Genomic DNA, 247,107 nt, shown 5'->3' with positions numbered 1-247,107 from the left:
AATTCTCCCTATGGACTCTTCATTTTTACTTTTTTTCCAAGTATATTTTGGAACTTTTATTGTGACATATTATTGTGACATATATGGGAAAAAATAGCAATAAATCAAGCACGGCACATGCTGAGTCACCAAAAAAAGTTATAAAATATAGTGTGCCGAGTATTAAACGTGCTTCTTCACTACAGTTATATCACTCTGTATGACTGCTTTAGTATGCTGCTAAACAGAAGGCAGAGTGTGTCTTGTCACAAGAACAAAAAACAAAAAGATCTCCATTCTTTGGGCTGCCAACTAAAGCTCTGGATGCCCAGAGGTTTGTTATCAGGTTGTTTAGCTCTCCAGATCTGTTGCTTTGACTTGTTTCAGAGGGCCACATGCTCCAGATGGCTTTCAAATAAACAAAACCATGAGGCGTGTTGTTTTGAGAAACGATTTAGCCTTTTTGTTTTACTTTATGTTGGCTGAGACAAGTGATTTTGTCTAAATGATAAAATGGAGCAAGGCAGCTGAAGTGGATCGGAGGGCAATGTGTGTTTGGAGATAAGAAATCTAAATCTAAATGTTGATTAAGTGTGACAGAGGATAACAGACAGACAAACTATGAAAAGGGGTTGCTAGGCTGAAGCAGAGTTAAAAAAGCAATCAAAGTACAAAGAAAAGCTTTTGACATACTCTAAGAAGAAATGTTTGTCTAGATCATTTGAAAGATATGAAGAAAGTTGAGCAAACATCAGAGATGGTTCAAAACCTTTTTGGTTAACTAAATAGAGATGTGTCACGTCACTGATTCTTTTTTTTATTATTATTTTAAATTAAACAATTAGGTGTCGCAGTGTTGCCTGGATACCTAAATGAAGACTATGAAGTGACCGACTTGACTGAAACACTTTGAACCACAAACCTGATCCATACTCCATCCTGCCTCTTCAGCTTTTTTGGCATATTTTGTTACAGTGAGACACAAGATCTTGAGATCCTGTCATCTTGCTGATGCTGCCCTCTCCTCTTCTCGCATCTTCTCCTTCTGCTGCAGAGTGCTGTGTGTGTGTGTGTGTGTGTGTGTGTGTGTGTGTGTGTGTGTGTGTGTGTGTGTGTGTGTGTGTGTGTGTGTGTGTGTGTGTGTGTGTGTGTGTGTGTGTGTGTGTGTTGAGCAGCAGTGAAGAAAAGGGGGGGAGTTGAAATAACGCCGCTCGACCTTCTGTGCTGTTTGCAGTCTGTTGAGGGTTTCTATGGAAACTCACAGCTTTGGAAACCTTGCATCTAAGTCCAGATAAAGTGATGATGATGATGATGCTTTGGTCTGTCTCTGCCCACAGAGTGGATATTACCTTTTCTTCTGAACTCGCTTGCTGTATGAGTTCAGGTGACATGAATTGAATCATGCAGAAGTTCTAATAAAATGCCTTTAGATTTAAACAAAAATCTAAACGTACTCACCTGAAAAACGTTGTTATTGATGTTATTGCATTCATTTTACCCTCTTTTTTTTAAGATGTATTATTGGGGATGGGGAATCATTGTCTCTTCAACTATAAAAAACTTCCTCCTTTCCACCACATGTTTAATTTATTGCTTTTTATATTTTGGGCAAAAACTGTCATGGATTCAGAGCACAGAGCATAGAGGTCCATGAGTCACTGCTGGAGAACTCGTGAAATAACAACAACAATGACTGAGACGTTTGAAAGCTCATTGTGACTCAGGTGTGAACTCAGCAGCCATTGTTTTTTAACCACCAAGGTCCTGACAAGAAATTCAGTCAGCATATTTTATGTGTTGCTCTTTTTAGTGTTTCTAAGCGATAATCAAAGAAAGCTCACAAACTGGATGGCAAACACAAGTTTAAGGTCAGAGAAGAATAAAAATTAAAATTTCGTAATTTATCTTTTACCCATGAACCTTTTTAGACAGAAGAAATTTTACAGCATGCCAAATAGAAAACCTTGAACACGCCCCCGTCTTCAGGGAAAATCTGATTGACAAAGATCTTTTTTTTATTTATATGTACTGACAAGAGGTCTGTTGTCATTTCTTAGCATTTGATAAAAGCATCGGGTTTTCAGTAATGGTATCTTTAGATCCAAATTTATCAGCCAATATTTCAGTCCTTATCTTGAAAAAGACAACTAAAAATGTAATTTAATTTTGAATTATGTCTTACTGTAAATATCTTCAGTTGTATTATTTATTTATTTATTTATTTTACCAAAAACTGTCATTGATAGAAAGGAGTTTGGCAACCAAAGGACCTTGGATGTTTGATCCAAGGTCCAAATGTTCCAGTTTTAATTTAGAAAATGTCTGTGAGACATTTTAATACAAAAGGACAGAAAAATCTAAAATTGGTTTGTAGTAAAACACATTTCACTGCTGCCTGCAAAAGTGATTTTTCATAGTATGAAATTATGATTTTTGACTGAAAGTCAAGTGAAGGCCACCTTGATTCTTAAAACAGCTCCATATATGGACAGAGATAGATAGATAGATAGATAGATAGATAGATAGATAGATAGATAGATAGATAGATAGATAGATAGATAGATAGATAGATAGATAGATAGATAGATAGATAGATAGATAGATAGATAGATAGATAGATAGATAGATAGATAGATAGATAGATAGATAGATAGATAGATAGATAGATAGATAGATAGATAGATAGATAGATAGATAGCTAGATAGATAGATAGATAGATAGATATAGATAGATAGATAGATAGATAGATAGATAGATAGATAGATAGATAGATAGATAGATAGATAGATAGATAGATAGATAGATAGATAGATAGATAGATAGATAGATAGATAGATAGATAGATAGATAGATAGATAGATAGATAGATAGATAGATAGATAGATAGATTATGTAAATTATGTCAGTGAATAAGGATCACTGGTTTGTATAGGTACTATCTTCACATTCATTTTATTACTGATCAAAAACTATTTCAATAAAACTACATTTGTTGTCAAAGCTTTATAACAAAGAAAGAAGATAATATGATAATTGCTAGCACAATATTTCAGTCTTTTGTTTATTTTGTTTTCTGAGTGCATCAAATGTATTTACATAGATTTTGTTTGAACTTCAAACATCGGGTGAAAGGTTTAATCCGCTTCTGTAGAGTAGAAAGTTAAGAGTCTAGTCCACAACTATTTTTCTTCAGCTCACTAAGTTCATTGTGACCCCGGACAATTACCAAATCATTACTAGTCTCACCCTGGTGCCAGTCCAGAAATACCTCTAAAGACTCTTAGGTTTAAAACTATTAAGGGGCTAAAGGAGCAGCTGTGTCACTCTCCTTTCGCGATAATTTAACACTAAGGTTGTTAAGTCTGAGACTAATCCCCCGCTTGAAATATCTCTAAGTGCATTACAGGTATGTATCTCCATCTTTGTAGTGATCTAGATCTGACATTTATCACAACTAATGGTGGTGAGATTTCTCTCAAAGGCAGCTGTCTAATGTCAAATGACATACAGAGACTGTTTGTGCACCACCAGCAGAGCTTTCTTGAAACTGAATTCACATATTCAAGAGTGTTTCAAAATTTTATTATAATAAATATACTAGACTGTATTTACATGACTTGAAACAGCTGTGTAGATTGTATGTACAAATGTTCGATTCACAAGTTGCAATGTTTTTACATTCAAAACTGCAAGAAAACCCTGAATAGAAACAAAGTACAGGCTTTGCAGTGAAAAAGGTGCAATAAGAAACCACTGTTCACATCTTGTCCTGTTTCTCATGAAGCCTCTGAAAAATTGGATGCAGTTGAGTTCAGTAAGATGCAGGACTATTACAGTGCAATTGTAGGGATTATTATGGTGCATTAAAACCTTGCTGTCAGGACTGTGGAGCAGTGCAGATTTGTGCACCCCCTACCAAAGTGATACGTAGGGATTAACTGCTGGCTCTAGCTTCCAAAGGCATGAACCTAATTTTAAGACGAGATGTTTCAACCTGCTTGTGTGAACACACCTGACCGTTCTGGAGTGAAATCGAGACTTTAAAGCATCAGTCAGATGTACATAAACAGGGATACTTAACCATCGGCTACATTTACGCTTGAGCTTTTCCACTAATCCACTTGGATTACGTGTTGTGTATATCCCTCTGATGGCCAGACACTGTCACGTAATTTTATGACTTTTTTTTCCTCTCTTCCAAAAATACATGACCTATTGCCCCCTCCAAATGCCTTAAAGGACCAATGGCCATTCTCTCCCAGGCCCATGTTGTCTATAATGTTTTAGTAGCCTATTTATTATCAAAAACTGTCAAAAACACTCTTCAGATCCACCAAATACATTCAAAAATCCAAGAAAGATTTATAATTTTGGGTAGGAACATTTGTTTTTTCAGACCCGCCTCTCTGTCTTGTAGAGCTCTTGTCCTTTCACACGGATATCTCCCGTGGAAAGCAGAGCTGGTGTCCTTCAGGGCCTGCTGTTGGTCAGAGAGTTACTACATATTGACAACTAAATACCCTAGAACCAGAGCCACTACCACAATGACAAAGAACACCAGCACGGCGCCGACCGAACCAGAACCCCCCTCCCTGCCGCCTCCACCTTCATCGTCTTTGGGCTCCTCTTCGCAGATGGAGATGACACCCACGGAAGAGTTCCCCACGCTCATGTTGGACTTGAGCTCGGCGCCTGCTTCTTGTTTCGCCACCACGGCCCACGGCGCCACCTGCACCTTCATCTCCATCTCCTCCATCATCTGGCTCACCTGCGTGATCTCGGTCTGCAGGTCCCTGAGGTCCGCCGTGTCGATGTTGCTGTCGGCCTCATACTTCATGTTCTGGACGCTCATGGCCCGGGCGGCCACCGCATTAGTGCTGCCGGTCATGCCTGTCTGGATGAGGTGCCTGGTGGGCACCTTGAGGGGGAAGTCCTGCCCTATCTCCAAGGATCTCTTCATGTCCACCTCCAGGAGCTCCATGCTGCTGGAGAACAGCACCCAGAGGCGCTCGTACTCGGCGCGGTCCTCCTTGCTGATGGTCTTGTCTTTGAGCAGGGTGGTCAGTTTAGTCCTGTTGGCCACGGCCAGCTCCTGGGCCTTTTTGCGGGTCTTCTTCAGCTCCTCTCGCAGGTTCTGGGAATCCGATGTGCTTCCCAGAGCGATGACCAGGTGCCTATAGCAGGCTGTGACTTTGTTCAAAGCATCCAGCATCGTTTTGCACTCCTCTTTCCCCATCACTGATTGGGGGAAATTGCAATATCCTCCTTAACAAAACAGAAAACAACAAACCAAAGGATCTTTGGAGGGAAAGGCGAGGTGAGTTGCGGTGCTTTTGTCCCTCTCTTCAGTTCAGTTTCCACGGGAGCACACCGCCCGCTTCACAAATCCACACAGCGCTCCAGCCAGAGGAAATTCATCTCTATCCATGCTCCCCCTGCGTACGAGTAGGAGCACAGAGCGGCTTAGAAATTAATGCTTCCGTCACCTAAAAGGCTTTGGGTGACATTTGCTCTTCCTTGTCACGGGACCAAAACGGCACCAGAGTCCGTATCCTGCAGAACCGACCCGAAACTGATGTGAAACAACCCGATTCTTCTGAACCTGTGATCCAGAATCAGCTACAGGTGCCCTGACATCCGCCTTACTGCACGACGCCTCCCTGCCTCCGTCTGGGTTCGGAAATAACGCGGCAGGCTGGGAGTGTTATTCATGCAGTGTGACGAGGAGAGGAAGCCGAGAGGAACCCACCAGGAGGAGCACCGGCAGCCATGGCGCCTCGGCTCGGCGCTGTGGGTCTGCGTGGGGAGCTGTCCACTTCAGCACCCTGTGGTTGATGTTTAAATACCAGCGAGCGCCTGTGTCTGTGGTCACATGGACGCACAAAAACAGTGCCATTCAGAAGGCAGGCAGGGAGACAGGGAAGCTCCTCTCCCATTGGTCGGATTACCGAGGCGTCTGCTTCAGCCGCGTCCTCTCATTGGCTGCTCTGTGAGTGGAGTGGAAAACCATCATCCATCTTCAACCATCTGGATTCCTGCATATTACCATCCACTGTCCAAGATTTTTTTTTCTTGATGAATTGTTGCTGAATTAATGTAACAGAAATTCTAAATCTACACAGCTAAATCTAAAAAAAATATATAAAAATATCATCAGTCTATCCATATCTATCTATCTATCTATCTATCTATCTATCTATCTATCTATCTATCTATCTATCTATCTATCTATCTATCTATCTATCTATCTATCTATCTATCTATCTATCTCTATCTATCTATCTATCTATCTATCTATCTATCTATCTATCTATCTATCTATCTATCTATCTATCTATCTATCTATCTATCTATCTATCTATCTATCTATCTATCTATCTATCTATCTATCTATCTATCTATCTATCTATCTATCTATCTATCTATCTATCTATATATATATATATATATGTGTGTGTGTGTGTGGGGGGGGGGGTGTTATAAGCTACTGTTTTAGAAAGAGATTAACAACTGAATAATACATGACAACACTAAAAACTCAGTCTGGAATTAAGATGCTCACAAAATAAAATAATAGATTTCTGTGTGCTGCTGCTTTGCATTGAGGCAGGGATATCGATGGTCGGGGAAATGATTCAAGCAAGCAAATCTGAGAAGGGGACGCAAAGTTTTGGCATTGATTGTCAACACTATGGTAGCAAGATAACAAAGACCAAAGGGATCACATTTCAGAGGTCTGTAAAAAGCTTTAATAAGAAATAAAGAAAGTGGAGAGTAGGTTAGCTCCTTTTATCACCTTAACATGTCCTAATGCGGTTCAATTAACAATGAGTTTTTTCAATAAAGAAACTTCTTGAAGTTCTATAGCACACTAGAACTGCTCTAATTCCAAAACTACAAGACTTACACTCTTAACCCTCTCCAGACAGGTGTTGCAGATTTGCAACAACTTTGCCAGTCTTTTGCAAGTAATTTGAGCCTGAGAGGGTTAAAAACCTGGACTAGATTATTCTCAACAAGAAGCAGGATATTTAGAACCATGTTTTGATTTGTGAAGCCCTTTTCTGATTGGTAGAACTTCAACAAAGTTTGGTTTCATCACTCTTTTTGGATCTCGGTCACACCAGAACTGCTCCGGCTCCAACCAAACACCAGACACAGACAGGATCACACCGTTCTCACAAATGAAATCAGATTAAATAGTACTACTCAAGTCCTCTGTGATTAAGTAGCCGTTTTCCAAGAACTCCTTGTTTTTTTTGTTTTGTTTTTTTACCCTTACTTGAGTCATCTTTACTTGAATGCAATAGTTGTAATACCTCTTACTTATTTATTTCAACACAATAAATAAGTAATTTTCATATATTAACATGCCTATTCATTACACATCATACACTCAGTGCACATAGACTGACAGATTCACTATTACTCTCATTTCATGTGACTAACAATTAGTAGGCAGTGATTACTTTGTGAGGCAACTAAAACAGGTTTTATAGCCAGCATGATGCCAGCTGCTGCACACACCATCAGCTGGATAATGTGTTGTCAGTAAGTTGGCTCCTGCTGTGGTAGGAGGTGCAAGACAGATAAGAAGGCTGCATGGTGTTTGCATTATTGAAGCGAATGAGGCCTAATGATGCAGTGACAGAGCTAATGGACTAAAGAGCAGGGGATGCCACAAGACGGAGCGAGGAAGCCCTCTGTTACCTTCGGATGACTTCTGATGCAGCAAAGGAATTTCTTTCTTATCTTTGCTTGCACTTTGAAACACAAAGCTCTTTGTTCTCAATTATCTCCCAGCAGTGTTATACTAGCAAATTCGCCCAATGTTAGATCGTGCAGTTTTTAGGGAAACCTCAAATAGGGCATGAGGAAAATTTCAAAGTGTACAAGCTTTATCCTGCACAGATCGGCAGGCAATTACAGGACAACACAGAGAGACACAGGTGAAACAACTTTGCAAGCACATACCTCTGGACTTACAAAATTAACGGAGACTAAATTACTTGACAGTCTTGTTTTAAAACGATAAGTGATACCTGGGGTACGTGGATAGAACCCAAATGTGCTCAGTAAGAAAATGGCTGCAAACCTGGGACCTTCAGTAAGAAAATGGCTGCAAACCTGGGACCTTCTTGCTACAAAGCAACCTTTATGCATCCATAGAACCCATCCTCCTGTCAACTCTGGGACATTAACATAATTCATATATACATTCAAAAACAACACACCCGAGAGCCCCTAAACACCTGTGCCGCTTACATTTTCACTATACTCATGTTAAGAGTCATGGAAGGAAGGATTTAGCAAAATATAATAGTTCAGTTTCAGATTATTATGAATTTAGTAACGTATTTTCCTGCTTAAAAGTAGTTTGTTCCTTTGGCAGCATATTACACAGATCTGAGTACTCAAAGCTTAATAGGCCTTACTCACCAGATTTTCTTCTGTCCTGGCTGATTGGATTGAAACATCGTCTGAATGTACGTCTTCAAGTCTTGCCTATGGGCGTTGGAGTTTTAATCACGCCTTAGCTTGAACAAAGAAGGATTTTTCCTGTACAGTACTAGATGAAAGTCTTTAGCTTTTCCCTAAATCATTTTCTTCCAAGAAACTATTAATTCACATGTTTGTGATTTCATTATTAATGTATATTCAATTTATAAAAAGTGTAAACAGGCAAAGTTTTTTTTTTTTCTCTAATCCAACACATATGTCAGTTCTTCTAGCCGGTGCTGGAACCCATCGTGTCAACATAAAAGTATTTTTTGTTTTTGTTTTTTTAATACGTTAAACTGTATTTTTAACCCAATGCATGTTACAAAAGCATGCTTTCCTCCTCTCCTCAATCTGCCTTTTTCTTTTCACATTTTTATCAACGATTGAAATGGATTTGCAGCACTTTCAAGTGTGTCTCAGGGGCCAAATGGGATTTCATTGCTCAGTGAAGACATGCCGTGACAACACCAGGAGCAAAGTGTTCCTTTGAAAGCTGAACAAAAAAGTCTGCAGTCTCAAGATTGATGCCCTAAAATGGTTCAAACTGTAATCCAGATTAGCACATTTCTGCAAATCCCTGGATTATTAGTGTAATACGCACTAATGTATCTTTTAATGGAGAATGTCAAGTGTATGGTTTGTGTTTTTCCTCCTATGGAATCAATGTTTTAGGCAGGAAATGGTGCTGAAAGCATCAATATGCTTGCTCACTACCGCTGTGTAAATCCATTACAGGACTTTTCAAAAACCTTGTCAACTCTTCTGATAATCCAAGGAGTAAAACTTTTGCTCTCACTTTAGTCAAATGTTGCTTTCTGCATAAATAAATAGATAAAAAATAAAGCCATGATGCTATATTGTTCTTTGTTTTAAAAGTCTGATCATAACTAAATATCTTTGTCCATGTAACCAAAACAATCAGTCTATCTAATCAGAAGACATTTGTCCGTGTGGTCAGTTGCAAGTTTCAGTCAAACATTAAGGCGTCCATTTTTGAGCATTTGCCTCCTACTTGGTTTGCACTCCATGGTATAATTAAAACGACAAACCAATTTCCTTTCCTTTGACTTGGATGATTGTGAATCTATTTTTAGACGTTGCCAAGGTGGTGACACATCTAAATAATCCCCACATTGTGTAGCTGTATAACCCTCCCTCTTAGGTCTTCACTGAGTCCCCATGACTTTTCCATTATCCTGAGTTTTGGTTGATCAGATGAATATCCAGGTATTTGATAAAGTTCACTATATATTCAAACCCCTGCAACAAATTCTAGTTTTAATCATCATTTGAATGGATGTGGTTGTATAATTATTTCACTGTGTAAATAAAATAGTTCAGACAAGTAATAAAATGTCCAAAGTTAAACTGACATTCATGCCAGTAATGTATGCACTTAAACGTCTGCCTGGAATCATAGCAGCAATAATTATTTCCAGTTCAGCTGTGCTGTGAAAATACAGTTACTTAAAGCCCTCAACTGTACCAATCAAACCTTGAAGGCCAGACCAAGTTGTAACATCCTAAAACAGGAATCAGCAAATGGATTGTCTCACTCTGCATAACTAATTTAAGCATTAAAAAAAACTTGCCGTGTTCCTCATACAGAGAGAGAAATCCCTTGAAAGCTAAAGATCACATGAACTGGACTCAGATTGAAATTACTGCACATTCCAGCCTGTTTGAAGTGATTCAGCAACCCTAAGATAACATGCAGGTTGAACGATGAGATCAGAGATGAGAGCTGTTTGTAAAGCTAAGTTGAAAAAAGAAAAGACTCAGACAGTCAGAAACATGGAGCAGTGAGAGGATGAGTGCGGAGCAGAGACAGAGGAAGTAAGTCTTTGTTGAATTATTGATTATCTCATCTACTATGTGCCCTCGTACTCACCGCATAGTGTAGAGCCATGAGTCATGCCTTCGCGGAGGTGAAGGCCTCTTTAGTTAACCTTGACATACAGACCTATGTCTACCTGCACACAGATGTTAGTGCAGAGGGTATCAGGTTGACTGACAATGATTTACTTATGAAAAGTCACAAGTTTGTTGATTTTATTCTCATCTGCAGCCAACAGTTTGCACTAACATTTAATGATTTGTGCACTTTAAGGTCCTTTTTAGTCAGCGGACACACTCATGCATAGGTTTTGCATACAAAATTATACCCTCACAAGAAGTAAGTGTACCTACCTAAGCTAAAACGAACGAAACACCCTGGGAATTAAACTCTATGAAAAGGAAAGTTGAGCTCATCTTAAAAGCCTATAAAAACTATATAATTTGTATCGATTGCAACTAATGTGCTGCAGCTCTTAGTGATGCATTGCTGGATGTGGAGGGTGTGTGTTGCAGTGTGTTTAAGAGTAAATGATACAGTCATGATTTAAAATCTGCTTTTCTCTCCTGAAGCTGCTAGTTCTTGCACTGATTTCTCGTTAGATACGCTTCAGTCTACACTTAGCTTTGAGAAAACTACAGGCATGGAGAAAAAAACAAGTTTCAAAGACTGACTGTGAGGCTGACTAGCTGCAAACATCATCACCATCTCTTCCCCACCACTGGTGCAAAGGGATTGTGCTGATAATCACAAAAAACTTGCAATGCATTTTACCGGCACCAACAGAAATAGAAGTGCTTTCTTTTCCCTTAACTGTGTAAGCCTTCCTGCTCTGGCTTGTTCCGACTCTCCATGGTGAGCTTTTGTCGTAACTGAAACACAACAAAGTGCCACAGATCTTTTCACTGAGCTTTGCAAACATACAAAAGGATTTTTCCCTTTGAAGCATTTGAAGTCCAGCCTCCAAGACAAACAAAAGCCTGGATCGCCATGAAAAGGAATTATAATTAATAGGCTTGCTTTTAAAGCATGAACATCTTTTTAACCATTTAGCTGAACAGCGTAAGCCTTTCTGATGTGCTACAGTAGTTCCACAATATGGCTTCTATGCCAAACTCAGATGAGCCACAATGATCCATGACATCTGTTGGGTCAAAGCTTAGCTCTAATCCCATCCCATCAAGGTAAACCATATGAGGTGAGCTGCAGACAACCCAGGCGAGGTTTGGCAAGTGTGAAAAAGCAAAAAAAAAAAAAAAAAAAAAAGATAAATAATGGCAGCTTACTAACATTTGTGTCAGTTACTCTGCATGCTGCAATTTAAAATTATACGGAAAACAGCTATTTGGTCTCAGCCTCCAATCAAATTCCAAGTCTTTTGTTCTTTGTTTTAGATGATAGTCTCTAATAAAAAATAAAGTCCTCATAGCAAAAACTTCAACTTTTTAGCCTGTGATCTTTGTGTGTGAAGAAGGTACTTGCTGGTTAATTTCCTCCTTATGTTTGAAGCCTTAATGCAGCCTGATACAATGTACCTTTTTCAAATGACAAAAAAATAGCAATAAAAAGCCTGAACAAGTGCACTAGAAACATGTCCTTCACTAAGCTTTTAAAAGACTACTACAGCAGCATAGTTTAGGAGCTTTGTATTGGTTATAACTGACAACAGTGTAGCTATCGTTGACTTTTTATTAATCCATTTGGATGCCGCGGCCGCGCAAAGAAGAAGCTCCTCTGGTCAGCAGGGCGTGATGTCTGCGGACCTGTCTCCTGTGCTCGTTCACCTGTAAAAAAAAGTTAATCAATTGCCCTCAGAAAATCCCCACTAAAATGCTTTGTGGTTTTATTCGCCTGGGTGTAAAAGCCTCTGCTCTCCCATTTATGTTTGAGGGAAGAAGAGTCTGAGATATGAACATGTGTCTTTGATATTTGAGAGCCACGAGTCCGATCTGTGTGAGATCAGTGAGGCAAAGATGTGCATTAGCAGAATTAAAACTTTTGAAAGAAGCAGGTCACAAGGCGATTGAACTTATAGTACCATCTGGAGCTCCATACATATGAGCTTTACGTGAAATGTTTTGTTATGATACAAAAAAAGTCAGTCAGATATCATTCACATTCATCTTATTTGCTGAATTTTATAGATATTTAAAAAACCATTTTGTTAATTTATGCTGCAGATTGTAGGTAAACTAACTGCAAAGTGATGCTGAGGCATTTTATTGCTTCTCGAAGGGATTTCACAGATCATTGGTTCTTTTATACCTATACAGTTTACTTAGAATTGAGTGAGCGTGAAACTAAAAGTAAAAAAAATCATGTGAAACAGTTCTGTTTCACTCAGAAAACTCTTGCTGTTGATGGTGCATGTCACAGTAAAAACTGAGCCTTTGTGTCAGAAAACTGTCCTACAGTAATTAGCTTCAGAGGCAATGATAATAGCAAATACTCAGAATGTAGCTGGAATATATTTGGTTATTTTTGTTTAATAATGTATTTTGTACAAGTGAAAAAGTTATAAAATATCTTTTTTTTTGTTGTTGTCTTGTCTTGTTTTGTGTTTTGATGTTGCAAAATCTTGTCATTTTAGCAGGGGTGGTTGGATGCTTATATCTACCATAAGTAAAAGAAGCAGACATCTGAATATTTCTGTTTAAGATTAAATAAAAAAAACAAAAAAAAAACAGAAAGGTTGGAAATGTCTGGGGAGAACTCCAGACATCAGACATCAGCCCTGCAGAAAGCATTTAAAACAAATGTTTTAGTCAACTTATGGCTCAGAAAAAGGAAAATATATTTGGAATATGAAACCATGCAGAGACATATTGTTCCAGTCAGGTTAGCCAGGGAGGGCAGGACTGTTCATAATTTAAAACATTTGCTGCAAATCATTTTCTTTTCTTTTTTTTTTTTATAGAAGGTAATAAATTTCCTGTGAATATTTTCAGTGTAACTGTGTGTTCTCTGCATTGTTTCCATCTTTCCGATATAAAGTTTTTCCATTTTTAATTCTCTCATATCTTTCACTTTGTCAATATAGTGCAATTACACTTGGTTCTTTATTTTAGCTTCTTCTTTCTTTGGCATTGTTTTCTTTCTTCTTTTCCTTTGTCTGCTCTCATCTGTTCCTCTCCTCTCTTCTCTCTGATGCGTCCAAGCCTTGCATCCAGCTTTCCCATTTTATTCTTGCAACACAAACACAAGCCCACACATTTGCAAGCAGACAGTCTGACGTCACACAGTCACTTAAAACCTCTGCACTCCACTCCACTTTGTTTCACTTCATTTCCCTCCAAAAGCCTGCGTGTCAACAAAGGGCGGAAAGAAGTGCACCAAAACCCAGAGCTTCCAGACTCTGTGTCACACATCAGCACTCAGCATTTATTATTGAATCACAGACAAACCTCTGGATTATCAGAGTTAAAATGAATTAAGGCTTTTATTGTACATGTCTTCATTGGTTCTAATGCTGCTCTTCTGACATCCCCTAGATGTTTTTTCAGGAACCTGGACTTGAAGAGCCTCAGAGAGTGTGCAGCAGGGGTAGTTTGCATGTAGCCACTGCGGCGGCTGCTTTGGCCGTCACTCAGATGCTCATCTAGCCATGATGGAGAGAGAAGCAACTCTGAAAATGGAAAAGGCTTCAGTCCCCTGATTCAGCCTTTAAGCTGCTTTAGGGGATTGCTGGGTATTTTTTCTCTTGCTCCCTCTAAAATAGACAGCTGATACCGGCTCTGAACCAGAACAGGAGAGGGCAGGAGGCTCTGAACGCTCAATGTGGAGCTGCAGACTCAGAGAAGAAAGAGTCCAAGCTGCTTTGTGTTGGTTTTATTATCTGCTCCCTGGAGACACATGAAAAGAGGAGCTGCTCCCCCCTTTGGGGAAGCTTTATAGGTATCTGTCCTCAGCCGATTAAAGACTTTGTTGGGGTCAATCCACACATTTCACCAAATCAGAATTTTCTGTTTTGCAGTGGCATTCTTGGTGCATATCCAACAATACAGAAGAGCACTGGAAAAGTGGATGGCATTAATGTTTTAGTCTTGCAGCAAACAGGACGGAAACTGTTTTCTGCTTTGTTGAATTCCTCATGAATACTTTCATACGTTCTACAAGTTAAACTAATCGTGAGAAGCAGCATCTCCAGAACGTAGTCAGCTTGGTTCCAGCAAGGCTGGAGAATCGAAACAAAAAGCAAAATAAGAAACAATGGTATGATTTTTTTATGCAACGTGTTTAAGAACAACAATTCAAGAGGTTAACTGTACGTATGTATGTATGTGCTTAAGGTTGGCTCCATCGAATAAATGACTTTGGAATATACCACATGTTCATTCTGAAGTTTATGGGAAAAGATATGAAACAAATTAGCTTCACTGCAGTTTAGGTTTTTATTTCTTTGTTTGTTTTTTTGTTGTTTGTTTGTTTATTTTTATTTTATCAATTAATCAATTTTTCCTGTCCCTGGGACTTAAAAGAAAATTAGCAGGGAAAAAGCTAAAATCTGGTGTCGTACATCTTTTGTCTTTGAACTCTGTTTTTATGTATACTGCCATATATGAAGAAACAAATGACTTTTTATGATCGCTTACTTAGTCTTTACTTCAGTTCAGCATTTTATATTGACGTTTGTTTGTTTGTTTGTTTGTTTTTGTCTGGCAAAAATGTTACGAAATCTGTCCAATAGCGCCCATCAGTGGACGTTTGATATTAATGCACTTTCGTATTTCACTTATGCCTCTGAGCACAGGGTGGCGCTATTTGGAACTACATCATTCGCCGGAGAGTTGCGAATGACAGCGGGAAAAGCCGAAGCGAAGCCCCGGAAGCTTCGTCGTTACTGGTCACTGTCAGCCTGTTGTTTGAGCGATGTGCTCAATCTGCCGATGCTCCACCGTGTTGGCTGCGGGTTTAATATAAATGGAAATAGAAATATACCGATAAGGAGTTCCTCGCGTATGCGGTAAAGTCGACAAAGGTATGTAATCCAGCTGACAGTGCTGAGGTATTTGCATACACAGCTAGCATGCTATCGTTTGTTAGCTTCTTTCAGCGGCTAGTTAGCCAGCGAGGTCCAGCAGCCAGCTCGGTTTGATGAGGGATATCGGGGCAGATGGACACGTCTGGGCTTAGCGCGTCTGATAGAGGACTTTCAGTTTTTATTAACTCTTAACAGGAAGGGAGAAATGCAGATTCTGCGTATGGTTTATTGAACATTGCTCATACCTTTGCCTCACCGACGTCAGATAATAAAACTGAAGGTGGTGAGTGGACAACTCAGGCTATCTGGCTTCTTGGTTTATTATTACAAAGGTTGATTTGACTGACAATGAAAAATAAGGAGAGAATTAGACCAAACCTTTGGCAAGGTCTGTAAAAACCTGAGCACACTGATTGGAAAAAAGAAGAACAAATGCCGTGTCACCTTAATACCAAAAATGATGGGCGTGTTTCCTGAGTAGCTGGCAAATCCTGCATGACATGCAGAGAGGAAGTCAGATTTCTGTAAATAGTGGAGATCTAAAATGAAAGCTTGAGCTGATTTCTTCCTTCAGTACAACTTTTAATATTGGTGTAGTTTGTGGTATGTCCTTTCTAAGATTTACTGACATATTTAGAAGTATTTAGTAATAGAAAAAATGCTGACATACACGTTGGTGTTGCGCTTCAACTAGTATTTTTACAGTAAATCTTCAACTTTTTGAAGGTTTGCTCTGCAATGACACATTTTTCATTCTCCGTTCTTTTCAGGTCTCAGCCAACACTCCCGTCTCTGCACATGTGCTTCTTCCTTAATGGTGCTCAGCACACCACAGCATGTTGTTGTAAAGCTCAGTAATATCAGGTCTGTTGAAATTGATATTCTCACATTCCTTAAAACCATCTCATATATATTAGCTCTTTTTGTCTTATTTAAAAGGTGGGGAACTTGCATTTCTTTCTGTTAAGTGTGGCTTAGAAAAATTAAAACATGGGGAGATACATGATACAGTGAGAAAGAAAAATATTATTTTCTTAATAAATTTTGCCTTTGGTCTCACCTGTTGATTCCAATTTTTATCATTCCTGTTTTTCTTAAGGCTATACAATAACAAAAAAAAGTTGCTGCAGGTGTTTTCATTAAGAAACCATTACTTTAAATTGATGGTGTCACAAGTATCCTCATTTTGCACTTAAGCAAAATGTGTTTATTGTAGCAAAAATTGAAAATAAAGTAATATCAAGGTTAATTCTATTTATGTATGAGTTTAAAGAAAAACATTTTTAATTACTGAGATTTTTTAATGTTTGAATTACTGATTATCAATAAGAAATCAGGAAACCCGCTAATTTAATTGGTGCATCTTCAATACTTAAATATTTGATTATTTTGATGTGACTTAAAAATCAGCCTCTGTTTGTATCAGAATAAAGGGAATTTTACTTGGACAATAGTCTCTGGAAAATATGTTTTTATTGTTTCTTGGACTTCAGCAAGAGTGCATTTTTTGCTTGCTTTATAATTTTGCATGTAGCTGGATCAAGTTAAGGTATCAATATATGATTACTTTAAGTTTATTTATAAAGTATCAATTTACAACAAACAAAATCTCAAGAGACTGGAAAAGACAACCGAATCCAATGCACGATCGATTCCTAAAGACAGCTCTGTTACAGACATTTCAGTTCAACTCTCCTTCTGTAAAAGTGCAGTGAAAATCGCTTCATGATGCCGGATGATGAGCAGTTCTCCAATAAAGCCCAGCTGCTTCTCCTAAGCAAGCAAATGGCAACAGTGGAAAGGAACAACTCCCTTTTAACAGGAAGAAACCACCGGCAGAATAAATCACAATTATTATTGTTGTTTTTTCTTGGTGTTGATTTCCATGTGGACTGATGTTTAATGAAAATGTGTTATAAACATATTAGATGTGCTGACAGCAGTGATCTGTTTTGCAAGGTGGTTTTGGCCAGATGACACTTGCTGGGTGTGTAAAGAAAATATGAGAGAGACAAATATTTTTCCCTGAGACTCTGCTGGCCAGTCAGCTGGACAATCATTTAGTGGGATCCTTCTTAATTGATCCTTCTTGACTTCACCTCAAGAAAATCAATACTGTTGTGCTGCTTAAAATATCTTCTGATTCATATGTAGACAGTAAGAAGGAATTTGTTGTAGTTTGTCAACTGGCCATTTTTTTCCTATTACTTATTTATAAGCAAAATACTAATTTTGTTTTATGGGAAGTCTTAAGCTTCAGTGTAAAATATGCATCTCACATTAGTTACTCATCTGAAAAGAAAAATCCCTAAACATTCATTCCCGTTGTTCCTCATTCAACAGAAATATTTATAAATTATATTAATTACAGGTTATTTTGAAATAAAGGGTGGGGTCTGATGCAGTAAAACTGGTCTCACGAAGAGAACACCCACAGTCAGGTGTTAGGGAAGCAGAACAAAAATCTTTAAGTCTTGTTTTTCATTTTGCAGAAGAAGTGAGTGGATGACAAGGAAAACAAACATCTGCTAGCTAAAGGTTGACAGGACTGCACCTGCCATGTCACTGGAAACATCTCATTTACTTTAGAGAAATGCCTCCACATCTGAATGTACCAGTTCACCAAACAAGAAGTTGCTTACAACTTAAATTAGTTTTTTCTACCACAACTTTGGACAGTTACCTAAATTATCTCTAATAAAAATAACATTTTTATTAGAGGGAAATGACATGCTGCATTTCCCTGAAATTTGGTGGTTGGCTAATTGAGAAAAAGTAGTTCTACTGGTTTATTGATAATTTCCACTGCTCCTATGCATTATATTTGGGTAATTTTAAGTTTAAGATGTAACGTTTTTTACGAGTTAGGTTCAATATTTTTTTTTTTATTGGAGAATAATAAAATATTTCTTCCCTGTTGTTTTTTACCGAAGTGCTAGTTTTGCTCATATTCCAAAACATTGTGTAGCTCATATCTCTTTTCAGTTCCTTTAAACATCAACAAATCCCGACATCTGCAGACGAGTTGTGCAGATTGGTTTCCCTTTGTGTAAACGATGATGTCAGACTTTTAAAACCTGAGCCGAGTTTTACTACCGCGTCTAAAAATATTGACGGTTCTATTATGATTTCAAACTCTTGATCGCTTCCCAGACATGTTCTCATATTTTTGATAAAGAGTGAAATTAAAACAATGAAAAAATAGAATCAATGTCAGTGTATGTAGCAGCAGCAACATATGTGTTTTGAAGGTTAGTGAAGAGAAACACGTGTCAATCTGTTCTGAATTTTGGGATTGGTTTACTCTATTATTTCTAATATTAAAACAGTCATTATTTGGTCTTCATTCTTTCCAGTTGTGGCACATGCTTGTGTGAATAAAATATTTACAACCTCGATTGATCCATCTGGATTGTTGCTGAAGATTTGCAATTTAAAGGAGATGCGAGAGTCATGAATCTTTTAAAGGCACATTAAATATTGTTGGGGTTGTTTTTTTGTAGAAATTGACACTATTGGATTTTTTTCCCTTATTTTTTTGCTGTTTGAGTTCCAGTGATGTTTTGATTCAGATAAAACATCAGGTGGATGCTTTTAGAAATTACCTCTAAGTAAATTGCATTTTGCTTTTACTATTGAAAAACCTGAAACTCTGTTTTATTCAGTTCTCTGGGTCAATAACAATCAGGCCTGGCAGCAGCAGCAGATTATTATTAGCCCATATGAACTGCAGCCTTTGGATCAGTTTTCCAAAGAGACTTGGGTGGCCATTCATTGATCTTGAAGCTGTGGACTTTGTCTTCCTGTTTCTACTGAATGTTACCCGCTGACCTTGACTTGAAAACTAAAGTTAAAAGCTTTGGTGACTCAGGCTTCTGACAGGAGGAACTGCAAGCCAAACTGAGAACCAGTGACCATACTTTAAGCATTTCCTAAAGGTGTAAAATAAAAATGATAGCAGACAGCAGTCCATTTCTAAAGATGTCTTTCACTTAAGTTGTTTTATCTCTGTTTTAATTACATCCTTTATGTTAGTAGTTTGTCAAAATTAAGCCAGACGACTGAAGTCAGTTTTTGTTTCTTCCACAGGGCACGATGCAGTCTTCAAACCACCGACTACGAGACATGGAGCAGCACCACCCGCTGCTGGCCGCCGGCGTAGACGTAGAGGCGGGCAGCCTGGCAGCCGGGGTGATGGTCGGAGGTCCAAACGCAGGGCACTCGGCAGGGAACCGCACGGTCTGGTTCATTCAGGACAGCTGCGGCATGGTGTGCGCCACCATGACCTGGTTTCTGGTCCTGTATGCAGAGTTTGTGGTGAACTTTGTCATGCTTCTGCCTGCCAAGAACTTCTGGTACTCTCTGCTGAATGGGGCCACCTTCAACTCGCTGGCTGTGCTCGCGTTGGCGTCACACCTGCGCACCATGTTGACTGACCCAGTAAGGACTGTCACACTCAGTACAATGGGAAGATATTAGATGTATTAAACACTTAGATGCAAAGTGGAGTGAAGAAAGGAGTTTCAAATAGCGTATTACTATAGATACAAAGGAAGATACGTACATTTATTGAGGTTTTTGCAATCAGAGAAGAGTTTAAATACAGAGCCAGTCATTTACTGATATAATGTGGGACGAGCAGGAAGTCGTTGGCTGTCGGATGTTCTGTGCATAGACTCTGGAGAGTAGCTCATTTAACCAAGACTGAGTATCAGCGCTTTAATGTAATTCAACATCAGAGTTCACATTTTCACCTGGCTGATAAATGAGGAGTTGTCACTTCATTTCCAAATGAGTTTTTAACATTTTCCAGTCAGACAGTTAATTTAATACAACTACATTAATTTCATGACTGATGGTGCTTTTTTAAATTTACTATGTTTGGTATTTGTAGAACATTAATTTCTCTCCAAACTAAATATAAATTCCTGCACAATTCCTTTAAAGAAGAAGCACAGCCCAGAAAAAAAAAAAAAAAGTAAAAACAGGAATAAAAACAAGTGAACTATTAGAATAAGGAGAAAAAAATAGCATAGTTTATGGTTGTACTGGGTCAAAGGCCAGAAAGAAAAGATGAGTTTAAGGAGTTAAATTTAACAGTTGAAGTTATAAAGCAGTTTCAACCTCAAGGGACCAGGAATCCTTTGACACTTTCAGCTGCTTCCCAGAGGGATATGATCTGATATATGGGTAGCCAGTGAACAGATGCTAATAAGAGTTAGACTTGCTCTCTTTTACTTGTACCAGTTTTAATAGGGACATAAAATCACAATGTAATTTAATAAAATTATGCATCAACTGCAGACAGTTGTCTTGCTGCCTGTGCCACCCTTTAGGGTGCAGTTCCTAAGGGTAATGCAACCAAGGAGTACATGGAGAGCCTGCAGCTGAAGCCTGGAGAAGTCATCTACAAGTGTCCAAAGTGTTGCAGCATCAAACCTGAAAGAGCACACCACTGCAGGTCAGTGTGACACAGCGGCAACTTTTGAAAAGCTGTTTATCCTTTCTTCTGCTATGGGATGTTTTGAAGCTCTAATGCTTAAAAAAACACTCACTTATGTTTGACAGCACTCAAACTGCAGCAGAATTTCAGTGTAGTCAACAGTTTTTTTTAAAGACTGCAAATTTAAAACAAGCTTTCAGCTGCATCAGTTAGTCTAATGCTACTCACACATACAAACTCTTTCGTATGTTGAAATTAATAAACAGAAGACAACTCAACAATATGGATATTTATTAAAGCTGTGTTTATGAATATATAGTATATAGTTTTCACAAACTAACCTGTGTCTCCTCCCTGCAGCATTTGTAAACGATGCATCCGGAAGATGGATCATCACTGTCCCTGGGTCAATAACTGCGTGGGAGAAAAGAATCAGAGATTCTTCGTTCTTTTTACTGTGAGTACACAGACGTTAGGAAGGAAGTGGTGAATCTTGGCTCTTGGGTGTGGCACAGATCGCCGGCTCTTTTGAAATGTTATCACTACTGTAGTAAAGTGTGCATGTTGCTTGTTTTGTTTTTTAATTTCTAAATATGATTAGGTTGTTTAAAATTGTCTGAGTTCATAACATTTGTAATACTGTGCTTATCTTGTGGAGTACATGGAGTACATTAGCTGATGTTCAGAGCTCTGTGCTGTCGTGTAGAGCAGGAGCAGACCCACATTAAATGTGCACTCGCTGCCACCTGGGGCTCCATTGATAAGATCAGCACTTTTTATGGCTTCCAACGCTGACTGGATTATTCTGAAGACAGAAAAATAAAGCTGCCATATATGGCTGGGCGTTGCAGCTCCCCCTGCCATTCGCCCTTTATTGATAGAAAATGAAGCTGTAAAACAGGAACTTTGTGTGTCTTATTTTTTCATGTGGAAATTTTATGTTTTCGTTTCTTTTTCCACTTATTTTGCTCCACAGATGTACATAGCCTTGATTTCCGCCCATGCCCTGGGCCTCAGTGGGATGCATTTCTTCACATGTATTAAAGTGCAGTGGAACGGTAAGAACTTGTAAGATAAGTTTCCATTAAAAGATGCTTCAAAATGTGAAGAGAATTTAGAATTGCATCTTAAAACACACAAGTGGAGATGCAGAGATCAGAGATAATGAAGGTTTACCTTCACCAGCTTCTGCTCAGAGATCACCAGAATTGTTTCTCACAATCCTCATTCACTTGTTATTGCTCTTTATACTTCACTGTGGTCTTCAGAAATGAATCAGCTAATTTTTTTAGTATTAATTCAAATTACACTGCATCTCTTGGCTATGAAGAAATGCTTTTCTTTTGCTTTGTAAACAGTCTCTGGAACTGACAAGATTCCTGCGTGGGTTTTTCTACATCTGTCAGTAGATTACCAGCGCCCAGTGCTTTACGAGATTGTGTCTTCTTGCTATTCAGATTTACACAACCTCCTTTAAGCAAAGGAAAAATGTTAATTTGAAACTTGTTTCAGTCGCTTCTCTAATCTGTACAAACCTCTGATTTGTTGTTTTTCTTTTTCCTGGTCAGAGTGCAGTAATTTCTCACCAGGGGTGTCGGTCTTGTTGCTGATCTTCCTCTGTCTTGAAGCCATCCTCTTCCTCACTTTTACAGCTGTGATGTTTGGCACACAGATTCACTCCATCTGCAATGATGAGACGGTCAGTATCCACGCAAACTCTGTCACCGTTTACTGCTCTCGGTTTAGAATTTGTGATTTCCAAGATGGGTGGGCATAAAGCTGAAAGGTTGACCAAACTATTAGTATATTATGCACATATGCATAATTATACAGACTGGTAGGAAGTCTGGATGAAGCTTTAATTGAATATATTACACTTGCTTTTTATAAGTCTGTAAAATTTGTGATGTAGAATAATAAATATAGCTGCTGTATAGTAGATGTTTGGTGTAGAAAGTTAGAGTAGCTTATATGCTAAACTGATGCACACAAATACAAAACAAGTTTTGTTTTTAGGTTCTCAAGTGAGAATAACTGATTTCAGGTTGTATTTATTATTCAGTTCTAGATGCAGGTAAACAGGTATAAATAAATGAACTGAACCTCTAGATGAGTAAAAGATAAGTAGGTCAGGTTTCCATTAAGCTACTGAGGTTTTGTTAAGGTAACAGAAATGTTACAAATTCACTTGAGATCATTTTCAAAAGTCACACAATTTGAGTTTTTCTGAACTGATTTCAATGTCTTCCAGGAGATTGAACGTCTTAAAAACGAGAAGCCAACATGGGAGCGTCATATGAGATGGGACGGAATGAAATCTGTTTTTGGGGGTCCGCCGTCCCTGCTGTGGTGCAACCCATTCACAGGCCTGCGTCTACGCCGTCTGTTGGTGGTGACCCAGGGTCGCCGTGGTGGCTCCGAGTTCTCTGTCTGACAACCTGGGCAGTGATGGAGCTCACACATTAGCTGTCTATAGCCGGATTTTTTGTTAGCCCACCTTGTAGGTGCTGAGATGGACCTTTTCATCCAGAGGATGCGCCTACGGAGGGGGTGACACAGGCTGCTACAGGAGGACCCTGGAGCATCACAACTCTTGACTCCCACGGGCTGTTTAACACCCAACACTATTTGTGTTGTTCTGCACTTGTGCTCCCAATGGATTCTAGAAAAGCACGAACAGAACACGAGGTTTTTATTCCTCACAATGAAAAATAATGTTTGAGATGCGAAAATGTGACTTAGATCAAGCATCTTCGTCATAAGGGATGTGACAGAGTATGTTTTATTGTTTCTGGAAGAAGGCGAAAGGATCTCAAGGGGAGCAAAGCTCAGTACTCATCTGGAGCCAGGCATGGGACTCATAGTCCAGAAAATGCACTACATTGTTTAAAACAGCCTGGTGTGTAGAGCACAACGAACAGCAGTGATTGAACTGTGTGCTCCAACATGCATGTACAACAAACCAATCAGTCAGCCTGGAAATGGCTGCCTTTTACAGAAACAGGCCATGGTGAACTCAAGCCTTATTTTTAGTCAAGAGGACCAAATGGCTTTTCTCCTCAAGTCGTCCTCTTCATCTTGTAGTTTTTCTCTGAGCGGAATTTTTTTTTTTTTGAGTGTTTGCTTACAGGAGCCTGTAGAAATATCCCATTTTTGAGTGACTGCTGACGCCTTATCACCATGGCCACTCCTCTCCAGCTAACCGTGACTATTCACAGGAGATGACTCCTGCTGGTCTCACGTTTGGATTAGAAAGTCATTTTCCATGTCTATAGATTTGCCATTCATCCCTGCCTACATGCTGCTTAACGTCTCTTGAGCGTTTCTGAAACAAATGGTCAGATCACTGATATCCCTCCCTGTATTTTCATTACAAAACAATTCAGGCCCTGGGTTGAACGTTACCAAGTCTGAATTGTTTTCCTTTTTGTGAATTTTTTTCTTTGTGCTGTGAACTGACAGAGAATATTCTGTCTGTTAGGATTATACAAGAACGATAATGAGATTACATTGCATTCATGCACTGAAAACAACCACTCAAGCTGTTCAAGACGGAGCCAAGTCTGAGACATGGCTGCTTTGCATGCTGCTTGGCAACTGCGTGGTGCTTTTTTAGTTAAACAGTTCTTCTGAAAAACTAGCACAACATTATTGGGTGACAAAACCAAGCTTTTTTTAAAATTTCATTACACAATCTTTCATGGTGAACCATCACTTGAGGAGCTCAACAGATTCTTTCAATGCCTTTTTTTTTCCACTTCAAATTTTAACCCCTGCAATATCTGTCAGCAGAGCAGGAGTGTATCAGAGCACTAAAGCTGTTAAAATGATCTATCATGTTTATGAAGATGCCCACCTTCACATTACCCTATTGCAGGAGTGAACAGCCTCTATGCACTTGAGGCTAATGCTTCCTGAATTTATAGTTAAATATTGTCTAAAAAGCTGGTGGTGCTCAAGTATTGTCAAATTAAATCTTTTAAGTCTCATACCTTTAGTTGTTATTATATACTGCTGTCTGTTCTCATCTGTGGTGGTCAGTAAAGAAAAATCTCACCTGTTTACATATATTAAAACCTCCGAGGACATAATGATTTTATTTTTTTAATGTTTTGTTTTTAGAAAAACGCTGTCATAAGAATGTAAAAGCTACCTACGTTAGGAGCAGGGGACAGAACACTGAGCACACAGTGACTTCAGGGGACTTTCCTTATGCTGGCCTCTCTTTTCTCCGTGTATTTAGCTGCTCTTTAGGACGATCACGGCATAATGTTGGTATGCTACTTGTTTATATCCAGAAATGTTCAAACAGTATGCTTAGTAAAAATTAATAAAGCGAAAAAAAAGCGTAGATTGGTAGAGGTTTGACAAAAATCAGGAAATGTGCTGTATTATTTGATGGGTGCACAAATAAGAATGCTAATCAAGCAACAATCGTTGCTAATGGACATTCAGAAGCAAAAAGGTACTGTGTCACTAATCAATACAAAGTGTTAGAAACAGTAGAGGCCAATCAGGGCTATCAGCTAATCAAGAGTTAACATATTAACATATGGCTGAGTTTTCATGCTCCGATAATTCTGGATAATGTCATTTTAAATGAGGTTTTTGTGTGTTACTTGACTGTGGATGGTGGTTGGACATAGTGCAAACCCATCTGTGCAACACTAAGCTCTCAAAGAGGGTTTTCCACCGAGGATGCAGATTAAAGTTAAAACTGAATTTTTTTGAATGCAGAGACTTGTTGTCATGTACAATAGCGGGATGGATGTTTTAATACATATTTATAATTCCACCATAAACAGTTATGGGAGATTGGGTTCTCTGGCTACAGGGAATATGTCTTTAAGAACAAAAATCCTTCAGCTTTATAGACAAAGCATAAAAGTAATTATTAACAATATAAACTGATTGTTGAGTTTTATTTTTATTTAAATTGTCTCAATTTTTTTGTCATCCTTAATGTCATCCTTAATGTCATTTTTTTCCATAATAAACTTGAATAAAATAATTTGTGCTCTGAACTGTGACTGTTTTTGTTTTTTAAAAGAAAAGTGATCATGTATAGGGAATGCACAGATATAAAAATCGGCCCATTATTACTATTGTCAAGGCCAATAACTTATATTTACCAATATTGTATATATTTAGCTACACTTTTGACACTGAAAGTGACACCACCTACATTCTCTGCTTTGGTTAACACTCTGTAATCCTGTGCTGCATAATTATCACTGCTGAACAAATACCACATGGTCAACTTCCTCTCCCTTCTGAAACTCAAAAGTGGCAAGAAGACGGAAATAAACAATGATCTAAGCTCGGTTTTACTTATTGAATCGATATGTTGTGCAACCCTTAGTTACCACACTCACTGGTTTATTTCTAAAAAAAAAAATCAAACACTTACTGTGTGTGTAAAGTATTTATTTGATTTAGATTTTCTTGAAAACTTCTATGATCAGGGAAACTGGTTTTGTTTGGGAATTCAATAAAAGTTAATATCCAAGATTACTGAAATGTAACTGCTTTTAAATAGGGACTGCAGGCATTGAGAAAATCCGAATATTTAACTATAATGTAAATACAACACAGCTTGTATATTTTTGTAAAATAATTGAATATATATATATATAAAATGAATAAAATAAATCATTCAGCGCCCTTCCCTGTCGAGGGCGTGTCAAAAAAAGGGGCTTGATTATTCGCAGCAGTTCACATAACGCTCTGAGGAGGCGCTATAGCGCCGGATATCACTTGACCAACTGCCATTAAACCGGAAGAAGAAGAGGAGTAAGCGCGAACATGGACGCTACAGAAAGAGTAAACATCGATCAAGTACAAGTAGAGAAGGTTGTTAACCGCTGGCTGGTGGAATATTACTTTTCTCTGACGGTGGAGTTCTTCAAGAACCAACAATATGCGGATTTTTGTGCTATTAGAGACGTGCTGGACGGTAAGCACCCTCTGCTGTTCTAAACTAGCTTAAACTTGCCTAGCCTCTTATGTCTTCCTGTAGCAACTTTAGCTTCAACAAAGTGTAACAGCTGGCTGTTGATTAACTACATCAAATGTTATTATCTTTGCGCTTAATGGCGTAGGACAGTTTCACATTCTCTAGCATTGCAAACTGAAATGTAAACCAACTGGATTCATACTCTGAATTCAGAAAGCAGCTCGCAATAAGAGCGATATGAAACAAATAGAAAAATTATATGAAATACTTGTTTTATTTTGCGTTGCTTTTTACTGGTTTTCTGCTATTGCAGACTTTTGTTTTTTATCTTTTCAGAGTTTCCTCATGTTTGTAAATTTCCAAATGATAAGGTGTTGAGCCAACTCTAACCCGTTTATTTCAGCACTGAAATGGTAATACGTTACCATTTAGCCATATTTATGAGCTTGAGCTTTTATGTGATAATAATATGAAACTGCTCCATAATTTGCATCAAATGAACTTTAAATTAATATTTTAAAAATCCCGAAGAGTATGAGAAGGATTACTGAGTGTATAATTTCTGATCTCCTTAGATGTCCTTGAACGTCCCATTGAATCTGTTGATGACATGCCCTTGAAGATCAGATTGTTGCAGTTCCTGTCTCGCATAAACGAAGGAGAAAAACTTGGTGAGTTACTGTGTCCATGGTGTTAACACAATTACATTCATTTTAAGTGAAATATTAAGAACAACTTGTGATATTCTCAAAGTTTTGCTTGGTTAAGTCTGGGAAAATGCTTTTAATCCTAAAATATTACTTGATCTTGTCTTTCATTTCATTCCATTTGTCCCACTTTCAGTCCTGAGGTTATGGTGACCGAGCCTTGCAGTTATTGTTAATTCTGTCCCTCAGATTCGTGGTTTGAACCCGATCAGTCCAAAACTCCACTGGAATCGGCCCTAAACTTGCTGGAAAGTATGAAGGCAAATTTCCAAATTCCTCAAGCTGATTTCGACTATGTAGCCACATTACTTAAAGAGATGGTAGGTGATGTATTTTATTATTTTTTTATGTATGAACTTGTTAGTACTCTGGTTTAGTTTTTATACTTTGTAACTCAAAGACACCAAAAATGAATTTTTGCAAAGTCAGAGGTTACAGCAGTTGTAATTGATAAGTCTGGCAAATCATCCAACCTAAGATTTTACCAGCAATAGTACTTCTACTTGTTGTAGTAGATAAATACAACTATATATTGTTGATGAAGAAATGTGCTGATCATTTCTCTAAAGTAAAAACATGGAGAAATCCTGGAAAGGCCGTTTTGATCTAGCAAATTATTTGTTTTAATTTTTTTTAGATCCTGGGGATTTTCATAAAGAATGAGGTGTTTGATAAGGCAAAAGCTGCCCTCACTTTGTACTTTCCCAGTCCAGGCAACAACAAGGTAAGTCCACCTAATCAATCTCCCATGCTCCCCTTCTGCAACTTCTAAACTAATATTGTAGGTTATATGGTGTTTCTGCTGCGTCTGAGGCAAAAAAAATCAAACAATGCAAACAAATGAATTGTGAACAATCATTCACTTCCCCTGGGTTGGAATATTTCTTGACATAACTTGTGGTTGAGAAACTAAATATTCATTCAGTGATTGAAGGGAAGCAGTAAATTTGCAAGCATTTTTCAGTTCATTCAGTAAATGTTTGAGATTGTAGAGAAAACGTCTAGAAAACATGAATTTCCTGACTATTGTGAACAGACAATTGTTACCTTCCTTGGATACAAATTTAAGCAGTTTTCAACTGATCTTTTGCTTGTCAACATCTGATTCTCCGTAGAGGGCCACATTCTTGAGACTCATCTGTCAGAAGTGTAACAAACACAAAGTCATCGACGAAATGAACTTCCCACAGTTTAGGAAGGAGATGCTGCATTTTTGCCAGAAGCTCTGCCCTTTTACTGTCCCTTTTCTTCAGAAGGTTTGCACACTGAAAATTGAGTTTAAGACACCACCTCTTGGACTTTTTGTTTTGAAGATGGTGATATAAATGTGTGTGTGCTTAACAGGCTGCATTGAGCCTTGTTGAGTCACGAATTGAAGTTCAACATGATGAAGCAGTGAGGAGCGACGAGCAAGATGAAGCCAGTCCGACAACCAGCCCACAAGTAAACAACTTTCAGTTCAGATCAAGGTAAGCACAGTTTCATCTCTTTTTAGGTTCTAAAATCTTTATAATGACCTCTGTGATTTTACATTTTTTTTATGCAGTTACTGCACTCATTAAAAGACTTTAACAATATGGAATTTAATTTGACTGGAAATTTTTTTTAGACACCGGAAAGATGTGAAATTAGAAAATGATGTTATCTATATTTTCTATAAATTTTATTCCATATCTTATTGTCAACATGATAAAAATCTAGATTTCTAAAAGGAGCTTTTTTGTTTTTTAGATATTGCGCATTCATCTGTCCATTCATTTGCCTTTGTCTATCTGTTCTATTGTCTGTCTTTACTTCCATCCATCCATCCATCCATCCATCCATCCATCCATCCATCCCATCCATCCATCCATCCATCATCCATCCATCCATCCATCCATCCATCCATCCATCCATCCATCCATCCATCCATCCATCCATCCATCCATCCATCCATCCATCCATCCATCCATCCATCCATCCATCCATCCATCCATCCATCTGTTTGTGCATTCTTCTGTAATGTCTGAGTTTTGCCATTTCCATATTTAGTCTATTCTCTAAATTCGATATTCTATTAGATTTCAGAACTTTTTTAGGAATCGTGTTGTGTGGTTTTAAAACTTCTCAGTAGTTCTGTTTTTTTTTGGGCGGGGGTCTCTCTTACACCTTTCAGAAGGTGTCCATTCATCCAGAAGAGCAAACTCGAAGCAGCCTACAAAGCCCTGGCTCAGTGCTTAGACGAAAAAACATTTTCTGACTTGGAGCAAGAAGTGGAGGAAGAATCTCAGAAAAGAGTGTGCCTCTGCCTGGAGAAACGCATGGATTCTATTCAAGGCGCTACTCAGAGCTCAGAGCAAGAAGCCCTGTTTCAGAGAAAGTCAGTCAGCCCTATGGAAGCTTCCCCAGCTGACCAAATGACACAGACAGGCGCAGAGCGTCAAGCGGTAGCGGGGTCCCTCTCAAAGACTCTCTACACGGTGGCCCGGTTTGTGGTCGAGCCGGACAGCCAGCCGAGCTCTCAGTGCACTACAGCTGCTGATGAGCTGGACATTGAGACGAGGACAACGGACTCTCCACAGATGCCGTCTGCATCAAATAAAGAGCTGAACGGCCTTCAGTGCTCAGATTCAGACATACAACATTCAAGGCCCAAAAGAAAGCTTCCCAGGCGGGGCAGCAATACAGTGAGCAGGTTAGTTTACCTCCATCTTTCTCTGTTTGTTGCTGCTTTTACATTTTATCCCAACATATCTGCTTTTTGTTCTTTATTTAACAATTGTCTGACTGAACACATTTATTTTTCAGAGCTTCAACTAGTGTCATTGAATGCTCATCAGACAGTGAAGGGGAATCCCCTGAGAGTGGAAAAAAAGAACTGGAACAGCCGAATGAGTCATCCAGCAAGTAAGTCCAAATGTAGTGTCAGCTGACACTGACCTGGCTTCAGGGAGTCCTAAAGATTCAGCAATTTTTAATTTTGTTGTACTATTCAGAATAGCAACATCCACAGTGACTTCTGAGTAAATTAAAATATCACTGAAAATTCGAATACAGAACTGAAAATTATGTGTATTACAGATTTATTGCGCACAAAATGAAATTGCTTATTTCTGATCATTTTGATAATGATAGCTTATATATTATAAAATCCTATTATTGAGTTTTCTGGAAAATCATTAAATGAAATCAAGTCAAAATGTTATTGTACTGTACTGAAAAATGCATGGTCTGAACAATTACGGGAAAGACTGGAGCAAACTGTCACCCTCTACAATTTCCAATCAAGATTCCAAAGTTAATTTAGAACTAAATCACTGAGTTGAATCTTCTCGTTGTTTGGCTGCTGTTATCTGTTAAGTAGACGACTACTTTCACTCTTGTTATGGTAAAAACATCGATTTACTTCCATGGCAGAAAAACCAGCAGATCCAGAGAAGCATCAGAAAGCAAGGACGAGGAACAGGCACACACAAACGTCTCCAAAACTCCAAAGAAGCGACCGCTCAAATGGATATCCAAGAGTCCTAAAAAATGGTGAGAGGAATCATGTTCTACATATTTTTAATATAGTGTAAAATCTGAGTTGACTCATGTCTGTGTCGGAATTTGTACCCAGTGACCTGAGCAGTGGAGAGCATGTTTGTCTGTCAGCCAATTCGTCTTCGTTGGACACGTCGCCTGATGTGTCCGCTCCTCATCCTGTCCCTCAGAAGAGCTCCACTCCTCACAAAGATGCTCAAAGCAAGATTCCTGTCATATCACTTTGGTTAGTAAAGCAGAGATAATCAGCTGCTGTCAGTTAAAGAACATAAATGTGTCTTCATCCTTATCTGAAAGTGTAAAATTACCTTATTTACTTTTTTCAGTATTTATATGTTAAGAATTGATATATTATAAACTGTTCTGCATTAATGTCGTTGTTTAATCATGCATGTTTTTATTATGGGAAGTTTTTGCTTTGCATATAAGAGAAAAACTCAATTTCTAAAAAGCTTCTTCTTCTTTTTAGGAGAGGACACAAAAATATAACGGAGGAAAAGGAGACGTGGATCGATGAGGACTCCCTGTTCCCCTCCATAAAGAAAAGAGGTAATGCTTCCTCAGCTATCAGAATCTAATCAATGCTAATCTGACTGTGAAATTCTAACAATATAAACATTATTTATGTTTTTTAGGATCAGGATCAGGATCAAATGAAAGCACAATCTCACATTCAGGACACAGAAGGGTAAGCAATACATTAAGAAAACAGTCAACTCAAAAGAATCAGTGCTAACTTAGGTTTTCTGTGTTGTGTGAAAGTTATTGCCCCTTTAACAGATTTTTTTTCCACTTTTCATTTCTTTTGCATATTTAAATGTTTAAACAAAATTTAAGACAAAAACAATCTATTTAAACCAATGAGACAGGAAATATATCCTGTCTCCCAAGCTATGTTAATTTAAGTATTGAAAGTGATTAACTCATTTTTCTAAGTTTAGTTCTACTAGTTACACACACACCTTATTACTGCCAGATTCCTGAGAAATCTGGAAGTAATAAGATGCCAGATTTCCAAGAACCTGCTTGGAAATGTGAAGTAAGTTTCTTTTGATGCCTTCAGTAAAGGAAATTGAAGGTTAGACATCATGGCCTGGAAAAATAATCGAAACATACTTATTTTTGCCCAATTTTTAAAATTAAGCTAATTAATCATATTTGGAACTTTAAACTTTGTTGTTTTTATTTCTTGTTATAATGATCCAACTTGACTTGATTTGATAAAAGAGACAGTTCTTCCTAACAGATCACTTTTAACTACCAAAACATGGATCCTTTTCTTCGACAGTTAATTTTTACCCCCATCAGGCTGTTTCACATCTATTTTGGCGCCATAAAATGCTTAATAAATCAGAACAGTGGCAAGTATCTAATGCGCTTCTTGTATCCTTCGTTAACGTAATGTTTATCAGTTTGATCTCGTCAAATCCACCAACTTTTTTGCTCAAAGGCCTTTTTAGGTAAACTGAACAGCTTTTTGTCGTCAGTCTTGGTGATACTCAGATTAAGCATTTAAAGAATTTAATTCCAGTTGCATGCTTCTTTGATTATATCTTTTCAAAGCAGTACATACCTGACCATGTTTTATTGTTTCAATTGCTACAGAGATGGACTGAAAGTGAAACGGAGAACTTAATCAAAGGGGTCAAGAAGTTTGGCGAGGGGAACTGGAGCAAGATAAAGGCGTACTACTCATTTAACAACCGCTCCAATGTGAACTTGAAAGATAGGTGGAGAACGCTGAGGAACCAAAAATTGGTTTAACTATATATTTTTTTACTTTCATTTTATTCAGTTCAATTTAAAACATTTTATTAAAACTGTTAAGTTGTTTGAATCAAATGTTCCTGTTTAGAAGTTGAGTTTTCTTTTAAACAAGTGGCAAAAAAAAACAAAAACAAAAAAAAAATATGGTTTAATTTGCCTATTTGTTGCTAAAGGCCTCATCAATGCTTAAGCAGTCCTATTTTAAAGGACTTTTGGAAAAGAATGGCAGACTACAGCCCTGTGCTTTAAAGCGTCTTGGTTTTCACAGGTAATAAATGACCAACAAATACATAAAAAGGCCAATGTTTTTATTAAACTTGTGATTGGTAAAGATATGAGGATCCTGGTTCATGTTAAAATCCCCAGTTTATCGTAGATAAAATAAAACCCCAATCACTGCAAGAGTAGGATAATTGGTTTATTAAGAGGAAAAACATTTAGAGGGAAAAAAACAGGAACACCACCTTCAATTTGGTGATTTTTAAAGGAATCTATAAAAGATTCCACATAGTCCAGGTTTGCAATATAAAAATAAGTCAATAGAAACACATTGACGTTGAGGGACTGCAGAAAAATATTCTCCAGATGTTACGGATCCCACAACAAGAGGAAGGCAACGCTCTCATCCCGCCAAACGTCACATGGGCAAAACGAGCAGCTGTGAACTCCAGCTGTTCTGGATCCACATTTCTAAATGAGAAAAGAACAACTGTCCATCCAGACGCAGGGAGTTTAAGTCAGCGTGTCCTCGCTCCTGATGAACTCTCCCACATCAGCCTGGTGGAACACAACAATGGACATGGGGTCTACTCGCCGACACTCCTGTGTGGACTTGGCTGCTACTCCAAAACCCTGATGATAAAAACAGAACATTCGAAGCTTTGGGTAAAACAAGAAATTGGAGACATTGTCTAATTTATGTTAAAATCCCTCTACTTCTAGGACAGTTTATATTTAGCATGAGAGGCTAAATTCAAGATCCTTCACCAAATGCTCTCAATTACCTGGAGCAGCTTTTTTCATTGGTTCACACATGGAAAAACTGGTTTGCAGCAAGTCATGGTTAAAACAAATGAGCTCAGAAATGACCTGCACACAGCTCTGTTACAGGCTCTAAGGCCACATTTACAGATAAGCAAAATTGTTTACACCCTAACCAGATTTAGCTTTACAATGATATTTTAATTTGATTCTCATGTTTCTTCTGACAGAAATCAATGTTGTCATCTTGGAGTGGCCCATCCAGACTTAAACTGAGATGGGAGCTAAAGATTAGGCTAATGACAATGAGGCCTTGCAATCCAACTTGTTTTCCATCAGAAACAAGCTTCTTTGTTGGAAATAGACAAAATCTATATGGCCAATTTTTTTTTTCTAACTTGCTGTAAAAACAGAAGTATACAACCCCAATTAAGTCCACTGACATGATGATAATAAAAAAAACTACAAGATTTTCAGAAATATTATATAGTTGTTATTTTTATCTTGGACAGCATTGGAGGTTCTGGCATACCAGTGATTCTCCCCTCTCCTGATTCCTCTGTCATTCTAAAATGTAGCAGTATAACTTTGCAAAGCTAGTTTTTAGCAGCTATTGACAAGTCCCAAACTTCAGAGTGAGTGGCTATTGTTTCTTCTGTTACATCATCAATTAACAACCATGAACTAATCCTATTGATAGCCTTGGCACTGATTGGCAGTGACTTTTCTAGTCCTTCTAGAATAGGCTGAACTGTAACTGACTAAAAAATGCTGCCACAGAATGAGTCTGACTTTTTAAAGTCACTTCCAGGTCATCCAACTGAGCCTTTCCAGACAATACTTTTAAAAAAGAAAATACTTTAGGCAAGTATTTTAAATGCAAAACAGCAGGAGTCAGAAATAAACTTACCAAAGGTACATCAGCCATGGAGTAAACCACAACTCCTTGATACTGCATTGTGTTTTCAGTAATTCTACCAAGGCCAGACTTCAGCACATGGTTTCCGTACAAGAAAGACTGCTCTGCTCCAGGTTTCACCCACACCTTGAACTGAGCACATGATCATGATAGTTTCAGATTATGTACATCTGCTTTCAATTTCAACCATTGTTGCCTCTGTTTTATTTCTACTCCAACTGGCATGGGAAAGAATCGTGCAGAGAATACACACCTTTGCATAGGGAGCCAGGAAATCCAGAGCTGTGATGTGCAGGCGGAACTTCTTGGTCTTTGTGAATTTTCCAAAGCACGTTCCCACCGAAATAAGTTTGTCTCTGGAAAAGTTTGTGGCCAACTTGAGGATTTTCTCGCTGTGGACGGAGAAAAGTAGTTCTAAATAAGATTCTCAGTTAACCAAAGGCAGCTGCTCGCTTTTGAAGGTGAGACAAGGATAAGAATGGTGTTATCAAAAAAATAATAATAATATGAGGAAAAAGAACATTAAATAAACTAGAAAAACACTTTGTTGCACATAAGACAAAACAGAAAAATTGTACAGTATTTGTTCATTTGATATTTAACATGAACAGAGTTTCAAAAAGATACAAATATAACAACTATAATAGACAAGATCAAAGATTGTGTCTTATTTAGCTGTGATTAAAGCTTTTTGGTATTGTATGGATGGTAAAGAAGGTTATTCTAGAGGGTCATTTACATATTTACAAAAAGTATATTACATTATTTTGTAGCTTTTTGCTTTTTAAATGAATGAGAAATGATTCTCTGATATTAGTCGGATCAGGTTTTGAACCATTTGAAACATGCCATCAGTAAGGAGCTCCATGTGCTTATAAAATAATTATATATTTGTCTTAACCAATAATTACCTCATGTAGTACACGCGGTCTTGATGTAGCCTGAAGCAATAGGTGCCATCGGGTCGGTCAACGAGAAGCTTAATGTTTTCCCCTATGCTTTTGGGAAAGAAAATACACTGATCACATGAATGCTAACATGCGTGCTAATATATATTATTAAACGTTGCTCCCTTCCGGGCCAAAAAAGACACTTTTAAGCTCACTTACTACTTTGACAGTTTCTCAAACATCGTTTTTGTCTCCTCCTCGGTTAACGGTCTCATTTTTAGGATGTAAAATCGTCTTTTTTTAGCAGGGAATGTGAGGTTTTCAGTCCGTAAAGGGATAAAAAAAAACGTGGGTACCAGCGGAAGTAGTCACACTTTAAAGCGGAACTTGTCTTACGTAAACAGTCGGCACAGTTCCGGGTTTTTTTGGGGGGGTATTCTGCTTTCAAGTCGAGCTTGCGTTTCCCTCCGGTAAACCGATCACCTTCTGGTGAGTGTAACTTCTTAAATTTTAAATAAAACGCCTTGTGGATATATTATATATTATTAGCAATAGACATACGGACGCTTGTTTATTTTAAACCTAGTTTTATCTTCCTATTCTTGTCTTGGTCCTCGGAAATGAGCTCAAGTTAGCTCAGTAGGCTAGCAGCTGTCAAGAGGAAAAAAACTCAGCTTCGAGTGCTAGCGAGGTTAGCATGTGAGCTAACCGTGGTAGCATCTGACAGTTAACTGTAGTTTGCTGTTGACAGTCGCTCTAGCCACCAAATAAATCAAATTCGTAATAATTGTTGAATCAGGGGGAAAGACTCGGTGTCTAAAACCTAATTGTAACTGTTTATCATTTGAAGACGAGAGTCTTTTTTTTTTTTGCCGCAGCGGCGCGTAGTTACGTTACATAACGTTTATTTGTTTGTAAATAGAAATTACTTTCAGATCACAGACAGTAACATTTAATCCTGTAAGGATATCGGATGCATTTAGGACCAACTTTAAGCTTCTCTGTACTCGATGCCAGCTCAATGTGTGCTTCTGTCACGTCAATGTCAGCAGAGTGTTCTGTCAGCTGCAGAGTCAGTAATTCAGTTTTGGGAGAGAGACTTTGTCAGCAAAGTCTTTGCATTTGAGGGCACACTTGATCCTCCCTTCACTGCCTGTTGGACAGCAAAAAATAGCTGATCCAGTTTTATAAAATAGGTTGGCGAATAATGTGCTGTTTTATACAGAAATAGCATATGCATCTGTTTGTTAAAGATCTAAATTAACTGAGGTTGAGTTTGATTAATGTTGGAAGAGTCATGAGGTTTTGTATATGTTTTATTTAATCTCCCAAATATCAAGTTTAAAAAGTCACTGGACCGCAGATCAGAGGCGAAGAGTCACAGGAAAAAAGATAAAGCTGAAACATTTATTGTAACCTCATTACCAAAAAATGTTATTTGTGAATGTTTAGCTATTTAAGTCTTCTTTCCGGGTAAGGGATGCCAGCTGTAATATTTATGATGGCTCATTGTTGCCTTTTACATCTTCTGTTTGTTTTATGAAGTCCAGGAATGTATGATAGCTGTGAGTTGTCAAATGAGAAAGTAATCTGAAATTACACGTTTAGCCAGTTGGGGTAAAACCACAGAGTCCCTTTAGACAGCTCAAGTAATTAACATTTGAATTAGTCTGCAGTGAATAAGCCCTGTAGGTTGAGACTACAGGAGTTCAGTGTATTGTTACGCTGTCTTTGTCACTTTCTATGTGTTTTTTCCTCATCTTCCATAGTTTGAGGATGTCTTTCTTTCGGGAGTTTGTTGGCCTCATTCACTTCTTAATCAACTTTCTTGAGATTTCATAAAGCACAAAGCTGTTATATCCTCAGAAACCCCCTAACTTTCATTCAGACTTGATAATCCAGTATAACTCATCAGCTAGATGGAGCATAATCGGTTAATCACTTGTTTGTCAAGGATGCTTTACTAAAACTGGAAACTAATAAGAGCACTTGGACTGAAAAATGTGCTGATCATTGTTACCAACAGTCAGAAGTTAGAATGTAAAATTTCCACCAGAAGCTAAAGTAACTCTTTATTAGTGCAACAGCTTATTCAGCTTGTGGGAGAGTGTCTAAAATATCACAACTTGACAGAGTTACTCTTTTCACATGCTTGCTCAGGTTTTAACTTTTTATAGCACAAGATAAATGATATTTATGTGGTGTTATTGTGACAGTAATCCTGAAATATTCATCTGTTGAGTGATTTTTATGTCAAAACAAAGATAATACAAGAATCAGTAGCAGAAAATAAGGGCGTTTTCTGCTGAATTTCCCCTGCAAGAGATAAGGAGCTAGTTCACGGCTAGCTGTGACACATTATCATAGTAATATCAATTTATGGTTTTTCACTCTTTACAGGTGTGTTTGCTCTCCTGTTTTTTCTGCGGAGCAGTTCTTGTGCCAACACTTTACTCCAAAGGAACCAGCAGCCCTTCTGTCAGCAGTTTCCGGTGGGTGTTTGTGACTCTGGCAACGGTGAACAGGAAGACAGACGCTGAGAGACGTCTGAGCTGAGAGAGGAAACTGCTGCGGCTTCTTCGTCTGCCTCAGAATGACTGAGTTCTGGGTTTGTTTCAGTTGCTGCATTGCAGAGCAGCCGCAACCAGTGAGTGAGACATTTCCTCTGAAAAGTAACTGTTCCTGGCTTGATGAAGCCTTTGAGTTTTAGTGGATACGTGTCATTTTTAAGAAGTTATTCAATTGTAATTTTGTGCAGTGTCCTGACTTGTTGCATTTTGACATGCTGAAATAGCTTCAGTGGGACAAAATATACATTGAATCTAATTTGAAGGAAGAAAGCTGTAAAATGAAACTAAATGAACATTTGTTTCCAATGACTGCAGAATAATAATGTTTCTAGCCAGTTGGGGTAAAACCACTGAGTCCCTAATAAGAGCACTTATTAGGGAGTTTGTTGACCTCATTCAACAAACTCCCTAATAAGTGAGTTCGGAAATTTCTTCCTTTTTCTTCCTCCAAAAAAAGGAAGACATTTTATACAACTCATGTTAAATTCTGCTTTTAGAGTGAAGAGGAAACACATGGAATTTGAATAAATTTAGACCCATTTTAATATGTTTGTTTGATTCAACTTGATGTATTTAATGAAGTGCCAACTTTAGTCTTTCAGAGGTTTGAAAGAACATATTTGTTTACATTTTCTTCAGAAACGGCGGCGACGAATCGACCGCTCCATGATCGGGGAGCCAACAAACTTTGTTCACACCACACATGTAGGCTCAGGAGATATGGGCCTTGGATTGGGATCAGTAAGCTTCATTCACTGTTCACGGTTTAATCAGCTGAACTCACCTCACTGTGATCTTTGGTTGCTTAACATTTCCGTCTTTTTGTAGGTAGATCTTGTTCAGGCTCAGATGAAGTCTAAAGGAGGCTACACACACGGTGGCTCAGAGGGCTCTCAGTTGTAGTGAGGTGAGGTGGGTTTGCTTCAATCCATTTATTTCAACCAGTATCTTTTTCTTTTTGCTTGTAATTAATAGAATCTGCAGTTTAGATTCTTTGAATTCTTGATAACAAACAAGACAAATCAATTCTCCTCCTCATGTAATCTTCCAGGGTTTCTTTTTGGAGCGGAGCAGCATTCTTGATAAAGTCTGATAAGGAGGTTGCAACGTTTAATCTGTTCATCTCCTTTGAAAGCTTCCTCTGTCTCTTTTTGTAAAATAATAACTCAAATCAACAAGTCCACTCTGCAGACTTTCTGATAGAATAGAATTCAACTTTATTGTCATTGCACTGTCACATGTACAAGCAACGAAATGTAGTTTGCATCTATCCAGAAGTGCTATATTGGATATAAATATTTATAAACAGTTGTACAAGATATAAACAGAGAATAATGATGTGCTATAAATGTTTTGTACAATATAAACATAAATATGAGAGCTATGTACATATTATACAAATTACCAGGATTGTACAGAATATACAGGAATATGAAAAATGGATTGTGTATATATATATTAGTTGCATTACCGCAGCATTTGGGCTTTTCGATTTAACACATGAATAAACATCTACTGTAAAAGTCTCTGTTTTGACCCGACCCATGCTATGTCTCACCATTGACGGCACACATCTGTAAGCTGCTCTTGTGTGTTTGTGAGGAAACTGGAGCGATGATACACAACACATTTATGCTCACTGGATTAATGGCACGTCATATAATATGATGTCTGATCATATTATACTGAGGAAATTCTCCCCAAATGGGAGGAAACCATGGACTTTCTCCCCGAATGATAAACTTTGTTTTGCTGAAAACCGCTTCAGCTTATCTTGAGACAGTGAGTTAGTTGTTAATGGAATGTGTTTATGTATTTATTTTACTTTAGTATCGCATATCAGATTCTAAACCGTGACATCTTTTTTGCTGATGTGGCACTCTGCCTTGTTTTGAAACTCCCATTTCACATTGCTTTAGTTGCTCCTCTCTTTTAATTAAACTGCTGTCGTTTATTCAGCTGAGCTAAGATAACAATAGCATGCTTGAGAAATAAAATGTATTTTAACTAGAGGTCAAAAATTTTAATAAAACAACTTCTAAGTTAATGTAGACATTGACTTCCAGTGCTGCAAATCCTAATGTTTCTTCCTAATTTTTTTTCCCCCCACAGCTCTTCAGACTTGTGAAAACTACTGTTGTTTTATGGAAGAATTAAAAAAAAAAGAAAAGAAAAAGCAGTTCTGTCTGTAACGGACCCAGGACCAAAAAATGAAACTACTGCTTTTCCAAGATCTTGTATATATTTTTATTTTCCATTCCTCCTCTTCTTTTTTTTTTTTATGAAAGCACTGCTATCCATTTGTTGCCATAATGTTGCACTGTAAGGAGCAAATGTTAAGGGCATAGATCAAGATGTTTAGAGCTCATAATGTCAGTCGGTTGTATGCTTGTGTGTATGCATGAGAAAACATTTTCAGAAATATTTGCTGTTGTAGCCCACTGGATGCCTGTAATTTATTGATTTGATTTGTGAACGGACCTCATGGTGGCTGGGCCACACTGGATATGTAGAACGTTCAGTTTCTTCTTCATTCTCAGAGGTTTATCAAACGACAGATTAAAATTAAGCGACGCAAAAAAGGTTCCGATTTTTATTCTGAGAATTGCTGTTGCTTTTCTGAGTCGCTTTAAGGGTTGAAGGTTGCTGGTCTTGTAACAAACTTGAAAACGAGTGGATACACTGGACTATACGTTGTACACACATATATGCTAACAAATTTCTCTTTAGTTTCAATCATTTCTTTTTAAAATCATTCAGATTGAAGCATATAGAATTTTAATAACCTATAAACTTCCTCATCTGCCTTCCTAAGTAGTGTTTATTTTTTTAAGTGTTAGAAGCATATTGCTGCAACAACCATGCTTGTAGTGTTTTATAGAAAAAAAATCATTTTAAAAGAAATGCATTTTGTTTCTATCATTGTGCACAAACTAGGCAAATAATGAAAGTCGGTTCAAACAGATCACAAGTGCTGACTGTTGCTCTGAGGTAGGTTAGTGTTGTAGCCATTGACAGATTTAATGTAAGTTGTTCATCCAGCTAAATGTGACTGATTGTATCTTTCACCAGCACGCCAATAAATCCCAGTTTATCTAACTGATAATCCCTGTTTTAGTTTGCCGTAATTCTGTCCCCATGAAGGTCTTGGAACGTCTTACGTAGATCAGAGCTCACGCGTCTCTTGAAGTTGTCATTCGTTTGTCTTTAGTTGTTTTTGGTTCTCATGTAGACTTTAATGTGTTTTCATTATTACAAAAAAGTATTATTCTCTTACCTTGTAGGCACAAATTCCCTCCCATTGCTGTAGTTTTTCTTTCTCTCTAAAGGGTTTGCCTTTTCCACAAGCACACAAACCTTCCTTTAAAGGGGAATAGTAAACAAATGCAGCTATTGTCTGACTCTGTTGGTTGTTCAGTGATCAGGGTGGATTTCACTTCTTTTGTCTAACTTTTTTTTTAATAACTTGAGATGAACTTTTTGTTATTTCCATACCAAGAACTATTGAAAATTTAATCAGAAATAATAGTAAAATATGTAAAAATCAAGGAGGCTTTAATTTTGTAAACCTTGCCACATTTTGTCTATCCTATGATTGAATGTATATGGTGCAGCATGCTAAAAAGTACAAAAGAACTCAAATTTTAACATTGGTACCAGCCATTAGAAAATGCAGTGTAATTGTAAATCCATTACAGCCTTAACTTTTCTCTTTTGGACTTATTTAATGAAATTAAGTCAAGTCAGGTTTAGAAAATACTATTTTGACACATCAGCCTGTTTTCTTTGTATTGTCTGTGTAGTGATTCTCTGTAAAACAGACGTATATGTAAACATTTTTTATCCACAAAAATCTAAAACATGAAGTCGTCCAATTGGCATTTGCAGTACATTTGTGTGACCAGCAGGCTGTGCTGTTGGACTGCTTGAATGTGACAAAACAGCTCGATCGTTTTGGGATACCTTTCATGACTCATGATGATGCTGTACATAAAATAAGTGATGTATAAAAGTGATGACTCCGTGATATATATGTATTTGCATTCATGCCTATTTTCTTTTCTGTAAACTGTGACAGGGAAGAGAAGGCAGAGTTGGCACAATGTTTTTCTTTTTCTCAGGACTTAACTTCATGTAGTTCCCACTTTGAAGGGATGTTCTACTGTTTGTTTTTTTTTTCCTTTTCTGGGTAAATAAATGTTATATGTTGTCGCACCAATTTGGAATGTATTGTCACTTCAATATAAGGCATCATCAAGTGAAACAACAACCTTGTTATGTGAGGAAAAAGTGACACTTGCATGTTAAGTGTTACTTTGTCATGCAAGTGACAAAGTGCATGTCAAGTGACATGGATTGCTTTTAGACAATACTCTATTGTGACAGGAGGAACTTGAAGAGACATGCTTTCACTCATCCAAGTAATAATCCTCATCAAAAGTTGAGTGGAACAACTCGGCACATCTATCAGAATGCTGACAGAATTTTGACATTTTGAGCTTTGGTACAAGTGCTAATTCATCAGTGGGGTGAACTACAAGCAGAATGGCCACAGGGCATTCAAGTTTCCACCGTCCAACTCCAGGTCCGGACCTTCCAACACAAAGATGCAGCCAAATGTTTAGAGATTGGCTAATGGTTCTCACCAGATTTGTGCTGCCCCATGGATGCTTTCTTTTCTTTTGTGCTGTTTGCATATATATATCTATATATTTGAAGCCTTGAAATATCCAGGCACAGTCAGATTGATTGTTGCTATCTTGTTCTCAGGCTGTCAATTGCAAAAAGAATGAAGAAGAGGACTGTTTAATTCTAAATTGTCTTGGAACAACCAGAAGAACATTTGGTGATTCATTCATAGATCACACAGTTGTAGTTTTAGGGGTTATTCACCTTGTTGAGAACAGTATGTAACGCAAAAAGACCTGAAACATTGAGCAACTGAACACCTGCATTCAAAATATAAGAGAAGCTCTAATTCTGTAAAGAGTATGATGCACTTAAAGGCCCATTCTGAAATTTTATCAGAATGCCAAATATTCCATGTATTTCTTAATTTTGAGTATGAGTATTAAAATAACTAGAGAGCTCCAAGACTGAAGGTAGCTGAACAAGAAAGCTGCAAGAATTGACATGTTCCCCATTAATTGACACCATGCATATTTTGTACATAGATTTCAACAGCCAACGTTTCAATAGTGACATAACTGCTGAGGAAAGAAGTCAGTGTAATCATGGTTCTGTCAGGTCATGTCTGATTTGACACCTTTTCTTACCGGATAACTGTAGGGTAACTTTCATTTACTAACGGGGAAATCAAAAATGAATCGCCAAACTTAAACTCACCAGAAGCAAAGAGCATTTGAAGCTACAACATAAAAGATTGACAGTAGATTATAATGCTGCTCCATGTTATAAAGACCATCTCACTTAAAATCAGAACTCTGTTAAAGGAATTGGGAAAAGGCATTTTAGCACTTGATATATGGTATAACAATGTAAATCCACACAGAATAAATGTGAGTGAAGGAAAATTGGGCACAAACCATGTTTAATTTTTTATTCATAATTCACAGTAAGGGCATAAAACTGGTGGTCGAATTGACATAATAAAAAACAAAATTAGACAATTACTTCTTAAAAACCAGCAACAATAACAAAAAAAATCACTTTTTTTATGCCACGCATGACAAAATGAGGCTGAACTCAATTTTGTTTGTAACAAGAAATGAGAGGAAATCATGAATTGAGCTTAAAAACACAAACACACATATTATTACGTTTCTTGTTTTATTTTTCTGCTCTGACCTAATTGTTATTAGTAAAAACATCCAGAGGCAGTCAAAAATAGACAGGAGATCAATACCAAATCCTGCGCTTGGGTGAAATCTGATCTGTTTACTCTGAAAGCTCTGCTGTGCAGTTGGAGTCTTTTTAATGAGCCCGAGTCACTGAACCAGAGTGAACACAAATGATGATAGCAGCATTAAAGCTTGGCTTGGAACCAGATCCTCTCATTCCAGCGTTCCCAGCACGCAGGCTGATTGACACAGCAATAACGTCTGTTGCTCCCCAGCTTTATTCCATTCAGCTTACTCATTCTGCAGTCGGCTCAACAGAAACAAGGAAACAGCCAGAAGTATATGAAGGGAATAGTCATTTCAACAAAAATATGATAAATACAGAACAGAAAGAGGAGACAAACAGCTACAGCATCAGCGTTTGCTGATGTGTGGACCAGTCTGAGAGATCTTTGATGTAGTTTGGGCCAAACAGCTCACCGTAGTCCTCCGTCTGGAGAGGATACGGGTTCTCCTCACCAGCACCTGAGGAGTTCACAACATTAAAATCAGAGTGTCAGCATGGACAACCTGAGGGTAATTTGAGTCACTTAAAGTCTATATGGTCGCACATAATAAGGACATCAAGCTTGATGAAAGACGAGCTTGACTTCTCCTCAAAATGAAAGCAAAATGAAAGCAGAATGCAAAATTGCCTTTAAACAATGCAATCATATTTTGTACATAAGATATAATTTTATGTTTGTGAATGTATATTTCTTTCAATTTTAGTTGTCTCTTATGTACCAAAACTGTTGTTCTGTTCCAAAGACAAAACTGTTTAAGAACAAATTAGTATTCTGCAAGATTGGCAAAATGCAAAACGCTGCCCTGCAGCACGGCAGTATCAGAGCATTGGCATCTTTCCTTCAAATAATTATTTTATAGTTTAGAAAAAAGATAATAAAATATTGGATTCAAGTTGATCAGAAATATCTTAAATAGAGATTTGTATTCTTTTTGACTGTTCCTGAACCATTGCTGGTTTTCTCAGGTCTGAAAAACCTGAATTTTTCACAGTAAAAGTGCAAATTTGCTAGCAACTAATTTGTGATTCTTAAAAAAGACGGTAATTAAAGGTGTGAATGTTTTTGGGTGTTTGTTTCAGTAGCTCTAAAAGTGATTATAACTCACAATGTACTTGCTGTTTGGAATTATGAAACAAAATTATACATTTTTAAGTAACCAGGTCAATTAATTTGTAGAGTTATCATTAATTAATCATTAATCATTAATTAACAGCATATAGCATAATGTCAAATTTACGAATCGATGACACTTTGTATAATAATCAAATTTTATTCAAGTGTCGTACATTGCGGTTGTTCCCACTGAGTGTGTGTCCTCCATCCTCTCTGCTCCCACGTCTGGTTCCAGACGTCAGGGCTGCCCAAATGGTCCATTAGCTACAAGAGACAAAACACTCACTCAGATAAAAAAGACACAAACAACATTTGGGGGAAAAATATATAATGATGAGATTGAAATCTCTCAAATAGATCCTGGATTTATAGTGGATTTATAGTTTTTTTCAGGCAACTGTCGCTACTTCCTCATTTTTTAGCTTCACTTCTGTCAGAAGAATTAGTACTTACCTTACTGACAGCCTCACTGGGTTCCTGATCCACAGGTTTGGATTCCCACATTCCTGAAACTGAACAATATTTATGAATCTTCTTGAGCTGGAGAGACTTTGCATCCTTCAATCTGGGAAAGACGAGGCACTCCAAACAGAGATATAACTTACCTTGTACTTCAGGGCTGTTAAAGCTGTGTGGTACGCAGGTCTCCACCTTATGTGGTGGGTCTGTAACAGGTAGTGCTGTTGTAGGCTGCCAGGTTTGCGGTGAGCTGTATGTGTCGTCACTTCTGGAGTTCTCCAAATCTCTCGGCCTCTCCTGCGGTCTGTGGAACAGTCCTGCTGATGTGAAGAGGAGAGCGGGATTGAATTGAGAGGTGCGTAAGAATAACCTTTGAGAAATGAAAAGGGTGCAGCAATTTAAGTTGCTTACTTCTCCTTCGTCTGCGTGTCTGAGAGCTGGGCAGCATCCTGTAGACCCTGTAGGCGTTGCTGCCTCGCTTCCTGCTGTGCTCCCGCAGTTCACAGATGTCCGGTAGGGAATTCAAGGCACACCGGAAATTTGCTTTCCATGTCTTGGGATCTGGGTTGTCTCTGCCTGGACGGTACTTTCCTGAAACAAATGAAAATGGAGGTGAACATCGGTGAGGGGAGCTTTTAGCACTCATAGATGGCTACTTTTCTGCAAAAACACTGATTCATCTCTCAAATTATTGTCACAACCAATGTGAATACCTTATCTCATAAATAAACAACTCAAGAAAATTACATTTTTGTCTGTTCATGAGTATTAAGGTGTGTTCTTTTGCATCTGGCTGGCTCGCTTCACAGGAAGCCTAAAAAGTGAGGTCAGCATAATCTTGTAGAAACTGACCTAAAGGGATTTCTGCTACTCATGCTAGCCATGGAGTGGGTAAACAACAACTTAGCTCCATAGCGATCAGTTTCTGTCACATACCATGGCTGTATAACAATTATGAGGAAGCAATTATCGGTACAGGAAGAGGTTTGCAGCACACCCTCAAACCTCTATTAACGTTTGTCTTTCCGTGTAGCTATTCTTCATAACACCTTATGAAATGACATGAAAACGTAATGCATGGCTTTGCAGCAACTCAGTTATTCATTTTCCTGTCAGGCTTAGCTTTAAAGTTAGCTTTCATTTGATCAACATTATCATTTATCACCAAAGATCAATGTTTAAACACAACAAGACAGAGATCTGAAAAAATCTGGTTGCAAATGAGAAGAAAAGGTTAGATTGTTGAAATACTGCTACATTGATAAAAAATAAATAAAAACAGACAAATATATTAATTTTGAATCTAAACATTCTTTTAAAATTTTTTTAAATATGTTTCAGGAGATGTTTGCCTCACTTCTTATCAGAAACATTTTCCTTCCTTGAATGAAATACGTCCCAATCAAGAATCTGGCAGGTTCATGAATGATTTATGGACTAAGTGCAACCACTGCGTAACCACCGCTCCTCAGGCTTTGATGTGTTTGACACGCCGTTGGCAGTTAGAAATAAAAACCCATCTGCAATGAAAATAGTTAGCGCAGCTTTGTGGACCTTCAGATTAGAAGATTTAAACATGAACGAATAACCATTGACACGGCTCCATGTTGTTTTCAGAGATCTCATTTCACTGTCTCCAGTTATCAGAGAAATGAGAGTTCATCATTTTGTTTTGTCGTAAATGAAAAGTTTCGTCCTCTCCTCTATCTCTGGTATTTTTGAGTATAGTAGTAATGGACTGAAAGATTACTGACTGAGAGTTAAAACTGCTGTGTTTGCACATTTTGTGTGTTTGTAAATCAGGTTGAAACTGAAGTGGCGGCTCTCTATTGTCGGCTCCTTGAGGGTGTGTTCTAGTCACTGTTTCTTTACGACCTCAGACGAAGAACCGGGTGTACTTTATAAAGCTTGATTAACTGTCTCGTTTAATTGACCGCCTCGCCAAATTTCTCTTGATGAACCCAGACAGAACAAACATCATGATATTGTCCCTGGTTACACTTTAAAAGCATTTATTAGCATTTAATAAACATACATTTCAGTTGTATGACCTCTTCTATACAACTGAGCATCAGAAATCTGAATGTTAGTTTTGAACAGTTCAACGTTGCTTGAGAAGCTGATATAAAATCTCTTGTATTGTTTAAGAAACATTTCTGAACTGAGACAATAGGTGTGAAATGCAGACATGATTAGACTCTCCTAGATTACTGTAATAGATTTACATATTTTATCAAATCGGTTGTAGATCAACTGAAGACTGTGCAAACTGCAGGTCCTGATATTATCTGGTACAAATAAAAGAGCTCACTTTGCTTTGAGTTCTCCAGGCTGTCAGCCAGTTAGTCTTAGTTTTGATTTTATTTTTAATACCTGGCTCTTCCATTTCCAGCTCAAAGGGTCCAGTAGTGTTGTTTATAGTAATTTGAAAATGTATTTAAAAAAAAAAAAAAAACGTATGTCTGAGGCATTTTTTAGAGCAGCTGAATTTATTTTTATATCGGAAAGTTTTTTTTTTTTTAAAAAAGCTCTGCAACTTTTGGTTTATTTAATTGGATATGTTTATTTTTTAATTTTGTTCTAGTAATTTTGTTAATTCAACATTTTAAGCATGTTCATTTTTTTTTCTTTTTTCTTGTTTTACAGCAGTTTGTGATTTGTAAATGATCCACCATGTTAACTGTGTAAGGCTAACATGGTGGATAATTTAAATATTTTTAAGGAAGCACAATTTCACAAGGAAATATACATTAAACAAACGTCATCCTGACCAATGGTTCTTACTCACAAAAAGAAAAAGACGAGTAAAACTACCTAGTGTGAAACTGAATGTGCGGCACATAAAAAGCATTCATTAGTGGATGAACGTAACAGAACATTTCAGCGACGTTGGCCTTCCTTGGAAATTTTTAGTAATCGTTTGTTTCCTTGAAGGGAAGGTTTGTTTCAGCTCGATCAGGAAAAACTTCCAATCACCTGCCAGTTGAATATGCTTTGAGCATACCTCCACAAATGAACAACGGTGAATGAATTGCCCAGTCTGAAAATACCTCAACCATATTTAGGAAAATATGGATATCCACTGTGGTACTTATATGTGTCAGAAACTAGGCTGCACCTTTGTTTAAAAAAGGCAGGTATTTCTCCTTTTAAATGGAGCCGGAACACTTTCGCATGAACTTCCCTGAAAATATCAAATGTCATCAGCTGGCAGACCATCTATCTTGTAAAGTGAGTGCAAAGTGAGACGAGTCCTTTCTCAAATTTAGCACCGTTGTATTATTTGACTCTGAGTCTCACCTTAGATCTTAATCACAAGGTTTAGGAAGATAACCACTGTGATCATCAGACTCAGGTAAATAATTGAGATACTTCTTACATTGCATCTCTACAAATTTGAGTTTGGAAATTGTTGTTCATGTCTTCAGTCTACATTCTCATGAAAACCATTAGAGATGTACTTTGACAGCAATATGATCACCTTTCTCCCTCACTGCAAGTGAACTGCAGCTTTCCCATGATGTGACGTGATACAGGGCCAAAAAAAAAAAAAAAAAAAACGATTTTCCCAAGACAAAAAGAAAGAAAATGTACTTAGATTTACACGTCTGTGCATGTGTATGTGTTATCTTAAAGGCAGAGTGAGAATCAACCTCGCTGACAGAGCAAGACATTTTATAGATTGCAAGGAAAAAAATCAGATTGTTTTCCCATGACAGTAACATGACAGTAGCCCAGAAACATTCAGATTTGTTCTCTTTTTTATTTACTTTGCTTTTTGCATCAAACAATAGTTCTGTAAGCTGAAAGTATTTTTCTTGGGTGTGTGCTCACGTTGGCTCTGAACTCTCAAAGGGGTCTTGGATGGATTGCACCAAGATCTAAACATTAGACTAGTTGTTTTCAAAGATAGGTGGCCATAATTATTTGCTTTTGTTGTTTATTTTCTCTTATCTGCTCTCATCAGTTATCTGGAAAAGGGATTTATGATTGGAATGTGGTTCATCAAGACAAACTGAGCGATACAGCGACTCTTCAGTGGAAATCAACTCAAAGAGAGATAAACGGTCAACAGGGAAAGATAATCCCGAATGCACCCTAATCCTAACACCTTTTAATTTTTTTCTCTTTTGCAATTTTTACAATTACTTTTCAGCTATTTTTTAAACTTCTTTTTAACAAAGTGACTTTCTTTTGAAGCCCAACCATTTGGAGACATCTGGATATGAAAAAATGAACGATCTGCATCAATCTCCAGGACGATAAAAATTTGAAATGTTGATACAAAAGATTATGTACCTGGGCCTTCACAGAGCTACACACTTACATAGACTACAGTTATTCTCAACTTCTATTTTAGCTTCTATTTTTTTCCCCGATGGAAACCTAACTGCGTGTTTTTATACACCAATATACTGTAATTTTAACAGTTACAAACTTTTTGTGATTCTTTTCTTTGAATGCTGTTTGTTTTTCTATTTATTAAATAAAATCAGACGTAAAAAGCAAACAAGCAAAAAAAAAAAAAAACTAACAAAAAAACTCTTAAGTAATGTCTAGGACAAGAGAAAGGAAACACATGCATATATAACCAAGAACTATATAATAAACTCATCGTACTTACCCAATGAAGCAGGAAGGAGTAAAAGCCTAATAATTTCTATTCCTTGCCTCAATTTAACTAAATCTACTCACTCAGTAATTATCATAAATGTTTGGCATCTACATGCATGTTGTATTTCAGTCCTAAGAGACCAACAAATAATATTACATAAAAAAATATGTAAAAACAAAGTGATCACAAACTAAATCTCATAACATGAAAAAGCAAATTTACAGACTCATATTACTACTGCAGCTATTATTTCTGATAATAATAATAATAAAAAATAAAAAATAATAACAAATAAATAATATTAATCCAATTTTGATATAAAATTAAATACTAAGCAGACAAGAAGTTTAACATCTGATTTTCATTACACAAAAATAAATGAGATAAATAAAAATTATTATTACTTCGTCCATCACTAATAATGAAAAAACGAATAACAATGAAACTATTAGCAACATCAATGTGACACAAAACAAAAATAAAGAAAGAAAACTCAGTAGCGAGCAACATAGTTATGTCATCCGCTTCGTCCCTGTACATTGTGAGTGTTATAGTTTTGTATTTACTTTTGAACTGGTTGATGTTTGGATATTGTTTTAATTCCACATTCAATCTGTTCAATTGTTTGAGTCCATTTACAGATAGAAAACTTAATATTTTTTTGTTGGATCGTACTGTTGTGCTGCTCCAAATGAAGCAGTGAAACGCACATTGTATGATCAGTTGCACAATAAAAACAAAGTCCAGATAATATTTTGTGCTTCGGTTCAAATTTAGAAGAAAATACATCGATTCAGAATCATTTAATACACTCAAAAACTCTGAGCCTGAATCAAAAACATTCATTTATCGTCCTGTGCAATAATTCAGCATAATATTTAAAAACATTAGGAATTCCAAGTATTGTTGTTTTCTTCACTAACAATATTAGATTGTGAAATTATAGTTCATGCAACTTCAAGAACAGTAACCCAACTTGTTGTAATGGGTTACATGATCTATCTTGACCTTCCACTCACTGTGATGCTAAATGTGATCTTGAATGAGCCGTGAGAAGAGGAGGCAGATGGAGTAGCTGTGGTTCATCGACATGAACAGGAAGACCCGGGAGGTAGAGTAAAAGCAACTCTGTGAGTTTGTGGGTCTTACCTGTGTGCATAGCCCAACTCCTGAAGAGCGTAGCATCCCGGTCAATGCTCCAACCGTGGCGAGCTGCGTGTTTCCATGGAATCTGGAAGATGCAAGCTGACTGTCGGACGAGATGAAGTCACATTTTAGTCGTCGCGTTACTTAACTTTACGTTTTGGTTAAAAAAAAAACGTGATTTCTATCACAGGAAGCAACATGAACCCAGGTGTGCATGTACATGTCTGTGCAGGTGCAAGGAAGGAGTGTTAGAGTGAGGTAGAGGAACGTACCTGGTCCAGCCAGCTGACACCTGGATACTTCCCAGAGTGAATCTGTTCCTCCAGCCAAGGTCTCAGTCTCTGCCTTGCCGGTTGCTGCATACTGCAGGTCAGCGCCTCAAGTGTGCGGAGAGGAGGTTTGGGAATAGGTGTCGCAAGAGACATGAGGGTCCAAGTAGTAAAATAAAAAAAATGATGTGGTGTGATCAAATCAAGTTCCACTGGAACAACCGTCCTACTCTGTCAGATTCTTCCAATCACAGGTAACTTTCATTCAGCTCCTCGCACATGTAAACTTGATTCAGCTCCTCCTCCAGTTAAGTTTCCTTGAAAATGGGCTCCTCCTCTCATACCAAAGTACACTGGTTTTCCTTTGAAGTAGGCTACTTTGGAGTGGTTGGATGGGTTTAGGATTGTGTTAATGTATTTAAATAGGCCATGATTGACTTGACATTTCGAAATGTCAAGAATAAGATGGCACTGATGGAGTCCTGCTGCCACTTTTGAAATTAGTTGGAATCTGATTTTTCACAAATTTTTTTTCGTCATGAGTGCATCAGGTTTTCAGGTGTGAAAGCCAGAGGTGAGGGATTTTACCACACCTGAAGTACAACAGTGTGTGCACATAAAGAACATCAGATGGAAGCAGAACAAACACGATTCAAGGCAGGCGTGTCACATGAGCCTGCAACGTTAGAAACGCAAGAAGTGTATCCACACTGTTCATACTGTTCACGGCATTCAAGAGGAGATTGCTGAACGATGTTCCAAAAGACAAATGAGACTAAATATTATGTAGTATTAAAGATTTATCAGTGTAGAACAAAATACAAAACCTTTTTACCCTTTATGTTATTATGACAGTTCTTCAAATTCTATTTTTCACATACTTTTCCTACTTGAATGACCAAAGTTTCATTTTTATATTTTTTTCATTGGAGTTTTAAGTTTTGCATATATTGATTTGGTAAAGGTTTTAAGCTTCTCATTACAGGTGAAGTTTTCTCATTCGCCAGAAACCTCACCTGTCAGGACGCTTCTGAAAAGAAATTAATAAAACAATGAGAAAACATGCCAGCCTTAAACCTTTCCTTTCAGAATAGGTGGAAATAAAAGGTCGTGCACAGCAAATTAAATACAAACAATCTCCATTAAGAGTTTTAATTTGGCTTCACAGAATGTAAAAGTGCTTCTATTAAAGATGAATCAATATTCTGTAAACGTTTTCTGCACGGTTGCCCCAGTTATCTGACAGAGCAAGTTATGAAACCAGTTTGAGCTTTCTGGCACTGTATTGAATCACTTGAAATCATTCTCAAATGACTTTATTTTGTTGCGCTTCATAGTGTTTTCTATGTCATAAGGGCAGGGCAATTGACCCGTAGCTCTTTTACATTGAAAATATTTTTTCTGGCAAATGTAATAAACTGACATTGTGACATATAAAACTGTGTTAATCTCTGTCTCCATATGTTCTCAGAACTGTGTCAGCACTTTCACAGTTAAAGACAGAAACTGAGATTCTTATTGTTTGACATTAGATGCAAAAGACCAACATTGTTATATTTGGAGATCAGAAACTTGAGACGCTTTTGACATTGACCTTAGTTTCAACCATAGCCTACATGTTGTAACCTATGCAACATAAACACGGTTTAAAATGTGTTTAAAACTATAATATAAATTTGTTACGTCTTGTCTAGATTATAGCAATTATATGTGTGTGGATACATACCAACAAAATATGCAGCCAGCTTCAAATACTCAAGCTTTGATTCAAATCCACACCAAGGACAGCACATTAATCCAATACTCCCACTGGCTGCAATTTTGGACTTGATTTTAAGCTTTATTTAATTTTAGCTTGTTTTTATTTTTTTATGTGTTTTGACAGTACAATGGCAAAATGCTGGTGCTACTAGAGGATGAGAAGAATGAGGAAGAAATAGTTTGTTATGGTTGCTATAGTAAAAGCTGTGGAGAGCTTTTACTGAGACATTTTTAGGTGTTGACTGTTATAAAACAAAACTAACATTGCCATTTTTTAAATAAAACAAAGTAAAGTATATATTTTTGCTAATATTTGTAAAAAAAAAAATCTGTTTCTGGTCAGTTGTATTTTTACAAATACTTTGATAACACGACTGTTGGCAAACTGCCATACAAATAAGGATTTATTATTGTGCTTTTAAAAAGCATTTTTACTGTTAGATTTACTGTACAATCAAATCCTTACTTGTTTAGTGTTATTTCGGTTGCACTGTTGCCCAGTGCCTCTTTATTCTTATCATTGAGCATCTTTTCTTTTCCAGTTGTTGTCAAAAGTAAAACATGCTCAGCAGTCGTGACGCATACTTCTGTGGAAATGAGTCACCAGCTCCGGAGAACTGCAATAAGGAAGTAATTTCTTAACCCTGAACAGAACAGGCTCTGTTTCAACTGAATGTTTCAATTACACTCCTGTTTTCCTTTAAACGGCGCAATATGGATAGACGAGTCTTTACCCAGTTTTACTCACATTATAAAGTTTATTTAAGGAACAAACAGAACACATTAAATTTGACAGAAACATCTCACTTTACTCTGCTTTCTTCAAGCATTTGCAAGAAAGAGATTTTGGTTCCAAACAGACGGCGCTGGCTCATAGTTTGGAACATATATAAACTTGATATTTACATATTTTACATTGTGGAAAACAATTCCACACAGCACAAATAAAGTCTCCATCACATTAAATAATACGTAGATAAATGTACAAACATATACAACTCATTTATGTACTTTTTTATTCACTTATTTTCTTCTCAGTCATGTAAAATACAATGAAACCCTGATGATACTGTTTAATCGAAAGGTTAAAAAAGAAGAAAATAAACAGCTCTGCTTGAAAACAACTTGACCATTGTCACCAGCTCTGCAAATGACATGAAACAAACCCAACAGCTGGCACTGCTACAAACTAGTTCTGAAAGTCGGGAAGGTTTCCTGAAGCTTCCACATCTTGCCATACAAAGTCTTAAGCCAGGGCTGGTGAACTACACACATTTATAGCCATCAACTACAACTACTGGGGCAGCCATGTCAGAAGACAGTAAGGGTAAGTGTGGTATCTGCGGCACCGAAGGACATGGACCATTCCATTTTCTCAAATCTGGAGTAAAGCACATTTTAGGCACCTGGAGGAATCTCTCGCCTTCAATCACATTCAAACGCTGATGATCAATGCTTTGGTTTTCTGAAGGCAGAACACCTGGATGCTCCACTTTGCTTCGAAATGGCTTGTAGTCGTCTACAACCACAGGACAGTGGCATGTCCCAGAAGGCAGACTGCTTGGAGACAGCATTTTTAAGACGTCGGGGTTCTCTTCATTAAATCTCTTCAAGATGGATCCATTACTGGAGTGAAACCCAGAAGAGGTGGTTGTAGTGGTGCCACTGAAAGTGGAGGATAAGCTGCTGTTTTCTGAAAGAGGGGATTGGTTGGCATTTGCTTTGTTTTTCTGGTATGACATGTCTACCCGCACGTCAGATGAAATACCTTTCTGTGCCGAAAGCAGACCAGCAGGTATCTGTTGGTCAGGACAGCCCACAGTGTTGCTTTTGCAGGAATTTATTGAGTTGTCTGGGAATTTTACTCCAGAACAGTTCTCCTTAGTCAGATTCAGAGTCTTGGGAAGAGGCGGAAAATAGGTACGATTGAATATGCCAGCCTTACCCGACTTATATGATGGGCAAAGAGACGCCTCATGACCTTGACCACGAATATGTAGATCAGTGAAAATAAAGTGTTTTGATAGGCATTCCAATAAGGATTTATTTATAATTTTGGCAAAGTCTTCGCTGTTTGGGTCAAGAGTTTCCGTCTGACCATAACAAAGATCTGAAGAGCCTCCACTGCTGTTGCCATTCATACTGCCATCTTCTCTCTGTTTAATTGGCGACCTGAACATAGAGAAAGAGTTTTGCAAACTGCCGATGTAATCCCACATAGACCAAAATATCAGCAAATTTGCAGTACTTACATTTGGTCGTCGTCCTTTGAAGGGAAGCTCTGAACCCGGACAGGAGAGGTGGTTTCATCATGAGGTTTGAAAAACTGAAACAATAAAGATTTATAAAATCAGAAAACAATGTACTGCAGCATTTGTTTAGCAGCAGCAGAAATAATTGTTGTTCTTACGAGGGTGATTATGCAATGCATAGGGGTGCACCAATCAATCAGACCCAGTTTCCTTAATTTTGGGTGATCGACCAAAACTGACCTTATCCAGTTATTTAAACTACCTCTGCAAAGGTCTGAAAATCAGCCACTGTCCCTTTTTGCTCTGCTGGGAGTCGCTATATTTAGTGACTTTTGAGACTACACTAGCAATGTTTTTTTGTTTGTTTGTTTTCTTGAAGCCTCGATTTTGTTTATTATCAGCTATAACACCATATGGTTTCGTCTATAAAAACAAATCGTGTGCTACTAGCCATAGTCTGAATCAGCAGTTCAGACTTTTTAAAGATTGATCATTCAGAAAACAACAATCTGATCACTAACATAATTAGTACATCCCTAATCATGTTATTTATTTGTCATTTAAGTTCTTGTTTTATGACAATGTGGTTTGTAGCATCATGGACGTCTCAAACCAGTCAAACATTGGTCACAACACAAAGAAACACACCTGTGAGGAAAGATCATACTTTTTCTATCATTCAGACGTTTTTTTTATGTCAGTCATACACTGACTGACTATTCAATCTGCTTTAAAACCTGCGATCCTGTTGTTCCAATAAGTACTTAAAGTTTTAGACCAAAAACCAATGAAGTGGCACCACTGTAAAATACTGACGAAATACAGTCTTTTAAGCATTGACAATGTTATTCATTTTTGTTTTTAAAAAAATGACTTTTAAATGTATCAATGCTCTTGTTGCAGAGCTAGTGAGTATAATATTTTTAAAAAACTTTGCAGTTTGCAAACCTGCAAAACACAAGACATCATTTGGTCAATGTTCTAGTTCTCATATTTGGCACAGTTTCCCTCCAGCAATAAAAGTGGAAAAAGATCATTTTTAGTTATAAGTTCTCAGCTGAAACAATGTCTAAAACGAAAACAAATGTGTGAATACTGATGTATACTAACCTACTTTGTTGTGGAGAATTAGCTTTCTCTAATATACATTTACATGTTTTCTTGTTTATACAGAAATTCAGCATAGGTGTGTGTTTGTTTGACAGGAAATTATATTTTAAATTTTGTTGTCTTTTAATAAAGGTCCAACCAAGAACTGGGTTTGGAAATTAGTCTGTGGCTAGAAAACGTATGCACAAAGCAAAAGTTGCTCTGTTTTTCACATGTAACATTGTTTAATGTGCTTTCCTTGCTGAGATAAGTTTGAACTTCAAATGATTTTTGTCTAATTAGCTGAAAATAAAAAACGGTCCAAAATGGGGTCTCACCTGTGGAGTTCCGACTGATACAGAAAGTTTTTTCGGTTCTGAGAAACTGTCCCACCACTTCTTCTTGATCCTACAAAATGGAAATGGATACATAAACACAGAAAGGTTAGAAAACTGAGCTAACAGAAGCCTGTAATGCACACAATGCAAATACTTTGCAAACAGCATGGCTTACCTTACAAAGCAGATGTAAATAGAGACTATCAAGATGATTCCAAAAATGCTAGGGGGAATGATGATCCACAGGACCAGCGAGTTTGGTGCGCTAGCTGAGAAGTGGCAAGTCAGACGTCGGTTAGAGAGAAACCCAGTTTGTTCACCAGCATTGACATATAAGCCTAAAGATTACTTCTGTGTTTACGGGGTCATTAAGTGAGCACAAATCTGATCATAATAAATTCATGTTCTATCGCAGGGGTAAGGCATATCGAATCTGTAAACACATTGCATGCAGGGACACCTCATCAGGATACTTCAGAAATATTCTGGGTCAGATTAATTAACCTGCACTAGAAAAAAAAACACACACATTTGGCTTAAATCAGTGATATTTGAGTCTCAGGATATATAAGATATTTTTAAATGTGCATAGTAGCAAGCAAGTTCAAATGTAACAAATTGATTTATTTGACATTTTTTTAGGTAATTATTTGACAATTTGATGATAAAGTTTGACAGTTTTGTAAGCGCCTGTCTGGTCACTTTCCACTTTTGATCACTTAATCTTCTTGCTCTTAAATATTCCCCTTCATAGTCAAATGAGGATGCTTAATTGGCTGTTCACAAATGTCAACTATGAACAAATTTCACTGAATAAAGAGTTAAGATTTGATCACAACATGACAAAACTTACGGGTTTTAATTTCGTACTCATTGCTTCGGTCGCTGAATTTTTGACTGTAGTCCGTGTAGCTCCTCACGCTGACCGTGTAAACTGTTTCTGGCTCCAAATCTTGACCATTTATTTGGAAACTCTCTTGTCCATCGACTGTAGCTGGAGTGATCTCCTTAAACTCCTGCTATGACAAGGAAAGTGTTTCAAGACAAAGTATTGTGTGGTTGGTGTTGTTTTACCAACATAGAACAACCCAAACGTTACAATTAAAAACCAAGCCAAGTGGACCTGGTGATTAGTACTGCTTGGAAATTTGGTCTTACCTTCCATGGGGTTCCATTTTTGAAGACGGTCACTTCAGCGGTCAGTTTACCAAGTATGTCACTCATGTGTGTCATCCAGTTGACTGTATAGATCATTCCACTTTTATTCACAGTCACAATCGTTGGAGTTTTAGGCTTTACTGTGTCAAAGGAAAGAGAAACAAACTTCAGTGTTTCTAAATTACTTCCAGTCTACATGTGGCAGCGTTTGAGAATCTCTACATACAGGTCTTCAGGACGTCGAAAGTTGTTGAACGGACTGTTTCCTTTCCTTGGAAAACTTTTACAGAATAATCTTTGGAGACAGGTTCAAAGGTCGTAGAGAAGCAGCACTGCTGGCCGTTACACTTCTCCAAAGAGGGATTGAATTTTCTGTAGAGTCCAAAATTATAAACAACAATATAAACAATGTCTGTATAAAATTAATCTGTAACTCTTAAACAAACAAACAAACAAAAAAACTCACTCAAAGTCATCATCCACCCTCAAGGTATATTGTGAACACTGTTCCACCCCCAGTTGGCAAAATATTTTTTCATAGTCGTTGAAACACTCGAGATCTGCAAAAAGTTGTTCGATTAAAATTATTTTCACAATTATATTGTCAACAAGCCGCTGAACATACATACCGATGGCAGCTTGCGCAGTCGCAAAGCATCCCAAGAAAACCAGCAGCTGGAAAGAAGCCATGGTTTTCCAAAAGTAAAACTCAAAAGCCTTTAAATTCAGGAAAACTCTTTCGACTCTTTCCAGTCGATTCCGTAGTCGAAACAAAGCCGTCCCGTGATGTTCTTTAGTCGAAAATAAAAACCCCAGGCAGCCGCCAGCAGGGCGGAATGAACAGAGACGGTCGGGGAGGTTTTGTGCTGCTGGTGGAAAAACTCTTCCTGTTCGTGTTGCGCCACGAATTCTAGGGAAGTTCGTCCCACCACTCCCATTTCCTCTGACGGCGGGCACTTGCTGAAGTAAGAGTCGGTTTTTATTTTAGTTTTACAACGAAATAAGAAAATATCTAGTTCATCTGAGCGCAGGAACTGGTGAAAAAAAGAGAGAGAGAGAACCTGTAGGAAGACAATAATAAACACAATAATAAACACAATAATAAACACACACGTCGTTATTTGTACTGCTGTCAAATGGATTTAATGTAACTTCCAGTGTGTTATTTGACTAAACAGCCTGTACCTTAGCAAAGAAACGAAACGACGTATTAGCAAATAATTCAACTTAGTTTTTGTCTTGCAGCTGTGGTACTTAAAATTTTGAACAAGAATATCTATGGAAAGATATAACAATTTCAAAAAGATGTATAAATGTCATTTTTTATGCTGTGAATATACATGTTTTTTTTTTTTGTTTTTTTTACTACATTTGTAAAAATATTTGTCAGTAGGTCACATGCATTTAATGTTATAAATCCTGAAAAATATATATTTTATTTTCAAAGGATGATGCAGTCCTGGTCACCTCTGTTCATCCTGTCAGGAAGATGAAAGTAACACAGATCAACGGATCGTTTCAGCTCATCCTTGTTTTTCCTTTCAAGTTTCACTGAATTTCTCAACTTCATACAGAAAAAGTCACAATGCTGAAGGTGCGAAGTTTGTGGCTTTACTCTGTATTGAAAACCTTTGTGATCAGATGAAGTGCACATTTCTGTGCACAGCTGCCTTTGACTGCAGGAATTGCATTAAAGTTTCACGGCATTTGACTTGGATAAGTCAGAAAAAAGGAGATAGGATTTTTTTTTTTCAATTTCTATTTCCATAGATGTAAATTAGAAGAACATCTGTGGCTGTGAGAAGAGGATGCGTTCATCAATAATCTGACAAATGCAAATGCAAGATGTCAAGCTAAACAAACATTATTTATAGAGCCTTTTTCATACAGCCAGGTGAAGCACAAAGAGCTTCATAGAGGTTAAAAGTAGGACGGACATTAACCCTCGGAAGAGGCCCATGTCAAAAAGGATCAAATCACGCAAAACAAATAATTATACTGGCTGTAAAATTGTGAATTTTAAAAGTGAGATAATCAACCAATAAAGATGAGAAACTGTAGAAATACAATCATGTAGATTTGCAAGTAGACATTGCATATATGAGCATCTTTAAAGGAGAAAATTAATAGCACTTATAAGGGTTAAAGTTAAAGATACACTATATGTTTCTGAATGTAGTGAACATTCAGAAACATAAATAAAATGCAAAAGGAAAATATTTATTTTTCAAGAATGATTGTATTGATCATTAATTTATTAATAATCATTATTAATAACTTAAACAGTACAAGTAGATACAAAAGTTTAAATGAATAAAATAAAAAACTATGGTAAACTATAAGAGCTAATACATAAACATAAACTTTAACATTGTTAGTTTGTTATTTTTTAAACAGCCAATCTCTCGGCTGCCATCTTGTCCACAGCTGATGGCTGCAAACAGGAGAAAGATGCTTCATCTCGTGTTCTCGCTCTCACATGTACCAACAAAAGACTTTTCCCCTGAACATCAGAGGCTTTGAGTACCTGGATGGCTTCTTGCAAACATGTCGAACTAAAACCATTAAGAATAGTAAAAGTGTCACTAATCTACTCTAAAATGGAGAGGTTGCCAGTGAAGAGAATTTAAGATCGGCGAGCTCGCCTCTTTGACAGCATTTTAGAGTCTAAATCTGATTTAGCTGCAGTGGAGCTACAGTCCTTTAAGAAACAACAGAAAGACGAGCAATGCAGAAATCTATTCTTCAAATTACAAAAGCATGATTTAAAGTCTGTCTCAATTATCCAGTTGGTGAAATTTGGATTTGCATAAAATATGGCATGTGTGTTTTTGTTTTTTAACTTGATCTTTACGATTCATTGACAGTTTTCAAACCTGTGAGTATGTCTGTGTCAATAACTAAATGCCTTGTTTGTCTTGATTGAGGATGTGCTACACTAGTTTGGCTTGTTATATTTGTTGTGCTACAGTAGAATCTTAGTCACAGTGCTTCCTCAAACTTGGCAACTGGCATGGTTTTTTATCTAACTGTCCACATATTGATGTGGACGGTTATTATTATGATTTTTCTGAAATACATGAATATCATTTTCTGACGAAATTCCCCCTTCCTCAAAGTACCTGTGTCTCATCAAGATATATAATTAAATTGTCACTTGTCTAACCAACTGATGAAACTGTCATTGGTATGTGACAATAGACACTACCAAAATAAGTAAGTATATGTCTGACACAGTGAAATAGTGAAGAAACCTATTTTTTTATTCTTAAATTGCAAAAGAGATGATCTGAAATAGAGCAGTAAATATCTCCATTACAATTTCATCAAAACGTAGCGAAGATAAAGTTTTGTATTATCAAACAAAATCATTCATAATATATATACATATATTTTTATTTTGTTCTGAGCATTCTATTAAATAAATATTTTCTGAGCGTAACTCTAATTAAGTAATGCACATTTAACAAACAACTCAAACAGAAAAATGCTATTAGTTATAAATGTTCAGAAAAGAAAAGCCTGTGCTTTATCGAAAGAAAATCTTTTTTATTTTATCATGTTTAAATATTCAGAGATGCCTCCAGAAACATTTTGAAGGGGTTGCCAGGAGTTTTGAGGCGGGACTGTAAAACCAAAAGTCAGACAAGAATTGCTGGTGTTTTACAGTGTTTTTGTATGTGTCACTGGAGCAACACACGAAAAGTACATGTGCATTAATAAACAAACAAACAAGAAAATCCTCACCTTTAAATGTTGCGTACTAAACTAACCACATGTATTATCTGCTGTCATTGTTCCCGTTTGCTCTGAAAACAAAGTTCCTCTTTAAAAAGATTCAGATTCAGGAAGTTGCGCAGAATCAACAGAATGGCGTAACAAGCGACTGCTTGTCACAACACGTCAAAAGCACAAGAAGCACTCATAATGATGCCAACTCAGTATGACAATTACAGCAAAAATATATTAACTTCTTGCTAAAAGGCTTTAAGGAGCTAAAACCCATTCAGCTACATATATCTATATTTGTGCTGAATTTGAAGAATTATTTGTCCTTACAAGTACCCCCCACATTTCTGTTTTTAGGTACTTCTGTGTTTCCATCAGCCCTGCTGAACCTGCCATGATGCTGCCACAGACATGTTTCATGTTAGTTTTCCCTCATGGAGTTTGCCATATAAGTTAAAAGGTTTAATTGTAGTTTTCTGTGACCAGAGCACCTTGTTCCACATGTTCAAGGATCAAGGTGCCTTGAACACCTTGTTCCTTCTTGCAGACGTAATTATTTCTGACTTTCTGTCACGAATTTCACAATCTTGGCTCTCTTCCGTTGAAGATAAATTTGAGGAGTGTGCGGGTTGTTCTGTTAACAGTTTCACCCACCTGAGCTGTGGAGCTCTACAAGTCCTCCAGAGATACTATGGCTGCTTTACTATTTAATGTTCTCTTTGCCATCCCTGTGTAGGTATTCAAATGCTTACAGGTGTTCCTTGGACTTTATGATGCTGGATTATTTCTGTTAGAGCTCTGTGACCTTACACAGAACATACACATTTGGAGGAAACATGCTGCACTAGATATTATTTACAGGTATCAAAGTAAAAGAGGCTAAAATGCCCTTTAATATGTTTCTAGTCTCAAGATTTTACTAAAATCTTGAGTCATTTTCTTTGCACTTCAAATCTAGTTTAGTGCTTTGTGTTGGTCTCAATTAAACCCAAATAAAATGTACTATTTTTTTTAAAATCTCACCAAACAAAATGTTAATCTTAGAAGGTTGTTATTACTATTGAAAAACGTATTACTTATAATATTCTTCTCCCACTGCACACAGCAATTGCAGCCATTAAAACTGAACTTGTCTTTTATTGAACTGAACACATATAAAACTTGTGTTCAGGTTTATGGGCTGCATGGAGATAAAAAAAAAGGATCTGTAATATGACCTGAATGAAAAGCAGCTACTATAACATAATATTTGTTATACAAAAAGTTTTTATATGTCCAGAAATACATCTGTATCTGGAGATACTTTTTTGATGAACAGCATTTAATGCAGCCTATTTGTTGTGAAAACATAAATTTGATCTAAAATGTGTGCATCAGATATAGAATAATTCAGTCCCAGTTTTATTCAAATTGAACTGAATAAACCGGGAAACGTTTCAATTCAGGATAAGTGAACGTCTGAGGGAAATCAAGAAGTAATCATTTTCACAACAACCTGCAATTTTAAGCATCGTCCGAAAGGTGGCAGTAATGAATCCAGTTAGTCTGCAAATGATTAGTCGAAGAAGAAATTCCAACCAAAACAGTCTGTGGCGCTTTTCATTCGAAAACGCTTTTCTCTTAGAAAGAAAATCTAGGAGAAAACAAATATCTCCATGTTTTTGCTGGCTAGCTCCATATTTCCCGCGTTTCTTTAACTCTGTTAAATCGGCCTCCCTGTATGCTAAGGAGTTAGCTAAACGTTAGCTAGCTTATCAGTTGGTTCCTCCGGGTTGAACTGATGTCTGTCCGGCGGGTTCTGGTGGGCTGTACGGTGTTGTCTCTGCAAGATGCCTGTGTGTTTTATCCCTGCTGCAAAGGCTGCTTCTCCCGGATCGATGCTGAACAGAGAGACACCTTAAGGTACAAACAGAATAAGTTTTAACTCTGGTTGAAAAATGTTCTTTCAGAGGAAATTCAACATGGTTATGTTGAATTTCTGTGTACTTCTGTACTGCAGACCTTAATCCACAGTCCCGTGACCTCTCTGTTAGGTACAGGTGCTTCAGGTGTGACTACAGGTGTCTGAAGGATCAGGTGGACTACAGATACCGTCTCTCACTGCGAGTGATCCGGGATTCATCCACATTTAATGTAACAGTGTTTGGAAATAGTTTGAACTCCTTTTTTGGCATCGATGCAAGTGGATTACAGAGGTAAAACAAATGTATGTCTTATTTTGCATGCAAAGTGGCACAGTTGGTAGCTCTGTTGCCTTGCAGTAGAAAGGTTTTGGGTTTGAATCCCAGCCTAAGGTTACTCTGCACACTTTGAATGTTCTCTTTGTGTTACAGCAAATTCTCTGTGATCACATTTTGATGCACATCATGTATTTTATCCCTTTCACATGATGATAAATATGAAGTATTATTAAATCCCAACCCATGTGTGTAATCGTGGGCAGTGAAAGTCCATCACACAGGCCAAATACAATTACTGACATGCAGAATTTGCATTTCAAATGTAGCAGTCCACCTTATGTTGCATTCAAGTGACAACAGTGATTTGATTCACTGTGGAGCTCAATGTAATCTAATTCATTGTCTATATTTTTGTTAGTTATCATGAGCAAGAAGATTCAAAGGAGACATTGTTAAGCAGATAACAATGGATAAGAGTCAACTGATGATGCATAATACACTAGGACCTATACTGAGAAAATCTGCTGGGTTTTTATTTTATTATTTGTAGGTTAGCTGAAAGTTCGGAGGGACCCATCGGACCATCAGCAAGATCCACATTGTTGGCAAAAGCAGTTGAAGATTGTTTCCTCGGTAGATACTTTATCTTTGGTATAAAGGTAATAGAGTTAAATTGTTTTTTTTGTTATGGAATGTCATATTTAGTTATTTTTATTTTTACATTGACCAATCTCTTTCATATAAAAAGAAACATGAAGGTATATTTCTCTGGGTTAAAATATATTAAGACTCAACCAATGAGCAATAAATATAATATGAAGCTAATTTTTATTCTTTAAAGATTAACTAAACTAATGAAAAAAAAAGCAAAGGTATTACAATAATGCTGCTATAATATCTTCTACTTAAGGCTTGTTCACATTTTAAATCTGTAGTGATTCCTCTGTATAAAAAAACAGGTTATGTTTTGCACATCATTAATAATAATAATAGTTATTATTAAATCTGGATTTTTCAAGTACAAAATATTTCAAAACCTTCTGAATATTAAGATTAAGGAAAATAAGTTTTATGAAGGGAATTTTATCTGCATTAATTCTAAATCAGTTCCACAGATCTTTACTTATAATTATTACATGTTATGCACATCATAAAATATTTTATTACTATAAAACAGAAGGAAGTTTTCCTGTACTTATTAATCAGAAATTGTTTTCTGTATCTGCGAACCAAGTTATGTATAATATCAGTTATTATCTTTTTTGATTTTTTTAGCTCCACATCAAAGTTTCAAGTTTCTATGTTGGATTTTTACTTGAATAAGAGAATTGAATTAAAAGTGAAACTATGGCCACGTGGATTGACTTGATCTCTGCTCCTTTGTCTGTCTGTGTGTTCAGGTGAGCGGAACAGAACGGGAACCCTGGCTCGAAGAAAATGATGGAACTGAGTCTGGCAGAGGAGGGAGAGCCCAGTTTGTTGCCAGTCAGATGATTCTTCCCCCAGGCTCAGGCCTGACGGGCTGCACCGTGCTCAGTTATTATCAGCGCCTCCTACAAAGAGCTGCGGAGTCTGCCGATCCCGGCAGACAGTCTGCAGCCCCCCTGCTGCTGACTTCTGGCCCTTCTCCGAGCAGCACCCTCAGAAACGTCACTCTGTATTCTTCAGGTCATCTGTCCCAGGCGCTGCTTCGGTAAGAAAAGACAGAAATCATGTTTTTCCTGTACAGAAATATTCAAGCCTTTAGAATCTCGTTCATTTTATTTTTAATATACAACATTTGTGCACACGTAAGTGAAAGTGTTTTTGTTTCCATCCCAGTTTCCAACATCAGAACCAGTCATTTACTTCCACCTCTCCGTGGCAGCAGTCGCTTGGACTGGTGACGTCCTCAGCAGAGCAGGAGGAAGGATCCAGTCAGGATGGCGCAGATCACAGCAGCAGACTGGCAGGATGCAGCGCAGTGCCACTTCCTGAGCAGAGAGTTCATACGCAGAACCATCCAGGCACAGAGGAGAGACCAGCTCCTCTGAAGCTGGAGTTCAGCTTTCACAGCCATCCATCTTTTACTGGGGATTCAATCTCCTCTTCTACAGGAAGTGTTGGAAAAAGCTTCAGTGTGAAAACTTGCTTTAGTCCATCAGAGCCGAAGTACAAAAGCTGCAGTTTCAATTCGAAGGAGCTTCCCATCTCACATCAGTCCCAAACTTTTTTATCAAGCTCATTTGCTTGGGATGATTTGCCTTTCTCTGAAAGTCTGTCCGAATTTTTGTGCAAACAAGACAAAGATTTAAATGTTCTCAGTAAAACGACAAATTTAAATTTGCAACATGAGAAACAAACGACAGGGACCTTTGCGAAAATCGCAAACCAGTCAGCTGAACCAGCTTCTGCTTGTCTGAATGCTGCAGAGATAATCTTCACAGACCACCTCCAAGATATCACTAATACGCCAACAATAGATGGAGAGGGAAAACATATTTCATCTGATCGAGACTGGAAGAGCTGTGGCGACCGCCTGAGCGGACCTGACGACAACATGATCCTGAGATATGATGAAGGTTTTTTATCTTTTGAAAATCAAGAAGAGCAAAATGAAGTGGACGGTTACGACTGTTCAGCTGACTTATTCGGTGACTCATTTGTACACCCAGCAACAACTCGTACACACACCGGGAGATCACCTTCAGATTCCTGCTTCCGGTTTGATGAGATGAATGTTCAGCACGTAAAGAACGAAGCCTCGAGTGTGTCACATTCAACGCCTGACAAACAGAAACTAAAAAGCAATCTGTGCGCTAAAAGGTATTCTATAGCTCTACAAGATTTTGACTTTGTTCCTCCTTCTCAGTCCACTCCCATTGTAAAAGTAGGTGGAACGACACGATCGCCTGCAATCTCTTCCTGCAGAAGTTTGAAAGATGAGACATCAAAAGAAAATTCAAGGTGGAGAATAAGATCCAGGAGGTGGAAGAGCAGAATAACTCCAGGAAGGAGATTCAAGGAGGAAGAGAAATGTAAAAAAAGACAATCAGAGGGGCAGCAGGTAGCGTGGCAAAGAGGAGCAACGAGTGTTGAGTCAGCCAGTCCAACCAGTCCGAAACATGACTCTGAAGCGAGCAATGTGACTATTTGTGATTATGACAAATCAGAGGGAATTGTTCCTCCTACTCCAGTTCATAAAATGCTGTTTAATGTCTCATTCAGAAAAAAATGGCAGACGGAAAATAGCTGCAGGGATTCAGGTTGTAACTTGAGACGATTTCCTGGAGATGGAGGAACTGATAGCAGAGCTCCCTGGGATCTGACTCAGACAGTATTTCATGCTAATGGGACAGAAAGTGAGAGAGATCTTGATGGAGCTAAGAATCACCTCACTGAAGATGGAAACCTTGCATGTGACTGGTCTATGGATTTATTTTCAGACTCTTATCTGATTTCATAACTCTGCAAAAACCAAAAAAATAACTTATGTGTTAAAAATCAACAGCTGTCTCCTCTTTTTCTCTCTTAATGAGCTAATTAAATATTTATTTTACTTCAACATGCTTTTATTACATGCACTAAAGATCGGCTCTCATTTTATAAGTTTTTTTTAAGTCAATTAATATCCTACATGTAAGCTTTCTTTGTTTCTTATGAGTTATATTTAAAAATCAAGTGTTTTCTTTGTTGAATTATGCCGAACAGATGAGGTTTTTTAGTTCTTTTGTTTGCTCCATCATAATAATTTTTAAATATTGATAACAGTTTTTAAAATATGAATTTGTAATACTATTACATCATAGTTATTTTATAAATATTAACAAAAAATTAGTATCCAAAATATGCATATTGCTAGATGCGTTTGTGAATATGTATTTACTGCTGAGAGGGAGGAGATAGCAGTTTAACAAAGGGGTTAAATACGTAACAAAGGGGTCAAATACGTAACAAAGGTCCTCTTTTAGAAAACAAACAAACAATTTGGACATGTGTTCATCACCGGACCAACTAAACCCTCCCTCACTGCTAAACTCTCTGTAGTGTTTAATGAATCCTGCCCTTCTTGGCAGCAACCAGACCCGGTGCTATTCTGGGTTCCTCTGTGTGTGTGTGTGTGTGTGTGTGTGTGTGTGTGTGGGTGTGTGGTGTGTGTGTGTGTGTGTGTGTGTGTGTGTGTGTGTGTGTGTGTGTGTGTGTGTACGTGGGTGTGTGCGTGCGTGTGTGTGTGTGTGTGTACGTGTGAATGGTCAGTTATGGAGGGACGAGTGTGGACAATGCCGTGCCATGGAGCTAAGATTAGCTGTCACGATGGCTGTGTTCTGGATGTCTGAGTAATACAGAATGGGAGCAAGACGGAGATGGTGTTACGTGTGTTAAAGTGGGAACTGGACAGCCAGTCCACAGCTGGAGTCCCGCGGTGGACTGAGTGTGTTGGGGCTGGTATGTTCTCACTGCTCAGCTGAGTGTGCTTGTTTGCTTTTATTTGTTATGGATCAGGACCACTAAGTGATGGAGCAGAAATGGTTGTTCCAGACTGAAATGGTTCTTACTTCTACTATAAGTCGAGTGCCTTCAATTCGAAGAATTTGTCCAAAAAGCTAATTTTCTCCAAACGATAAAGACTGCAGACTTAGTTGCGCTTATTTTTTTATTTGCAACAAAAATGTCATAAAAAATTCACTCAAATGTTTGTGATCAGTTCTGTATCCTAATGAAAATCTTTGCTGCAGTTATTTGGTTCATGTATGCAAAAGGGTCAGCAAATGTTATTAGTCCTATTTCATCACAGGACTAATAACATTTGCTCTATTTTCTAGAATGAATGATTAGGACAACTTTGGTAAATTTGGCAATAAAATTTAGTTACAGTAAAAATATTAGGTTCACAAACTCTACAATTGTTTTTGGTCATAATTGGAAGAGCTCGAATGCTGCAGCGCCTTGCAAAAATGACAACGGAGAGTTAACAGGTGCAGTGGACTGGTATTGTATCTTTTGCTGTGCTTTCTCATTAAATTTGTTCTCTAAGTTGTGTAGATACTAAACTCTTGCTCTGTACTGATCCAGAATATGTTGTTTCCAGAAGCTGCAGCTCTTCTGCACCCCACTGGTTCAGTACGTGAGCTATGTCACTGAACACTCAGTGAATGGAAACACTTGGAGCCAGTACATGTTGAACTTACTCTCTGTGACAGAGGGCATATTGGTCTGACCTGCTAAATAAGTGGTTGTATTCAAAGACCTTCTCAGAGAATGTGAATGTCTCAGTCTTGGCTTGTAACTTACAGGCCTGTCGGATGTACAGGAGATCAAACTACACCTCAGCTAATTGCTCTGAGGCAAATTGCCCACTACTTGCATGCATTTCTTTGGAGGAGCAACATGCTGTTTTAGTTATTTGACACTTTAAAACTTAAATCTATTTCAAGTAATGGAATATTGTGTATATTTGCTTGGTAATATTATTTGTTTGTTTTTTTTTTATCTCAGATTGCAATCGGTTTTCTATTTATTTTCTCTCGTTTTTATCTTTTAAGTTAATTTTCTCTGACGTTGATTCCTTGATTATATGAAAAAATAAAATATTTTTTTTATGTTATAGAGGAGAAAAGTGTATGGTATAAGCTTTAATTATTTTTTTTATTTTTCTTTATTACAGAATAAAAGAGAGTGTTCTGGAATTAAATATTTCTCAAATACTTTGATGAACATCATAATTAAATGTGTCCCGAAAAGTAAATTTGCATTTTTATTTTAAATAAATGGAATCCCTTTTTTTTTTTTTTTACATTTCTCTTACAAGCTTTGCATTAAGAACAATTAAAACAATAATTTACAGAACGGCCACTGTGAGACTCAATAATCCAGCTGAAAATAGAGATAGTGTAAAATGAGAAGAAAAAAATACAGTCATTTACAGATCATTTAAATCTTACATATTTGTTTAACTGGCTAAAAAAGTGAAATGCAAACTATTATAGCTGATCAGTCTAATGTAGTAATGATTGAGAATTAGATTCACCAAGAGCTGTTTCCTCTCTAATCATGACAACAGCAGACTGATGTTTTGCATCCACAAACAAAACATACAACAAAAATACAATGAAGTTTTCTGCAATATGTCACAGAATCTCATTGTTGTCAAACTGCTAGATCAAAATTACAACGGATTTTGTTTCATTCGTTCATCGACTTATTGCACATTAAACAGGCAACACCATCACTTGATGCATATTTCATAAATATGTTGCATTATCTCATCTATGTGAGCCACAAGACACACTATTTAGATCTGTCTCGATGCAACGCAGCCCAGTGTACTGCAGTAGTATTTCCATTGCGCAGTTGTCAGGGAAAGTGCACTACAGGCCTGTGGATAGCAGGAGGTGTGGCTGTAACTTTAGAGCGGGGGAGGGATTAAAAGCCGTGACGAGCACATGGTGAAAGGGTGGAGAAATGGCTTTGTATGGGGTTGTCAACAAAAGCGTCAGCTGAAGGGAAACCGGCTCGTGACACTGGAGAAGCTTCTGTGTGCAGAAGTGAACTAGATAGAAATCGTCCTAAGAGTCATCAGCGCTCTCTAAGGTGGCCGAACTTCCATAATACAGAATAAGAGCTTAGGAAAGACTCTGAATTAAGTAGTTTTGATCTTTGCAACAAATACTAAAAAAATAATCACAGGATATTCTAGGAAGTCACCTTTGACCTCAATCCAACACAACCAGGTTTAATATTTCTGAGTTTGAGCTCTTTTTGGTGCACTATGATTCAAATATAGACAGTGCAGACTGTCTATTGACAGAAATGACCCTAAAGAGCAACCATATATCTATATCGTTTAAATAAAATGGACTTCCTGCTGTGCTTTTGTGGCGCAAGCAGGAATACTGGTTCTACTTGCTCCAGTTCTGTGGCTGCTTCCCTGCAGGATGGTGTCAGCCCCTCTATAACAGGACATGGAGAGCTTGACATCACAGGCCAGCACTCCATATAAGCACCTGAGCAACAACGTCATGGCTCACCCCAATATGAAAAGCGTGTGATTGTTTTCCACATGAGGCCCAGTGCAGATAAAGTAGGGTGGGACTATATATCCGCAATGAAGACTCTTTTCTCACTTTAACCAAAAGCAAGGCAGACTGTGATTGTTGTTCGTCTTCTGGCGTATTATGAAGGTAAGGGTTTTTAATTTCCATATTCACTTTCTGCCAGTCTGTACTGCCGCTAGGTCTTTACTAATATCTTGCATGTAAAAGTTATGGAAGCTTTGGTTTGCACAACGCTGGAGTTTAACGCTTTTATTTAATGTGGTTATTTTACTCTCTAAGTACACCTGCTTATGTTTGCTTATTTTCTGAGTCTGACTTCATTATTAAGAATGACTAACAAATTGTTTGAATATTGAAGCATGTGAAAGATATTGCTCTTATTCACCCAAATTATTAGAGAAATATAGAGCACTAATTAATGTACTGTTAAAAACAGATTTCTCATGCAAGTTTCTCCTTCCTACATTGTTTTGTTACTTTTTTATTTTTCCAAAGATCTAAATATGTTGGATAACTATTTTCATGGCTCATTCATTGATTTCTTTGACTTTCGAATAAGAATAATTTGGTGGCATATTTTGCTTTTACTGAGCCACTGGCATTTTCAGATAATATTATGCGCAAACTATTATTGCTCACTGAAACATTCGACTTTCTCTTTATTTTTTAACTTCTGGAGCTTTAGGTTTTCAGGTTACCCATCACATTCATTTTCAGGTACATAGCTCCAGAAGAAATAGTCTTACAATATAAAATCTATTGCTAAGCAGTGATACTTACTGTTTTCATTGTATTTTTTTGTCCATTATTATTTAAAGAACAATTTACCCCTAATAATATAGATGCTGATTTGTTAATTCTACAAAGCTGCAATGATAATGATTTTCTCTAAGCAATATAGTGATCGTGATGAAATCTGTTTTTCTCAAAGCCGATTCTTCAGGCGACATCGTCTCCGCAGGACGTCACCCACGCAGCTGCACTGCTGGCATATCTGAACCATCAGAGGGATCAGGGCATATTCTGTGACTGTGTTCTCAGGCAGGGGCAGAACTCAGATCAGCTGTACCATGCACACAGGTGAGCATCGTTTTACTACACACAAATACAGCAACATTTTCAAAAGAGCAAAAATATTCAGAGATATGTCAAAAGATTATGAAAGCGTAAGTTCCCCTTACAGATGTTTTTTGTTTTAGATGTTTGTTTGTTTTTTTGTTGCACTTAAATGTTTCAGCTCAATTACAAAAATGATAAAGAGAGAAAATACTATCCAGTCGCCCAGATCCTATTTGACAAAGTCACACCTCTCTAAGCATAATAATTGCTTAAGCCATCATTGACAGCAGTAACAATGTATGGCATTAGTTTTTATTAACATGAAGCATTTGTAACATTGTTTACTTCACTATGGAGGAGTTTAGTCCCACTTGCCTTTTTTTTTTTTTTTTTTTTTTTTGTCTTTCAGCCAAATTTACTGACTTTTTGAAAATGGACAGTCAGTTTCAGCTCATTCATAATGCCATTGCGACTGAATCATTCTGGACCAGAACATTTTAAAACCCTTTATCGATTGTCTTTTCCCCTAAAGCCATTGAGAAATGGAGTTGGAGTTATGCTTTATATGATTGTTGTGCTGCACAACCCGAGCAGTTTTGAACTCAATACCACAAATGGATTTTTCTAGCAGAGCATCCTTGCAGAACTTATGGTTCCATCAATTAAGGAACCATGAGGGGTTTTGGTTTTCCAGAAGTAGCATCAACTCCAGACAACCGGATTACCACCATCAAGTTGAACTGCCAGTGTGAAGATTGTGATCTGGCTTTATTTCTGATATTCCATATAAGATGGTAGGCCACCGGTAGCAAGGTTGTTCATAGTTACATATTTGCTTCATTCGTGGATAATAGCTGTCATTGTGGTAAGATCCAACACCTTAAAAAATCCTTTACAGACATCTAGCTCTCTAGGACTGTTTCTTTTTCTCTTTAAAAGTTCTTTAGATGGAGTAGAGGATAATATATTGGTTTTGAGATGTTTTTGTCAACTTTAAGTTCTTGCAGAGATTCTATTTAATTGATTTCTTCATTTATTTTCAGCACTCAAATTGAAAAATATTTTTTTAATCCCAGAAATCACATTTTGTTGTTACTCAGACACAATTTTCTTCAGGAGTTGCTTTAGATGATGATAGCTTTGGGAGGAAAGGCTCCTGTAGCAGTCTGTGTTGCAGTCTCTGACTGAAGACACTCTTTGGTTTCATAGCAGCTTCATAAAAAGGAAGCTCAGGGTTGCCAATAATTTCCTTAATTTGATGAAGACTCCTGTGCACAATAATCATAATAATGTTGCTAGTAGTCCCCAGAACAGAACCGGCCTTCTTTAACAGCCTTTATAAATCCACGGCTCTGATGCTGCTACCCAAACAGATGATGGTAGAAGAGATGATATAATATATAATGAATATATGCAGCATCTTATTACTGAACAGATAGATTGTTACTTCTACTTGTCTGGCTATAATTAGACATTTCATTGGCTTGTGAATTAAATTCAGCTTTCCTAAAACCTGATTTATCATAACTAATTCATGATTTAATAATTGCCATTTCTATTTCTTCTGTGCCTTTAGTGAATCTAATCATGGTTGAAAAATGGCTTTTTGTATTGAATCAGGGTCTCTGTCATATTAAAAGTTGTTTGAATATATTTCAAATAACAATGCAAAGCTACATAGGGGCAAATACTTCTTTACAGCACTAAACTAAGCTTGACTCTTTGCTCTGCCAGGTGTATCCTGGCAGCCTCCAGCCCAGTGTTGGCATCCATCCTGTCCTCATCGGGTGCCCTGGTGGAACTACACGATCCAAGTCTCTCGGACTCTGTGCTACCTTCCCTTTTGGACTACATTTACACTGGCGTTCTTCCATGCCCTCTCAGCGAACAGGAACATTACAGACTGCTCTCTGCTGCCTGCCAAATGCAGATGAAAGAACTGCAGGATGCTCTGAGAGCGAACTGGCTGCAGATCCAAGGGAATGCTGAGGATGATAAAAATGCTCCCGTTATAGTTGAAATGTACTCATTTAAAGAGACAGAAGATTCTTGTAAAACTGATTTTGAGACCTTCAAACACCTTCCGTCATCAACCACAGCATGTAATTTTCAAAGCCATGAAGCAACTAGACATTCATTACTTAATGAGATATTTCAAGAACCCCGGGTCACTTCCGATGACAGTCCTGAAAATGATGAAAGAAAAATCAAAAATCAACATGTGAATGGTCACACAAGAACTGACTTGGCTGCTTTCAATGATTTAAATACTTTCGGTATTCTTGGAAGTATTGACAAAGACAATGCAGGTGACGACAGACAGGTGACATCGCCGACCCAACGGAAATCTTTGAGGTCCAAAGATGAGAAAACTCTGATGCATGACTTACCTGGAGTAGATGTGCATCATTCACCAAACTTTGTAAAACCAGACATGAGACAGAGAACCCCAGAGGAAGACCTACTCAGGAGGTCTAAGGAAAGAAAGGGACGCTCTTCATCTCCGTCATCGTCGCCATCCCCATGCTCTGAGGCGGTGCCTGTCATTTGTCACAGCAGCAGAGTGGCTGTCCTGCAGCAGTCAGAAGACTCTGTGTGGCCTCACAGTGAAGCATCTCAGTCTTTTGTCCAGCCTCCCTCCAAAATCGCCGACTTCTCACTCTCATCAGGCATAGGCAATGACAACAGTGTGGAAGCAATTACCACTGAGTGCAAAGATCAAAATGGAGCACAAAGTCAGGACCCCAGAAGCACTATAAGCCACATTAGCTGTGCTACTGACCACAAGGTGGACAAGGATTACAACAGCAGCAATGTGCATCTATTTAAATTCAATAACACCTGCGAGAATGCATCAAATAATATGAACAATAACAATCAGACCGCCCGTCTGGATTCTTTGCAAAGTCACACAGAATATTATGGAGAGTATGTGGTCCAGAGTAATGTCTCAAGAAGAGGCTTAAAGCACCAAATTGAAAGAGATTATGATCCTGTTCCCTCCAAAAATCAACACTTTGATTGTTGTCAGTGTCAGAGAACATTGTTGACAACTTCAACACAAGAGCAATCAATACATCAGGGAGCTGCAGTTTCACTTCTCATGGAGGTTGAAGACACAGGAAGTGCTTCTCCGTGCGAAGAATGTCTTGAGGTGGAAGTGAAAAGGGGACCCAGTTACTCCAGTATCTGTCTTGATGTAACAGATATGAAGACAAATCACTGTAAGACATCTGGACCTATAACAGACTGGTACACAAAGATGCACAAAGACGACAAAAGCAGAAAGGATATCTCTGACAAAGTCAGTAGCACACAAACCAAATTCAGATTTATCACATCGCAATCTGGATTGACTGATGTCACTGACAGTTTCTCTGCTTCGAAATGTGGCAAAGTGGTGGAACGTAGAAAAAACTCATCCTCTGAAAACACGGAGCCATGTTCCTTTGTAACAGCACCTCTGGACCACAACTTTTCTGGCACTACAAGAACCTCTGGTCAGCTAAATCACCGGCATCTTTCCCATCAGGGTGAACCATGTGACGACGCATCACTTCAAGATTTAAATCACAAACACCTCAAGCCCTGCTTGTCTCCTGACTCGAATGAGTTAGGTGATGAGGTTAATACTCCTTTTTCAGGTAAAAGATCACTGAGTCAACACTTTTTAATAGAGACAGAAGACCAGCCAGACATAAACACCAAACATGATGAGCTGCCTGTGTCCTGTCAACATGGACATCACAAAGAAGAAAAGCAGTTTGTTGTAATGGATTCAGCTGCAATCCTGAGTCCTGATGATGCACAAGCAAATCAAGATTCCTCTGTAGCCAGAGCTGAGAGGTTAGATGAGGCTGATGGACAGAGAGACGTAAAAAAAAGAAACCCATTTGATATAAAACTATCCCAAGCAGGACCCTGCGTTACACAAAACATTAGTGTGATGGAGGTTTCCAAACCCGAAGAGCATGAGACTAAGAGCAGCTCCACTCCAGTTTGTTCACCTCTTGGTGAACCAGAATGCGATCGAGCCTCAAAGCCATCCACTGCATCTGTCTGCATACCTTCCACCCGTCCAGCCTGCATGCCAACAGATAGGTCAGCTCATCTGTCATCTCCCAGTCACCAGCCTTTCCAGTGCTCTTTGTGTGATCGCTCCTTCAGCCAGAGGGGTTCTCTGAACAGACATGTGCGGAGCCACCTTGGCGTACGGCCCTTCCCCTGCCCCTGCTGCCCGATGACCTTCTCACGCCAATACCGTGTCACAGAGCACATGCGTGTTCATCAGCGTTCTGCGCTTGGAAATGGTTTGCAAAAGTCCTCTGTAATAAAGGACTAAAGGTCACAAAGTGAGAATTGATTGACATTTTCACAGTAAATTCCTAAGAAGGAAAACTGACAGCTTATTTGTGTCGGATTTTGATGACCTCACTTTTCTCAGTTTGTGGCATTCTTTGGACTCCAATGCAAACATGTAGCAATGAAGGCATTTTAGCCACTTTTTATTCTGATCTTCCCCAGATTAGAATAAATCTGTCCTGTAACATTTTTAATTTATATTTCTACTATTACAATTATTTTTGGCAGCTATTTTTCTTTGAAGTCCTCTGACATGCATAAGAATGCATTTGTTATCTGACATGGAACTGCAGAGAGAACTGCAGAGATGTTGTAAGCTATTACCTGTAGAGCAGATGCTGGGAAATTGGCAGCTTCAATTTTTTATTTTCTTGATTCTAAACTAAAGCTACAATTCAGCATAAATGTTTGTTTCTGCAGTGTGTTGAAGACTTTATTGCTCTCACGAGAAAACAAAATATGTCTACAAAAGCTTCCCCAGTCATGGAGAACATAAAAGCCACTTTGCTAAATTTTCTGGCTGTTACCAGAAAGTTTTTTGGGGTTTTTTTTTGCATAGCAAGTCCTTCAAAATCTAAGAAATTACATGGCGGCTTAGTCAAGCAACAGTTTTAGCATTTTATATTAGATTGTCACACAGATGTTTGTATTTATGCAGCTGAATCCATACGAAAGACTATGTTCACAAAACATATGCTGTTAATTTAGCACAAACAAGGTGGTGCTTATCAACTCAAAATCTAAGTCAGTGTAGAATATGAACTGACTCATGCAGTCTGTTTCATATTTTTGGGATATTTCTCGTTTAAAAAAAACAAAAGGAAAACTTCAGATTGTGTTGTTTTTGGGGGGGAGTGGAGAAGGAAGTGTTGCTAAAAACAAGTTTATTGCTGTACCTTCTGCTTGTACCCTTCTGTTTATCTTCTGGTTTTCTACCTGCCTTATTTCTGAAGCACATACAGAAACTGTCAGTTACTGACATGCATAAATCAAATTGTCTCAAGGAATAGCTTTCAAGATCTTCTGGAAAGCTCAAAGAAGAATTGACCGTAACCACTTTTCTGATTTCTTGAAAGAAAAATGTAAAGAAAATAGAGGGAGTTTAAAACTTCTAAGCTGCATCCTTCTTTTCTTTGGCACAACCTGGAAATTCAAAGGTATTCCAGGAAATCCCAGGATACCTTGGAATTTCACAGGTAAGACCAAGTGAGCTTATTGTCTGTCCTGGGATCTAGGAAAGCTCCAAAAGCAGAGATACGGTGGTAGCTAATGCTTGAAATTACAAATCTATTCCTAGGAGTTGTACTGTGATCTATTAGTCCATTTTACTGAAAAATATGTGATTAATTCTTTTCATGGACTCTGTTTCTGTTACTCCAGTGTGATCCATGTCTCTGCATTTGTGCTGCTGGTTTGCTGTGAAACTTCACCTAAAGAAACAAAAGAGTCTTGAGTACATGCCAGGATGTCCAGTGTCCTGTCAAGTTTATTTTAACAGGTTTCTCCACAGTTAACTTGTGGAATAACATTTTTGTATGAAGTTTAAATAAAAAGAAAAAACTCACATGCATGTAAAATGATAATGTTTCTGCTAATGACCACAATGCCAACAATGCCCCGCTGACTTTTTATTCTACTATGAGACATTCCACTTATGACTTTAAAAAAAAACAACATTTTAGATTTATTTGTTTTTTGGGTGGGGAGGGTGGAGTAGTTGTCCTATTCTTCTGTTAAGGAACACAGAAAATATAATTTCATAACATTCTAAATTAAAGAAGCAAATAATCAACTATACAATGAAGTTTCTTTGAAAAGCATTTATTGGAATTGTTTGCAGCATTAAGAATAATAGTCTACCTGCCTGGTTTTCCTTCTGCAACTTTATTTCTTTTGATTGTTATAAAACTCATACTTCCCGCTGTACTTGTATTCTGTGTCATTCACTGAGTATCTGAGCTTGTGTATTTATGGGATTTTCTTTTTTCTACAGAAAATATGACTCAAGTCCGGAACTGTCAATAAAATGATGACACTTTTTGACATGGGAATGCGTTTACTTAGTATCTAGAACACCGGTTGCATTGTAATGACTACTATGAATAAGTATGCTTACAGGTGTTGACTTTAGAGTTACAGATCTGAACATAATTCATGCCCACGGCCAAATCCAGATACGGCAACTTGTTACTGAACATGTGGTTGAAGTTCCACTGAAATTGGGAACAAGTATTTCTGTAGAAAACTAATTGTTACCAAACTTTGCCTGTGTCGTCTTTTGTGAAACCTGTAGTGCATTGTAACATCTGAGGTTAGTAGCTACTTATATCATTTTTTTTCTAAGTATGTTGCATCTTTGGAAACATGTGGTTGCAATGATAACTGCTTGTTTGCACTTTTGTATATTTTGCAGTTAATTCTAGGTACACTCTGGTACAATAATATGCATTTACATACTGAAACATTGTAAGGGTTACACTGCAAACAATACTAATAAAAAGTCAACGTAGTTGACGTATTATTTGTAAATGAACTATGAATTACAGATTAAGTTTTTACCTCTTGGAAATCTGTCCACTGTTGTAATCATTGGGTCAGATGACGCAAAATTAAGATGAAGTGAAAGATCAACTCCTGTCTGCAGCTCGGGGCAGCGGTTTGAGACAAAGCTGAGTGTTTTTATTTTGATGACAGTGGCTTTCAGTTTCTGGCAGTGAGACACCGGACTAGTCATACCACACATTATTTGATTTATTTGTGTTGTGTTGTTTCCAACTACAACTACTGCCACAAAGAAAGCACAATCTCTAAACATCTGTTAATGGATGAGAGATTCTCTGTGTTGCTGCTTGATTTGCAAAAGTTTGGACCTTCTTCACTTTTCATTCAACTGGCGCTTCAGCCGCTGTCGTCGTCATCACTACAGTGGCCTAAACAGAAGACAAAGAATGCTTGAATTAATGGAAATTAATGCTGTACCTATGTTTTTAGTAAGGCAGACCCTTCCCAAGTTATAGTTTTAATCAGAGATGGAGTATTATATCATTATATCTCAGTTTACAGTGATTAAAGTTTATTTAGGGATCATAACAAAACCTCTGCAAACTGGAAGTTATTGCAATCAAAAACCTACAATATTAATCAACCCAAATTGTGTTGATGCTAAAGTAAAAAGGGGGATTAAAAGAAATTATGATTATTATCAAAATGCTAAACACATTCCTTTCTATAAAGTATTTATTAAACCCGAAACACCAAATTATTTAAATGGAAAAAAATAACATAATCAAAGCTCTACCTAAGCTGATTAATAAATACACTTTTTTTTCAAAAACACAGACTAACTCTTCAGGAGCCTAAAAGAAGGAAACATGACACACAAAAAGAAATTAAATTGTAAGGAATAAACCTGAACATAATGACAAATAATGAAAAACCCCAAATAAAATACAAATGAAAGCCAACAGCAAAAACACCTAAAATCTAAAATCTCTAAAAAATATATTTTGAAGAGACTTAGTGGAAAATCAGTAAAATGAAGTGAAATCTAAGACGTGAGTTGTTTTGTGCACTACAGTGATCAACACATGCTCACACCTCAGCAAAATCCCTGAGATGAAAGGCAAGACAATTGAACGAGATAAAAACAAAGACAAGCAGCCACAGCAGTACAGAATGCAGTAGAGCAGCATTGCAGGGACTTAATTTAATTTGTTCAGATCAAAGCTCTGAGTTGTTGTACCTGAGTCTTTGTTGAACGGAGGGCGGCTCCTGCAACCACTGACATGGTGATAAAGATAATTGTACCCATGAAGCTGTACAACAAAAAGACTACCTCCAAGGTCAGTCCCATAACCTAGAAAAACAAAACGAAACGCTCAAAAACACAAAAAAACATTCATTCTTAAATAATAATAAAAACTGACAGACATTTTGACGGAGCCTGACATTTATCCAAGGCAATCATTCAATCATACATACAACTTTTGTTTGGGCTTTGTTTTAAAGAGCCACAAAGCTAAACCTTTGGACGTAAAGATCTGTAACTGTCCTCAAACTAAAAGACAATGATAAATATGAGACAACAAATTATAATCAAATATAAATTTGGAGTTTGAATTTTAGAATGACAAGAAAACATTTTTTGAAACAATAATTACTGCTATATGAGATCTCCAAGGTATTTCAATGGCAATGTCGGTATCATTGTTGTGTTCGTCATCACTACTGTACTCATAGTAGAGGTGGAAATTCACGAGCATGATGAAAATTGTCCAAAAACCCCCGAGCGTCGACACGATGCTGAGAGCAAATGATATGGTCACCTGAGAACAGAGATGATGGACAAGGTAACAAAAACATCTAGTGCAAACTTCCTTAACAAGGAGGCTCAACTAAATCCACTGGTATTTTGGAAAACTTACGGCTTTCTTGGTGGGTCTGTGCTGTGTCACAATATATAAAATCCCACAGATGGTGAGCTTTAAGAGGCAGGAGAGACAATCAGTCGATTGGAAAACGCGACGCTTACAGCTTCTTCAGAACAAGGTCACTTTGAGAAAACCACCCACCAATATTCCCATTAAAATCTCTGGAGGAAAGACCATCCACATGTGGAGAATGTAGACGTCAGAGTAGGTGGCAATGGCAACAATCACCGAAGACGCCCCAATGACCAGCATAACCGTCTACAAGAAATTCACACACAACCTCTGAAGAATGACTCTTCCAGTCATCTTCAACCAATAGGTAGTCTGAAGTGTGTGTGTGCGTGTGTGTGTTCTCCTTACTCCAACGACCTTGGGTTGACACCTTAGGAAGCGGTGTAAAGGTTTATTCCCTCCCAGTGTGAAATCCTTAGTGGTTTCATTATTCCCATCTGGTTCACTCACAGGGCAGAGTTCAACAGACATCTAGGGACAATGAAATACATAAAAATGTGGCAGTATGTCTGAAGTCTGTATTAGAGATCCATGCTGCAAAACAATTATGACTTTTTATTATTTTCAGTAAAATAATAAAATAACATTTTGTCATGAAAAAGTATATTGCTGTGGTTTGAGGGTGATGGTGGGAGAATCCAGTAACAAGCCCATACATTCAGATGAATCTTACTTTTTGTGATGCATTGCTTCTCTTGAGTTTAATTTCCGAATTATCAACCCAACACGAGAAACTGCAACTGATTGCAGTTGTTTGAGCCAAACAACTAATAAAGGTACTTATTTTAAAATTATAATTGAGAGTAGCAACTGGGAGTTTATGTGCAAAAAATGTTTTTTAACATAAATACCAGAATTTACATATTTCTCTGTTTGATTACATCATTTTTAAAGACAATCAAATGGTGTGATTGGTAACTTTTTTAATTTAATTTTATTTTTTTCAAACTACTGTTTTACTCTTACATTTCTCGAACGCTTAATCTTAATCTTAATCTGGTTTGAGTGGTTCATTTCTGGGTATTCTGCCCATCTGTGGCTTCAACAAAGGAAACTCCCACCAAGTTATTCATGCATTTCACTGCTGTGGGTTTTTAACCTCCTCAGCTCGAACGATACTGCTCACACACACACACACCACACACACACCCCCACACACACGCACCCCCCCCCCCCCCCCCCCCACACACACACACGCTTTTGACCGCAAATAGAAATAATCCCTTCTATGCGGAAAGAAAATTTCTCTTACGGCAAAAGCGCGAACATGAACTAAGAGCAGAAAATCAGACATGGGAGCTGTCTAGTTTGAAGTCGTTAGCAGAGTAAAGCTAAAGCATAGCAGGAGAAAAAGCCAGACCGTGTGCAGATGTGGGCTCAGTGCTGCGGGTTGGACTTCTTGTTCCAGATCAGGAGAACATCTGGAGTAGTTGTTACATCAGTGGGCGGTCTGTGGCTCATCGTGACCTCTGAACCCCCTGGTCGCCTCTGTTTGTCGTCCAGTAATTGCTGCCCGCATATTAAATGACAACATGTCAGACGTCCACCTGCAGAAGTGTTCATACCTCTCAAAATATTATATGCGTGTGTGTTTGTGTCACATAACAGGGAGAAAAGGTTTGAGAGGTATGAACACTTATGAACACACACACACACACATATATAAAGTTTGATATATTTGTGTGTCTGTTGGTTCATTCTGTATCAGGTCAGTGAAGTTAGTTCTTATTTCTGCAAAAATGCAGAACTAAAAGAGACGGTGATGAAATGGTCTGTGAGATTACCGAGCAACAAGAGACGATTTCCTGTTTTTGTAGAACTGCTGCATCTGTTCACCCTGGAGGTTCTCCACTCATGAGGCGTAAAGAAATGCTAATGCACGCGAGAGTAGTGTGGGAAAGAAAAAGCACCACAGGGAAGAGACTTTAAAGAGGATAGTGCTGATTTAGAAGAATGTGTTGTTTGCAGGCATGAACCAGATGTGTCTTTTTCTCCTCAGTCTATGTCCTGCATTTGCAGAAACGTCGTGTTTTGCTTCTCAGCGCTGATTAATGCAGATTTCGGTTATACGAATCCAGCAAGTGAGGAACGCTGTTAAGAAGGTATAAAGAGAGAAAAACATATTCATGCTTAAATAAATCACACAAATTGGAACTATAGTTTTCTGAAAATTGTTTATTCTACATTTTAGATTGGATTGCAAAGAACAGTTTTCACGACACACTGAATAAAACTGCTGTTTGCTTTAAAAACTGCAGTCTTTACATGTGATAAAGTTAACTGGATATAAAGAGAGACCGAAAAGATGTTTTAAGTACTTTTAAATAATCTTTCACAGAAAGAATTAAAACATGACAAATACAGGATAATTTGAGAAGAAGTTGCAATCGCTGATTTCAGTTTTTCCACTTTCTAAAAGTAAAGCAGATCTCTAAAATGTGATTATTATTTGATCTTTAACATTCCAACAGCTCATACATCATGTGCCTCTTTGATACTTAATATCTCGTTTAACTTAAAGGTAAATTCCTGATTAATTCAGCACCAGACCTACAGTAGCTCATACAATTACTAAACTACAACATAATCATGATGAGCTGGGAGGCCCATTGACTGGATTCTTTCTAATCTTTTACTAAACAATAGCAATAAATGTAAAAGCAAAAGAAATAAAGTAAAATACTGAGTTTTTTTAAAATATAAAGTTAATTTAAAAATACTGGGACATTTCAGTCAACTAGATGTAAATAAGAGGACAGAGGAACTACTAGGAAATGTCAATACATTTTTTTCAAACATTGCAACTTTACCCAAAAAGTAGCTTCAACAATGTACTAAATAGCTGCTTTTGAATGAGAACCAGTAAAAAAAAACATACAATAAAAGAAAAAAAATACCACATGGTGCACAACATCTCAAAATCTTTTGTAAATTTTGGTAGTCTACCAAACAACACTTTGATTATTTACAGTGGTTTTCTCCCTGTTTGAGCTGCACACAAAGCAAGGCTCCTGCATCACATACATACAAAATGAAGAATGGAAAAGAAATGCTGACACAAAATTGTGCACCGTTTGTTTTTTTCTTTTTACAATAACAGGAGGGGTGAGTGTCAGAGGGTTTTACTTATCTGCCTCTGTACACGGCATTACAAAGCTCTACATTTAATCAGTCCAACATAAACCTAGAAAATTGCATTGATCAACATATTAGAATACTGTGTAGTTTATATATTACAAGTTACCACATGTTACACAACGTAGTTTGCATTATCCTGCATTTATCTTGAACACAGTAACAGAAAACTAGACAAATTTGTCACAGTAGCACGGTCAAAATACCACAAATATTTAGTCGCACCTGCAAGGGAGGCTATTGTCACAGAAAAATAATACTTGTTTTTGTTTCGTTTTTTTTTTTTTTTTTTTTATAACTTGGATGGCTTTCATGTAATGTTGTGTTAAAATATGTGCATGAGGTCACACTAAACTGCAATTTGTGCCTGCATAACATTTGGTGGTAAGTTGCCAGTGTTGAGTAGAAATTTCAACATTCTTTCCTGAAGAAAACGTAGAAGTAGATTCTGCATAAAAACCTAAAGTTACATATTACATTATAACATAGGAAATGCAGTTTTATTATTCAGCTGTATTGGTTGTTGCTGTTAGTCGAAATGAAAAAGTCTGTGGGACTGAAAAGAAGAAGAGGAAAACAGTGTGGTGCATGTGCGAGATGGTACGTTTTTACATTTGTGCTATAAACCATGTGTTAATTTTACTTCATGAGGAACTCTCAACCTTTGTTCAAACGTATCAGGTTCATTTTTCTGTCTTTTTTCCTAAAACTTCCCTTTTCCACAGTTATTTTTCCTGAAAACGAGTCCCTATTTTTTAAATTATTAATTCCACTTTGCACTTATTTAGTTATTCTGTTTACATGGTTATACATACATTCATTTATTTTACATGAGTAGTCACAATTACCTATTTAAAGGTAATGTTTTAGCGTAAGAACTGTTTTCATCGTCCATTTTTAGAGAGAAATCCTCAGGCCGGTTTCCATCTCAGTTTTTGGTAGCATAATTTCCACCTGTGAGCTCAGATGTGAACCTCTGATACTGTCATCATGAACAGGACAAGCCAAAACTGCAGGCTTGAAGATTCTTCATCCCATGTTTTCTTTTCCTTCAGTTTGCCTCAATAGGCTGGGACTCATCCTCCTCATGACTGCTACGGTCAGGCAGCCGTTTCCTCCAGTCAGAGTTTTGATCAAAACTGTCAGAGGAGGGGACGTCCGCTTCCTCATTTTGCAGGACTGGGAACACGTGGTCGACCATCTCACACAGGCGTCCAAATCTTAAAGAAACAAAGACGTAGCCATAAAGACAAGATTTTTGTTTTTTATTAAAGCTTAAAACTGCAAGAGTGTTTTCAGTGAAATCGCATTAATGGAAATTAGAAGTAAATAGAGGGTATTACTTACGAGGAAATGTTTGTTTTGGCATGTTCCTGTACTAGCTCTCCTTTTGGGTTGACAGTGAAAATCCTGTTCAGAGGAATGCCGACTTCTTTATACGAATACACATCCTGGAATCAAACATTCACAATCAGCACCAAAACATCTCCTCAAAATACAAAAACTAAAAAAAAGAGCTTTCATTGTGCTTGTCAAATATTTGAAAAATTGACATCAAGGGGTCTCAGTGTGATCAGAAAGTTGTTGTACACAGTTTGTGATGGTGTGTGGTCAGGTTTCTTACCGTGGCTCTGTTCCCAAAGGCGGCATAAAAAGGCTCAGTGTTCGGATAGAAAAGATGCTTGATGTCCGTCAGACACTCAATCTTGAACACTTCTGGTTTCTTTTCAATAATCTCCCTGAAAACAAAGAGTTTTGAAGGAATATTGTATTTCAAATACTTTCCTGAAACTGTCTAGCTTTACTACAAACTGTACAAAAAGTCCAATTCAGAAAATGTAATGTTCCATTGTGATGGACTGGGTTACCTTTAAAAGACAATTATTAGGCAGGTATTAAACATGCTTTTCATTAAGACTACATTACTGTACATTTTTTTATTGCTCTGATGTAATATTCTAATCTTAAATGTTGTGTTTTCATTACCTGTAAGCAGAAAATCATCATAATTAACTCATTAGCACGTTTTAGCAACAAGCTAATTCAAAGTGCTGCACATGATGAAATGTGTGTTTTGTCAGGGAATTGAGCCACTGAATAATAACAACATATATTAAATAGACTGTTCATTTTGCTGATTACTTGTGTGTGTAACTGACCTGTGAAAGGCAGAGAAGAGGCTGCTGGGGCTGAGCAGAACCGGGCCCATCGGCAGCATGGTTCCTCTGTCATTGACCCAGTGCAGGTAGCCCTTCGTCATCCCAGCCATGCCAATCGCTCTAGCTGAGCAATACATAAATTTATAGCCGTTTCTGTGACAGAAAAAGATGATTCAGTTACAAAACAGAGTATTAAGTAAAAAAAAAAACTCTTCAAGAACTTCTCAAACATGCAGGAATGCGTCAGACTTGCAGTGGAGGTAAACAACATGGAGAATGAAGCGTGAGGAGGAAATACTGGCAAATGGCCAGAGAGGCACTCCAGCAGCTGGATTGTGTGCCAGGCGTTCCATTGTAGCACAGCAGGTGCAATTCCATGCAACAGTTTGTGTTTGGCATTCAGTATTTTCTAGTGAAATGGCTCATATCCAAGCTGATGTCAAAACCAACTGTTATGGAGGTTTGAATCAAGTCCAAAGTCTTTTTGAGTTCAGCAGGCTGAACATCATTACATTTGTAACTAAAGTCTCATTCATTTCCAAGTCGCATGACTTAACTGCACACCTAACGACAAAACGGACAATTGTTGGGCAAGACTCACAGGCTGACTCTGTGGTAGAGCCGTGCAATACCCTGGTGGGTCCAGTCTTTACCCAGAGTGGGAAGGATGTGGCCAAGAGTGTCAGACCTGAAGCACATTGTGACACAGACACAAAAGCGATTTGGTGTCAAACTTTGCACACCAAACCTGCATTAAACAAATCCCGACAGTGAAGCAACTCGTGGAAAACCTGCCATCTGCTGGTGAAAAGCTGGAAATGATTATTGATGGCAGATAACCTGCTGCTTCCTACCTTGTGATGGTTCCGTCGATATCCGAGATGATAATCTTGTCATCCCAGCTCCAAAGATAGATGGTGCCATGACAGCGGCAGGTGCCTTGATACTGGGTGGTTACGCTAAACACCACTTCATTGGGCCCTTCCTGTAGCTGCAGGCCAGCCTATAAAAACAAATGCGCCACAATTCAGGAAGTTATGCAAAACTCAGGATAAAGAGGTGTAAATGGATTTCTAGAAATAATTCATTTAGTGTTATGTCCTCTGCATAGGGATCCTAAACATTTAACACAATCGAGGTCCTAAACTTGGAGCTCCCTCTGGAGTCTTCAGCACCGACTGTACAACTTTGGCCAATAATTATTTTAAAACAAGCAGCTTTTAAAATAATTTTAGTGTTTCAACTAGCAAATCACACTGATGCAGGAAAAAATATTTTCCTGCATCTGAATGGTTGCAGGTCTGAATGGTTTTACTTAAAATTTACTTCAAATATTCAACCTGCAGTTCATTGCTTTTAGTTTTTTGGTAAAATTTAGTTATTGTCTTTGTTAACCATAGAAATAACACTAAGGTTGCTTAATTGGTAAAACAGACACTAAATATATATATATTTAGAATTTTCCTTCTGTTTGAATGTTCATGTAATTTTTGCCTTTTAAACAAATTTAATCTCATAACATCAGGAGGAAAAATGGTCGCTATAAAGACTACTGAGCCCTGAACTTGGTTTATCTGACTATATAGCAAAATTACTGTACACAGAACTTCTGTGTTCAAACTAAAGATTTTAGCACTGAATGTTAAATTAATCTGTTGAAAATAGATCTACAACAAACTTCTGTTTCACTCGTGCTAATGCTATAAACCCATACAGCTTCATAGCATTAGGTTGATCAATGTCAGATGAAGGAATAAATACTGTACCAGCTGGTCTGAAGTGAGCCGTAGAGTCTTCTTATAACACACACCGGCGGAGTTTAAAACAGGCTCCGGCTGAAAGGATTCTGGCATCTGATTGCATGGTGTGTGGTCCTCATCGCTTGAAGAGGAGTCATCTTTCAAACTAGGATATTCAAGGCACTGAGTTGGTAAAACAGGAAATCTGATTTTAAAGCGAGAGAAAAAAAGTGATGATGTCATTAGATGGGAACAATCACCCGTCCACTGAGGTCAAAGTGAGCGAGCCATCTTCTCTGTCTCCCATTTCTGCAGCTGTTTCCTGAAGGGCAAAGAGATCAGAACTAACTCAGTAAGCTGAAATATTATATCCTCTGATCCTGCTGACATTATTTCCCCCCCAAAACTAATTAGAAAAGAATAACGTGTCTGTCTGCGGACTGACCGACTTCAAGTCACTGTTCCTCCGTCTCCATGAAAACCACCAGCGTCCTCCTTTCTTGGGCATCTTTTCCTTCATGATATTCTCCACTGAGGCCTGAGGAAAATGATGCCATACGACTCAAAAATGACTGGAAATGTAACTCAGAACTAACAAGCACAGGAATGACAGGAGAAAAGAAAGAATAAGATAACTGAAGCCCAACTATTCCGCAGTGACACACAGCCATGCAAGGAGAAAGGAACAGGTCCGGAAAACAGAATCAGACAAGAAAAGACATGCAGCAGAAATTCGTACAGGCTCTGAAGTGGTGGAGCCAAACAGACCGGGGAAGCAGTATGAGAAGAGGCCAAAAACAGAAAAAACATAACTCAGACACCAGCACTTGGTGAACACAAATGCCAATAAGTGAAGAAATTATGTAAATGAAGGGGGAAGAAGAAGGAGCATAAAGACATGATGTTATTTCAGTGCTAGGACAACAGATTTAAAGCAATATTATACTGCTGTGTACAGATTACTGATGTGATCTTCTAATAATAGTTCAAAGCCCTCGGGGTAATGCCAGATATTTAAAACCAAATGATTCACGTCACTTAAGATGAAAATCGCTGTATTTGAGAGCCAGAAATGACTGTAATTTTTAGTTTTTATACTGACAATAACCGAAGCAAAAGCAAAAAGTTTTATATTCAGAGGCAAAATGTTGGGTGTGCACAGGGGACATGTAATGCAGAGGGTTGTAACACAATCTGTGCAAAAAATGTTAGCAAAATGACCCAAACTAACAAAATAATAACTGATGCTCTGGCAGAAGCAAAAATACTTTACACCACTGAGACTATATCTTAATAAAATGATATGTAATACCTCCCTTAGCATTTACATGCTAAATAAATGGAGTATCTTGTTTTTCTAACCTTGTGTTGCTCTTACCTGTGGCAGGGGTTTCTGGTAGACTTGCATAGCCAGCATAACAGGAGCAGCCGTGGTCCAGTTGTAGTACCTATATCACATGACAGAGGGCGATAAAGAGCAAACATCTTATTTAGTTTAGGTTAAAAAAATATGCTCATGATATTACATAATTGGATTGTGTATTTATTTAAAGATGTCATACATATTAACACACTTTTGAAAAATAGAGCCTCCCAGATATTATGGCTGACTATTTTGATATTTTTATTCACGTTTACCCAAAACAAACATAAAACCAGTGCTTGTCAAATAAAAACATTTGTAAGTTGAAATACTTCTTGAAAGAGGAATGCATACTTGTTTCCAACTTTGACCACCAGGTTAGGATCATCTATAATAGACGGGTTCTCTGAGAACTGCTGGTAAGAAACGGCTCTATCCAGGAATTGCTCTGTGGTTTTAAAAACACACACAATACAGGAAGAGGTGATGAACAGAAACAGGGTTAAGACAAAGTAATTAACACAAGAATCTTTTTCTGCAAAAAGCATGCAGAATATTCTCGACTTCAGTTGAACATTTCTAAATGTCGCCTTATTCTTTTTGAAATAAATGTGACGAACAGGCAACGTTAGTTTTTCTACCTTTTGTGATCTCCTTGTTGTCTGACAGTCCTCCGCACAAAGAGATGGCAACATGAGGCAGGTCGGCTATCTGGTCCAACAAACTGTCCACTCCGCTGTCCACGCCGCTGCTGCCCACCGACTGAGGAGACTGGTTGGTGCTCCTCACGTCCATCATAATCTCTGAGTCCCCCCTCATAGAGCTGCCTCCTCCATCACTGACGACAGACACATGCAGTCTCAGCAGTTATCCTAAAGGATTTTTCTTCAAAACTATTGTTAAATTGATTATAGTATTCTCATCATACTACATCATAGCCTACAAGAAACAAAAAAAATCAAATTCACAACAATAATTTCTTAACAAAATCTGTTAATAATGCAAAAATGTAGAAATCTGAAGTGCTATTGCTAAAACTTTTACTTACGTTTACCAAACACTGAAACAAGAGTATCAAAAATGAAATAGGTTGGATGTTGGACAGACTGTCAGCATCTGAAGAAAATGTACCTTTTTGGGAAATAGAGCGCAGCAACTTCAGGCTCCAGCTCCGTAATGTCATCCAGATAAACACCATCAGCCCCCAGATGCTGGCTTCTTTTTTCTAAAAAAGACAAGATTATGTTTTTTATTTCTAGCACCCATAAAAATATGGCATTTGAATTGTTTATGGCAATGCAAAAGGCGGCCACTACCTTTCCTCTTCGATGGCGAATCAGTATTTCTGACAGGACTTCCTCTGTAACTTTCTTCATTTAGATGAGCGGGGAGAGACTTTGGGGACATCGAACAAGCCGTCTCCACCTCCATAGATGACGGGCCAACATTCCCTGCCTCTTTGACTACATGGGAAAAAACAGCAGAAGCCAACTGAAGGATGAAAACAAGCGTTTTCCATCGCAGGCCAATGATAGAGACTTTCCAAAAGCCGCATTGAGGTTTTTGATCCAACTTTTTTTTTTCCTCCAAACTAACATTTCACAATCACAACCCCATAAAGATGAGAACCACAAGCCTCAAATTTTCAAACATACCAGAATAAATGACTAGTTATATACATATATATTTAAACAAATTTCATCCCACATGACGAGGTACAAGACAGCCACTAGAGGTCAGTAAAGTTTAAATTGAGTTTATGCCTCGTAAACTGATAAATAATAAACTAATGGAATAAAAATATATATATTTTACTTTTGAAATGTTTTACATGGCACCATTTGACTGCTTAAATTCAAAGAAATAACCAAAATATTACAATCATTTCAAAGGTTTAGTCACTGACATAATTATTTTTGTCCCATTGCAGAAACCAACTTTTTGTTTACCATTTTCTCCTCCAGAGTTCTGCTCAGATGTAATCTTCAGCCTGCGCTCAAGACTGCTTCCTTCTATGTCCATTGTCCCGTCAGCAGCAGTGGTCTGGCCTGACTCTAACCCACAGGGACCCCCCGGGGCTGACCCCGTGTCCGTGATGGCCCTGAAGTGGCTGCTTGCAGTCAGCGGGATGGAGACTGCTGCAGCCGAGTCCTGCTTCTGGCGAGAAGCGAGGAAGGATGGCTGGAAAGAAAGAACATTTTTCACTCTGGAGTTTGTGTGGGTGGGGGTTTGTTCCCCGTTTAATAAAACTGCATGCTCTCTAAAGCCCAAACTTATAAGTTTAATCAGAGTAGAGACAAACTGTTCCTGCTGAGGAGCTGTAACTTTCTAATCGCTGATTATCTGATAATCCCTATTTGTGTCTATCTAAATATGAAATACTCAAGCAAGCTATTCAGAGTTAAAGCTTGAGTTTAAATAAAGCAAGTAAGCAAACATATATAGTTCTGCTCACTGGTTCCTGGAATTATACAAGATATATAAATGTGTTTCTGCTATGAATACACCACTGATGCTGTAGATATGCAGTTTTCTGTGACTACAGATCAATAAAAAACATGTCAGTGTGTGTTTACCTGTGCAGCCTGTGGCAGCTCCCCCCAGGTCCACAGCATTTCAGGATTCGCCTGATTGGTCAGTTCTGAGTCGCTCTTAGGTGTTGATGATGCCGAGTCATCTGGACTGCTGTAGAAGTACATTTCACAGGACACAAAATTAAGTTCAAGCAATCTGTACATCAGTTTCAGTGTTTTCATTTCTTAGCTGAATGCTCTACTCAGAAAGTGAAAAAAAAATCAAAGAAGATACCCCGCAAGGGCAGAACAGTGAGACGTGCTCTGAGGACAAGAGATGGACAGACCAAAGGATGGACGGATGGAGAGAGTCTTCTTTATCACATTACTTCATTAGGGGGATTGTAAAACACACAAAAAAAATGAAAAAGGAAGTGAGAATCAGAAAAGCTAAACATAAATGCTGTCAACAAACTAAACACTTTGAAAGAAGCATAAAAGGGTGGGACATACATAAAATGTGGATGCCTGGGAGATTTGTGTCAAAGTGATACCTCTGTGATTCAGTCCACTCGGTCCTGTGGTATGAATTGCTGTTGGTTGTAGGATCCAGATCACGGTACGCTGGTCTGATCACAAACACACACACGCATGCAGGAATAAATACCCAAACTGAATTTTTCCACAAATGTTTCAAGAGATCTAGAGCTATTATCACTACAAGTAATATTATTGTGTTTTTATTCTTGTTTCAGTTTTGTTTAACTGAATCCATGATTTACTTCTCCTCTAAACCATTAATGCACATTCCTTCATGTCTTTGAGGGATTTGGGAATTTTCCCAACTCACAGTTGTGGCTGGACTTTCTACAAATGGCCTCAGACCATTGCAGTACGGGCGGCCAGTGAGTGAGTGATCCACAGTGTAAAAGAGACGGAGAATATCGTGAGAGGAGGACTAACCCACCTCGACTTTCTTTCAACAAAGAAAGATGCTTCAAAAAGCATTTCTGAAGTAAACAATGGCAGGTGCAGGCTTGAAGTCTTACAAGTTAAGTCATAATTATTGTGAAATGATTTGTTCTGTTGAAATGATAATGATAGCAGGCGGTCATTATCTTTGAAGATTCAATGACTACTTCTCGATATAAAACACATGAAAGCTAAAACGGTTCTAAGGAATTTTCTTTGGCTCAGAGTTAAAAAAATATTTTCATGAAAATCTTAATCCTTCTTTTCTTTATCTTGAAGGGCGTTTTGCATGAGCACATTTCAAAGTCATTAAAGGAAAGTGGAAACTGCTGGTTTGATGTCTGAACCAACAGGGCACAAGTGTGATCTCGTGATTAAAAATGGCTGTACTCCATGTCCTCACACACACCTGCTGCTGTCCCCGTCCTTCTCCTCATCCGAACTCAGATCAATAGTAAACATGTCTTCATCCTCTGAGAACTCCTCTCCACTGTCCTCTCTCCTCCCTCCGGCTCCCCCTCCTCCTTCTGGCCTGGCCCTCCTTCTCCTCCTCCTCCTTTTTTTCGATGTCGCTCCATCTTGAGGCCCCAGGCTCAGGACAGGAAGTGTGCTGCAGGGGATGTTGTCTGTGGGATAAAAGAGAGCAGCATAAATATTTTCTTTTCTCAAAATGAGAATCATTTATTTTTAGCCAAACGCACCTTGATGGTGAGAAGCACCCCTGCCCAGTTCGGTCTGCATTAACTCCTCACCCTCTGTCATGATGGGTGAAGTTGCAAGGTAGGCTGGCACCTCTTCCTGTTGACAGGAGGCATGCCTTTATCATTTGAGGTCTTCGATTCGATATCTAACAGAGACTGATAAGGTGTTAAAAATGTACAATGAATCATGCTCTGAGCTGCAATATATGCGAAAATGCAAATTGTTCTGGACCTCTATTTTATGGCCCATGTGATTTTTGTCATATGGTGAAAGAACAGGGGATGTGCAGAAGCTTTCACTCGTTGAAGGGACGGAGATGTTTTGTCACCACCGGATTTGACATAATCCAGCGAGATTTAGCGTTTGAGCCAAGATTAGCTAAATCACAGTGGGGGGTTTTTAGATAAATAGGGGACACAAAGTGCAGACTGGCACATGCTTGGCGGCACACATGCCGTAGTGCAGGCTAACTCGTTTAGTTGGGAAGGCAATAGAAGCAGTAGGGCTCTGAATGCACAAGATGCACTGACATCTGTCCTTCCTGGGAGCATCTAGTGCAGATCCAGTTTGAGTTCAGACTTTTTATTCTCTTCTAATTTTTCATCCTCAAAGCTTTACTGCCTTTCTTCCAAAGTCAGCTGAAATTTTACTAACAAGAAACTTGATTTAAATTAAGCTAAATAATAAAGTGATGGTTCAAGCTAATTAAAAAGGTTTTTCATATAATGCAAATACTTAAGAAAATAACAATATGAACATCGAGAAATACATTCAATTATGTTTTTGTTTTTTTTTCACTTTGCACTACAGGAATGTAGCAGTGTTTCACAAGACGGACCTACATTATTTGTAAATGCATAAGTCCTGACAAGTCCTGAAGTTTAACTTTACACCCTGAGGAGTAGATAAAGGGAGGGAGAGAGAGTGAGTAGGAGTGAAAAAGATATCTGGGGTTGATCCCACATTGTTCTTTTAAAAAAAAAAAAAAAAAAAAAGGTTTTCCCTTTTTCAACATGTGAAACTTTAGATTAGAACTGGGGGAAAGGGCAGAACGAAGACACATAAAATATGTAAATTTAAATGTTCCTCAAGCAGTTCCCTAAGGTCCTCCTAAATCTGTTTGACTAACATAAAGCTATGATCCGCTTTTAGATTACATACAGTGCATCTGTCTGATCCTCTGTCCCCCTGTCTGTCCTGTCTGCACAGATCAGTGACCAGCGAATTTCTGTGTGTGAACACATAAGGCACAGAGAGTGAGTTGGTCAGAACTATAAATAGGTCTCTGGCAGTTTTCCAGTCTGTAAAGGGAGGGCTGAGTGAAGGAGAAGATTTAAAGCCACATCCAAGCGGAATAGTATAGTTTATTTAAAGAGAAGTTCAAACTCACTTCCTATATACATCTCTGTACAGAAAACTTAAGTTATGGAAGAGTAATGAGATCAGGATCTGCTGCACATCCCCTCTAATAATTGCCTATTCCAAATCATTGTGCACTCAGGAAAGCAGACAACTCTTCTAATGGTGCCTCTAATGTAATTGTTACTGCTCAAGTTTGTTTATCTCATTAGTAGAGTTGGGCTGGCTGTTTTTTTTCCTCCAGAAAAGTTGTAGCCACTCCTCTTCACTGCCCCTGTGCCAAACTCCACCTCCAGCGCTCCTCTCCTTGTCTTTTACTCAAAACGCATTTCAAAGTAAACACAAGTGTCTCCGGCTTAATCTATTTCCTGTTAAGCCAGAATCACAGCCGCAAATACCTCCATGTAACAGGACTCCCTTGTGGTAGTGTGGCTACAATGTCATTATGCTAGTGTATATTTTCTGTTGCTATTCCACATAGCTAAAAGCAAAGTGGATAAGTGCCAAGGTGTTCTCAGTTGAATCTGTTTTTTTGTTTGTTTGTTTGTTTAGCAATGAGCCCTGCTTACATTTCCAGACACATCATCTGGTCTGTGTTGAACCGCAAGGCAACAGTTTACTAATTGCCAGGGCATCAACTTGTTTAATTATAAGCGCATTGTGTATTTAGGAAATATTTTAGAGTTAACAGGTCAGGCAATGTTTGTTTATTAATTAAATATCATAAGTTGCACACGATCATATTTTAGGACATAAATGACTTTATTCAAATCAAGTAAAATCAAAGTATTACACTGTGACACTGCCAATGCAAAACTGCATGTTTACACACAGTGTGTGTCAGTTCTTTAAAAATCTAAACAAGTTATATGTTTTGATGATTCATCAGAATTAGTTAAAAATATAGAATTAATTCAAATCTAATATTTTGAAAAAATAAAAATAAAAATAAACAAGGAAAAAAGCTTTTGTTTCTTGTCTAAAATCAAAAGCAACCACAAAATAGGTTCTGACATTTTTACTGTGTGAGAATTGAAAGGCTCTTGGTCGCCCCCTGCTGGCCTGGTGGCCGCAGGCAGTTGCTTTGTTCTCTTATGCATCTGACCTGCTCTGGTCACAAAGCTGCTGAACAACGCTTTTGGATGTCTGATGCTAACATTACACACTTATTTTACTCATTTTATATACATATGTAAAATAGATTTGTTTGAGGCTAATTTTATTATTTCCTTGATATTTATACAGTAGATAAAACATATGACATGTATTGAGGAAGTGTAAAGATTGATTGTAGCTGGTTGACATCTTAAAAACACTTTGAATTGTTTCTAGGATGTTTTGAGATAAAACAGTTTGATTGAGTTGTTGATTCTTCCTTACTAGTTAAGGTACTTTCTTCCAGGAAGATAATATCAAAAAAGCCAAAATGACACCAGAAATCTCAAAATATCTGCTCAGTATGCTTGTGGATTTATGACTCATCTGATATTCCGAAAGCACCATCTAAACTAATGAGTAAGCAACATAATATTATTGTTCTCACTTGGGCTGAGGCCCTTCGTTGTGCTTCATACAACATTCAAAACAAACCATGTTAGAGATTTCAGAATCATCAAATGAAAAGATGTTAAATAGTTTTTGATAGGATTCTCCTTCTCTGACAGCTTCATGTCAACAACAAAATGCCCAAGGATGCATTTCTGGATTTTCCAGGCTTGTCTGTGCAGGAATAGCAGTTAAGATAACAAGTTGTAGCTACAGATCAAAGATAAAACCAGTAGGAGATAAAACTGTAAAAGGTGGCAGGAATTAATCACATTCGTTTGTATGTTATTTCAGGCAGTGAAAACCTACGTCTACAAGTTACGCTATGTTCTGCGCTATAATTGCATGTGTTTATTGAACTGCAGTAATGAATCCGTCAGTCATCACTCACCAGTGTGTCCTCAGCCTCTGTGACGAAGAAAGCCTCTCCATTCTCTCCCAGCTTCATGTGCAAACTAACTGGCTCTCCATTAATCTCTATGTCCACCTGTCAGAAACAAAAGTGTTGATCCTTATCAGCATGTTCCAAAAAACTCCCTGAAATTTACTTTGCTCCAGTGGAAATATGACAATTTATGTTGAGGTATGATGCAACTATTGTAATATAATGTTTGTGTTTATGGCATACTCCATTTTGGAATAATGGATTGTTCTCAGAAATGTCCAAAGATCTTGTTTTATAACTTAATCCTGCTTTAAGCTTTTCTGCAACTGTATTCCTCATCTGGCTGGTGTCTTTCTTGGCTTTTACTATTTTTAAACGTTCAGAGAATAGCCGTACGTATAATGAGATTAAAATACTCACTGGCGGATTTTTTAATTGGGTGACTTACGCACACAATTGGCACTTGACAGCAAAGAATTTTATTTTGGGGGAAGGAGAGAGGGGAAGGATTTGACAAGTGTATCACCGTCTTTTCAAATTGATATTTTTTAAAATTATTATATGTATCATAAATATCCAACTTCACAATTGTCCATTACTTAATATAAGTCTATCACATTAGACTTCAATAAAACATATTGAAGTTTATCTTTGTAAAATTAGAGTTGAAAATAATAAATAAGTGAAAATAATCTAGCAAGAAATTTGTTAATAAATAAATAAATTTATATAGTGAAAAATGTCAAAGTTGTTTTTACATTTTATACTGCAAATGTGAAAATAAAATAAATGATAAAATAAGCATAAGAATACTGTTGTTTATCATGTTTATTTTGTTGTCTTTGTCATTTTTTTATCCTGTGACACTTTACTTGTACATATTCATACAGAAAACACTACGAGAGGTGAACGTAAAACAGGGAGACTCTTACCACTTTCTCACGGGACCGCAGCACACCCATCTTTCCGAAGCGGACGTGAAACGGGGAGCACTGCAGCGAGCCGTCAGGCTGCCGGACCACAATGACATCAATGCATCCAGACAGCGTTGCAGGGTTGAGCCCCCTGTAAAGCTCCTTGACCTGCACAAACACCTGGCCCGCCAGCTGACCCACATAGTTCATGGTCTGTAACTGGAAATAAAGATATGTATAAATAATTCTTTGATTTTTATTCAATAGAGTTTATCAATATACTAACGATCTATGTCTAAGTCAGTCCCTGCCTACAAAAAAAACAATGTTCTCGAATCCATTTCTTCATTCTTGGGATGCTGCTTTGTGAGGAGTATGTTTATTCATCTGACTGACGTCTGTGCATGAAAATATCGTTTCTAGATGTTCTTGCCTCACGACAAAGATGCTAAAAATGAGATTGTCAAATGCCTCTTCCGCTTCTTCACGCTCAGTCAGGGACAAGATTACCTCTAATAGACTGAAGATGCCTTTTTGTTCTAGAATCTTAAAATCCTTGAAAATTGCTAAACCTTCGCTGCAGATGCAAGCAAAGACATAAACATGCAATATGCAGAATTATTATTAGAGATTAGAGCAACAGAGAGCATTACATTTTTTTTTCACACTGTACAATAATATATTCAGATTTAATTAAAAAAAAATGTTACAATTTTTTTTTTTTATTACTTATAAGTCTAGAACAAAAGACTCCATCACAATGTATCCTGAAACACATAAATAACACCAAACACCCACACAGGAAACAAAATATGAAATAAACTACAGTTGCTGGAACTATCGCAGGAACTAAGATAAAGCAAAGAGCTTAAATTTATTATGTATAATGTAACAAAGGGATCAGTAGAATGGAGGCAGCTGTCATAAGAACAAAGAATATGTGATATCTGTGGTAGGTGTGCTGACTCAGACACTGTTGCAATCACATAATCATCCACAGACTGTCCAGCATGTAACAGATGGCTTCATGTTACTAGAAGACACGAAGAGACACTTATGATGAAGATGATTTTTCAACAAGAATCAAAGTTTGAGGAACTTCTGCTGACCAGCAGACCAACAAGTTACTCATCAGAGGTTGGTGTAATAAAGCAACTGTGACAAAAGCCTGGCAAAAAAACCCAAAAAAACAGCTGAGTCATGAGTATTGTAACTTTTCATCAAATTAAAGTCAAAATGGAAAGAAAGTTAGTTCTAATATTTTACAAAAACATGATGTTGTTGAGGCACGAGATGCTGTATTAGTGTGGGAAAGAAATGCTTTTTTGTTATCTGGACAAACATGTTGATATGCTGAGCATGACTGATCGCTCCACAACTGGGAGTGGATTTGTTTGGCACTGATTGTGTAACTGACCGTTTGCCTAACCGTCACTTCCTGGTCCATTTAGTGTCTTTGTCTCTGCAGCAGCAACCTGATAACGTGTCCATTCACGAATGCACGGCTTTCACTGTCAACATTGCCTGATAAGTGCATGTCTCTGTTCATATACTAACACAGACAAACACTATCTTACACAGCTATTCGAGTGGTGAACTGCCTTTCAGATCCTGACAAAGTTCAACTCTAACTGCAATCAGTTCAAGGCTAACTGAGACTTTGACTACACCACTGTCTAGACTTCCTGTGTTTACTTACTGTCTTGTTACAAATGGTAGTCCTGACAAAACTAGTATATGTGAATAAGTGTTCTGCCTGAAATGACAATAGTTTGTCACTTTAGACAAACACCTGTACTTCTTTTGTCTAAAATGTTTCAGTTAATGCATTTCAGCTTTGGACAAGGATCATCTGCATAAACACGTCATATAGTGCTTTAAAGATAATTCTATGTTTGAAGACAAAAAAACTAATCTAGCGTCAGATGGAAAAGTAATAATTCCCTTTGTTAAATCATAAACTAAGCATAAAAAAAAGCAAACATATTTTTGGAAAGCGGTTAATTTTCCATCCCCAGGGCAAGAAAAGCAACAGGAAGAGGGACAGGCAAAAATAACATCCATCAGAGAGTTCAAAGGTCAATAGTTGGATCTGTTGGAATGTTTTTCTCCCATGACATTAGCATAAAACTAACAGAATTCCTGAAAAAGAGCACCATATGGCACAGAGGTGGCTGTATGATGGTCTGGGCCTCTTCCAGACATGGTAGACATGCCTTATTAACATAACGATAGATTGTCCTCTTGATCAGAAATCATCCACTAATGATGTTTATACAGTAAATTTCACATAGGCTCTGGTTTGTTTGAAAAGTCTTGTTTTCTACCTTAACAAGCAAGATAAGCATTTTAAAACTGCATTATGCATATTCCCTTCTTTGATCATTTGAAACATGCAAGTGCAAAATAAAATAAAAGTGAAAACAATCTGTGAGGGGTCAAATAGTTTTCTTCAAAGCTCTGTGCACAGCCAGACCCTTGGCCACTCTTCCAGGACACCCCTCTTCCACAGCCAATCAAAGTGTCCCTCTGTTATGTAACAGCCAATCACCAGACAAACCACATATGTCTTAATCCTGCAGGATGCTTTAAACAGCTCTTTGCATAAATTGAACATGATTTAAATTCACCTTCACAGCATCGTCACGGTAAACTGACTTCACACTCCAAAGCTTAAGATGAAGTCATACGTTTCACCACTATGAACATTGAGGTGGGAAAAAGGTCACTGAGAAGCTGGACGGGTTTACAGATGATGAACTCCTGAACTGCACCAAGTGGAGCTGCGGTCCGACGCTCCAAAATAATGAATTATCCATTAAAGCGGTCGTCACGCCACACAATTAGCTATGAATCTAAAAGGTGCCAGGAGAGAAGAAAAAAAAAAACAAACAAACAAAAAAAAACCCGCACGTTGCATCAACACGGGGTGATGCGTGGCCTGCGTGTCCAAATGTAAACATGCACACGCAGATGGAAGAGGTTCTGCAACCTGCAGTGCAGAACAGTGAGATACGTGGGGAGTAAACATCCCACAGCCGCCATCCTCTCTCTCTGCTTACATTATTTATTGACGCAGCTCTTCGCTCCGGGATCTTTCTGCCATTCAATCCTCTCCACTCGGTCGTCAGCGCGGATGCGTGTCAGTGTCCGGATCAAACATCATCGGTTCCGCTCAGCATCGCTCCGTTTGCCTGACATCTGGTCGTGGATCCTCTCTGCCTGCTGAAGGCTTGCTTCTCAAATATTCCTCCCTCCACCTCGGAGCGCAGAGCACGGAGGGAGCCGATTGGTGGAGCTGCGCGTGATGTCACGTATTATTGTTCATGGAGTTTTTCCCATTTAGAAAACCGCTCTGTGGTCATTTATTATGACATTTCAGGACAAGATTAAATCGTACTTTGGTCTGATTAAACACAAATTCTATGCAGGGATCGTGGTTTATGGTTAAATCATTTCATGTACCAATTGTGTGTAATGTGCAACGTGTGTAAGGAGGAGAAATGCAGAAGTGCATCACATGATCTTGTTGCTTTTAATCGGAGGAAAGATAAACATTTTTTGTCTGTCGCTAAAAAAAATCTGATGTAGAAAATTTATACGTTGTCATTTTGATACAACACTCAAGCAGATTGTGGAATAAATATATGAATCCCCATATAACTTTTTTCTAAACAAAAACAAATTACATGTACATGTGGCCCCCTGTTGAGATTGGCTGCATGCTTTTTTTTCCTTATATTTGCAACCCTTCATGCTTTTCCAAAAGCCTATCACCAGATGATTAGGTTTTGAAACAATAATAAAATTGGAAGTTTTTGTTTTGTTATTTTTTAGCTTTTTAAGCAGCAATGCTTCTAAGAGGTGACACATGATTATACTTTTTTACCTTGAATGAGGTGTTTATTGCTGCCAGGTTATATCGGTATCAGTGAATGGTGATAATTAAAAAAAAGCACAGAAGGTACATGCTGTATGTAAGCTTGAGAGAGGAGCGAGGTCATGTTACCATTAAGAAGAAACATAAGTTTAGTATGTGGCTGTGGAGACAAGAATAGCGTTGACATTCGTGCAGCCTGAAGGCATCAAGTCATGCAAAAGACCCAGTGGGTCTTTAGTGCAACTTTTGACCTTCACACGTCAAAAAGCAAAGGGGTAAAAGTTTATTTAGTTTCCGTTTTAGCACATCTGCCCTGTGTAAAAATTAATGCATTTAATAATTTAAAATCTATTTAAACGTTGTTTAAATAGATTTAAACAACGTTTAAATCTATTTTCCTGTCACAAGCTTCATTTTCCTGTCACAAGCTTATAGCATCTTTTGAATTCTTTATTCTTTATTCCTGTTTTCAAAGTTCTTTTAGTGTAGATATGTGTTAGGTCTTTTCTTTCATTGTGTTATTCTTTCTTCCTCAGCTTCCCGCATATTGTTTTATACATTTGATGTTTAATTTTTTCATACATATATAAATATAAAATATTTTTTGGGGTCAGTTTCAGACCGTTTGTTTTTTCTGTCCCACCCACATATTTTTGTTCTTGTTCCCACGTCAGTCTGTGCAATTTTGCCTGTTCCTTTGCTTCCGTTTTATTTTTAGAGTCATCTTGTCTCATCTGTTGTCCCTATTGCTTAAGATGGTCAGTATCATTCATGCTCTTCTGTTGTCTTTGTGTGTCCTGTGTAAGATGTTTGTGTTACTGTTTCATGATCAGTTCATCATTTGTAAATTTTGCCTCCTCTCAAAAGTTAGTTTCTGCGCTTTTGATCCATTAATCTGATCTACGACAGCCAGAGAATTTGAAATAAACCTAAAAGTTTTTTTTTTTGTCAATTAAAATGTAGACCTCTGCTAATAAAATGGGAGAGAATTACCTAATTTTTACTGTTGGTATATTGTTTTGAAATTATGCTGTAATAAAACACTTGAAGAAAAAGAATTCAACGTTTTTATCCTCGTAGAGTCTCCCTCAGTTGAGTCACGTTTTTCTTTTTGTTGTTGCTTAAAGTTTCTAAGAACCAGCCCCCTGAACTTACACTCTGTTATTTGGGTCTGGTTCTTCTTGGTATTCTGGGCCTTAAAGCATTGGACTCAGATTGCGTGCTTGTGCGTGGAAACAGCTCCAGAGCCATGTTAGAGTTAATGACTGTATTGATCAAACTTTGCTGTCACTGTGCACATACTTGGCATTGCGTAACTGTGGATCATGTGACCATTCACTTTGGCCTGGCGCCTGATGAACACACAGTTCATACACACGCACACACACACACACACACACACACACACACACAAAAGGACTCTCAGAACCAGGGAGGAGAACAAGGAAACATGCTGGGCTTTCTAGGAACTGTCCCATTCAACAGGGAGTAGCAAAGGGATGGAGGAAAACATGACGGTCAGGGAAAAAGAGATTCAGGAGTTTAAGGGCTTAGCTAAGTGCCAGCTAAGGCTTATACTGCAAAATGGTCAAGAAGCTGCAGTCAGCTTCTTTCAGCACAACTCTGACGACAGCAGAGTCAGATTTGTGACTAGAGTTGGACTTATGGTTGTTCACCACAAATCTATGGTGATATGAGGTTTCCTTGCTTACATTCGCCAAAACAAATGTTTAAAATCTTTACAAAATTTAAAATTACTTTCCATTCTCAAAGGATCATCATGAGATCAGTAAAGCGATCACAGTTTTTTACTCATCAGGACAGAAGACTGATATTTCCTTTCACAAGCATTAATGCCATGCTTGGACTTTTGCTATTTAAAAAATGATGCTGTTTATGTCAGTCGTATACATCAGCTGTATCCTTCATCTTGGTGTATGTCACCAGGGTATTTGTGTTTGTGTGAGTGCGCCGATACGTTCTCAGCTACAGTGTAACCTCGTGTCAGACACGTGAGAGCTGGGGGCCAAAACAGGGTTTGTTTTGCTGAGGAGGAATTTGCCTACTCTCTCCCAGGCACTACCCCTCTGAGGTCAACAATGCAAGCATTTCATCACTGCAGAGACGGTGGGTGTCTGCTCTGGGGATGGCCAATTAGAAAGCTGCCTGAGACACACACCACAAACAACCTATTGAACCCCAAGACTTCAAAAATATATCGGATTAGCTTGTCTTCAATGCCAGGCGAACAGGTTGCTAAAACCAGCGAGACTCAGACAGCAACAACAGAGCACAGCGAATGAACAGCTGGAGTATTTATACAACAAGATATTTTGATGTAGTTTTTAGCACAAATCCAAGAAATGAAAAAGTCAAAGATGAGATCTTGATTTCACGTGGGGTGAATTGAAATGAGCTGTACATGCAAGAAAACTGTCCATCATCTTAACGTTAACCAGGCTGACAAAATAAGTAAGCTTAACACAAACTTACTGAACCGTTTTACATTGCAGATCACTGTTCTTAGAGGAGTATTCATCATTTAGGTTAAATTCCAACAGGCTGAGAATGTTAAAAGAATGAAATACATTTTAATTTGATTACATTAAATGCAACTAAATTACGTGTGAGAAACACTGGTGGTTTCTGTTTGGATGTAGGGCTAAAGGTAAAAAGTTTTGCCAACAACTTATGTGACTACCAGAGGGTCAAAACAGCAGCTTTTATAAGAGTTTAGCCATCAGCCATGATGTAAACAGAAGTAGAAACTTTCTGAGGTAAAAACAGTCAACAGAGGCATTGCATGATGACAGCACGTTGTTATTATGCAATACCTTTTCTGTTTGACCTTATCAGGCCATATAGGGGTATCTGTGTTGACTCAAGGGCTGCATCTATCAGGCGCTTGGATCTAAACGTAGACAAGTTCAGTGACATAATCTGCACAAGCAGGGTACACATCAAGAACAGCATGTGACGTTTGTTTGTGCCAACGAGTGTCACCTGGTTGCCACACAAATACTACTCCACATATAGGGACTATCAAAAGTTTGAACCCTGCTGTTAAGATGTCAGTTATTTTAACTATTTAAAAAAAATAACATAAATAATTTTCAACATTTATCCTGTGCAATTTAACAAATATACAAATGGGTTTAAAAAAAGCTGCTATAACCTGGATACATAAGAACGCATCCCCTCAAACTAATACTTGGTCGAAACACCTCGTTTTAATTTCAGCATGCAGTGTTTCTTGGTGCACACCAAACATCAATTATAGTTAATCTGATTAATCTAAAATACATTTTTAGACATTATGTGAAGATTTTGTGAAATCTACTTCTTTTATTCTTTTACTTAAGCCATACCTTGTGAAATTATGATATGGGCTCCTTTTCTCCAGACGGAACAGTTTTACGGTAATCATGGCTTACAAAAATATAAGTCAGCTTTAACCCAAACTCTTTAGTTGTTTGCTAGAAAGCTGTAAATCAAGAGGGTTTTTCCATTTATTGGGATCACACTGAGACCACGCATACATCCAAATCAGGAAACAAACACATAACTGGAGGAAAATTTAAACTTTGGAGTGACTTAACTAGAGTCGCAAACACAATATTATGGATTAGGAGAGCTGCTTTCCAAGTAACAAGAGGATAAAATATCAGCAAGACGTCACGTGGTGTTGACAGGCTCCCACCAAAGAATGAATGAATGTTGAAATTCAGTTTAATGGTAAGGGTGTGTGCAGTTATGCATCCAGATTATTACACCTAATTTATTTTTGTATATAAACGTTTCCCCTTCAAACTGATTTGTTTTTCCACGATTGTAGATTATACATGTTAAAATGTGGAAAAAGTACAGGAAAGATTCACTGTGGGCTCATTTTTTACGTTATAAAAGCATTTAAAGAGGGGTGCGTACACCTTTAAGAGCCACAGTACAAAGAGAAAATCACACCAGGAAGTTTATCTTGGAAAGTAACCAAGTCATTTGACCAGATATTAAAGTCCCTGTCTCTCTAACAGCAACATCTCTACTGATTTCCATTAAGAGTCAGGTTACAGCTCATTTCTCGGCGCCATAACAATAATTTCACTTAGAAATTCTTTAAGCCATGGCTGATTAAGTGTCGCTCTAACATTTTATAATTCTCACATATGCGGTCTTGATGCACCCTTGTTTGTATATTTCATGAAAAACATGAAGTAAAAAATCTTTAGCTCTCTGGTCTCTTCAAGACAGAAATCTTATGTTGAGTCTGTTTTGTAATGCATCGTTTTAGAGTCTTACCCAAGACCAGCTGTCAGAGAGGCTGTCGTTCTCATTGGGGCAACTATAGTCTTGCTCCTCCATACTGGTCATATCTCCATTTCTTGATTTGCAGATACAAACTGCTGCTTTGCCACCTTAAACAAGTATTGACTGAAGAACCCTCTAGAAACGCAAGAAATGTCTCAAAAATCTTCTGGAAAAAATGCTGCACTGGTCTTCTGAGCTGTTCAAAATGTCTTTGTTCACCGTTTACCAAACTGTCAAAAATCACAGTTTCTTTTGATTTCCTTTTAACATAGAGTGAGTGCTCTTGTATGAGATGCCCAGCTCTAAAATCTGTGTGATCTGTTTTGTAAGTAAGCAGCTTGAGTCTGTGTGACAAGTGTTTTACACTAAATTTATCAACACATGTCTTCTGGGAACATAGTTCTAGGAGGAAATCTGAGAGTCCTGACAGTTCGCAGACTCGCTGCAGACTTAGGTTCTTGTCTTCTGCTCCATAACAACAGCACCACTTTTACTGCCCCTGACAAGGGCAGTTTAATGTTCTATTTAATCTTTTGGAGGCAATAGGCCTGTATTTCCCACAAAGACCACAGAAATTCAATCTGAGGACTGAGAATGTGAAACAGACCTGAAAATAAAGAGCTAACGCTGAACTTTTGCTACTTCACTAGACAATCAAACACACCGAGTTTAAAATATATGTGAATTTATACAAATTGTGTATAAAAATGTACATAGTTAAAAAGCTGCAGAGAAATAGCACATTTATGTTCCTTTCAGGTATAAAAGTTACTAAAGAAATTGTACCAGCACAGATACAGAGCGGCTGTCTTACTTTTTGTACACAAAGTAAAACTTTGTGTACAAATTTTTTTTACATGATCTACATCTAAAAATATATAATTTCTAACGTTTTTGTTTAAAAAAGACAAAAAAAAGAAAGTCTGAAAAACATGCATCTAAAAAGACTACATAAAAAGTTTGCCAAAAATGGGCTTACATTGCACACAAATGATTGTGTCTTCCCTGTTTCCACCTTTTTGTTTTGCATTCATCCACACAGGAAGTTTGCTCACCCTGATAACACACAGCAAAAAGTGTCTGAAATGTCTTTGTGTTTCAAAAGCTTCACTATCTTTGAACTAAAATATGTGCTTAACACAGATCTGTAAATGGAGAAAACTTAAATTTCTTCACCAAGGCATCAAGTGATGGATCTAAGCTGAACCAAGAACAAAATGTAAAACCTTCTGTTTCCTCTCATCAAGTGATCAAACAAGTTTCCCAGATAAGCAAGTAAATAATCAATGTCCTGCCGTGAGCGGTTAAAAGAAGAAAAAAAACAAAAAACATAACAAAACAACAAAAAAAACACCCCACTGAATTTCTTGCGACTCTGACTCTTTGCAGCTCCTTTTGACCATTTGTTTCAGTCAGATATGTTTTCCAGTCAGGAAGAATAGCGGCCGGTCCTCTTTGGCGTTGGCAGTCTGGAACTCGTCGCTGAGCCTGAACCTCCACTGCTCCTCCAGCTCCAGCCTGCCCACAGTCTGCCTCAGTGAGCTGCGATCTGCACTGATTACACACAGGGTTGCACCTACACAGAGGCAGGCAACAGGGACAGACATTGTGAAGATGAGAGAAGTCCTTTTGTTTTTTTAATAGGTCGCAGGCAGGAAGCATGAAGAACGAATCTACACAGAGTTCATGTCCTATGTTGAATTTATTTTTGAAAGGTAAGTATGATATTTTGTACAGGCCACGATCACAGAGGGACATTCTGACATTAAAAGCGATACCTTAGATTTGATTCACACTACGATCTGCTGAGTGTTTTTGTTTGTAAAATGTATTTTTTCCTATGGGCCACTGCCAACATTGCAGCACTTTCCAGTATGTTTGTGGTCTGCTGCTGTACCTTTGAGAAAGGTGAACTTCTTGAGGAACCCAGAGGTCACAAATGTGTCAGGAAAACAGAGAAGAAGCCCACTGAACAGCAGACCAGCAGTGCTGATGTTGATACAGTGAGGTCTGGAACTGACAAAACACACTGTCACCTGTGGAAGGAGAGCAATTTGTTTACATTTGTTCAACTACGGCACAATTTGTGGCTGAAATCACATGCAAACACTATCAAGAGAAACAAAGCGTCAGACATTAAACCAGGCTAAACTTTTTCTGATTTGGGTCAGCTATAGGACTGACAAAATTATTGCCATTTGTTAAATGTTTTTCATTTTAGAAATTTATATCCATTTTCTTGATTTTTGGTAGAATTGGCTTTGTTATTGCACTCTAAAATATTAACTTTTTTATTCTTAAGACACAGTAATCTTGTTCATTTGGAATGCCTATTTGTGCCAAAATTTTTACTTCCTCAACGCCATCTTGAGATGTTATTTTTCTGTTTCCACATAATGTCCCTGTCCGTGTGTTTGAGGTGTTGCTTTAAGATATATCTATACATTTGGATTTTCCCCACATTGCTTAAAATTATAGTAGTGTATATAAAAAAGAAAGCTATACCATTTTTTTTTTTTTACAAGTCATCTTCGTCATTATTCTGGTATTTAATGTCAGACAGTGACAGGTTATTATTATGTGTGTGGATGGGTGGGTGAGTGTTTTTATACCTCAGGTCCCAGGTTGAGGTAACAATCCACCGACAGAACAGGGTGAGTGTAGTTCTTGGTGCTAAGAGGAAACAGTTTCTGGCTGGTGTGTTGGAGGTATTTTTCCAGGAGAAGCTGAGCTGGTGAGGCCAGGAAGAGATGCTTGCTGTCTGGGGCACAGATGTACTGTGAGGGCCCCACTGAGGTGGAAGCGTCTGTCATCTGAATAAGAACAGACAGTTGATGATGTTATTTAACCAGGAAGTTACAAAAACATCCTAAAACTAAACCAGGATCAGTTATTGCCAGTGTTTATGATTTTTTATGACTTTTTAATTGTGTTTGATTGTGTTCTAGAACAACTAGTGGCTCAGTTTGATTTATGTATCAGTGTCTACCTTGGTCTTGATAATGAATGTCCGGTAACCTCCAATGGCAATCTGCTTTTTCATCATGCTGAAGTTGTTGAACCTGCAGACCAGGAGCCCGGCGCTGTGCAGCCTCAGGGTGAAGTCCACATCGTGACAGGTGAAGCGGTTCTGGTCGTATTGGACGTTCTGACTCCGGTCGACATTGAGGAGGAGGAAGTCATGAACATGACCTCTGGAGAACGGCTCCCACTGTTTGATACCTGATTCAACAGCAAAGCATTGCAGGATGAAATTAATGCAACATGCTGCTTTAATGTTGCAAATCAAATAAAATAAAATGTTGATTTGAGTTAAAGTGGTTAAAAATTAATGAAAGATAATGAAAATATTTAGGGTTTTTTTTTTTTGGGGCTTGGTATAATATTCTAATCTTAAATGCATTTTCATTAGATGTAAGTAAATTATCATAATTAACAAAAATTAAAACTTGAAACATCCATCTATTAATATGTATAATGCCATTCAAATGTTTACAAAATGTTAATATGCGAGATTGTGGCCAGGGCTAATTTTCATCTACAGTCCCTTGGTTGGGAAAGCCAATAACAAAACAACAACAGTAAAATACTTGAATTTAAAAAAGTTAAGAACAACATAACTACTGCTATGATGTAGTCAGGAAAATTAACAAAGCCACAATTTTCTGAATCAAAACTGATGAAAGATGTATAGTTATATAAACTAATAATGTGTTTAATTTAATTAGTTGCTGCAAACAGCCAGGCTTCCTTGAACAGTTAAAAACATACAATTAGATGCATATAAAATTTGGCTATAATGTACTGAAGTTACATTATATATTGTATTTGACTAATTGTTACTACATCTGATTAAGTGTTCAAGTTGGATTTATGCGAGTAAGTATAGATTTTATTCATTTGTGGATGTGAAGTGAACTTATTTGTCAAAGGATCATCAAATAACATCTGCTGTACATTTTTAATAAATAAACTCAAATGAAGAAATCTATAAGGTTTTGGAGGGTTTTTTTTTGGTTTAAAAGGTATTTTTGGTAATCATTTTGTTATTCAACCTGAAACTTTCTGTTCTCACCTGTTATTCCTCGGCTGTTCCACTTCCTTATACCACACAGGCCAAACTGGGCAAGGTCTGGGCAGGCCTCCATGTGCTGCAAGACTTGTTTTAGCGACACAGCATGTTCAGCGGGACAACTACGAGAACAACAAAAAGTAAACATGGACGGTGTTAAACCCAGCAGTTTTTCCATGAGATCTTCTTTCTCAAACAACAGCATACGCTTTTCTTTCACCTCAGTTTATCGTTGTCCACTGCGTTCCACATGACACAGGAGTCATCAGCAAGGATGATGAAGGGCCAGACATCAACCGATGGGCTACCTCCTTCCACCCGCCGACTGCGCTCCAACTCCAAGTTGTGATAAGAAAGCTCCTTTATCAGAAAGTGAGCAGCACCTGAACATACATCAAGACATGATCATAAAAGTGATTTCATCGGAAAAAATATGTGAAATGCAAACAAAAACGATAACTACGAAACAAAGAATAACGGAGTTAATCAGTGCTACATACCGATACCCGCTCCATTGAAGACAGTGGGCAGCACCAGCATGATGTGGTTGGGCCAGTACTTCTTGTAGACAGCCATCTCATACTCTTTAACTACAAGGATGTGTAGATGTGAGGCTCCGTCCATCGCATGGTACAGGTTGAAGAGACCGTGCTCGTGGCGACCGGTGGTTGGGGTGAAGATTGGACTCTTAATGCAGTCTGGACTCTGCAAAAGTACAAGAAAATGGTAAAATGCAGGCATTTTTGTCATTTTATTAATTCAAGATAACACTATGTGATTTCTGGCAAAACATGAATTGACTGTGCTTTTGTATATTTACTCAAAGATTTAACAATTGCACCACCTCGTGGACAAATATTGCAACTGCAACTAATCCTTGAAGAACGTCACCTTAAATTATTTCTCTTTATTAAAACCACAACATGATAAATGTTTTATATGTGAAACTTTTGAAATGAAATCTAAGGAAAATATTCAACAATCGGATGGAATCGGCACTGACAAATTCTGTAGAAAAATGTCACATACCCAGTCAGAAGTGAGAGGCAGCCGCATGCTCTCCAGCTGGCCTCCTGGCTGGCTGAAACTGAAGTAATGTTCCTTAGACTTTGGGATGATGAAATAGAGCTGGATGTCTTCTCCGAGCAGAAGATGGGTGAAGGTGAAGGCATGCAGCGTTGACTCATACATCTGGAATTTGATTAGAGATAGCTCCAATTTATAATTTAGAGGTAGCTTGAATGTTATTTCTCACACCGTGTTTTATCATTTTGTGTGTAAGTAGGTGTGTAACTTGCAGACCTGGTATCTGGGGTTAAAGCCCAGGTACTGATGACACTGCTCACAGTGATGATAGGTGTTGTACGCTGCGTACTTGGACAGCTTTATCCGAGATGTCCGTCTGCGCAGGTACACGTCCTCCTGGCGGACAGGGTTTCCTTAGCAACACAACAGGGGAGAGAGGATGGAATAATATTACAAGATGACTAATTGAACACCTGGACTACTTTTGGAAATTAAAAAAATAAACTGCAAAGAGAAAGACTTTACTTGCAAACTTCATACCATCAGCTCGTGGTTTAAATCCAGGACAGTATACAATGCTGATGTCATCATACTTTGGGTCATGGATGGTGTAGTCGAAGGGCATCGTCTTCATAACTTCAGTGTTTGGCCATGGAGCATTGGGTGGGTGGTACTGCACACCTTCTACCTCGGCTGCTGAAAATGTAATACACTTTTTAATGCACATTTCTTATGAGTTACAGAACTAAGAGCTTAACATAATGACAACATGTCTTGACAAATGAAGGTATGATTACATGATGTGTACATTAGAATTTGAAGATGAAAAGTTTTTATATAGCGATGTGAGTGAGAACTTACTGCAGTGGATGTCCTCTTCATCATAGATATCCACCTCCATTAGCCTGATCAGCATGCGAGACAGGAGGCCCAGAAAATGAAGATATGCCCCCGTTTTCCCCACCTGGCCATGAAAACAATCAATAAGACGTCTGAATAGAAGAAAACTAATAAAATGAATGGAAGAAAGACAACCAGACTGACACTACCTGTGGGGGACCACTAAGCAACAGCCTACGTGGGTGAAAATTGTCAGTTCGTCCTTCAGTGCGATTGCTGCTGTCCATGTGGTAGGACCGAGGGACCGTCCACTGACGGTAATAGAGCGACTGCTCTGTGCATGTCATCATTTTGCTCAGCAGAGGTCTGAGAAAAAAAACAATAAAAACTGATTTCAAAATGAAGGCCATTTTGATTTCATCTACACTCTCCACTATGTTTACAGTTGTTTCCACCGTTTCCACACTGCTGCTGATTGTACATCTTATAGGATTGTGCAAATCAACTTATAGCTGATGGCTCTTACAGCTTTCTTCTTTGATTGTTTGCTTTTTGTAAAATAGTGGAGTTTCTTAATTTCAGGAAGAAAATAAAATACAGTGCCTTAGAAATTTTTTTTTAGTTTATTTCTAAGGATAGCTAAGTAATAACTGAACTCCACCTGTGTGTAATTTAATCTCAGTATAAATTCAGCTGTTCTATGAAGGCCTCAGAGGTTTGTTAGAGAACTTTACAGAAGAAACTACAACACAAAGACCAAGAAACACAAAAGGCATGACAGAATTAAAGTTTTAAAGCATGAAACATTGTTCATCCACTGAACCTAGAAAAGACATGTAGTCATGCAGTTGCGTTCACTTTTCAATATGCACAACCTTTTCAATAAAGATATTAGAGATTGTAGTTTCAGGAGTAGTGTATCCTTAACATTTATCCTAAACACATTGCATTAGGACAATGCTACAAATAACCAACAAATCAATTTTAATATAGAGAAATAAGAGTTTCTGTTACCTAAAACTGCTTGCCCAAGCAACAGATATGTGTGGCAAGAATGAAGTACACCGAGGAAGGCCACTGCTGTCACTGGCAGTGATAATGTCATAGAGAGCACGGGGGAGGAGGACAGACGGGGGACGACTCAGTCCTCTGGCCCAGGAGCAGCTCAGATTAGGAGAGGAGGCCCGTGGAGATGAGGAGTCCGAGGATGCAGATTTGGAGGGAATTTGAGGTTGAGAAACAAGCTGCTGCTGAGTGGCTGTTTGATTGTAGGACTGGACATTTGTTTGAGATGCTGGCTGACTTTGACCTTGGAGCTGCGCCTGCTGCTGGGAAATCAGCTGGACCTGAGGATAACCCTGAACTTGGAGTTGGCTTTGGAAGTTGGAGGTAATTTGAAAATATGACTGAGAGGAGGTATGGGGCTGCAGCTGAACCTGGGCTTTTGAGGGAGACTGTACGTTGTCCAGGGTTTCTTTTGGAACATTTGGAGAGGTGGTAATTCGAGATGGGAGGGGGTCTACAGTTTTACTATCAGGGCCTGGCTGGATAGACTGAGAGGTTTGTAAAGGAGAGTCTCCTGGAAATGACCCCAAATGACAAGAGAGGGTTTTAAATTCATAAAGAATTCAAGTCATTTGCAAACTTTGACTGATTTAAATTCTCATCATACCGTTCTCCTGTCCCTCCTCTTCTTCATTGTCAGTGCTGCTGAGTTTCTCAGCATCGCTTTCGATCAAGTCACTTCCTGGTCCAGGGTTGTGTGGTGGCCGTGACTCTGCTTTCACCAGGTAAGCAGCGAGTCCCAACTCCTGTTCCAGAGTGGTCCGCTGAAGGTATGAGCAGCTTATCACTCGGAGGTCGCAATACTTCAATGACCTTGTACAAAAAAATAAGACAAATTTATCTGCTTGTGGCATTTATTGAAACGTACTAATTTTCCTCAGAAACGAATCTAAAGTCGGCAGTCGAAGATCAGTGAGTACCTCGGTAATGATTCTCCAAGCGGTTCGGCTCCTGACAAGATCAGGATGCACGGCAGAGCCTCCAGCTCTAAGTAGGTATGAGGAACCCATTCAGCATCCTGGATCTTTAACCAAATCTGTGGTGTATTAACACACATATCTGTATATATTGTTTACAGTATGATAATGCTTTGCATTTCTAATAACATTTGTGTCAAACCGATTCCTATCAACAACCAACACCGTACCTTAATCTGATCAGTGAAACTCTGTCCAATCGTCAAAGCTTGACCAGGATTCCCCAGAATGATTTCAAAACTGTCCTCCATACCCAGCTGCCTCCTCACTCTGGACAGCCGTCGGTGGGCCCAAGCTGCTAGAGCCAGAGAGGGGATCCGCAGCAGGACCATGTGACCATGCCGGGTGGGACACTGCTGAACGGCAGTGAGCAGAGACTGTACAATTTCCATGGTTTCCACAGAGGTGTGTTTGTGGAGGTTGTGAGAGCTGCTGATCTTGCCAGATGCAGCCATCAGAGCAACACAGTATTGTTGGACTAATACCGTAGTCCGTATGACAGCACTGTGAAGTTTGGGAAATCTGAAAATACCAAGAAGAAACAGTGAACTTCTACTATGACTTGGTTTTAAACTTTATTAAGGAGTTTAGCTGATTAAGGATGGTGTATGTGGGTGTTGAACCTTTCTTCGAGGGTTGATGTCATGCTCTCAAAGGAGGAATCATATCGCATCAGTGGGAGGCTGCTTCCTGAGCGGGTCGACTCTAAAAGCTCTGACACACCAAAGTACCGTGTCCTCTCATGATACAGGTCCACATCCTATGAAGTCACAGCTGACATTAAGACTAACAACCAGACCACTGTCTCACCAAATGTCCATCCCAAACAGAGCTTAGACTCACATTGCTGAATGCAGACGGCCAGTGAATCTCGTTGTAAGGGCTGATGCGGGTGCACTGTGTTTGCAAAGCAAAGGGGAATGAGGTGACGTGCAGAATCAAGATGTTTGTGGCGTCTTTCACCTGCCGGGAGTTTAACAATCGATCCACAAGACCCAGACTGCTGTCTGTGCTGCTGTAAAATGTGCTGATTGGGACAGGAGTCACATGAATACAATGAATGACCTCATCTTTGTTGCATTATTTCATTGATTTAAGCTTTCCTAATCCAAACCTGCTAATATCCCAATGTGCATGGTCATGAACCAAGATGTAGAGGGTGTAGGAGTTGCTCTGTGCTTCCTGGAGAAGCTTGTCAATTCGTGACTGAGCGCTCTGATCCATCTTCACCACATAGCGCTCTGCCTCTCTCTGAGATGCAAATTCCTGCTCTGAACTCCCAAGCTCCTGAAGAACACCTAGAAAATACAAAGAAATTAATAATTTAAATCAGTAATAATATATAAAAAAATTAAAAACACTTCCTCTTAGCTTGTGACTAGTATTAAACCAAAACATTGTCTGATACATACAGGTTTAAACACAAAGACTACAAACCAGAGCTCCAGAGGTGAAGAACAGTCTGCTGAAATGAGACCTCAGAAGGCGGGACAAGGATGAGGAAGCTGACCCTGTTAAAGGAACCGAGGTCCAGATTCTGTGTGCTGGAGTCTGCAATGGCGCAAACATGGGACAGCAGCTTTCTAGCCACCGCCAGCTGTATGGGACGGACCTCACGCCACTCGACTCTGTATTCTGCAAGCACAAAGATGGACACTGAGGTTAGAACATACAAAATGTAGATAAAGTTGACATTGTAACAGAAATTTGAAACTCTAAATTTTTAAATAAAACTTGATTTTTCAATGGTTGCTTGTTTGAAGAGAAAATCATATCTAAGGTTTTTTTCTAAGGCCCGTTCTGAATTGGACAGCCTTCAAAAAGAATTAAATTTATTCAAGGACGTGAACATTAATGCAAGTGCCACTATAAATGGTTACCACTCGATCCCAAAGAGCCTTCTTCTTACCTAAACAAGGGGTTTTGGGGCTTGAAGCTGTCTCCTTCGGGCTGGGCGTATCTTTTAAACTGGATGTTTGTGAATCTTTTGGACTAGGTCTGTCTTTGGGGCTATTTGTGGCTTTAGGAGTTTTCTCTTCAGCTAACGTCTGACTACTGGATGGGGGTGATGCTTCGTGCTCCACACTGGCACTGTCCAGAAGGAAATCCATATTACCATCTGAGAAACAGAAAGCCACATAAATATTTGAGAAAATTCTGACAATATTTTCAAAAGCAAATGAACAAGCCAAAGATAGAGACTTACCTTGTCCGAGGGAATTGCAATAGTGGATAAGTTCCTGGGCAGCCCCAGTGTGGAGTTGGTGGCTGATTTCCTTCAGTCCCTCATTGGGAGAAAACATGCTCTCTGCCAAGGCACGACACTGATGCTTCCCTGAAACAGATCCACAGATGAATTCAATCTCCTGTCCACTTTTACCATGGCATCACTATTTTTTTTTACATCACAACTCTCACCTGTCACCACCACACAGGACTGAGTTTCTTGTCCCGGTGACGTGACAATGATGACGACATAGTTTGTGTTTTCAAGCCGTCCAGCCACCAACCTACTGAACATTTGAAGAAGCCCCTGAGCCAAGGATTTAACATCTTCCCCCAACACCACCACACCATCCCCACAGGACGAGGCAGCGAGCTGGGCGAGCCAGGGAAGCTGACTGGGGGTGAGGGGCTGCTGACTTTGAGGAGGTAAAGAGAGATGCTGGGGGAGCCCAGGCAAGCTAGCGGGCACCTGAGGATGATCAAATTTAATCAATTATTGATGTATTTTATTTTATCAGTGTTGCTTATGTAAATTTGATTTTAAAAAATCACAATGCTGACACTTTTCTTGCAACATCTGACCTCTATGCCGTAGTGTCTCCCTTGGCTTCCTTGTGTTTGTGACTGCTGAAACTGTCTGATCTCACTGAGGTGAGATTCCCTCCATGACCTCATGAATATCTGCTCCAAGTCCTCAATGAGGGGTACCTGCTCAGTGCCTGAGAGGGAAAAAAGCTGCAGTCATACTCTGTATGATCTTAACATTTATGATGGTATATAAAAAATATGTTGCACAGGTTTATGACTGAAGAAAGGAAGAGCAATAAATAATGCAACAAAAATGAAATGTTGTACCCTTTGAAAAATGTAAGTGGCTGTTTTGTATGGGTCATGTGTATTGGGATGAAAGGAACAACAAATCCATTGTTGTTCTGCATCAGGTTTGAATATGTTACTTTGCTAGCATCTTGGACTTAAACTTTATTTATTTACTTATATATCTTTATGGGTTGTATTAGTTCTCCCCACTGATTAGTGGCTATTAGCTGAAATAAATCAACAACAGGACAAACTGCTATGAGTTAAACAGTTGAGCGCATGGAGGTGAGTGAATCTTACACTGTGCAGACTGAGCGTGTGCATGACACACAATGAGGTTATGCAATACTATAAGAAGGATATTGCTTCAACACTTAAATGTTATGGCAATGGAGGTTGTGTGCAGTATATATATGATGTTAAAGAAAAGCAAAACCATAACCAACAATGTAATAGCTGTATTTAAAAAGTCAAATTACTGTAGCTCATGGTTTGAAGATTACATTGTGTTCAAAAGCCTTTTGCACAAACCTAGCTGAACGAGGTAGTAAACGGTGAGCAGAATCTGCATCTCAGCAGAGAGAGGTTGAATAGGTGATGGGCCATAATGTTGGTAAACCCTGGGGAGTGTTTGTGAGCTCAGGTAACAACTCTGCAGGAGAGAACTGATGAGTACGTCACTTGTGTTTCCTGTGAGTTGAGGAAGAGGGCCATGACCTGGAGAAATAGGAAATGTACAGAAGAAAAAATAGCATAGGAGTAAATGGGAATGAGTTGAACAATGTCAGTTTTGGGATTTTAGCAGTTTGTTAAAGTCATTTGTCCTTTTCATATTTCATATTCCAGCAAGACATACTCGAAGTTGCAGCTGTCGTGACACAAAACGGTGAAAAGCACTAAGCCTTGATATCTGTGAAGAATACACTCACATATAATGTGCCATTGGCCCCGGGTGAGACAGAGCAAGACAGATTTTAAATTCCTAAAATCACTGAATGGGTTGGAACAAAAAAGTCAAATGGTAGACCCCTCACAAAATTGCTGAGCTTAGAGATCCAGTGTGAAGATACAACTAGATCTCCAATCAAAATAAATGAATAAAAGCCATCTGAGAAATGTGTTAACAAAAAATATAAAAGGGCCCTCATCCTTTTATATTTTGATCTTGTGCAAATGAGCACCAGAATGAAGAAATCTTTACTCCATCAAGAGAAAAAATATATTCTCATGGTCCTGATGGCTTCCATTGTTGTTGACATAACAGGGAGATTTCTTTAGAGTAGTTCCACAATAAAGCTTTTTGCATTAATGAAACAGTGGAGCTCGGTCTGGTGAAGCTGAATTAGACCTCAAGTGGTTTTGAAGAGATGTTTCAGCAGGAATCCCACCCAAGTGGCGATCACACAGTCTTTCAACGGGAAATGCTGCAGTTTACAATGCCTGTTTAACAAAGATATTTTCCATCCTGCATGTTTCCCTGATATAAACCAGAGTGAAAACATTTTTGGACAGATGCCAAGGGAGGTTTATAAAAACAGATGTCAGTTCCAGACAATAGATCACATCACATTACAACAATCCCAGAAGTGTTCTGGCAAGACTCACATCTAGAAAGCCTAAAATAATAAAACAAAAGCAGTGAAGCTACTTATCAAAAGTCTTTTTGTTGGTACTTTTAGTTTTGTTTTGGGTTGTGTGTCTAACGGTCTTACACTTGGCTGATGAATGGCTTGTTTGAGTTTTGGTTTTCTATTTTTATTTATTTTTTCTACCTCCCATCTCTTTTTCATGTTTAACAATCCAGAAGCCAGAAATAAAAATGGTTGTAACCTTTTTTCCAATTCTTAGCATGTTGATAAATTAGCAAGAAGACTGTAACACTGCAGAACTCCTTTTCTGTCAAATCTTTTGGACCATTTTTAGCACCAATGTAAATTTTTGAAAACAAGGTACTCTAGCAAGAACATTCCAGTACATGACAATTGAAGAATAAATTTCTATATAGACTTAGTTACAAGCATGGTGACAAAATCACAGATTTTATCAGAAAAATACAAGGTTCACATAATCATGTGCTGAAATATATACACATACATAAATAAACTGCCACTACACTAACAACAGTCAGACAAAAATGTACAGTAAATGAGTTCAGAAAGGATTTCTGAAGCCTGTTCATTTAAAAAATTTTGCCAAAAATGAGGAATTATTGGAAACAAAATTGTAGAACAGAATAGAAGAAAAATATTGACAGAAGAAACTTAAAAGATGATTTGTGTTAGGCATTTCTCAATATATATGAAGATGATTTAGCCACACGGGGTGCTGGAAATTCTTCCGACTTTCAAATGACACACATAGCTGACCCTCTCACCTTTAAATATGACAGGCTGCAGTCTGCAGGTGTGTAGCAGCTGATCAGGCACCGCTACAGATACTTCAGGGGGCGAAAGTTGACTTGCTGAACCTCGTGATGAACTCTGTACGGCTGTAGTCTCTGGCACAAAAGGGAAACAAACACAGATAGGTATTTACGTTTAGCACTCAGTTCCAATAAGGCTAATTAGCTTGATAACAAAAACACACAGTGCCTCCAAAAACCTATTTGTACCTGATCTTGCTCCATTGGTGATGACAGAAGTCACTGATAATGTTGATAAAGTTAATGACGATTGTGCAGACTTCCCAGCACTCTCTGTCAAACTACTGGCGGAAGAATCAGGTGACCAGCCTTTGTGTCTCTTTTTTGGGGGACCAGCATTTGTCGGTGGAACTGTCAGGTTAAAAAAAAGAAAATACAGAATACGTTTAAATTAAGTTTTTTGTCCTATCTTGAGTTTTATTCCAGTGTTTTAGAGCAAATTATTTGTAATTTTTCAATCAGTTCTCTCTGAGAGCGACAAACTAAGGGACACAGGAGTCACTTTTCTCAACCCAACACCTCACAAATTAACACATTTACTACAAGATGACAGGGAGACTTTTGTAGATACTGTAATGCAAAACAGTTGTATTTTAGTCATGCATTTATCTGTCTTTTCTTCTCAAGTACCTGTTAAAATGCTGTAATAATGGAAACACATAAAAGATGCGCTTGTTAAAAGGGCAATGAAAAAAAAAACACCACCACCAGGAAGGAAGTGTTTCATTCAGATATAATGCAGGGTGAAAAAGATGAGACAGAGAGAGCGGGAATTTTACAACCTGGGTTTATGGAGGAGGCAGAGCGAGAGACAGGGAGTGAGAAGGACAGAGAGGCAAACAGAGGAGAAAAGAGAGGTAGATGTTTAGTGCTCTGATGACTGCCAAATCAAAGCAGGGAAAACAAAGGACCCTCCTCCCTCACCCTGACATAAAAAGTAGCTAGTGGGCTCCTGTGAAGCAGACGGATAGAAAGGGGAGGGACTTCAAGACAACTTCTTGTTTGTATAAAAACAAGAAGTTGTGTTACAAAAGCAGACATTGCCTGCATGGATTCTAAGTAGAATCATGTATGCCGTTCGGGGAAATTACACTAATGTCATACAAAAAACCCGTTAAGGGGAATCTGTACCAGTAACTGATGGTCTCCCAGGTCCCGACTGATTTAAAGATGGCAGGGCAATGGCGGAAGCTGCTGTGTGGTTTCCATTTATCAGGGTGGTGGAGACATCAGCTGTCTGAGGCTCCACGTGTGATCCTTAAAAAAAGACAAAAAAAAAAAAAAAAAGACGACAAAGATTTATTAGAGACAATTATGTTTTAGAAGACAATGAAATGATCAGAATCAATAATATGTCTTTGTGTGATTTTTAACCTGTGGCACCGCCTGGTGTGTGTGACGAGTGAGCCAAAGCCGGGTTCGATGGCCGTTCATCTAATGTCAGGTGGCCCTCTGAGAGACTGGCTCTGATCTGTCTTATCCTGATATCTGAAAGACATGTCAAACTGGGTGTCTATGGAGACAAATTGAATGTCTTTTACATTAATGAAAGATATTAGAGAGTGTGTATACCTGTGAGAAGGAGCGCAAACTTTGAAGTACGAGGGTTTGAACACCAGAAACAAAACTCTGACCAATCACAAAAGTTAAGCACATAAGACAATAAGAGACTAGCTGGACTAAATAAAGCCTTGTCATGAAGATGACTAAAGCCAAAAATAGCTAAATCCACTTCAGTACTAAAGACACATTCGCATACCATCTTTGTAATGGTATGTGAAACTTATCAGCAGGATTCACCTAACATCCTGAGGAAATGTCCAGAAGACCAAAGGATGAGTTTTGTGCAAGCACTGCAGCAAATTCTCCTAACTCTGAGTATGAAAGTTGTTGCATCACCCTGTTATATTCTGAAATGCACACAGGTTCATATTCACTCATTGTGTGTGCAAATAATCTAAGTCTGGAAAAGGCATAAACAAAAAAGCCAAAATCAAAAAGCCTCATTGCATAATTTTCAGAACATATTATACATAATGTTTTGCCTTTGGGTGCTCTAAGCTGGGGTTCCACTTTGTATTCTTCTTCTGATTTCGAGATCTATCAACTAGTCTGAAATTCCAGAATAAGATTAGAGGATACAACAGGAAGTGACTGGTGTCACACATGGAAGGAATTCAGGGCTGATGAAATGTTTTCAGTGAACGCTGCTTTTGCTTGAATCTGCAAGAACCGTCAATTTTTTCTCTCAGTTTTTCTATGGAGATAAATCTTGTTAACACAAATAGTAGATTTTTGTGTTAACAAAAATCCAAACAATTGGATACAGCTTAATCTGATTGTTCTTTTTGGAGGGGCAAAGTGAAGAAAAAAATAAAATAAAACAGGACTCCAGACACTTGCCAATAATGTCAGCCGTATGCAGAGGATTCACCTCTGGTTTTGTTTGTATTTTGGGTTGTTAGACCAGCGTTAGTATGTAACCAAACCCTTTTCAGGAAATAAGCCTAGAATTCCTCTGTGTTAAATTCCAGCCTCTCAACACCTACACCCAAGCGAAAAAGCAGATTAGGAGAAAACCTGACATCTTTCTATAAACTCTTAACTCCAAAATCTCACACTTTCAGTTCCAAACTACTAAGTTGAAATAATTACCAAATGAGCAAAAACATCCAAAAACAGTAGGGGTAGTCCCCTTTAAGACTCTAGAGCAGTCTTTACACCTAGCCACACAACTGCTTTCTCCACCTGCTGTCCATTTTCACTGTGACCTTCAGGCTGTTTCTGTGCACACTCTAACATCTCACCTTTGACCCCCCTAAGACCGTGTCTGACCAGTCCATCTGGTCACACCCACACATTCACATCTTTGCAGTCAAAAATGCAGCTTCCTCCAAGTTAAACAGACAACCCAGATCATCCTGAACAACACAAGCATTTGGCAGGTGTTTTGCTGCCTGTGTTTAAAACAAAAACATCTCTAGTAAGAATTCGTCGCCGAGTTATAAAGTTCACAACACAGCTAAATGACTACCGGGGCTCTCCAGTGGTTAAAATCGCAGTGTTTTACTTTTGCCGTTTGCCATCTTACACATTCAATATGATGTGTATGATAGAGAAAGATCATCAAGGCAATTTCCTACTTATGTTTGATTAAATAAATTACAAAGTCTAAAAGGGTTAACAACATCTTTAGTGTGAAATTGTACAATTCCTCAAGTGGAACGTCAAAAAAATAATCTAGATTTTTTGTAAAAGCAGTAGCTCCATCTTTTACCATTTCCCCTCCAGCAAATGGGAGCACCCTTGACCAGCATGCCCTGGTTGTTGCGGTAGAGATGATACTTCAAGTGCTTCTGTTTCTTGGGCTGGGTGCTGAGCTTCAGGTTAATGTGGTTGGAAAACTCTGTGAAGTAACGGAAACCTTTCTCTCCACAGCCCAAGCAGTTTCCCGAGAAACCTGGAAGAGGATTGAGCAAACAGATCACATTATGTATAATGATCATGTGGATAATATCACCAATGCACTCAGAAGCAAAAAAAAAAAAAAAAAAAAAAAAAAAAGATTTTTGAACTGAACTTTACTTACATCTTCTAATCTTTTTAACAGAAAATCATGTCACATTGTCCCGAGAAAGTCTTCTGTCTTACCAAGCAGGGCGTTTCGACCCCGTTCATCTGGCAGGAAGCGTCGGTCCACAGCGCAAACCAGCAGGTTGTCAGGGAGGGAGGGGGATTTCACCCCAACTGGCATGAACCCAGGAGGAACATCCAAGTTCTCTGACGCAAGCGAGGACAAACGCAAATCTTTGCCAGCCTGACAGAAGCCTGTTAGGAGGACAAGGAAATAAATGTTTTCACTAAATCTTCATGAGATTAGCCATTTTAACCACACAAATACTTTTATCAAGTATGTGTCCACTTACACATTTCTTTTGTTTTTGTTTATTTGTCTTCATGTTTGAGATCACTAACTTATTTTATATCAGGAAAAATAATCAGCATGTGCCTTTGAAAACTGGAAATGAGTCTTTTTTATTGCTGTGGATCGATTTTGGATCACTTTTTAAAATAATTTTCATTGTGTCCCATTAATTGACAACGCTGACATTTTAAAGTAAAATCCCCATTTGGCACACTTTGACCAGATTAAAAACACTTCTGTCGTAAATTGCTGAAAAAGTGCTGTTCTGTATTTCCACATATATAAACTTGTACATGCCATCTGTGGTGCAGCATCCCTCAGGTGGAGGTTTCATCTGATAGGGTATCGGTGGGCTGTTGGACTCAGAGCCATCTTCATCCTCTTCGTCATCATTGAATGTTCGACCTAGTTAGAATACGAAAACATTTCACGGAAAATTGACATACGACAGTAAAAAGTTTCAATGATGATTAAAACAAATGTTTTAGACTTAAGGCTAACGATGGTGAATATCCTGAACCTGGACTCGCTGCTGCTTCACCTGAATATTTCTTCAACCCACCATCCTGCATAAACAGCTGCTCTGTCTCAAGATACAGCTGTGAGAAGACAGGCCGAGGCACCACAGTGTTTGACCTCAGGGATGCCTCGATGGAGTTGTGGAGGACCTCCTCGAAGCGTGTGGACCGCAGCTGGCCTGCATAAGAGTTCCCCATCGGCGTCCTGGAAGCACACACAGCAAACCCGTACTGAACTGAAAAGTATTGTGGTTGTTTTTGTTTGCTTTAAAGTGCTCACAAAAAACTGAAAGTGAATCAAACAGGGACATAGTGTTTGGCTCCCTGTAGCTCAAACACTACCAAATCATATTATTTTTGATTTGGTAGTGTTTTCTCAGTGAAGGAAATAACACAAACTCTGAGGTTTTAATAATTCTAAAAATTGAAATCATCATATTTTATGTTTATATGTTTTAAAATCTCCCTGGCATCAATTTAAAAACGGCTTTGCTGAGTTATGTGAACAGAGTGGCAGACACATTCACACTTGTGCAAAATAATTTAACATCAAAAGCACATCTGCTCTCACTGACACACACAGTTCCAATAGGGGCTTAAAATGTGGCTGTGGGTGCAGGGCGTTTTACCAAAGAGCATAATATAAAATCAGCTGCGCTGACAGAGTCAGAACACCCTGACCTAGACACAACTCCCTCCCTCTGTTTTTCTACTTTCTCTCCAAGAGCATTTCTCTAACGCCTTCTCTCCATGGTGTAGTTCAGCCTAATCTTAAACAAATCGTTTACACAAGTAAATGTAACAAACTCAGATGGTTAAGAGGACAAATATGTCGTCGTAAACTGAAAGAATAAAACCTGACTGAGCATGAGCCTAATCCCTCTGCGTTAAACTCTGGCAGCTCCCAAGCTGGCTGACAAACTCACACAACTGACTTAAAAACCTGCCTGCACACATGACATTAATTGGCCAGGGAGCAACCTGAGGGTCAGCTTACTGCAAAGACATCGTCACACACAGTTCAAAGCACTCATAGTATGTTTTCAATAAGAAGCTGCATCTATCAATGTCCTACAATGCATTTTAAAAATAAACAGACACTAAATTATAATGTGTGGAAAACTCTCCCTCGTCATCACAGCAATAACTGCTCTTATAGTTGCTGATCAGCTTTGCTACTGGTAGCTTTGTACACCTAGGACTAGCGATGGACTCTGACCTCAACATTGAGAGCCACATAAAGACAGTTTTAAAGTCGGCCTTCTATCACCTGAAGAACATCTCCAGGATTAGAGGACTAATGTCTCAGCCAGATCTAGAGAAACTCATTCATGCGTTTATCTTTAGTCACATTGATTATTGCAACAGCGTCTTCACAGGCCTGTCCAACAAATCAATCAAACAGCTGCAGCTGATCCAGAAGCTGCTGCTCGCGTTCTCACTAAAACCAGGAAGATAGAGACATAACACCAGTTTTAAAGTCCCTCCACTGGCTCCCTGTAGCTCAAAGAATAGATTTTGAAATACTGTTGTTAGTTTACAAATCACTGAACGGTTTAGCACCACAATACATCAAAGATCTGCTGTTGTTGTATCAACCTTCCCGACCTCTCAGGTCTTCTGGTTCTGGTCTGAACCAAAACGAGGAGAAGCAGCTTTCAGCATCTATGCACCACAATTTTGGAACAAACTTCCAGAAAACTGTAAAACAGCTGTAACACTGAGTGCCTTTAAATCTCGACTAAAAGTCCACCTATTTAGAATTGTATCTGAAACGTAATCAATTACAAATTTAATGATAGAACTGGACTTAATTTCATGTTTTGATTGTTGATTCTATGTTGCATGACTTTGTGTTTGTTATGATGTAAAGCACTTTGAAATGCCTTGCTGCTGAAATGTGCTATACAAATAAAATTTGATTGATTGGTATTTTGATGATTGGTCTTTGGTAATGAGTTCCCAAGTCTTAGAGGCTGGAAAACCACCTTGCCATTTCTTAATATTTAAGTCCAGACCATTAATATTACTTAGAAAAATAAAAAAAAATGGCAATAAAAATAAAAGCTTACTTTAAAGCTACATCTAAAAAAGCTTAAATAAATAAAAGTAAGCTTTTATTTCTAAGGCTTACTTTAAAGCTACATCTGCAGGGGAATTACAATATTTTTAGGCTCATCTGTGGACAGATGAATGATCACCAATCAACCTTAATTTCTCTGATTGGTGATTGGAAGATTTCATACTGAAGAAAATTTATCGCCAAAGATAAAACTAAGAATCTGAAATTCGATGCAGTTTTTGCAGTTAGGACTTATAAAAGAGTAAAATCTTATAATTCCGAAATCTGTTTTTGGTGGATTCAAAACTACTAAGAGCCCCTATTCCCATTACTACATACATCACAGTGCTTTACTTGCAATAGAGCACAGCAATGTAGCAAATTATTATACTTCTATTTATCATACTACAAAAAAGTCAAGTCAGGTCACACCTCTAAGAAATGTCAAATTCAGCATCAGATTAGTGCATCTCTAATTGCTATTTATTCCAATACAATCTTCATTTACGTTGCTAAAGAAACCGTCAGAGTACAACATCAGTAACAGATGTCCTTGTACAATTATTTTCAACATTGACAAGTTAGTTACTGGGTCAACTATTGCGAGACTTGCAGCTTTACATTCACCTCGCACATTTAGGCTGAAGATGGTTGCAGTGACACATTCTTGACCACCTCCTGCCCCCACATTTTGAAAGGAGCAGCGCAGGCTTTTAGGGCCTTGCACCACCTTGCAGAGAGACGAAGTGATTGCGAGACAAAAAGCCCAGTCACCACCACACAGCCAGTGCTGACAGGAAGTAATCACACCTTCTACCAAAGAGGATGCTGATCATTTTACGACTGCAGACTGGAGGGGGGGTGATAAGTTGAACTGGGGGGTAGCCTAAAACCCTGAGCTTAGTCAAAGCTTTTCTTTAAAACACCATTAAATATTTGGTGAAAAATCCAGAAAATAACAAAGGAACTAATATCAATACCACTACTAATAATGCATAATATCAAATAAAATTCTTCTTGTTAATATTTCAATTAATTTGACACAAAAAAAAACCTTCAGGAAGGATTAGAATTTTTTCTGAAGTTGCTTCTTTCATCTACGTTTCAACTTGTGCTCTTGCTCCATCATGGATTCAGTATTTATGGCAGAAAACGGTATGCAGAAGAGATGACAGCAATAAGCTGCAAGTAAAACTTTTAGGGCTGCTTTGTTGATCTTTTCTCCTCCCACCTCCCCCTTCTTTCCTCTTTCCTTGACATGGAAGTGGGAGATCCTTTTATCTCCACCTCTACTTTTTTTTCCATTCGGCCTCTTTTTCACCCTAGGGAGAGAGACACTATTGTGGTGTTTTATGACCCCTTGAACCCTATTCCCATTACTACATATTCACACACACACACAGTTGCAATTACAATCCTTTAAAAAGAAATTCAAACACTATACTACCAAATACATTTTACCTAGAAACTAATACTTTAACAGATTTTTAAGGAACATTCTTTGTTTACATATTAAACTGGATGTAAGCATTATATATATATATATATAATTTTATAAATGTGTAATTTAAACTCACTTTGGAGAAAAAATATTTAATAGCACTGTGTAGTTTACACCAACGCTTAGTCTCAACTACAGTATCAGGTGAATTTCAAAACAAACACCCTGGCTCCCACACCGCAAAGATGATTTGAAGAGTTTGCAATTAGAGCTATATTTTCTTTGTTTCAAAAGTCAGCTAACGTATGCAAACACACATATATCATCTGTGCTGTGAGGGCATGGCTGAATTAGTTTGAGGGATGTCTCATGACCACAAGGTCAAAGGTGAGCCGAGATAACAATGTTTAAGTAAAGCTTTGATGTGAGCTATACTCCTTGCACAAGTGCACACAAATACACACACACGCATACACACACAAACACAGGGACTCCCCACCTCCCACCCCAGACACGCTCTCCCAGGGTCTCTAGCTAAGCGGACACAAAAGGCTTGTCTTAGGGAGGGGTGAAGGGTCACGGTGGGAGAGGTCAAATAAAGATCCCTGGCTTTTTTCTCTCTCAACCCAGCCCACATACCAGTCACACAGACACGCACATGCACACACACAAACACATAAAAAAAACATGCAGCAATACCAAGACTTTTATTTCTTTCTGTTCACTTCGACACGTGGGGTCTCCACTTACTCACATTCCCAGTATACAGCTGAGGAGATAACAGTGGACAAGATTTATGCAGTTAAACTATTACCAGAAACTGCACAGAGCTAGTTTGTGCCTCATACATGTGTTGTTCATACTGCATAGGAACACCAAGTATTCACTTAATTTTATGACAAATGAGGTAATTTAAGGAAAGGTCAGTGGGGAAAGGTCTTCACAGATTGGGAGATTCTTTCACTGTGTGTGTTTTTGTGCCTTTGTATTCGAAACAGATAAGATAATGTCGCTGAGGAATATCAAGCATCTGTTTCTGTCCTGGGTTGCAGAATTTAAACAGTGAAAAACATATCTGGCTTTACATATATTCTGACACCCACAGCATATGCAGCATCTGAGGTGGAAATTCAAATGGGAGCATCTCCAAGCAGTGACCCAGAGCAAACACTTCCATTCGCAGTTTTCTCAAAACACTGCATGGATGACCAATTTGCCAACTGATCAGACATCTCCATAGGCATCTATGCATTTATGCACTAATCCACTCTTTGTAATAGTCTGCAAATCACAGATATCTATGAAAATACTTCAGTCACTAAATCCCTACAAGTTTCTCCCACTCAGATGCTCTATTTACCTGCATGAACAGGAAAATTATTTACAATGTCAGCAGATAATACAAAATGGTCTATGCAGGTTGCAGGTTATTGTCAATCTATATTTCACACCATAAATCTGCTGCTCACTGAAAGTTTGGTGGCTGCACTGCCTATCGCTTTCCTATCTCAGAGAATGTCCTTGAGCAGATTTTGTTTCTTCTGCTCTGTTCTGCTTACATAACTTTGAGGATACTTGTATTGTCTGGATGCATAAACATCTGGCTTAATATGCGCATTGGTTTGACTTTATGCTTTTATGATGCAGAATGTCTTTAAAAATTTTCATCACGTTGTACCACCGTAGTTCTTTGAAAAATAAAACCCAAAAAATAAAAACAGCCAGATGTGTAAAATGTTAAGACAAATTTGTATCAACTTATAAACTTTAGATAGTTGTATTAAAAAGACACATCACAACGAATTTATTAAAACTTTTTAAAGCTTATTTGATGACAACGAACACAAAATAGCCTCTCTGCAACTTAAAGTCTTGTGCATTTAACATGGTGAGATAAAAAGATATAAAATATTCGTTTAAATGCAGATAAAAGCAGATCATTAGTCCATAGTAGTATTTACATCTTGTTTTTTAAACAAAGCTGGAGTAAAATCTAAGTCTTAATTAATTAACTTTAGAGTTGTATGCAACTTCACAAAGATGTTAAAACATTTCAGTACGAGGTTTTGAAAGGAGATAAAAAATAAATGAATAAAATGTCAAAAGGTAAAGAAACCGTGTGGTATTCCAAAGTACTTCACTGGTGTAACGACTTATTAAACATCAACAACAACTGAGTTTGCTAAGTGATATTTTTATTTTTTTTACCATTTCGAAGTCTTCTCCTGAAATGAATAAAGCGACACAGACACAAGATGCAGGGCGGCCTTACCTCTGCACTCCAGCGCCAGAATCCGAAAAACTACTTTTTTTCTCACAAAGCGAATGGATTGATCCCGCGTGCTGTCACCATGTCACCGGCGCGAGACCTGCAGCGGGACTGGCTTTGGTGTCGCGCGTGTCATCACCTCTGATCCGCCGCGAGGTCCCGCCCCTTTCCCCCGGAACTGTCTTCCGGTCAGTCTCCTCGGCTTGCGTGTTAAAAAGCTGTCTACCAAAAAGCCATGAAATATGAACGCAGAACAATAAATAGATGCGAAAGGAAAAAACAAAACAGATTGAAGAATCTTTGCTAAATGTGTGAAACCTTTAATATGTTTATGAGTTTCATTTGTGTTGATCTTATTCTACGGTATTAAATGTAACCATGCTATGGCGCCATTAAATCTAAGGATTAAAACTGTATTTAAGCGACTTTTCTTGTTTTTCTTTTCATCTACCCATCTCAAACGAAAAAAGAAAACTAAAAGCAAAACTTTCTGTGTCCTGCTCACATTTTCCATGGAAATGACTCAAACGCACATTGGGTATTTGAACTGCCTCACTCCCATCACATTAGTCAAAATTAAAAAGTGCCAGCGACAGCATAAACTATGAAAACAAATGGGTTACTTGTGCTTTATTCTTTATCAACTTACAAGTTCTGACTAAAAAAAATGTTTATTAAACTACTTTTATCGACTAATTATGACATCAAATGCCAAAACAGCTGTCTGTCCTGGTATCCTACAGATAAAAATCTTGGAACAAAAACTCTTTCGGAGGTTGAACCACAAAACACTTCAGACGTCCAAAAGATGTCTGTCGCCCTCTACTGGACAAAAGAATGCCTTACAGCGAGAGCCAGGGAATTAAAGAAGTCAACACCAGGACAAAATACTTTGGATGAATGGTGAGACACATTTTGTCTCACCAAATGTGATTCTGGTGAGACAAAAATCACATTTTTGTACAGAGAGGGTTTTTACAGATCAAGGTAGAATTAACAGACGCTGACTTGCTAACATTGTGCTAATAATAAACAGAAGTCATCTTTTTTGACTGCTTGGACTAATAGTCACGATTTCTTTTAAGATGTCATCAGATCAGTGAACAGTTTTCTGTTTGTGATCAGAACAACTTCCAGAAGCTCAAAGATGTGCCAAGTGTTCCTGCACCCTCTGCAAACCAACAGATGAGTTCATTTTCATGCCACACTACAACACGCTGAAGGTATAATTGGTTTCGTAATCAAAGTACTTCATCGTGGTGGACACACAACATCTGTTTTGTTCGCATCAAATATTCATTTAGATGTAAAAATGTCATGCATATACAGATTTTCAGTTAAAACATAAATGAGTTTCAGTTTGACTTTTTAACCATTTAACTTAAAGCACAAAGGGAGAAGAAGATTTGCATTAATTGCAGGTGTTGCATGTGGTGCAACCACGAAAAAGGAAATTACATGTAAAACAAAATGATACTACTAATATTTCAGATTAAAAACCTCTGATTATTTCCACAGGGCCTAACCATTTCTGACTCCAGTCCCCCTCCTAATTACGGCTTACATTTTGTCACTGGGAATCCCATACTTCATCCTTTCTGCTGTCCCAACTGGGCAGTGCCAATCTGTACAGTGGCACAGCCATGCCACGCCAACACAACATCCCCTGATGGGAGAACAGGTGTTGGACAGGGTCCAGTGGAGCAGAGAGGAGCGGGCTGCCATGATATATCAGATGAACCGGCCAGCACCAACTCCCTGGCCCGAGGGAGGGGGACCCAGCCATTTATTAAGTGAGTGAGTGTGTGTATGTGCGTGTGTGTGCGTGTGTGGGTTCTGGGGTTGGGGGTTTTGGAGGGAGCAGCAGCAGGACAACAATGAACCCTAACAAAACTGATTGGGACTGAAAGACCCAACAGGGAGGTGAGCTAATCTAAGAAATCCCCAAACATAAACCACATATGCCCAACAGACAGAACCAAAAAAAACAGAACAACGGTCTTGACGTTTTCATTTTAAAAAATATATATTACTCTAAAAGATTGCAGACTTTTTCCTCAGACATTGCTTTTTTGATTAAGAATAATTTTGTCTTATGTTGATATCACTAAACTGAAAGAAAAGCACATTGCATGGGGCCTTAAAGCAAGACTTTCCTTGACCAATTCTGTGACTCTAAAACAGACAAAAATTAAGTTTCGAGATTAGTTTCTCAAGCCTCTTTACTGCTAATTTTACAGGCAAATGACATTGAATATGGTGATTTTCTAAGCCACAGTGGAGACATATTGGCCTAGGCAAGGCTTGTAGGTCCTGTTAATGGCTTGAATATAATATTTTATGTCCCGTTGCTATAGCCACGGTGCTTAACTTGTGATGTAAAAATAGTCCGGCCCATTCATTTTAGTATAAATACCTCACATCATTTCAAGACACAGACTGAGGTGTATATAAAACATGTCTATTTGAATGTGCCCTGGCAAAGGAAAAGGTATTGCTACTTTAAACATAATGATGGGCCAGGTCGTTTGGCTGAGAATAATGGTGGTTTCGCTTTAAAGCATATCACTCTCATTAGGTTTTTACACACTAGTCGTACGTAACTAAAGATGCACTTGTGTGGACACAGACACTAAACACGCAGACAGACACACGCCTGCACACCCACTTTGCACCCACACACGCAAACACGCGCATACTCATATCCACCTCTAAAGCCGTTAAGGCCCTTCGAAAAGAGGCCTCATTTGAGAGAAGCAATAAAATTTTTAATCATTTTATTACCAAAAGAGTATTTAACAAGTGGATAATGAAACGCCAAAGGCAGGTTAGCTGAGTTTAACCTTCATAGAGGAAGCCATGTATCACATGCTGCCCCCCAGGCATGTTGGGACAGAAATGTCATCCTCCATTATCCACCATACCTGAAGTGTGGCGTTGTTCGGTTGGCAGGCAGGCAGGCAAGCGTCTCGCTCTGCAAGGCCAGGCTGACGGGAAATTAGGGGGGAATTCAATTAATGGACGTTTTTTACGCGCCACGGAGAGGGCACCGCTGCACAGACACCTCAACGTGTGATGCACACTCTGGGTAACGAATGTAACACACACATACCTCAAAGCATATCCTCCACATCTCACACTGTGCAGGGTTGCTGATGGGACAGGAGATCAGGGGGAACACATGTTCTTTCCCCTGTTAACAGCCATTGTCTTGCTTTCAACTTTCTCCTCAGCTTTTTTTTTTCCCCCCTTCCCTGTTCCAGTGGACAGCCAGCTTTGTCAAGTTCTCTGCTCTAAATAATTCTCCCTGATATGATAGTGGAACAGGGTTGCTCTGCTTTCATCCTCAGTTGGTCAATTAAGGAGAAAATGAGACAGAAAGGAGTGCTCTGAGTGTACACCATGAAAGAACCGTACCCAACCGCCTGCTTTCCAATTGCTCATTTAATATACTTTCAAATTGCTATGCAGTGTACTGCAAATGGGAGTGTTGTGCATGTAATAGAAAGTGAGAATACCAAAGTAAAAGAAAACAAAAAAAAGCCTGGGGGCTGGACATCATATAGTCTAGAGAATGTAATAAAAGTGGTTTCATAGAAAAGCAATCAGCAAGTTTTCAACAGATGAGAATTACACCTGCCACCCCTGGCAGCACCAAAAACAGGTCCATACATTATATCCTGTAATTCCTTTGTCACAGACAGCAATAATTTATGCCTGATAACAAAAAAATACTTTATTTTCAATAACAAGGTTCTGTGGTACTTAGAGGGACTGGCCCCCAAAGTTAATTGAAAAGTGTCCTGGCTCTCATTTGCATAAGAAACACATTTAAAGGTGAAAAATTATAAATAAATACACGACCACCTGTGAAATATGGCTTTTGGCCTGCTGGTCATTTATAACTTTGCCTTTAATTACGTGACAGGCTGGGCTTCTGTAGCTGTAATGAGAGGCTGGAGTGATGGAGAGGAGTGTGTGAAAGACAGAGGGCTATAGGTCATTCACTGTATGATCAGACACACATGCCTGCAGATGCTTCCTGATAGACAGACACAGGCAGCATAGTGTTATATATGTATGAACACCCACACCTGCCCTGTGTGCATCTAAGTGCACATATACAGAAGGTGACTTTGCATGCACATGGTCACTTTTGTGAAAAGCAATTCTGCTTATGCCTGACTTTTTGTTTTAAGCTCGCTGACAGGTCACATAGTCATTTTAAATACCATTCAATTTAAATACCTTAAATTGTATTTAAGAAGAGTCCTGAATGTTATAATTATAAGAGGGACAGATGATGAACCAAATCAATAAACCATACAATTGAAAATAAAATAAGGTGTTGCAGCTCTTCATTTCCTCTTCCTACAAACTTGTTAACTTGTGCTAGATGTTGGCGACCATGCTGGGCTCGTGAGTAATCACCGGTGCGGTTTTTTGTTCACGACGTGTTCCCAAATATTCTCTATCACATGTCCCATTTGACTTAAATCCGTTCAAAACAAATATTTATTTTACTGCACATATTTTTGTATGCTTAGGTTCATGAGCTCCAAATTGCACCTGCTAAATGTTATTATTGAAAAGTGTCAGATTCAGGCCATGTAGTACCAGTAATCATACCACAGTTAGATATGTGTGGTATTGAATTGCCAAATGCATATAATCAGGCTTAGAAACAAGCAAGTGTAGCAGAACTGGGGACTGGCATACCTTAACAAAAGATGGGATGGTAGATATGCAGAATGTTGCACCTCTGGCCACTTTTCTCCTTTTTTCACCCACCCTTCTTACTTTTCTTTTATGCAAAAAGAAAACAGCTTGCATTGCCCTGCAGGTACTACCAGAGTGCTGCGCTGTGCTGTGCTCACTTTCACCTTTCTGTGCGGTCACATCCCAGTAGAACTTGAGTTGCAGCAGCCACGCTTGCAGGGCTGGTCTTTCTCTGCGTCCACATCGACACGCTTAAAAAAAAAAAAAAAAAACTCTCTTCTGTCTCAGTGGAGAAAGAAGGACGAAAAAGGAGGGACATGGAGAATAAGGGAGGTAGACTGTAGGCATGGTCCATTCCAGCCCTGATAGTCCTATAATAAGCAAGAGAAGGCCATATTTCACCATTCCACCCTCCAGAAATATTACAAGATAGACAAGCAAGTAGGGGCTAATCCCCGGGATGAAATTAGCAGTGGAGGGGTTAGTGGCAGGATGGAGATATAATAGAATGGGAGGGTGTGGTGGAGGGGGGAGGGACCTGGGATGGGTAACTGAGCCCTGCTAGAGGCAACTCGTCCACAGGGATAATTACAAGATGCTCCTGGGGTTTGTCTGTGTGTCTGTCGGCAGTGCTGGGCCGGCCTTCATTTTTGATGGCTCAATTTTCAACAAGGGGAACTGGTTCTCTCTGTCTGTGTGTGTATGTGTGTGTGTTGCCCTTTCTTTCGGTGTCTCCAGTGCTTTAGATACATAGTAAAAGCTATTAAAATTGAAATTGTTCTAGGGGCAGTGAGCGAATGAAGGAGCGAGGTGACACGCTCAACCCCCCTGACAGACTGTTTAATAATGGCTGTACAGTACTGTGTGTGCATGTGTGTTAAGGGGGAAAGTAAGGCCTTGTGCAAAGATTTATTTTTCTTCTAACAATAATTTGCAGTGACCATCTGAAATCTGTTCCTCATATTATTTTATAGACTTCTGCTCTTTCAAATACATTTTCGGCTTTTTTAAAAATGATTATTTTAAAGGCATAATAGACTCCGTAAACTTTAAATGCACTGCAGAGAAAAAAGGACATTCAATTTGGATGTATTTTTCTGAAAATATCAAATGCTGTGTATCTGCTCCTTTCTTCTGTTTTACCAGAAAATGGCAACCAAAAGTGACAACAGATTTGATTCTCTGGCTATTTAAGACCTCCTTTAACGATTCTCCCCTCCCTCCTCCGTTCTGGTCAGTGGTGAAAGCTGTGAGGTGACCATGGCAGCAGAAATCTTTGACCAGTACACTGACCCCTCTCCAGGGAAACAATGACTTTGAAAGTGCTGGACCCCACGCACATGCACACGCGCACAAAATGAAGGATGGAAAGGGCCAACTCGTTTATCACTTTAGCAAATATAACAAGCTATTATAGGAGCACACAAAAGAAAAGATAAAAGCAGTTGCACTTAGGCCAATAGCTCCATTCACTCATGCACATTTACCACCACAGAGCAGCATGTACATCAAATATCTACACAGTGACAAAGGAAAATTTTTCAGCTTTTAAAGGGTTTTTCAATTTCAAAGTTCACACTCCAATCTAATTTTTCCGTTTTAACATCATGAGTGCCAACCACTGTTTACAGATCAATCAATATTTTTATTTTCCTTATAACCTAATTTACTAGCATATTTATTAGAAACCTTTTTGTAATCGATATGTAAGAGGTTTCCTGTTTCATGCAAACATTTATATTGGAGTCAAACATGTTGACGGCAATCAAGAAACACAGAATTACACAGTGAATAAGCCCCTTGAGCATGTTGTTGTCTAAAAATGTTTGTCTCATGTGAGGGGGAAATGCTTTAGGAGAACATAGACAAGAAAAGCAACCGAGATTGCAGGTGAGACCTGTAGATGGAGCTCTATACCAGGAAATCGTCCTGAGTTGTGCCGGAATGTTGAACCTGGCTAAGAGCAGCGATGCACATGTGTCTGAGTGTGTGTAGGTGCGCCTGTGTGAGAGGCAGAAAGAGAAAAATAGATCAGGAAAGATGTGTGTAAGAAAGAGCAGAGAGGAAGGTTTACAGTACCTGACGTTACAGAATAGTCTAATGACCGTCCTTCTTTGTCTTTGAGCTGGGGAGACAGAGTCATCCAGCACATTCAGCACCAGAATAGCCACAGAACAACAAAGCATAAAGTGAAGTTATAAACAAGAGGGAGCACACTAGATCACAAAGAGAGATGGGCCCTGTGCGACATTTTGCTTCTGATAAATGCAGCCTCTCACATAATTCACAAATTCGCCCAAATGCTCTGCCTGCAGCCTCCAGAAGATTTAAAAGTTCTTATTTCAGCACGCCAAAACTTTTATCTAAATGGGACGAGCTCAACAGAACACTGCAATGCACCCAAAATATCCGTATGCTACACATTTAAAAATGTAAAACATGCACAAAACATACAGATATTTCAGAAGGTTAAATGGATATCAGCTGATTTTCATTTGAATCATCTTCAAGTGTAAAAAAATAAATTTTTAAAATGTGGCAACAATAACAAGCACATATATATAAATATAATGACTAAATCACTTTCATGGACAAAGTTGATAAACAAATTCTTTGACTGTACCACACTTGAAGTCTTACGCCGCATTTCATTTTTCACAATTAATTTAATAGAAAGCAAGTTAGGTAGCAATCATAATTTTTTTTTTTAATCGCAAAGCACAAAAGTATGTCAGAATTACTGATTTAAAAACTACACTTGAAATTAATATATTTTATATGATTGTATGGTGTTAACATTGACTGAGTAGGAGTCCAATTTAAGAATGGAAAAGCAGATGTGACCGAGTGACACATTCACAACCCCTGCTTTGCAGTTTTGTTCACACAATTAAAACCTTCACTGTAAAATTTGAATATATATAGCTTTTATATTCAAAATAAACAATCTTACTCTGTATATTTGTAATTTGGCTCATAATCCTCGCACAGAAAAATGAGGATAAAAATCTGTTTAAAATTAGAAGGTTGAAATAAAACCAAAATGTGAAAAACTAAGAATTTGGTTTTTGAAAAAAGATTTACACTGGCAAGAAATGTTGAGGATCTTTTTTTATTTTTTCTTTAAACATTTATTTACTGATTACAGCTGCAGGTCATTTTTGGAGCATGACCTTCAGAGAGTACAGTTGAGTTGCAGATGCACAAAACTTGCTGTCCTGAGAATGACTCAGCCTTCCTGTTCTGGAACTCTGTGTCATTATTTCATTTCACTCGTTTAGTGTTTGCGATATTTGAAGCAGCTAATATACACAGAGACACAGATGAGGCTGCTTTTCAATTTGTCCTGCACGATTCCACACATCCTGTGAACTAAAGACAAACAATGAAAATATTCTGGTGTATGTTTCAATGTCATTTATCTTTCTCTAAAATACTATTTACATTTCTCTGATACTTTTATATGGCAACAACAAAACAACATTTTTATTCTTTAAAGTGTACAGAAAATAAATGCTAGTGTTTATTCTTAAAATAATTCATAGAAATTTTACATTTTAATCTTTCTTTCCTGTACAGGAACTTGCTTCAATTGGTGCCGTCTGTGAGGTTAAAGGTAGAGATTAACTATGAAATGAGCCTCATGGGAGCCACACAGGTTTCAGGATCTTGCTCAAGCACACTACAGCTAAAGAAACAGTTCACAATAATATAAAGACAAAATGTCTCTACACACTTTAGAGACAGAAAACAGAAAATGGTCTTATTGTTAAACATGTTCAATATATATTAAATATGTTTGCTTTCTTCAGCTGTTTTTCTTTAAAAAGCTTCCAAAATTTTTCCCAAAAAATCTTTGAAAGGCTCGAACCAATCGTTTAAACATTTAACCTTTATTCGAGGATTAATAAAAACAAGATGTTTATGAAAGTAGAAAAAAAGATGTTCTTTTTTAAAAATAATGTCAAGTCAGATAACTTTGTTTATGCTCTTGTCAGCAATAATTATAATTTCCTTTATTTTGCATGCAATTAAGAGAGGCTTAGACTTAACCATCATCACCTCTGTACACCCTGAAGGAGTCTCGCACATGCAGTATATGGACACACACGCACGCACACACACACACACACACACTGGTGGCTCTTTAGCACTCACCGCTTCACTGTTCTGCATGTTCATCTCAGCACAGGATGAAAATAAAGACATCGCCCTTGTCAAAGACATCCCAATGTCAGCAGTCTGTTTTTCATATTTCTTTAAGGAGTTCTGACTATGTTCCTCATCATTCCATGATAGTAAATAGAGGAACAAAGAAAGACTTCACATTGCATTTTAAAACAAACTTCTTCTTGTCAAAGTACACCAAGAGTTCTTTTAAAAATCATTTTATAATAATAAAATGCAATTATATCACATTATATATCTGTTAAATGATACTTGCAATTATGAGATTTAGTATTATTATTAGGTGTGTAATAAATTTTAGAAAGCACATAAAAAAAATTTAAGGACAAAAAAAGCCAAAACTAAAAAATATTTAATTTGATAAAAATTTGAAGTTATAGTGAAAAGATTGTATTACTTATTTGCAGCTTTTTCTAGTTCGTCATATTTATTTCCTATTTAATTATCATATGTACTTATTCAGCTGAATATATTCTTTTAAAATCCTCAGAAGGAGTCGCTGAAGTCAGGACATTGAGCCAGAAAGGAGATCAATGTCTTGACTTCGTTGTGTGCGTAATTGTTCCTAAGAGCTACAACTAATGAACTGACCAGCCTTGGGGAGGCATATATAAACCCATTATCTTTAATAAAGTCTGAAGGTATAAAATGGCTCTCTGAGGTATTTTACTGTACACTGTTCTTCTTCCAGTCTGTTAATACCTACTTCTCTTTCAAGTTCTCTGCATGATCTTTTGTTGCATTCTGGAACGTGTGTACAACTCTTTTTTAACCAAAAAATTTGCTTACAATTGCAAGATGATTGGACAACAAGATACAGAGCCAGATCCAAATTCAGGAAGAAAGCAAAAGATAAAAAAAAAAAAAGGCAAAGAGGTGAGGTGCAGTTAGTCGAGTATCTGTGTGTGTGAGCTCAGCCTAATCCTTTATTCAATTCTCAGCCTTTAAACATGACGAATTACATTCCTGTCCTCGGCTAATGCTTTTAACACATCCCTCTAAAAGGCCTTAATCAGGGGGAAAAGGCCTCAGTGGTGCTTCCTGCGCACTAACATGCAAAAACACGCATGCACATTTCAGCAAATACACCCACAGCCAAGCAAAAAAATGCTAATACATAATTTACTAATTTCATACACACACACAAATCTGCAAACACAGATACACACTTATACTCACGCAGACACATACACACAGGCTGATTAGCCTAGTCGTGGTGCTATCCACCCTGGATAAGTCACCAGGTGGATAATGTGCTGCTTTAGCGCCTTAATTACGCCATAATCTGTTCAGTGCCTCACCCCCCTGCACAGAAGGACAGAGAGAGAGTGGGGGGAGGAGGGCAGGCGAAGGTAGACGGGACAAGAGAAGAGCAAGTGGAGGGAGGGAGCGGAGGTAGAGAAAGCGAGGAGAAAGAGCCCCGAGGCACTGTGCTTCTTAACCCGTACCTTTTCCCCCTGATCTCATCTCTCATGTCTCTCTGGTCTTTTTGTGTTTTGCTTGCTTCCTTCCTTCCCTTCTCTTTCCTCCTCTGTGCTTACTTGCCTCCTGAATTCCTCGATACACCTCCCACGGCCCACCCATTTTACCACCCCCTACACTTCAGCCCTCAGAGTTAGTCTTTGTGGCCGGCCCTTTTGTGTTTGGCTTTTCTGTGCCCCGGTAGACCTCCTTTCTTTTACCCTCCTGCTGCCTTTCCTTTCGCCCTCACACTCCTGAACCACCCACCAACCTCCTGTCGTCTGGCCACTCTCCCTCCATGCACCTCACTCTGGAAGTTGGTGTGTTTCTGTATCTGAAGCCCTGCTGTACCCTGTACCTGTCACTGTGCACAGCTCTTTGACAAATCACGTGAAGGGCAGACTGAGTTTTGTAGGACGAGACAAAGCTTAAACATATGGCTACAGTGTCCCCAGGTGATCTGCAGTGTGCTGTAGGAAGTCCCTGGGAGTCCTTCTATATAACATTAGCTACCAGGTTAGCCCCTTTCTGTGTGTCTTAATGCTGCTGAATATTTGTCTGTCCACACAGTTCTGACTAAAGGTCTGTTGGAGATTTATGGACGCTATTTCTCACTATAACTTTACACATGTTTAAATGTATTCCATAGTAATATATCTTAAAATGGGACAACTTACTCATAACAAGTAATGCATTGAACAATGTTTATTTTTAGCAGAGAAAGTTTGAAAATGGTAAACATGATTCTGAGAATGATTGTTTTGTCTGAGTTGTATCCAAGTAAGGCTGATGACTATTTGGACAATATGTCCTCCTGTACCTCCTGGATCTTCTGGTCAATTTGTCTTTTAATTAATAACATGTATGTCATTTTTATCTGTTTTATGTTCTGTAAATACATGTTTGTTATAGTGATGCAAAACACCCAATCCAGCAGCATCATTCTTCTTTCTTGCTGTTGATTGGCTGTACCATTATTCTGTATGTAGCTGTGCATGATTACTCTCATATGCTTTCTGAGTGATCCACCAAGTAAAAGTATTGCATACTCTTTGGCAGGGTCTCCTCACCTGTGCCTTTGACTTGCTGATAAGCTCATAAAAATGCATTAGTGTTTTAGTATGCCTAAAATAGATGGCAAAGGAACACAAAACCCCCATTTCTATATATGAAAACAAAACAGATTTTTTAGACCACCTCCTCTGACTGCAGATGTACTTCCTATGGTAGTATATTGCAGTGGAATGGCCAAGAAAGCAGAGAAGTCTATGAGCTCAGTACTAAACATAGAGCACTGAAATTGTAGAAAATTTCCACAATACATGGTGTCATTACAAAATTACAAATTCAAGCAAAATAAACTTTTCCTTTCCCCCCCTTTTACATTTTTAAACAGAACTCATAAAAGCAATACTTACATTTGATAATGTAGACATGTTTCCAGTTATAACATAAGTTGTTTACTGTATCTTCACTTGCCTTCCAAATGGCACAAAAGGTTCTGCAGATTTAAAATAACAGAAAAATTAAAGGGTAAAAACAGGAAGTCTCACTTTGTACTTTTGGTTAAAATAAGTGGGACCTTCATTCAGTGAAGCTACTTAGTGAACAGTCTATCCAGAAATTTTACTCAAGTGAAAGTAAAATGTACAGTGCTGTAAAACTACTTAAACAAGTACTTTTTTTTTTTCACAAAAAGTTAATCAAGAAAATGTAACTGAGTAGATGTAGCTAGTTACTCCTCACCTCTGGTTCCAACAAAAAACCAAAAAAAACAACCAAAAACAATTTTGTTCTGGATGTCTATATCAGTCCATTACTTCGGTTGTAACTGCTCACATATACAACAATGAAGGTCTGTCTTTATGCGTCATATTGGACCCGTGGTTGGTAAGTGTCCAGCCCTTGAATTCAGGATAATATGTTTATGGGTGTACTCTGTCTCTTGTGCTGTAATGTGTCAAAGCTGGTCAACAAAAAGGAAGAATTTGTTTCAAAACATCTAAAGAATTAGAGTAGCAGGACTGTCTGTTTTTGACCTAGTCAAAGTATTTGGTTACTGATGTGAATACAAACACATACAGCCTCACAATAAAGCAAGTACCATCAGTTTTTTCTGCTAATGAAGATAAAGTGAGATATAAATTCTCACTATGCTCGGTGCCAATTAAGTGCCCCATTTAATGCTAATTAGACACTAAACCTCAATTTGTGTCATTTTATATTTTCTTTTTAGTTTTTCTTTCAACAAGGGACAGGTTCTGGCTTTTATATGATCAACAATGACACAAAATAAGGTTTAAGGTGAATCTAAAAACACAAGCTCACTGGTTTAGAGGGCTTCATTTGAACAGTGCATGCTGTACATACTGTGACAATCTATCAAATAACTAAAAACATAGACTTTTTTTTTCTCGGCTAGCCATTACTCAATAATGAGTGTTTAGGGATGTGGGTGGAAGGTCTTTAATAGATTGCCAGCTTTTTTTAGACTGTTCATTAACTTAGTTAAACAAAGAAAGCACAAGGTAGATTTAAATAGTCAAACTTTTTTCTGAAAGTCATGAAGTACCACTTCGAAAAGACGTGCATGTCTGTTCTAAAAGCTTCTATATAGTATTGTATTTATAGAACTAATTAATGTCATGTTAAAAAGAACTGAATCATACAAAAAGAAAAGAAAATGATAAAATACACGCGCCAATAGAAACTGTACGGGGAGTAGAGAAAGGAAGACAATGTCCTACAACATTCGGATGTTCTTTCCTTTTTAAACTTTAGTTGTATTTGCTGGTGTGCAGAATAATTTTGGGCTATGCTCATCTCCAGGGCAATGGCCTCTGGGGCAAACAGACCCCCATGGGGAACAGGTGTCAGGCAGGTGTGTTCAGTATGTGTGTGTGTGTGTGTCAGTGAGTAATGGCGCTATCAACTGGCCTACACGATCCATCATGCATGTCCCTGCCCCAGCACCTTTAAGGCCACAGCACAAATGCACAGACTCACATTTAAATTAGCCCATCTGCACACACAGTTGCATGCACACATAAATGCACGTCCACAAGGCACAGACACATTTAACAAACCAATCAGAAGTTGCCGTTCTCCCCTTTACGGACAAAGACGCGCAAACAGGGTACAAAATGCTGAACTCATTCTGTCACAGTTGTGCTGTTACATAAGACACAAAGTTTAATAAATCTTTGAAGAGTATTTTGTTTTTTTGATGGCTTTCAGTGGCTTACTGTAATGGACTGGAAAAGTCTTTGTGAGAAAATGTCAAACGTTAAAACCTTGAACAGATTTTACAAGTCTCCTGAACTAAAACTCTGATAATATCAATAAATTCTGCTGAATTGTTGCAATAGTCGAAAAATTTAGACTACTGTGAACTAAAACTTGAACCTCCACCACACATTACATCATTATCAACGACTTCCCGCAGTTTTTGCTTTGTTCTTTGATAATTTGTCTTTTACTTTTTGTCCTCTCGCCTTTGTTGCTGTTTTAATCTCGCACATTCATCTGTTGCCTTGTTGCAGAAAATCTCCTAAAGTCTGAACTCATTGCTCCACTCAATTATTACAGTCCTCAACAGGGGAGGATGGTGCTATAATTAACAAAACTATAAAAGTGAATTAATAAACATTAAAATGCAAAATAGCAGAATCAGAAAATGACCGGTGCTATCTATTAAAAAGAAGCAACTCCCTTGCTTTTTTAAGTCTTAATTAGCAATCAGTTCATTAATGGGTTGAGTGTGTTTTAGCAGGAGGGTGCAGGGGAGGTTACAAAGGGACTTTGATAGATTGAGGGCGCTCACTAAAGCCCAAGTCAATAAAATATGTACTTTGAAATGTCTGCTTTATTTTCATACAAACTACTTATAGTAGTATCTGATTTGCATTTAACCAATATAATGCTTTAAGTATATTATCATCTATAATTTAATAATATTATAATCCAAAGAACGGTAACACTATTGGTAAAAAAGGTTAATGTCAGATATTTTCATTGTGTTGTAGTAATGGCACACACTTAAATGATGCACAAAAATGAGCACAATTAATATTTTTGGGTAATCATGATAAAAACCATGAATAAGCCTATTCATCCATCCATACTTGACCAAGTTGAACACATTCAACACGTCAACAAATAATCCCTTAACTTGTATCTAATTTTACATTTTCATTGCGTGGATAATAGTTTTTTGTAAAAATGATTACACCTCTCAGACATTTTTTATGATACAACCACAACCTTTAGTGTATTTCAATTTTAAGTAGAACAGATCAACCCAAAGCAGTGCATAATTGTGAAGCTAAAGATGAGGTTTACATAGTTTTCATTTTAAAAATAGAAATGTGAAAAATTCAAATTAATTTTTATTCATCCTGTTGACTCTAATATAGAACTGCATTTGTTGTTTTTTTGTTGTTTTCCTTGACCAACTCAGTGAGAGAAAATGCAAAACTCAAATTCAAATCAATCTTGCCATAGATTATCAACAGAATTAAGGTCTGATCTTTGACTTTGCCTCTCTAACACTTGTAACTAAACCTCTCCATTCCACTTGTAAATGAATGTCTGCCTACATGCCAGCTTTTGGAAATCTATGAAAAGTTTTTCTTTTAAAACTTCCACATTACTAAACTCGACAAGGTTTAAACTATATAATTTTTTATTTTATTTTAGTTGAATCAGAGTATAACTGAAAAATCAAGGACCTTAAACCACTGAGACATCAGGCTGCCCTGGAAAAGCTATATTTAACAGTAGATTTTCTACCGGTCATCAAAGACCTACCCTTTTCCACCTATAACTCTCGGATGAATACACACACGTGGTCACACTATTCCACACATTTCTACACCTATACATACACAAATTAATACATATATAAAACCCAGCTCGATTTATAATAGTTGGCATGACCCCGCGACCCCTCTCAGGGAGGAACTAAGAGAGTTCAAATCGTGGCCTAATTACACACCGCTCCGCTTCATTCCCTCCGCCTTGCGCTCTCAGAAAGTAGAGCGCGCGGCTGCGGTACACACATAAGCAGTAACACACACTCATGTTCTGCTTCGAGAACAGACGACCCGTTTCAGACTGAGCTCTCCCACTTCCATCACGCATATACATAGTCAGGCATATTAGTTAACAACTGTTCTTTTAGCAAAATGTCATCCAATGTCTTCAGATGTGTTACTGTTTGCTATCTTGGGTCAAGATGTATTTTAATTCAAATGAGGCGCAAACATGTTCTAGACTTGTGAACTCATAAAAACCTCGTCATTTGAAATTTTCCATTAACACATGACGTAATGTTTGGGAAAACTATTGATACCAACTCAAAATTTTTTGTTCATCCTAGAAGATAATTATGTACAAGGAGTACACATTTAAACCGAATAATTGATTGATTTTATTGAAAAAGACAACCTGAACATTTTTATACACTTCTGAAAAATATTTGTAAATTTCTTATCTACATTACAGCAACCAAACCCCTTTCTTTTATGTTTTTGTTTAGATTTTGGCCGATTTTCCTCCCTTCCACAACCTGAAACTGGCAGGATCACTCCAAAATGTTACCATTACTTTCAGTCAGAGGAAAAAGATTGTCATTTCTAAATTTTCCAGGGATATGAATAATTTTGTGTTAGGGTTAACACCTGTTAAACATACATTAACAAAGACAGAAAAGACAAAAGAGTTAGATTCTTTTTCACTCGCGAGGAGAACGGACAGAGATGTGCTTCAGTTACAATCTCCTACCGCTCTGAAGCACATTTTGTCTGCTCCTCTATTTTATTGTTTCTAGGATCCCTAATCACAAGGACGCTGTAGCTCTAAAGGGAGGGGGCAAACAGCTACAGCGTCAAATGTTATTCACTAACTAACACACAATCATTCTGTACTAGATAATGTCCTTCCAGGCACAAAGATTAATAAAAATATGTAGTGATCTTAGCAATGATGGTTTTATTGGAGGCCAGCAACTCAACCGAAGCAGAGCTCTTCACCAAGAGGTAAACCTGCAGGAAGATTTTGTTTCTGCTCTCTGTCAGTGAGGCCCTGAGAAAAGAATCAGAGTAAATCAACAATACAAGAAACATTCTTAATTCTATAATGAGATTAACTTTAAGGAAAGCATCAATTAAAGATACATTATAAAGATCAATGAGAATAACAAATAATTGATTAATAATATCACAATTTCTCCAACATTTCCCCCCTGTTTATCAAATATTTGTTCTAATTCTCATATCCTTCCTAAACAGCCACTTCAAACAATTTTCAACTAGGAGTTCATTTTTAAGAAAGCAAACATGTTTACACTCAAGGTTTATACTCAGTCCAAAACTTACAATCAGGAAACACATCAAAAGAGTCCTCATCAGAGCTTTCTCTGTCTCAGGATCTTTTACTAGTAAAGGATACATCGGCATCATCTGGTTCCCCATGGGCTAAATTGCTGTAGTGATGAGACTATTAAACAAAGAACGCAGGCAAGGAATACAACAGCATCCACACAAGGTTAGAATGGCAGCAAAGACTGCCATCGACACTAAAGCAGAGGACACAAGGGTTCGGTACTTTCCAAAAACATTCATCCAGTCGCCCACCTGGAAGTATTCACTCCAGAGAACTCCTTCAGCTTACCATTAAGGGTACGGAGCCCTCAATGGCCTTCGTCAGGCTGCCATCAGCCGCTGTGTTGTTGGGTAGAAAAGTGCAGCATCTTTAACCAAAGATTGCACACACTCCCCCTCGTTCAGCCAGCACCATGTCAAGTGCAATGCGGTTCTGGAAAGCCATCAGTGATGTAGCGGCCAGCTGCTCATGCACCGCCTCGAAGCCTGCCTGTGTCCAGTTGCCCAGTTTTTGTACATTGTAATGGATGTAGTTGATTCTGTCAACGTTTTTGTTTAATGTGCACCACCAACAAATTGTGGACTCAAATCCTGCTGCAATTTGGTCGGCCAATTTATACTCATCTGGTACACCACGGGGAACACCAATGGCATCGATGTATGTAGGATCATTGTTCCTCCAGGTCAGGTCTCGCTTCTGCAACTGACGTCACTGCTGAGGCACAACATCAGTTAAAGCATGAATTAAATGATCAGCAGTCATAGGATAAACAAAAACAGGCAATAATAAAGAAATTAATGCAGACATCCCTGTTACCTTCCTAGTAATCTATTAAAAGTTTTGTCACCACTGCACACCACCAGACATCCGCACAAAAGACAGGGTTAAATTCATTGTTCACAGAGAGAACAGTCCAGTAAAACATCATTTGTCATACATCAAGTTTAATCTCTGTATTTTGCTGACGTCATACTTGCCCAGGAGACTAAAACAATGATAACAGAACTAGGTGGAAAACATACCTGAATACTCATCCTCATTCTGTAAACAGTGTTACAAGAATACATTTTCATTTATGACATGAATTGTTCCCAGATGAAAAACACAAAATAAAAACAAAAAGATATATTCACTTGTTATTTTCATTAATGTGCAAGTTCGTTCTGCTCCTAAAGACACTACAGGGTTGTGGACAATCTTCACCAGTTTTGAGACGGAAAAACTATTTGGTTTAACCCCCTTTGTAACCTGGACTTTGCCCTGTAGGTCGGTGAGCGTCCTGAGCTTGCTTCCCAATTACTTTTGAAATTAAATTACTTTTTGCAGTGTGTTAAATGTATCCAAGTTGGCTTTTCCGCTGCATCTGGGTTTTTAGTGAAATGTTCAATCCATTTAGAAAAGCATCAATTATTTCTAAACAATACTTCACTTTTATTCAATTCTATGAAGTCCATGTGCATTACTTGAAATGGATATTGCAGAGTAGGAAACTTTCCTCTAAGTGATCTTAGATTGCCCTGAGAGTTATGTTTTGCACATATCAAACAGGTCCTACAGAATTTTTTTTTAAATAAGAAATAAATCCATAAGTAGTGTAATGTTGATGTATCCTAACATCCCCCCTGTTGAGACATGCGAAACGCCATGGCTCAATATTGCAGCCCACTTATACAGATTTTTTTCTTGGTAAAATAGGTTTAGTTTCATATAATTTTCCAATTTTGCTCCATTTTTTATCCATAAATCCTTTTCATTTTGAGGACTTAATTGTTGCATGTCTCTTAAAGTTTCTTTCATAAATTTAATTTTTACGTCCACATGTAATACATTTATCTCTCCCTCAGCTGCTTTTTTTTTTTATTTTTTATTTTGTCTTCGAAGCATTCCCTAGGGACACCTTATCTGTCCCTGCAGTGTGCGCCGCACATTTACAGATTGCTAGTTGTTTTGGTAGGGTGCACGACTTGTAATAATTCTTTTAATAATTCTGCATGTGTTACTTTTGATGTTAATGGGTGAAAAAGAACTATAGGAGCTCTAACTTCTACTGCCATAGAAGCAGCAACTACAGCTCTCACACAATGTGGTAAGGCACATGCTACACTATCAAGTTTTGAAGAAAAATATGCTATTGGTCTCATTTTATCACCATGCTGTTAGACTAGCACCGAGGTCATGACATGACCTTTACAATCCACCATCTGAACAAAAGGTTTTTTTTTATTGATAATCTGGTAACGCTAACGCAGCGCTTGACACGAGGGCCTGTTTTAGTTTCCAAAGTCCTTCTTCTGCTTCATCTGCCCACAACAAAGAAGACATTTTTAAGATCTTTTTATACATTAATTTATTCAGAGCTGTCACAATTTCTGCATAATTAGGCACCCAGTTTCAACAATAGTTAGTCAACCCCAAAAAGGACATCATTTGTTTTTTTTGTTCGTGGTTTGGGAGCTTGGAGAATTGTCGTTTTTCTTTCCTCCGCTATGGTTCGTCCTCCTTCACTCAAATTATGACCCAAATATTTTAGTTGTCGTTTACACAGTTAAAGTTTATTTTGTTAACCTTATGACCTTCTTTAGCTAAATGTTGCAGAAGCGCTAAAGTGTTTTGCTTACAGGTTTCCCTCTCTGGAGAAACCAATAAAACGTCATCTATGTACAACAAAACTTGGCTCCCTCCTGGGGGTTGAAAAGTTGACATACTTGCACTCATTACTTGAGAGAAAATTGTAGGGCTTTCACAGTAACCCTGAGGTAATCGGGTGTATGTGTATCTTTTCCCTTCAAAAGTGAAAGCAAACCAAAATTGGCTCTCCTTCTCAATCGGTATTGAGAAAAAGGCATTACTGATGTCTACAACTGTGAATACTTTTGCATCTGGTCTAAGAGAATTCAACAATGTGTGTGGATCAGTCACATGTTTTGTGTCTGTGTACAGATAGGTCACAGTTATCTTGGCTGGGGTGACCTTGTTGAGTCTCGCTTCATAGTTCCTATCAGGCCCAGGAACTGTTTTGAACCAAAGTGTGACATGCAAATCATCAGGAGACTTTTGATCCTGTAGGGCAGAAATGGCTTTATGCCCCTCTGCCAGAAGTGTTTGTGCAGTGTTGTGGGGGTTTGTTGGGCACATCCAATGAATAAAAGTAATACAGTTCCCTGTGTCCCTGGACAACAAAGAAATCCCTTCTTTTATTCCTGTAGCTGATCTTGACATTTTCACCACAAATATTTTACCCCAAGAATGTTTTCTCTACATGTTTCTACATGCACCCGTGTCACAGAGGAAATTTACAGGTTTGCTATTTATTAGGAGAGTTATTTCAGGTCTTATGCTGTCCATAGAAAGTAAATCCTGAAGATTTAACTGGACCTCTTCACTCCCCAATTTCTCTGATCTTAATCATGCTGACTGTCCTGTGTTTTTTTGTTTTCTTTTCTTGGGCAATTTCTGGCTAAATGTCCTTCCTGCCCGCAACACCAGCACCCTGAGTAACTTGCCTGTAGTTTCCTCTCCCCCGTCGCCCTTTTAAACCTCTAAGGTTCTGACCTCTGCCCCTAAAGCCTTCTTTTCCTCTCCTCTCCTGATAGAACATTTGTTCCTCACCCTGGAAAAAGGCTCCTGGAACCTTTTCCTTTTCTTTTGTAATTTCTTTCTCCCCACTTTCTCGTTTTTGCGCTACTAATTGTACATCATCATACCCTTCCTCGTACAATTTTTCAGTTGAATTTGTTTTTTGTTTTATTTTATCCTGATCTTTAATAACTTTCCAGTCGTTTGATTTTAGACTGTCTGTTGGCTTAGTTTTACTTATCCATTTATCCATTTCCCCATTTTTTTTTTGTAAAAATTTGGACCAGTTGTGCCGACTCCTAGGGAGTCCTAGAAACTGGAGATCTGATTCAGTAGGCCAGCAATTGAAAGAACCTGTTGTGGTAACTCTCACTTCAACTCTTTCGAGTGGAGAGTTCTTGCCTGTGCATCCACAAGAGGTTTGCTGCTCACAATCCTACTGTTTTACATGAGATAAAATACCAAGTGGTATTTATACCTCCAATCACGCTCACATACACACACTTTTTTTTTGTTTCACGGATTTGAAGCGCCTGTTATCGCCGTCCGTTTAACCACGGGTATTCGTCGGGCCCCGTTCCCACAACAGGTGGGGTTCGTAAGATCTCAAACCACGTGAGGTTGCAAAACCCCGAACCAGGTGAGGTTTGCAAGTCCTCGTCCCAGTAGGGTTTTACAAGACCTCCAGCGAGGTAAGGTTTACCAACCCTTATTTTCTAGTTTATTTTATTTTTTTACACGGAATTTAAGCGCCTGTTATCGCCGGACTCCGCCGTCCGTTTAAACACGGGTATTCGTCGGGCCCCGTTGCCCACAACAGGACAAGGTCTCCAACCTTGCAGCACCAGGCTCCGTACACCTTATCGCGGAACTTTTGCGCCAGGACTCCGCTGCCCTACACGGATTTTGTGCAACTATTTTTACCTGTTAGAGTCTAGAATTGACAGGGTTTTCACTTGTGCGCGCAACAACCTTCAGTCAAAGAAGAAGTCACTCTTCTCTCACACAGAAGAATGACTTACTCTCTAAAACGTCATTCGCCACTTTTTAAAGAAGAATCACTCACCCTCTCTTGTCTTCCCTGGAGTGTCGTCAACCTTCAGATCCCAGCAGGCAGGCCGAGCCCAGTCCTTTAACAGGTTCTCTTGCCGTGCGCACGGTCTTACTGGGGTCCGCCACACCTGCCGGAATCTTTCCAGTATATGACATCCGGCTCGAAGGACCAAAAATGTTAGGGTTAACACCTGTTAAACATACATTAACAAAGACAGAAAAGACAAAAGAGTTAGATTCTTTTTCACTCGCGAGGAGAACGGACAGAGATGTGCTTCAGTTACAATCTCCTACCGTCTGAAGCACATTTTGTCTGCTCCTCTATTTTATTGTTTCTAGGATCCCTAATCACAAGGACGCTGTAGCTCTAAAGGGAGGGGGCAAACAGCTACAGCGTCAAATGTTTCACTAACTAACACACAATCATTCTGTACTAGATAATGTCCTTCCAGGCACAAAGATTAATAAAATATGTAGTGATCTTAGCAATGATGGTTTTATTGGAGGCCAGCAACTCAACCGAAGCAGAGCTCTTCACCAAGAGGTAAACCTGCAGGAAGATTTTGTTTCTGCTCTCTGTCAGTGAGGCCTTCTGAGAAAAGAATCAGAGTAAATCAACAATACAAGAAACATTCTTAATTCTATAATGAGATTAACTTTAAGGAAAGCATCAATTAAAGATACATTATAAAGATCAATGAGAATAACAAATAATTGATTAATAATATCACAATTTCTCCAACATTTTGGGTTTAGAAAAATATTTGCTGATAGTGCATCCAAGTATCAGTGCCAAATTCACATCCATAGTCTTCAAAATGTAACTTACTTATTGGTTTATGTATCAGTAACAGAACATAACTGGAACTTTAAAACAGTACAGGCCTTTTAATATCACAGTTATAAGTTTTGGTACAAAGCACATGTTTTAAAGATGGGAGAATTTTTTTTTATTTTTAAAAATGCACCAAATCACATACAAAGATTTACTCTCATTTATTATGTGCATGAGATGAGCTGAAAAAGAAAACATACTTTATATAAATGGCAGTTATATGATGATGTTCTCTTTTTTAAAAAACCTGTTTTGACCTAACAATTCTGCCTGTCGCCTGTTTAAATTAATGACAGTACAATTAAATCTAAAAAAGTTAAAGAAAAAGGTTAAGGGAAACAGCTAATGCATGTGTGTGTGTCTCCTTGGAAAAGCTGGTTTGAGCTGATCCAGAAGACTAGGTCGCTCGATTCTATTTCTGAAAACGAAAAACAGGTTTCTCCCAGACAGCTGCCATAAAACACAACACATTACCTCCACTATGCGTACCTGCTTGTGTTTGTGCATGAATGTGTATGGAGACATTTTTATCTTGTCATTGAAAAGATGTAGCTTCCACTGTGATTAATGAAACCAGAACGAAAACATATATTTCTTTCACTACCAATTATCATTTCAAAGAAATGTCTTTATGAAAATAAATTCTACAATTAGTAGTTATCCTGGCAATGGAGAGAGGATGGGTATGTATTACAATTACAAAGTATTGTAGAATAGTTGTAATACAACACAGCCTTTGAATCTGTGGGGCATTTGCTGCACAGAGAGCAGCGTTTCTTTCAGGGTAAGGTTGGAAGAATTGTTGAAGACTTTACTTCAGGAACTTTGTAGCATCTATGAAAAGTATCAAACTGTTTTATGCAATCAGGGGGCTGAAAACTTTTTATAGGCACTGTAGTTTATGTTTTTCCCCCTTCCAATGGTCTTTAAGGAGAGAGTCTGATGGTACAAGAGAGCATTGTGAATGAATGCATTCAATAAGAAAGTGAATACCATTCCCAAGTGGATCTAGCTGCTTTGAACACTTTGAACTGAACCATGTTCTTTCATTCAACTAAACTGAAGCAAGAGCATTTCTTCCTGGTGTCATTAAGTGGTGGTCACCACAGGAGTGAGCTAATGATGTCACTTACGTTTTTTGCAAACACTTTCCGTCCAACACAATAGCTCAGTGGCTGCTCTTTGTGCATGCGGCATGGCTGAGATGTGCACACACTGGCATTTTTTACAGTAAGGTTTAACGATATGTGGATGAGAGCATTTATGTTGTGAATTTGGCAATATTAAAATACAGTTAATGAGAGCTACTCTGCTAAAGACTTTGAGGACAAGGTATTGATGACCTAAATGACCAACAAATCTCTTAAAGCTGAAAGCGGCAGAGCATGTTTTTAACTCCGAGAGGCTTTGAAAGGACTGCTAACTTACGCCATCATAGACTGTTTATGTATTCTAACTAATTTTCGGTAACATTATGAGAAGCCAACTATCTATTGTTACAGCTTTCTGAGATTAAGTATACAATTAAACTGCTGCACATCACGCTGTGCCATCCATCGGCCAATAATCTGTGTCTCCCTCTTTCTCAATTGCCAGTCATAATGGCAGAGCCAAGCAGGTGACGGTGACGCCAAGGCAGAATGACACACACACACATACACAAACTATCCTCTCCCTACAGACGACCTTAATTAGACTCCACGCGTCCCCCACGGTCTCTGTGGCAGGCGAGACAAAGGGAGGCTCATACGTTTGGATGGACGGCAGTGTGTCCGCTTGTGTCTGTGTGCGTTTGAATCTGAGGGGCCTATCTTTAGCAGATGCTCATACCTCTACCGTCTCCCTCTCTCTGTGCGGAGCAGCGGTGCTATCATTAAAGTGTCATTGAGAAGTGGCACCACTTAATTTTAGCTGCTCTCACTGGAGGCCCTGAAGGAGATGCTAGAGACTGAGAGAGAGAAAGGGGAGGAGAAATGGAGACAGAGAAGGGAGGTAATAAAAAGGTACAAAGGTTAGACCTAAGGTACAGGAAGAGTCAAAAAAATTTAAGAGTTACCTGATCTTTTTTAGATGAGTTAAGATTGAACAAAGCTTCAAGATTTCTGATCAAGTCTTTTTTTGTAGAAAAAAATTAATTGCACTGAAAACAAATGATATTTTAGCCAATCCATCAAAAAAAGATTAAACCATTCCTCCAGCTGCTTCATAAAAGTGCTCCCACTTGCTCTAAAAGATCAATTTTGCTCAGGTGGTTTTTTTTAAAACAAGGTAGGTGGAGGTAATTGGATAAAACAAAACAAAAATTTTAGAAATTTAGAAAACATTGCATATTGTATGATTTTCAGTCTTATGCCAAACAGCTGGTTGCCCTCAGATGACTTCCAATAGAGAGAAACTTAGAGCTTCCCGGTGGCGTCAGGCTCGGTAATGAATCTATGTCTCAGGGTCGTCAGGTGAGAAGTGCCACTTCCTTCCAGAAACTCAAAATAACTGAATGGAGTGTCTGAAAAGGAAGGCAGACAGTCAAACGAGCAGAGGCGGCCACTGATAGTGTCATACCTGGACAGTGTTGAGGAGAAAAGACGGCATACGTTCAGCCGTATATAGGGGAAAGACAAGTCAAAGACACTCTCACTGAAGAGAAGTGTGTATGACCGGAAACACAGATGCATACCACAGTTCACGCAGTCTTCCTGACTTTTCTCATTGATACAGTGACCTTAACCTTGGCATCCCCTCTTTTTCTCTCCCTTCTCACATTAATCTGTCTTCCTGATGTGTCAGTACAATGTTAACACGCTGTCGTTGTCTTCAGCAGCAGGTACACACTTGTTAATCCTTCCCCCATCCATCCACCCGTATCTGCTATTTAGATTTTGTCTGGAGGGCTTGCGCGTTTTCAGAAGGCAGTTGCCAACACATACAGCATATTCCTCAGCAGCCTCTAAAAACTGTTACTTTTACTAGAGGGACTTTGTAAAACATTGTTTCTGGACAGTCCAATATTACCCACAGATTACCCGCTTTATCACCTCTCCAACCTGTCGTTATCTTCTTCCTTCTAGCTCCAACTACTGCAGGTCTTTTACACGTTAAGAATAGCTGTTTGAGGAGTTTAACAAAAAAAAAAAGAAATAGCAAAAAACAAAACAATAAAAAAATGAAAGGTAGAACTAATGATATTTCATAACCTCAAAAGGTAACTTTAATGTAGCTTATATGCTCAATCTTTGTTTTACATCCTGAAGGGATTTTTTTGGTCCCTTCCCTCACCTTGCAGCTCTGCACAGCTACCACCACCTTTACTGTCTCCTTGTTCACTGCCACACTGTGTTGGCATCTTCTCCATGGACCACCTTCCTCGTGTCTTCCGATCTTTTTTCACCTTTTACGCCATATACTTCATTCATGCCTGGTTTACGTCCCAGTACCATTTTCTTTGTCACACAGTGTCCTCATGCTGTGTCCATGTCTTGTCTCATATCGAGGAACGTATTTGATAGGGCAGGTCTGGTACAGATTGAACAGCTTTTGGTGTTTTTGCCCCCAGTAACACTGTTTTCTCTCTGCCACATCATTTTTTTTTTCTTAAACTTTGACGACTCCTGCTTGGATATTGACCTTCAAACCTGGGATTCCTTTCAGTTTTGTAGTTATTTTCTTTTTTGTTACCAAATGTAAGTGAATCTCAATGAATTACATCATCAGTAAGTTTATCTGTTTAAGTAATTAAGTGCAAAAACCTAAGTTATGAAAATATACAGTATGGTTTTGTTACAGAGAGAGCGATATTTCAAGTTTACAAGTCTCTTAATTTTGACGATTATGGCTTACAACCAATTAAATCCCCAAATTTAATTATTAAGGAAAGATTAGAAAAATCTTAAGTTGTGGCCTAAACAAGATCACTACAGTAGCTGGTCATTTACATTTTCCATAAGGAAATTAAGCCACAAAAATCAAGTGCTTGAGTCTGATTTGGCTGCATTCAGAAAGTTGAGTGCAAGAAAAACATGTGCAAGAAGTGCACAGGGAACAAGGACGTATTTAGTTTTTAAATTTAATTTTGGAAAAAAAAATACAATTTATTATATTTGCTCAGGCTCTTCATTATGAAACATAAAAAAACATGGCAGGATGTTGGTTGGAAGGCAATGTCATAAAACTCAGTCTGCAATAAAAATATGTCATAAACATGTTTAGGTCACAATACATTTGGATGATCTTCATTTAGTGACTGTCTGGTGTGTTTGGGTTCCTAATTAATTATTCAAGCAACAACAGAGCTGCTTCTACTCTTTATAATTACTTTGGAGAGGTACAGAGAAAAGAAACAAACTCAAACAAGAAAAGGGAAACACAAAATTATTAAAAATTTAGACAAAAAAAGGAGTAAAATCAAACTAATGTAAAAACCAACAGACTAATGAAAACATTAGGAAAGATGCATAACACAGGAAAGCAGCTCAGAGGAAAAGAAGGTGTTGGGAGGCAAGGAAAGGGAGAAGCAAAGGGAGAAGCAAAGAGAGGATGAGGAAGAAAAAGGAGTGAGGCCCTCTTCATTTATTGCTCCACTGGAGAAGAACGCAGAGCTCTCTAATGGTGCTGCTATGGTAATAACAATAAAAACCAAGAGTACAAGAGAAAAAGAAAGACCGTGAAAGATGGAGGAAACGGAAAGAGGTTAGGACACAGAGGGAGACGTAAAGTGTGATTGTTTTCTTTCTACAGTTTCATATTTTCCCACCAACTGTAGCTCTCACGCTCTCCCGTACCCTTCAACACACCCACACGCTCCCTTTCTTCGTTTCCGTGCTTCCGCTGTTGGCGCCTTGTGTCCTTGCTCTATGCTTTGTTAGGCAGGGCAGTGGCACCACTGTAGCTGCTGTGTCAGGGCTTTCTATTGGTGGTGATTAATGTATGGAGATGGACTGATCGTCACCAGCCACTAACATTATTCTCAGTGCCGGCCCAGAGGAGGCGCGTGCTGGGAACTTAGTGGGCTGCAGGCAGTGGCAGTGTGTCGAATCATCAGGAACTTTAAAATGAAACTGCATTAAAGCTGTGTGTTTGATTACTGCACGAGTTCAGAGAATAAAGAGATAATCAGTCATCACCGTACAAGAAAAATAAAGGTACATTTTTTGTTTTTATTTAGAATTTTTGAAAAAGGTTTATATTCACTTTGGCCTAGTCTTCATGTTCTGTCTCTTAGAACCAACTGTTTTATTAAAGATGAACCTTTCTTTAAATGTAGATATCCCATATAACTTATGAAATTAATTAACAATAATTATTGATTGCATAAAAAAAATGAATAATTCTGTGTTTCAGTCATTGAGGTGATTGCATGCTTGGTATTACATAATTATGAATGAATGTGGAATTATATCACTATCATGGCTAAAGTAATATATTAATAACTTTGCATTAAAACACAGTACATTTATTTGATTCAGAAATGCTAGCATTTATTAGACAAACGCAATGCAGTCAGTCTTTTCTTCGTAAGCTGTAAGTTCCCAGAAATGGAGGATTCATATTTTGACGTCTCTTGTTGTTTTTGTCTTAAGCCTCTACAGTCAAGTTGCTATGACTATGCTTTAATGCAAGTTTTTTTTTTTTTTTCCCCCATATGTTATACACTTTAGATTCTCTTTTGGATCACGTAGTCAAAGCAAACATTTCAAAAAATATTTCAGCATAACAAATCTCTCTTCTGGGGAGCAATAGATATTTATAAATTAATGTAAACAACTCTGGTGGCAAACAGCACAACTATAAAACAAGATGGAGTACCCCAAAGAGTTGTTATCTACAAGTGTAATTACCAAATAAAATTTGTGCCATATCAGAGCACCAAATGGTGTGCCAGCTTGGCATTTCTGCCCACGCTACATATGTGTGTGCTGTGATTAGACCATAGAGACAGTAGATAAATTAGCTTTGGGAGGAAAATGGAAGTGAAAGATATACTGGATTGCCCTGTGAGAGTTCATGTCGTAAGTGGCCACACACTCACACACACATCCATGCAGGAGCACACTAAAGCTTTCCTCTGTTTCTTCCTCCCTATCCACCTTCCCATCCATCAGGCCATCTCAGGGAGCTGCCCGCAGTTCCACTGGCTGGTTTAATTGTTAATGCTAATTGCTATTTATTGGCTCAGATGCAAATGATAGGCTGGCCAAAGTGAAATTTTATGAGGAGTGAACTCCCCCTCTCGCACAAATTGAAAAAAGTGAAACAAGAGGAAGAGGGAAATGAGGCGAGGCGAGAAGAGCTTAATGGCAGCGCTTTAATAGCAGAGAGCAAAAATTAAGACTGATTTAAGAGACGCCGCTAAATCCCCCTCAAATCCTCTGTGATCCCCTCTCAGGGAGACACCCATTTGGCAGAGGAGGAGAGAGGGATGGAGGAGAGGAGAAGAGACATGAGGAGAAGAGCGGGATTTATACCAAAAATGCAAGAATTCACTGCAACTTGTAAGCTTGCACGTCAGAATTACTGTAAACATTACTTTTATTTCCAAAAGAAAAGTGCATTTCTTGAAGAGGTAGTTAGATAGATAAATGTATTAAAGAAGCTTGTGGAGAATGACACTTGGCAGAGATCATATGCAGCCAGCAGCAGCTTCTCACTGCCTCCCTCTCCACCAACTGAGTGTGAAGTTGAACACACTCACTTTTAATACACTCTAAAAGGCAAAGCAGAATTTGCACAGCACATTACCTAAATGTGTGCATGTGTGTGTTGGCTAAGATGCTTTGCAGAAGTCCAGGGATGCAGGACTTGCTTTGCATCCCTCTGTGACATATCAATGTCCTCTTTTGATGCTCGCTCATTTGTTTCCCTTCCACCCATTACTCCCCTGATCCACCCTGTCCATCCATCGCTCCATCACTCCATCTGATTGAAGGAGCTTCCCTCCATCCTCAAGGTGCGAGCGCCCTGCCAATTAAAGACCAATCTAATCGCTTCTGGGCTTTGTGTGCGTTTGAGTGTGAGGGAGAGCTGTTCGTGTCTGCTTGTGCACACTTATTTGTATGAAACTAGATGGAAGAGCGCGCGTGCGCGCATGTGTGTGTGAATGTGTTGGTGAGAGATCTGAGAGGTTAATGCAGTTAAGGTTATTTCACAGTCCATTAAGAAGCTTATGTTGACCTCCCGACCCTAAAGCCAGCAACATGGAATCCATTATCATGACAATAGGACGGCACATATATGTGCATGTATGAGTGTGATAGGGTTATTCCCAAGCTAGAAAAATATTATCACAAAGGTAAAGAGGTGGAAAGAAAAGAAAATATGCAACTTCTTGCATGCGTGTATTTGGTCAGGTCGGTCTGAGCCATGGAGTAATTTGAACCATTATAGTTAGTCTACAGAGAGGAGCATGAAGGACAATCAATGGCCATGCAAAACGCAAGAGAAAATGCTGACGCTTGTTCTTTTTTTTTGGTTGCAGGAAAATTTGATTCAATTATGTAGAGAGCAAAGCTTGGAGCTGTGTGCAGGAGGGGCTGTGTGCGTGTGTGTGTGTGTTTGTATTTGTGGTGAAAAAGGAAGAAGCGGTTTGTTAATTATAACGACAGAAAACCTGACAAAAGTTAAACTACTGAGGTGTTTCTTAAGATTCAACAAGTCTGTTTTGATCATCTTTAGGCTGTTAAAGTTAGCCAAATTTCATGAGTTTTATTTTTACTTAAGAGTTTAGACTCTTGAAGTTCTGACTCAAGCCCCCTTGTCTCCGTCTCCCTCGGTGTATATCTGTCTTGCTCTTTTTGTCATGCTTTTATCCACTTATTTCCTTAACACTGGGTGAAAAACCCTGACCCCCATCTTGGACCCAGTTCATCCGCAGCTCTGGGCAGATTATTGATCCACACGCGAACAGAGGCCTGGCCGCTGCGTTCACAGCTAATGAGACAGACACGGCCGGTCTGGGTCCTGATAGGTTACAGTGTGAGGACCTATAAATAAACTCACAATGCCTGAGGGAGCCCCGAGATTGAATTTGTTACGTTTTTGGTCACAGCTGAAAAAAAAATAAGATTTTTAAATTGCAAGATTCACACCTACAGGAAGGAGAGGCAAAGTGGTGTGTGCAGATCAGATTAGTTTGTCAAAACTAAAAATAAAACAATAAATTAGAACATGTTTATATTCTTTGTGTGCAGTACCGAGACTGCACACAATGAAAGAATACAAAAGTAAAACCGTCTGTGCTCACACAAACTCTGGCTTTAACCTTCACCCCTTGTCCTCCCCTCTCCCATCAGACATTTTTGGGTTGATTGTGCGCTTGTATCTCTGTTCTGGAATCATGCTGTTATTTTATACGCTGTTCCCTTTTTAGTTATCCACATTGTGCAATTGACAGCAGAAGTGTTGTTACATTGGACAGCTGAAAATTGATATCCCTGGCCATTTCTTTGTGTCCCAGGCAATATGTTACCTTTTCAGGGACTTATCAAACTGATGGATGGGAGGGGGGCACATCTCTTGTGGCCCCTGCTTTAATCAACAGCAGAGTTACAACAGACACAGACACAAGGAACACACATCAACCATTTGAGCATTAAAATACAATGTGCTTTGTGGGTATTTGAGGCAAAAAAGTTTGTAAAAATAAAACAAGTTTGAAGATGCCTGTGGCAATTAAATTCATCCAGATTTTTAGGACTAAAATGTCATGTTGAATTGAAAATGACATTTTTGAACATGACAGTTTCATTTCAAAATATTGACTTTTTGTGGGGTTTTTTGTTTTTGTTTTTTGCAATAAAAATATTTCAATTATGAGAAATGACTATTAAGATTCCTAAAAATGTCAAATCTGGTCAGCTGCACACAGAAGCATTCAGTTTTTTAAAAGGAAAATTTAATCTCCAGAAAAAACTCCAATCATTGAGCTAATTGTCAAATTTTCCTTTGTCTGGCAATAATTGATGATTGACAGCTTCCCCATTTAGTAACTGCAACAAATCTAAAAGTTCCCACTATTTTCAGTATTTAACCAGATCCTCCAACAGCATATAATTTGTTACTTTATTCAAGTTTAATATTGAAATAGCATGAAGGTTAGGAATTGACAAAAAAAACTCAACATCACTTATTCCATTGGCAGGTTAAGATTTAGACTTAAATTGATTTTCTAATTTAACCGACAAGGTTCAACTGGTTAGACTCAATTAATGTTTTGGAATGGTCCAGCAAAAAACACCTGATGAAAAATTTGTGGCGCTAATTCCAGATTAGGGTGATGGAAAAGAGGCCCATCAGCATCATAGACACACAAACATCTGGAGGCCAGATGGCTTCATAAATGGTGCTACATCTGGTCATCAAATAGGAGCAAAGTTTGATCACTGTAGGGAAGTTGTTTTTAGGAACCGATTATTGACACTTGATACTTTTGTCAAATTGGATTACCTGTTTGTGTTGCTTTATTGTCTTTTGAGAGTTGACAATGTGATTTCCTATAGGAAACAAATTTGTTGGTTTAATGAAAACATCTGAATGACTTATCTTTTATGTTTCAAATCTTTTAAAAAAACAAAGAAAATCAGAGGCTATTAAAATCCTCTCATTTAAACCTAAAAGAAAACAGGGCCTTGATATCACCCAGGAAAAGCCTTATTAGTGCATCTAACAGTAAGCTGGGCTTTACTTTCTGTAGTTTTGATTCTTTGAATCTATATATCTGCAAAATTCAGTGTATGCACAGACTAACTCCGTTTTAATGACTCTGGGAGGTGTTTATCATTGAAGGGGAGACAGCGATCTGTTGTTGGTTTTGTCCAAAAGAAAACACTATAGGACAAAGGACACACACTCGCTCACATATAGATGATGATGCTCTGTAAATTGTCCTTCACACAGCTCTCCCTGCATATTGACTGTACGTCCTTTTTCTCAAGCTGACGTTATTGTCAAATTGTTTCTCAAACGGGACACAATTGAAAAGGCGGACAGTTGTTCAATGGCTCGAGTTTTACCATTGATTCCCAATAGGGGCCCTCTATTCATCTGTCGGCTTGAGGAGCGGAGAAAAACTCTGCTCCCTGCTCGCCCCGCTGCCACCGCTCCAGTTCCGTTTAGAAGCGACTACGTTAATCTGCACACACAAAACACAGGTGGACACTTACATGTATGCATGTACACACACATCTTCTATCATTTAAATATTGCTGCCATCCCAGAGCGCTCTGGTACTTGATACAGTATGATCCCCCACAAATCAATGGGAGCCAAGGAGAGAACACACACACAAAGACACACGCACAGTAAAATCTGTCTCTGTATAGCCCACAGGCAGATGGTATCTGCTTTAGACGCTTGTTATTCTCAACAACTATGATATGGAGATCATTAGCAGACAAAAAACACTAAGGCACTTTAAGGCTCCTGAAGCACACAGGAGATAAAACTTTACTGATCACAATATTTATGCAGCACTGTGTGCGTGGATTTTTATTTTTTTTTCTCCATTATATTATTTTTAATATGTGAATACAACTGAAAGGCAAAATATATGGAGATGATTTGTGTCTTCTCTTTTGTCTTAAATATTACGAGAATCAAAGCGATAAAAGATCACATGCAAGGATTGCCTTTTATTAAGATATAAAAAGAAATTTATGAAAACGACTATAGATGATAGTCAAATTCAGTTTTGCTCAAAGCTAAGCATGTAATAATCCTTTTTTTTCATACGCTTGTACAGTGCTACCATGGTTAAGATGCTGTGTACAAGCCTGGAGAAGCACTGACGAAGATTACAACCATTACATTTTTAGTCAAAAAGGAGAAATATGGCTCAGGAGGTAGGAGTTTGTCCTGTGACTCGTAGGATGCTGGTTCAAAGCCCTGCTTCCTCTGTCTCTGTGTCCTTGGGGAAGAAATTTCAATTGCACAATGGCAACTTCTTTGAACACATTAATAGTCTTTTCTAAACTGTCAACTCAAACAAGCACTGGTTATGGTAAGAAAAAAAACATTTTCAGAAATTATTCCGACTTTTCCTGTAAAATGGAGCATGCTTGTTCTAATTAAAGATGGTCAGTATTCAACAGCAAGAAGCAAGAGTTTTTCTTCAGTTACTAGAAGTGTAAAATTGTAAAGAAAAGAAAATGAATATTTAAATAGGTTTCAGACAAAATGTGGTTCATATACATTACTGCAGTTTCTTCAGAAGAAAAGTTAAAGAAATAATCTGAAGGCTACACTTAAAGGAATGGTTATGACCAAGAAGAATGCAATATTTTCTTCTTTGCCCTTTTCAAAGCAATAGTTTGCATTAACTTTATGCGAGAAAGAAGTGACGTGACACACAAAGAAGAATACAGCACCACATAAAAGGCTAGCGCTGTATGCAGGTATATGTTTGTACTTGTAGAGAAAACCTAAGTTGCTCTGTGTTGCTACATCCACTCCATCTGTTTGTGTGTGTGTAAGACAGAAGGAGAGAGAGAGGGGGGGAAAGAAGGCAGTGTCTGAGGGAGCATGCAGCGCTAGATTGATGTGTACCGCCGGCATGGCCGTTTCTACTGAGAACGGCCACACTCCTCTGCCTAATGATGCCACATCCATCCTGGAGCGCAGAGTGCTGCACACTTAAGTGTGTTGTGTGTGTGTGCGCCAAAAGGCATGTATCCTGAGGGCTACAACATAGCACCTTCCACAGCCTCTGATCACCTTTTATTTGGCACTACTCCGCTTGTGTGTCTATAATTGTGTGTGGGTTTGAGAGTGAAGGGTCCTACGTGACCATTAATATTAAATATAGATACCCTTGTCAGTGAATTACATCCTCTGATCCCGCATCCTCCTCTTAGGGAGGACAGGTGAGGAGGGAGAAGTCATGGGAGGTGAAGAAGGGAGAGGTAAAGTAAAGCAGAGAGGAGAGAGTGAGTGAAAGAGAAAGAGTTGAAGGTAGCAAAGTAGAGGAGTCGTGAGCGGGGGAGTGGAAACAGGAGGAGAGGCAGAGGAATATGAAAGAAGGAGGAAGAGGCATAATTAAAAGTTTCAAGAGGACTAAAACAAGAAGGGATGATGTGAAGAGGTCTTGGATTTCACTGCATCTTTAAGCTGTCAGTCCCAAAAACAATACAGTTATATATTCATCTCATATTTAGAGAAATGTTTGATATTTATCCATGGATGCTTTCTTAAAAAAAAAAAGAAAAAAAAAACTTGAAGTTTAAACAAACAGCTAAAGTACTAACATTACAGTCTGCTGCTACACCGCATCAACTTCTCACTATTTTAGTGAGGAAAAGGAAAAAATAAACTTTTTTTTTTTGCAAACTTTTGAAGATATCTCAAACTATTAAGGAAATAATAACTGAGAAAAAACTCTGGAAATGGCAAAAAGGAGCTTCAGGAACCAGAAGGTGACTGATATGCAAAAAGTGTCTTTCATTTTAAAATTTTTATTACTGAGCTGTTTGGTATGCCTTTTCTCAATCTCCTATGTACACATCTATATTTGCAGCTATAAGTAATTAACAGTTATTGATTGTGATCATCATTGATTAGTGATCATTCATGGCAAAAAAGCTTGTTATGGAGGAATTTTGTCCTTGGAAGCAACTGTTTGTCAACTAACATTTACACCCAAAATAAGAGAATTGACATTGTGCTGTCCATTGTGCTACCCACCTTCATCTTGTAAGTCTACTCAGATTTACCAGCTCTGCAGCATTGTGCTAATAAAGCCATGCTAATAAAGCCATGAAAGGATCATTCTGAGGCTTGCATGAGGATCTGATTCATTCAAATTTAACTAAAAGAATGCAATAGTTCAGCTGACACGGCCTGATATGCTTTTAGCAAAGTTGTTCTGGATCTAAAGCTATGCAGATGTTTAAAGTCAGATAGAACCCCAAAATCCTGTTTTAAAGCATATCACAATGCTTTAGAAACAAAAAAATAAAAATGAGCACAGGCTAATGTGAGATGAAAAGGGTGATGACATCGAGTTTAATATTAGAAAAGAAGAATAACAGAGAAAAAAAAACCAGTGGGGCCACTGGAAGGTACGGAACAGCAGGGAGGGAAGAAGGTGGAGAAAATCTGCGGAAAGAGGGATGACAAAGGGGACTAAGGGGTTTAGGGATGTATGGATGGAGGGAAGAGGTGCCAGCTGATTGATTGTGCTGAGTGTTAGAGACTTGTGGAAAGAGGGATGACGAGAGGGGGAAAGGGAAAAGAAAACAGAGGATTGAATCTATCACTGCTAGGGAGGAAGCGACAGGAAGAAGCCAGCAAGCGAAGGGATGTATGGAAGATCACAGAGGAGGTGAAATCATTCGGCAAACAAATGTGCTGAAGTGAAAAAGTTCAACAGACAAGAAACAGACAGGAACGATATAGATGAAGAAAGACATCGGCAGATGCAAAGATTTATTAGATGAAGACATCCAAAAGTGAGAAGTGATTGAGCAATGACGGGCGAAGGAAAAACAATGGAGTGAACGGCAGCAGCTTTGACCTGTCATCTGTCTGTAATAAAGGAGAGAAGGGAGGAAGAGAGGAAAGGAGGAGTGACAGTTTTATTTTCCTAGCCAGCCGTTCATTCCCATATTCCCTGGCAACCTCGCACCTGATGGAAAGATGGCAGAAAATCAATAGTCCATGTGCGTAATGGAGTAATGACTCTGAGTGTATGTGTTGATAATGATAAGTGTGTGTGTGTGTGTCTGCCCGATCCCTAAGCAATCACACACAGCTTAAGCCAGTCCCATGGGGTGGGGGCCACTTTAACTAACAACTTCATTACGGCAGCCACACACACACCATCTCTCACACACACACACTGTTGATCATCAAGTCAAGACTCTTCACAGATATCACTCAGGTATAAAACTTGACAATGTCATTTATCTTGTTTGAGCTTACTTTGAAATTGCTTCATTAATATTTGGTGTAAAAGTTCCCAATAAACTCCCATGGACTTAGTATGGACTTAAGTGAGCATTTTTGCTGAAAAGAAATTTAATTTAAAGGCCAAACACTTTAAGAATTTCAGACAAAAAGTTTTTAGACATTTTTAGCCAGAAACATGAGTTAAAACATGGATGATGACGTAGCACTAATAGGAAACCTCTAGCAGAAAACAAAACTGAATATTTACATTGCTGATTAAAAAATATTCCTTAATTTGTCAAACATAGCACTGCCTTCCTGGTGATAGGAAACGGATAAAGCAGCACTTTTAAGCCATATATGAATTTGTCAATTAAAATGTAGTTGAGATACATGCAAGTAAGGGTTAACATTCTCTATTGGAAACTCTTCTTACACCAGGATCAGGAACCAATTAAAATCTTTGACTTAAGAGAAAGAACAAGACAAAGATGATGGAAGAGGGAACAATACAACTCATGTCACAGTCAGGACAGATAGCATGAGTGAACGACCGGACCACAGAGGCGCCGGCAGCGGCTGTTTGTGAGCGTGTAGTTTATCAGGTAAGAAAACAGTTGTTATCACGTTTTGTGTCCCCAGTCAGGGCAAAATCTCTGCTGATGGCATCAGAGACAGTCTCTTCAGAAATATGTATCGAGTAGCATTGGGACATGCATTCTGCCTTCAGAGAGATGAGAACATACATATTTTCTTCACTCTCTTATTTGGGCTTTTATTTTTGCCTATGCCCATACAAAAAATACAATATAATGAGGCCTGGCATTACAGAGGCCCTGTTCAGCCCTCGCATCAACATTATTGAGTCATCAGATTTCAAGTGCCCTGCTCTGAATTCATCATTCACACCTTGTATTTATACCGTGGATCGTGATCTCACTAATACAGAGAGAAAAATGCTAGGAGATTTTCTTATGGCTGACATATTTTTGATACATATAATTGTCATTATGCAGCAGCAGGATGTTTATAAAAACTTGCTCTACCGATTCTGAAGGCCTGGACAGATTAGATTGCCCCAGGCAAGATACTGACACGTAATTGGATGAAACATCAACACAGAAATCTATGGGAAGCCAGGCAGCACAAAGAAACACTACAAAAAAGTTAATACAATTTAAGTGAACAAATATTATAGGACTCTGTGTTTAGGCCAGCAGAGAAGGCCTTGCAGGCCTGCATTGCCTGCCACTGGTGTTTACAGCTGAATTAATTAATGTAGCAGCACTTTCCACAAGTAGAGAAAAGTGGCTATCTGAGAAAGCGGCTATCAAATAAAAAAATACAGGCATTCTTTTTTGTTTGGTATTATAACACAGTATGTATTAATGCAGAATTTGGTATTCTTAACAGCTTACTGACACTCTCTGACAGGCTTCAACTGCAATCTCACATGCCGTGTGCTTACTTTCTTATGCTTTTAAATAATTATTATTTTGGTCAAGAAAATTAATACAAATATTATGAACTCCAAGCCTGAAAAAAATAAAAAAGATAAAGTTGTAAAAAAATATGATTCATACCATTTAGGACAACTATTAAAACAACTTGTGTCTTTGAATAAGCCAAATTTATTTACATGGTGTGCTTTTGCCTGTTTATCTGCACAGCTCTCAAAGTGTTTCCAGTGCCTGCCAAGTTATGCCAGGGCTGTGAAAACATCTCCTGCACTGGGAATGCTCAAGCCCTGGCACATTCCCACACACACACATGCAGAGATGCACCTCAATCAACCAATTAGGTCATCAAGGGGATCTCTCATCACAAAGACAGGCCCACTGCCATGCCCAAATGATGGGGTATTCTCCCTGTCTCCAACTCAAGAAACACACCGCCCCACGGAAACACAAACGGACACATGCACAACTCAAACACACACCCTGCCCCCCGACTCATTACAGGTCCACTGATCAAAAAGAATGATGCTCGGTTTAACTATCTACCAGAGGAGGATGGTGGGAAAAGAGGAATTTGGACAAAGGGTTGCTCAATGCGGCTCAGCGTCGGCACAGACCAGCAGCTCACGGCAGCAGCCCCCTCTGTTTACTAGCGGCTAATTAATTCGCCACATATGCTGAGAACATCTGTCGCTAGTGACCTGCCGGGAGTGCAGAGGACGCACTGCTGCGACAGCCCGCTCCCCCCCGCCCCCCAACTCTCATTAGCACACACACATGTACAGCAACATACACACAAAGAGAATCAGACACATGCATGACACATGGTCGACTGTTCACTGATAAGTGAGGAGAAACACATACCTTTGCACGTCAACACTGAACCGGACATCTGCTGAAGCCCTCACAAGCTTTGATCCACCTTTATATCTTAAACTGTATAATATTAACATTTATAAATATTTTACACCGTGCAACCATTAAAATTTCAGCGACTTGTGAAATTATCTAAATATTAGTAACACCTTTTTTCCTTTTTTACCCAGTGTGTCCTTCATGCTGCACTGTGTCAAAGTTAAACTTGGTGAAATAAAAAAGCGAAGCCCTGTGAAAGTGCAAACCGCAGAACCAGCAGAAAAACTCCCACTAGCCAATCAGATTCATTAACCTCCACCATCCCAAAATCCCTCAGGGGGGACTAACAGAGACAAAGACAAACTCTCTTCCCCTGGTGTCCTGTGTCTCCCCTTCTTTCTGCCACTTTTCCTCCTCCCGGACCCAGATTCAAACATCCCTCCCTCAAACAACGTTCCAACATTCAGGTTTCAACAGAGGAATGACCCTCAGAAGCGCAATTAACCGGGTTTCTCTCAGTTTTTGCTACAAATTAAAAACTACAAAAATAACCTTTTAGAACGATTAAATAATTGAAAGATTTTCATGTTTATTGCTTGATTCTGCAAATATTGATATATTTATAATTTTTATTTTGGCCAAGAAAAATAATATAAATATTATGAACTTTTTTTGATTTATTTCCAAAATCAAAGTTTTAAAAACATTTTTGGTCAAATTAATTAATCTTTAAACTTTTGCCAATCTTTTTAATCTTACTTATTCTTTTATTGAAAAAACAAAAACAATTCTCTGGATTAGATTATGTCAATGTCATAATCTGATCCAAAGAATTCCACAAAGTATATTAAAACAATAATATAAACATACTAAACCGCATAACAACAAATTAGGCATAAATGTAACATTCAGTTCTTGCTTACATGAGGTTGCAATGTCACTCATGGTGACATTGCAACCATCTCTGCTAATCTTCTGAGTAATCACAGAATTCTTGTGACATTCATCTCATCATAAAGTCTCTAAAGCATCCAGTTGACCACTCACTCAGTGCTACTATTATGTCATAACTCAGCTAAATGACCAGCGAACAAGTCAACAAGTCGCCCACTCGCTGAAGCATCAGACTGCGTATCTAGTCAGTCAAGCAGCCACCCAGCCAGTGAGCCCCCCACCTGTCCCTGCTAATTTGGTGAGGAATCAATTAAGGCTGTGTTTGCTGAGTTCTCCTTGCCTTCAGCTCATCTGCTCCTCTCTAATGCAATTGTCCTGTGTGCTGCGTGCAGAGCGGCATAATAAAGTGATAAGGCTAATCAGGTTGGCTGCTCCTCTTCTCTCCCCATACGCACACTACACTTATTCTATTAGATGTGTAATGAGATTCTGCACTCCATCAACACGCTGCTGTTTTGTGTGCGACGAAAAGCGTGCATTCCTAGGTTTGTGTGTATGCGTGAGTACAACAGTCTGCGTGAGTGAGAATGTGTTTGGGCAAGGGAGAGCTTATGCTCTTGCAGAGGAAATTTGCTCCATTTACATTCTATCATTAGCTTGAAACAAATGTGCCCTTGAGCTTAGTGCCCCTGTCTCTGTCGGCTGCAAACACTTTACTTTGGCAGACGATCATAGTATCATGCACACACATACAGACACTCTTCAGAAAGAGACTTGAAAATACAATCAAAGACATTCATGCGCAAACACTCACTTAAACATAACTAACAACACTACGCATTGCTCAAATGGACAGTTAATGTCACACATGCCACAAAGATAATCAGGTTAGGAATCATCGTACTTTTCATAATGTAATACACGCACGCACGGGCGGACACGCGCCCACATCTCAGCAACCAGCTAGACAAGCAAAGAGAGTGATGGTTGAGTAGATGTAGAGGACACAGGGCTCTATGATGTGTAGAACAGTTCTGGTCAATGGGGCAGATAATGAGTTGCCATAAACAGCAGCAGTCTTGCAATGTCCAGCTCAGCTCATTACCATGGCTAGCATATGTAATCAGTGTGTTGCTGGGGCGTGTCTTAATGTACTCTGCTATTCCTCAAAGACAGACCTGGGCCCACGGGGTGGGTCATGAGAAGGTAAGAAGGGATCAGTGGATGAACCTCAGGAAACATTTGTGATTAGTATTCACCAATTGTAAAGTCTTCTCAGTGTCTAATGATGCAATTTAGATTGAGAAACCACGCAAGAATAAAATGCCATCATATGCAAATGCTGAGACATGCACAGAGACAGCAGTCATACATTGGCCAGTAATGAGCTTGTTGATTACATGTGGACTTTGTACTGAAATTTGGAAGAATTATCTATATTTTTAGTTCATCTTCCAAACAATAAAAAATAAAAATCATATAAAGGACAATTCACTGAGCTGCTCATATCATAATTATTTTTTGTACATAAATAGTTAGAAGGTTATTTTTTTTTTCATTTTTATTCATAGTGTACATTGGTCACACAAGACAAAAATTTTAAGTAAATATTTCTATAGCATCAGTGTGTAATTGTGATATCCATGGTCTCTAAACCATAATACCTACATCACCATGCTTTGCAGATGAGTTGTTTTTTTCTTTCTGCAAAGTGTTAAACTTCCAATCTCTGTGCTTGTGTTCAAATTATGAAGTTTTATTCTGAGGCAAACATTTGTATGGCTTTTGACTTTTTTGGAGGAAAAAAGTTTTCACTTTGCAAACTGTGGAAGCATGATCCTCAGATGATCATTTCATCTTTTTAGAGATTTATTTTAGCATCTTGTAACCAGTTCTTGGGGGAAACTCATTTGGCAAACCTTTGGCCATTTCTTTTCATGTAGACTATTCCAAATAGGTGAATGGCTGATTTTTAATTATTTCAAGATCTCTTCAGTAAATCTTTTACAGAACTTGGGACCTGTGACAGACTTCCTTCAAACTAAATGTCTGAGGTTCAAACAAGCCAAATGCCCTTCAGAATGATAAATAATGTTGACTAGTGATAGGAAGATTACTAGTCATTGATACAAATGTATTGGTAATGCATCTTCAAATTTCAGTGATTTATAAGGAAAATTATAATTACACAGTACTTTACCCAATTGTATAGGTTGAATTAAATATTAATGTATTCATGCATAAAATAATAAATAAATACAAATACAGCCCGAACAGTGCTTTCTGTGGACCAAAGCAGTGTGGGATTTAATTGGTCCGCCAACCTCCACAAGAAGAAGAAGAAGAAGCTGTACCAGTTGGCGCGCGCGTTCATGACCACAACTGGCAAACATGGCGGATCAAGGAACCGATACATTGACCGCAATACTGTAAATCGAAAGTTTGGCAACACTATGGATTTCAGAAGAGAAAGGGATGCTTGATAAAGCAAATGCGATTCGCAAAATGTGCCACGCTTCTGTCAAACACACGGGAAGCACGACTAACCATGAAAGGCAACATGGACTCAGCGTGCGGAAGCCGAGCCGTTCTTCAGAGGCAGGTTGACGTCGTACTGCCGTCTTCTCCACACGAGGTAAGGGTAGCATTTCGTCCTTTTTCAGCAGAAAATTGGCTATTAACTCTACTTGTGCAAAAGTCATAACAGACGTTTCAGGTCCCTTTTATATTACGTCCGGAAATTGTGCGCATGCGCACAATGCTGAAGGGCAAAAAATATATAAAAAATAAAAAATGTCGCGGCAAAATAATTCCGTTAACTAAATTAAACCCAGAGATGTAGGTATTATTAATTCAGGACTGTGAAAAATAATTTTAAAATAACTCAAACCTGCTTCCTCTTTTACGCGCTCGTGTCGACTGCGCTACTCCTACACTCGTTGCCACAGCAACCGACAACAACGCTACAATCCATGTTGTATCAAGAAAAAAAACAACACTCCATCATCACACACATAACCCATAAAGAACCTTTAAAATAACTTAATAAATGATTGGATTTTGAATTGCTTCGTTTTTATGAATGGAAAAATGTTCATAAAAACATTTTTCAACTGAGTTCATTTAAATCGAGGTGCATCGTGATGAGGATGTAAATCTAATTGAATCTGTGGTTGATGAAGAGAAAACTAAGACGTTTCAGATCGTAGCTTGTGAATCCAGATGTGTATCATGTCAAGTAGAGAACAGAGATCCCCATAGCTAATGTTGACAAAATATGCAGATTATATGCCTGTTTGTGATTGCATTCATTTCAAACAGCAATTAATATTTTGGTGCCCTCACTTGTTCTTCAGTAGAAATGACTTTTCTTTTATTTTTAAAACATTTTTTCTTCTATTTTAGTTTAGTTTCAGTTTAGTCAAAATATTTGAGATTTTTACAATTGTTTAAGTTCATATTGAATACTCAGATCCTCACATAACTGGATATTATGATGTTCTTTATTAAAAAGAAGTATGACCCTAATTGTTAGAAAAGTGTATTTTGTTTTGCTGTAAATGCAAGAAAAAGGCTTTTTGGAAGAGAGCCTAGTATTTTAAACTAGGCTCTGGCTAAAATATAATTTGATCCTCAAAGCATCATGGTACCAATGTCCATATTCTATAGTCTCAAACATTGTTTAAAGGTTTTTCTTTTCATTTTGCTTCATTTGCATTAAACAGTAGGAAAACAAAACAACAGAGGGAATAAAGTACGTGGATACTTTGGAGGCCAGAAAGCTGCCACCAAGACGTAATTAGAAAACATGCAGGGACTCGTGCACACATACAAACACAATATCAAGCTGTGCACATCCTCATTAACTTCATCAGTATGATAAAACACGATTCTCTCTCATCCCACCCAAGATTCCATAAAGAGGAGATAGTATTTCAAGCTGCAGACACCAAATCTCTAATTATAACCTTATTTGAAGAAAACAAGGGAGCACTTAATAAGCAAATGAAAGTGATAATAAATCAGAATATGGATTGGACCTAACAAAGTAGATTATACGGGTGAACCCCTGCCGTGAGTGCGAGACAAAGTAAGAAGCAAGTGAGAGAGAGTTATTAATAATATGACAAAATGAGTAAATTACAAGGCTAAATACTCAAAGCTGTAATTATGTCTCTCTTTAAATAGGCCAAGATGAGTGGATGTGGGGATGATCGGATTGAAAGAAGTTAACTGCTTTTCTAATTATTCCTCTCGTATTTGCTCACATTCATGATGTAGACCCTCAATCTGCATCTGTGTTTTAGTTTTCACTGTTCATAGCAGCTAAGTTTTCTGTCAAGTACTTTCAACAGAGAACAAGCACAGAACAAAACTATCTATTAGCAAATGCAAACATCTCATCTCAAAACACAATGATCCTTGAAGTATTTTCTTATTGTGAGCAGCATTTGGCTTTAAAAATGTATTTATGCTTACAAAATAATGAATCAAACCACACAGCAGCGCAACAGTGATCATTAATAAATAACATAAAAACAGTTTCATTGTCACGATATCTAATAGTAGTTAGATCTAAGATGTAGGTGGAGCTAGTTTGAGACTTTTATAAAAACTAACAAAAGTTTAATGAGAGACAGTTATGTAGGGAAACAGAACAAAGACACAGGCAGGAAACGAGGAAATGGCATGAACACGAGGAACTGTGACGGAAAGACGGGAACAAACGAAAGAAACCAGCAGCATTTGGAAGAGAATGAGGAGCTAAAGTACCTGGGAGATTGATTACTGACAAAAGACATGTGGCTTATTGGGAACATGATGCAACTCTGAGTGGAGACCAGTCGGGCAGCCTGAGGGAAGGAGAGTTATGATCATGAGCTGAGGAGAATATAGACATTAATTAAAGAAAAACAAAAATGTAAAGAAAAGTTTGCATAAACCAAGCAGTGTATCATCAACAATACAAACACAGAAACAATCCAAGACAGGTCAGGGTGTGAGTAATGGAGTTTGGGGTTGGAAAGACCATATGTATTTCACAATCATTTTACAGATTCAATTCGTACAGCTGCATAGTTGATATTAAATCACACATTAAAATCAGGTATCATCATTTATAAATGTTTTAACCCATACAGCTGTCATTAGTATTAAAAGATATGAAATTTTCTACATAAGGTAAGTGTATGAATTTCTGACACAGTTTTGCTAACCAACAGTCTCTGGCATCATTGAGATGCCCCTCTTCCTCTTTGTCTATCACGATAATTCAGTTCCTTCATTTTCTTTCAGTAACCTTTCTTTACCCCCCTCCTCTCCAACCCAACCCCACACACACACATCCTCCCTATCTTCTGTCTAGTTCTCCACCATTCCCAAATCTCTTTAGGTTTGTCTTGCGCTACAGGATATGAAATTGACTTGTAAAGAGGAGACAAGTATTCACAGAGGATTTTACCATTCAAGGTTGATTTCATTTTATTTGCTATCAGGGCTGTCTGTCTCTTTGCATGTTAAAGATATGAGGTGGGTGTGCATACACACCCATGTATGTGTGTTGCTAGGTGCTTTGTATCTGCCACTCAAGCAGCTGTACAGATGTCATGCAATCTCACTTTCTTTGCATGGTTATATTTGACATATGCTTAACAGGGTCCGTGGGGATCTCTTGGAGCATTGTGTTAGTTTGTGACCCTGAGCTCTGGTGCCGATCCAATAAAGTTGTCTGTGAATGACAGCTTTATTATCTTGCATAAAGTGGAACAAATGTAGACTTGTCTTTCCATCAGAATAGAGAACTAAGAAAACAACAAACCACACAAACTAAGGCTACAGCCACGCGGCAGGTAATTATGGTAACAAACTTGATTTATCAAGTTCAGAGGACTCCTTAGTGCTCTGAACTGTGTGTTAGGTTCACATTCAATATTCACCCAATCATGCACACATTCATATGCTGATGGTGGTAAGCTATGGCCACATTGTAAATTCAGATTTTTATTTATTTATTTTTGCTAAAGTCAATTTTTTTGTGTGGTCATTTACACAAATCAGACTTCTGTGTGAATAGTTGACGAACCCAAGTGACAAGCATACATAGAAGAACATAGACGTGCTGTTTAATGAAATAATAACTATTTTAAAGTTATTTGTGCCAGTGACTATGGGCCCTCCATGTTCTCTTTTTTACAAGCCAGTATACTTTCTGTAAAACTGAGTTTGGCTGTTCGAACCTCTTTTCTAACCTGGCCATGTTCAACTGAGTCGAGTACTTTTTTGACATGTACCACCCGTGCTGATGGATCCAATAAATGTTCGCATATGAATCAGCTGACTTGTGTCTCCTTAGTCAAAACATATAAAGGTTTTGAATTTTTAACAATTGACTTCAACTTCTGTTGAGATTGTTTGGACGTATAGTTGGAACCAGGAGCAGTAGGATTGAGATGTGATCCACTTCACTGACACACACATTTTTCATAATTTTTTTGACTGTCAGCCCCTCTCAAGTCTGTCTCAACAGTAAAAGACAGATAAAATGGAACATGACTGGAGACTCATTGAAAACTTGATTTAGTAGCACATATAGAATTGGCACAAATGTAGTGTAGCACATCTGTGTTTGTGTAAACGGGTGTTTCAGAGCTTTGCAGGCAGATGTCAAACAGTTAAGGAACCACATAGACCTACTGACAACTCTCTCAGTAACTGGGAACCTTGGGACACAAGACAAGTATTGTGTGTGCATGGGTGAAAAGGAGAGCAGAGGAAAGAGAAACAGACGTGACCTACCTCCCTCTATCCCATCCCATCTGCATCCTTACATCTGACAGGGCCATCACATTCAACCATTCTATGGAAGTGTGTGTGTGTGTCCCACATCTAGTAAAAAGGTAATATTATGTAAATAGACCCACATATGTCATCTATGAGAAGATGGGGATGGACACACATTCATGCATACACACACTTTCTACCTCTCTACACACACCCTAATGCCCTTAGGGTTGGGGGGTCTCTGCCCTTGTCTCATTTCTTTGGGTCAGTTTCTCACACTTGTGACAGGGTCACACACCTCTCCTCTCATTGTTAACCTGCAGTAAAAAAGTCACACAGCCTGATACTCAAAAGTGAGAGTAGCTGTATGTGAGTGATTAACTGAGAATAGTGTATATGAGATGGAAAACTGACAACTGTTCGTGTGTCTGTGTGACAAGAGAATTGGAGACAAGAGATGGAGAAACCTCCGCACATAGCCAAATTAGCAATATGTCAGGCTGCAAGCTTGCATTTTTTAGTCAACAATTTGCCTAAGCTTCACAGTGTTGAGAGTCGGCACTGACCTTATTGCGGGGTTTTCAGTACTTAAAAGCATAACATAAATGTGTTCATTGCATTAGGACTTTTTGACATTATCGGGAAAAATGCAGCATCAGTACCAGCATCCTTTTCAGCCAACCCTACCTTAACATCAATGCATTCTGGGTATTAATGGCAGGTGTGAACACGGGCAAAGACACCAAAGACAAATTTCAATACAAACATACTCAAATGTATGATGACCATAGAATCACCAAATTGTCTGCTTTTGCTTTTAAACTGCAGTACCCAGCGAGAAACCTCACAGGCAAAACAAGCGGATGGAAAATTTTCAAAACTTTCCAGACAATGTATCCTAAGGGGAACAACTTTTATGACCTTTCATCCACCTGAAAGCATCTCTGTCCATTTTAATTCACAGACAGAAAGCTTTTACCTCAGTTTAGATGTGTTTTCATTCATTACTGACACACTGGAGAACATTGTGTCGAATATTGCTAATGGAAACTGGATACAGAGAAAAATATCCTTACAATGTGGAACATTTTTTTGTAAAGTACAACAGAAGTAAAATGTGGACAATGTTGAATAAAAACCCTATAGATTTTTAGGGTCTTTTATATTGTGCCTTATTTTGAACAAGGATCTTATTTTTGCCCACAGACTCATAAGGTGGTGTTAGTGATTATTGTTTATATATAAAAAATAAGTCAATTTCATCACAGTGACTGATAGGATAGCACTATTTTTCTGAGTATATGTGAATGCATGTGGTCCTTTGTGCATGAGTTAGCTAATGTTACAAGGAGTAGTCACAGGTACACAATAGGATTATGACCAACACCTATCTATTTGTGTCTGTGCGAGAGGAAAGCACTGACCACTGCAGAAGCCTGCTGAATTCTAAATAGTGGTTTGCAGCTGCTGAAAAGCCAAATGAGATCTTAAGATGAATATGGAAATTAGTAAAGAGGTGTTGTGAGAAGCCACTGTACAAAAGGAAAGGATTCATAAGAAAGCTGTTGCATATCGTAAAAAACTTACTTTGGTGGGTCCAAATTCAACCTAATAGATTCAAAATTTCCTGGAGTACTCAAGCCAACAATTTTGAAAAACAATACTACAAAGGTGCAAAACAGTATTAAAGAATAATGTATTTTCAGATGGAAGGTCTAAAAGGTACTCTTGAGCTAACAGTCAAAAAGTGAACTTCAGACCATGGTAACCTTCACTTCTTTGCCTTACCACGACCTTGTAGGAAGTTCCATGTGTACCAGTTTAAATGTCCTCTACTGGGTTTTTTTTCCTTCGTTTCTCCTAACTTTCTCCTCTTCTCTCCAGGATTTGTGCTCTTTCCTTTTGTTTTTGTCCTTCATCTCTCTCTGTCACCAGGTTCCTTCCATCAATACAAAACTGTCAGTCACAGGAGTGACAATTGGCAGCTGTCGATGTCTTGTAGAGGGTCACCACTCTCTATACAGGCTTCAGATCCTAAAATGCTATCAGCTGCCAATACAAATGCACACACACACCCACACACACGCTGATCTCCACATGTTCAGAGATACCATTTTCTCTTTGCATCCTCATCACACTTTATCATCGCTGACACAGGAAAATTTGGATTGGTAGCAACAAGATCAAATCAGATGAGGAAACAAAGAACCACCTTCTGACTATTCACTCTTTAACTGAATGTGTGCACATGCACACTACACACACTACTAATGAAGGTCTTTGACACAAGCTAAAGTCACTGACACATGGCTCCCCCTACTGGAGACCTACAAGACCTTGGCGATGACATCTGGGTCATTGATTACGGGGTAGTATGAGATTCATTGTTTGATTCATTCATCTTTCTAATGATATTGTCTTTTCCACCTAATTTTTGAGTGCATCTTCTACGAATGCTCTTATGTGAATGCATGTCAATCGTTTCATAAAGTTCAACATTTATTATTTTTAATTTCCTCTCTTGATGTCGAACTGCCACATTAAAAACTAATCCAGAGGTATTAAACTGAGAACAATAGAGAAAATATATTTTCACTTTTCAGTACTCTTTTCAAATTAAAAAGTTGCACAATTAGGCAAAAAGCAAAGCCTTATGTTTTGTTATTTTGTTTATTTGAGATGTTTTCTAATGCAAGTTAAAATGAAATAAATTTTAAGTGAATTGATTGGTCCTCACATATCGTACTGGGAGAAATAATTAGGGCAAATATCAAAATCTAAATATGTCAAATTTTTTATTTTTATGCAATCATTTTGAAACAATTTAGTCTTATTTAAAACTTGTTTGATCATTGAATTTTATACTTTTAAAACTGGTTGAGAATACCAAGAAAAAATGTACGTGCTCTCGCCAACTGGAGGGATACGTTTCTCCTCTTTGCACACATGGTGTCCATCCGTATGAGAAATGTGATTACAAATGAAAGTGTGAATGAGAGTGCGGAGTGCCACAGCTGGTATGGCATCTGGCTTGGCATATCGTTGCCCAGCCTCGCCCACTGCCTGCGTGCTCTAATGTGGCTGTCGACAAGCCCATTAAGAAGCCATTACTAAATGCTCTGTCTCAGCTCCCGTTCCACGCCTTACAGCACAGACCCAAGGGAATATAAGCAACATGAAGTGAGCGAAGGGAACAAGAGGAAAAAAGGTTTGACTTTTTTGTTTTCAATTTATTTATTTCTTTAGCAGAACAAAAAAAAGAGCCATGAAACATTTGTGCCAAAAGCTAGACTAGATTTTTTTCAAAAAAGAAAAAAAACTGTCAATTTTGTGACATACACTGACTCTGAACCCACTTTTTCTTTAACCATCAGAGCAGAATAGGTAGTGAAGGAGCTTAGCTTCAGGGCACAGATGGTTCCGATGTGCAGTATGAACTTTCAAAGAAGGTTCAAAGTTAAACTAAATAATTAAAGTTGTATTTTCTCAAAAAGCTAACATAGTCTGAAAAAGTTTTAGATTTCATGAATTAGATTTTCAAGAATTGTATTTGTGCTAAAATGAGGAGGTAACTTTTAACATTAATATTAGATTGTCTTTCAAACATTAAATTTTTAATTCAAAAGTCCCTGTAGAATCATTGAATCTACAGGGACTGACTCTCCAGCTTCAGAGTTACAATGCTGATGGCCACCAGCACCATTGAGGCCTTTGCTTTCCACAGCATCTCTGTGTTGCTGCAAGAATGTTCCAAAGAAAGATGGGTAGACAGTACAAATTTAAGGTCATGAACGTGGTAAAAGGATGCATATTCTTCTGTGTATCTAAGATAGGAGACACTATCTCTGATGGATACATTTTTTCTAAAGCCTTGATGTTTGGGTCTTTTGACAGACAGAAATTGGGTGGTTTCACCTGATAAACTTGTCACCATGCAGCTGCTTCTTTCATCATTTCTGCAATGTCGGAGTAGATCACTTGTGGTTTTTGAGCATCTCCAGATTCTCCAATTGTGATTGGCGGAGTTTTAAGTGGTAATGTTTCTAGTAGCATCCACCAGCAGGCCCAACAGGTGATAGTGTACAGTGTTCCTGTTGTTCAGGTGGCAGTATTACACTTTTGTCGGTGGCAGTGGATGATGTCAGAGGTTGGTTTTAAGATCCAACCTACCAAGGAGAAGGTTTGGATCTTCACAGGACATTGTGGGAAAACTAATTTACCTGGAAGGTCTTTAATTGGTCATTGCTCTCATAAGCCAGCAGAACGAAGATATTGATGTTGCTGATTTTGGGTGTGGAGCAGACAACAAATACTTTGTGGAAGAGTCTGATTTTAAATTTGAGCTCAACTGAGAAACTAGCAGGCGTTATCTGGACTGTTCCAGGTCCAGTAGTAAATACTTTTCTAAGAAAGTAATGTGTTGTTGATAAAAAGGTCTTTGGGTTAACATTCATTAGAGGAGCAGCTAGTAACTTCAGTACAGTAGTAGTTGATGGGTATGAGTGGCATCACGTCATCAAGTCCATCAAGTGAACATCAATATAACTACAAATAAGTAAGAAACGTCACAGCTGTATTGGTTTTTAGTACTGGTACCCAACTAATATTGGGTACCAGTTATGTATGGTTGTGTTTCCTTATATGCTTGAAAAACAATGAATTGCTCATATGAGTGACTGGGACAACCTTTCCCCTAAGCACCAAAGCCCTCTATCTCTACAAACACACTTATTAAGCACAGACACACACATTTACGTTAGTGTGTGTGGCACAAGGTAAGGCTTGAGTTTCCTGTAAAAGTTTGTGCGTCTGCACCGGCTGCTGGAACTAAGCGGGGCTCTTAATCATGACTGTAACAGGCAACATTACCGGCAGCAGCAGCCGGCTAATGATGAATGCCTGAGCCTCTATGAAAACCCTGACCTCTTTTTCTGCTGTGATGCACAAAATGCTCTTGTTCTCTAACAAAAAGACACAAATGCACATGCATTAATGCACACAGAGGTAAGCTGTCAACCATATGTATATCTTAACATACAAACATAACAGTTGCAGAAATGTCAATTAAAAGCATATGCACCTAGGTACAAATACACCTTGTTTTTGCATCCATGACTTCACAGCAGGCCTAATTGCATTGGGAAAGATGTTGCGCAACAATAACAATTACAGACAGAACTTGTATATTAATTTACCCTCTTAATAAAATGGAGCAGTGTTAAGAAAGACTGGCTGAAATACACATTTGTGAACTAGAAGACGCCAGAAAGAAGTCAATTTAGGGACAAAGACAAGAAAATGCAGATGAAAGTGACCTTAACATAAACTGTAAATGAGAAAAAAAGATTTTGAAATTGAAATTACAGGATTTAAAGTATATCTGTGACAAGAAACAGATGGGTGAAAAATATGAAGAACAAAGAAATTCCAACCAAGGGAGTGAGTAGTTATAATCGAGTATGAAGTTTTGATGAAGGACAAACTAATGTCAGGGATTGGGGCGGTTCGGGCTTCCTGCTTCGCGGCTACTGCATGTGATCCCGCCTGTCACTCACACTCCATCGCCATGACAATCATCATAATGCCGACGCCTGGAGGTGGGGACAAGCCTGTCCTTGTAACAAACAGAACCCTTCCTCGATCTGACGACAACAACTCCTGAGAAAGTCTGACACACACAGATTCACACAGACACACAGTTGAGCTGTAATGCATTGAAGTCACAAATGAAAACGTCTTGACTCAGATGCTCAGAGCATGAAAATGCACAGAAAAATCAAAGGATGTTCCAGTTTAGATTGAAAATGAAAACTGTTTATCAGTAACTATAATGTGATGTGATATGCTACTGTCACTGTTTTAGAGCATGTTGAATGCATTGTCAAACATATTCATTGTACAATATGCATTATGTGACTGTCTACACATATTAAAAGAAATATGTGTGTGCGCAAACATCATTGTACATAGTCTGCACAATCCAATAATACATATTCACATGCGATACATGTATGATGGACAAGTGATAGAGAGACATTGTGTGTGTGTGGCAGGGGGATGTGTGGGTTTTGTTGGCCAAAGGGAAGAGAGAAGGGACTTGTCAAACCAGGGAAGACATGGCAAACTGGATGGTGATGCCAGCCTTGTGTGACAGCTCACTCACGTACATACACACATTTATGCACACGCGCTACTGGCCCCCTAAACCTGCCCTGGCTTGCACTCTTGAGCTGTGAAAGCTAGGTCGCAGAGAGAAAACGAGACTGGTGGAACCTCCTTTAACCAGAGGCTGACTGGTCCGTGTGTGTGAGTGTTTGTGTTGGATTGTGGTGGAGTGGGGTTCAAAGTGTCACATCAATTTGTGGCTGTGTTGTTTCTGCAAGAGGCTAACCCCACTGCCACTTAAGCTTAGCCCAACAGTGAACGGCATACTGACAGACAGGACACATACAGCGCACACACGCAAACACACGCAGGCCATCTCTAGCTGCAAACATTTAGATTAATGATTTAGATGAGTAATTAGTTTGCTAATTTTGGAGATCATGTAAAATATGATGATATGATGAGCTTTTTGCAGTTTAAGTCTGATAAAGAGCAAACCTATGATTTGGGGATTAGATCAAATATGGATTTATTCTAGACTTATTCTTAAATCTGTTTAATTTTGCTGTTAAGATTGGATAGTATTCAGAAAACGTCAGGTTTTGTCAGTGAAACTCCTTTTTGAAGACATTTACCACTAAATGTCTTACAGTCACAGCTGCTAAAGATTTAAATAATGTACCACGTTTTTTTAGCAGTCTGATTTATTAATTTTAAGGTTCAGATGACATGAATCTGCCTTTGCTCTCATTGTCACTAACAGCTCCTTCCACAAAAAACGTTCCAGGCGGTATCAAGGTAGTAATTTAAGGTATTATGTAAAAGCATAAATGAGACTCTGAAATCATTTCTGATGAGAAGAGCATGAAAATGTGGTATATACATTTAATATGAAGAATTGCACTGATTTCATCTGCATTTTTAGTTTTGAAAATAATATTATGTGGAGATTTTCTTTACATTGCTCTTGTCGATACACAGTTCTGGCTTTATTTTTGAGAATATTACTGGATTGTAACAGAAAGATTTATGAACAACAGATTCCAAGAGGTTCAGCTTTGCCAGTTTGTGACATAAATGTTTTGTGAAAAAGGCTGTTGAGACTTGGCAGTCCAATAAGCTCTGGAACACTACTGATAGTCATTCACCTCACCTACAAGAGGTGGTAGTGTTATGATTAATAGGTGCATATAGAAATGCCTGTAAGGGGGCTCGAATCTGTGCAACTTAAACAGTAAAACGTCTTGACTCAGATGCTCAAGTAATGCTTGAGCTGAAATCTAATTTTGAAAAGTATCAAACCACTTGCCTAAAAATATTAAACAATGCCTCCATATAATCCTGAGCTTTGAGCAGTTAGCTGAGGTGGAGTTGCTGGTTAGACACCCCCAGGGGTGACCTGGCCTGGGCCCAGACCACTTTAACCACTTGTCTCCATTAACAGGCTCCCAGATATTATTATGCTCCCTTGGGACCATGCATGATCTAACCAACCATTTACCCTCTCCCTCTCTTTTCTATTTCTCTCTCTTTTGTGTCTGTCTCTCTCAGCTTTGATGCTACTCTATGAAAAAAAAAAAACAGCAGGGAGAAAAATATGAGATTGATTTATTTGGTTGGGTGTTCTTTGCGATGGAGTCCTCTCCCACTCTTTCTTTTGTTTTCTCTCTCTCTTTCTCTGCAAATTGAAACCAATTAGCGGGTAGAGCACTTGTAGTGGGGAATGTAGGGCAAGCGTGGAGTAATAAAAAAGTATTGACTTTTCTGTGACTGTATGCGGCGTGAAAGGGGTGCCGCGGCCTTGTCCGACATGAAAGGAGCTCCATTAATTTCACTTATTTCACCCAGGCCCCTGTCAGAAGGCCCTAATGCATCCCAGGCGCACTTCTCACATGCAGGCACTCAGACAGCGCAACACAGCTCCTGCCTAGTTACCAAATGAGTTTATATTATATATCAGAGTGACAGAGAGAAAGAGAGAGAGAGAGAGAGAAGTGGAGGAGAATAGAGTAATTTCTAATTCACTTATTGAGACAAAAAGCGAGGCCTTTCAAATGTAGCTAATTATGGCCTCGCTTGCCATGTTTGTCCCCCTTCTGTCTTATCGGAAAGCAGGGAGTGAAGGCCTAAGTAAAAGAAAAACCTCTCAAACTAGCTAAATATACCATTTAATTAAATTCATGTTCTCCAGCTCAAGTAAGTTGTTCAAATATAGTCAAAACAATCAAAAAGAAATAAGTTATACAAAACTATAAATTAAAATATCATTAAAAAGTGGTCACTCCATCACTGAATGACACATATTTCCATTCATGTGTCATTAAAATATACTTTCATACACATATATTGTGTTAAAAAAAATTTCCACTAAACAAAATTAATTTCTTTTAACAGAAATCAAGGCCTTTATTTCAATTAATTATGATTTTCTGCCTACAGCTAACAAAAATAGGACATTTAAGATTAGAATATCTCATCTAACCAATATAAAAAAACTCAATCATATTAAAATATTTGCCTGATTTAAAACTTTATCTCTTACAAGTTCTTGAATAAAAATATTGTTTTTATTTTCACTCATTTACTTTTACCAAAATCTGGCATGCGTGGAGATACACCGAATCATTTGTGCTAGTTTGAATTTTTAGAATTGTTCATATGCACAGTGGCATGAAATAGTTAAAGAAACCATTCCATTCTGTTTAAGTTCAACATTTCTTCAGATGTTTTATCAAACTGGTAAATTTTAAGGAACAAGATTAAATTATTTATGCAGTTAAATATTGATAATATGTGCTTCCTACCAAAATATGTCAAAATATATTGTCAAGAATTTGTTTCTTCACACTCCACTGGCATGACAATCTTTTGTATAGGAAATTATTTGGGTTTTTAACAACAAAAAGTGAAATAACTAAATAAATAAATAGCATCTTAGCACACTGTTCACAGACGGTGGTTCCAGTGGGTCTTTGTAGTGCTATCTGATAAATTCCATTCTTCTGCATTTCTTCTTACACTTATGTCTGTATCTAAGCTTGTGCTTGCAGGTAAATTCATGTATGCATGCACGCGTGGGATAGAAAGAGACACCATCAATGTGTTTGCATGTGCATGCATGTGTGCAAGAGAGAGTGAAGAGTGAGAGGCTATCTGAAGACAGAAACTAATCAGGGTGTGTGAGATAAGAAAGCAGCCTTTATGGTGTATGGTAATCAGACCCCGCCGCACCACACACCCCACGGCCTGCCACCACCATGCATAATCACCACGACTTATTCACATGATTGATGAAATATGCGTCTGTGAAATCTGAGCCATGTTTGTTATCATCCCTTTTTCCAATTCTCCCCTCTCTCGTTTCTTCTCTCTCAATCTTTTTTTTTGTCATATTCAACCTCTGTGCCCCTCTCTGTAGCTGCAGTGGCCTAAGATGTTTGGTTCCGTGTACAAACAAGAAATTACACACACAGCATGGGGTCTTTCTTACACACATGCACAACAAAACCACTCTCACTCTGTTTGTCTCATAAAAAATTAATATAATTCATGGCAGATGCATATGAAAAGCAATATCATTGGAAGGGAATTATGAATGAAAAGGGGGGAAAAAGACAAAGATGAGAGACCTTGAAGATGCATTAATTGCTCTGTCCTGCAGAGAGAAGCGTTTGCTGGATTAGAGTGTGATGAGAAGAGATGTGATAGATGGAGTAAGATAGACTCTGGAGCTTCCCTGTCTGAAACTCTATTGAATTAATCAGAGAACAAATGCTGAATTTACAACTGCAATTGAAGCAAAGATATATATATAAAAAAAACTAGGCAGCAACTTTTCACTCACAAACAGGAAGTGTCTGACCAAGGTGCCAAAGATGTAATTTATTAGAGAAAGTCTCCAGAAGAGCCATCAAGAGAAAAAACTCTAACTTCAATAGTCGGAATTAGTGGAACTCCGTGGCTCAAACAGACGCCACATCTGGATGTTGTGATTCTCTAAAGTGTTATTTATTTATTTATTTTTCTGTGACATATGTTTCTGTCTTTTGGATGAAAACAAGCATATGTCAGTCTGTTTCAGTGTGAACCTAGATTACCACTTACAACAGTCTGGTATTTCCTCTTATTTTAAAAAACCAAAAGCCCACACCACTGAAGAAATTTCAACTGATTATTTGCACTAGTTTGTTTCTGAAATAAAAGTCGTCAAAGTGTTAGACTTTACTTTTATACTGCAACAGACGGTGCAAAGGGAACAGACTTGGGTTGATTTTTGCTCCACTGCGAAAAAGGTGATCAGAACACAGATACTGTTTGATCCATCCAGCACCAAGTATGGCACAAAAGACAAAGATGGGATGTGCAAAGTGATCCAATAGGGCTTAGATTTGGGCTAAAAGTAGACACAGTTTAGGAAGGAGGGGGCTGAGACTGAGTCCAAGATTAAGACTGGGGCTGGTGAATTAAGGCCCGCAGCCTCGGGGTGCTATTACACATTTATAATGAGAAAGGGGGGAGAGAGGCTCGCCTTCCACCTCGACACACCTTAGATTAAATATGCACAATTCCCATGCAAAACGGGCTGCGAGCAGACAGACCCGCAGTGCTGTCTAATCCCCTGTGCTGGAGTTGTTTCAGCCAGGGTTAACAGGCTCATCAGTCAACACAAGCTGCTTTGCACAGGACATCAGAGCCATTTGCAGTTATAAGGGCTTGTGATTGCTTCCTTTTCCAGGTCCCACCACATGCCACACCACACCAGCCACTCTCACACAGTCACAGACTGGCCCCTGGACATGTGAACCTGTAATAAGACATATCCAGGAAGCGCATAGGAGCCATTGCAGAGATAAAAGCAGCGCAGCCTGTCCGAGATAAAAGTGTGACTTTCACATACATATCAAGCGGCTTATCAAGTGCAAAACCAAGGATAACAAACAGAAACCCATAGTGGATACGCAAGACTCGCACACAGTGACACATTCTGTTACATACACATAACTGGTAATCGTAAGACACACACAGATTAAAAATACATCTTATATTTGCATTTAAAAGATGCTTTCTGGCAAGTTTTTGAATGCAAAAAAAAAAACTCATGCAAGTCCAGAAAATGTATACTGTCTGCTGTATCCTTGGTGTCCGTCTGCACCATAGCTTTAACGCAATCTATTTGCATTTCACAGCCCGGTTTGACTTCTATCACCAAACACACTGCTGTATGAGAGAGCTGTCATGTTCCTCAAGTATGAGTGCATGTGCATGTTTTGTGCGAGGAGGAGTTGGGGGGAGTTGGAACTAGGTACTGCACATAAAGAAAACAGAGAACTAGTGTGCACACAAACAAGACAGCAAAGCAAAGAAAGAGTGATGACAGGAAAAAAAGATAGAAAGTGATTATACCACACTACATGCAGTATGCTTCACTGGAGCATATCTGCACAGGGACAGACTGTCTATTAAAGAACAGGCATCCCTATTCAGCTTGTCGGCCTGCTTTTTCTTTCATCTATCTACATGTGAAGTAGAAACCATCTGCATAGACCAAAAACAGCCATCCACTTTGATTCCACCTCAAACTAACTATAAAACCAAAGAGTTTTATTGTTCTGACTGTTTTATGATACTGTTTGCTACCCTGATAGGAAATGAGTTCTTGCAACTAGGGCAATTTTTTTGAAAACATGAATCTCAATCAGTTGTGCATCAGGCCTACTTTCTTAGTGAAGCACAACCAGTAAGTTGTGCTAACGTCATTACCTGACAAAAAAGGGTAACTTCATTCTGATTCAATTGCAGCTGTAAATTTTAATTTAGAATAAGTCCATTATAATCTTTTTACCAGAATGTTCTTTAAAATTGACCCAAACTGAATAAATAGTGAACACAGTATTTTTCACAGGGACATAATGTCATGTTTTCTGGTTGCCACAAATTATAATTTTACTTTAAATGTAGGAACTCATTTTGGCTCTAACATAGCATCCATAATGTAACTCATGTCTCCTTGCCTTATTTTATTGACTTTTCAATAAGTTGTACATTGTTTGGTTTTCACTACGAACACCATTATCGCTAAAACAGAGATGTGCTACTAGTCAAGTGATATGTATACAAGGCTACATCACAGGATCATGTGACTGGCAGATGACTATGGTGAAAGAAGTGAGTACAAGTGGGAGGAGCCACATAAAACTCATGGCTACGCCACATAATTATTGCACAACACAATATCTGAGTCCAGTGACAATTTACCTCAGTGTTTTATCTCAAGATAAGTTATTTGATTATTTAAAATTTTTAAGCCAAGTTAAAAAATAATTACTTTCCACTGCGCCAATGCAGAACTTCACCGTAAATAAAAGCCATGAACCTTTTTACCTAAATTATGTTAGTGTATTACAAAATATCCACACCTATTTTGTTAAATGGTGTCAAGCTTTTTCAAAGATGCTTCATTCAGACTTATTTCATTGAGACTGTTCAATTAATACTTCATATTAATTGAGCAGTTGGCCCTTACTATTCCACTGTCAATGTAAATGCCTCAGTAATGGAAGCTCAGTGTTGGGTTAATTGATAGATCGGAGGTCCTAAGTGAGAAGAAGAGTGGTGTTGGTGGGAGGGGTGTTTTATGGCAGTGCAAATGAAGGGGCAGCAGAGTTTTACAGATGCTGTAAAATGGTTATGGGAAGTTGGCATTCCCATTTTCCAAAGCAGAAACAGATGGCTGTACAGAATACACCGCTGAATGTATCAGAATCATCCCCACATCTAAGAAAGTGATTTTGTTGATTTTCAGTCTGACCTGAGCAGATGAGCTCAGGTTCCTTTCTATTTGAGTTCTCATTACAAATATTCCTCCATGATCAGTCAACTTCTGACAGCACAAATAAGGCATTTTATAGTGAGTGTTTATGTAGGGATGCTTTTTACCTTTAGCTTATAGCTTTACTAGTGTGCAAAAACTACAATTAGCCCAAAGCAGAGTTCATAGAAAGAGGCTTTGACATCACTTCTGTGAGGGAAAAGTAGTGAGAGCGCTTAGGGTCAGTTGTACCATAGGGGAAGCTGGAAGGTCATCATTAAAGCTCAAGAATATCTAGTGTGTTTTGTATTTCAACAAATGCATCTGTTTACATTGTGAATGTTGTCTTAGTGCTTGTGTACCACAAAGATTAGCTTTTCATGAAAATGTGACTTACATATAACTTAAGGTTGGCTCTGATCAGACTTTTCAAAGTTGTGATGCTTGTCAGTCTAATGTGAGGGGAAAGAAAGGCTGGAAGCACATGCAGCCACAGACGTGACCACTCACTGCAGCGTACTTGATTAGCACGAAGTCTCCTAATTAGCTATCTTTTGTGGTTACAGGCAGATCCGCTGGTGACATGGCTAATAACAACCACAAAATTTGCATAAAAAGATAGGGCTTTCCCTTATTTGCATTTTAAATTAGTCACACAATGGAAATATTCTACAGTTTTATCTTGCAGTGAACATCGCAATGCAAGTATTTTCTAGCTTCAGTTGTGGTTGGGCAGTGTTTTCCTGAAAAAAAGCTTTTTAGCCTTTTTTTATCCTTTCAATGAATTTTGAACATTTAACATTATATGAAGGCTATGTTTAATTATATGCAGATGGCACAGTAGTTACAGATCTACCAAACAATATTAATAATAAGTCTGTGAAGACAAGCTGAAACTAGGAATAGTGATGAAAGTGTTTCCATGAAGAAAAAAAAACCCTAAATAAATTTAAAAAAAAAAGGAAATTGAGAGCTGTTAGAACTCATCATTTTAAAAATCTGAGGTTGCTTTTCTTTTACTTATGGTGACATAGGTGAAAAGGATGCAGCAGAGTTAGAGGAACATCTGAACCAAAAAAATAAGCAATCTTTGTAACTTGTCCTTTTCACTCAGACAAAGCACCTGTATCCTGTCCAAGTTAGAATTGTGATTGTGTAAGGAAAGAAAGACTGCCTTTCTGTGACCCAGATGGCCAACATAAACAATAATCCAGGAGTCACAGGGTTTTTTTAGAGCTTGGATTGGACTGGGGGTGCTGTGTGTGTATCCTGCCAAGAGTTGTGATGGTCAAACCAAAGAGCCATGGTCTGGGAAAAGGGGGAAAAAAACCTGAACTATGTTAATGATGAAGCTTCGGGCCTTGCAGAGAGGCTGAAGCAAGGCTTAGGGTGATGATTACAAGCATTGCTGGATATGGTGGCAGAGGCTGGGTGAGAGGGCTATGGTCAGGGTTGGAAAAATAATTAGAAGCACGGCTGATAATGTGGCTGGGGGGAGTTGGGTGAGGCACAGTATGAAGATGATGAGTACCAGGGTTGAGCTGTCCACTCTACTGGCCCTGTGAGCTGTGACAAGAAGCTGTGCTGGCTGCTGTTGTAGCTGGCGGTGATGCCAATGATAGGTCTGACGCACTAATTACCACAGAGTGAGAGAAGAGAGAGAGTAAACAGAGGGGGTGAGAAGCAGAACGATGAAGCTTTACAGAGCTGACTGAAAGTGGGAAAATATGAGGTCTGCTGAGTTTTCAGAGATGGTACTAAATTTATTCTCAGTATAAAGGCAGCCATTCCTTGAAGGTCTCAGAGATTTATAAGATGGCATTAGTGGAAAAAAATGGCATCATGAAAACCAAGGAACACAGCAGACAGGTCAGAAATAAAATTCTGTATAAAGTTAAGCAAAGTGGGTTATGAAACAATATTTGAAAGTTTCACAGACCGCAGTATAACCCACTGGGGTTATTTTTAATCAGCCATTCTGAGGTCCATGAAGAAGATTTGTTAGAGGCTGCTAACTACCTAAAACCAGGCATTGAGGTTCATCTGCCTGCAGGACAACCATAAAAACGCTAAACGTACATTTAAATAGTCTGAATCACAGCATATCCTTACGTTAGAATGAGCCAGTCAAATGTCTATGCCTACATTCAAGGGAAACTTTAATCAAGCTTGAAGAATTTTGCAAAAAAATAAAAAATTAAAAATTTCAGGCAAAACCATGCATAATTTTGTCCTTCACAAGAAAATAAAATATTTGTGGTTGCAACATGACAGATTGTGGTAAAGGTTGATGAGGGATGAAAAATGGCAGATTTTATATGATCTTTATAGAGCGAGTGCTTAAAATCAGTTCATAAGTAGAGCAGTTTCAATACAATGCTTTAGAGTTACAATTTTATCATCACACTACCCATGCAGCCACTAGACAGCAGCCTGTCAGAGGTATAAACCTTCTCAATAAATACACAACCTTGCCAATAATTTTTAACAAACACTGCATATTGCAGAGTTTGTGAAATGCATTGAGCTTTCCCCCCAATCTCTCTTGTCAGCTGAAGGAGACCCCATCCACCGTCCAACTCAGCCCTCATGCTTATTTATTGCCACTTCCTGGGGCCATGTTAGTTCATTCCCCTGTCGCTGCTCTCTTCTTCTTCCCATGCTCCTCTTGCTCTCTCTTGTTTCACTACTCGTTTCCGGGCAATTGGGTCTGGGTGCTGATGGTGGGGAGTAAAGGGCTGGGGTGGAGCTGCTGGGAACTTTGGACGTGTGTGTGTGTGAGTGCTGGGAAGTGAGCTAATAAAGGATGGTGATCCATGAAAGGCCTTGAGCAAAGACACAGTCAATTACCTAATGCCTGGACCTGACTGCAGGGCCCATGCTCACACATTCTCTCTCTAACAACTGCGTACACACACATACACACATCCATGCTTACACCTCATTTACGTATACATGTAGATCGGGCAGTAGAGGGCAAGCTGTGAATCGTGTGCTCTTGTGTGGGTGGGTGTGCATATGCGTGTGATGGAGAGCGATGATTTATTAAATTGCTGTCACTTTTGACAAATTTGTACAACACAAGTTGAAGGTTTCAGCTCTACTGGTTCTGTGTTTTTTTATCTTTTCTTTGGGGCAGGGGAGATTGTGTCTTCATGACAGAATCCAGGTAACTTTATAAACCTGTCTGATATCACTCTTTGGGTTAAAAGCTGTATCTGTGGACACTTTATAACTTTACATCTGGTTTTAGGATAAAACATAACCAAATGTATAGTTTAATAACTGAAGACTGAGTCCTTCTGATTAAGAATATTTTTTTGCTTATTTGTAAAACAAGTGACAAGATATGCCTTGCAATGTGTCTTCACATTATGGATATTAAAATAAATCAGGTAAAAATTAGTAACAATAAAAGATGATAGCTGTTCTTTGTCATTTAATTATAGAAAGAAAAAAGATTGTAAGGGCTTGGAGTGGCAAAAAATGCGTGGTCTTTAATTGTGTAGTCAGGGAAATTATTGTGTGAGACAGATCAAACAGAGGGTTAATAACAGCACTTCACACTTACACACAGACAGCTCAGTAGATTAGCTTGTGAGTGGTAATGACTTTATAGTCAAGTGTTTCAGCGAAGACACTCACCATTACTAATTAAAACTCAAGAGTTAAGTACTGAGAATGAAATATGGCTCAATATGAACCCAGTCTGAAGCCGTTTTTTTTTAACACAAATTCCAGTTTTGCACCTATGAAAGGGGTTTGTATATTAACTCATTTTGTCAGTGAGGAACAATTATGATTACATTTCATGTGTATATTTGTATAAGAGCAGATATATTGTGCCTAGGTTTAAAAAACAAACTTGACTGTATAAAAAAAGGATGAATCATTTTCATGTCAAACATTGTTTTTCAGCATGTGGTGATTTTTATTATGTGGCGATTACAAAACATGCTTTCTCATTTGTTTCAGTCACCAACAGTGAGGATGTACTTAACAGTAAGTCCCATTAATTGACTGATTTTTCTGATGGTGATGGATAAACCTTTTTCAAAAAAGGCTAACTTAAGTAGTTTCTGCCTTTTAAAAGATGACCTTCAGTCGTTTTTTTGTTTTGAAAAAAAGAAGGAGGGAGCACGGGGGGCAGTGGGGGGAGGAAGGGACAGGGACCCTGTCCTTGCTCTTATCGCTATGGGATCAGTGGCCTGGCCTGACCACTTCCACAGCCAGCACCTCAACCTTATCCATCACCACTAGATAGTTATCACACCAGAGATATAGGGGGTGTGAGGTAAAGGGGAGAGTGCAAATGAAAGAAAAGAGGGACTTCCTGCCCCGAGAACAAACTCTAATGCAAACAAACAAAGCACACACAGGGAATGAAAGACAAACACCTATGATTATGTACACAAAATGTATCTTGGTGTCATGAGCCTTTAATGGCACAACTAATAAGCTAGTAAGTCTGACTTCACCTTGTTTATTGCAAATTGTTTCACCTTATAATATATGAAGTATTTTGATGAAAAAAAAATTAATCATTATGTTACATTTGTACTACTGTTGTTATATTAAATACTAGCTTGTGTGTGAAGTATTATTCCAATATACTGAGAATACTCAAGTCAAGATCAACTCAAGATTTGTCTAAAGTATTTTAATGTTTAATTTCTTCTACGTGGTTTAATAAGTACTTTTCAGTTCATTAGTACTGGTTATGTAGTAGTTCTCAAAACTATGAAACAATGACATAAATTTATTAGAAGAAAATAAATTATTTACTCTCAAGTACCATTCTGGAGAGTGTATGCTGAGTCTGAACGCAGATGTCGTAAATACATTTACTATTTGTTTGGCATAGTTTAAAGAATTTGTGCTTTATTCAGTATTAACCTTATCTTCTGATGTGTATGTGTCAGCTGAAGTAAATTACATGAGAACTTTATATTTACCAAAAGTAACATTTTCACATGCAAGTCCGCTTTTGTGCTGGAAAGCTTCCTGATTTACCTGAGAGAGAGGGGGGCTGTGAAGTGGGGTAGATATGAATAATTGCCCAAGACCTTATTTCTGTATATTTTAAAAACTCTGTCAGTAACTGAAGAGATTACCTCCACTAGCTTCCAGCTTAAACTCTTATTTCAAAAGTCCTACTTGATGTCACAGAAACACTAAAAAGGTGTGGTTTAAATATGTGTTTACTCAGATGAAAAGTGAACTAGTTCACATAAAAATAAAATGAAAGACCAGATGATTCATTATAAATCACAAAAACCGTGACTCATGGAAGTCTCACCTGTCTGAGGCGTAATATTATAGTTTTAAGATTTTTGCATACGTCGCACGGAGAACAGATATTGCTGACTCTTCTCAGCAATAACACCTTTGCCTCCCTGTGACGAGGCAAAGGTGTTCTTCCACGAGCCGCTGAACCAGTTGGGCTTGAAAGCTGCAGTCACATTGTCTTTTATTTTGTCATCACTTGAACACAAGAATTTTACTATTGCACTTGTTTTTTCATTTACATCATTTGTGTTTTAAGTGTGCTTTGATCCATTATCTGCCTCATCTGTTATGGACAGTTTGGGTTATTTTTGCCTTTCCCTTCTTGGTGGCAATAGGCGGTAGTCTGGTCCTCAACTCCCAGGTTTTGGGGGAAATGTTCCTTTGGGAATCAGGAGACCCAGAGAAACTAAGTCCCGTTGAGTCACAAAGGCCCCCGAGATAACCTGTATCCCGGTGGGCCATGCTGGTAGGGACCTGATACCTGACCTGCTTTAGCAGCAGCTCCATCTCATGAGGGATCTGCCTGTAAGGCGAGTTAAAAACCCCAGGGATCTAAAAGAAGAAAAACAAAAAGAAATTTTAGCCCACGACTTAAGAGAAGTAGAGAGAAAACCAGAGATGGAGGTTACAGGAATACTTATTTTGCAGTGGTAACAGTTATACATGTTAAGATTTAGGCCGTATGAACTATTTTAATGTGGGAGTTTTAAGTAAGTCTTACTTTTGACAATGTTGTCACATTATTTAACATTTTAAGGTTTTGCCACAAAACAATAAAGATGTTTTATGTTAAAATAACGGCAATATTTTTTTTATAAATTCCAAAAATATTTTGAATAACTTAAATTAAATTTAGCCAGGATCCTCATTGTTGATGCTTCTACGGTTTTTAGAAGATGAAAATGATGTCATCATAAAACTTTTTTTGTATGGACTTGGACTTGTGTTGACACATGATCTCTGAACCATGCTACAGTTCTTGTTTTCAACTGTAACACTGAATAAAAAATATATTTTTTCCTACTGCTCACTACATGTTTCCCCTGAATTTCTGTGTAGTTTTTTTTTTTTTGAGACATATCCTTTATCTGTACTGTGCCAACAAAGTCCAGCAATTGTGAAATAAACAGCTACAATTTCAGTCTTAGCTCCATTAGGAAAACTTTTCTCCATCCATAATTTCTTCATTGAACAACAAGAACAACAATGCATAGAAGAACAGAAAGAAAATTAAAACAAGCTGTCAAACAAACACTGAAATATTTGTAGTTGTGCAGCAAAAGTATTTAAACACAAACAGAACTTTGTCTTATTGCTTCTAAAATTGGAAGAGATAAGCCACCGACAGTCTCCGTAATAATTATTCAAATCACAGTGGTCCTTTTGCCTGTCTGTTAATTAAGAGACCAAAGCTTCAAGTCGGACGACTCTGTATCTACTCTATATGCTAATAACACTCTTTGCTATTTAAGCTACTTTAAGACTGAGACAACAGAGAGAGAATGGAAAAAGTCAGAAGTGGAAAATTGTTACATCAAGTAAAACCTTGCTCAATTTTTTTTAAACATTGACAAACTAGTTAATTCTGTAATATTTCACTGCTAATGCAATTTTTTAATTTAACTAGCTATTCAATGAGTTGTAACCATAACAGGAAATTAATCAATTTAAAACAAGTCCAATCTTATCTTTAAAATGCCACCAAATTAAAACTAATGCTTTATTTTTAATAGGTTAATTCGATGAGCCACTCCACAATAATACTCCTTAGACATGTAGAAGTCAGTCATAGAAAGAGAATTCCACGTTCTCCATCTTGGGATAAAGAGACATTTATTTAATTTATGGTTGTTTCTACTGCTTACACCTGCTGGGAGCTGGTCCCTATCTGGACCGGGGACAGCTCGCTTGTCTATTACATGCCGACACACATTGGACAGCCCACAACACACACACACACACACACTTAGACCTGAGGACAGAAGAAAACATGCCAACTCCAGGCAGAAAGTCTTTGTCAATATGCAAACTCAGGTCTGTGTCGCAACCATACACTTCATATGACTCCACACTTTGGTGTAACACACGACTAAATTAATAAGGAAAAAAAAGACAAATTATCTGTCTGAATCTAGTTTTAATTCATACCTACTAGACAGATCTAAGCTCCAGTAAATACATATTTACAACAGTAAATGCAAAAAAAAGAGTAATAAATCAAACATGTTACAATAACTTAACCCACTGAGATGCAATTCTAATGCTACTTTTAATCCTTTAGTTGCTACACATATATTGCATCTCCCACAGGAGTGTTTTATTTTAAATTAGAAAATTTATCAATCTGTAAAATCCAAATAATATAACAAATTTTCAGTAATTTTGTATAAAAAGAAGACTTGATTGTTGCACACAATATTTAGTTAAACTGTAAATACAAATAATGTTCTTGGCTAATTTGACAGCCTGGTACAGTGTAGTAAAGATTACTTTGAGACAAAATATGGTGGTAACTGGCACTCATCAGAAATGTTTCCAGCCAGGGTCATCAGCAGCAAGGCAGGGATTTTAATTCAAAAGATTAAAATGATTCTATGCCCACATACTCAACTGGACAGAAACATGATATCAGTTCATGAAAGTCTAAATATATTAGTACAGAGACAAACGTATGTTCTTTAGAGTTTGTTGGTAACACACTCTCTTTCTCATAGACACACACAGAAGCACAAACACAAAACCCCAAAAGTACCAAGCGAGCCACGAGAAGAACAATGATGTTGACCCCGGGAACACTGCATCTCTGTCTTTGTCAGAGGGACTTAGGACTTTTTGGTAAGCTGTGTCTGAGTATCTGTGTGAGAGTGTGGGTTCATTGTGTGTGTGTGGGCTTGGGTCCGAGAATTGAGGAAGGATGAACTGTGGTGGAGAGCCATCTATTCACAGCTGACAAGGTCAGAGCTACTATGGGAAAGATACCCCTGCCATATGCAGAGGCAGAGAGAGGAAGACAAAAATATATGTGGAGTTAAAAAGACAGAGGACAGGAAGAGAAGTTAAACTCTACTATACTTTCCCTATTGCTTGTGTTAAAAATCATTAGTTTATTCAGATAAGAAAAAGAAAACACACATTGGTAAACATCAATGGCTAATCAAATTGAGATTATTCCAGCTAGCAAAGTACAAAAGTCATGTCTTTGATGATGAGCCTTTTGAAACCAATCAGAAGATGACAGTATGAGATGAAAAGGTAAAAGAAGACATAAAAATTGAGAAGAGTGGTGCTGAATCAACAGTGACCAGTGTGCTTTGTCTTCATTATGATCCCAGTGGGGAGTCACAGAGATTTGTGGATGCCACACACACACACACACACACTCCTGTGCACCTATACCAGGGGAAGAACTAAAATACTCCACTCAGCACATCAGAAGAGCCATGAGGACTCCTGTGCGCACACTCAACTTAACTCCACACAGCTCTCTTCTGTTGACAAAATGGGAAAAAAAGGGAAATTTAAAAAATTCTCTGTGTGGCTTGCCTCCAGAGGACTGCCCTGTCTGGAGTGGTTATCTCAGTTTCTGTCAGTCCGAGCACAATAAACTGTACAAGTATATGTGCAAATAGAGATGCTTATTGTGTAGATTTTTTCAGAGAAACATAATGAATCATTATATTCATTTTTATTGTAAGTAGAAAAATAAAATTCTTTGGTAATATGTGTTCAATGTGACATGTATCTTCATCTACTACTGCAGCCTCGAAAGTTTGGAGTCAAATTCAAGCAGAAATGTGAGAATTTTTAAAGACTTAGAACGGGTACGGCAGATTCCAGCAATCTTTACATAAATGCAACATAAATGTAGTTTTCAATTCTAACGCACACATAATGTACACACTGCTGACTTTTTATTTTTTATAAAACTGCATAGATATGACACAAAAAAATTAACATAGTGTTATACAATTTTTGTGAGTAAAGAAAGTATGAAAATAAAATGAAATTATTAATCCATGTGTATTGTGACTAATATATGAGTTATAATAGAAAAATGTTAATACTTTCTCATGTTTGTCAAGAGTAAACACTGAAAAATAAATGATGATAAATAAATGATAGTATTATTTTCCACTAAGTATTGGTCTGGTTAATTCAAGTTTATTACAACATAGCAAAACAGCTGTATTTATTTTCTGTTACTAAATACCAACCTGTTTTGTGCTGATGAGGTGGTGCAATCGATAAGCTTGGTAAGCTTTCATTTTCTGCTCTTTTTCAGCCTCTAGATATTCCTTCTCTCTTGTCCGTGCTTTCTCAATCTCGTCCAACTCTTTCCTACATGAAGAACAAAACAGACACATAAATCCACAGTAATTTTTTCTTTCTTTGACTGAGTTAATTTCTTTTTAAGAGAATAGGAGTAAAAATCAAACTACTGCCTTCACGGTTAATGTAAATGAATGAATTCTCTAAATTAATATCAAAATTTCTAAGTGTTAAACATTTTTTTTCACAACAAGTTAGGACATCCTCATGAGTTTTAAGTAATTTGTAGACAATGTCAACCCAATTAAACAGCATTTGTGTAGGTGTTAGTATGTATTATAAGCACAGCCTGACAATTCCCTGAAGTGTCCTTCAGAGTAATAACAAAACTGCCTAATCACACTGGGACAGACATAAAAAGGCAATGGAGCAGTGGGAGAAAAACAAGGAAATGAGGCTCTGCAGAGAGAAAAAAGCAAACTGAAAGCATGAGAGGGTATAAGTGGGAGGATGATGGATATATTTCATCACAGTAGCCAGGACAGGTCTGTCTGTGACATCTGTTTAGCGAAGCTGGCTAAATGGGATGCATTAAAACCCCATACACAGCTATTTCATTCCACAATCACGCAGCCTTATTGTTACAAAGGGGTAATAACTTAAAAGGGGAATTGGAAACAATTACTAAAACACATACACCAAGATAATTTGAAGAGACGCCCACAAAGCTAAGAGTAAAACCAATCTATTTCCGCTGGTGTAATACCAATAAGAGTTTAGCCAGAGCTCATCAACAATCCTGCATCTTGTTTTTTTTTTTTTTCCGTTTCCGATCCCTTCCTTTTCTCTTTAATTCCTCTCTGCCGTTTCTCCCCCATATCCAACTTCTGTTTTCAATTACAAGTCTCCACACCAGAATCCGGATATTCAAAGTGTTTCTGTAATGTGAGGTTAACACATTCTGCGGCAGCTGACATTTAAAAGGGAATTACAATGCGGTCCCATTGCCTTTGCATTCTCATTCCTTCCAGAGAACCAGATTAAATTACAAAATAAATGAAATATGCAGATCCCAGGCTGTGCTTGTGTGTAATAAGAAAAGGAGCAAATCTGAATGTGTATGTTTATAATATTAAGGATAGCTATTTAATATAGTGTGGGGGGTTGTATGAAAAGTGTAAATATTGAGGTTGCTGGCCTCTATTTGTCTACCAAGCTAACAGGAATATTACCTGTTAATGTAAAATATAAAGTTGGTGTTTACTGTAAGAATCTCATTCACAAACCACCTGGTGCATGTTTGGATATCTTTACGTTTATGCCTCTCAGAGCAACAACCTGTATTATTAGGTGTGCATGTTTCTGTTTTGAGAGGGCGCTTCTGTTTTAAGTGTGTGATATTTTGTGTGTATATGTCACACATTTGCCAGTGTGGTTTAGTGTACATGCTAATTTTGTTAAAGACCTTGGAAGCACGCACAAATTTGTGCCAGTGTGCATGTGTGTTTGTCTTGGTCTGGCTGAATAGGTGACCTTTGTTTTCCTGCCCCCAGTCCTAGTGTTATTAATTGCAGTGTAGTGGACAAAAGCCAAACAGATTTGTAACGGCTGAAGGCACCTCGATCTGTGTCGACCCAACCAGCCACCACAACATACAACCCTCATTAGCCCTGTTCGGCACGTGCTCTCTTCCTGTGTGTGTTTGGAAATGTGTGTATTTAGAATAAGTTAAATTGAAATTATGTGAAAAATATATATTACACATTGACTTTTCAATCATCTCTCATACATAAACATGTACCAACAATGAGTAGAGCTCCTACATTTAAAGCTATGATTAAAAGATTAAAACATTGATCTTACTATCAGCTTTAAACTAAAAAATTCAATGTAGTGCATCTGACTAGAGTTTAAATCTTTTATTAGATATGAAGTTCAAATGCAAATTATCCTTTTAAGAGAAAATAAAACTGTGATTAATCAGGAAGTAGAAGAAGAACATCTGAGTCTGTTGGGATCTTTGGTACAATGATGTTAGATTTTTTTGTGTTTTGTAGAATGAGTTTATTTACCAAAGATGCCTGATCTGGGGCCTCATGCATAAAAGAGTGCGCAGTTTTCACACTAAAACTTGGCAAATGGAAAAATTTAGAAAAGTGCGGTGCACAAAAAAATTCGGATACGCGGCTCCACACCTTTCTTTTATAAATTCTAATTTGCGGGAAATTGTGCACAGCTACTGGTCCGCCCTGTCGCCACCCATAAATACATATGTAAATTAGTATAAATACCCGGAAGTCTGCCACCACGTGATGCAATAACCATGGCAACGTCCTTGTTTGTAGCAGTATAAGTATTTATAATAATAATAACTATATATTTTATTTAAAAGGTGCTTACAGGACACATAACGTCACCTCACAAAAATAAAAATAATACATTTTAAAGAAAAAAAAATCCAAATATATATAAATGGCAAATGCCTGTTTGAACAGTAGCCCTTTCAGGCGGGATTTAAAGACAGTGAGTCAGAGAGTCATTGAGTGGGGAAAGTTTACGTTTATTCTAAATCAGGGGTGCTCAAACTTTTTGAGACCAAGATCTACTTTTTCTCTCACCAGCCGGCTGAGATCTACCTCATGGCATGAAGACATACAAATTATGAATGAAACCCTATTGACGAATTTTCTATGCAAATATACATCAGTTATATCAGAAATGATAAAGTGATAGAAAACCTAGTGCAGTTTCTTCCTCAATGAGATTCTGACACTGGGAGCAGGTTACTGGTTTCTCAGTCAGAAGCTGGTTGCAAACTTGAGGCCAGCAGGTGTCAGTCAGTTATGGTATATCTGAAATTTGGTTTGATGACGTCAACATGCAAAACTGCAGACTGATGGGAGGAACCAAAGAGCTCTGCAAAGGTAAAGGCAAATCTTCTGAATTTGGGATATAATTAATGTAATTTGACACAATTATTGTGGTAGAAGCCATTTGTTTGTTAAAACTTAATCAAATATATGTGTCCTATTTGATGTTGGTTGTGACGTTTACTGCAAACGAACGAGGTAATTAGTCCAAGTCTGTTGTTTATTGAACGTTCAGAAACTCCAGCGGCTGTGATGAACCACAGCGAAGGTAAACAAAGGTAAAATAACCTGAACAGGTGATCAACTGAGAACCTCTCGCACCTTTTAACTCTCTTTCTCTCTTTATCGTTAAGCACACCCATTGCCGTGGCAACCGCCTGTGCCCCGCAAGCCGAGCGAAGATTACGTTAAAAACGTTCAGTCCATTACGATATCAGGTTTCCAGGCTTTATTATTTTTTAATGAAGCTACAAACGTTTTGGATCTTAGTGAATATTTTTGATAAGCCTGTCAGAAGAGGAAATGCTGCTCTCAGCGTCCTGGAGGCCTTCAGTTTGTCACCTGCTGCCGAGATCGACTCAAAACCTGCCCGCGATCGACGTAGTGAGCACCCCTGTTCTAAATAGTAGAATCATGTGCATAAGTTGTACATTTACAGAATAGAGATGCTTTCTGTCCATAAAGGCGCATTCACAAACGACTCCACTGAAGGATGACTGCAGGTGGACCGGTACCGGTACCGCACGGCTCCTTCTTTAAGTTTTGCCCAGAGCTTCAGGATGATCAGTCTGGGCAATCTAAACACTAATAAACCATCAGCAGCATTTCTCAGCTGATCAATATGATCAATCGCTCGCTCTGAATCCTTCCATTGGCAATGTTCTCCATTAGAGCCAAATATATAAATAAATTGAGCACAGATTTTTGCTCCATTTACACCTCCAGTTTTGGGTTAGAAACAAAAAAGAGAGATTTTAGAAACACTGTCTTAGGTGAGCTATTAAAGCTTTTTTTTTTTTAATTCAACAGACTTTCTTTCAAAAATGGAGAAAGGATTTCTCCTAAATATGCTAACAAAAGTATTCATGTCAGGTCAAAACTTTTAAGAACTCATAATAGAATAGAATAGAATAGACTTCAACTTTATTGTCATTGCACTGTCACATGTAGAAAGCAACGAAATGTAGTCTACTGAGCAATGTTTGTTAGCGAGAAACAAACATTGCTCAGACCAGGCCGCAGAAGATGAGGTAGAGCACTTTGACTTCAAATTGTGGCTGCTGAACACTCATGGTAATGTAGTATAACTACTTTCCAATAAATGGAACCCCTTGCTGACACTTCTGCCCCGGACCTTTAACGTATTTAAATGTGTAATATTGGATAACTACTTTTCTCAGTATTTCATCAATAATTTACTTTATGGTTCACAACAGGGGTTCAAGGACTGATAGAATATCAGAGAGTGAGGATCCGGGGGACAGCAGGCCACATTTTTGGTCATCCAGACAGAGAAGAGAGAAGCTAATAAGCTAAGTTCTAAATATTTAATGGAGCCTTGACCTGATTGGAGGATTTAATTGCTCCAATTCAATGATTCAATAGTTGGCAAAGAGTGTATATACAACTTTGTGGACAAATTTGGTGTCACAACTTGTGGCATTTTTCAGCAACCTCTAACAGTTTTTTCTGCTTAACTTACTGATTGATTACAGTAAGTAATCAATTAGAGTACTAAAAATGAGCAGGATACTAAGGCAAACAATAGCTAAAATAAATATGTCCCAATTAATACTGCTAAAGCAAAAAAGAAAACTCTGAATGTATCTTACCTATTCTTCCTATAGTTTCACTCTCACAAACACAAATACAGAGTAAGAGGGAGAACATACAAATACAATCGAACTGAAAGAGTGAACTTAACTGTATCTAGAATGGATCAAAAGGAAAGAACAGCAAAAGAAATGCAGGCGCACAGAAGCGGAGAGTGATTGCAGGGCAGGCCTGCTCCATCTCCACCATAGCAGCTCCCCTTTCATGAATGTCCTTGGAAGGGACACAAGAGAGAGAGAGGAATGAGGAAAACTTGACTAAAGAAAGACATGAAGAAGAAAGTGTGGAAAGAAAAGGGGGCAATGTAGCTTATAGAAAAGAAATAGTGCAGCTCAGCCCAGTGGCAATCCACAAATTCTTCTCAATCCTCCAATTTGGCATTTTTAAGAATAAGTTAAAAGGTTTAACGACAGTGTTGCAGCATCACAGCAAGAATGATTGATCTGATTATGGCAGTAATAATTACCCAGCTGTTATAGAAGATAGAGGAATAATTCACGTAGTCAACAGGCCATGTTAGTGGTGGCGACAGCAACACCAAGACATTTAGTAAATATGCAAAGCATGATAGTTCTTCTTTCCTAATTGGCCCCATCGTCCCACTGCATGCCCTTAATAAAGCTGGGGAACTTTAAGTGTCACCCTGACAAAGTGATGAATTGTTGGGGTATCAAGGAAAACTGAGGCAGAGAGGGGACTTAGCTGGGGTCCTGACTTCATTAGGGTATGCAATAGGAGAGAAAGGATGAATGAAGATGGACACAGTGAACCTGTGGCAGGGAGAGGGAAGATATAGAGCTAAATAGATTAAGATAGAGAGGAGCGAGGAGAGAAGCGAAAGTTAGAGATGAAGGGAGTCGTGTATCGAAGAGGGTGGTGTAAGTGGCAGGGATTAGTTGGTTGCTGTACCTAATGAAATGGCACAGATGGTTTTTGTGCCGGGGTGATCTGTCATTAGAGAAAGAGACTGAAATAGAGACTGAGTTTGAAAGGACAGAAAGCAGTTTAGCAAGAGACATACTACTGTATTACTGCTACAGCAACATTCGCTGAATGGACACTATTAATCCAGCACTCAATATTGTGTTCAGTGAACTGGACAGACAGACAGATAGTGGGGGAAAAAACATGTTGGTGGATTAAGCAGCAGAACTTTGTGGGGTAAGCGATCAGGTCATGAGCGATTCAAGGACTAAATACCTAACACAGGGCGGATATTTTCAATGAATTACGGAACAGTGTTAATTGATCATGACCTCAGTCGCACTGCATAAACATGTGATTATCTGAAGCAAAGGAGAATTTAAAACCCTGAGCACATCAAAGGTGTAGCTGAGTCTATATCTGCGCTTGTACAAAAACAACAGAATGTCATACATTTATAACGCAGTCACTAGACCAAATATGGAACATTTAAATGTTCTCATAAGCTCCATGCAGTATAATGCAATATAGTATAACATAGTATAAGCTTTAACAATATAGTCCTAGCTCTTTCTAAAAAAGGTTAAAGAGGAAGGATGTAAGGTGAAATGCAGGTGGGGTCCTGAGGAGGAAAGGCAGTGATCCAAGAAGCACTGTAACAAATTTACATTTAATTTTAGCAGAAGCCTAGAGATATTTTCTGTTGAGATGAATTAGCAGCATTAAAAATGTGGCTATTAGCTAAACATGATAGTTTTTTTTTTTGTTGAAAATAAAAAATGGTGTTTCTTTAGTACTAAGCCCTAAAGCAGAGCATGTTTTATTAATGCACAGGCTGCGGTTCAAATCAGAGGTTAATTTTTAATTTCTTCACATGTTCACTTCTTTGTCCCTTAGCCCTGAGCACTTTAAAGAAATCATTTCTTAGCCTCTTCCTTCTACTCTATTTCTACGTCTTGGTTTCTCATATTTCTTCACTTTTCCTTCCCGCTTAGCTATATTTTAGTCTTTAAGTTACAGCACTAACCTGTATTATTCCTCATAAGGTAAACTTATCTTTATTACGTTTACATAGTAGTACACATTTTGGTTCGTCGCATATTTCTTTCACTAGTTTTTTACATTTTGAAAGCGCTGTGACAGCCTGATGTCTGATAACAACACACTAAAAAATGGTTGAATCATATTTCATCTTTGACACACGTGTATTTGAAATTAGAGTTTTAAAAGTATTTCCATCACTGCAGGACAATCATATTATGGACCACGTGGGTACAGGCATTAAGCACAGAATTTGTAAATATGGAACACTAATTCTTCTTTTTTAATTGCTAATTAAAGTTACACACGTTCAGGAAGGCAATACATCTTGTGTATATTATATGAACACAAGAAAAGTGATCTTCTGTGGGTTATGCATATAACATATATAGTAAAAAGTAAAATCAGTTTAATTTTCTTCTTACCTCACAAGCTCATTCTTCATGAGAATTTGCTCCAGATATCTTTTCCGAGCATAAAAGTAATGGATGTACTTCCTGTAGTAGAATCCTCTCCATGTTTTCTGAATCTGTAGAAATGACCGAGAATTTTCTCAAAACTTTGGACTACAAATTGTGGCAGAATGGAGAATAGATGACAAAGTACGGGAGAAACTTTTTTGTCTTTTGAAATGATCTAATATTAAGACACCATGCTCCATACAAAAGACAATAAGTTCTCTACAAAACATTATCTGCTGAGCAGTGTCAGGACTGTCCCATTACTTTCATGTATTTCATGCTGTGATAGTTTTTATATAAATCACATGCAGCATTTCATCCTTCAAGACAGTGACAAACAGGCTATTCAAGGTGGGACTGACAAGTGACTGCTCCGTATTATTAACCATTTCAGCCTACACCAACAGAGTAGGCTGCATATTAGCTAGCACAGCCACCCACCCACACTGACCGACCATTTTAGAGCAATGGGCGGATGTCCTTCAGACTAATTAGGAGATTAAAACAATGGCAGGTAAAAGAATAATTATGCTATGAGAAGGAAGAGGAGAAGGAGGAGCGGAGGCTGTGGGAAAACAACAATGAGCAAAATGAGAATTAGCATTGATCTGCCAGTCAATAGATAATTTTAAATAAAGTAATTGGCACCAGAAGTTCTTTGCTGACCTCTGTTGACTAGTAAAATCAATGCTGTTGAATCTAATACAAATACGAGGTGCAGCATGTAAACACTAGTTTCTATTACGGCCTTAATACATTATCTTCTGTTATTCAGCACAACGTGATGAAAACAAGGGAGATTAGAAATAAAAGAATGGAGTCAACATTGATTTAAAGGAAACATCACAACGTGATCCTAAGAGGCCTGTTTTATTCCTCTGTGTCTAAACAGTGAACACGTACTTAGTGTAAAAGTCCTCATTTCCTTTAATAAGAAAGTTTTACTGGAACTGATAAACAAATTAGCAAATACATTTTTCTAATAAATTAGAAATAAATTAGAAAAATTGATTTCTATTTTATTAGAAAATTAGAAAAGCTTAGAGTCTACACTTTCAAGATTTGTAAATAGCTCAAAATGCTCCTGGGGAGACTCATTCCTAATGTTGTTGTGGCCAGTCACACCAGACATGTAAATGTTTGGTCTTTGTATTATACATGTTCAGAAGTTTTTATAATTGTACATTTTTAAACTCTACATCTGTAATATCGCAAGGCATAAGATATGTTTAAGGAATTGTGGGTGGTAGAAACTCTCCCTCTTAAAATCCTCTGCTTTCTTACATTTTAACCACAGAACCATAAATCTGGAAGTTGGAAAAATGTCATAGGGTTATAAAATGTCTTTAATAATTCATAAACACCTCTCTCCTTTAACTTTAGAAACATGTGCTTTGCTTCACAGGCTGACATTGGCCCTGACTTTTAATACTGGGGCATGTTTTTTCTATAAAGACACATATTTACTATAGTTGTAAAGAGAACAAGGAGTTTTCATTTCAAATAAAATGAAAACATTCAAAAACATATTTTGTTTTTGCCCATCTGGACCATTACTTTTTTTCCTTTACCTATTTTTTTCCCTTTCGGTTTCACCAATTTTCAACCAGTTTTATGGAGGAGGAGGAATGAAATTTTGCTCTAAAAATAAAGAATATATCACTGTAAAAACATAAAGTGTCTCTTCGTAAACCTGCCAAGCATCAGTCATGGTTACATTGCTGTGATTTATGACATAAATTGTAGGAACTGCTCTCAGGGAAAAAGAGAGCATTTGTTAAAATAAATGTTATGGTGCTATAAAAATGGAGGGGAATTAGTTTGCCTACATAATTCTAAGAATCAAACTATGATCTATATGAACTGCATATATTGACTTATCAAAAATATATACTTGGTCTGAATGCGTATGAATGTAACTTTACACCAAGGTTAAACTTACAGTCTGAAACCTTTAAAATCAAAAGAGCAATTTTTGTCCTCAGTCCAGACAACTGATAATTCTATTCTTTTTCTAATGTAAACTTCCCCATAAATCTAATCAACCTTCTTATGATTAATCCCATATTTTCCTTCAGTCAGTACTGAATGACTAGTGGATACTGGATACTGGTTAGTGGATACTAGCCACAAGCATTGCAGGTAGATTATAGTAAGGCATTGATTAATCCCTGGTTTTAAAATTAGTTAACTGGACTTATTATTTTCTGCCCATTGTTGGACACCACACTGTTTGATCAAACCGTTAAACCAAGGATTTCTGTTGGCTGATGTGTGGGTCTCTCAGGTTTTGAAAATGGGCCGACAATCAGCTGACATTTCTAAGATCGTGTAGTACATGCTGGGCATTAACCTAAAGACATGAGGAAGGGAGGGTCAGTGGAGAGCACCGGACTTGAGCCTGTTTTCATTCAGAAATGATAAAGCTGATAGTTGAAATGAGGTCGATAGTTTTAATTTACCATGTGATTAATTGATTTATTGTTTATTGCGACAGGCCTAGTAATAAATGTTAGAGATTGTTATTCATGGGGACTCCGATTCACAGTGGATACTAAGCAACAGAGTGTCCCCACAGCAAGACACTGAATTTGCTAATACAAGACACTATCATGGTATTTACCCTGACCGCCATGTCGTTGTAGAAATTCATCTTCATGGTAAAATATGCCGCCTGTGAACACAAAGGAAAGATGCCGTTACATCTTGTCTCCCGGCCCTCTGATCTGTCCACAGCAAGCATCAAAGATAAAGAGCTCTTTATACATAATACATTGCACAGAGACGGCACAGATAGGGCCACAGTAAAGGGGGAGGGCGGAGGAAGAGGTGTAGGAATGGAGAAGGAAAGAAAGCAAAAAATAAGAGAGCAATGAGAAAAGGTGAGGGAGATGTATGAGAAGGGGAGAGAGAAAGTGTTTAGTGGGCCTTTGTATCAAGGGGAGGACGGTACTCTCTTAATATACTAACACAGACAAGGGCCAAGAAAATCTATGGTAGTCAAGCAGCGCACTAATGGAGATGTATGACGGCCAAACGCTCTCCTCTGGATTTCATAATCAATGACAGCCCTGCCACAGAAGAGACTAACAAAGGGCCAGAGGATACTCAGCAACGCACTCAACAAGCCGTCACAGACCGAACGTGCCAGCCGACCACTGGGGGCACATTTCAGAAGCAAGCTAGAGAGTCGGCCATAAAAGAGATTCATATTTCAACACGTCTTTTTTAATAACGAGGAAAAAGAAGGGTTAGACGGGAAGGGGGAAGAACACAAAGACTTGAAAGGAGATTGTAAATTCAGCTTGATGTTTTGTGAAGAAGCTTTGCACAAGTCACATTACACACGATAAGGTCCCAGAGTCAGAGAAAGACAGACGGAGACCAAAAGAGGAGATGAAGCGTGGAATATCTCTGGGCTAATTCAAAACAGTGCACCGTGGCAATTTTGAGTGATTCAAATTAGCACTCGTCTGTTTTTAAATGAGAGCAAACAGCCTCATTTTAGCCCATATGTGTATGTGACACATCCTTCACTGTTTATTTTAACACCCCTTCGCGCCCCCTCCTTTCCAATTCTTGAACGCCTCCCAAACGGCAACTGGCAGTTATGCTTTAGCAAACAGTCAATTTACAGGCATGATAAATAGCTTGTTGTGATACATTTACAAAACTCAATCCAGGGGAAAATTATACGTGAGAGCGCTGGGTATTGGATCCGGTATCAACAATCTGTTCAATTAAGAAGCAGTTGGAGGCAATATATTGAAAATGGGGCCTTGTTTTATTAAAGCACACACATACACAATCATCATGTGCACAACTCTCTCCTCATTTCTATTTGTCACTAAACTCCTTCTATAAGAATCCCAGAAATTATGATATGATGGAATTTCTTATCGTAATTCATCACATTTGCTAAGTGTTAATTTCCACATGTGTAACGAGTGAATTATATTTCTTAAGGTCAGAGGCAGAGACTTAGAAATATGGCAATTGAATTCTAATGCATGCTATCATATCATAATCAATATATCTATTGCTATTCCGGGCTCTAACTTACCTTCACCATTTGTCTGACACGTGCCCTTGCTGCAAAGCCGCGCCATGCCTTCTGTATGATGATTGCTTTCTTGTTCAGATGTCTGTAATAAGATCATATTAGGGAGAGAACTAGATGGGTATATTTATAGATGTTGAAAAGGCCAAACTTTGAAATGAATGTTATTCTGAGATAATGGAAATAAAAGAATGTATGTCTGTGTTTTATTACTTCAATCACAAACAGGTTAGTTTATAGTCAGAAATTATTCAAAAGCCTAAGCAGAAACTTCTAATTAAAGAAGGTAAATATTCAGAGCTACCTAGAACGATGTAGTTGATCAAATTTTGAAAATACCTTGAAATAAATTTACCTTTATTTAAGAATAACATGCAAATGGCAGTAGCCAGCGAAAGGCCTGGAAAGGTCAGGAAAACATTATACTCCCAAGCAGGCTCTCAGAAAGACACACGAACGTGGAAGGCCTCTGCGCTTCCAGGCTTTTCAATCACTCCAGATGAGCCTTTCACCCCCTTTAGTCAGTGGTGCACATTTGTATTCATCTTCAAACATACTCTAAATGCAAGTCCACTGCGATTCTCTGCCTCCAACGAGGCCATCAATTTCCAAAAGGCCATTTATATGCCCAGAAAATCAATGCTTATAGTGGGGATAGCACAACCCCGGAGTTGCACTTAGGCAGCTAAAATTGTTGCTAATTATCCACTTAACGCATTGATCAATTAACTAAAGTAATCTGAATTAACCTACTGTCTGGAAGTTTGTCTGCTGACCCTGCAGAATGGTGCTAGGGTCACAGTATCGGAGGAAGCATGAAGGTAGAGATATTTCTCTGTGTGTTAAACGAGCTACATTTATTCCTTGAGGCCATTTGCACAGCTCTAGAAGCAGGATAATTATGTGAGTGAGCTAATATCAGGGTTTCCCTTTAACTCAACTCTTAAAGCTGTGCCTCAATATTTTACAGCCTTTAGAGAGAGAGAGAGAAAAAAAGACAATTAAGGCTCTTTCTGCTGCTGTGCATTTGTACATTTGATTTTATTTTTTATTTCAAATACAACCGCGTTCACTTAATTTAGTTGTATTTAGATCAAACAATTATGACATGCAAGATATGCAGAACTACCTGATGTATGTCCGCACCCTGCAGGCTCGGAACCAGCTTTGAATTCGGATGGCAGCCTGGGTCTCCTTCTTTCTGTCCGCCTCAGCTTCCCTAAAGCACAAAGGCCCAGAATGAAACCATTGTAAGCGTGAGAGTTAGATTATGTAACAGTGGCTCTGTATAAATCATGGAATGTGTCCACAAGCAGTAAAGAAAGAAACAGATGCAGATGAACTAAATGTGTACTTCCTAATGATTAAATACAATTAAACATTCAAACTGCTCACAACTATTTTGCTTTGATTCTCCAACTATGTCAAGAAATTTCCTAGAAAATCATACATATACATTTTTAGAAATGTATAAGTTTTCTTTTCTGCCGTAATTAAAAACAGGTTTTGATAGGAATTGTAATGAAGTTATTTAAACATGCAATTTGTGACATTTTAGTCCAACATTAAGGAAAGAATCCCACCACACCACAACAAAATATGTCTGAAAAACATAAATTTAAATTAATGTAAAACTATTTTGTTTTAAAGATATTTTCCACTGTTTGGATAAAAATGTCTCACTAAAATCCTTCAGTCATTATTTCTACTCCTCACCAACATGAGCGTTCCAATTCAATACATTAATTGTAAACTTGACTGCATGATTCCCAGGCCTCTAAAGCATTATTGGTGTTTGTTATTGTGAATTGTATGTCAGTCAAATTAAAAGTTCACAGTAAATTTATATCTTTTGAGCCTGCCTGCATTACGAAAATAACCCACTAAATTTTAAAGTAAACCTTAAATTACTAAAAAAGTTTTTAAACTTACATTAATACATGCCAAAATGTTGAAAATATGTACTGTGTGATTCTAAACAAATAACCACCTTTTTATCTTAGATGCTCTCTTTAAACTTTATGATTTTACCCAGTGCATTTAGCAGTTGTTGAATCTTTTGAAGACTAAGAATCATTTTATTAGCACAAAGTGTTGTGAAATTCTTTGTGCTAATATGTGGTAAGTGAGTAAAAGGCAAACAAAATGCATTTCACTGTTTCTATCAAAACATGTTTTCACACATGTGCAGATCTGTTTCAGAGTTGGTGTTAGATACACTCATACTCAATACAAGCTGATATTTAAGTCAAATCCCTAAAGTTATATTTGTGGCAAGTGATGGAAACGACAGCGACTGAAAAAACAAGTCCTCTTTTAATTAAAAACACAGCGCGTTCACAACTAAATTGAACATTTCCCGAAATCTATTTTTGTTAGATTTCCCAAACAGCCAAAAACCAACAACATACCGAACCATATTTCAGGAAATAAAAATCGCAATTGTTAATTATGTGACCCCAAAAAAAGTAACAGGCGCTGTCGGTTTTCCTGCATCCCCAAAAACACTGTATAGACAATCAATCGCTACGACAGTTTCTAAACCGATAACGGTGAAATTGTCTCAAAAGCTAATTTAACGTGACACTAAATAACGATGACAAAAAAGTTCATGACAGTTAAGCTAATTCGTCATTGCCAAGCTCTTAAAAGTTCTGCGACGAGCACATACACGACATAAGTAACATAGACACATGCAAATGCATGTCACGAACCTGTTTTTGTTGTAGTATGCTCTTTTTAATTCCTCTACTTGTTGTTTCAGTTTTAGAAGATCAGCCATTGCCGCACAGACGGTTTTACTGGTTGTCCTGGCAACGACAGCTGTGTTCCGAAGAGGCGTTCAGGGCTCGTAGGAAAAAGTTGTAACACAACCAAACGCTTCATAGCGTCCAACCACGCCACGTATGTTGTATGTCATTCATTTAAAACGTTTACATACAATATGTTTTGTCATTTGATCATCTGTTTTAAACTTAGGAACTGACTGATGGGTTTTCCTTTTTGTTGTTGTTGTTGTTTGTTTGTTTGTTTTTTTATTAAAGTATTTTCGTTACAAAGAATAGCCAAACCAAATATTTTTGATGTTATTTATTAATACTGGATAACGCCAGTAGCCCCACTCAAAGTCAGTGTTTCCGAAAGTAAAGCTGGTTTCAGAATTTATTGCAGTAGAATAGGACAGACATAATTTATTGTCCAACATGTATATATTTATAAATGAGACTGTACTGTGAGATAAATTACAACATAAGAAAAACAATGGTTGTTAAAAAATATACTCAGAGCTATTGAATTTATTATATATAGCTTTAGAAAAGTGTTTAAATAATAAGAGCAAGAATGCTAGAAAGTCATTTAAAAATGTCTGCTCTAAAGATGCAGATTGTAGATGTCTGTATTGATCTGCCAGTCGCCAAAGCTCTTCCTTCCATCTACTCTTTCATCTATTTCCATCTTTCCTTGACGTTATCAACTTTTATCAAAAGTTATCAGTTTATGTCTCCCTGCTCTCCCTTCACTATTTCCTCTCATCTTCAGTCCACTTCTCTTTAGTCATATTCCGCTGTCACAGTGATCACCGAAGCAGTGTGTGTGTGTGTGTGTGTGTGTGTGTGTGTGTGTGTGTGTGTGTGTGTGTGTGTGTGTGTGTGTGTGTGTGTGTGTGTGTGTGTGTGTGTGTGTGTGTGTGTGTGTGTGTGTGCATGAGTGTGTGTCTCTCTGTCTGTCGGTCAGTCACTGTGCTGTTTTGTATCTCTCTTGAGAAAGACACCTGTCTGCCTGTTGGTCAGAGGTATGTCAGCGTTATAGATTACTCCTTGAAGACAGAGAAATGATAAATACTGAGAATGAATAAGTATGTGTCGACTTCAATGCTTTTTCATGTCTGTGCACCCGCATACCTAAGTCTCTGTCATAAACCTTGTTTGAAATTTTTCTCTGTTTCTCTGTCGTTCTCTGAAGCCAATTTGCTGGCTGCTGTGCAGGTGAAAAGAAGTACGGAGACATCGGTGTAGACTTATGGCTGCAGGGGCGAACCCATGGATGCACAGTCCATCCATCGAAGGGCAGTAGGAGGGCAGCCACCCTGGTAATTACCGGAGAGCTGTTGTGACAACAGGCTATGAAAAACGTGCATGTGGGAGATGGAAACACAGAGAGAGATTTTGGGAGAGTGTTGTTTTGACAAGGCAGTAAGAATGGCTGGAAGCTATCTATCCTGCCACAACACTGATTAGGTGGCACCAGGTGTGTCTCTGTAAGAAAATGACAGAAAAAAAAGAACAGGAGCACATCATAAAATACCTGCTGTTTACATGCTGTTTAATAATGCAGATTCTGCCTGACTACCTAATATCTTTGCTTTTCAGCTTTTTTTGCTCATCTTCTGTCAGTTCTCAATCAAAACATTTTTGTTGCTCACGGAGGAAATAAGCCCTTAAAGACAGTTTCCCATGAATACCGCTTCTTTTATTCTTTCTTACGCCATCTCTCCATACGGGGCATGTCACTTAACATGCATCCAGTCACCTCCTACAGTCAAGAAGCTTTTTCAACCAGTCATTCTGCCCATTCTACACAAATGAGGGGTGGATGTGCTGTGGCCGACGCTGGTCACAAAGACACATGCACACCATTGGTGATGCCAGCTTCTGTTGATAAGCAGGGTGTATGTGAAAGTCCTCAGCACTGTGTGTGTGTTTATCATTATTGTATGTGTCAGCACATGAGTGATTAGACAAGTGTGCCCGCGGATATTGGCCTCTCACTTTTTTCAGTGTATTTCTGTGCAAGCTTGTTCCTCCAGCCACAGCTGGGTGCAACGGATGGAATGTGTTTCTCGGCAGGCCTTTTTCGGCCATTATTACTAAACATCTGTCCATAGCACATTAATTTCCCCACCCTGACGCATCCCTCTCTGCCCAGGGATCACTTAATTGAAATCCATAATGACACTTTCTTCTCTCCTCTCCCGCTCCAGATAGACTGAAAAAGGAAAATGTGTTTTAAATGAAAAGGATATTTGTGCCAGCTATTATTTAATCACTATCCCACAGTGGTATACATTTTAATTAAATGACGCTAAAAATGTAGATGTACAATTTGAATAAAATACATCATGGTAATTAATATTTTACATGTTAAACACAGAAAATTCTTTTCTGCTATCCATTCATTTCCTTTTAAACCAGAAACTTTGTCTTCACTATATTTACCAATTAATTGACCAGAAATTGGAATAAAAAAAAAAAAATCAGAAAATTTGACTTTCATTCTTTCTTTTCGTTAAACGCATCACGCCTCAGTACTCAGACCCTTTATATAACATCACCTTTTGAATTTAAGAACATTTAAGACAAATCAAATAAATGCCATGGGCCTGTTGATGAATAGATTGCAGCACAATTAGTCAGAACTGGAATTAGGAAGTCAGACCCAACAACAACAAAAAAGGCCTTGGTAACAGGCTTCCAAAGCAATAGTCCAGAGTAGGATTTTATAATTCATCAGTCTACTTTATATGACTTATGCATAATTCTTACAAGTTCATCTTCAAAAATGCATAACATCAATCTAATTTATTTATAGATTAAATATGGTGGAACTTGACCCTTTTCTTCTTAGCAATAGTATTCAAATTGCTCTTATTTTATTCCTGGGGCAGTTGTTAGTTTTACAGTGTCCATCTCCTAACCTCTCGTCAGTCTTCCTTTCTAAAGTCCAAACGTCTTACTAATGGATAAAAACTATGATTCTGGAGGTAAAGGAGAAATATCTTACCTTTATTATCTCACATAGAGCCAGAAAAAGGGAGGGAAGGAGACTAATGAATTGAGCATTGTGTAAAATAGTTTAATGCAGGGGTGGTTCATCATTATTTGTGGCGGATTGCATGCAGACAGGGGTGATCCATTAGTGCGGTCGTTTCCATCTGTGTATGCGTGTGGATGGGTGTGTGTGCGTGTGTGTGGTGATGAATCTCTCATTGTGACAGTGGGGCCGGCAGCAGCAAATGTCCTTCTGGATTGGACACACACACACAGCCACACACACACTGACACGCGCACAAAGCCTAGGCTACAGTACACATGTGGCATTATTGTGCCATCATTACTCCTCTCATTTTGCTTTTCAACAATTTGTCATTTTGTTGCCTGCATTGTCTCTCTCTCTCTCACACACACACGCATGCACACACACACAGTAACATGTGGCAGTATGTTGTATGTGTGGATCGTCATGGTTCAAGTTTTAATTTTATTTGATTTGAAAAACAAAAAAAAAAACTTTCATGCATTATTGGAAAAAAATCTAACAACAATGAAATGAAATACAGAAATTGCCCCCAAAAATGTGTAATAAATATATGTTCACCTGCCCTGAGGTAATAATTTGTGGAAACATATTAAACTGCAATTGCAACCACAACTGTTTTAATTTTGTCACAAATTATTCAGCAAATCTGCACTTTGACTAGGCTGCTGAAAGCGCTACTTTGGTGGTCTATTGTATTAGACACTAAAGAACATATGTCTCTTTATTAAGAAATCTTCACATGTAGATGCCTGTTCTTATTTTTCATTCATTTCTGGGAGAGAAGGGGATTTAATTGCATTAAAAAACAAAGTATCCTTGTTTTACTCATTAAATCACTTATAGCTGAGGGAGGGCTCACTCTATCTCTTTGATGATGCCCTTAGATGATGATGATCGATAAATAGTTAGTGTCACATTTTGGCTAGACACATTGCTCACTCTCACTTCGGCAGCCAGGAAGGCACCTAACTAAAATGTCTGAGGCTTAAACAGACCAAACCTGTTTTGAAATCCTGAGTAGTTCTCATCATGTGCACCTGCAGCATATTTTCACATGTGAATTTAATCATTTTGGGTCAGAATAAGTGGGAGTGTCCTCATTTATACTCTTCAGTTGAAATACTTGCAAAGTGCAAGATTTTTACTAAAAAGTTGAAAACATATTTCCCTCTGTTTTAATTCTTTGGTTACATTACTTTTTGCAGTGTTACATTTTCTAATAATTATATGTGCAAATATATTTTAAGGCCTAATCATCTTATCGATGTTACCTAAAAATCTTCAATTATTTGTACACTGCATACAATTCAAAGTATTTGTCCAATCACTATTAAATCTTTAACGTTTTTCTCTGTGAACCAAAAATTTCGTTACGTTCTGGCATTAGATTGTCTTCTCTAATTGGAGTTTTTATTTTCATTTTTATTCTCACAATTGATCCATTTGTAAAAAAATTTTTTTTTATGGAAAAAAGACTTTACAAAGACTCATTTCTCATTCAGATCATATTATTTTTTAACTGCACAGTTTGACAAGTATTTGCAGCACTGGCTGTAAGTAAATGTGCCTTAATTATTCTGTAAACATAAGAAGAATTTTTCTATTCATGCCATTTTCTTCCTATTTTGACAGAAAGTAGGGAAACACACCATGACAATCAAAGCAGAACAAGATGTTGAAAGTAAGATGAAGGCTGTGATTGCCATATCTCATGACCGTGCTTTATATTCCTCACATTTACGCCCACAATCGCATTCTTCATTGAATAAAAAAGTCTCAGTAGTTTAACAGAATGTAGATTAGAGAATGGAGATTTTATTTCTTCCACTGACTCAATTTTGGAGGTAGAAAATAAATCATCCACTATGTACTGTGATCATGGCAGGGTGTAGTCTTGCAACTCTCCCTCTCCTTAACACTTTTCTATCTCACCCCACTTGTTCTTTTCATCTGTCCCTTTCCATCTGCTGGTCCCCTTCTTGTAGATAGTTTGCATTATATTGGCGATGGACCTCTAATGTTTTCTGCCTCTTGTGGCCCAAACTGTGTGCACACAAAGGAGCCTGACTTTATGCTCCTCCTACAAGACAAACAATTGAATTATGGTCACGAAACTACAAAGGTCACTGTGGTCAAACACAAAATGTCTCCAAAATAAGGATTTTTGTTGATGACTTCATTTATTTATTTATTTAGTTTTGTGTGAAGTCTCATAAAAAAGCAGTGTGTTTAATGTTTACAATGCAATGACATTACCTTCTGGACTTTCTTAAAAGTTTAAATATGTATATATCTTACAGTGTACGTAAACTTTTGACTCTTAGAAAGTGAAACAAAATCCCACTGTTAATGTTTTGGCATTTATCAAGTATAAAAAAGGTTTTATCCTTACCGTTTAAAAACAGAAGAAAAATATTCTGATCTAATATATATATATATATAATATATATATATATATATATATATATATATATATATATATATATATATATATATAATATATATATATATATATATATATATATATATATATATGGAGTGTATGTAAACCTGAAAGCTGTTCAAAGAACAAAACATTTAAGACAATAAATCAAGAGAGAATTTAAACTCTGATGTTGTTATATTTATTTTTGGGCTGAAGGTGTCATGTGATGAATATTTTTGTCTTTCTTGTGATAAACACAATCAATGACCTGAGAATGGTATATCAATAACACTTACCAACTGATGTACACCTTTTGGACTGCATATGGATTTTCAGATTCTTTACATTTGTTTTTCTTGTTTATGTTGATCAATCTCAGCATTACTTTGTGTTTCATGTTATTTGTGTTTTATTATTTTCTTTACCGGCAGAGTAACTCTGCTAACTCTTAAGTCAGGAAAGATTTTCCTTAAGATTCTTGCGTTTCACACTGTTTAAGACCCAGAACTGTAAAAATTTTAAAAATCACATTTGATTTTTTTCTATTTTAAATCAGGCAGGGAGAAGATAGTCTTTTACTCTTTTTTTCTTTTTTTTTTCTCTTAGCACCCAGGTAATTGGTTGGACCAACAGGCTGGAGAGGTGGCCAAACCTGACAACGAGCATGTGAGAGAGTGTGTCAAATGTCCTTTGGCATGCTTCAGAGAGCTAATCATAACCACACTGCAGAGATTAATGAAGTCAAGAGCAATCAGTTCTGACACACAAAAGAGACACATGCACACACTCTCACTTACGTGGACACGCATGAGGACGTAAAGCGGTTCTGGAACAGATACAGGAGACTTCGTTTTGCGAGTGATATGGGGATGGACTTAATGATTAACAGAATGTCTTCTAGTGTGAACATCTTTACTTACATATGTTGTACCACAATTCCACCAATCACAGAACCAATCTTTCCTCACCTATCACCGTTAGAACTGCTGGCATTACCATTAGGATCACTGTTAATATGTAAATTTTATTGACTTTTTTTTCTCTTGCTCTCCCTTGTGATATTTTTCATTTATTGCTTGCATCAAACTCTCCACAAATGTTCAACTTAACATTGAAATTGTCTGAAAAGAATGCTGCACGATTGGCTGTGTTCATGTTAAATGATAATGTGGTTATTTTTATGTCTGCAATGAAAGCCATGTTGATAAAAAAACATTGGACTGTGAGCTTTTGGGGCAAAGGTCTTGAAGCTTCATAAGACCCACACCCTCTTTTCAACCAAGATTAACCCTACATTTTTATATGAATGTATTGTTATTTTTAAGCAACTATTGATTTAAATGTGTATTATTTTTTTTAGCAATCACATGATGCATGCTTTCACGTAGTCTGCACTTCTCAATATAAATCTGAGGGTTACCAGTGACCACCCAATCACATGCACCAGTAAACCTGTATTTGTGACTCACTGAGTGTAACAAACATTCTGACTGAGTTGAAACTGTTTTCCACTAAATTCACCCATTGAAGGCTTTTTTTCCCCCTGCCTGTCAACACTGCTATCACCGGACGTCTACTTTTATATGTACTTGTCACATGTTTTGTTTAAATGTAAAGTTGGATTATTGCTCTTAACTAATAACCAAGTAAATGTAGTCCTAACGATGCAGATGGTTAATGCATACCACAGAATTGTAAATGTAATGCTTCTGCAACAGCCTGCATTCATATATATACACTGAGCTTTATTCATCACACAGCCGATCTAACTTACAAATCAACTGAAAAGAGGTCTGACCACAGGTGTATGGCCAGGCCAAATAGCCTTTCATTAAGTGGGATTTGTGTGTATCTGTGTGTGTACGCGTGTGTGTGAGAGTGTAAGAGAAGCGTGCTGTCCAAAACGATTTACAAGGAGAACAGAGTTGACCAACTCTGAAGGTCTTTTCTTTTGTAAAGTAGCTTTTGTTACTCAATTTTCTCCACTTTGCTTTTTATTTAGTGTAACAGAAATTAATATTTATGATTGAATATTAATACTTCTGATATATTCAGGTTAAAGGCATTCTATACTTTTTATCAACATGTTTCTTCAAGCTTGAAGTAATTTTGACCTGCATCTTCTACTGCAGTTTTACAAAGCTTCCATTCCATCCATTTCTCAGTACCTGGACCTTAAAAATCTTTGGAAAATGTAAAAAATAGAAAAGTTCTTTTATTGCCAGAAGAACAAGAACGCTCACACCGTCTTCCCCTCATCCCTGAGATCCTGCACTGACCAATTTGCTCCCATTTTTATTCATATCTTCATACCTGGAGCTGTGTGGATTCCTCCTGCTGGAAGCATCTCACTATCATACCCCAAAAAGCAGAGAACGTGCAGGGTTAAATGTCTCCTCCATCTTCAAAGTGGATCACCTGCTTCCTGACCGACGAGGAGATGACAAACCCTTACTGAAAAGTTTAGAAAGTTATCTGACTGTGTTTAACTCTTGCTTGTAAACCTCACTGTGTTAAATGATTTACCTTCAGAAATTTTAGTTTCAGTTCATTTACTTGCATCATTTATAACAATATTTTATGCAAACAAGAAAAGAGAAAGAATTTTCCATTTTGTAATATTTTTAGCCTCTGTGTAAAGCCAGCTCTGCTGAAAGTTGTTTTTCTCTCTGTTTGTTATGCTTATTCAGACTCACAGCTTTAAGAAGTATTTGTTTCACTAAATCTGTATGTCACAATCTACGCTGGTCTTTGAGCAATATGATAAATTTTACTCTGTGTAATTTACACACATGCATATAAATATGGGCCTTACACACATTAAAATGTGAGCAAATGGTATTGATGCGGAGATAAGTTAATTGCTTGGCAGGGCAGTTTTGGGAGAAGATCTTCATTGGCGGGCACTTTGAGGATTAACTCAAGATGCAAGCTCTGGTTTGCGTGTGTTTGGCTCATGCAAATAGCTTTGTGAATTTGTTTGCTAATCATTTAAATAATACCAACCTTGGAAAATATTTGTTTACTGAGTTTGTGAAGACTACTTTAAATATTGGAAACAAGCCACAACAAAGTAAAAAAAAATAAATAAAGAAAAAAAAAATACACAACATATGATGTTACCTTATAAAATGCTGGAAAAAAAAAACATCAAACAAACACAAAGATAAACCAGAAAACATGCCACTAGTACAATGGCAAACAGCAGATGAATTCCAAAGGGATAGTGAAGTGAATCCATAAACCTCATGATGATGATGGGCTTGTATCTTACCATGTCAGAGGCAGCAGTAAAGGTCACTGAGCACTGTGGGAGCATTTACGAAGGAGGAAAACACTAAATACTCGTAATCCCCAGTTTATTTGCCGCATGGATGGTTAAAAGCTACTCTCAGCCTCATAAAATTAAAACTAAGTGTGCACCATACTGTGGAAAAGAGGCGTGGATATAGAAAGATAGCAGGAAAGGAGAAAAAGAGAAAGGGGCTCATATGATGAGGCGAGAAAGATAGTGAGATGAAGAGAGCACGAAACAAGGAGGCGGTGAGGAGGCTGAGGAGGAAAAGAGGAATTGAGAAGCGGTGATGTGCAGCTCCAAAACATTCTTTAGCAGAATGAGCTGTCACCTGTACCTCTTTTGCTTGGCGATCTATGGTTCACACTGGCTGCCTTTGATTAATACATCCCACCTAAATCATTGAAAGTTCCCCTTTCCTTCTTACCCATAAAATGCAATACACAACACAAATCAGGCGCTTAAACAGGGAAGCCAGATAACAATCGGAAAATAATGCATCTTAGCTGGGCCATCTCGATAAATTGTTCCTTATAACACCCTCCCTTAAACCAAAATCAATTCATCCGCCTCCCATTTTTATTAAAATCTCCAGTAATAAATCTTCCCACAATGTTTGTTCATCTGTTTTTTGAAACATTTATATCACTTTCAGTTCTGCTCCAGTGTTTTCCCCTCCCTGCAGAGCGTAAAATGTGAAAATCCATTTGGGGGCCAATGGATTAGTTAAAGGAGGTGTTATGGGCCCCTGTTCTTCAGGTGAAAAAGGGTGTCAGTTTTTTAGTGTGTGAGCACATGCCCATGTGTGTATGTGTAAATAGAATCAATAAATGCGAAGTGTAGTGAGTAGATAGCACCCTTCCCCTTGCTTTTCTGATTAACCCAAGCCACTGAAAACCCGACAGCAATTCGGAGGCATGCGTGGAAATGTTGGCTGGCATGTGTTTGCCACATCTATTTCAAATTGCATTTGTCTTTTCCTGAAGCCTTAAAATTTCATATAGAGCTGATGTTGACTTTACATTCTGTTTCTATTTTAAGCCTTTGGTCATCTTGCTCTGCTTTCATGTAGGAGATTTTACTGTTTGGTCACAGAAAATTACAGAGAACAAAGGAAATATAATGTGTTGCTTTAGCATAAGGGTACATAAAAATTTGTGTAAACTCTATTAGGACTGCTTACTGGAGAAAGTTTGTCTATGCACATACTAAGTTTTCTTCTGTTCTACTAGGTCAATGATGGACGATGTAAGCATTCAGATGGCCAACTACAATAGGAATACAATACTATAAGCCTCATCACTGAGTATTATCTCATTTCTTAGGAGATCAATAAAAGCTTTGCAAAGTGCTGGATCAGTTGGAGATGTAGTGTAATTTATTCTTAGTGCTGAAAAATAATTTATTTGTATTGATTAATGTTAATTAATTATGCTAATTGAGCAGGATGAAAACAGTTGTCCAGAGTGCCCTCCTACATACACATTGATAAACTGGCCATAAAGAAGCTATTAGTTTATCCTAAACAACTCATGTGAAGAGAGAGATAAACAGAAGAATCCGAATGACAAAGTGCTATTTGACACAGAGGCAGCTGCATGACATGTTCAGAGTAATTATAGACAGATGTTTTCTGTGTAAAGAAGTCCATCAAAATTTACAAAAAAGTTTAGTTTTAGAAGGGTTACCTTTTCTGAGTTGCTGCGGCCTTTCAGATTTCTTCTATTTTCATTAGAGAGTGAGCAAGAATGAGTACCTAAACCCTCAGATTGGAAGAAAGGGAACTAGTTTAAGTTCCCTTAAACATGGGATGGATACTGATATAGTATTTCAAAACTGGGATAAAAATCCCAGCTCTACTGGGATTTTTATGCACAGCCACAAGAGGGATCGTCCAGTTTGATACAGTTTTGTGTATGCAAATGCCCTAATGATGCTGGAAAAAAAAGGCAACAATAGCTTTCATAACAACTCAATATTACCGAGTTATTTTTCTTTTTTTAACTTATCTTTCTTGAATGCAATCTTACCCGGAGCCTAACAGTGGGTTGTTTAATATTGCTCATAATGTAAATACAATTTTGGATTGCACCATCACGGAAAGTTTGTCCACATCACCAAATCTGTACATCATTGCAAGGATGGAGACTACAAAATAAATACGTTTAAAGTGCAATGGAACTTTTAAAAATATGCATTTGTGTTTTATCACTGTAAAATTGAGAGCTTTGATACTGTAGCACAGCACCAGCTTTTCTGTGCAAGAGTCTCATGACAATATCAGTTATTTCTACTGTCGCATCATGAAAGAACATATAAAAAGTCATATGCAAATATTGTCATATTTGTTGTTAAAGTTTAGGTTGAAACTCAGTTAATGTAATGTCCTCTGAAGTGACAGGACATTACAGGATGTTTGTCACAGTGATGCTTGCGCTAAGATCAAGAAAGCTGAATTTTCTATCTTTGTCAACTCAAGTCTTCACATGTCTATACGTATGTGTGCATATGACTGCGTGCAGAAAGGCACGTTTACATGAGTATGTGTTAGTAGAAGTGTGTTGTGTTGGGGCAAAAGGCTGCGCTGAGCCACATGGATTTGCTGCTAAAGTTTGAACAGTTTTAAATTAAAATGTATTGCTCATTCTCAATGTATTGATCTCAGACCCAGCTGTGTCAATACGCCGCCCCGACTATTTTTCCAATAACTTATAAAGATCTGCCAGCCAGGCATAAATTCATTACATAGCTCTGAGTATATATTCTCCCTCTCTTTCATCCCTTTCTGTCCCGTCCCTTTTCCTTCCCACACAATTTACTGTCTGTTTCTGCCATCTCCTTTTCTGCTATCTTTTTAACAATCTTTCTCTCTTGCTGTTTCAACCACTTTTCACTTTCTTAAACTTAAGCCTAAGATAAAGTTTCTTTTTTCACCTTAAGATTCTTTTAAAAAGTTAGATATTGCCTTTTTTTTATTGTAACAGAATTTGTTTTCCACTTCCCCTTAGTTATAATGAAGCGATATAGAATAATATATAGAATATAGAATATTAATGAATTCAAATAGCATAATTTCCAGAAGAAACAGCTGTTCGCTTGTTTCCTTGGCACCACAAAATAATTTCTTCTGAGTTCATAAAAATAACCAAACAATAATAAAAAAACATATTTAATATTAATTTCCATGCAGATGTTTGACACAGAGATTTCTGTACCTTTTCCTGACTTTTCCAGCTCTCTTTCCATTCTCCTCCTCTCTCCTCCCCAGTTTCTCTGCTTTTATTTTTTCCCATTCATCTGTGTTCACCGTCTCCTTTTCTCCCCCCTCCAGCTTTCCCGTTCTTCTGCTGTTTCCATTTCTCTTGCTAATCTCCCTCCACCTCTTCTCACTGTCAATACCTATCTAATTCCACTTTAGCACCAGTAATTGGCTGATGGATAGAAGCTATGGATTGGCCTCTTCCTGATGACTGCATGACACTTTCCCTCCCCTCCTCTGGAGCTGGTAATACTAATAGAATTCCAAATCCGCAGCACTGGGATCCTGTCATGAGTAGGTCAACAGCTGTGTCAAGGTCCTATTGGAAAGCCAGCATCCAACATCTTAATTTAGACTTAGCTTCTTCTTTTTTTTTTTTGTCTCTCAGTGCTTTGCTAAATGATCAGTGTGTGTATGCTGCATTTTTGCTTTTGTGATTGTTGATTCCCGACCTCTATGCGACACCTTAGGTTCTATTTCTTATATCAGTTGAGCTCATTTAAAAAAAAGCTCAGAAAAGAAAAACAACAAGCATTCTGAAAACTACAAAGAAGGAGTGAAGGGTAGTGTATTATTTAAAAACATTTAATTTTCTTGATGAATGTTTGAGAAATCTTTCAATCTTCCATGGCAGCCGTTCAGAAGTGCCTAAAGACTTTCCGCCCATTTACCCAGAGCTTCAGTCTCAAGCCCAGCTTCTGCCTCACAGAGCGTTCCTGTCCCACAACTCCCTTCCCCTCCACTCTGCTCCTCCAGACTAGTGGCAGCAACAATTAGCAAACACCCGATGAAGGTATGATAAGCTCAAGTCTGCTGAGCTTATCAGACGAACTAGTTCTTAGGCGTGACAAACACTCCTAAGAATGGTAATAAATGGCATTGTTGAGGAGCATTGCTGCTGAGGGTGTAGTGTCAGAAAGAGTAGGCGTCAATTTACAAAATCAAATTTCTTTAAGTCATGTTTTATATACAATTACTTGATTGTGCTATAAAATGGAACTGTGTGCCTCAAAAATACATAATCACTCCTTTAAATTGTTGCAAATAAAAATATTTATCAAATTTAGAATTGATCATTTGCTGTTTTTTCTTAGACCAACAATCTTGATCTTTTAAATCGAGCCTTCAAAAAATTCTTCAAATTTTTAGCTCTAAAGGTACAAGTCTATTGATTTTTGCTTCAGTCTGCCATAGCTTGGAAACACTGAAAGCCTATGAAGCAAAATGTATAGAGTGTGTGTTTGTGTGTGTGGATGTGATATAGTAATGAACTGGGAGAAAAGAGGTTGGCTAAATCGGGTTGCTATGCTAATTCTGTCAGTTGACTGCATAATGCAGTGCAGCAGGGAGATGGACTGAACTTGACCCTGTTAAACCTGACCTTGGCCTCCCTTTTTCTCTCCCTCATCTCACTCGCGGATGTCAGTGCAGGGGTCCCCAGATTAGACCAATAAATCTGTTTGGTGTGTTTTGAGACTCTTGGCAGACACCAAGAGTGAACGATTTTCTCTGTTACTTAAGCTGCTTCTTAAATCCACTTGTACCATTCTACAGTGTAAAAGTAGTTGTCATATTTGTCATGGGACACCACAAGGGTATTGCAAATCTGAATTGAAAGGAAACTAATCCAGAATGTTTCTCAGTTTTATATTCTGCTGTCTGTTTTATAGCATCAGTCTCTTAGCACCAATATGACGACACTTCTGTTGTCAGTAAATTTGCAGCTCTTAAGAAGAAAACTTGCCCTAACCCTACCCTACCAAGTCTAGGGTCTCACCTGTTTGGTTCAGTATGTGACTACTACACAGGGAACAAATTCATTTCTGTCTGTTTATATGTTTAGGCTACTTTAGCAATACCATAGGTGTGAGAGTGGAGCAAGGCCTGAATGGGAGTCCAAATATATTTATTCAATCAACAGTCTGAGTAGATTTTTGGATATCTTTAAGTCACACTGGCAAGTTTTCTAAAAGTTCAGAACTATTGGCATCATGCAGATTGTGTAAAAAATACCATCAGCTAAAAGAGGAAGGAGGAAAAGTCAAAGGTTGGAAGCCACTCATTGCAATACTGGTTATGAGATACCACTGAGACAAGCTGATCCTTTTTTGCAATAAGCTGTGCCTGATGTTTTTGCAAAGTGTTTCAAATAAAATGAACATTCTAAGCTCTGTTTAAAATTCTGCTGTCCTATTAATGCATTTCATGCAGAATGCAAACTTTATAACCATGGAACATTCCAACGGAGAGTGATTGATATGCAGAGATTATAAAAGAGATCTCAAATACATCAGCTGCATAAATGATACTCCCAATGTACAATATTGGTGAGATGCAATGAATAACCTTTGGATATCTTTAAGTCACACTTTTACTGTAAATCAAGAAGCTTTCAGCTGAAATTTTGATAATAAAAAAGCAGACGGCCCTGAATACTGATTCTTGTTCTTTAAGACAATCCAATATGTACAAAAAAATAATGCAACATTAAATAACTTAAGAAGTAATCAACATTGAAAAACATGCAGCAACACATGGTTTGAATCACCCATTCACCTGAAGTCAAGAGAAACATTTGTTTATTTTAGCTCAGTGTTAGAGGGTGGGGTTACAAGCCTGGGTGGAATGTCCCTTTAAATTATTCAAAGCCCAATCAGGTGTCTTTTTCTCCTCCGATCTAAAGATGGGTATCAGAGGTCATTCATTCTTTTTCTCCAGGGTCACCTTCCCCTCATTTCCTTTTACCACTGACAGCTCCACAAACTTCCCCAGCCTATCTCTTTCAGAGATACTCTGGCCACATGCTGCTGCTGCAGCAGGTCATGCAGCAGAAACAAAGCAGCTGCGTGCATATGTGCAGTCTCACACCACGGCGCACATGTAACATGCACACATAGACACTGACTTGGCTATCCTTTGAACTGAGCTCTATTGTGTGCAGGAACATTGTTCGCTGTCCTTTTGGTTTTCTTGTATCTGAATACCTTCTGACCTTGTGTCTGATGCATTTATTGCTCGTCGTGCAACTTTCTTTGGTTTAACACCAATATGTGACAAAGGATTTTTGGAAACCACGGCAAAGAAAAGGCAAGTTTCTGTCTTTTTGGTAACTTTTTCTATTTATATAATTATATGCAGAATTAATCATAACTTCAAAAATGTTTAATATTCACTTGGTGTAGATTTTGCCTTAATATGAGGACAAGACAAGTTGTAAGTGGAAACTTGAAAATACACAGAGATTACTCCAAGGACAGTCTTTTTTTTTTTTTTTTTGCAGATTTGTGATTCTGTGCTTATTTCCATACATAAATATGTACAGTTATTTTGCAGTTACGTGTGGACTGTTAGAGCGGCCTGCTGTTTGTGTGAGAGCTTTCTCTTACAGCATGTGTGTCCACATGTTCACCGCTGGGGGCTCGTTGTCAGAGCTTCTCTTGACTGGCCAATTAATTATGATGGCCTACTTATGATGTGTAATGGGATGATTTATTAGTAAACACACAAACAGAGCAGGGACAAACACAAACAGCCAGGTAGCAGTGCTGCGTTTCGTGGGCCAGAATCATACACTGGGGCAAGATCAGTCTCTACCTCTGGCTGTGTCCGATTCAGTCGGAGGGAAGATTACAACTCGTGAACCAGGAATTAAAAAACAAACATTTTCTGGATAGTGCTAATACATTGGTATTATTGTATTATTGTCTGCTCTGTAAGGCTGATTCTAATGATGCTTATTTGAAACATACAATTGAAGATATAAAAAAGTTGTTCTGACGAACCGGGCAGTTCTGATTTTCACCAAACATGTGTCACTAATTTGCCTTTTCTTCTGTAAAAGTTGACTACAGCTGCTGAACAATAACGTCTGTGCTGATTCACTTTCCTCACTTTTCTATCCGGTTGCACTTCAGTTCATACATAATTCTATTTGGTGAATTTTCCATGTTTATTTGAAACCTAAAATGCCCAGTCTTAAAAGTGTGTTTGGTGAAGTCGGTGTCGAGCTTCTCCTCTGCTTGTTTATGGACAATAAGTGGCTGCGTGTCTCTGTGTGTGTATTTGCTGCTGTCGGTGTGGCAGGTATAGGTGCAGCAGGTCTGTCCTGGTGGCGAGGAGAACTATTTGTTTCCTTGGCTAGCTGTCTGACTAGCTGGGTGGGTGTCCTATTTCTGGATGACACACACACACATACACACCAGACTCTGTGCCCCTCCACCATACGTTGTGGGACATAATTTATGATGGCTCTGTAACATATGGACTTTTCATCACTCAGTGGCAACAAACTCTCTCGGCTCACTGTTACAGCATATTGTTTCTCTTCCCCTCCTCTTCTGATAACAGTCCTGTCCTTTATTGTTTTATTTCTATTTCCTTTCCTGTCTTTCAACCATTGTTTGAACTAATGTCTTATATTTGTCAAAAATGCAACTATAATGATAGAGCAAGCAAGAAAATACCGACCGTCCCTTTCCCTCCACTTGCACTTGTTTCTTATTTTTACTGATAGGTAACTCTTTCATAGAACTCGACCCTAATTCTGTTTGACTTATCTGTTTTCCATAAGTCAAAAAATAGATGTGTTTTAAAAGCTTGAAGTAACAAGTCTTGTACTAAAACAGTTGATGTGTAAAATGTCAGAGCGTAGGAGTTTTATAATGAATCATATGCAAATTATAAACCGCACTGTGCTCTGTTTAGCCAGCTGCCACACATGAATGAAAATATCCCAATTTACGATTTACAATGCAGAACTCTGGGAATAGGATGAAGAGCAAAGGTAACAAAGTACATTAATAATGGGTTGACCAGTGTTGATTTTTTCAAAATAAGCCTATTTATCATCCTGCCAACTTTACTGCTGAGATGTGACTACATGGGGGACATATTTAAAAATCTGAATATCTTTCCACAAAATCTATGTTTTCTTTGGATACCTAGATAGAGAAAACTGCTTTTAGTGCTTCCTGGTGCTTCTGTGAGTACTATGTACTAACTATAATATTTTGTATTTGGAGTGTTTTTTGTTAAAAGCCTTCTTGTTTTTTTTATTGTAGCATTAATAACTCCTGATTTTGCTTAACCATAACTGTCTTTGTTACCTGTCAGATGAATTTATCTATTTCACATAAAATCCCAGGCCTGTTGTTTTACACTTCTTCAAATTGTTTACAATTCATTCATGCTTCAATGGCAATGACTAATTGGGTATTTATCCTCAGATTGTAACATCATGGCTGTAGAAAACAAACCTCCCAAACAGATTTTATTTCTAATATGAAAGCTCAATAATTGAACCATATTTGTAATCTGTGAGAATTTCATCACTTTCCAGGCCACATACTGGGATTAAATTCAGTTTGAGTAAAGGTAGGATGAATCTACATGCACTTTTACAAAGTAAAAACAAGACTTCCAAAAATAAAATTGATTACTGTGGTAATAATATGTTCTATTTTATTTTATTTTTTTTCAGAGATGTGCTGACTGATCATAACTTGTGGTTTTGCAGTATTTATCTAGCAACAAGTATAACATAAAAATAGACTGGCATCATATTAAGGAAATTAAGAAATAAATTATTTAAAATATTTAAAACTGATTGTCGGTTTCAGGTGGCCCTCCACAACAAACATTTGTGTTTGCTTGTTTTGTTTCTCAACCACAACTTGTCTTTCAAATAAAATTAACAAATATATTCTTCCAGATTTTTCAAACACGTTGCCAATTTTGCTCTGTTTCTCCATCCCAAACCATTTGGGGGATCTTTTATTTATTTTTCTGCTCTTTTTTTTTCTGCAACCAGTGTAGCGGCACTCTCTGTGTAACTATTGATGCTACTTTGTCCTAGTGATGAAGCAAGTGGGCCGCTGTTGGGTCGATGTATGTCATTGTTATATTGATGTGAGGACAGACCCCTGAGGCCTGCAGCCTTCCACTCCCCTGAAAGCAATAAATCTATGGCCTACTGTTCCCTGTACACTGTACCTCACATAGCCTTTCTTTCCCTTTCAAACACACACACACACACACTCACACACAGACACACACCTTCATACACATCATGCTCCTATGGTAAGCAAGAAACATGAATGGAACAATATAGTATAATTTTTCTGCAGATGATATTTGCATTTTAAATTCTATTATTTCAAGTTCTTTCCCTGCTTCAGTTGTGAGTTTGCATGTGTTTAAGGAAGCAGTGCAGCTTTTATTTTAAATAAATCATTTTATTTCCCTTCAATCAGCCAGTAGAGGCCACTCACAGCATTCCATACAGACTGACAGAGCACAAGCGCAGACTCCTTCTCACACTCACACACACAACCACACACGCACACGGACGACAGCTGTCCATGCCAAGACGGGGAAACTCTGGTGCAAGTGAGAAGATCAGGAGTAGCAGAGGGAAAATCTACAGCAGGAAGGGAAAGAGTTTACTTAAAAAAAAAAAAAAATGGAGAGTAGAAGAGACTGCTGTGGATTCAATCCAGAAGAATTGTAAGACAGAAACATCTATGATGTGCTTTTTTTTTTCTTTTCTGTTTGCTCCGACTAATATTTACCAACTTTGTATCGCTGAAGCTCTCTGCTTTTGACTCAGGCGGAGAGAGAAATTGGTGAGAAATTGGAATTGACATTCAGCCCGTTTTTCTTGTGAGGAGTGAAAAGTGGAGTTTAGTGTCCTGTTGTCACTGTAATAATACACAACAGTGCTGTCAGCGTGCATACACAGTGTTGTAACAAATCTGTTTTTACTCAGTGGAAGAAAAACAGTCTGGACAGAAGAAGAAATGATGAGGAAAAAGAGATTGTGAAATGAGAGGAAATTTTAGAGAAAACACATTGAATCCTAAAATGAGAAGTCATTACTCGTTTTAAAAATACGAGCTCCAGTGAGGCTTAAATATCTTTACCTATCCAACTGATAATTTGAATTAATGTCCAACACAACAGTAACATCACTTTACACACATTTACAAATAGAAACAGCATTTCATCATGAAAATGAAACAGTACAAGTGTAAAGGATTTAAGATACTGACATTTTCTAACTAGCTTAAACTATGTATATATTTTGTTAGAAATATATATATGTGTATAACTTAATATAATAGCACTTTTTATAAAATTAATTGTTTATTTAGTCAGCGGATTTGCTGCCAGGTTTCTCCAGCACCACGTTTAAAGACAGAGAGAGTAAAATGTGTCCATTGAGGATTTAATGGAGAGGCAGTTGCTGAGGACAGTGAGTGAAACATTGGAGTCGTTGTCACTTTCCCCCTGCAGAAACCTTCTCTTTTTCTTCCTCATATACATTTCTCTCTCTCACTCTCCACCAGTTATCTGTTCTATATTGTCTAATTATTTCCTCTTTTGCTTGGAAAGTAGATGCTAAATCAATAACACTCCACTTTTGGAAGCTCAAAGACTTGAGGAAAAAAAAAAACAGAGGAAGGGATGAAAAAATGGAATGAAAGGGTTTTTTGCATTTTCAATAAAGAAACACATTTTTGCTTTGGAGGTTTTTAGGTATTCTTTTTTCCAGTTTACATTTCTAAAACTGTTTATCATATAGATACATTATTACATAAAATACCTGATTTTGTTGCTTCTTTCACGGAGGACTAAATGTTAAAGCTGCACTGCTCACATACACCACCCTTTTTTAATGAATATGTATCTGTACTTCAACATAAGACATGACAAGTATTTGTAAGAATTTTTATTTAGCTATGTTGTGACATGAGTGTCCTGGGTTCGATTCCCGGCCTGCGGGTCTTTCTGCATGTTCTCCCTGTGCATGTGTGGGTTCTCTCCGGGTACTCCGGCTTCCTCCCACAGTCCAAAAACATGACTGTCAGGTTAAATGTTCTCTCTAAAAGTGTGAGTGTGTGTGAATGGTTGCTTGTCCTGTTTGTCTCTGTGATGCCTCGTTCCGACGGGCGACCTGTCCAGGGTGACCCCGCCTCTCGCCCAGAACGTTAGCTGGAGAAAGGCACCAGCATCCCTCCTGACCCCACTAGGGTTAAGGGTGTTAGAAAATGAATGGATGGGCATATAAAAACCATCTTGTGTATATTATACACATAGAAAGAAATTTAAAACGTTTTGGGAAAGTAGTTCACCTGCCATGTAGACACAGAAACAAAAGACGGGAAGGCTGAAGTAAAAACTGAAAAAGATCATTTGAAACCATGAGCTAAGCTGACCTTGCCAAAGCACAAAGGAAGTTTGCGAAGATTATTGCTGTGGTATTCGTTTGGTTATATTTCTGTCTGTCTGGGGAGTGAGTGCAGAAGCCTTGCTGTGACTAATGGGATGTTTGTTGAATCCAAACTTTCTTCTGCTACCCCCCACTTTCTCACAACTCTCACATGAGGAGCCTGTTTCTCTCTTTTCACTTGGGTCTTTTTTATTTATTTCTTTTTTTTTATTATTATTTACTCTCTTTTTATTGTTTTGTTTGACCATGTTTACTGTTGGCCGGCCCACCTGCAGGTAAACAGACAATTGTACACTTTTTACACAGTGTGTCCATGTTTCTGTTTGTGTGTATGGCGCCATCTCTCCAGTTCATTGCTTCTCCAAATGTTGTTTGTGATATTATATTTGTGTGTGTTTTTTGTGTGTATATGTATGTGCCTGTAGAGGTGCTATCTGTACTCAGATAAGACTCTAAACCAGATTAGTCTGGCGTGGAAGAGCTTGTCAGCAGGACCACTGCGTGCGCATGTGGGTGTGTGTGCGTGTGTGTGTGTGTGTGTGTGTGTGTGTGTGTGTGTGTGTGTGTGTGTGTGTGTGTGTGTGTGTGTGTGTTTGGAATGCCACTCTCCTCTCAACTAGCCCATCAGGTGAGCAATGGCTCCTGCACTGTCTGTGTTTGTATGTGTGAAGGAAATCTACAGAGAATGCTATATAAGTGAATGAGTGTGTAGGGTCCAGTGGAAAATAATGTGATCATGGCTCCACAGCATGACAACAGTTTCTGTGTGTGTGTGTGTGTGTGTGTGTGTGTGTGTGTGTGTGTTGGGGGGGGGGGGGGGGCGTGTGTGTGTGTGTGTGTTGGGGGGGGGGGGGGGGGGGGGGGCGTGGTGTGTGTGTGTGTGTGTTAGAGGAGTACTGCATGACAAGAGTGTCTTTCTATACCACTGTGGAGAGAATGGATTACTGTGCTCTCTCACTCGGAGCACCAGCACACAAACATACTTCTCAACTTCCCACAAACTTCTTAAATTTACATTTGGATACCTTAGATATGTGCTAAATTTATGACATTCATAATGATAAACCTATTTATGGATTCCTTTGTGCTTTTCTTGTACTTAATAGAGGTTAAACATATCAAAACTTGAGGAAATTTGAATGAATTAATGAATATCTTGTTTCTTCAGTTATTGGTAGAGCTATAAATTCAGTTCGTATGTTAACCTGTAACAATTTAACAGAGCAAAATAAAAAGAAAGGCAGAATTGTATTTTTATCTACAAAATTAAACTGAATTGACAAGCTCAGATGCATAAGTGAGAAAAAATTCAGCATAGGAAGACTATTGTTCCTATTACTGTGTGGATGAATCAAGTGTGAGATAAATGAAAATTGTTGAAAAACTAAGGGTATGAACATTAGAAATATTGACATTTTACATTTGAAATATAATAATTGAAATGAAAAGAAAATATTTAGTGTAACAATTTCATATTTTGTATTAGAGAATGGGATAATCAGGAATAACAGACTTTCTGTTATGCCTTGAATTGATACACAAAAAATAAATATTTCTGCAGATCAATCATGTTGATCTCATATCCATGAAAGCTTATTTCAGTTGCAGCTTTGGGGAAACTTTATTTTTATTGTAAAAATGAACAACAGATATAGAATGTCACAATAATGAATAAATTGAAAAATAAGCTTTAAAACAAAATGAGGCTAAAAAAAACAAAAAGATTGTTTTGTTGCTGCGCTCCAATGTGTCTTTTAATGGCATTTCTCAAATTAATAACGATTTTTTTGGCTGACTAAAACTAATAAGATTCAAACCAAAGGTAAATACAGAAGTGACAGACATCAAAGAACATTATCATGCAAAGAAAATATGTAAATGTGTTGTTACTCAGGTCAGCTGCTAACGACGCATTTTGTCTTTTAGGGCTTAGTCAGACTAGAATGCAAAACAGGATCCTGCGCTGCACACTGACTCCTGAGTTCTCATCCCTCCTTTGAAACTATTACTCTCTGTTTCCAGTCTGATTGGTGCACTTTCAGAAGACAGATATTCATATTTCCTCTCCAATCACTTACAGCTTTCTGTACATTTGCATTTCATCAGAGATGCTGAAGGCCACCTACAGTGCAGCGTGGGACTATGCGTCTTATTCAAGGGCATTGCTGGTGAGAAGTTTAGAAGTAATACCACAAACCTCCAGCTGCCAGCTCACAGCCAGAAAACACCCCTGTCTGTTTTGGGGATCAACCTAACAACCTTTACCTTATTAGTCAACCCCTGCATCGGGCCTGACCCAGGGAGAGGTAGTGGGTGGTTGTGGGACGGCAGCCAAATGTGTGTGTATTTTGTTGAGTGGGTGGAGGTGTTGCTTCCCCAGCGTAAGGAGTACACTGTATCTTCCCCGACTACTCTGTGACAGGGCTACATACATCACCACCCCAACACCTCTGTTTCTCTCTCCTCTCCCTCTTCATCATTCTTATTCCCTCTCTCCCTTCCTCCATCCATCCACCTTTCCTCCAACCCTTCCTCTCACCTGCTCCCATCTCTCAGGAGTGCCGGTGTCTCCGCATTTCCCTTTTTTCACATTCACCTGCTCGCCGCTCCCCCACACACCTCTTGCCAGGCCTCCCTGAGTATCATTTACATCGATGATGCCTCATCATTACCCCTGCCCTACTTTATCTATCACCCAGCAGCTCTGCGGTAGAGCCTCTTCCTTCACCAGAGGCCTCATTCCTATGTTAAGTCGCAGCAGATCTCAACGGCTGGAACAAGGCCTAAAAAAAGTAAAGCAGAACCAGGCCTCTTATATTATATATCTATATCTATATAGCTATATAGATATACATATCTTTAAAATCTGTAAAATAGTTTGTAGTTCTCATTTGAAAAACTGGAAAATCTAGTTCTGTGTCCTTTATGATAAGCATGCATAAGCAAGAGTGGGATCTGGATCGTCTCTGGAACTGTTGGTCAGAACACATGGCAGGCGGAGCAGTTAGAACGTATGAGGCCCAAACCCTGAGATGCACCATGGCACACAATCCTTATGCATCAATTATGAGCAGACGTAAGGTCATTTTGAGTTGGCAACATTTCCTGGATGATGAGAAAATGCTTTCAATTAGCTTCTAATAAATAAGCTTGAGATTATGATGTGAAAGTAATAAGGTGCTGCCAGCCTTGTACATATAGATTCCAATCAATGACAGATTTACAACCTCCTATGCATCTAACAGGGGAAAGTGAAAAATATACAATATATATATATATTGCAAAAGAAATAAAAATAATCACATTAAGAAAAAGTAATCTGACCCGATTTGTCATTTCTGCTATAAACTATTTATAGTTAATGTACAGTATTGAAACTGCATGTAAACTGCAAAAACTTATTTCCAGCCTAAACTCAAAATATGGGAAAAGAAGTTTTTAAACAACTATTTAATTAATCGGGGTAAGAAAAACTATCCAATCTAAGCCAGCCCTGTGAGAAGTTATTCCCCTATAAACCTAATGCTATTGTTTGTGCCACCCTTGGTGCTAATAAACACCATCAAGCACTTGGAGTAACTGCGAAGTTGTGCATCTTTGGCCTACTCTGTGCAGACTTCTTTTAATTGAGCCACTTATACTTTTTCAAGCACAAACGACCTATTTAAAGGTCACGATCTCTCAAAGTGATTTAAATCCGGACTGACTTTGTTTATTAAGTCATTTCGTAGTGACTTGTTGGTGTGGTTTGGATTATTGTCCTGCTGCATTTTCTAAATTACTTAAGTTTAAGATCACAAACTAATGGCAAGACAACATAAATCATGGCTCCACATCATGATTTATGATTTATGTTATGCTTCATTTACTGAAGCAGGAAAGCAATCCCAGACCATCACACTGCCATCACTATGGTTGGGTTTTTTTCTGAAAGGCTGCAAATTTTACACCTGCAGCACATCGTCTAACCTCCATATAAAACACATCTTCACAGTTAATTCAGGATTTAACAATCATTACTTTGTTCACGCAGGGCAAGGCTGGTTTATAAAGCTTTTTTCCCTTCATGAATACATTCGAAAGCTGCTTTTCATTTATAAAGTAGCTACATCATCAGTAAAATAGAGTCTGCCAAAGCATAATACTTTTTCACAGCAATATATTCTACAAATAAATTAGTAAAAAAAAAAAAAACAATGCATAGAAATAATATTATGTGCACTGATTTACCTGTTGAAGACAAAAGTGACCAAGAGAAAATAAGGATAGAGGATTGAGCTTCAGTGTCCCTTTATAATAAAATCTGGTCTCATTTCTCTTGAATTTAGTCTATTTTACAAAAATGCCAAGATTAGAAGTAGTTTTTCTTAAATATTTATCCAACAGTAAAACATAAAATCTGTTAAAATATAGTTGTTTTTATCTACCAAAGAGTAACACAGAAGTAAGAGAAGAGCCGACATACCTTGACCACCATAAATAACACCAACGTCTTGCTGACTTATATTGACATACAAATTTCTTCTGGTGAGATTAGTAACATTACCTTGACCTTGGTTTATTGATTTTTAGTTCTCCTATGCTTATTGAAAGAAGAATGGTCCCTCAAACCTGGAGAGTAAAGCAGAAATTGTAGTGGATCTGGGGACTGCATCTTCTGTTATAGCACAATATACACAAAAAATATTTTGTAGCCTACAACGAATTGCAAAATCTTTACTTTTACATATCTTTGTGATTCTTCTTGTAAAATATTTACAATGTAGAAATTGAGATGGAAAATCTTTTGAAGACTTTTGCACTTTATAAGTTGGAAAGTTTTCTTTCCAAAGAACTGATTCTTTTTCTGCTTTTACCTTGGCCCTTGTGTCTGCTTCAGTCACAAGAGATATCAGATCCATGTGTGTTACTGGAGTTTGCAAGGCTCTTAGGGTTAAGTCTCTCACTGTTGCTTTGCAGCGCTAAACCAAAGGAATCACGCATGCAAGCGCTGTACTGGAGGACTTAATAATATGAAAGAAAATTGATTTTCTGGAACGAGATTTCTCCTTTGATAAGGTATTAGCTGGGAGGGGAAAATGTTGTGAATCTTCATTAAGAGCCTCTGATATGCACTGGGATAATCACAGGGAGACGAGTGCGAATGAAAAATGAACACAAAGGGAAAAAAGAGAGAGTCATACATTAGGGAATGGGGAAGAGAAGGAAAGATGCTAGGAGTTGTAGAAAGAGCACAGACAAGATCACATGTGCACACACTTGAATCAGAGACTTAAGCAGGAGCAGGGCTCCCTTAATAAGAATAAAAATTGATTTCTTTCCACTTCCAGAGGAGATCTAAAGATGATGGAGGTGAGGATTGGGTTGCAGTTCATTATGAAAAAATTTGACTATGTTCAAGCTTTGGGCTTTGAAATGAAGGCTAACATACCTACCCTGGCTTTGTTCAGTACTTCTTCACTCACTGAACAAACAGAAGGAAATGTTAGAAGTGAATAGACCAAAGAGGAGGTGATGTGGATCAGGACGCCTTACCATAGGCGTAACTTCCTGAAGGACCGGTGTGGACATGTCCCCACCAATATTTCCTGCACCTTTTTTTCTTTATGTACCTGCATCTTTGTAGCTGGGCAGCTGCAGCAGCCAGGTAATGCTTTTTAAAATGCTTTTTAAAATTCTTTTGTAAAACGTAAACGGCAAGTCCGCTCAGTGACTTGGATTGGACGTCACGTGACTTCCTGTGCGCGGCTGTGTGCCTTCGCTGTTGCTTTGCATTGAGTCAGGAATATCGGTGGTCGAGGAAATGACACAATCAAGCAAAGAATCTGAGAAGGGGACGCGACGTTTTGATATTAACTATAAACACTACAATAGTAGGATAATAAGATCAAAGAGAAGACATTTCACAGGTCAGTAAAAAACTTTTATTATAAAGCGGAGAGTAGGTTAGTTACGCTAAGCTTAACTTCTGTCACCTTAACATGTCCTCTTGCTGCACAGTTCGGAGTATTTCGATTTAAATAACACAAAAATAAGGCACAGGGACTTCCTGACAGATAATCAGAAGTGCAGTTAGCTAATCAAGCGCCGCGAGTGTTTGGGATCACTTCCTAATGATCGCAAAATGCCAATTCAAAAACATAAATTAGCAACGGACAGAATGTCCTGTTTGGTGCTTGTACGTCCTTTTTTGTGTGGGAAATGTTTTCGTGTTTTTTTCAGTGTTAATTCTGAAGCACGAATGTAATTTTTGCTCTGCGTTCCCGGGGCTGTTGGTTTTTTGGTTGGAGTCTGAGAAAAAAAATATATAACCTCCCGTTTTTCTACATTTTTCTCCTGGTCAAATTGCATCATAAAACGTGGCAATATTCAGAACAATCATCAAATAGGATGAAGTATTTCATAAAGTATATGGGAGCCAAAGTTTGTTAAATTTTAAATCATGTCCTCTATTTAGAAAAATGTAACTATGGGCCATTATAAAGAGATATTTGCTTTGTTCTCTCTTCTTTCTAGAACTGACAGAAACCAAACTATAGATTTATTAGCAGAGAGAATATATATTTTTACATATCCAAACATCTGCATTTAAAAGACATTTTATAGAATCAATGTCACTTTACTCACCAACTGCCCCATCCAGACCCAAACAAAGTTTTGCATCTTTATTATTAGCAATATTAAAGACACATCATATCTCATCTGCCATGTATAAGTCAGCAGAACCCGCTCCTCTTCGTCCCCACCAACTTGCAACACAAAAATTACACCCTTGGTACTTACTGTAAAGCTGAGTAAACAAGTGATAATGAGACAGACAGTCTAGAAATGAAGAAGACAGAAACTGTGGGAATGAGGTGGAAGACAAACAGTCAGAAAAATTGTAGAAGTAAGGAAAAGCAATAAGGACCTCTTCCCTGCAGCAGAGAGTATTAGACAGAGGTGAGGATGAGGATACAGTTGAAGAGGATAACACAAAGAGCGACTGACAGGGGGGAAGAGAATTGAATAGGACGTAACCTCTCCTAAAACTCTTTGAATTTGATCACAGGCCACCAGTAAAATACAAATCCACAGCAGCAAGAAATCATAATGTTGAGTCCCAAATATTGCACCTGGATGGCTGAACGTTTTATTTTTAGATCTGAAAGACCAGATATAATTCTCGTAACCACCAAACACAAGCAGCTACTAACGACTCACCAATTAGTGGGTCTCAGAAGTACATCTGTCCAAAAGTGATGGTGTAGCGGCTGTGTGCACACACCTGTCATCACTGTAAAGTCCAGTGTCTCCGTCTCTTCCTGTGTTTCAGCCTGTGGGCTGCCTGTTAATGTGTGAAAGCAGAAAGTGGAAACGATCAGATTCAACTGACCTGAGAACAGCACTGACACCTTCTCGATGATGACTATGGAGTCTGCTTGCATGCATGTGTGTGTGTGTGTGTCCTCTTGTGCTGTATGTCTGCACAAACAGGCGGTTAACGATACAAAAACACCCAGAACAAAAGAGTTATGTAAGAAAATTGAGCTGAATGAAAAATAAACCAGAAACTTTAGTCGGGAATTGGAAGACAGAATGACAAAGAGCTCAGAAGACGAAGACAGACAGAGAAATAGTATGTAAGAGTCAGAAGAAGAATGTGAGTAAGAGATGGGGGAAGGTGAGAGGTAGAGAACATTTATTATGCTGGAGCTTCATCTACAGATACAAATCACAGGCTGTTATCACACTGAAGCAAACCTTGCTGGGACTCTAAACTTGGATCCATCTCCACTGACACACAAACACACACACACACCCACACACATACCTGGAAATATAGATGAGGAAGAGTGCAACAAGAAACCAGAGGTGTGTGTGAGCTTAGTGATAGGATTATAAATAGAGCCATGGACGGACTCTGCGAAAGGTGAGATCATCCAGTGGGCAGGGAATAATCAGGCGAGGCCTGGCAGGTTTCTGTGTATCCTTTTTATTTTCTCCCAAAGCCTCATATGTAGGTACAAGAGTATGTGTTGTTGTTTTCATGACATAGACTGCATCAGATCAGCTGCAAATTAGTCATGCCTCTGGCAGATTTTGATGTAAAATATTTCTCCAAGAAAATTTTAAACCACAAAATAATGTATCAATAATAGTTAAAATTGTATTTGTGGAAAAATACATTAAACATGAGCTGTTTTGAAATAAGTGAAGCTCCACCACCCATAAGATCACCTCCCATTACTGAGGCCTTCATGTGTACAATATACTGCATGTCCTGTGCTGAAAGACACAGGACAGATTTAAAATATGAGACACAAGCTCAAGGTAATTTATCTTGTGTAAATTTTGTCATCCACATTTATACACCAAAAAGGAGCATATTAAAGCAAGGATCAAAATAAGATAAATGTAACAATTGCACCTGCATTAAAACCACAAACGCCAATGAAACTCAGTCATTCATTCCTTCCTTCTACTCTTGTCATTCTACGGAGAGTCAGAAAACACTGAACAGTTCACCAGGACAACTCAACCAAACAGACCTTTGAAGATGATTTATACTCCACAAATAAATTTCTGAAATTCAAATCAGTGACGGTGCTACCCATTCCCCCAATGTTTAAACTCCGATTCAATGTATAATTCATCCCTTGCAGAGAGCACAGTAAAACAAAAAAAGTTTTTTTTTCTATAGATCCTCAGTTATGTAAATCAAGACATCAACATTTTCTCCTTCTTCTTATAACTTCCTGTGGTGTGCAATTCTCCTCCCTGTCAGCAGCACAGTGGCTCTGGCTCTCTTTGTGAGAACGAATAATTCATTGTCCCATAAGAGTGGAAATGCAACACCTCACTTTGGGAGACGACATAAGGAGAGAAGAGAGGAGGGCGAGACTTCACCCAGTCTGCATTTAAAGAGGTGATGCACACCAACTCAGCCCCCCGCACACACCGTCAGTGTAATCCTTTACTCCCATTCCCTTTTTCCTTTCACTCGCTCGCTGGAGTCATTAAAAGGGAACCCGTCACATTTTCTGCTCCCAGGCAAGTGTGAGGTTAAACACCTGAAATGAACTCTAAAGTAGGATGGGGTAGTTTTTATTCTTTTATGGTCACTGGATATCAATATAAATGTTTCTTTTTCTTTTGTACATTTTTGCTTTGAAATTTTTAGAAAAACAAAAGCAAACTCCAGCATAAAAATATTAAGTATATGTTATCACAATCAGCCCTTTTGCAAAGATGCGCCACTGACCAAATGTGTAAAACAGGTTTCACATTTTAGCTCAATTTGTACTGATTCAAATGATGTATGTGGCAAAGAATGATTGCAAACTTATCTCTGCATTTACCTGTTGATGATATTGAGGATTGCCAAGGGGCTCCACTCACATTAAGATATACTCTTACTTTGTTGTTCTCAGTTTGAGCAGTGGTGATGAAACTTTGCTGCTTTGTCACTGTTATTACTCCTCCACGTTGTTGACCCCTACAGCATGTTCTCTCTAGGGGTCACTCTAGGGGTCACAGTGAATCCAGCTCCTCTCACTGCGGAAACTCCACCAGTTTCCTCAACTTCTTTTTCAGTCACTGATAAGATGCTGGAAAAGTAGCTCCATGATCCTCCTTCTTGATTCATCCACAAGTTGCTCTTCATGTAATTATTTTTATGGGCAATACAAAATACCACTGTGATTGCCTCATTGAGTCTTTACAATTTCTTGGTTATAAAATGGGCTGTGGTTTGTTTCCCTTGCTAAGGTTCACAGACTCAATGAAGCACCGTTTGAGTTTGTCTCCATTCTAAGGTTGATCACGAGCACTTAGACCTTGTGGGTCTCTGCCTCCATCACAAGGTTTGGCCAGAAGTGGTTTTCTATCATCTGTAACATCTGCAGTGTTGGCATTTTGACAACCTGGCGTTTAGACCTTACTTCTGGCAGAGGTCCACAATTTGCTTCAGAAGTATGGATACACCATTCCCAAAAGTCTGGGGGTCAAGATCCACCGGGACACTGCATACAATCCACAGAATAATGGGGTGTGCCTGCTTAAATCATCTGGGAAACTTCCACAGTCTTTAATGGAGGGGGAGGTGCATCGTGTTGTTGATGAATCCCGACACCGCCAGAGACCATTCATGTTCTGACTGAATATGTAGGCTTTAGTTGGTGTAAAGTGAGTGAGGGTTTCTGACACAATCTGTAAGAACTCAATGTTTCCAAAAAATAGTAATTAGAAAAAACCTTGTTGGTTTCGGGTGTGTAAAGTTTTCTTATGCTACTTCATTGGAGTAGAAGAGGTCAGGAGTATATTAGCTGAAATATATCTACTGTCAGAATGTGAGAGGAGGAAAGAGAGAGAGGGACCTTAGCTGGCAGCAGCACAGTCTTTTCACCCCTAATTTTTTCCACCTTGTTAGGCACTCAGCCGTGGGGTGGGCAAATATAAACACCCTGGCAGGATGGACAGGAATAGAGGGAGGGAAGAAGAGGGAAGGAAATATGTATCTGGGCCAGAAAAGAAAAAAGAAGAAGAGAGAAAGAATGCAAATAAGGTTCAAAGATTAAGGGTAGAGGGGTTACTGATACTGCAAACTCTTCCTGGAGAAAAGCAAAAATGGAGGGAGGAATTATGCAGGAGACAAAGAGACACAGAAGGACCGTTTGGTATTCATTCCCTTGGTGTTGATCTTGTTTGCGCTGTCCCAGATGTGCCTCACCTCTTGCCTATTGAGTATGAGCCTTGCTGCAAACAGGCAGGGATTAAGTGGCCATAGAAAATGGATGGATAAATAAGTGATCTCGTTTTTTGTCAGCTGATGAAAACATGACAGATTATGACCACTGATCAAAGCTAAATAAATTCTCACTGACCTTCTGCGAGAAGCTACTATGCATTGCAGTCATAGAACGAGACTGTCGATTATTTTGAACCTGAGAAAGTCAGGTACAAAATGATAAAAACTTCAAAGGTATGAAATGATGAAGGAACCACATGCCCAGCCCCCTTCCAACAAACTTTAGACTATTTCTTTATAAATAAGGTTTTTGGCTGAAGTTGTTGGTCTGAAAGTACCAGCTGATGATTAAAATTTGACCAACTTTAACTGTTGGTTAAAGTTACGGAGAAGGAATTTTCCAAGAATTTGTGAAATGTTTCATTGAATCACAATAAATTGTCAAAGGTTAATTTCTTTGTTTTGAGCACCTGCCCGCAGCTTAACTTCTAGATCACAAATGCATACTGCAAAGACTTAAAAAGAACAAATTAACCATTCGCTTACTTCATACTACCACATTTCAAAATAAAATAAAAATCTTTCTGAAATAATTTACTGGTAAGATTGTTGTTGGTTTGAAAGCAAATGAATGTGCAGAAAAGCAGAAAGAATCACACACGATTTTTGTGCAGTAATCCAAGTTTTCTTGGTACAGGCCAGAAAATTGAAATTAAATAACTATAAATAAACAGCTTAGCTTTTAAAATCTGTTTATTTGTAACGGAGCCCATCTTTCTCTCCCCCATTTCTTATTATTCTTCCGTGTGCCACCCGCGGCTGCCCCCTGGTCGTTTGCTGGTTGTCTGGCAGACTTCGGCAGTATTGCTGTGGCGACAGAGACAGGAGCAGATGTGACTCTGGTTGCCGGGCGTTTGGCAGGAGCACTCATCGTCACAGTGATGAAAATGCAGCTGGACGGCACATCATCTGTAGCTTTGTGAAGAGATGGGCGCATGCTTGTGTGTGACTCTTTCTGTGTGCATGTGTGGGGATCATAGGGGAATCGAGGGGTGGAGAAAGTTGGCATTTGGTAAACTCCCCTCACCCACCAGCAAACACACATGCATAAACACGCATGCAAACACACACAAACTCAGAGTGACCCCACACAGCCTAGGGGGACTGCAAGTGCACAGCCAGTAACCAGACGAGAGGTGGGGGGGGTGACGACTGTATGTGTGCGTGTGTTTGTGTGATTGTGCACGCTCTAACCAGGCAGCAAAAAGTGCTGTCAAAGATACAAGAGGTTTTTTTTCTTCCTATTCTTTATTTCTTGAGGTATTTCCTTCTATTTTGGTCAGGCCGTCTGGTAAGTTAGAGACAAATGGCTGTTTGGGGGCTAAATGTTTGAACTTGAGCAAGGAGACCCAAATTGACACTCTTAAGGAAAACTGAGTCCTGAGGACAGCAAAGAAAGAAAAAGAGGGAGGGAGAGAGAGATTACAGATGGAAACATTACTCAAGACATCTGTAATGTGTACACACCAACAAAGAAAACAAACACAAGAACTGGCCGGTGGATATGAGCTGCTGCTGTGCTTCCTCCACCGTGAACATTTCACATTTTTTTCCAGCTGCACTTTCATTATCACCTTAACATGTTGCAATTCTGCTCTATTTCCATAAAAGTCGCTCTGCTTGGATCATAGATCACTCCATTTCCACTAAATGATGTGAAACTTTAAGGAAAATAAAGGCAACTTTTGCGTCTAGGCTGTGTGAATCTGCGTGTTTGAAGCAGTGTTTGAGTAAAATTGCATTTCTGTGCGGCACTTGTCATTGCATCCATGTAAAAGGGAATTTACATCAACATTAAGTTGGTGTTATTCTTGTAAATTTACTGCGTGCGTGTGTACGCGTGTGTGTGCCTGTCAGTGATGTGCAGAACAGCGCTTTGGCAGTGGTCTGACATTTCCTGCTCTGACATCTTGTCTCAGTTCATCTCCCCCGCCACTGAATGGACAGAAGCCCTGAAGGGACACACTAGCACCAGCGACGCAAACTTGTCTTTTTGTCAGCATCCGTGAGGAGCTCTCCAGTACATTAGTCACAGACACACACACACACGCACACGCAGGCGCACATACATAAGTTTCTTTCTTTTTTCCACACTCCTCCTTTTTGATGTGAAATGACACAGTGACTGTCAAGAGCAAACTGTCAGTTGTCATTTGCAACAATTCTGATGAGCAGCTTAAGAACTGTGGCAAATTCTTGCTGAATGTGTTGAGTACTTAATATTTCAAGGAAGACAATGAAGCCCTGACGGCAGTTTAAATAAGACATTTCTGCTCACTGTTTAAAGAGATCCATAACCTTTTGTTAATCTTTTAAATATTTTTTCTGTCATTTTATAAATTCCACCGTGTGCTGCAGTTTCCTATCTTGTTTGAAATGTTTCAAAAAGAAATCAAAAAGAAATTTTTCTTTTTGATCACATTCATTTCAGATTTTCTGCATATAAATCTTTTTTTTATTGTAGCCTTATCTTTCATACATATTCATTTATTGGTGTAGTTATGGATCTAAGTCTGCTAATGAACTTTGTGATTTGATTTGTGCTTGGTTAAACAGCCTTTTTAAGCATTTGAGTTGAGTTCAAACATTCTGAATATTTATCTACAAACTTCTAATGGTGTCCTGTCAAACGATTAGCCAACACTGTCAATCCAAAAGTCATTCTGTTAATGTGCCCGATGAAAATACAAGAGACAGATGTAGCCATCAGACGAAGAGTTGCAAGTCCAAGAGCAAATTCTAAATCTTGCTCTTTAGTCATATACCTAAAGTTGAATCAAATGTCTGAATGGAAGAATTGTGTTATCTAAGCAGGCCTGCCATCTCTAGTTATCTCATCTCCCAGGCTCTCACATCTCCACCTCTTTTCCCATCTCCAGCATCTCCAGCAGTCTTTACGAGGCTCAGGAGAGCTTTGACATTTCTAAATGAAAAGGCTCTCTTTCCAGGGCTGCAACAGCTGACGATTTATGACAACCAGGCCTCACTGGAATCTTTGCCGCTGTCAGCCAGCATAATGATGTTTTGATATAAAGATGATTGGTGGGACTACATGCGCTGCACTGTGTATCAGGTCTGCACGTGTGTACGCCTTTGTGTGATTGGGTGATTTAAGGCGGACACTTGAATCGTTTACTTGTTGTTGTTTATTGCTTAACTGTTTACTATGTTGGAAGCTGTTTTTTTATTTTTATTTTAACCTGACATTTAGCGTACCCTTCAACCAGGCATTGCTTTGACTTTAGATTTCCCTTTCCACTGTTCTCCTCCCTTGTCTTTCTGTTTTGCCTTTTTGTTGCTACATTTATCAATTCAAACAAGTATTTCTAAACTTCCAGTTGTGTTTTTTTTTTCTTTCTTCCCCCTTGCTTCATCTCGAGACACACATACACACCCCCAGCTCCCTCGAACCAGTCAGTAGTGACAGGCATATAGTTTGCTATAGTTTCTATTAGAGGATCATTGCATGCTTGAGGGCCCCCACAGATTGGTTACATTTTGTTCAGCAGGGCATTAGTGGGGCCTGTCGAAGGGCCCCATCATCATCAGTGTGTCTGCCATCTTCCGGCGGTGATCTATGATTCAGCCATCAGACATACATAAATCAGAGTGCTAAAAGGATTTCTACTCTACCTCACAACCCCCCTCCTATTAAATTTATGCTGCTGTAAAAGAAAGGAAAATTAGTCATTGATGCCCCCCAACCCATCCTTGAGTCTTTCTCTTTCACTTTGTTGCTCACTCCATGCAATGTGTAGCAGTAAAAAAATAATAATAATAAAAGAGGAAAGACAGGGTGAACAATCACATGCAGCGCCCATCATTTTTTTTTCTTTCCTTCCTCCTCCCCCTCTTCTTCTCTCTAATATCATCATTATCAGAATCGTAAAGCGAAAAATAACATGCCAGAGGGGAAAAAAAGGTGAGGGAAGAGGGTTTGGAGAGGGGTAAGTGTATTCCCTTCAGCCACTAATCCCTCTTCTTTCCTCAGCGTC

General features: G+C 38.2%; 13 protein-coding genes across 26 annotated transcripts; 5 read left to right on the top strand and 8 right to left on the bottom strand.

The window, feature by feature from the left end:
• Positions 1-3,540: 3,540 nt before the first annotated feature.
• On the bottom strand, positions 3,541-5,845 carry si:ch73-167i17.6 (regulator of G-protein signaling 9-binding protein). Its single transcript, XM_055037095.1, has one exon. It carries the CDS (start codon positions 5,214-5,216, stop codon positions 4,479-4,481), a length of 738 nt encoding a protein of 245 aa, XP_054893070.1. The 5' UTR covers positions 5,217-5,845; the 3' UTR covers positions 3,541-4,478.
• Positions 5,846-15,141: 9,296 nt separating this feature from the next.
• On the top strand, positions 15,142-25,704 carry zdhhc7 (zinc finger DHHC-type palmitoyltransferase 7). Its single transcript, XM_055036790.1, has 8 exons — positions 15,142-15,297; positions 16,071-16,164; positions 19,390-19,740; positions 20,637-20,761; positions 21,104-21,200; positions 21,720-21,801; positions 22,312-22,442; positions 22,995-25,704. The coding sequence occupies exons 3-8, from the start codon at positions 19,396-19,398 to the stop codon at positions 23,175-23,177; spliced, it is 963 nt and encodes a 320-aa protein (XP_054892765.1). The 5' UTR covers positions 15,142-15,297; positions 16,071-16,164; positions 19,390-19,395; the 3' UTR covers positions 23,178-25,704.
• An 828-nt stretch (positions 25,705-26,532) lies between these two features.
• Positions 26,533-33,081, top strand: terfa (telomeric repeat binding factor a). 2 transcript variants are annotated; one of them, XM_055036787.1, is made up of 13 exons: positions 26,533-26,699; positions 27,275-27,370; positions 27,596-27,726; positions 28,044-28,130; positions 28,522-28,662; positions 28,751-28,875; positions 29,565-30,080; positions 30,194-30,292; positions 30,803-30,922; positions 31,005-31,154; positions 31,398-31,477; positions 31,564-31,616; positions 32,534-33,081. In XM_055036787.1, the coding sequence occupies exons 1-13, from the start codon at positions 26,549-26,551 to the stop codon at positions 32,690-32,692; spliced, it is 1,908 nt and encodes a 635-aa protein (XP_054892762.1). In that variant the 5' UTR covers positions 26,533-26,548; the 3' UTR covers positions 32,693-33,081. The 2 variants fall into 2 exon arrangements, with proteins under 2 accessions (XP_054892762.1, XP_054892761.1); XM_055036786.1 differs by having other exon boundaries at positions 29,562-30,080; positions 32,534-33,080.
• A 16-nt stretch (positions 33,082-33,097) lies between these two features.
• Positions 33,098-35,840, bottom strand: nip7 (NIP7 nucleolar pre-rRNA processing protein). Its single transcript, XM_055036801.1, has 5 exons — positions 35,705-35,840; positions 35,507-35,593; positions 34,849-34,987; positions 34,587-34,727; positions 33,098-33,547 (listed from the first exon to the last, which is right to left on the bottom strand). Exons 1-5 carry the CDS (start codon positions 35,758-35,760, stop codon positions 33,428-33,430), a joined length of 543 nt encoding a protein of 180 aa, XP_054892776.1. The 5' UTR covers positions 35,761-35,840; the 3' UTR covers positions 33,098-33,427.
• A 45-nt stretch (positions 35,841-35,885) lies between these two features.
• On the top strand, positions 35,886-42,274 carry cdc42se2 (CDC42 small effector 2). 2 transcript variants are annotated; one of them, XM_055036802.1, is made up of 5 exons: positions 35,886-35,974; positions 37,886-38,132; positions 38,695-38,796; positions 38,884-38,962; positions 40,168-42,274. In XM_055036802.1, the coding sequence occupies exons 2-4, from the start codon at positions 38,079-38,081 to the stop codon at positions 38,956-38,958; spliced, it is 231 nt and encodes a 76-aa protein (XP_054892777.1). In that variant the 5' UTR covers positions 35,886-35,974; positions 37,886-38,078; the 3' UTR covers positions 38,959-38,962; positions 40,168-42,274. The 2 variants fall into 2 exon arrangements, with proteins under 2 accessions (XP_054892777.1, XP_054892778.1); XM_055036803.1 differs by having other exon boundaries at positions 38,884-38,967.
• A 1,326-nt stretch (positions 42,275-43,600) lies between these two features.
• On the bottom strand, positions 43,601-51,746 carry LOC129364248 (interferon regulatory factor 1-like). 5 transcript variants are annotated; one of them, XM_055036791.1, is made up of 7 exons: positions 51,530-51,746; positions 51,261-51,360; positions 45,908-46,087; positions 45,643-45,816; positions 45,491-45,549; positions 45,211-45,301; positions 43,601-44,381 (listed from the first exon to the last, which is right to left on the bottom strand). In XM_055036791.1, the coding sequence occupies exons 1-7, from the start codon at positions 51,680-51,682 to the stop codon at positions 44,263-44,265; spliced, it is 876 nt and encodes a 291-aa protein (XP_054892766.1). In that variant the 5' UTR covers positions 51,683-51,746; the 3' UTR covers positions 43,601-44,262. The 5 variants fall into 5 exon arrangements, with proteins under 5 accessions (XP_054892766.1, XP_054892769.1, XP_054892768.1 ...); XM_055036794.1 differs by having other exon boundaries at positions 45,491-45,543; XM_055036793.1 differs by having other exon boundaries at positions 45,643-45,813.
• Positions 51,747-54,025: 2,279 nt separating this feature from the next.
• Positions 54,026-59,093, bottom strand: LOC129364246 (uncharacterized). Of its 2 annotated transcripts, none has more exons than XM_055036788.1 (9): positions 58,754-59,093; positions 58,591-58,684; positions 58,351-58,496; positions 58,125-58,264; positions 57,820-57,985; positions 57,142-57,235; positions 56,967-57,036; positions 55,540-55,613; positions 54,026-55,459 (listed from the first exon to the last, which is right to left on the bottom strand). In XM_055036788.1, exons 1-9 carry the CDS (start codon positions 58,812-58,814, stop codon positions 54,553-54,555), a joined length of 1,752 nt encoding a protein of 583 aa, XP_054892763.1. In that variant the 5' UTR covers positions 58,815-59,093; the 3' UTR covers positions 54,026-54,552. The 2 variants fall into 2 exon arrangements, with proteins under 2 accessions (XP_054892763.1, XP_054892764.1); XM_055036789.1 differs by having other exon boundaries at positions 57,820-57,982; positions 58,754-59,090.
• Positions 59,094-63,439: 4,346 nt separating this feature from the next.
• Positions 63,440-68,157, top strand: ddias (DNA damage-induced apoptosis suppressor). Of its 2 annotated transcripts, none has more exons than XM_055036785.1 (5): positions 63,440-63,755; positions 63,893-64,048; positions 64,584-64,692; positions 65,434-65,726; positions 65,855-68,157. In XM_055036785.1, the coding sequence occupies exons 1-5, from the start codon at positions 63,634-63,636 to the stop codon at positions 67,476-67,478; spliced, it is 2,304 nt and encodes a 767-aa protein (XP_054892760.1). In that variant the 5' UTR covers positions 63,440-63,633; the 3' UTR covers positions 67,479-68,157. The 2 variants fall into 2 exon arrangements, with proteins under 2 accessions (XP_054892760.1, XP_054892759.1); XM_055036784.1 differs by having other exon boundaries at positions 63,887-64,048.
• Positions 68,158-71,063: 2,906 nt separating this feature from the next.
• Positions 71,064-76,535, top strand: LOC129364242 (hypermethylated in cancer 2 protein-like). Its single transcript, XM_055036783.1, has 3 exons — positions 71,064-71,193; positions 71,999-72,147; positions 73,861-76,535. Exons 1-3 carry the CDS (start codon positions 71,188-71,190, stop codon positions 76,466-76,468), a joined length of 2,763 nt encoding a protein of 920 aa, XP_054892758.1. The 5' UTR covers positions 71,064-71,187; the 3' UTR covers positions 76,469-76,535.
• Positions 76,536-78,293: 1,758 nt separating this feature from the next.
• On the bottom strand, positions 78,294-82,511 carry LOC129364251 (uncharacterized). 3 transcript variants are annotated; one of them, XM_055036799.1, is made up of 7 exons: positions 82,291-82,511; positions 81,279-81,401; positions 81,060-81,176; positions 80,913-80,969; positions 80,649-80,813; positions 80,231-80,344; positions 78,294-79,418 (listed from the first exon to the last, which is right to left on the bottom strand). In XM_055036799.1, the coding sequence occupies exons 2-7, from the start codon at positions 81,399-81,401 to the stop codon at positions 79,371-79,373; spliced, it is 624 nt and encodes a 207-aa protein (XP_054892774.1). In that variant the 5' UTR covers positions 82,291-82,511; the 3' UTR covers positions 78,294-79,370. The 3 variants fall into 3 exon arrangements, with proteins under 3 accessions (XP_054892774.1, XP_054892773.1, XP_054892775.1); XM_055036798.1 differs by lacking the exon at positions 82,291-82,511 and adding an exon at positions 82,183-82,282; XM_055036800.1 differs by lacking the exon at positions 82,291-82,511 and having other exon boundaries at positions 81,060-81,200; positions 81,279-81,360.
• A 574-nt stretch (positions 82,512-83,085) lies between these two features.
• Positions 83,086-106,215, bottom strand: lpin1a (lipin 1a). 4 transcript variants are annotated; one of them, XM_055036778.1, is made up of 24 exons: positions 105,893-106,215; positions 97,735-97,935; positions 96,809-96,904; positions 93,513-93,609; positions 93,221-93,437; positions 92,394-92,468; positions 92,135-92,227; positions 91,903-92,011; positions 91,276-91,507; positions 90,643-90,789; positions 90,458-90,551; positions 89,968-90,164; positions 89,681-89,774; positions 89,342-89,411; positions 88,703-88,789; positions 88,409-88,501; positions 88,224-88,285; positions 87,991-88,129; positions 87,079-87,227; positions 86,826-86,912; positions 86,225-86,377; positions 85,690-85,804; positions 85,413-85,516; positions 83,086-85,285 (listed from the first exon to the last, which is right to left on the bottom strand). In XM_055036778.1, exons 1-24 carry the CDS (start codon positions 105,962-105,964, stop codon positions 85,117-85,119), a joined length of 2,952 nt encoding a protein of 983 aa, XP_054892753.1. In that variant the 5' UTR covers positions 105,965-106,215; the 3' UTR covers positions 83,086-85,116. The 4 variants fall into 4 exon arrangements, with proteins under 4 accessions (XP_054892753.1, XP_054892755.1, XP_054892757.1 ...); XM_055036780.1 differs by lacking the exon at positions 105,893-106,215 and adding an exon at positions 100,779-100,974; XM_055036782.1 differs by lacking the exon at positions 92,135-92,227.
• Positions 106,216-106,610: 395 nt separating this feature from the next.
• Positions 106,611-129,627, bottom strand: greb1 (growth regulating estrogen receptor binding 1). The gene is made up of 34 exons (XM_055036777.1): positions 129,567-129,627; positions 123,836-123,996; positions 123,571-123,678; positions 123,000-123,176; positions 122,626-122,808; positions 120,723-120,836; positions 120,480-120,605; positions 119,538-119,699; positions 119,301-119,423; positions 117,458-117,643; positions 116,690-116,826; positions 116,300-116,576; positions 116,088-116,216; positions 115,791-116,000; positions 115,319-115,516; positions 114,996-115,179; positions 114,725-114,908; positions 114,505-114,641; positions 114,052-114,403; positions 113,825-113,940; positions 113,512-113,717; positions 112,854-113,418; positions 112,049-112,205; positions 111,861-111,963; positions 111,540-111,695; positions 111,276-111,412; positions 111,003-111,164; positions 110,474-110,678; positions 110,194-110,356; positions 109,977-110,095; positions 108,891-109,123; positions 108,514-108,714; positions 107,799-107,937; positions 106,611-107,477 (listed from the first exon to the last, which is right to left on the bottom strand). The coding sequence occupies exons 2-34, from the start codon at positions 123,987-123,989 to the stop codon at positions 107,314-107,316; spliced, it is 5,967 nt and encodes a 1,988-aa protein (XP_054892752.1). The 5' UTR covers positions 123,990-123,996; positions 129,567-129,627; the 3' UTR covers positions 106,611-107,313.
• Positions 129,628-193,735: 64,108 nt separating this feature from the next.
• Positions 193,736-212,129, bottom strand: spata17 (spermatogenesis associated 17). The gene is made up of 7 exons (XM_055036797.1): positions 212,012-212,129; positions 210,427-210,516; positions 209,301-209,382; positions 207,861-207,911; positions 205,202-205,305; positions 198,054-198,177; positions 193,736-194,391 (listed from the first exon to the last, which is right to left on the bottom strand). The coding sequence occupies exons 1-7, from the start codon at positions 212,077-212,079 to the stop codon at positions 194,119-194,121; spliced, it is 792 nt and encodes a 263-aa protein (XP_054892772.1). The 5' UTR covers positions 212,080-212,129; the 3' UTR covers positions 193,736-194,118.
• Between the last annotated feature and the right edge of the window lie 34,978 nt (positions 212,130-247,107).

The sequence above is a fragment of the Poeciliopsis prolifica genome, unplaced genomic scaffold (genome assembly GCF_027474105.1).
Source record: "Poeciliopsis prolifica strain line A6 unplaced genomic scaffold, Auburn_PproV2 SCAFFOLD011, whole genome shotgun sequence".
In the NCBI taxonomy this organism is placed as follows: domain Eukaryota; kingdom Metazoa; phylum Chordata; class Actinopteri; order Cyprinodontiformes; family Poeciliidae; genus Poeciliopsis; species Poeciliopsis prolifica.
Note: the sequence above shows the minus strand (reverse complement) of the source record. Positions and strands in the feature narration are given on the sequence as shown.

Coding starts and splice junctions, on each gene's coding strand:
- nip7 (XM_055036801.1), bottom strand. CDS start 35,760: ATGAGACCGTTAACCGAGGAGGAGACAAAAACGATGTTTGAGAAACTG. Junction 35,594..35,704: donor TTTGAGAAACTGTCAAAGTA/GTAAGTGAGCTT, acceptor CTTTCCCAAAAG/CATAGGGGAAAACATTAAGC. Junction 34,988..35,506: donor GACCGCGTGTACTACATGAG/GTAATTATTGGT, acceptor CTCCGTCCACAG/CGAGAAAATCCTCAAGTTGG.
- LOC129364242 (XM_055036783.1), top strand. Junction 72,148..73,860: donor CAGCTGTACCATGCACACAG/GTGAGCATCGTT, acceptor TTGCTCTGCCAG/GTGTATCCTGGCAGCCTCCA.
- lpin1a (XM_055036778.1), bottom strand. CDS start 105,964: ATGACCAGTATGGAGGAGCAAGACTATAGTTGCCCCAATGAGAACGAC. Junction 91,508..91,902: donor AGCTGCCACAGGCTGCACAG/GTAAACACACAC, acceptor CTTTCTTTCCAG/CCATCCTTCCTCGCTTCTCG. Junction 85,805..86,224: donor CTCTTCTCTGCCTTTCACAG/GTCAGTTACACA, acceptor CTTTGTTTTCAG/GGAGATTATTGAAAAGAAAC.
- greb1 (XM_055036777.1), bottom strand. CDS start 123,989: ATGGGGAACTCTTATGCAGGCCAGCTGCGGTCCACACGCTTCGAGGAG. Junction 122,809..122,999: donor GGGTCGAAACGCCCTGCTTG/GTAAGACAGAAG, acceptor ATCCTCTTCCAG/GTTTCTCGGGAAACTGCTTG. Junction 115,517..115,790: donor CCCCAAAACCCCTTGTTTAG/GTAAGAAGAAGG, acceptor TTGTGCTTGCAG/AATACAGAGTCGAGTGGCGT.
- LOC129364248 (XM_055036791.1), bottom strand. CDS start 51,682: ATGTCTCTTGCGACACCTATTCCCAAACCTCCTCTCCGCACACTTGAG. Junction 51,361..51,529: donor GTGTCAGCTGGCTGGACCAG/GTACGTTCCTCT, acceptor CTCGTCCGACAG/TCAGCTTGCATCTTCCAGAT. Junction 45,302..45,490: donor CCAGTGAGGCTGTCAGTAAG/GTAAGTACTAAT, acceptor TGTCTCTTGTAG/CTAATGGACCATTTGGGCAG.
- cdc42se2 (XM_055036802.1), top strand. CDS start 38,079: ATGACTGAGTTCTGGGTTTGTTTCAGTTGCTGCATTGCAGAGCAGCCG. Junction 38,133..38,694: donor TTGCAGAGCAGCCGCAACCA/GTGAGTGAGACA, acceptor CATTTTCTTCAG/AAACGGCGGCGACGAATCGA. Junction 38,797..38,883: donor TGGGCCTTGGATTGGGATCA/GTAAGCTTCATT, acceptor GTCTTTTTGTAG/GTAGATCTTGTTCAGGCTCA.
- zdhhc7 (XM_055036790.1), top strand. CDS start 19,396: ATGCAGTCTTCAAACCACCGACTACGAGACATGGAGCAGCACCACCCG. Junction 19,741..20,636: donor GCACCATGTTGACTGACCCA/GTAAGGACTGTC, acceptor GCCACCCTTTAG/GGTGCAGTTCCTAAGGGTAA. Junction 21,802..22,311: donor TATTAAAGTGCAGTGGAACG/GTAAGAACTTGT, acceptor TTTCCTGGTCAG/AGTGCAGTAATTTCTCACCA.
- si:ch73-167i17.6 (XM_055037095.1), bottom strand. CDS start 5,216: ATGGGGAAAGAGGAGTGCAAAACGATGCTGGATGCTTTGAACAAAGTC.
- LOC129364251 (XM_055036798.1), bottom strand. CDS start 82,224: ATGTCTGATTTTCTGCTCTTAGTTCATGTTCGCGCTTTTGCC. Junction 80,970..81,059: donor AGATTTTAATGGGAATATTG/GTGGGTGGTTTT, acceptor TGCCTCTTAAAG/CTCACCATCTGTGGGATTTT. Junction 80,814..80,912: donor ACAGACCCACCAAGAAAGCC/GTAAGTTTTCCA, acceptor CTCTGTTCTCAG/GTGACCATATCATTTGCTCT.
- LOC129364246 (XM_055036788.1), bottom strand. CDS start 58,814: ATGGCTTCTTTCCAGCTGCTGGTTTTCTTGGGATGCTTTGCGACTGCG. Junction 58,685..58,753: donor GACTGCGCAAGCTGCCATCG/GTATGTATGTTC, acceptor AACTTTTTGCAG/ATCTCGAGTGTTTCAACGAC. Junction 58,265..58,350: donor TTTCGACGTCCTGAAGACCT/GTATGTAGAGAT, acceptor CCTTTGACACAG/TAAAGCCTAAAACTCCAACG.
- spata17 (XM_055036797.1), bottom strand. CDS start 212,079: ATGGCTGATCTTCTAAAACTGAAACAACAAGTAGAGGAATTAAAAAGA. Junction 207,912..209,300: donor GTGTCAGACAAATGGTGAAG/GTAAGTTAGAGC, acceptor TTGTGTTCACAG/GCGGCATATTTTACCATGAA. Junction 194,392..198,053: donor ACCTCATCAGCACAAAACAG/GTTGGTATTTAG, acceptor TTCTTCTTTTAG/ATCCCTGGGGTTTTTAACTC.
- terfa (XM_055036786.1), top strand. CDS start 26,549: ATGGACGCTACAGAAAGAGTAAACATCGATCAAGTACAAGTAGAGAAG. Junction 30,293..30,802: donor CCGAATGAGTCATCCAGCAA/GTAAGTCCAAAT, acceptor CTTCCATGGCAG/AAAAACCAGCAGATCCAGAG. Junction 31,155..31,397: donor ATTCCTGTCATATCACTTTG/GTTAGTAAAGCA, acceptor TCTTCTTTTTAG/GAGAGGACACAAAAATATAA.
- ddias (XM_055036784.1), top strand. CDS start 63,634: ATGTCTGTCCGGCGGGTTCTGGTGGGCTGTACGGTGTTGTCTCTGCAA. Junction 64,693..65,433: donor ACTTTATCTTTGGTATAAAG/GTAATAGAGTTA, acceptor CTGTGTGTTCAG/GTGAGCGGAACAGAACGGGA. Junction 65,727..65,854: donor CTGTCCCAGGCGCTGCTTCG/GTAAGAAAAGAC, acceptor TTTCCATCCCAG/TTTCCAACATCAGAACCAGT.